The sequence below is a fragment of the Urocampus carinirostris genome, chromosome 3 (assembly GCF_059441175.1).
Source record: "Urocampus carinirostris isolate Australia breed hairy pipefish chromosome 3, RoL_Ucar_1.0, whole genome shotgun sequence".
In the NCBI taxonomy this organism is placed as follows: domain Eukaryota; kingdom Metazoa; phylum Chordata; class Actinopteri; order Syngnathiformes; family Syngnathidae; genus Urocampus; species Urocampus carinirostris.
This window is the reverse complement of record NC_142351.1, coordinates 54,317,279-54,605,636: the sequence shown is the minus strand read 5'-3', so window position 1 is coordinate 54,605,636 and position 288,358 is coordinate 54,317,279. Positions and strand designations below refer to the sequence as shown.

Here is a 288,358-nt window from a genome sequence, read left to right as displayed (position 1 = left end):
TTGGGTGTAAATACAGCTTACATGTGAGTATATTTTATAGGGAGAACTTCAGTAGGGAGAAATTGTTGCACTCTGTGCTTGAGATGGTGCCACCAAATCTGCATTTTGTTGTACTTTGCAGGACCATATAAACATGTCAACTTTGTGTCGTCAGCCTCAGAGACATTTTCTTCCCCAAGGCCATCACGACACAGGTAATACTGTGAAAAAATGTACTTTGCTTTTGTATGGAAAATTTAGTGTTCATATTTTTTTTCCTTGCCTCTTATTTTGGAAATATGTTGCTACTAATGCCAAAGCACTAGTTTCTTATGGCACTATTCTTCCAATACACTTATGACTAGTTTTTAGAGCGTTACTCGGAACAAGTAATTAGTTAAAGTTACTAGTTACTTTATTTCAGTTACCCCAAATGATTCCTGACACCAAAAGGTAGCCCGTTACACTGAAAGTAACGATCGAGTTACGAACGACCATAATTCACTTGCATCGAAACTATCTATCTATCTATCTATCTATCTATCTATCTATCTATCTATCTATCTATCTATCTATCTATCTATCTATCTATGTATGTATCTATCTATCTATCTATCTATCTATCTATCTATCTATCTATCTATCTATCTATCTATCTATCTATCTATCTATCTATCTATCTATCTATCTATCTATCTATCTATCTATCTATCTATCTATCTATCTATCTATCTACCTTGGTCATATCCCTCAAGAGGGGTGACCGACAGCAAGACAAACACATACAATAACAAAGAAAATAAAAGGGAAAAAAAATTGCCAAAAAAACACACACAAAATTTTTTGGGACCATGGCCAAGCCAATTGCCCAAACACCCAAATAAGTTAGGCTCCTCGTCACCCAAGTTGGTCATGCTTTCGTCCCTCCAGATGAAACAGGACACCAGAAAGCGGCCATGTCACTCAGGTCAGGGTGACACAACACACTCTTTTGTTCAACAGCAAGCCCCGACAGCTTTCACTGGTTTACCCCTGCCGCATCATATGGGTGTCCAGCCCATCCTTTAGAACGCGTCCACAATCCCACTATCCTTTCACAACACCTCTTCACTCTTTCTTTTTACCAACAAGCATCGAAACTGACCCCCGAAAAATCATTTAAAATAAGCACGTAATAAAAGAAATGGGAATAAAAAGTTTACATCAACCTGTGGATGAAGCTTTCATATTTCTTGGCTTGTGCAATCATGAGAGCTTGCAAACGAACACTTGGCCGACTCATTCCATATCTATATATTCTCAAGGCTTCAAGCAGTGTATGAAACTCATGACAAAAAGTTACTGGACACCAGGGCAGAAAAGTCTGAAAAGTTGCCTGCCCCATTTTTCACTACTTGAAACACAATAAGACGACTAATCGCAAAAAAAAAAAACATTGTTGCAAAGTATTGAGGATTGATAATCAAAATATATAACAGAACAACACTTTAAAATTAACTTTATTATAAATCTACGTATAACATTCATTGATTCCATCTGCCATCTGTATGTACCTGTATTTACTATTATTCATTCATGCAATGTTCACGTTGTGTCGTCTGCTACAAGCCACGTGAACTCCTCTTTCGACGATGCTTTTGATGTACGTTTACGTTTTGTAGCGTCATAAATTTTGTTAGCTTCTTTCGAATATTTGTTCTGGGGCTGAGGTTTTGGCTTGATTCCTAGCCACTTTTCCATTTTTTGTGTTCTCTGTGCGTCTACTTTGGAAAATGATATGCAAATGCACGACCTTATAACGCTCGAAAAAGTTCGGAAGCACGAAGTTATTTGATGCAGGCTTCTGATTGACTGACGGGTACGCAAATGGCTAAACGAACCGAAATTCCGAAAGTTCCAAACCGAATGAAGATTTTAAAAATGGGAATAAAACAAACGTTTGATTTGAAAAGAAATCTTTCTTCTTTTTTTTTCTTGAAAAACTTGTCAGCTACCCGGGCGGAGACGTTTTGTAAGTTGTACGCCCGACGTAAAAGATGCACACCTCGGGCGTCCGGGCAGACATTATTTCATACACTGTTTTAAGTAAGTCTTATCTCGTTATAAAGAACGTACACTACGTTGTTATCAAAGGACAATAAAGACTATTCCATTCTGTATTACTAAGGCATTGATTTAATTTTATGAAAGCATGCAGCTAATGCCGCCTGTTTGCAATGAGAAGCGAGGAGTGCAACAGATGGCGTATCACATCCCCAGTGCCCACTCAGTGACTGGTGTCAGGCAGATTCTCTTGGCCCAGAAAGTGTGAGGCAGAAGTGATTAGCAGGATTTTCTGGCCAACAGGGATCTCCAAAACACAATATTCTGCATTTGCTGCACCATTTCTCTCTCCAGCACAGTTCAAGTTAGAACTTAGCCGCTATCACATCCGGCGTGTTGAGAAGGGCTGAAATAAAGTCACTGGCTCGAGTAATTGGATCCGAATTTGTGGCACCAAAACAAATCCGCTGAAGGGATGCGTGGCATGGGCTTTCATTCTCAGGTTTCAAGGTCCCAGAGGTGGCCATTTATTGTTGGAAGAAGGTTTTACTTTGTCAATGGGTACATTTACGTGCAGGCAATAATCCGATTGAAAAGGGACTATTACGAGTATTCTGACTATGGAAAGCCAGGTAAATGCACTCAGAAGTCTTATTAAGATCTTAATCCGACTGTGACTATCCCAATTGCAATAGTTGGTGTGGTCCTTTTATTGTGCATCTATCAGCGTCCGAATAATCCCATTGCTTAGGTGCGCACTCAACTTCCCTCAACCGGGATACGTTAATGCCACAAAGCATTGTAGAGTTTTAGTACATTGCATGATGGGTTCACAAATGTGATAAAAAAGAGGCAAAAACTACCTGAGCCAACAAAAAAAACACTGCAGAAAATATTAACACATCTTACAGCATTGGCAGAAAATCTTGATTGCAATTTTCTACTTTAAAAATATTGTAACGAAATATCTATCAGATCTGCCTTTGAGACATTGGATTATTTTGCTCATTTTAATTAATATATTCTACCAAGATTGGAAATAAAGAATATATATATATATATATATATATATATATATATATATATATATATATATATATATATATATATATATATATATATATATATATATATATATATATATATATATATATATATATATATATATACCACAGCCATATCCCCCTAGTGGGAGGTGGCTAGAGTCCTTTCTGACTCTTTTTGGGAGATTGATTCAGAGGAGGGGATTCCCAGCCCCCTCGCTCAACCCAACTGAGGTGTTGGGAGTCGTTAGGTGACCAAACCCCCCAATTCCAACCCCTAATGCTGAACGCCAAGCAGGGAGGCAACAGGTACCAATGTTTAAGTCTTGGCTTGAACCTCAACCTCCCAGTCTCGGGGCGGGCGCCATACCCCCAAGGCCACCAAGCTGGTCAAAGAATATTTAAAATGAGCAAATTGATCCATCATCCGACAATTTATTTCTAAAAAATAAAAATACGAAAGCAGACTGAAAACAAGCAAAAATAAACCTGTTGGCATAAATATTCCTGAATTGATCTATAATTATTCTTGTTTTAATTTTTTTTTTTTTTTTTTTTTTGTGGTCTAAAATGAAGGGCAGCAGGGCGGCACAGTGGTTAACGCGTGTGCGGCACAGTTCTGAGGTCATGAGATCGATTTTCCTGTGAGGAGTTTGCATGTTCTCCCCGTGCTTGCGTGGGTTTCCTCCGGGCACTCCCACATTCCAAAAAGATGTATGTCAAGTCCAAATTGTCCCTAGTTGTGAATGAGCGAGCGAATTGTCTGTCCCTGTGTGCCCTGCGACTGGGTGGCAACCAGTTCAGGGTGTCCCCTGCCCAATGCCTGAAGATGGCTGAGATGGGTTCCAGCACTCCCGCGACCCAAACGAGGATAACCGGTGCCGATAATGGATGGATGGATGGATGGATGGATGGATGGAGGGTTTAAAATGGGGAAAATGCTCTTAAAATAAGTACAATTATTCAGCAGATGCTGGATTACTTTGCCTCATTTTAAGAAATATTTTTTTGTATGGGGTTTGAAAAAAAATACCTAAAATGAGCAAGTTGATCTTGTGACTCCCGCATGAGACAATTCTGTTGCATTGTTATCATTTAACTCAAAAACCAAATTATGATAAGCAGCATTTTCTGCCAATGATGTAAGATCATTTTTTTTGTTGGGAGAACATTTTTCTAATGTTCAGTATATTTTTATATTTTTAAGATATTTCGTCTTTGTGTATCTCGAAAGTAATGAGAAACGTGAAAAAAACATTTGAAATGAGCAAAATTGTTTTATCTAGTATGTTTCAGTATTTCTTTCTGTTTAATAAATATTTATAACAATAATTAGAGAACAATGCTTAAAATGAACAAAACAGTCTGTGCCAAATTTGATCATTTTTTCTTGTTTCGAGGATAAATGTTAGTTTACTCGAAAAACAGTTGAGTGTACCGTGAAATTTGTAATATAGAGCGCACCTGGTTACAAGCCGCACCCATTACATTTTTAAAGGAAAAAACATTTTGTACATACGTAAGACGCAACTGACTTTAAGCTGCGTGTGCCCACAAACATGAGATATTTACACAAAAAGAGCTTTGAATAATATACGGTACGTTAACCCCTTACATCAAGGACGATCCATAGAATCCAGCCGTGTAAAATATTTACTCCAAAAGACACAATAATGCCGACAGATGAATAGAAATCTGCCTTTTAAACATTTCTGCTTCGTTGGACGTTGCTTTCTGTAATCCATTTGTTTGGCCACATTAATTCGATTTACAAATAAACAGACTAGTGAAATGATTTCCAATACGGTAGTAAGGCCTCCCCTTTCGATTGACACCTTTTCCATGATGAGGGTCTGTTCATGCAAATTTTTTTATACACAAAACGCAAAACTACCGTATTTTTCCGCACTATAAGGCGCACCTAAAAGTCTTAATTTTTTTCAAAAGCTGACCATGCGCCTTATAATACAGTGCGCCTCTTATATGGCTCAATATTAAATCGCAAGTTCTCGCAACTTACGCAACAGCCTCCGACTTGATTTTCCCCCGAACGTGGAGTAGTCCGCGGTGTATGCTGGGATTTATATATTAATATATATTGCGTTTCATTGGCTAAAGTTATTCGGAGCCTCGGATTGGCTAGAGGGCCAAAACAAACCCTGCAATTGGCCGAAAAAGATGTGTCAATCATCCGTTAAATCGATCGCTATTGGCAGAAGTTATTCGGAGCCTTGGATTGGCTAGAGGGCCAAAACAAACCCTGCAATTGGCCGAAAAAGATGTGTCAATCATCTGTTAAATCGATCGCTATTGGCTAAAGTTATTCGGAGCCTCGGATAGGCTAGAGGGCCGAAACAAACCCTGCAATTGGCCGAAAAAGATGACTGAATAGCAAGCTTGCTAAACTACGCCATAAAGAAACATGTTTCATTAGTCTGTATTTGTAAACATTTTACTCTCCTGGTATTTACTACACTCACGGTTGTAAGAAGACCATGATTGCGTATCATTATTGAACGTGAGAACTTAGGTGAGCTATGCGGCTTTATATTTTCCCGGTATCTTGTTTTAGAACGATCTTGATGTTGCTGTGATGAGTTGAGTGAATTAATCTCAATTCCAAGTGTTTATTGTCATATGCACAGTAAAGTTGCGAGCGAAAAAGAAAATAGAAACTAAGGAATGGTTGCCATTTCTTGAATCCCAAGACTTTAACCTTCCGAATGATATTTGAAATGATGCATTTGAGTGACATCGTACGGACACCGCATCCGCACTTGTCTACGACACGTATTTGCTTCTTTGCAAGCTTTGGGAATGTTAAGGGGGTAATCAGTTTGACTGAATCATCTGACTGTTTTGTCGACGTTCCCATTGTAGCGCCTTATTTATGGAAGATATAGGACCCAAAACTATTTTTGGGGGGTGCGCCCTATAACCCGGTGCGCCCTATAGTGCGGAAAATACGGTACTTTAAACTTGCATCTTCCTCGAAATATATATTCCACCTGTCCCACTCTTGGCGGCCGTTAGAAAAAAATGCATGAATTAGCCGGATCGTTCCACAAGCTGCAAGGTTGAAAGCTTGGGAAAAAAGCCGCGGCTTATACTCCACAGTTTACGATATATAAACTGGAAAAATACACCATATAACCGTAACGAACCCTCCAGTGCTAACCCTAAACCCCAACCCAGGCATGTTGAATTTACGGATCGCGGGGTGAAATCTTCCATTGAATAATTGAATTTATGAGTATGTCAAAAAAAGTGAGTAATTTTTATCTAAAGTTAAAATTATTATTAGTTAAATCATTGCAAAGCAAATGCTCTCTCCGGCAGTGTAGGGTTTGTATTGTGTTGTATGTTCAACTAAACTACATTTACACAGCAGTTAAAATAAACCAGATTATGCCAAACATACAAATCCTATTGTATGTGAATAAATGTGTTGTCTTTAGAAGCTATCCCTTTTGATCCCTGCCTACGAATGTAGTCTGAATAATAAAGCACAATACTGGATAACCAAGCTAAAAATGTGGAGTTCACATTTTTTACTGATCTTGCCCGCCTCAGAACAGAAAGTTTGGATCCGGCCTCAGGGCTAAAATAAGTTTGAAATCCCTGCCCTAATCATTTAATTTAATTTTCATAATTACAATAAAGTACTCATTCATTCATTCATTCATTCATTTATTCATTCATTCATTCATGCATGCATTCATGACCCTAACCCCTTTTACCCTAACTCCTAACAGTAAACCCTAACCCCAAGCCCCATAGAACCCTATCCCTTATTGTTTGGATTTGACTCACTTTAGCAGTGGAATTTGGTTAGGATTTAGCCTAAACAAAGTGTCGTATCCCAACATTTCTTGAAAGTCATACAGAAATAATTTTCAAACTTTTCCAAGAGTCAGGAGAAAATAATACAGTAAAGTATCCCTTGCTAGAAATGTCTTGGAATCATTTATTGCATACACTCATTATGTTGATCTTTTATTGGCCATTTTCAAGCCGGCAGATTACGGGACAGCTTGGAGCCCTTATTGACCAAGTTTGGGTTATGCTTTTTGTTGATAGGGACCGTCTTAATTTGGAGTCACTTGGGAGGGATCCTGCATTTTTGTTGCTTTTGTTTTTATTTGTTGTGATTGCATAGGAATGAGTGTTGTAAAAGGATAGTGGGATGTTTGGACGTGTTTTAAGGGATGTGCAGGGCACACGTATGATGCGGCAGGGGTAAACCAGTGAAAGCTGTCGGGCCCTGCTGTTGAACAGAAGAATGTGTTTTGTCACCCTGACCCGAGTGACATGGCTGCTTTCTGGTGTCCCTTTTTATCTGGGGGGACGAAAGCATGACCAACCTAGGTGCCGAGGTGCCTAATTTGTTTGGGTGTTTGGGCATTTGGGTTGGCCATGGTCCAAAAAAGGTTTTGCTATTTTTTCCCTTTTTTATTTTCTTTGTTATTGTATGTGTTGGTCTTGCTGTCGGTCACCCCTCTTGAGGGATATGACCAAGGTAAATAGATAGATAGTTTTGCATTGGACACAACTTTGAAAGCTTTATCTGACACTGACGATTCACCTGTCAGTTTTCAGCCAGCTTCTTCATTGCCTGTCTTATCTGAAAATTTCTAGCTTAGAGAAAGCAGAAGAAGCTGCAGCACTGGTATGTTCCTTATTTCAAATTCCCACTGAAGAACTACTTGCTACGTTCACTCAAACTCCGTCTCCGGGGACTCGACTACAAAACCGCATGACTTCTCCATTTGCAAACCTGAGCGGAATCGGATAATAGGAGGCACCTTTTTTGAACGTGTTTATCTTTGGAGTGATTTTTGGCGGCTGGTAAATAACAAGCACAAGCGGCGTCTGTGGTGTGACTGTGCGAGGTAATTCTCTAAGATGCCTTTCTGTTATTGGGTGACTAGATGTCAATTGCTGGTTTGCTATTGGTTGGTGTCTGCATCAGTATATGCTGTCTTGCTATTGGATCTCCTACCTCTCATAATACCTTTATCATCTTTGAGGTCAGAATTTCTTGTTCTTTGTAAAGACTTTGGAGTTGGTGAGACAATACTGTAATGATTATGATGTATTTAATTACTCTGGGTCCAAAGGTCTGCAGCGATGCTAAAGAAAGAAGCAAATAATTCATAACCATGGACAGTCATTTTAAGATTACCAAGAAATATGAAGAAGGCTTTTTCTTTGCTTAAACTTAAATGGCCCTGACACAGGGTGCCCAAACTTTTTAGAAAGCGGATTTGGTAAGCTGAAAATGTGTGAGGGCCGACTATTCAGGCTGACATTATTTGTAGTCTTTATTAAAATTACCCTCCATGAGCAGTTTGTATTGCCTGGTAATCAGCGTTGCGACCTCGTGGCTCGCTTTTTTAGAATTATCATCTCGTGAAAAAGCGCTGCGGTGCTGTTAAAAACGGCTTCCAGTTGCTTCCCTTTTCACAAATTTCCAGTTAGCTTTTTGTAGTCAGAATGTTTAGTCTGGCAGTGCCTTCTTCATGTAATAGTCTTAATTTAGGCAGCCGCAGTTGTTTCGGATTTCGGTGAAAAAAACCCCTCTAATTTACACTTGTCTTAGATGCGGCAACCCTCATATTTAACTTTCCTTTTTCATTTGCAGTCGCCATGTCAGAAATGGGGTGGGAAACATTTTTAGAGAAAGCCAAGGGCAAGGTGTCACGATCTGATGCTTAATCTTTCCCGAGAGGGCTTCAATCAGGTTTTGAACCGGACACAAGTGTGTCGGATCTTCATGCACATGTCCCTTATTATCCTAGCCCAGGGGTGGCCAATCCGGTCCTCAAGAGCCGCATGTCCTGCATGTTTTTGGAGTTTCTCTGTTCAAATACAGGTGATCCCAATCACCTGGGTCATTATCAAGCTCCCGCACAGCTTGCAAACAATCTTAAAATTTGCATCACCTGAAAAACCTCCAAAACATGCAGGACATGCGGCTCTTGAGGACCGGGTTGGCCACCCCTGTCCTAGCCCTTCGTATAGGACTGTTTGGACTCCATATTACCACACCACTTTTGTCCTAGCCTCTGTCACTATGTCGGGATTGGCTTGGGCTTGGGCACTTTTCTAGTTTCAAGACCTGGTTTGTTTTTGTTTATTGTTCCTGTTTATTTTTTATGGTCAGTAACTAATATCCCTTATTGAACACACCTGCCTCCAAATTCTCCGAATTTGGGTCCACCTCAGACACCATGAATAAGGTGGCCAAAGGGCTACCCTTATCATCTAGTGAAATGGAGAATTTTATACTGCAGTCAACATTACTACTGGGCCACATATTATTACTTTGTGACGAAGGCCGAAGATCAAAAACATTTTGATTACGGGCTGTAAATGGCCCCTGTGCCGTACTTTTGACATTCATGCCCTGACCATTTGACGGTTGGGATATATTTAAAAAACAAAGAGCCAATTAAAGCAAATAAATTGTCTCCTGGCATGAAAATCCTCGCAAGTGGAAGTTTTTAAATATTTTCATCCGGTTTTGCCGTCTCCTACCCCTCTGCATCCACCCGCTACTCTACTCGACCAGCTCAAGTAATGTCACACCAAAAATAAATAAAATATTTCCTTTAAATATATAATTTTTATAAAGCCATTAAATCCTAAGCACGTATGTTACACATAAGTAGTAACGTAAAAGTTGGATTATAAGCCACGACTTTTTTACCAACCCTGCGGCGTATGCAATGATGCTTTTAATTTGTGCTTTTTTTTCTAACGGGGCGCCTTAGCAGTAAAGATAAGAGTGCGATGAGTGAAATATACGTGTCGATTAAGACTTAAGTTTAATGTGACTTGCGCTCTGTGTATGAATACAGCTAGCACGAACAGACCCTCATCATAGAAAAGGTATCAATTGGGAATAATTTTAGAAATGTGTTGATTTGTAAATGGAAATAATGTGGCAAAACGAACGGATTACAAGAAGCAACTTCTAATGAAGCAGAAATATAAGGTGGATTTCTATTCATCTCTTGGCATTTATTGTGTGTTTTGGAGTCAATATTTTACACAGTTGGTTTCTATGGATTGTCCTTGATGTTACAAAGCCACTGTGCGGACATTCAAAGAAGTCGAAGACAGCCAGGGGATCTAATGGTGAGTTACGGCGGGATTACAGTTTTCAGGTATCTTGTTTCAGACTGATCGTGATGTTTCTCTGATGACTATAATTTGAAATGTCATTTCTTGAATCCCAGACACGTATTTGTTTATCAAAAGTCCTGCAGCCCACCAGCGGGCTGGCAGAACATTAATGGGTTAAGGTACTGTGTATTATAAAAGCTTTTTCTGTGTATCGCCTTTCTTTGTAGATATCTCATGTTTCATGTCGGGACCTGCGGTTTATACTCAGGTGCGGCTTATATATATATATATATATATATATATATATATATATATATATATATATATATATATATATATATATATATATATATATATATATATATATATATATATATATATATACAAAAAATGTTTTTTCCTTTAAAAATTTACTGAGTGCTCCTACAATCAGGTGCGCGCTATAGTCCGAATTTTACGGTGCTTACTATATGTTATTCCTCACTTCAATGTTTTTTAATTGTGTTACATAGGTAATCACCATAATTTATTTATCCCCCGGCTATTCTCGAGTGTCTACCATACTGGGATTTTCAACAAACGTGGAATTTGTTTGGGCAAATTAATGCTAGGCTACATAATTGGCCTTAATGAAATGAAACCGTGAGACTACAAACACAATTTATTGCCACCTCTACCAGTCACTTAAAAGTGACTGTAGCCTTCAACCAGGAGAAGATGTCATCAGGTGGTGTCCACCTGTCACTACAATGCCCTTCAGTTGGCGGGCCGGCAATGGTGGCCAGTCACTGCCTATCTTCTTCTGGTCCCCAGCTAAACTTCTCCCTTCTGTTCCAGAACCAGCATGAGGCTTTCCGCAGATTACCTCACCGAGTTAGTTTGAGAGGGGACCCTATGGTTGAGGGGTGCAGCAGATGCGGACACGTCTCCTGTACTGTGGGGCTCTTCCTGACTGGAGTCTTCTCACTGAGTGTCTCCACTATGCCCTGCATCAGTTTTCCCTTTCCCACAGATAGTCCCGGGTTGATGTATCTTGAGGCCCTTTGTGTTTTTGTAGATTTCCCCCAGTGGTACCTCCCTTCTAACACTTCCCCAGGAATGTGGTTTGGGTAGTTGTCTCGTGTTCTTGTCATAAGCATTACCGTTGAATCCATCCCTCTGCACAAAAAAAACATTATATAAAATTGAATATTTTCATATCAAGTGTTTTTTAAAGGTCATTTTTATTATTTTGTTTTTCTGGGCTCTTTTCGACTTCCATAATTATGATAATGGAAATTGTTTTTGTTGTGCAGGTCATTTTGTTTTAGGAAAAAAAGCCAAGTATATTCTATGACCTCTGCTTTAAATTGCTCGTCTTGGGATCAAGAGATCGCAGTTCAAACCGGCTCCTCCGTGTTACATGTCGAAGTGTCCTTGGGTAAGACACTGAACCCCTAATACCCCCAATAAGCAGGTTAGCGCCTTACATGGCTGCACGTCCGCTATTGGGAAATGTGAAGCACAATGTAAAGCGCTTTGGCAAGTCTTGACTTGAAAAGCGCTAAATAAATGCAGATCATTTCATTTCATAATTCTTTTTTTTTCTTGATTTGGATTTAAGTTTGTCATTAGGGTGGAATTCAATATGTTCGTCCTGAAGTCAGACCAGTTGAGAACCACTGCTCTAAAGGGCTTTCAGTCGCCAAGTCGGAATCAACAGCTTTTTAAACACTGATTTTATATGTCTCACGGCCCCAGAAGTCTTTGTGAAGGCTGTGAAGGTGACAATTAATTAATGAAATGGGAGTGGTTAAAAGCTTGGATAGGAATGAACAAAGATCAGTAGGACAATTTTGATTTTTTTCATTTGAAGTACAAATGAACGAACATCACATGGTTAAGATATTCCTTGGGGCAGCGGAGAAGGCCTTGCTGGCCATTACGGCCCACCGCTGTTCAAACTGCACTTTACTGACGTGTTATGCAAACAATTACAGCTAGCCCTTGACGTTTATATTGAGGAGGCTGTATCTGTGGTTTGTTTTCACTCCCTCTGAGTAACGAATGTGACACTTGTGGCTCTCTGACAGCTCCAACAAACTCCTCAAACTCATCCTTGGAGTCCGCGAGAGTCTTGAGACACTTACTGGAAAAACGTCTTCACGCATTCACGTCTTAGGCACACACATTCGATAGTGGCTGTCTGTCCGGCCTCATTGGAAGTCGCCGCCGCAGACATGAGCTGACATTACAATTAGAGCCAATACGTCCCGGCACTGCACGCTCATCCATCACGTGTAGCTCACATAATAAACACAGCAAAAGACGATGGCAGCTCTGCCGCGCATCTCGACCAGGGTGTGAAAATACATTTTCAGCATGGCGAGAGCAGCAGGTTGCTCATCTCCTTTCTCCAGGAGAGATGCCATTAGCATTCTCCCTATCTCTTGTTTTTTCTCCCTTTTTGCCTGTTTAACTCACTCGGTGCTACTGAAGTGAAAAGACGGTTGTATGTAATCTATCCTTGGCAGTGTTGGGACTAACGTGTTACATAGAAACACGTTACTTGAATGCAGTTTCTTTTCTCTGTAACATGTACTTTGATGTATTATTAATAACATTTCTTAACTTGCTGTCATGAATTCTTGGTGTGTTACTCCCCTATTTTTTAAAAGTAGTTCATGAATTATAGTGTTACAGTGGTCTAACTGTCCATGAGGCAATTTTTTTTCTTTAATAAATACTTTACGGAGATAAAACTATAATATAAGATTAAAAATAGATGTAAGTTCATTAAGAAGTGTTTTTATTTTGTGTTTATTCAAGCTTTAAAGGTGGGGTGAGTTTAAGGTGTCCTTCAAAGTTAAAAGATATTAGATATAGATATTAGATAAAGATATTTTCTCTATTGAGTAACGTTCACAATACTCAACAGTGTTCGATGAGCCTTTATGTATATTTTTCTTGCTGCGCCTACCTGCTTTTATCTGACTTTTATCATCAGTGTTCCATCCACAAAGCGAATTAGGCTGGAGGAAAGGAGGCAGGGTGGTTGGGGGGAGGAGAGTTATTTGATTGGTTGTTTTCATTCGTTCGAAGATGAAAATGGTAAAAGGGAGAAAAGGATTGGTTCAAATACAGTCCAAATGCCAACCCAAACCCCCAAAAAGATGAAAATAGGAAGAGATTATTCAAGCGCATCTAATACGTGCAATCGACACACAGGCAGCTTGACAGAGACTGGAATGATCATTTCAACCAGAAGATGGCATCAGCAAATAGAATATTTTTGAAGTTACGGACACAGCATTTAAGTAAAAAATGTGTGGCCAACTAATACTACTCCCGTGTTTAGTATTAGAAGTGGCACTTCCGGTTCCGTGATCTTGTTGTACACAGTAGACCCACGCTGTGGCTGACATGACTGTTGCATGTCCAAGCCATCACTTTATTGAAGGATCAACAAGGCAATGCCGTGTTTTGGATCATGTGACCATTCAAGATGGCGATTAGAAATAAGAGCACATATGTACTACTCCACAAAAAGAAAACGTGAATAAGGGCTAGACGAAAGTACCAGGGCAACCAGACTGTAGAAAATAGTGTCAGGTGCAACGTAGACTGTCTTTTCATGTTTTTGTCATTGGCGGTTGCTGTGGTAAGGGACCAAATTGCATTCGTTTGTTATCGTTTCTCGAGGATTAAAAGAACTGCCACCTGACATTGACTCCAATATTACAGAAAGAGAAGTGTAGCTTTTTTGATGCATATCTTCCCCTGTTGTTCAATTTAGATATATACATTGAGGACTTGATTTGTGGGTGAAAAAGTTGGAAATATCGTATGTTGTAAATATTCAATAAAGTCAACCTCCCACTTTGCTCCTGTTATATATTATAAGAATTATAATGGCAAAAACATGGACTAATTTCTTTGAAAGGGTGTTATAACTGTTTCCAGACATCACAGCGGTGTTTTATGTTTAAAGCAAATTCGTTCTGGAAAAGAGGAGCTTGTCGGTTTACTTGGTGCCGTGCACACTTGGGGAATTTTTATTTAAAACCGCAGTGTTCAAAATGAAGCGAAAATGTAGCAGATTGTAGTCCAGATAGCAAAAATCTAGAGGCTTTTAGTCCGTAATGGGCAGTCATTTTTAATCTGTCAAATTGATGAAAAACACATAGCGCTTAGATTTGATATATGCACCAGCGATTTTAGAAAAGACGACGATACGTCTTTTTGAGGTTGGATGGTCATAATATTAACATTCTTACTGGGCTATAAAGGTGGCGTTCATTTACCGAGTTGCCCTCTTCAAGGGTCCCTGCCCCGTTGATCCTGATCTCATCAAGCGAGCACGTCCGAGCGATTAATCTCAGACGTTGCGCTGGAAATTGCTCTGAATTGTCAAACGAACAATTAAGCGGGCGGCGGTCACAATAACTCGCCGTCTGTCTTTAAATCGGCTAAACGTTTTTTCTAGGGGTCACCACCGACGGCGAGATCCAAATAAACGATTGCTTCGGGAGGGGAAAATGTCAGCTCCCGCAACATCGACCGCCGTGCAAGTGTAATGAGATGACGGCGAGGATAATGGTGTTATTAGATAACGAATACTTGGACAGAGAATACTCCGATACTGTACTGCAAGAAAGTTTTAGCCGTTTTTGCTCATTTTAAGTATATTTTTCGCCTTTTTAATTTTCAAGCACAGTCTGACATTTACAATTTCAAGCCGTTAGTTAGAAAGAATGAATTTATCATTCATATTCTCTATTAATCTGTGAATTGATGAGATAAAAATGCATCTGTTAAAGGGTCACTAAACATTTTTAAGCTAAGAAGTACTTTTTGTCACTGATTGGCATGATGGGCTGCCAGTTTGATATGGATTTCTAAAATGACAAGTTGTCATGTTATTACTATGTAGTTACTATGTTGCTACTATAAAACAGGCTTATTCAACCAATAAAAAGATTTGCCTGTTAGACATCAAATTTCCTGGAAAATCACAATGACCTGGTGGGCAATTTTAGGAAACTGTCCGCCGGCAATTCGGGTGTTCTTAGGGGGCTACCTTGTGCTCGTCGGCACCACTTTAGACAGCCCTAGTTTCTTCGCATCTCAATTTAAGTTGTAGAAATAACATATTTATAATAATTAGTTTATCAAGGTATTGCACAGGGTGAATCAAGGAAGCAAGGTTTTGGGTGATCTGCGGAGAGTGATGAGCAACAAGAGCATGAGTGTGGATGTTAAGAGGGGACTGTATGAGAGTGTGATTGTGCCAACTGTGTTGTATGGTGCAGATACTTGAAGCCTGAACGCAGATTTGAGAAGAAAATTAAATGTTTTGGAGATGAAGTGTTCTATGAGTATGTTAGGAATGTCAAGATTAGATAGATTGAGAAATGAAATTGTGAGAGACAGAACTGCAGTAGTAGTGGAACTAAGCAAGTGTGAGGATAAGAGAGGACTTGGTTGGTTTGGACACAAGAAGTTGATGGATGAGGAGCAAATGTTAAAGAAGATCTACAGAGAAGAAGTAAATGGGAGGAGACCAAGAGGAAGGTCACGATTGACGTGGATGGATAGTGTTATGAGTGCAAGAGCTCTTGTTGGTGATAGGAATGAGTGGAGAGGTGTTGTAAAAAGATAGAGGGATGTTTAGACGTGTTCTAAGGGATGGGCAGGGCACCTGTATGATGCGGCAGGGGTAAACCGGTGAAAGCTGTCGGGCCATGCTGTTGAACAGAAGAGTGTGTTGTGTCACCTTGACACGAGTGACATGGCCACTTTCTTGTGTCCCGTTTCATCTGGAGGGACGAAAGCATGACCAACTTGGGTGCCGAGGTTGCTAACTTGTTTGGGTGTTTGGGCTTTTGGGTTGGCCATGGTCCCCCCAAAAAATTGTGTGTGTTTTTTGCTACTTTTTGCCCTTTTTATTTTCTTTGTTTTTGTGTATGTGTTTTTCCTGCTGTCGGTCACCCCTCTCGAGGGATATGACCAGGATAGATAGATAGATGGATAGTTTATGAAGTGTACTTGGAATACAATGTAATAAAAAGATGTTTAAAAAAGGTCATTAGACTATTTTACAACAATCCCCTGTTTATCACAGTTAATGGGGGCCAAAACCCCTCACGAAATGTGGAAATCTGCAAAATAACCCAGACCCCCTTCCTTTCCTTTTAACAGGTGCTCTGGTGCCCCCGCTCACAGCAATAGTTAACAGGGGATAATGGATAGTGGCATGAGTGCTGTTCATTTTATACGCAAAAAAAAAAAAACCCCGAAATAAGCAATGACACACATGACACAAATTTGCTGTTCTTGCACTAACTTGCAGCAATAGTCGAGCCATGATAATGAAAATGACATTAAAGGATGTTAAATACATATTTCTCAATAATGTCTCCCTGTTTTAAAATTGCACAAAAAAAACATTACATACAATTTAATAATTTCATAAAATTTACCAAAGTGACTTTTAAAGTTCGTTTTTATTATTTTTTATTTTTGTATTTTATTTTTTTCGGCTCTCTTTGACTTTCATTATCATTAATGCGGCTGTATGGGTGCTGTTGATTTTAAGCAGAAAGAACAGAGAAAGAGACACAAATACTCTCGGTGTCTGGTTCATCCAAAAGGACATTTTGTAAAAATCACCAAAAAAGGAGACCGACACACAAATTTAGGTTTTCATGTGGGAGAAATACTGTGAGCCTTTCTCTTTGGGCGGCAATTCAGCATTCCTCCTAGTGGTTTATTTGGACAGACATTTTATAGGTGCAAGACATCACATTAAATGGTGCATCATCATGGTTCGACACAGAGAGGCCCGTTGACATCGTCAGAAGAGGGCTCAAAGGTTGCGACGTAGTGGCCTCATGAAAAAGGTTTGTCTTATCAGGCGGGCGCTCAAAGGTTGCATGCGCTGGGAAGTCACACCTTAACTGAGAGCGCTAAATATGGAGTTACTAACACAGCAAATATTTATTGTGATCACGGTAAATGGATATACCGTAAATTACGGACTATAGAGCGCACCCGATTATAAGCCGCACCCACCACATTTTAAGAGGATAGCCTCTTTTGTACTTACACAAGCCGCACCTGTATATAAGCTGCATGCGCCCACATTAAAACATTAAAACATGTCCCGCGATTTTAATTGGGGGGGGGGGGGATTTTTTAAGGGTTATTGTTCTATCTTCTTTATTCATTATCCATTATCCGTTATCGGTCAGTTCATAATACGCTACAAAGCCCAGGAGCCAGGACTCTTACTCTCAGCCAAAAGGCCATGCTAAGGTCCTAGCCCTAAAGCCTTGCTGCGATCATTGCGAATGCACCGTTCCCGGAGGTACTGCAATACCGAGCCGATGGGATTTTAAGGGTTATTGTTCTATTTTCTTTATTAATTATCCATTATCCGTTATCGGTCAGTTCATAATACGCTACAAAGCCAAGGAGCCGGGACTCTTGCTCTCAGCCAAAAGGCCAAGCTAAGGTCCTAGCCTTAAAGCCTTGCTGCGATCATACCGAGCCGATGCGTGTTTTTTGGTTTGAACAAATTTATTGACACTAATAACAGCAAACAAACAATGTGAAGTTTTAACAACCCTTCTCGACAATCTTAACAGCAATCAAGCATATTCACAATTTCGTTATGTAACATCTTTGATAGTGTCAATAGATCCGTCCAGTTTGAACAAATTAGTTGACACCAATAACATCAAACAAACAATGTGAGTTTTTTTTGGTTTGAACAAATTTATTGACACTAATAACAGAAAACAATCATGACAATCTCAACAGCAATTAAGCACATTCACAATATTATATTTCAATATGACTTTTTTAACAGCAAGCACAATGTGAGGTTTGAACAACCCTTCTCGAAAATCTTAATAGCAATCAAGCATATTCACAATTTCATTATATAACATCTTTGTTAGTGTCAATAGATCCGTCCAGGCCAAAGTCGATTATTTTTGGTCTGTGGTTTGAACAAATGCGTGGGGTTTTTGGGGTTTTTAAGGGTTATTGATCTATCTTCGTTATTCATTATCCATTATCCGTTATCGGTCAGTTCATAATACGCTACAAAGCCTAGGAGCCGGGACACTTACTCTCAGCCAAAGGGCCAAGCTAAGGTCCTAGCCCTAAAGCCTTGCTGCGATCATTGCGAATGCACCGTTCCCGGAGGTACTGCAATACCGGGCCGATGCGTGGAGTGGACAGAGCAAGCTCTTATTCCATCTCCGGAATGCAAAAATCAAAGGCCAAGCTACTTATTCTGGCTTTGGAGTCTGCAAATGCGTGTTCATAAAGTGTGCAGTTTAAAAACCACAGCAGGCAAATTAACGGAAAATGATACCGGTACTTAACATTGGTTGCAGACCTGCAGAGTCCGGGTCCCGTTAAAAGTAATCCAAGGAAAAAAAGTGTATACTTCCAAAGGTAAGGGTGGGAAAAATATATATCCACTATTGTCTGCCGTGTCCACAAAGACCCACCTTTACCGGTCCCCACTTCCCTTCATCCCCTGCATCTGTTACGCCCCTTCTTTTTAATTGGTCAGTGCAAGACTTATCAGAATAAGTGTCCATAAAAAATACAAATAAATACATTACAAAAATATGCAGTTGCAAATACATATTATACATGGTTACACATATTTACAAAGAAAGACGGTACACCGAGAGAGTTTTCAAAGCTTTAATAATAATATTATAACTTTCATCCCAAACCGTGCCTGTGAAGGGTGGCAAAACGCTACTAGCAACACGCTCGCAGCACAGTGAATCGGTCTGTTAATAAAAACACACCATACGTGCAGAAACCACGGTAAACCGTCCTCATCTTCCTCCTTATAACCGACATCATCAGAGTCGTCTTCCCCAGTATGGGCAAGAGACTTTATCATATAGACGACGTCCCACACTCCCTTATTCATAAACACGCTAGCAACACGCTCGCAAGGTAAAGTTTGCGTGCAGTAGCTCTGTTTCCTTCTTTATCGGACTGCTCGATTGCGTTTAGCTTGTAAGCTGCGTCATGTGCCTTGAACTCGAGCGCCGCTGGCGGCTGTTAGAAAAATTACATAAATTGGCCGCATCACTGAATAAGCCGCAGGGTTGAAAGTTTGGGAAAAAAGTAGCGGCTTATCATCCGGAATTTACAATATCTATCACGGCAAATGTATAATAGATAAGTAATTAAAATTATTCCTACATTAGGCAAATACTTTCTCAGTCCTCACTCTTAGCAATAGTTGAACGGTGATCGCGGTGAACAGAGTGCAATACATTTTAAGCGGCCCACAACCGGCAAAGCACTAGAGCTAGAGCAGTTTGCTTTTCGGTGGACAGACTAGCAAGAAAAAGCCGCGTTCGTGGAAATCCTCGAAGTGGCCCAAACCCATTTCCCCAGGATGAGGAACAGTTTTGACTGAAAGAGGTGTGAACGTGATTTCTATGGGTAATCCGATTATTTTACGTCAAAATTCAATACAGGCAAACCCGCTCTCCAGACAAAAGCTAATTCTTCCGCGTATTTTATTTCACCATGTGGCATTTGATGTTTCAATAAAATGTATGAAATAATAATAAGCCCTTGTCCCATATAAATATAAATGTACCACTTTGTAAACATGTCACAAAATATTACAAACTAGAACACCCAATCTATTTACCTTCGGCGCAGACAGCGCTGGGCAGAGAGAATGGAGCACCTTTGCTGTATGCATAGCTCCGCCCATCCTACCGCACACTCAATGAAACTGTTCTGGCTCCTTGGCTGGCGTTTTTGGGCTTTCACATTTTGTTTTGTGGTTTTTCATTGTACGGTGTTGCAACAGCGAACATAGATTGTTCTACTGAGCTTCCATATAAAGGATTTATTTAGTGACGTACAGCCAAACAGGGGTCTGTTGACGTGACATCCTGACTGTAAACTGTAGTAGAAACTGTGCCCTATAAATACTGTACTGAAACGTTAACGTTTTGGTTCTACTTTTACTTTTCATGTTCAAATTTCGACTCAAATTAAAGTTGTATCCACATGAATTAGATTTGCATGATCTTATTTTTACTCCAAGCTGAATGTACTCATGTAGAGAGCCATATGTGGCTTACAAGCCATTGGTTACCGATGCTCTACCAACCCTCGCTCCCAGCACACATTGACTGGGGAAAATGCATTGTAGCTGAATGAGAGATTCTCATTTTATCTGCCACAAAAATTTAAAATTGAGCTTCCACGCACGACACAAATTTGCATTCTTGCCCCCTGCTCTGAACAATAGTCGACCGGGGATAATGGACCGCGGCCACAACCGTACATTTCATCTTAGGCGGGTAACCAGAGCACGCCTCATGACAAAAGGGCCTGCTGCCGCTCCTAAGTCACATCAGTATGGAATTGGGGATAATGGATCACCGCCACACAAGTGCAGTTCACTTATTGATGGTTAGAACGTCAAAGGGGAGCTGCCAGGCTTCGCACAAATTCACTAGGTTGGCCCCCCCTTGCAGCAATATGCGATCAGGGACAATAGAAAGGAATGTACAACTTTCTTGTATAACTATTTACATACCTTAAAGTGCTCAACAATTCAATAAAATCAACCTGAACAGACAGTTTTAAAAAAAAAATGTGAAAATGATTACAATGTTTTATTTTGATTAAACACAAGCAGAATCGGTATTTTAAGCTGCAGGATGACAAAAAACAGCAATTATTTACTTCTCAGGAGTGAAATATAGACCGATTTAATTCAAAAAGTATTAAACGTATCAATCAGTGATTTCAAAAGAATAGTTGCCTATTCATTTGATCACAGATTTCTTGTTAATAATCAATTCATTAATACCGAAAAAATCAGTCATTTTCATCTTATTAGTAAACCACTCAAATTGTTGCCAACATGAAGTGACAGTGAATTAAACATCTGGCTGTAAAAAAAAAAAATCTTGTCAGGACAAAAAAAAGCTCATGTTTATTTCATTAGGCCTACTTTAAAGCAATCTAGAGAGAGTCATTTCTGGCATCCAAGCACTTTGTTTGTCCCCGATCTTTTTTTTTCATCACACGCGTGCGCCACTTGCTGCACACACTAGCTAGCTGCACTCGCTATAGCTGCACACGCTAGCTGCACATGGGCTTCTACAGCTAATATCCTCGCTGATTGCGGGAACAGGCGCCATTGTCATCTTTTCAATTGGTCATGCACACGCTGCGTGTTAAACCAGGTAGAAAAAGGGGATATTTGGTCTGGAAACATTGGATCCGCTGGGACTGTATGTGTGTGTAAAGCCGGGGTCTTAATCTCAATTAATTAGGGGGCCCGCCGAGGGTCATCGGGTGTTCCACAATTAAACGTCTGATAAAACATTCCACTGTTCTAAATTATCTTTTTTTCTACACAAACTGAGATTTAAAAAAAAAATTAAAACATATTAACTCAATCAGTGCCATTGATGTATTGTTTTTTTTTTAATTCAATTGTAGAAGAGACGAATGTGCCTTTTTTGAATTACAATTCAGTCAGAAATTAAAGTGAATAATAATTAGCTTGATAACTAGCAAAAAAATTAAAATGTTAGCTAGATAGCATGGAAAAATGTAAAAAGCTGGGTAAATAGCTTGCTAAATAACTAAAAAAGGCAGGAAGATATCTAGCTACAACGTAGCCAGATAGCTAGCTAAAGAAAGCTGCACATTTTTGCTCATCCCCATTGTAAAACCCATAAATTGGAATTGAGGTTGTTGTATTTCCTATAAGATAAATAAAAAGAATATGAATGAATAAATGTGTTCAATACATGAAGAGGTTCATTCAATCTTTACATTGATAGCTTGAAAATAATTACTTCAAAACAAAATTTGTTGCTTGTAATCCCATGAATTTGGAATTTCTAAAATATCAACTTATGTTATTACTATGTTGTTGCTATGGTCAACCAATAAGAAAATAATTTCACTAGAAAATCACAATGACCATGCACGGGTGAGCTATTTTTGAAACAGTTTAACTTTACTTAGGGGGCACCCTGGTGCCCGCAGCCACCACATCCAAGAACCTTGCTTTGAATAATTCCCACTGTCCTTTTAAGACAAGGCGCGGGAACCCATGGCACACGATCCATAAATCAGATTCAGCTCTTTTCATAAGTACATTTGGCTCATAGATAAAATTTTACACATCTGAAGCATCCAATATGGTGAGCGCGAAGTTGTGTCTACCGCACGCGTATCGGTCATAGCTCTATTAGTGCTAATGGTTCAGTCCAGTATACAGCGAGCATACACAACTTGAAGCATCCCGTCTCGTCTGAATGGGTCATCTGAAAAAAAAACGGGAAGCAAATAAACTCTGGGCTTGTTATCATTCCAAGTCAATTGTGGAGGCTTTGGCTAATGTGTCTGCTGGCATTGTTGTTGAAGCCTTCTCAAGGATCCCAAAGCATGGAAACTGACTTTAGGAGTAAGGTAAGGGACTCTGGCACGTTTGTTGGACAGTTGTTTGATTCAAAAACAGACAATGGGACTTAGATAGGTTTGACTGACGACATTTACTGGTAAGAAAAACTGCTTATTTATGCGTTTGTGTTTGGGTCTGGCGCACCTCTGTCCAACGGAGGGCGCCTAATCTGTTTGTAATTAAGCGCGAAGCAGAGAGGGGTCAATATGTTCATTTTTATTCCCCATAAATTCCCTTCATTAAGGTGTAAAAAGGTATTTTAAAGCTGTAAATTGTATTCTGCAAAATTTGCAGAAAACAAAGAGTATTGTGCTTTTGGGCGTACGTGCGAATAAAATATTTACCTTCAATGACAAGCAGGAATAAGCAGCAAGGTCCCTGTAGGGGATTACATGGGATTAAGGGGCACCCTGAGGCTTTCACCTTCCCGGCTTTACGGCACAGAATGAACCTGAATGTCTCCCGAGCTCCCGGAGGACAAGAGAGAAGTGAATACCCCTAGGCGAAAAATAAGTTGGAGACATTTCATGTGACGCGGCCTCCACCTCACCTCTTCACAGATTTAATCATAACCGCGCGTCAGAATGTACGCATTCGTCCGGAATTAATAAAGATAGCGTTGGAGCTGTACGTGATGTTAAGGAATTACAGGAAAGGCAAACACAGCGAAAAAGTGAATTCCCCTGAGCTGGAAAGTGATGCTGGGACAAGGTAATTAAAAAGCATGTCTTATTTAAATAAGTGCTCCAAAACGCTCCATGGACCCTTCAGGGCGAGTCTGGAAAGTGACGCTTCGGCGGGTTTTAAAACCCGCAGGCCATCGTGTTCATAGAAACTGAATTCCGAACGTACACGGAATCTTTCCGCGCCTTACATTTGAGAGAAGGTCAACTTGATCGGATAGAGAACATAATCCAAATATTAATCGTGAAAAAACTGCAATGTATGAAATCTAAAACAAAGTGCAGCGGTGATTGTTAAGCACTGGCCAAATGAGAATAAGTGTGGCGCTTGACAAGGATGGGAAATTAATTTTCCAAAAAGGCCACACGAGAATCTAATATAATCGTTGAGCTCCAAGCCAATATGTTGACCTCAAGTGTACTCGATGTGGATTTAATCAATTAATAAAAAGCAATAATTAATCTTGTTTAAATTGGCTGCTTGGTATGAGGTTTATTTTTCTTTTTATTTCATTACCCTGACCAACCTCTTTCATGCTAACTGAAAATAAAGTTAAAAAAAAACTTGAGTCAGCTATAACTAAAAAAAAAATAATCTTACTTCTTGACTCAATTTGATGGGAGTTGTAGTGGTGGGGGGATCACTCCAAATATAAATAATATGGATACTCAGCAATTTCCTCAAATGGCCGTTTCAATATGTAGATCAGTCCGTCCTTCTCTTTCTCACCCAGCTCCCTCGGCCACTCTCTTAGTTTATGCCTGTTACTGACAGGCACACTTTAAACAACCTCTTCCTAGCTGGCCTGTTGCTGCATCTCGCCCAGCAAGAGAGGGCCAAAAATGTGTGCGAACTATTTCAGAAGCCAGATATGACAGAGGCAAACAGGAAGAACAGTGTGGTGTGGAGTTTTTTTTCAACAACAGAAAAGGACTATCCCAGGTGTCATTTGTGTGGTAAAGAGGTCAGCTACTGTGGCAAATTTACGTTAACACACAAAAAAGTTCATCCTACTGAGAGCAACCAGGTGCAATCAAAATTGTTAACATGTTTCTGTTACTGAACAAAAACCTGTACTTCTGTTGTCACTATAGCAACAGAGCCAAAATGGCTTGTTCGTCACAGTGCTGATATTTTGGTTTGACTGTCTTGATTTTAGCTCTGAAACGATTGCTGTAGTAGAAGTATTTGATGTTTTACTGTTAGAGGCTTTTAGATTGTATTGTTTACACAATTTGCAGTTTCTGACTCCATTTTGAAAATATTAATATGGAAGGTATAGTTGACATGTAAACATTGCTATATTTTTTATTTTTGTTAAATTGCAGCTATTTTATTTGACTCTCATTTGTTATGAAACAGTTGTAATAGAAAGTGTTCTATTTGGGTTTTTTTTTATACTGTTGAAGTTTGAGTAATTAGTTTGAGTAATTTAATTAAAAATGAAACATTTTTCGTGCCTAAACTCTTTGTGCTGTGTTAATGGTAAATAGAAACAAACTCAAGAGGAAGGTTTAATTAGTCAATCATCATGCAATTTCCAAGCAAAAGTATCAGTACTGGAATTTACTTGGATCGGATCAATACTAAAATGTTCTAATACTAAAACTTTCTTGACCGATGATTTTTTTTTTCCTGGTTGATCTAAAATGCATGTTATAAGGGTATCCATACACACTTTCTATTTAAATTTTCATATCACGGCTGGGCCCTCAAACCATCATCCCACGGGTTAAAATTGGCCACAGGCCGTGAGTTTAACACAGCTGCTATGTATTACTACATACATTATTCAATCAATACTTACCAGTTTGTCATTGTCGTTATTTTCAAACTAACTAATGCCATTTTAAATCAATTTTAGCCTGGATGCCTTTCTACCTGTTCCGGAAGTATTGGGCCATATTGGGCAAGCTAATTGGGCAGAGTTTGCACGTGATCCTCTTTAAATGGTTTTAAAATGTGACTGACAGTTCCTTTTGACCTTTGGATTGCCTCTGATCCCGAGTTTGTTGTCATCCACCTTTACATCATTCAGTCCTGAGCGATGTCCTTCTCACAGCAACTGAAGTGTTTTTGGTTTGTCAACTCGTGAGGTTATCTATATTGTCGCTTTGTTTTGTACGTAAACTCCCAGCAGTCCTGAAGCTTGACCTTGGTTTCCACTTGATGTCGCTTTTCTTCATAGGATGCCTTTGAACAGAAGGAACAAACCAAGGTGTTAACCACGCCAGATTGTGAGTTGGGAATCCAAGATGGTGCAGAGGTGGAAGAGTCTGTCATGATACTTTGTGTTTCTAGATGAGGCATGTCAAACATACGGCGGCCCGGTTGAGGATTTCATCCAACCCGCCAGGAACTTTAGAAAATGTAAGAAAAAGAAAAAAAAAGAACCGAGTATCTAGGTAATTTATATTGACCTTCTGGCCACAAAAAATGCAGTAAAGTATATACTCTCTGCTTCAGTATGCCTAGTACTTTGATATGATGTAGTCTAATCTTACTGCCCATGCATTGATGAAACTTTCTCTTTCTGTTTATTTTTGTATTCATTTTAAATCGCTTTGGCAATTAAGGCAAAAATTACATAATTATTGTGTAGGTCCCACTTAAGTTTGCATAGTGTGGTGACTTTGTTCATGTGTACAACTGCATTCAGTGAATTGTTAAAATAAATGCCAATCATAACTATATGTTTCCGTATTGTTTGTGAATAAACGTGTTATGCTTATAAAATTCCCTTGTCATCAATGATTATAATACATAGGGTAGACCACTAAAGTGTGTTAATTGATGAAGCATAATACAGTACTGAAAACTATGGAAAGCTTTTCTTTTTCTTTTTCTTTTTCTTTTATCGATTGGCACTCCTGGTAACAGAAAGTCTGGATCCGACCTCAGAGCCAAAATGAGTTTGACAACCTTGTTCCAGATTGATCCCTTCCTCCTACCCCAAGGGCAATATCACCTTAAACACGGGCACAAAACTGAAAACGTATATCTTGCGATTTATGTTTGTTTTCATATTTTTGGTTGTTGCCAAATGTTATTACACAAAACTGAGACCACGTGACTTGTTTGGGGATTTTAAGTTTGCTGCTGTTTTTTTGCAGTTCTTTACATTGAACTTTTGTTATGATGCATTATTCTTTTCATTGCACTATTATTACAACTTGTTTTAAGCACTACGTTGTCAATATTTATCCGGACAGTCTTTTCTCTTTTTTTTTCCTTTAAAGTCTTTATTACATGTTTAACCCTGAAGGTATAGTTGACATGTAAACATTGTGCAATGTCTAATCTTGTTGCTTACACAACATATCAATGACAAAAAAAGACAATTAAATTCAATTATATTGCCTTTTCCTTTTTGTAGTTTCGCTATTTGGCGGATTTTCAAAGTGTATTGTGTTCTACATTCTGATCGACTAAACCGTCACTCCGCCTCTATCTACCTGTGTTTCGATAATATAGTGGTTTAATATGTTACTTAAAACCGCTGGCCGAATTTACATCATGTAACTGTTATTTCTCTTGCAAATTAGTGATTTGTGAACTTCAGCAAGTAGCTCAAAAATGTGAAACTTTGATGAGCCGTTCATTACAGTTCAACAACGTAATCGATGGTGACATGTAGGTGTAAAAGGATCTTTCTGCCAGGATGAAAAAAATGGAGACAACAACTGCCTGTCATTGGGTTCCTCTCTTGGAAAAAAACACACCTGCACTACAGACCTCATAAGAAGAAAACGCTGCAAAGCGGAGTCAGGCTGCAGTGGTTCATTCAGAAGAGCAATGAAATTCACTGTTAGAGGGATGCAATGATATGTCCCAGCGGCAGTGTTGTGGTGTGGCGTCATGTCGCACAAACAGGAGATCAATACATTTCACTTGAGTTTAAATCAGAATGAAACCCAATCGTGCAAAGTGGATCGTTTAATTATGTCCAGCCCTTTGAGACGTTTTGGTGATTAAGTGCTATTCAAAGAAACATGGCTTGACTTGACTTGAGCATACGCTATGGTTCTGTGGAATGCTTTTCCCCCTGAGATCCGATCTGCAACATCAGTGGAAATGTTTAAATCTAAGCTTAAAACACACTTCTACTCTATAGGATATGAATAACCTATACTTTTGTTGACAATATCTCTGTACTATTTGTAATTGCAACATCCATTGCAGCCTGGTCATCCTGAAAGGGGGATTACCACATGTGCGGTCCCTTCTCAAGGTTTTCTTCATTTTCTTCAGTTTTTCCTTGCCCTCATGTTGGTTTCAGATCAGGGGGTGGTGTAATAATAGTCTGAAATAATAGTCTGTGCAATAACCTGCGAAGCCCTTTGAGACTCTTTGTGATTAAGGGCTATACAAATAAAAATGACTTGACTTGACTTGACTGCTCTGCCTCATTATTACTATTACAGCTCATACACACACAAACATATAGCTGAGTCACTATTTGTTTGACTGTAATTTGTAATTTTTTTCATAAACATTTTTCATTTTCTCCTGTTCAATCCAATTATTCGGGTCGCGGTAAACTGTGCTAATCTCCGCAATTTGAAGCTATCAGTTCACATTGATAATCAATATTAGAATTTGACAGTACCGAAGCGTTTTGTAAAAGAAAAATGTTTATAAATTACACTAGTTCCATTGTTAAATAGGGTTTGTTATTTTGTTTCACTGTATAATATTTAATTAGTATCTTATTGTATAATAATAAATATATGATAATTATTAAAAAAAAAAAGGTTTCTACTTTGCAGATTTTGCTGATCACATTCTTTTTTTTTAATGTAAACTCCCAAAAAAGTAGGGATTACCGTACTTTAGTAGATGATAAAAAAAGAACATACACATTCTGCATTACTACAAAATAATGCCTGTGATTTAGGCTCTTTGGGAAATGGCCTGATGGAGCCCTGCGGTTGTGATGTCAGTTTAAGGGTTCCAATCTGCCCAGAAGATGGTTCGACGAACCAGAGTTACGACTACATCTGAATTCTTTATTTGCAGCTCATTTTGTTCGCATTTCTCTACAGGCTCCAGGTCAGAAGAAAAACCTCTTTGACAGGACACGTGCACTCATTAAAGCTCAAGCACCGAAGGTGGCAATCCCACACTGAGGCACCCGGTTGTGATATCCATAAAGGTGGACAAGAAGATGCATCAGTAAGTTTTTGCTCGACAAGACCTGTCTGGTAGAGTGAAGAATTGCAAGGCCTCATAGTTTGCATTTAGCAAGCTCTTATTGTGGACAGCAGCAATTTTTTGATGTGATTACAATGGTACTTGAGTTGTGCACTCGGAACCCATAGAACAACCAACAAAAACATTAGCTCATTTTGAGTTCTTACATCAATGTTTTGTGTAAAGTTATCCGATGGGATGTCATGGAAGCGACGATCTGTCCACCAAAATGAATCACTTGGAGAATCTAATGAGAAGGACATGAAGACTGCAAAACAAAATCTTACTGCATTGACAGAAAATGTTGCTTATTTTGAATATTTCTATTTTAAATTTGTTTTTCAGTAAAATAAGTGATGTTATACTTGAAATAAGCTGAAATTATCATACCTAGCACATGGTTGATTTATTTGATCATTTTAAAATATATTTTTGTAATTTTGTAGAAATGCATCTTAAAATGAGCAAATCTATCTAGCAACAGTTGTTTTTGCTTACTTTTAGTATTCTTTTTTAAAATCTTTTTTTTTTCAGAAAAAAATTGAAAAATCATAAAACAAGAAAAATACACTTGAAATGGGTGAAGAATCTAACTTTTGCTGTGCACTTGTTTTCTTCCGAAACCCATATCCTGGTTTAATACAGAATCCACCTTTTAGCATTTCGGTTTTATCATTTATTCTCCAGGTGCTTTGTCAAATGTGTGTTTTTCTTTCCATTTGTTTTAATGTAATGAAAAACCTCTAAAATAATTTTACTTTTAGTTAAATAAACTTCACTCATGCACTCCCCCAAAAAATATTTAATCAATTAAAAAATATATATACATAAAGGTACAGTGTTTACGGCAGCACGGCGGCACAGTGGTTAAGCGCGTGTGTAGCGCAGTTCTGAGGTCATGAGATCGAACGTACTGTGTGAAGTTTGCATGTTCTCCCCAGGCTTGCGTGGGTTTCCTCCAGGCACTCCGGTTTCCTCCCACATTCCACAAACATGCATGTCAGGTTAATTGGCCGATTCAAATTGTCCCTAGATGTGAATGAGTGAGTGAGTTGTCTGTCTCTATGTGCCCTGCCATTGACTGGCAACCAGTTCAAGGTGTCCCCTGCCCACTGCCCGAAGGTAGCTGGGATGGGCTCCAGCACCCCCGCGACCCTACTGAGGATAAGTGGTGCAGATAACGGATGGATGGATGGGACAATGTTTAATATCTAATTTCTCTTAGTGTTACAAAAAAAAAACTTTCAATCAGAGAAATAAACAAAAACATTGATTTGAATACTGGGTGAAAATACATGAACTATCATACCAATGTTAATTTTTATTTTAAATAAATTATTGGTCGAGTAATTTGTATTTCTTTTACAAATGGTAATCCATACCTAGAAGTTGTCGTCATGTTTCTTTGGCGTCTTGCAAAAGGAGCCAGTGCCACATAGCACAGCATAACAGCATTAGACAACAGTGTCCTCTAGTGATAAAATATTACTCATTGGGGCTTTAAGCAAAATATGAAATGCATACGTAAAATAAATAAAATTGTTTGGTTTGGAAAAGGTGTTTCCTCCTTCCTAACTAGATTTTTTTTTTTTAATCCAGGCAGAATTTTTCTCAAATTGATCAAAATCTGCAAAATATTTTTTCTTATTTAAGGATTGTTTCCCTTTTATTTGAGAGCAAAACCAAAGCCTGAAGGCTAAATATAATTAAAGACAAAATGACGGGATGTTTTGGAAAGGAATTCACTAGTATTTCAACAATTTAGCATTGCTACATTCAAATGCTATTGAAAATTACTTTTCCTTCCAGGTCCGTACAGACTCACCCTCAAACTCTGCAGTCAAGATACAAGTACAGTATTTCAATACATGTCCAATTATACAAGGAGAGGTTAATTGTCTCCTTTTAAATCCATCTTTGATCCATTAGGTTTTATAGGTCTTGTAATACCTCCTGCCAAAATTATTCTAGAGCAATTAGGAGCTGCACATAAAAGATCAGACTGCAACAGGCGTACTTTACAATAAATATGTCTAATATATTTGACACACCACAAAGAACAGTGTAGTTGGGATGTTGCGATTCAAAGTAGGACATACCACCCGTGTCCCTGGTTCATGACAGTTTTCGTTGAAGTTTATTTTGAACACACATTTAAGATATTAAAACAAATCGAATAAGAACTATATGTTAGCACCTGGATTAAAAAATATATTATATATATACCACAGTCATATCCCCCTAGTCACTAGGGGGATAAATCTTCATTAGCATTTTCCTCTTCTGGAAAATGCTAATGAAGATTTAAGTCAAGTCAAGTCAAGTCATTTTTATTTGTATAGCCCTAAATCACGAAGAGTCTCAAAGGGCTTCACAGATTATTACACTATATTACACAGACTATTTTTCAACAATTTAGCAACATGTCACAGAGGTGGTGGTTGGGGTGAGAGGAGTCCTGAATAGCGTTGTCCTTCAGACTGCACCAAGAGCAGTCGATGATTTTCTGGGCCGTGTTGATGAGACTCTGTAAGTGTCTCATGTTTTCTGTCATAATCCAAGCATGTATGCTTATATGCTCTCCTCTGTGAGTCCACCCCTAAAGGTCATATAGTCCTTTAATCAGTAACTTAGTTGCAGAAGTGAGTAGAAGAAACAGGTTGAGAGATTCCCAGCCATGTACTCCCGAAACCCAAACAGGCAGGACACGACCCAGTTTGGAATGATCAGTACGAGACGATCAATGGAGGGTGAGCAAGGTCAGGAAGCAGGTGGTGGCGGATGGGTTACGAACTCCTCCCTTCATCAGTTGACACAGCGTGAGGTCAGATAATCACCGACCCACCGTGGGCGCTTAGCCTCCCGCTAAGAACATCACTGTATGCAATCAGGAGGGGAGCGGACTCACAGCATAAAAAAAAAAGGATGCAGCCTCTGCGGAAGTCAGAAACTGTTTTTAATATGGGATCTGCACAACATGCAAGAAGATTTTGTCTTCTGTAAAGCATGAATGCGGAGAATACATGAGAAACAGTTCAAAACTGGACCACAATCTGCTGGTGTCCTTCACAAAGCCACAGTGGAGAGAATTCTGGCATAAGCCATCACCGTGTTGTATGCTGGGAACACGGCAGCGGACAGGAAAAACAAGCAGAGAGTAATCAACACAGCCAAAAAAATCAATGGCTGCTCTCTGCACTGTCCAGAGGACATTGCCGGCTTGCGCTACAGGCTCTGAGACAGGCCCATCACCACCCTAAATGAGCGCACAAAACTGTAAAATCATATCTTGCGACTCAATTTGGGCTTTTTCTTTTTTTGTTTCCCTTAAATGTAATTGCGCAACACTGTGAGGATATATATCTTGTGACTTATTTGTTTTTTCTTTGTTGCTGCAAAATGTTACTGCACTATTATAATTAGAACCTAGGCAAGCATTACATTGTGAATATATTTTCTGTCTTTGATCTTGATAGTCTTTTATTTGTTTTTTTTCTCTTTAAAGGTAGTGTCCCTAAATTCTAAATATTATACTTGCTGACGCCACCTTCAGCCTGAAGTCTTGATTGCAGCTTCTCCTTCGGTTGCTTCTGTGGCCTGTCCATGTCTGGTCTCTTTTGATTAAAGTCTTTTTTGGGGTTTGAGTTGGAGTTTGAACTGTATTCGAAACAATCTTTTTCTCACTTTTAACATTTTCATCCTACAATCAAAGAAAACCTAGAGCACACGCAAAAAAGGCCAAGTTAGCACATCAAATTCACAAAACGAGTGGTGCCATCTCCATCCGTTCCGAGTCTCTGGCGAGAAACTATTGGAGACCACATCACGAGCCTGCAAACCCAATACACCGGATTACAAACTGCACATCACTTTCCATAATTTACAAGTTGTATTTTATTTACGAAACACCAACTCCGCTTGCATTTGTTTTGGTCATATGCTAACGAGGTATGCTAACAGGGCCACAGTGTTATACTCCAAAAAAGTGCAAGTAATGCAGTCGCAGTATCTTACAAACTTCTCTCACTGTCAACTAACTGACCCAAGAGCAGCGTAATTAAAATATAACACTGTAGAACACAGGTGTCAAAGAGGCGGCCCGCGGGCCAGATCAGGCCCAGCAAGGGATTGAATCCGGCCCGCGAGACAACACTCAGAGAAGCGCAAGAGAAAAACAAGCAGCAGGTTGAAATATGTCAACTTGATGTTGCTAAAGTCAGGTGCCTCGAACAAAGACACTGTACTTGTATTTATTTCTCTCTCTCTCTCTCTCTCTTTCTTTTCCACCCCTTTTCTCCCACTCTCTGTCTCTCTTTTTCTCTTCCTTTGTTGCTCTTTGTCTCTTTCTCTCTCTGTATCTTTTTAACTTCTTTTGCTCTAACTTCCTTTTTTTCCTTTTCTCTTTCTCTCTTCCTACCCTTTGTGCTTTCTTTTCTCTTTTCTCTCCTTCTGTCTTTCTATTTCTATTTTCTTTCTTCCTCTCCCTTTCTTTTCCCCCTCTCTCACGACTTTTTTTCTTTTGTTTCTCACGCTCTCTCCCTCACTCTCTTTTTCTTCCTTTGTCCCACCCTCTCTCCTTTTCCCTCCCTCTTCCTTCTTATTTCTTTATCTCTCTTTTTCTTTCTCTTTAATCTACTAGTCCGCCCCCCGACAGAATGCTTGTTCTATCTTAGTGGCCCCCGAGTTAAAATGAGTTTGACACCCCTGCTGTAGAACAAAAAAATTTGTTTCAGTTCCCATCGATCTTATGCACACTGAGTCGATGGTAAATCCGCTAGCGTGCTGTGCATTGTGTGTGATTCAAAAGGGGGCGGGCTGTCCTCTGCCTCGCGTTCTGATTGGCTCAAAACAAGCACTGTCGGATCTACTAATTCCTTCAATTTTGATTCTGATAGTCTTTGTCCTGATTGTAGCCGATTTTACCTTTTGACAAAGTTTAAAATTGTGTAACCTCAGCGTTGGATGGAGGTTTTTCTCAGATGTATGTGTTCACCAATATCTATGTAGAGCAAACGGATCTAAACTTGCATATCGAGTGTCGGCTCCACTCGTTGGCATTCCTTCCACGTTGCTGCGATTCGCAGCCAGGCGCAGATCAATAGGAGTCTTTGAGCAAAGCAGAGTCAGTGCAGCTCAACCACAATATCATTTTTTTCTATGCTGCCTCTCCCATTAGTCAAACATGGCAGGGGTATGAAAACCAAAAAAAAAACAAGGTTCTCCTGATGGGATTCAAATGCATTTCAGTCTTCGTGTGGCAGAGGTGAAAGAATTGAGTGATGGTGACTCATATCCAATGTTCCTTTTTAGTGAAATTTGCTACGGGAAGACTTATATTTGTAGTTGCTCAGAAAGATGCATAGTTAATAGATTACATAATGTTATTTTCTGATCCAGAACCTTGTAGAAAACATGGATTATAGTCATTTTAAGGTCTTAAAGCAGGGGTCTTAAACCTTGTCCTAGTGGCCAATTGCGGTCCCCAGCATGATAGTTCGAGGCCCCTGCCTTAATATGATAGTTAAATGGACTGTGTGTATTATTTTTCAACTAGATGCTGCTGCTTTCTGTTGTGCCACCAAAAACGATTGCTAAAAGCACAACAAAAGAATGAAATGAAATGAAATGAAATGAAATGAATTTATATAGTGCTTTTCAAGTCAATGACTTCCCAAAGCGCTTTACAATGTGCTCCACATTTCCCAATAGCGGCCTTGCAGCCATGTAAGGCGCTAACCTGCTTATTGGGGGTATTAGGGGTTCAGTGTCTTACCCAAGGACACTTCGACATGTAACACGGACGAGAAGCCAAAATAAAGAGACTCAAAAGTGACCCAAACGCACCCTGTTACTTTTGAAAGGAAGAGAAATGGGAAAATAAAAAAATATAAAACAAAAAGAAAAGAATAGAAGAAAGGACAAAAAAGAAGCAAGAGAAAAACAAAAAGAGTAAAATAAAAATGAAAGAAACAAGACAAAAAGTAAAACTCAAGAAAAAGGATAGAAGAAAACAAATAAAAAAGAGAAAAATAAAATAAGGAAAAGGAATTGTTTTCCTCGTTTTTGTCTCTTTTTTTAGTCCCGTTCTTTACTTTCTTTTTTGCTTTCCTTTTTCCCTTTTCCTTTTATGTATTTATTTCCCCCTACTTTTCGTTTTATTCCCATTGACTTTGTTTGCACCCTGTTAGCCTAGAATGTGATTTTAAGGTTCTCCTATTACTATACAAAATCATACATGGACTTTCCCCCTCATATCTTTCAGATCTGATTTCCCCCTATGTCCCGGCCCGAAGCCTTCGTTCTGAAAGCACCGGTCTACTGGTGATCCCAAGAGCCAAGAAGTGTTCCACTGGTTCGAGAGCGTTCTCCATCCGATCTGCTGCCTCAGTGGACATGTTTAAGTCTAAGCTTAAAACTCACTTCTACTCTATAGCATATGAATAACCTAAACTTTTTATATGTAATAACTTGTGAAGCCCTTTGAGACTATTTGTGATTAAGGGCTATACAAATAAAAATGACTTGACTTAACTTGACTTTTTCTTATTCCTTCTTCCCTACTTTTATTCCTTTAAAAAACGTTTTACCTTTTTTTGTCTGTCTTTGAGAATCGCTGGGTAAAAATTGGAAGAAAAAGGATGCGTTTTGCTCAGTTTCAGTCTCTGTAGTTTGTAGTCTTGTTTGGACTCATTTTTGGTTGCACTACATGTTACAACGACACCTAGTGGACAAATATAAAACACTGTCCCTTTAAAAACAGCTGAATGTTTTTATTAGCGCCGTTATGCGGAAAACCCCATTTAGACCGCTTATCCTCAGTAGGGTCGTGGGGGTGCTGGAGCCCATCCCAGCTATCGTCGGGCAGTGGGCAGGAGACACCCTGAACTGGTTGCCAGCCACTCGCAGGGCACACATAGACAGACAACTCACTCGTTCATTCACATCTAAGGACAGTTTGGCCAAGTAACCTGACATGCATGTCTTTAGAATGTGGGAGTAACCGGAGTGTCCGTGGGAAACCCACACAAGCATGGGGAGAACATGCAAACTCCACACAGGAAGGTTCGATCTCATGACCTCAGAACTGTGTCGCACAAGCGCTAACCACTGCACTGCCGTGCCGTCCTGCTGTAAAGTCGATTCAGTCAATAAAATGAAGAGAAAGATAAAAGAAGAAAAAAAATATTAAGATTAACATTTTCATGTAAACACTTTAATACACAGGAACACGGGAAGTAAAACTAACTATTTCTAAATCTACAAAAAAGATATAAATACAATCATTTTTACAATTTCTTATGCTCAACAAATTTGAAGAACCCTTACAGAATCCCCCAAAAATGCAACTTGACCAATCATAAGAGGAATAAGGAGCCAGCTGTTGATTGGGGGGGGGCGGGATCCCTTCCCTCAATTGCAGTAGCCGTCTCATAGAGACATTTACTTCACGACATGAGTCGCGTGCCAAGGCAATGACGGCGGCACATTTGCCTTGTCTTTCGGCACATTAGTCAATACCATATTCCTAATCGCTATCTAACTATGTGGTGGTAGCTACATAAACAACCTGGAGGAGAGCAGAAAACTGCGCTGTTGAAAACAGCGTCAGGTTTACGAGGGCACGCCATCGTTGGCGTTCCGCAGCCAAAGTAACGCAGCGCTTTTGACCGTCAGTAACGATGACGGCATAGTAACGGCAGAAAAAGTGAGGAGTTAAATTAACCCGTTACTAAAAAAAAATAACGCCGTTACAAAACAGCTTTATTCTTTACTCTGTCTATTTTGCTAATCGACAAATATACCTGCGATTCTGCGATTTTTAATCGCGTGCATTTATCAAGACAAGTGATCTTATATATAATATAGATATGATATAAATATATGTGTAGATCTGAACAATACCTGTGTAAAAAATGTTGAGTCATATAGGTGTTGAGTAAAATGACGGTAATATGTAGCTTATATTTTCAGTTGCAGGAAGATCTTCCCATTATATTCTACCACTGGGAACGTTACCTTCATTTTTTTTTGCATTGGCCCATGATAAATGTCCATGGTTGTTTCGTAAAACCTTGTACTCATACACATTTTATAGTGTAGCATTCACCTGTCCTCTTGACGATTCATAGGAAAATGCCATACAAACTAATGCCAGCTGCGGGGAAAGAAATGCAATGACAAATTGAAGCCACCAGGGAGCAGTTGCTAGGTTAAACCAGACTGGTTTCGAACCATGGCGGCATTTTAAGCAATTACAAGCAATTCACCCAAAATTCAAGCACTTCTCAACCCTTGGTAATACAAAAACCAAACTCAAGCATTTTCAAGGACTTCAAGCACCCGCACAAATCATACATATTACAAACTATGGAGACTGAAAGTGACCAAAAAACAATATTGCTTCAAAATAAGAGTTAAAAAATCGACCTACTTTCATATCATACTGAAACCCTAATACAAAACATCCACTCCCCTCAGAAACCCAGATTGGAAACGCTGATCTTATTTTTGTACCATAAGTAGAAATAAACAATTGCAAAACCCTACTTTTAAACCCTCCCTTGAAACCCCAAGACCTGTTTTAAACCCTTAATTGTAACCCAACCTTAAAAAACTTGACTCAAATGTAAACCACTATTTTAAAACAGCAAGCCAAGTTTAAAATCTCACTCAACCCCTTTTAAAACCCTAATTTCAGACCGAAAATCGGCTACAAAACCTGAGTTAAAACACTACTTTTCAATCAAAACTGTATCGAAATATTTTAATGAAACCCAAAAATAAAGGTTCCTACTTAATGGATTTCTTTTATCACGGGGTTTTGGAACGTAACAACGTGATAAGCGAGGGTTCAAAGATCTCAGGCCCGACCTGAAATTCAATCCCCATCCCTTTTCCCGTGTCTTCACAAATAAAACGTGATATTTCCGGTTTGCTTCGGTCTCGGTCCCTAGAATCGTGTCAATTGGATCCGGGTTTAATACCCGCGGGACCGGGTCGGGCTGGATTCTTGAGGCCCGATCTTACCTTTAGTTCAATACAAAAGTATATGGTGTCCACGCCAGAAAACAAATGTAATTTAGAAGCGCGCATGACTCTTGCCATGTCTATCGTATTCAAAGATGTAAGAATGTGTTTCCCACCAATCGTACTTCTCTGTCGGAGCGGTGGGATGTCTGAAGTCCTGCCCTCGAATTGTTTTTTGACTGGAAAATTCTTCATGATGGTGTCTGGCCTAACCGCGGGGACGGGCGCCCCCCCGCGGCGAGGCTACATCTCGCGCTCGGCGGGGGAAGGCCCGAAGGCGGCGAAGCCCGAATTAGATTCGTGCGCCGCCTTCCAATCATGTCATCAGAATCTCCAGATGGGAAGTTTGTTAGCGTGTGACTTGGCGTACCGATGGCGCGTTTGAGTGCCCGTGCAACCGGCTTCCGCGCAATAGTGGGAGCTTTGAGGTCTCGGGGTTTTTGCACAAGTTGCTTTACGCATGGGAATTGAGATGTTTTAGTGCCAGAAGCAAAAAATATAGATATTTTCTTCTGCGGTTTGAATTGGAAATGTAGTCAGTAAATTATTTACTGTTTCTGGTGAAAAATTCTTATACAGTATATCAAATTCAGATTTTTAAGGGAGGGTCAGTTCTATTTTAGCATAATCTGATTACGTTCAGAGATAATAAAAAAACTTTTAAATATAAAAATAACAGTAATTGTACAATGCAAAAAGATTTAGTTGGAGGGGAATGTAGATTTGTTCTTATTACATTTACAAATACGATAATCAGCTTGTTTTACTGCCAGATAATTTTTCTCATTTCACATTTATCTTTATTTGAGTTATTCATATTTGATAATATCCAGCCTCTTCCCCAAAAATCCAGAATATGGATATTATATAAAGTTTTCGAGTATTTGATTGTGTTCATTGTATTTACATTGTGTTTCATATTTTAATTTTTTTTTTTTTTAAATGATATAATAAGAGGATCTAAAATAAGCGGATTATTTGCATACAGTGTAGTAAGAAAAATATAATCCTATTTCCAAGTTTCTGGCAGCTAATTTTAGGTTTATAATAAAGAATTAGGGCAGCACGGCGGAGCAGTGGTTAGCGCGTGTGCGGCACAGTTCTGAGGTCATGAGATCGAACATTCCATTGTGGAGTTTGCATGTTCTCCCTGTGCTTAGGTGGGTTTCCTACGGGGACTCCGGTTTCCTCCCACGTTCCAAAAACATGCAGGGTTAATTGTTAGGGTAATTGGCCAGTCCCTAGGTGAGAATGAGCGAGCGAGTTGTCTTTCTCTGTGTGCCCTGCGACTGGCTGGCAACCGGTTCAGGGTGTCCCCTGCCCACTGCCCGAGGATAGCTGGGATGGGCTCCAGCACCCCCGTGACCCTACGGAGGATAAGCGGTGCAGATAATGGATGGATGGAATGGATTAAAGAATTATTTTTGGGGAGGAATATGAAAAATAAAACGAGCATAGAGGCCATGTAAAATATTTTTGTGTGCTTTTCTATATTTATAATTTTTGAGGAAAATAATTTGAAAGAAAAATGTTGTCAAATAAAAAACTTTTAGAAAAACTAAAAAACAACAACTTAAAATTAGCTAAAGATTTGCCAAACGTATATTTTGGTGAGTGTATTGAAAAAATGTTCTTCATTTTAATGAGGAAAATTTTTAAACAGTATTATTGAGTTGTGATTGTGCCTGATGTGAAAAAAATACCATGGATCTTAAAAATACTACTATTTATAGTTTTGTTTAAATATGCTGTCTGGAATTATGAAAAATATCCACTCGTTACCGCCATCTTCTGGTGTAAACCATCATTGGAGCTGTCAAGCTTACCGTGCAACTACGTGCATTTCTTAGAAGGGCTCAAATAAACTTTGCTTTTTTAATCTTTTTTTAAGGGTTTGAGTTGTATTTGAAAGAAGTATTTCTTACTTTTAAGATTTTTAATCTACACTAACAAAAAACTGTGATGACTCATGAAATCACTTTGCACACTCCTCTACAGCTCCCCCTCTTTCCTAGCTTCTAATGTGTTGGCGTTCCAAATATCTGATGTAAAAATAAGATAGAAGCAGATTGGCGTGGTGGGAAAAACATATAAAGGCTCTTGAGTTGGGCAATACAGCACATACTAATGGAGAAAAGATTTTACTTGCAACATTTTAAGGACATCTCAAACGACGCACCTCACCTCCAAGATATGCAATGAAGCCTTTTTTAATCATGGATGACTTTATGTGTTCCTGAATACTTAAAGGGACAGTGAATATTATTATTTAGCACCTCCTTGTATCATTCATTTAAAAATATATATATACATATATATATATGTATGTATTAATTTTAGAAATAAAAACTTTTAAAACCTGTTGGTTGCGCGATATCTAATCATTTATTGATGTATTTACCAAAAAAGCTTGTGAAAGGAAAAAAATGAGGGAAAAAAGGTGCAAATTGGTCACTTTGCTTCTCCATAGTTTGTATTCTGCACTCTTTTTCAGTTGCACTACACACAATACAGCGACATTTAGTGGTTAAATAATACAAAGTGTCCCTTTAAATGTTCATTTCTAGTCTGTAAAATAGGCTGATGTATTAAAGGGACAATGTGTAATATTTAATGCCTCCGAGTGGTACAAAAAATACTTTCATTCAGTAAAAAAAAACGGATTTGAATACAAGGCAAAAATGCATGAACTATACTATAACAATCTTATTTTTTTAATAAATAGTCATAGGTCGAGCATTTTTTTTTCCAAACAGTGGACTCTCCACCTAGGTCTCTGCCATGTTTGTCCGGCATCCTGCTGCCACGCTGTATGTAGCACTGGCCATCGCTCGCACCAGACAACACATTGTTATCTCGTGGTCGAATATTAAACATTGGGGGCTTTAAGAAAAGGACTGAAAAAACGTCCTACCCTGCGATTGGCTGGCAAGTAGTGCAGGGTGCACCCCACATCTTCAACTGGGATGGATGCCAGCTCCCCCCAACTCAAATGAGGCCAACTTGTATTCAAAAATGAGTGGATCTCCTCACCATCTCGCATGTTGCGTTTGAAAGTGTTTGCAGACTCAAACGGAATTCTAATTTCCCGCACACACAAACAAACCTTACCTCCCTGCCACGTTTTCAAAGAAAGGCCTGCGTGCAATCTGTGAAGTCTCATCAAAATCTTGCTTATTTTTAATGAGGCATCACTTTAGCAAGTCCACTCACGGAGGCCATGCGAACGCTTTGTATTTTGCTCTCCAATTAGAAAAGCTAAACAGTCCCTGTTGCTCGGATTCAAGTTTTCACGTGCAAACCCAAAGGAACATATGGCAGGAAGGAGGAAGGTGGAAACGGATTTTTGTCAGTCAGCTCAATCGTGGGGAAGGACGCGACGATGCCCACTTCGAGAAACCATCTCCAGTCAATGTGAAATGAAGGTCAATAGGGCCATCTAGTGGCAGCACGAAGGACGATGGATTGAAGGTAGGAAGTTTGATAAAGCAAAATTAGATCTGGGGTCCCCCCTTCGACTTGATCATTTGTATCTATATGAGAACTCATTCCATGTTTTACTCAAGGGGTGGGCAACTATTTGAAGTCGGGGCCTGCATGCGACATCTTATATTTTAAATATATTAGTTTCATCCAATTGGTTTTGAAACAACCACGATTAGAGCAAAATAGTATATCAGGTCCCCGAATCAAGCACTTCATTTGCTATTTAGTTTTGAAGTATTACTGTAGGTTTCTTAAAAAGTTTTTTCAGTATTTCTAAAGTCAGATTTTTATTGAAGTTCTGTAGTTATTTGTTGTCTTACTGTAGTTTTATTTTTGTACTATTTTTGTAATTCCTACGGTAATTTTTATGTATTATTTCCCTTTTTTAGTATTTCTGTGGCACCTTTGTTGTATTTCGAAAGTAGATTTTTTTTTTGTATATCTGTAGTATATTTGTAGTACTTTTCGTATTACAGTAGTTTTATGATTATAGTATTTCTGTAGTATTACTGTGTTAATGTATTTTGTAGTTCTTCCAGATAAGAATGTTTTTTGTATATTTGTAGTATTTTTGCAGTATTTTTGTAGTACAGTGTTACCGTAGTTTTATTTTTGTAGAATTTTTGTGATATTTCCATTGGAGAATTTTTGTATTATTAAGGTGTAATTTGCAGTATTTCTGTTGTAAACCTCTTGTATTTTTGTGTTAATAATTCTTTTGTAGCTTTTCTTTTTATATTATAGTATCATGTACTTATATTTTTTAAGTATTTCAGTAGAAGTATAATTGTTGCAGTATTTTAGTACGGGTAGTATTTTTGTAGAACGTTTGTAGTATTTCCTTAGTAGTAATTAAGTATTTTTGTAATATTGCTATAGTTGTCTTTTGTAATATTTTTGGAGAAAATAATTCTTTAGCAGTATTTTGTAATATAGTATTACGGTAGTAGTATTTTTGTACTAATTCTATACTGTTTTTTTTTTCTCAGAATGAAAACAAAATAATATATGAGGGTTCTGTTTTCAAGCATTACATTTGATATTGTCACAATCACCCGGATCGGGAACACCTGTGTTCAGGATTTGCCGCCAACAGCCAGGACAGCTGATTGGCGCACCCTGTACATTTAAATCCCCAGCTTCCGGTAACACTTTGTCTGATTGTACTCACGCTACCTGTTGCCTTCAGCTCAGTAAGCCCGTACCTCTGACTCTTTGCCTGCTCCCTGTTTTCTTCTGATTGATCTCCGTTGCCGACCTGTTTCTGTAATCTGCCCTGCCCGTCTGACTCCTGAACTCTTTTCCGAATACTACGACGCCCTTCTTCTCCAGCTCCGGCCATCAACACTACGATTACGCCTGTCCGCGACCATTCTCGCCAAGCCTTCACCCGCCTGTCAAGTTCCGTCAATCCGCCAACCAATTTATCGAAGAATCCCACCTTGTCATTTCCTTCCTTTCAATGAAACCAAGAAACGAGCGCAAGTGATCTCAGTCTTTCTTTCGTCCTGTCTGACAGATATTTAGTTTTATAGTTATTGTCGTGATTGCCTAAGTGAAGTCACCTGGGGCAATCGTTTGGTGCGCTGGAGCGCACTTCCTGATTGGCTGACGTTCTCCACTTAAGCAGTCTGCGTCCAGAGATGGACGTTTGAGTGTACTCTTCGTATCCCTGAGTGTTTCTCCAGACTACAAGGTACCCACGTCTTCTCTTGCCTGATTCATGCCTGCCTCCCGTTTTTGACCTGTTTCCGTTCCACGTTTTGCGACCTACTCTCCCGCCCCGGCCATCGACTTACCCGCTAAGCTGCACATTCTGTCTATCTGTCACGGAGCTGCCATTCCGCCCGAAGAGGCTGACGACCAACAAGCGCCGACGTCCCAAGCCAGCTCCAACAACTCTTTCAAATAAAAACTATTCTGAAACTAACGCCATTGGATCTGAGAGTCTGTTCTGGTCCCAGACAGTTATTCTGTCGTAATTTTGTTGTACTTCTGCAAAAGTATTTTTGAGTGGACACACAAAGTGACAATGGGGACAATGTTGGCACCAAAATCGTTAACCGCTTTTGGGGGGCCCCTAGTGGTTGTGGGGCCTTAAACGGCTGCTTAGCTCGCTTTTTTTTGTTTGTTTTTCACAACTCGGAATTTTTGTTTACAAGGTACCACTATGCACTGCTCTCTTTCTTAATAAAAACTGCAAACTTGCATTTACGATCCGATGATCGGCGATAAGATTACAGATATGCGTCGTGAGGAAATGGAAGACTACAGGCAGGTCTAGTTCTAGTGAAGTGAAGGGCCAAGAAAGATCTCAGTTAAGCAGAGACGAAGGATGGTAAGAACAGTCGAATTCAACCCAAAGACAAGCTCTGAAGGGTTTAACCGACTTAACCTTAAATCAAAAACTTTCAGTTGAAAATCTAACAGTAGTTTATGAACCATACTTGCGTGAAACATTTCTCCAAGTAAAAAACTGAGGTCCTGTATTCTGGATTTGCTGACCAAAGCCGCCACGCCTTTGGTCCTACCCTCTGTACACCCTCTTTAGGCTGGAGTACCCTAGCCATTACGAATGGGCTATACAGAGATTTTTTGTATCAATCCGATCCAAGTAAATACAGGGTAGTATCGATCATACTGGTCCAGGATCTTTTTTTGCTTGGAAATCTCATGATCACTGAATAATTGAACACCTGCCTCTTGGGTAAGTTTATATTTACGTTAAAAAAAAAGCTTTAAAATGGGATGTTTTTATTCATTAACTAAAATGCAACTTTTATCAATATAAAAAACATAATATTTATATTACAACTGTTTCAGGACCAAAGTCAAAGGAGTGAAACCCCAAAAATGCAGTAATGTGACAAAAGTACGAATATAACAAAGTCAACTATAATACCTTCCATTGCAAAATATTTTGAAAATGAACTCAAAGTGCAATAGTGTAAACAATATGATGTAAAAACCTTCAATAATATAGAATATAATACTTCAACGACAACTCTTTCATAACAAAAGTCAAGCGAGTCAAACCCAAAAAAGATCAAATGAAGCAAAAACACAAAAACCGTATAACAAAGTTAAAAAGACAACAAAAATACTGGACTAGGTGCATCCAAAACCCTGAAGTTTGCAGTGCACCTTTAAAAAGCCATAAATACTGTACATTCTGCAATGGTTCTACATACGGTAACTATTTATGAATCAATGGATTTCAGTTTTGAAACCAGAAACCCTAACATTTGTTTTCTATGAAAATCATAATTTATCTTCTGTTTCAATGTGCCATATATATAAAAAAAAAATATTTGACAATTAAAGGTGTGCCTTATAGTCTGGAAAACAAGGTACCTTTCATTGCACAATATTTTGAAATGAAAAACATGAGGGCAAATCAAGTGTAAGCATAAATTGATTGAATTTTAAGTTATTATATATGCACAATCTTACGACACACTAACACTGTCTGTCAAACATGAGGCCGGCGGGCCGGAGCAGGCACACCAACAGATTGAATCTGTCCCGCGAGACAATGCTGAGAAAAGAGCAAGAGGAAAATGAGCTCCAGTTATGTTAAATATGGCCAAGTGATGTCACCAAAGCTTGGCGCCAGCCACAAAGACACTGTATCTGTATTTTTTTCTCTCTCTTTTTCTGACTCTCTGGCTTTTTTGGCATTCTGGCATTCTCCTCTTTCTCTGTCCCTCTGTCTTTTTTCTTCTCATACGGTGTCTTTCTTTTCCCCCTCTCTCTCTCTCTCTCTCTCTCTCTGTCATTATTTCTTCCCTTTTTTTCTTATTGACTATCATTTTCATTTCTCTCTTACTCACGTTATTTTTCTCTTACCCGCTCTCTCTCTCTTTATATATATATATATATATATATATCTATATATATATATCTATCTATATATATATATATATATATATATATATATATATATATATATATATATATATATATATATATATATATATATATATATATATATATATATATATATACAGTATATATATTTATATATATATATATATATATATTTATATATATATATATATATATATATATATATATATATATATATATATATATATATATATATATATATATATATATATATATATATTTCATTTTCTCTTGCTCTGTTTGTCTTACTCTGTCCCTCTCACTTTCTCTCTACTTATTTCACTCACTTTGTTTTTCTTGATCTCTTCTTTATTTGACTTTCTCTCTCTCCCACTCTATTTATGACCCTATCTCTTTTTCTATCTTTCTCTTTAAACTACTACTTGAGCCCCCTGGCTCAAAAAGTTTGTCACCCTGCAATAACAACATTATTATAGTCACAGTTTTAAGACAATAGTATGGATCCGATACAAGCACTCGCTAAGTATCAATAATATTGATATTTGGATCGATATGTCCACCTTTACCATCCATTAAATACATGCAATGATCATTTTATGCATGCATTTATTTCACATTCATCTATTTTCAAATCTGTCCAGTGCTTATTCTGTTAGACCTCCTACCCCTAAAATTGCAGTTGACAGGGTTGGGGGTATACTGTACGTATGTATTTTTAGAACTGCCACAGATGGATCCATGGCATTTTGTCAGGGGCCACAAAGTTCTTTATCTCAGCTGTCAGGCCCTTTTTCGAGACCAAGATGGATATCATCCGCTAGGGAGGGGTCGGAATAGATGACAAGCCTTTAATTCTTTTTTTCGTTGCAGCTCAATAAGTTGGCAATGCAGACGAAATGGGGAAGAAACACAATACCAGCAGCTGCTGAATTACTTCCCCTGCTGTTGCCGAAAGCAGGTCAAATTTGGGGCAAAATCATTTGTTAGTGTCCTGGGATGGCTGCCTTTTAAGATGTGACAGTTCATTGGGCTTTTAGATTCATTTCCAATTTGCACAGTAGAGAATCGGCTTAAAAATGTATGTCCACAGTAAAAAAAAATGTGAGATTATTTTTTTTCATTTCAATATTCTTCTTATTATACTGCGTGTTATTTTGTTTTTCTATCAAAATAAGAAAATGCTAATAGATATATATGGCTTTTCCTGTTTTCTAATTACATAAATGAACGTCACGTAATATTTGATTACTTGATGGCACTGTATTGTCTAATGTGGACGAAAAGTGAATGAGCTTAGCATAGCAGCAAGATGCCGAACAAACACGGCGGCGATTTCTGGGTATGGATTCCGCTACGTAAGAGAAATACAAACTTCTAGACCTATTAATACTTATAAAAATTAACATTGAATGGTAAATAGTCTCCATTTATATAGCGCTTTTGAAGTCACTGGATGCCCCCAAAGCGTTTTACAATGTGCTTTACATTTACCCTTTCACACACACACTCACACACCAATAGCCAGTATGACTACATTGGTATGATAGTTTATGGATTATTAAAAAATCTGATTAAAGCTTTTTGTACCACTGGGAGGCAATAAAAAATACACACTGTCCTCTTAATTTATGATCATTTAATATTTTATTTTATAAGACACAAAAATAAAATGTGCATAGAACTTTTTTTTATTTTAGTCAATTAATTCCTAAAATGAGCAAAATTATAGAGAATCTAAAAATGTTGTTTATTTAAGGTGGGTTGGTTGCTTGGATCACTTAACCACGCGGGTCTCAACATCATATTGCCACTAGTTACCAAACATCACTGCGGCACCAATGATAATAACAACAATAAAAATGAAAATCATATTTGTAATAACAATTATGTAATAGTAATAGCAACATTAACAGCAAGTTAACCATAGTTTTAAACGCAGTCTTTCCAGTCTCACTCATATCCCATTTTCTTGATCCTTGTATTTTGCCAGTAATGTTTTTTAAATTTGAACACATCAATTGTTGGACATTGTTTGATCTCATCTTGTAAATTATTCCAAAGTTTGACTCCACACACAGAAACACACATACTTTTCCTGGTTGTTCTCACCTTTGGGATTTTGAATTTACTACAGCCACTCAAGTTATAATTTCCCTCTTTCCGAATGAATAATTATTGATGTTTTCTGGCACCATGTTTTTGTTGACCCCAGATAACAGTTGTGAAGTGAAATTTTTTATTAAATCATCCAATTTTAATAATTTGGACTGCATGATTGAAATTTTAGTATGATCCCGATATCCTACCCTGTGTATGGTTCTTATTGCACGTTTTTGAAGGATAAAAAAGGGCTGTAGAGAACTTTTTGAATTATTGCCCCATACTTCTGCACAATACCTGTATGTTAAATATGGCAAAACTAGAGAACAATTTAATAAATACAATGCATTATAGTTTAAAAGGAATTTGGCTTTATTAATTATTGAAATGCTTTTAGATACCTTAGTTTGTGAACAAGGCAGCATCAGAAATACTCCAATCCTCAAAATAGTTCAGTCATTTTGATCCTTGGCACTGCTCTGAAGCCAGGGTCCCGGTGAAAATGGGCAAAACCAGGTCTCATTTTAAAAATCCCACTGTTCTCAAACACATTTTTAAGATCTAAAGAAAAATTATTAAGAATTAATGTTATACTATAAATGAATTAATCTGAACAAGTATAAAGGATTCTGTAATTTGCAGGGGCTTTACTCACACTAAAGGAACAATTAGCATTATTTTAATGCCTAGATATTGCTGTACTGTGAAGTGCAACCAAAAACAGTTGCAAGGAAGAATACAAACTATGGAGACTCAAAGTGGCCAAAATGCACAATTTACCTCCAATTTACTTTCCCAGCCTTTTGGTTACCCGTAGCAGCAAGATGGTTAAGTCAAATAAATGCAAATTTCTCAGGCAATGAGTTTTATTTTTTTTAAATCAACGTTTATATCATAGTTCATGTATTGTGGGTTACTTTCACAATCAATAATGTTCTTTTTAATGAATGTTTTTTACCACTTAGAGGCGTTAAAAAATACAACTGTCCCTTTAAGCTTTTACAATACTATTATATTGCCGCGATTGGCCCCCTGGTCACATGTTCGAGACCTCCGCCCTAGAGTGTCCACCCACTGGGGTCTGACAAAGTTCTATGGGAAACACTGTCCACTAAGATTAAGTACTCACACACAAGTAAAATCGAAAATCGCACCGATCTGAAAAATCTCAGTTATTTTTTTTCCACGGGTCTGAGCATTCACACAAAGTCGGTGAGCAACGCTTGAAACAACAGTGAGCAACAGCAACCCCAAGTGTGGCAACTAAGTCATTATCAAACATGTCCAAAACTTGACATCAAGTTATATTTTGCTGAGTTTCTAGCAATGCAAAAAATTAGTCGGTTGCACGATACACAACTGTATTTAATCACATTTTTTAGTGGAAGTACAATGTTGGCAACAAGATTGACTTGGTATAATTGGAAATTATTTTAATGCAACACAAACTTTTTCTTCTTTTTCACTGTTTTTTCTTTTTTTAATTCCTTTAAAAAAATCTTATTGTGTTTATTTTTTCCTAGCTGTTACTTTTTTTGTTTTCTATTTACTTTTTTTCTTTGTTTCTTTCTTTTCTTTTTTTCTGGCTTTTTTTCTGAATTTTCCTTCTTTTTCCTCTTCCTTTCTTTCTTTTTTTTCTCAGCTTTCCCCTCCTTTTTCATTTTTTTTGTCCTATTCCCCCTTTCTTTAAGTCATTTTGTGCATAATTTTACATAATATTTGGTCATATAGGGATGAAAGAAGCAAAAACAACCTGAAGAGCCGTTTAGGACCAGAAAAAGCTGGTTCCTTTTAGTGAGCCGAGCCGAAGAAGCCGGTTCTCGAAAAACTGCGCTGGATAGATTTTCTTCTGCGCTGAGAGTGTGCGGGCATTGGTCCAAACTGATTATTTAGCTCTTATGACATCAGTTTTTCCATCTGGTCCTACAGCAGTAGCGGACACACTTTCAAATTTGCGAGTTCCGTTGGAATTTCCATTGTTTTTGCACATGACTTAAATTAAGTTAATTTAAGTTGTGTTGGTTGTATGGACATTTCTATTTATTTATTGATTGTAAAAACAAACAAACAGGGAACTATCTTTGTACCTTTATACGAGTTGCTGCTAAGACTTGTTTTATTTCCTGTACTGTTAGTTTTTGGTTTAAGTGAAAGAATAGTTGTGTTAGTTGTGTTGTTTTTCTAATGTATTTACTGTAAATGGTTTCAGAGAGCTATAAATTTGTATTTGAATTCATAACAAATATTCGTTCTCTCTTTTTGCATTATTAAAAATGTCTCACGCAAATTTTGGAGCTTTTACAACAAATTAATATTGTCTCCAAATATCGGTTATCGACCTTATCTCAATACTAATAATTGGTATCGGCAAACGCTCTGAAAAACGCATATTGATCCCTAATACATATGTATATATATTTACACAGAAGTACATCAATGTGTCAGAACCAGAACAGACAGTAGACCCAAACGCGTAATGTTTCACACCAAGCTTTATTTAGGAAGTGGAAAAGTCAGGCGTGGGAAAACATGCCTGGCTCGCTGGGCAGGAAGAGCAGGAAGGCCTTGAAATCGGAGCGTGGTCAGAGGACGGAAACAAGTCAGTCAGCCAGGACGGGAAGGGAGATCGGAGCGTGGTCACTGGACGGAAACACGTCGGGCAGTTGGGACGGGAGATTGGAGCGTGGTCAGTGGACTGAAACAAGTCGGGCAAATCAAGTCAGGTAGACGGAGACGATTGGGAAGCCAAGGGCAGACGAGCTGGATACAGGACAGGACGGGAGAGACGGGAGCCAGAGACAAAAAGTTGCTTGCCTTGCACATGCGGAGGTTTGCTGATGGACTGAATGGGAGTAATGAGTTTTAATAGGAGGGGAACCAATCAGGAAGCGAGCAGCAGCTGGAGCCGAACGAGTGGGCACAGGTGAGGGCAAAGGGCAAATCATGACACAATGAAAAATGTTTGAGAAACGATGTACAAAAGAATAAGTGTGTCCAAAATCGGGCCTTGGAAAAACACGCCCACAGCATCTAAATGTACCGTGCAGAATCCTGGAAATATCATTTAATTTTTGATCGATTTAATCTGGTACGTTCGTGTAGTTTGATAGTGGCCATTGCGTCTTATCGATTTGGTTTTGGCCTCTTGGGAGAAAAAAATGTGCTTGAAAGTGTTTTTCTCATAATTTTTAATTGCTGTAGGCTACGGCTAGGCAAGTCGTTTTCATATTTTCATATTGCATGAAAAAAAACCTAATTTGCTTTCCGTGCTAATATCGAGGTGATCAAGAACAATGCACATTACCAGTATTACCATACATCTTGAACATGGCACTATTCCTCAAAAACCTTGCAGGTAGCCCAAGCAATGATCAATATGGCATCCAAATTATATTCAACCCATGGTCATTTTCCCAATAGATTAGCTCACAAGTGAATCTTTGAATGAAAATTTCTTATCAAACCAGAAGGTCAATTTTTTTTTTGAATATTGTCACATTCATGGCCTCATTTGAATCTTCTGTCTCTCAAGGCAAGGTAAGAAGCGTCCCAGGGAATATGAACAGAGGCTCACAAGCCTGACCACATGACCGCAGCCTTCGCTCGCTTGCGTCTGCTCGATAGATATGGAAATTTATGGGGTAAAAATCTGAGGTAAACAAAAAAGGTGGGGAAAAAGACTGACCGTGACGATTCCCCCAAAGCTGAAACTGCTGGCTTTGTTTGCATTTTTGAAAGACAAGGTTGCAAGAATCATCAGGAGAATTTAATTAGAACAGTCTTCGACTTGACTGCTAAATCATTGCTTCTATGTATTTGTTGTGTTATGTTATTTTCATCACGGGCCAGCTGCAGGCTCTTGAAGGCTCTTGTGGCTTGACCAAAAAGGATTTACTTGTATTTAAACTTTGGTACATATAAGAATCAGGAATCAATATTGTCTTTAGATAGATAGATAGATAGATAGATAGATAGATAGATAGATAGATAGATAGATAGATAGATAGATAGATAGATAGATAGATAGATAGATAGATAGATAGATAGATAGATAGATAGATAGATAGATAGATAGATAGATAGATAGATAGATAGATAGATAGATAGATAGATAGATAGATAGATAGATAGGTAGGTAGGTAGGTAGGTAGGTAGGTAGGTAGGTAGGTAGGTAGGTAGGTAGGTAGGTAGGAAGGTAGGTAGGTAGGTAGGTAGGTAGGTAGGTAGGTAGGTAGGTAGGTAGGTAGGTAGGTAGGTAGGTAGGTAGGTAGGTAGGTAGGTAGGTAGGTAGGTAGGTAGGTAGGTAGGTAGGTAGGTAGATAGATAGATAGATAGATAGATAGATAGATAGATAGATAGATAGATAGATAGATAGATAGATAGATAGATAGATAGATAGATAGATAGATAGATACTTTATTCATCCCCGTAGGGAAATTCACAGTCCCAGCAGTATCCTTGTGTTTAAAAATAAAATAATAAAGAAAGCAGGCGGTGTTGTATCCAGAGTCACGTGATTGAAGTCCCCAGAGAGTAACAGGATGGCCTTGGGGTGCTGTGTTTGTAGTTTCGCAACAGCGGAGTTGATGACGGCACACGCTAGACCAAAAGTTCGACATCCCTGCAGCAGATGGATATCTTTGTGTTGACATGCCCAGGGTTACACCACGTCGTGTTCACGTAGATAGCGAGTCTGCCTCCTCTCCGTTCCCCGCAGACTTTTGTGTCCCTGTCTGCCCTAACAGCGCTGAAGCCGGGTAGCGCCACGTTAGCGTACGGGATGCTAGACGTGAGCCACGTTTCCGTAAAACACAGCAAACTGCACTCACTTTATGCTTTGATGTTTTTCACCAGCAAAGCCAGTTCGTCGGTCTTATTGGTATAGAGTTCACATTCGCCATGATTACGGATGATACCGAATGCTTGTATCGCAGCTAGCCGCTTAGCCTTCACCCTAGCTCCGGCTCTGCAGCCATGATAGGGCCCCCTCCCCTCGTCCGGTAAATGGTGAATCACGCCGGCACGAGAATTCTTCAGGGCAAGGACTTCATTCCTCGAATCAACGCATTTTTGTGCGTTAAAACCCATAACCATAGGATAGAAAGTAATCCAAAGTGTAGTTGTCAAACGGGACGAAAAACACAGAAAAATGGAAGCAAACAATAAAAACAATAAATCACAAAAAGAGTGAAATAACATGGAGCTGCTGGAGAGGCTGTCGCTCGCGGCGGCGCCTTCGATATATTGCCATCAACATAAAATACCAGTATATGTATAACAAAATCCATCCATGGATTTTCTGCGCCGCTTATCCTCAGTAGGGCTGCGGGGTCGCTGGAGCCCATCCCAAGTATGTACGGGCAGTGAGCAGGTGACACTCTGAACTGGTTGCCAGCCAGTTGCATGGCACACACAAACAGACAACTCACTATCTCATTCACACCTAGGGACAATTCAGACCAGCCAATAAACCTGACATGCATGTGTTTGGAATGTGGGAATACACATGAGTGCCCGGAGGAAACGCACGCAAGCACGGGGAGAAAATGCAAACTCCACACCGGAAGGCTATGGTGGCTGGACTTGAACCCAGGACCGTCGCACTGTGGGACTACACGCTAACCACCCAGCCGCCCTGCCGACCTAGGATACAATGAAATAGAATCAAATATGTAAAACAAAAGGAGAAGACTTTGTACATGTATTCTGTGTTGTTTTATATGTACATCAATGCAGAATGTAAACAATGTACAATGTGCTGTGGCTCAGATTATAGATTTAGTACCAATTGAAAAAAGTAACGAGACACTGTGTTATATTTGACCACTAGACTTCACTGTATTGTGTGTGTAGTGCGATTGAAAATGAGTGCACAAAAACACAAAGAAGAATATAAACTACAGGGACTCAAAGTGACCAAACCGCACTGTTTTTTTCCCAAAAGAAATTTTCCCAGCTTTTCACAATGTTTTTAGTTTTTGTGGCTACCCGTGGCAGCAAGATGACGGAAAATAATGTCAGATTCTGCTATGTCAGTGGTTCTCAAATAGTTCAGGGGAGAGGGCTCCGTCAAGGGGGGCGCGGGCGCGTTTGACATTGGGTAGCTTTTTTTTTTCCAAACCTCCCAAGCAATTGCACCTCCACTACACTAGGGGGAGCAGTGGTGATCTCTTGGGTTTGTTTACATTTAGCACAGAGTGGACGAAGTGTAACCTCAAGTGACTCCATGAAAAAATATTTAACACGAATAAGGAGGCAGGCAGAGGGACAGGGTAAAGAAACAAAGAAATATTTTCTCTGGAATTCGCAATCTAAGACAAGGAAGTCTGGCGAAGCGCACATGGGCTTTTCTGAGACCACAGATGGAGACACGCAAAGATCCGTGAGCTTGCTATGTTAAACATGTTGGCAGCAGACAGCATTTAGCCAAATAAATGAATCTGTCATTTCAATAAATTACAAATCACGTTTGATTTTGAGTGAGATATTACACATCCATCACGTTTGAGTTTAGCTGTTTGGCAGGGATTTGGACAGAGGTCCTCGGAGGAAACCTACACATGCACGGGGAGAGCATGCAAACTCCACACAGGAATGCTAGTAGCTGGCTTTGAACCCATAACCTCAGAACTGTGCTGCAAGTGTGCTAACTATTCAACTGCTGCTAAGGGACGGCACAGCGGCTGGGTGGTCGGCACAAAGTCCAGCATTCAATTCCAGCTACCGCAGCTTTACTGTGCAGATATTGCATGTTCTCCCCATTCCTCTGTGGGTTTCCTCCAGGCACTCCGGTTTCAACAATACAAAAATATTCATGTCCCCAGGTATGAATGGTCGAGTGAGTTGCCGGTCTCTGTGTGCCCTGCGACTGGCTAGCAACCAGTTCAGGGTGTCCCCTGCCCTCTGCCCGGAGATGGGCTCCAGCACCCTCGTGACCCTAACAGGGATAAGCAGTGCAGTAAATGAATGTTTGGATCCTTTTTATGCCAAATCACAAACAATAACATAAATAATGCAGCACGTCTAAGTCTTCAACGAGATAAGAGGAGTTTTATGTGTTGAAATTCCATAAACTATGCAAACATTTGTACATTATTGAACTGCTCTTGATATACTATTTTTCTTATTTTATTGATGTAATTCCAATCGATTCAATAGAATATGAATAACCTAAATTTTATGTTGACAATAGCTGTTTATTATTTGTTATTGCATCATCCATTGCAGCCTGGTCATCCTGGAAGGGGATTACCTCATGTACGGTCCCTTCTCAAGGTTTCTTCATTTTCCTTATGTTGAGGTTTATGAGTTTTTCCTTACCCTCATGTATGTTTTAGATCAGGGGATGGTGTAATAATAGTCCGTGGTTTGCAATAATATGTGGTCTGTGCAGCCATTTGCGACTCTTTGTGATTAAGTGCTACACAATAAACATGACTTGACTTAAATAAGAAAAAAATGTTCGTTAAAATATTATAAAGACTCAATCAAGTTATGTTGTGCTTAGTGTGTTTTATATTTTTTAAAGAAAAGTACACTGATAAAAATATATGTTTCAAACAGACGTTAGCAAAACTGTTTTGGGTACCCAGTCACATCTTGTATTTTATTTTTCTTTCTAATTTTCTTTTGTGTCCCTCCTTGTAATCCCTATAGAAGAAAAAAATCAACACCGATGTTTTTTTTTTAAATTAAAATGCACAAATAGTCTCCAAAAATACCTCATGTCACTCACTCTTCCCAATTATGAAAATATCAGACCTATATATGTTTTGTTTTGTTTTTTTGTTTTTTGCAACGTCCGTGTTTGTATTGCTTGTAGTAAGTACTCCTGACCGTTATGCGGCAGCATAATTAAAAATGTCTCCAATACGCTCTCAGTTACAGAAGTGAGGAAGATCGGGCAAAACATAAACAGTGGACGCGTAAAATTGAATTAACGTGCTGGTAACACGATTTTTTTTTCTAAAATTATATTTTTAACAATTACTCCCAGCGTGCACGATATCGTATTTTATCTATTATTATAGTGTAGTTTGCTGCTACGTTAGCATAGTCGTGGGTGTGTCTCCAATCGTTATTGGTTATTTAGCCTGCACCGTCCTCATTGCTTCTTCACAGTTAACAATCGAACGCTTTCTATTTTATCGATCTCGTCCAAAAAGAAATGGACACGAGGGCCTTGAAGAATCCCTATCCTGACTACGACGGGAGCCCTGAGCGAACAGAACCGCTTTTTGATACACATGGCAAAGTAATCCACCCACCTCACTTATGCAATGCCTTTTTTTGGTGATTTTTTTCTTAGAATTCTTAAATCTTCGACTGTTATGTACCTTTAATAGCTGACGCCTGGGTTTGATGGGCAGCTGAGTTACAAGATCAGGGAGCTATTGGCTGTCATGGAGAAAGGACTCAAATCTGCCGACCCAAAAGATTGCACCATTTACACTGGATGGGCAGGTACAGCACATGAAGCCTCGGCCTGATGTTGCAGGGTTGGGAGGGTTACTTTAAAATGTAATCCAATATAGTGACTAATTACCTGTTGAAAAATGTCACCAGTAGCGTAATCAGAATACTATAGTATTGCATTAGTGTTACTTGATTCCTTTTTCATTACTCCAAATCCAAATATGCCCCGAGAGTGAGTGTCCCGCTGCGTGTGTGTGGAATAAATAGGACTCCGGAGAGAGAAGGAGACCGAGAAACAGAGGCTGTATGCAAACAAAGCTATCGCAAAAAAGGAAAATATATTTTTTTTAAAAGTTCAAACTAAGTCATCTCATCTCTCATCTCATTATCTGCACCGTTTATCCTCAGTAGGGTCGCGGGGGTGCTGTAGCCCATCCCAGCAATCATCGGGCAGTGGGCAGGGGACACCCTGAACTGGTTGCCAGCCAATCGCAGGGCACACAGAGACAGACAACTCGCTCGCTTATTCACACCTAGGGACAATTTGCACCAGCCAATCCATCTGAAATGCATGTCTGTGGGAGGAAACCCGAGTGCCCGGAGGAAAACCCACGCAAGCACGGGGGAGAACATACAAACTCCGTACAGGAAGTCTGGTAGCTGGATCTGAACCCACACAGAAGGTTCCCAAAACCTTAGAACTGTGCCGCACACGCGCTAACCACTGCGCCGCCGTGCTGCCCCAAACTAAGTCACACCGGAGTTAAATATTTTCCCCTGTAGAGTGCGACATAAAAATGCAATCATGCAAATTAATCCTTATTTTTACATCTGTCGTCCTGCTCCCTTGGCAAAAAAACAGCCCCAATGCATGATTTTTCCACCCCTATGCTTCCCAGTGGATATTATGTTCGGATGCAGTTCAGTAATCTTTCTCCTCTGAACACAGGAACCTGTGATTCTACCAAAAAGTTCTATTTTGGTTTCATCTGACCATAACACAATCTCCCAGTCCTTTTCTGGATTATCAAAATGCTCTTTAGCAAATCACAGACAGGCCTGGACCTGTTCTGGCTACAGTACAGTCTACCATTGCTGGATTTGAGTCCTTGGCAGCATATCGTGTTACTCATAGTCGTTTTTGTTACTGTGGTTCTGGGATCTTTGCTCACCGTTCTTGTTATTATTTTGACACCACTTAGTGAGATCTTGCATGGAGCCCCAGATTGAGGGAGATTATCAGTAGTTTTGTATGTCTTCCATTTTCTAATGATTGTTCCCACAAATGATTTCTTTCTACTAACAGTTTCACCTATTGCAGATTCAGTGTTCCTAGCCTGGTGCAGGTCTACAATTTAGTCCTCCGACCGCTCTTTGGCCTTGGCCAAAATTGAACATGGAGTGTGACTGACTGAGGTTGTGGACAGGTGTCTTTTATACTGATAATGAGTTAAAACGGGTTCCATTAACACAGGTGAAGAGTGGAGCCTCAATAGACCTGGTTAGAAGAAATTAGACCTCTTTGACAGACAGAAATAAAATATTCATTTTCCACTCTGGAATTTAATTCTTTAAAGTTCAAACAATATGATTTTCCTTTTGTTTCCACATTCTGTCTCCTTGTAAATATTTACTATTTTTGACAATTACAGGCCTCACAATTCTATTCAAGTTGGAGAACTTTCACAATTGACTAAATTCTTATTTGCCCCACTCTATATGTAAAAAGATTTCACAAATATGAGGACTAATAAATAAAATGTAAAGTTAACAAAATGAGGTTATCACAACTCAGAACATTGCACTTAATCGAAATCAGACCTGTAGTCCCCCCCAAACAATTATTGCACAAACTAGTTCTATATAATATACACTTAGCAACATGTTATAGGCTGTTTCCATGAAGTCTTAAAGTGTCTGACAAGGTTGAAAAAATAAATAGACAAAGGAAAATGTTGAGTTAAAGAAATGTTACAAATAAACGAACAAAACAGCCATTGCTATGAAGGTAAAAGGCCAGAAAAATCAGTATGTCCACAGCATCAGGTTATCGTCTGCTGGCACTTGTTTGGGACTGAATTGTTTCTCCTTCAGTGTATTCTAGCGGGCGATACTATTTGAAACGGTTGAATAAGTTTGTCGCTTTGCCTGTCTTGGTCTCCACATGTTGTGCAATGAACATCGCCACTGTTTTGCCAGAATCTGTCTCCCCGTCGTGGGAACTATTCTCATCATAACAAAAAACGTGATCTGAGTTTATTGAGACATATGCAAACGTTACCAACACCAGAGGCACCCAATAGTTAAACGATATAATCACGACTAGTTGGACACAATTAGGCTATAATATGTCACCAAAATGATTTTGAAGTGTTTCAGGCTTTTCTCTCAGAGAAAGATACAGTGAAACATTCACTTTCTTCATACGGAAATAAGCAAAACTTATTTTAGAGCTCATCAATTTCTACCAATGGGAACCAAGCTAACATATGATCAAAAAATGAACACTAATTTTAAAAGTATTTGAAGCTATGTCCAGCGCAGTTGCTAACTACCATCATGATCGGTCTGTGCCCTCTCCAATCTTACCAGCGCACTGTCCATATATCATTTCATTCATTCATTTTTAATAAAGGGCTTGGAAATCTACTTGAAACGGATTGAAAACTGAAATTAAAAAATAAGTTTTGAAGGTACCATCTGTTCCATGGGTAGAAGCCTCACTGTAGGTCTGGTCACCAATTGTGCAGCTGGGAATTGATGTTGTACTTCCATCAACATTTGATGTGGTTTGAGTGTGTCATCTTTTGGGGAAATGTGAGCATTGCAGCAAAAAGGAAAGACATTTTTAGTACAGTGGGCCCTCTACACACACAATTAATCGTGTTCCTGAAACGAGCTTGCGTCTAGATTATCTCAAATCTTGAACGAATTACACCTATAAGAAAAAACTGAAAACTAATTCAATCGGCCCCGGCCTCCCAAAATCATCCAAGTTAACCCTTTATAGCTATAAACACATCCCATTCAAATTGTAATTAAACATTAAATAAATACTGTATTAAGATAAATGAGATTGTTTTAATCAAATAAAATGCAAGTTTATAATGAGTACTATGCTTACAGAGGTGTATTGTGGAGGAGTGAAGAAGCACAAGAAAGCATGATAAAAAAACACGCATGATCAGGTCTGTATTGCGGGACATTTACGTGCTAACTGGGACGATTTGATAATGGTGGTGAGCACTCTCAAGTACTCGGCCCTCTAGTGGTAGCGTTTGTAAAATATACGTAACTTGGATTTACTCTTCTATGCCAATCAAGATTTCTGCTCGAAAGACATCTCAAATTTTTCTAAACTAAAGTAGCTCGTATGCAGTGGGGGGCACTGTAGTAATTTTGAAACATTATATTTTAACTGTTGTAGTTCTGTGGGCCAGATTTTAAAGGCGTAGTTTTCCATGCCTTATCTAAGAGGGGGTTGCTATGTTTTTTTTTCAAGGCATTGCATTGCTGTACCTCCATATCTACCACGTTTTCAAGCAACCAGAGTTCCTGAAGAAAGCTATGGAGCACATCGGTCGCAGTCTAAAGTGCTTAACCCCCCGCCACGATGTGACTTTTTTGTGCGGTGACGCTGGGCCTTTGGCGGTCGGCGCGGCCGTGTACCACCAGCTACAGATGTCAACAGAGGCCGACGAATGCATCCAAAGGTCAGGCTTGCAATCGTATTGCGATGGCTAAGTTTATAGTTTTGTAGACACTCAAAACAAAGAGAAAGGACACATAATTTGGAACTTGCTAGGAGAACAGGAGAGGACTGTAAAAGAAACCCTAACAATTGCAAATTCCAAATGTGTTCCAATGAATGCTGGTTTAAGATCATGTAATTGTGTAGTTTTGTAACTGTAATCCTGTGCAGTCCTTTGAGACATTTTTGTGATTAAGGGCTATATAAATAAATTTGACTTGACTTGATGAAGAAAACAGTACATAATGGTCTAAATAACCAACGACACTGAGATATTATAGTCAAAATAACCAACTGGCATCCTACGCAATCTCCTTTGCAGGTGTCCAATATTAAAAAACGATCTTATTACACGCAAGCCATAGGTTCAATTCCAGCTTACTACAGTCTTCCTGAGCAGATATTGCATGTTCTCCCCGTTCCTCTGTGGGTTATATTATATATTCATATATTATTGTATTAAAACAATGAAAATCATTAATATTTTCATCCCATGAACAGCAAAATATGAATTGGATCGCAGACTAATAGCTAAGACATCTCGAGCAATACAGTGTGTAACCTCACCGTTATGCTTTAGGAAAGAATTGCTAGGAATACATATAAATAAGAATTCGAATTGTATTTATTGTCATTTATAAAAACGTTGGGAACATCAATGCTTTTCAACCAGTGTGCCCTTTGACCCTATGGTGTGTACCACGGTTAATTGCCAAATTTTATTGGTGAAAAAAGCAGACCCTCTTTGCTTTCTTGATTAGTCGAGTAACTAACATTCATCCAGTTCAGTAGATGGCAACACATTACTTCTATTTTTCTTTTTATAGACTAATTATCTGTTTATGTGATAGTACATAGACATATAGTTAATAGTTTATTTAGTTTGATGAAGCTGTTTAGGATTATGCTGCAAAAAATAATAAAACTAATCACATCATGTTTGACTCTGGCACATAATTTTGCTGACTTCAATCTTGTTTTTTTGTTTTTTTTTTTCTAAAAATAAGAAAAAACATTTTTGTTCCACTCGGAGATCATTTTTACTCCTTCATTATGTATTTTGTTATTTTTTTTTAGAAATAAAAGATAAAAATGTAAACCTTTAAAAGCAAGTTAAAACTTGAGTAAAATCTTAAATGACAGCATTGTGAATAACCTCCATCCATCCATCCATTATCTGCACAGCTTATCCACAGTAGGGTCACGGGGGTGCTGGAGTCCATCCCAGCTATCTTCGAGCAGTGGGCATGGGACACCCTGAACTGGTTGCCAGCCACTCGTAAGAGTGAATAACCTGTATTACCTCAAAAGCTCTTTTAGACAGTCAATTTAGTCAACATAATAATTCAAGCTTAAAAAGGATAAAGACTAAATTATTCTTACTGTCATTAAAAATAACCTAGTTAAATGTTGTGTGCAACAGGATTACACAGTGTACTCTAGGATAAATCTGTAATAAATACTTTGAAGAGAAATGTAAGATAACAGACTAACAGGATAAATACATAATACATTTTTACAACGTAGTGCTTGGAGTAGGGTGGGCAAACTACGGCCCGCAGGCTACACGCTGCCCACCAGACTTCTTAATCCGGCCCACCTGATGTTAAAAATATAATGACGATATGTATAAAATGGTACAAAAGAAAAATAATTAACAATAAAAACATGTCAATTTGGCGCCACTCTTCTAAGTTTCTCCAACACTCAAAAAAATTCTATACATAATAAAAATATGGCGAATAATTATTTCATTTTTCCAGATATATCATGCAACAAACTCTTCTCAGCTACCTGTATTACATTTTCAATGCATTTTATCAAATGCAATGCTTGAAAAAAAATTTCTATATGACATTGAATTAATTCGCAGAGTTTTAAAATAAAACGTTGATGAAATGATCCAATTATAGACAAAAACACAAAATATTAAATGTACATGTAGCTGTGGACATGTTTTATTCATAAATGCATACCAATAATGATAATATAAATAACTGTCAGTTTTGTTCTTTTTGTCATTTTTTTTGCACGGATGGAATGTGTACAATATAAATAATGCTTAAAAAATTAGATATGTCTGTTTAAAATACAGGTGATGATATAAGAACATGTATAGGCCCATCAGGCAACCCAATTCTGAAATTATTCAGAGTACGACAATGTGACTGAATACGATTACTTAGTTAAAAACATGTAAAATCCTTCATATTTTGTTTACCATGATTTATTTCTCATTACTTAATTTGGCACGCAATACACTCTTACCAGTCACATCAACTTGTCAAATCAATGCTGCTTTTTTATAAAGAAAAAAGAAAACAAAATTAATATTATGCGAAATGAAATGAAATGAAATGATCTGCATTTATATAGCGCTTTTCAAGTCAATGACTTCCCAAAGCGCTTTACAGTGTGCTCCACATTTCCCAATAGCGGCCTTGCAGCCATGTAAGGCGCTAACCTGCTTATTGGGGGTCTTAGGGGTTCAGTGTCTTACCCAAGGACACTTCGACATGTAACACGGACGAGTCGGGATTCGAACCGGGATCACTTGATCCCAAGACGAGCGCTCTACCTCCTGAGCTACTTCCGCCCCTGAAATGGAGTTCAGTGTTTCGGTCCGGCCCCTAATATTTTCAATTCCTCAGGTGAACCCCACTAATCGCTTAGAAACTGGCCTAAGTTGTAATAATAGTGCAATGTTATGCATTGGAAAAACACTGCAATAAAAAGCATTGCAATAATAAATGAACAGATAAATAAAGAAACTAGTGCTCGGTATTCATTTTTGATGGAAAATGGAAAAACAAGTGTGTCTTAGCTCAAATAAGTTTGGGAAACCGTAATATATTGTATTATTTTTATATTACTTTTTCTTTCTAATTTTACTAAAAAATCAAGTTAAAACAACGACTTCTTTTTTTCTCATATAGAAAAATAGTACTCAGAAAAGGGATCGGTAACTTATGAGTCAGAGCCTTTTATGGCTCTTTTTAAGGGTACATATGGCTCGGAAACAAAATTGTACTCATGCAAATCTCATCCATAGCTAAAGACAAGTCTAAAAATGAGAAGAAAAATTGGGTAGTTTTGGTCACTTAACGTAGTCTGGATTCTTCCAGTGCTCTTTAGCAGTCGCTTTCAGTTGCACTACACCGTACAGCAACATCGAGTGGACAATTATTAGACCGTTACCCTTGTTACAAAATATCACGTGTCAGTTGAAAGATTTTTCCACGTTTTTTTTTTCAATTATTTTTGTTCAAATGCCTAAAATAAATAGTTAACAAAGGGGGAAAAATAGTATGATCCTCATTCTTAAGGTTTAAAAAATACATCTGTGAGGAATTCAAATCATTATGAAATGGAAATAGTATGCTTATCCAAGATATTTCAAAAACTATTCATACACTTTCATTTTCCTTTCTCTCTACAGACTTGCAAAAAGTTTAAACCATTCAGAGTCCTGCAATCTACATTTCAATATTTGAATCTACCCCACAGCATTTCCGTTCGACTGACTCATCAATAATTCTTAAATAGTTGTATTCTGATCTTCATGCTTTGCAGACTTCTGCAGTATCACCAAAGTGTGGTGAAGGGTAGCGGCGGGATGCCCGACGAGCTCCTCTACGGCCGAGTGGGTTACCTCTATTCTCTAATCTTCATCAACCAGCAATTTGGCACTGACAGAATTCCACTGCAGCACATCCAACAAGTAGCAAATGATGATCGTTCAAATTGATGGGCCCTTAACTTGGTCTTTTTAATAAGCAATGCAATCCCCCTCAGATCAGTGAGGCCATCTTAGCTTCAGGGGAGCACCAGAGTAGGAAGCTTCGCGTCCAGAATCGAAGCCCACTCATGTATGAGTGGTACAATGAGCAATACGTCGGCGCTGCTCACGGATTGGCTGGCATCTATTATTTTCTCATGCAGGTAAAATTAACCATCAAAGAAACATAGGCATAGCAGCAAACATCCCATTTGACAGTTTGTCTTTGAATTGGGCAGCCCGGGTTTGTCGCAGCTGAAGAAAACGTCTGCAGGTTGGTCAAACCCAGCGTCGACTACTTCCGTTATCTCAAGTTCCCTTCAGGCAACTACCCTCCCTGCATTGGAGATGAGCGCGACCTGCTGGTGCACTGGTGCCACGGATCCCCGGGCGTCGTCTACATGCTCCTGCAGGCACATAAGGTGAGTGAGAGGTAGAAGGATTTTTTTCTATCATCATTCATCCATCCATTCAATTCCTGCACCGCTTATCCTCACTAGGGTCACGTGGGTGATGGAGCCCATCCCAGCTATCTTAGGGCAGTGGGCAAGGGACACCCTGAATTGGTTGCCAGACTGTTGCAGTGCACACAGAGACTGACAACTCATTCGCTCATTCACATCTAGGGACAATTAACCTGGCATGCCTGTTTTTGGATAAGAGAGAAAACGCACACAGGCATGGAGAGAACATGCAAGCCCCATATGAGGAGGCTGAGGTTGCTGAAATTGAGCCCCTACCTCTGCACTTTAATTTATTAAAAATAATATTGATTGGGTTATTAACGGTGTGGTGCATCTTTTGAGTCTTAAAAAAGTTAAAAGGGAACGTTTTTCTTTATTTTGTGTTGATAATGTCCAACCGATTTCTAAAAGCCTTTATGTTTTATTTTCCACCGAACTTATCTACTTTTATCTTCCTTTTAGCAAAGCCGTTCGGGGCACATTAGGTAGTCGAAGTCAGGGATGGGGTAATGCCGGAAAGTGACGTCATGCCCATCCCTGTGTAGCGTAAAAAACGGTAAAAGTAAGAAGAGGCCTACTTCAAGTACAATCCAAATGCCGACCCAAACCCAAAGAAAGATTAAAAAAAATACAGAAATATAAGTACTTCCACACACATCATGATTGAGCTGACAGAGGCTGCAGTGACAGCAGTGGAAGTTTCCCATCAAAACACTTCTCTTTTCACATAATTTGTGTCAATGTCAGCTCGCTGAAGTTTCGTGTAGTACTCGAGGAACAATTAGACGCAAATGCAATTTGGTCCATCACCGTGGTCATTACAAGATAGATAGATAGATAGATAGATACTTTATTCATCCCCGAAGGGAAATTCACATTTCCAGCAGCATCCCTGAGCTGAGAATAATACAATAATAATGTAAAAAGAATACAATATACAAATACCCAGTGTGACGTGTAAATGCCCACTGTAGAGTGTTATATAGAATAACTAAATAGTGCTACACAGAATACATATTGCAATAAAATTCGGTAATATGCAATGTAGGTGGTGTGGTTTACTGTGGGCTTTTACTCTGCCGGGTAGAGTTAAAGAGTCTCATGGCATGAGGAAGAAAAGATCTCTTCAGTCTGTCCGTAGTACAAGACAGTGACAGCAGTCTGTCGCTGAAACTGCTCTTCTACAACATCGAAAGACACGGTGGGTGGGTGGTTAGCGCGCAGGGTGAGCATATTTAGAGTTCAATTCCAGCTACTGCAGCCTCCCCATGCGGAGTTTACATGTTCTCTCTGTGCTTGGGTAGGTTTCCTCCGGGTACTCCGTTTTCCTCCCACATTCCAAGAACATGCATGTCAGATTTATTGGCCGGTCCAAATTGTCCCTAGGTGCGAATGAGCTGTCTGTCATTGTGGCGCTGCGACTTGCTGGCAACCAGTTCAGGTTGTCCCCTGCCCACTGCCTAAAGATTGCTGGGTTGGGCTCCAGCACCCCCGCGACCCTTTTGAGTTGTCCGATCTCGGAAGATGAACAGGGGTCTGGCCTGGTTAGTACTTGGATGGAAAAGTGTATGTTTAACTGTGTTGAAGGAGAGATTATAATAGCCCCCATGCCCAAAATAATTTTTGGGCCATCATTTTTCTCTATGAGGCCTCTTAAAGAAAATGTTCGCAGCTTTTGGACACCTACGGGAAAAAACTATTTTGAGCTATCTAAAATATATTTGTCATTTTCGTTTTTTGTCAAATCATTTTGGACGTTCCAGGTTTTTGGTGACTCTCAGTACCTGGAGGACGCCCTGCAGTGTGGCGAGGTGGTGTGGCGCTGGGGATTACTGAAGAAAGGCTACGGACTGTGTCACGGCGCGGGAGGCAACGCATACACTTTCTTGGCTTTGTACCGGCAAACACGAGACCCCAAACACCTTTACAGAGCTTGCATGGTGCATTCACTGTAGTCATGTAAAAAGGAGCTCATGGTAAGACCGCTTTCACTTACTCTGCTGGATATGTTCTTGTTTTTCTGTTCAGTTTGCAGACTGGTGCATGAACTACGGCTCACATGGCTGCAGAACGCCCGACACGCCCTTCTCGTTATTTGAAGGTATGCGTGACAAGCAGCTGTTCAAGAATAAGGATAAATGGAGTTACAAACCAATTCTTTACTCTTTACCTAAATCAATAAAGGTATGCTGCTATTGCTGCTGCATCAGTCATTGCTCGCTCATGCTAACAGTGCTTGTTGTTCTCATCTCCTTTTTAAGAAACAAGCTTGCTAAACCTGTACTGATTTGACTGTAAAATTTCGACTAAGGTCTGTTAGTCCTAATTAGCAACGCTAGTTAGTTAGCCTGGGATTGTATAGTATGGCCAAAATCTCTGGCATTAGCAACTAGCCAGGACGTGTTTGGCAAGTCAAAAGGTGCATTCAATTGCAGTCTGACATTTCAATTTGAACAGAAAAAGTCCATTGTATCTGACTTTCAAAAAATAAATTTTTACCTATTTAAAGGGCTAGTGTGCATTATTTGACAACTAGATGTCGCTGAATCGTGTTGTGCAACACTAAAAAGCACAAGGAAGAATGCAGATTATGGAGACTCAAAGTGACCAAAACACCATTTTACTTCTCATTGCCTTTTTAAGGTTTTTGGGTACCAATAGCAGGAAAATGGCAGAAAATTGTCAGCTCCCTTTAGGTGAGGTTTTTGTTTTGGAAAATAAGTGCTAATTACCCAACCAACAAGTATATTAAAAATGTATTTATATATCATAGTTTGTGTCTATTTGCTAACTATACAAAGTAGTAGTTTTTTTTAATGAATGCAATTTGATATACTACTAGGAGGTGCTAAATAATACAAATTGTCCTTTTCAACATTCTATTTACATTTTAGGATATTTTAATCTTGTTTATTTATTTTTTTTTAAAAGCAACTAATAAAAACACACTCCAAAATGATCTTACCTAGTAGATGGTGGAACCTTTTGCTCATTATAAGATTTTCCACCATGATTCAAAAATATTGCTGCAAACGAACAAAACCATCTACCATGTGCTAGATAAGATCGTTCTGCTTGATTTAGGTATAAATGTTCTCATTTTAGCAGGGAATAAATAGCTTATAATTAGTAAAAAAAAAAACACTCCTAGTGGGAGGTGGCTAGAGTCAAGAACACTCACATTCACAAAACATTCATTCCCCTTCGCTCTTCCCAACCTGACACCAACTATTAAGCTCACAGCACAACAAGGGGTATGTTGCTGTGCCATGCACCCCTTTATCAGCAGAGAACCTTGACAGCATGCACTGGTTAACAGTCATTCTTAACTGTACTTCGCCATTCACATCTATTCTTTGAAGACACTCTTGCATCCATTAAATTAACTGACCTCACATGGAAAGCACGTTTAACCCCATCCACCCATCCAACCATATTTGGGCCTTCCTCTCATTCTATTTCCCCCCACTTCTGCCCTACATACTTTCCTAAACAAACAGCCTTCATCCATTCTTTCCATAGTTCCAAACCATTTTAGAATGGGTTAGGATATATTTTTTTTAGCAATGTGCTGCCTTTTGTTGTTTAATCATGTGAGTGCTTAATGTTCAAATAAAGTAGTTTGTGACCATTTCCAGGTTTTTAAGTGTGAATCGGTGATGTCAAATGTAAAATTTGTTTGGCTTCCTCTAGGAATGGCAGGTACTATCTACTTTTTGGCTGACCTGCTTCAAGCCTCACAAGCACGATTCCCAGCCTTCGAGGTGTGATTTCCTTTTGTTCCCTTCTAACCAACTGCCCATACTATGTCAAAAAATGTCCTGCTGTTACACAATGAAAACAAAATTGTTTCTGCATATTTCCACCTCTTAGCCCAATATATCTACATCCCCTTATTCGAGTCGCTACAAAGTTTATGTTTTTTGTTTTGTTTTGTGGCAAGAGAGTTACTGTTGTCATAAATGGATCTGTTTAATAAATAAGTGATGACTCCCAGAAACTGTTGTTGTTTTTGTGCAGTTGTATAAAAACACAACCAGGTAGCAGCATTGAGAAATTCGATTTATGGTCATTTCATACTTTAATCCCTCCTTACGTCATACGCAGCTTTCGTGCATAGCAAGTTACAAAAATATGCCTCAATCCGTTATGCCCAATCGTGTATTGATACAATTGGTGGCCTGCAGAGCATCTATTTTGCCATTCTGTCCAGCTAAAAGTGACCTGTACCAGTGCAGCCGCGAACCATTATCTTTAAATGTCGCTGCAAATGTGGACCAGCAGAATAGCATTTTTTTGGGAGGTGTGCCTTTTAGGCCTGCCTTAAAATAAATTCTATGGTTGTCATGGCAATCTAATCCCTGGTAAACTATTGCTGGCAGTTGAAGGGTGCCATTTTGGTCCCCCTAACAATAATTGCACTCTTTTGGCCGCAATTCATTATTCCAATTTGAATATTGCTAAGAGTGAGCAATTTAATGTCATGCAAGATGGCACCTCTTTTCCCATTCATTCCTCTTAAAATGAACATAAACTGTGCAGCTGTGATCCCTTATCCCCAGTCAACTATTGCTGCAAGCAGGGGCAGAGAGAGAAATTGTCTGTCTTGGTTGGCGACACTGTTTCCATTCTTTCTGCCTAAAATGAACACCAATCTGTCCCAACAGCAATCCATTATCATCGGGCAACTATTGATGAGACCAGGTGCCGAGAGAGCAAATTTGTGTCATTTATGGGGTCTCTTTTGCCTGGATTGAACTGCACCTGTGTGGCCACAATCCATTTTCCCCAGCGGAGGCTGGCAGAGCTTATGTTTAAAATGTCTGTAGGTGGCTACTTCATGGATTTTTGCATGTGGCAGAGGGTTAACCCCGGTGAATAAGGGATTACAGTCCTTAGATTTACTGTTGATTATCTTTCATTCAAACAGAATGGTAAAATGTGAGCTCCTTCCCAAATGTGTGTCTCATTTACGTTGCAACATACAGTTTGGCCAGGAAGCTCTGGTTTCCAAATAAGGCGCAGGCTTTCGACTCCCCCATAACGCTGCCTGGCGACACAATGCCACCGCACTTTTTTTAATCCTCGGGCGCACGGGTCGGGAGGCGGGGAGGGTTTATGTTGAAGAAGCAAGGAGAACCCCCCGCCCCCTCTCTTCCCAAATCTAGGAAACCAAACACCTCACACTGGAACGATTAAAAATAGAGCTCATCTGTGCAGGGGCGTGTCCAGTTCCACCTCTCATGCATCTTTTGGTGGAGGTATGATTGGCATCCATCTTAATATGCATGACTTTGTCATTTGTTTTGTTTTTATTGTGATTTCTCTGTTTAAAATCTCAGAAAGAAGACATCACCCCCTGTTTTTGACGGTTCCACCTGAAACTCAGCACCATGGAGAGCGCTGGTATTGGAAATGTTATTGTCCCTTTTTCTTACTTTTTTAATGGACATACAGTACGTCATTCCAAAAAAAGGAATGCGCAGTCGAAGTGCAGCATTCAGCGCTGTGTGTCACTGTAATAAGTGGACCCGCCTCCCTGAGGTTAATAAATGGTGTAAATGATCTCTTTGGGTTTGGAGGTCTTCAGAACAGGGAGGGGCCCCAGGCTGCTCTCTAACACATTTTCTCCGTTAAATTTAGTTTGAAATGAGGCCAGAGCCAAACGCTGTGATTGTTTTTTTCTGATATAAAACAAAGGAATAAACCACGTTTAAAAATTACGGCTCAATGCCTCGAATCCTAAAAATAACCCCTCGCGACGAGCGGGCCGACAACGGCGCCGGCCTCTCTGTTTGCCCTAAGAAAGTTAAAGATGTGCGCGTGTCATCCGAGTCGCCCCATTAGCATGTGTGACATCACGGATCCAGAATAAATAAGAAGCCCCTCCAAGCAGAGCCCAGCACCACTCTGTCTCGGGACTTTGGCCTCTTTTTTTTCTCTCCCTCCTGCGTCTCCAGCTCTCCAAAAATGGTGTGTACTCAAAACTTTCTGGGTGTCATTACAGCGGGATGGAATGTGTTAATTAACGGGAAATGTCGTTAATTATATCTTAAGCAGGCAGGATTACGAGGTTGAGATTGTCAATTAAAATATGACCTTTATAAATAGAGATGTAATAACATGATAAAATTTAAACAGATTTGATCTGCTATTTGTGTCTTTATTAATGGTTGTGTGTGTGTGTGTGTGTTTGAATTTTCATCACAGACTGAGTTCACAGCTGATCAAATTGAGGGTAAGTGAAAAACAATTTTCCAAAAATGAAACCTTGTCCTTTTTATGCCTATAAATTAATCTGCGCCAGTTGCCATGAGAATGCCAGTTATGTCTATTCAGAGCCTACTAGGCCTTCTTTTGTCCCATCCTAGAGCCGTGTTGTTAACACCCTAGGGTCAAGGTTTTAACACCCTGACTCCATGAGCAAGGTCACCTTACAGTCCGGAACTCAAACCGTGAACCTCGGCAAATAATGCGATACTTGTGCAGCGGAAACATGATGGCGGCATAGGATTAGATAACGGTACCCTGGAACTCCACGGTCAGCGTTTTAGGGTCGGTGTGCCTCTAAATGGCAACTGTTGAGTTGGGGGGTATCGGTTTGCACCCGCCCGTAGGGAGCAAATAGGGGAGGGGTGGCGGGGTATCTGCGCTACAGCTGTTGCGACCCCTGCTCATTGCAAAATACATAAAAGCCTCACCCGTCTTTTGGACTAAAATAGAACACCTCCACTTTCTCTTGGCTTGTGGGCCACACACCTTCTGTGTTTGGATAGTTGATTCTATTAATGCAAAAGAAAAAAATTAAGTTTGGGGCCGCTTTGAAATTCCTATTCTTTGACGGAAAAGGAAAGTTTGAAGGATATATATTTTTTTTTTCATAAAAACATTTATTCTAACCTTCTCAACATCTTAATTATACTTTCTATTTATTTTGTGACTCATTTGATTATTTAAAAAAGTGTGACTTTTCATTGAAAACACACTATTGTCTGGGTGACCCAAAACTTTTGAACAGCAGTGTAAGTACATAGATTGTTTCTTGACCATTTTGAACCGTTGTAGGTATTTTATGTTATTTTAGAAATATACATTTGATATGTGTTTAAAAAAAAGAAAAAATATAAGGAAGACTTTTTTGTATATCCAGGAGTGTAAAAAATAAAAGGAGCTAAATGTTCTGCAACACATCAGATAGAAACATTACTTGTGTTATGACTTTTTTTTTTAATTCATGCATAATAGAATGAGAAAAATATGTATTTTTATTCGAACTTTTTAATTTTATAAATTATTGGAATATATTTGGGGCGTAAAATATTTAAAAAATATTTAATATTAGCCAAGATATCTGATGTGGAAATGGCAAATCAAGTTACTCAAATTTCAATACTACTATGGTTTCTTTTAAGTAATAATTCAACTGAAATAAGAATATAATGGTTTTATTTTATTTGTATTTTTCAAAGTTAAAAACGTCTTTAAAAAATTGCTAAATTACTGGCAATTGTATGATATTTTTAGATTATTTTTCCACTAAAGTTGGGGTAAAAAAAATATATTGTTTTTTTAGTGGCTAGTTGTGCCCATTAAGTGTTTTGTTTTATATATTACTATATTATTTTTTTTGTATTAAATCTAGAAATTTATAATAATTACAATCGTGTGATCATGTTAGACATATTGTTATTTCCTAAAATAATTTTAAAATCAAGAAGTAAAAGTACAATCTATAAAAATCAAATTCAAAAAAATGAGAAAAAAATTAGCTGGCCGCAGAACAAGACAATTGTACAGTAAAATAATACGTAAATAAAAAATGTTTTGCTTTAAATAGAATAGAATAGAATATACCTTTTATTGTCATTGTTACAACATGGGTTGAATATATTGTGACAACAAAATTGGACGTGGCACTCCAGCACCACATTTTACAGTGAGGATAAAGAAAACAAAGAGATAAAGGAACAAAGAAGATGTTTGTACTGTCCTTGATTGCATAGGCTTTGTTTTCCTCCGGAGGGGGTGAGGGACAGACAGAGATGGTCGGATCCAACTAGAAGTTTGATCTTACTGTACACACGGTCCAGTGTTTTTCCCCCTAATTGCTCAGTCCACGTATTGAATGAATTTGGGAAGTACAGTCCTTAAACATGCCCGCTTAAAGTCGCCGACGACGATAAAAAAACGATAAAGGGGCAGTATGTGGGTTTTTTTGGGCATTTAGTGGTAAAACAAAATTTCATTGAACAAACAACATTTACATAAAAAGCAAAAATTCATTAATTATCATATGGACGTGGATTTTTTTAAATCTAAGTACCGGTACTCGTTTTCAGTTGCACTACAAAATAGTGACATCTTGTGATCAGATAAAACATGCTGTTCCTTTAAAATTTATATTTATATTCATATTTTAAAAAAGAAAACATTTCTTTCCTGAACAGACTTCAAGGAGGCCTTCGGTCTCTTTGACAGAATTGGTGACAGCCAGGTGGCCTACAACCAGGTGGCCGACATCATGCGCGCTCTGGGCCAGAACCCCACCAACAAGGATGTCGTCAAAATCCTTGGCAACCCTAGCGCAGAGGGTAAGAACCTCGGCCATTCGTGATTGGACGATACCCCTAAAACAAACACTGTCACCTGCAGACATGGCCAACAAGAGAATCAACTTTGACACCTTCTTGCCCATGCTGAAACAAGTGGACGCTCTGCCCAAGGGAACCTACGACGACTACGTTGAGGGCCTGCGCGTCTTCGACAAGGAAGGCAACGGCACCGTCATGGGCGCTGAGCTCCGCATTGTGTTGTCCACCCTGGGTGAGTTCCACTCCAGAATCGCGTTAATGGCCCATGGAGAAGGACAGATTTTTCTCATATCTACATCCGGGTTCTGAGACTAGACAAGTGAAAAACAAACGCTACAGCACAGCATTTCCATTATGCTTTTTATTAAAATAAAAGGAGTGCTGATTCTGTGCTATGCAGAGACTTAAATCTTGACTGGATAACATCCAGAACATCATGCTCATCCATAATACACAACCATAATAAATAAAATAAACTGAAATAATAAAATAAAAATAACTGTTAGAATACATAAATGAATGAATGAATTGCATTGATTTTATATGATTAGGTATTACGTCATATATATATATATATATATATATATATATATATATATGTGTTCATATATATGGCAGTATTTATCTATTTATGATTAGTCCTCCATATATTTGACATTTTTGAAAAAGTAGTCGAGCATGGCTCAAAAGTCTCACACAATAAAGACTATTGATGCAGTGACACATTTGGATATTCTACAACCCAACAGGAGAGAAGATGAGCGAGCCCGAGATTGACGCCCTCATGGCCGGACAGGAGGATGAGAACGGCAGTGTTCACTATGAGGGTATGTTTTCCGGGATGATGCATTGCAGGCGACATCATTTTTTGCTTTCTTAAGAACAGCGCATCCTAGCGCAACATTATTTTACTTTCGGCATCTTGTGTGCGGGGCAAGTATCAAATATGTTTGATGATTTTGGGGCTTAGTCTCCAAAATCCTCAAGTGTGCACGGTGCCAAGGAAAACTGCAAGCTTCTCTTTTGCACAACACATGCACTGGAAATACAAAACACAGCGATCACTGAAAACATTGATGACGCCCTTCTAGAGGATAATTTAGTCAATGTTTTTGCCAACAATATTCATACAATACAAACAGGAGGTATGAACGGTACTTTACTCAATATTTACCAAAAACTCTTGATATTTCCACTTTTTCACCCCCAAAGTCGTGAATGTGTGCAACTAAATTTAAGGGCATTAGAAGTTTTTCACCAAAATCGCTACAGTTATCTTTCTCATTTACAGTGAAACTTACGCGTGTAAAATTTGCAATGCATGTCATCAAAAGCGTATTGGCTTTAATATTTTTTCATCATACTGAGGCGAGTCAGACTCCCGTTTCGTTCAACTATCCAACGTGCTTATTAGATGTCGCCATGGTACTTTGCAAACTTTGCAAGTAGTTTTAGTTTTTATTTGCCGTATGAGGGCTAAAATGCTCCAAACTTTAGAAGTTTTGGTACGTATACTCGATGTTGACGCCGCCATTTCTGCATGTTTATTTTACCATTAAAGACGGAGACGTTATTGCGCCTGAGCAGAGATTATATTCATTTAGAGATGCCTCACTCTGTGGGTGACAATAGTCAACGACGAAATTCATTCTTCTATGATCGATTTTTTTCCAACAACGACCACCAATCATGGCAGCTCTAGAAATAATTGCTGTTGTAAGTATTTGTGCTCGTTATAATGGTTTATCCATCCAGCAATTGCATATAGCACCGCTAATGCTGTCATTATCGGATAGCATTAGCAGCTTGGATCACTAAGGTCCCTTGGGTCGTTGCTGAAGCTGCTAACATTGAAGACTAGCATTGATTTTTGCCAACAACGTCCACTAATCATCACAGCTCTAGAAATAATTGTTCTTGTCAGCATTTCTGCTAGTTATAATGGTTTATGTATCCAGCAATAGCAGAGGGCACCTCTAATGCTGTCATTATCGGCTAGCATTAGCAACTAGCATCACTAAGGCCCCTTGGGTCGTTGATGAAGCTGCTAGCATTGAAGACTAGCATCAGATGCCTTTTTTTATTTAATATTTTTTCCAAGTAGGCCCCATGGAAATAAATGTCCCAAAAATTACAAGTTATCCCTTAAAATCTTTTCCCAAAAATGTGAAAGACTGTACAAAATTCTGAACTTTCTTACTCTGGCTTGTGTCACCATTGCAGCCTCAGTCAGCTCATGTGTTCTGCCCCTAACAGCTCTGCTAAAAATACAATCTAAGTAGATAGGCACGGTGAAAAATGAAGAATATGGGCTCTTTGAGCTCAGTTGGACATTGTTAACACATTCTTAAATCGTGAAAATATTCAACTTTCGACTTTTGAATAACTCCTTAAACAACCCACCAAAAGTGCCAGTACCCAACAAATATTCTCCTTGCTGATGCCGTTTTCTGGCCGAAATCATCATTGCTGCTCGTATGGCGCACGCATCTACGTGCCTCTCTTTGACGTGCTCAAATAAACTCTTGTTTTCACATCTTTTTAGGGGTTTAGGTTGGCATTTGGACCTCTTTTCAAACAGTCCTTTCTTACTTTCACCATTTTCATCCTAGAATAAAAGTAAACCACGAGCACGTGCGTGAAATCACTCTCCTATGATAAAAGGAGAAAGGCGCTGTGAAAAAAAATAATATAGAGGCTCTTTGAACTCAATGGGCATTGCTACCATATACTTAATAGAGAAAATATTTGAAACTTTATAAGGACACCTCAAACTACGCAACCCACTTTTAATACAATAATAAATAAATAAAATAATCATAAGAGGTTTTTCTTTAACCCGGACACGATATTTTAACCCTTGAATCTCACCTTCACGTTGTATTTGCAGCTTTCGTCAAGCACATCATGTCCGTGTAAAGCACAAGCAGGAGCGTGTTCGGGACGTCGAACACTGTTAGGAAGACCAACATGAAAAGACAAGGACTTTTATTCGAGGGAGCCCATCTTGTTTCTTTTGTTTTCCTTTCTGTTTCAAACCTCCTCTCTCGGGACATCCCTTTCCCCACCGTAGTCCACATCACTCGCATCCCACCGGGGGCGCGTCCCCACTTGCCGTGTGAGGTGAGGAAACGGGGGACGAGGGGGAGGCCGCTCATCAAGTGAGGGCCGACCCCTTCCCATCCCACCGCCACCTCATTCAGTTTAACCATCACTGGCCCAGCGGAGCCAAAGGTCCTGGAGAACGGCAGTGGACTGACCGCCAAATTCCCCAAGCTCCCTGAAAAAGAAAAACGTTATTTATATTCGTTCTGTTCAATGCAGAATAAACTTTTCCAAAGTACATCCCAGCTCAGTCTCTTTTTGGATTTTCCGTTAACACATAGCGAGCGTGAAATACAGTAGACCCTAGAATACAGCGTATTCTCACTTTTTGTGGGATAAGATGTTTTTTTTAGCGAGGGTTTGTATGGGTGTTTGAAATCATTGAAAATATTTACATTTTAATCTTGTTTTTCAAGGTTTGAAAAGTGCTTGAATTTTAGATGAAGAGCTTGTAAATGCTTGAAATTGTTGCCATGTTTCTTAGGTTAGGTGTTTACATAAGAGTTTTCACCTTATTTTATGGTTCCAAAAAAAGGATTGGGTCTAGAGTTACATGCTAGAAACTAAGCTTTAGGCTTCTTATTAGCGTATTAAACTGAATGTACTGTATGGTTTGAAATAGGGTTGGGCCGAGTGTTATAGCTAGGGTTAGGTGTAGGTCTAGGGTTGAGAACTAGTGTTTGAGCTGCATATTAGGGTTCTAAACTGAAGGTAGGGTTCCAAAATAAGATCTGGGACGAGGTTAGGGTTTGAAACTATAGGTTTAGGCTCTTGTTCTTCTGATCGGCACTGGATTTCTTCAGAAAATTGGCATTGAAAGTCCCTGAAAGGTGCTTGAATTTGTTCATTAAAAAGCACACGAACTGTTTACAGATTGTCCCCACTTTACAGTATCAACAACAAATTATTTTGCATGCTCAAAAACCCCAAATTTGCAGTGTTTGTGCGAAGAGGGACACCTCTAAAACGTCTGTCTGCTATTTCTTAATGTCATGTAAAATGCTGCTATGCCATTTGTTTGCGTTATGGCATTATGAAAATGTTGATACACATTTGGCTGAACAACCTCCCACAATCCCTTTCTCCTTATTCAATTCAGAACCTCGTCTGCTATCTCAAGCCGCAAATACAATACTGCATTTTTTGTACTGCATTTATTCGCTATGGTTCTCTAAGTTTGCAGTAATGCCACAGGGAGAAGCAAGAATATGATCACCATCGAAACGAAGCTCACGTTTATCAAGAAATACGAAAGCTACCCTCGCTAAGTTGCATGACCGTAACCAATCAAAAATCTGGACTATTATTCGAAAAAATTAAAGCAATAAAATGTTCAAAGGGAATGACAATCCTGACAAATAGAAGGTTTAAAATCAATTTCCTTCTTAATCCTTTTCTCTCCTCATCCACCCACTACTCCACTTGACCAGCTTGTGTCACGTCACATCAAAGGTAAATAAAATGTCATTTTTCCTTTGCATGCACTCCATTTTTACATGCAAAACACGCTCTGTCTCCAGAATATTAAAAAAGAAAAAAAAATACATTTTATTTTGTGTGTTTTCAAATTGTGTGATTTGCTTCAATTTTATTGTTTTATTGTTCTATATTAAATGCCATTTTTATGTGTGTAGTATATTTGTATTTATTATTTGAACGTTTTTGGTAAATATTTGCCAGTTTTATGTATACAGTGTATCTGTTAATTTTATATGAGCGTTTTTTTTGTTTGTTTTTTTTTTGCCACTTTCGTGGATATAGTGTACTACTCATAATTTTCACTTAGGCATTTGTGCAATTGACAAACATATCTACCTGTAATATTCGTGTTAAATGTGTGTCTTGTCAATTTTTGGGTGGGGAATGGGGGTTGGGAGGTGGGTTTTCGCCTAATGGGGGTCTCGCCCACGTACTAAATTAGTTTGGAACAGCCACTGCTTGGCAGATATGTCATCATAGGTTTCCATCCTCCGCGATACGATAATTTCACTTTGAGGTCTCCACTTTAGAACGGATTAATGTATTCGGTTTGGGGTTTTTACTTTAAATGGAATCGCTCATCTATGAAAAATGTTAGGAATAGTTTGATTCCTGTAAGAGGGAAAGTCATTTTGTTATATTCATATCGTTTTCTTTCATATGAAATCCTGTTGCTATGTTGATTTCTGACCGGTGATTGGCTAACGAGCAGTGCAAGGTTTACCCCCAAAACCCTAAATTATTTTTTAAATGACATCTTTGAATATTTCATAGGTGGCGAAGAGAAAGATTAAGCAAGTGTATGAAGAAGTTTTGATGACTGGGGTTAACGAAATTGAAACGTTCCTATAAGTCACTGTAAAACAATCAGAATATACAGAAGAAAGAATGGCGACTACTAGTGGTAAGTAAAGTAACAACTTAAAACTATAATAATAATTATTATTGTTGTTATTAAATATTGTCATTGTTATTATTACTATTATTATTATCAATATTATTATCATCTACGTGCTAATTTGTGGCGTTATGATTAACTGGCCACGCTATAATGTCACACCGCATTAAACCGCGAGAGGTCCCTGTCTAGTCGAAAACCCAAGCTCTGTCCGTTTGTGTCATAAGAAAAACAATGGCGACTCCAAGAGAGTAAAGCAAAATCACGGCACGACAGAAACCCCACTCTGTAGATTTTCAAATTTCGGAATTTGTTCTACGCTAAAATTAGGAAAGTCACATGGATTGTACAATAATTTAGATTCCACAATCATTAAATAAAATAAGAAATAAACAAAACACGTGAAACAACTATTTCATATGTATATCTCGGCTAAAATTTGGACAAGGATAAAATAATTGAATGGTCTTCATTTTCGTTGATAACTACGCGGTGGACATTGTTTAAAGCGAGATGTAATAAATACATTTAATTAGATACGTAAAAGAGACAAATGATATTTCAAAAAAGTGGAAGGATAAATAGGTAACAAGGTCTGTACTAAGACACATGTTATATTTCTTAACAGTATATTTGTTTTTAAACAGATTGGTTGTGAAACGTTCACAATTAAAACAACATAATAATAATAATAATAATTTCCTTGTATTGTCATTCTGTGTAACAATGTACACAGAACGAAATGTCGATTGCACCTGACCCGTTGTAGCGAGCCGATGCAGCCGCAGCCAACAGAGGGCGCCGCCGACCACTTTTTAAGTCTTAGGAATGACTCGGCCGAGGCGCGAACCACCGACCTCCCAGTCTCTAAGCGGGCGCCTTACCATCTAGGCTACTGAGCTGGTACATAATACATTAAGTCCTCGTTTTAACCAGTAATTTTGAGATTCAGTTTTGTAATATTACTGTATATTTGTAGTACTGTATTATATATGTAGCCTTTTTCGTAGTATTACTGTAGTTCCATTTTTGTAGTATTTGTCGTGTTTTGTTGTATTTACCCTCGTAGGTTTTTGGTATTATATCTGTAGTTTTTTGTAGGACTATTATAGTACAATATGGGGTCGATTCTTCAAATAAGTTATAATACACGGGAACAAGTTTTATATTTTTATTTTAAGCTCCTTTCTCATGAGTTTTTTTTGGTTTGAACAAATTTATTGACACTAATAACAGAAAAACAATCATGACAATCTCAACAGCAATTAAGCACATTCACAATATTATATTTCAATATGACTTTTTTAACAGCAAGCACAATGTGAGGTTTGAACAACCCTTCTCGAAAATCTTAATAGCAATCAAGCATATTCACAATTTCATTATATAACATCTTTGTTAGTGTCAATAGATCCGTCCAGGCCAAAGTCGATTATTTTTGGTCTGTGGTTTGAACAAATTTATTGACACTAAAAACAGAAAACAATCATGACAATCTCAACAGCAATTAAGCACATTCACAATATTATATTCCAATATTACGTTTTTAACAGCAAACACAAAGTGAGGTTTGAACAAACCTTCTCGAAAATCTTATTAGCAATCAAGCATATTCACAATTTCATTATATAACATCTTTGTTAGTGTCAATAGATCCGTCCAGGCCAAAGTCGATTGTCCTCGGTCTGAACAAATCCACCGACACCAACAGCCGCAAAACAAACACGACAATCTCAACAGCCATCAAGCATATTCACAATTTTTTTATATCTGACAATATGACGTGACGATATGACGTTTTAACATTTTTTCCTGACATTTTCAACATCAATTAAACAATTTCAGAGTTATTTTCTTTTAACAGTAGTTAACCAGCGTGTAAAAGGCAATACTATTGTGCAAGGGCATAGCTCTGCCATCCCACCCTCCCAAGCAGCATTCTTCCAGTCCTCTGTGTGGGTCCTCTCCCTTCTTCGTGGGTCCTCTCCCTTCTGGGTTCCACAACCCAGGCCGTTGCTGCCGGTGTTGTGCCCAAATCCGACTCCTCTGCAGATTCCTCCCCCCCTCGCGTGAACGCGCATTCTGCTATTCTGCTGCGCTTCAAACAAAAGCGATCATATTCTATATAAAACGCTTATTAAAACAATAAAGCGAGCTAATTATAACAATTGGGAGATCCTAGTCTATATAACGCGTTTATTTAAACAATAAAGCGCGATATAACGCGTTTATTTAAACAATAAAGCGCGAAGCGCGATCGTATTCTACAAATTGCGTTTGTTAACGCGGATGCAAAAGTCACCAATGTCAATGTACGCTATGATTTCCGCGATCACAACTAATTGTACACAAATAATATTTATTTGATTTACTATAATATCCGTATGTAATGTCTTTTTTATTGTGAATGAAACCCTGGTTGCATTGGATCCCGCGGTGTAAACAAATAGTTTTTTTTTTCCATTTAAAATCGGACTTCCTTGCCTATACTGTTTGCAAAATAAGACACGCTTTAAACCTTATTATACTCTTTGGTTTTGGGATCCAACTACAGAGGAATACCTCCACTATGCGATGTGTTACTGAATAGGTGTTCGACCAATCTAGTTCGTTTTTATTACTACTATTAATAATAATAATAGTAGTATTATGAAAAACGTCTGAAAGTTTTCAAATTCACTGTGCTGGCATATTGATGCCACAGAAGGTTACTCTACAACAGGGGTCGGGAACCTTTTTGACTCAAAGAGCCATAAATGCAAAAAATATTAATTTTATTTTGGGAAAGAGCCACACCATAAATTATGAGACAAATTTACTAAATTGCTAAACCGGCGCCCCAGACAAAAGCTTAGTCTTCAGCACATTTATTTTTGATGATTTGATAAAAATTATGAAAAGAGAATAATGCCAGAGCCCCTGTCCCAAATTCAACAAACAGACCACTTTAAACTTGTCTCTTTCTTGCAATTACTCAAGATCGGTTAAACTCCTTTTGACCTTTTTTCCATACATATTGGTTTCAAAACCAGATGCAAGCATTTATTTTGTAAAAACGTCACACATTCTGAGAATAGGGAGCCTTATGTGCTTACCTTTGGCGAGAGATGGGAGGGAATGCTTGTACTTTTTGCATAGCTCCACCCATCCCTCCCACTCACCCAATCAAATGACTAAGTTCTCTTCCGGTGTTTTGGCGTATTTACAGTTCTGTGGATTCATCATAAAGTATCTGAACACTGAACACAGATTATATAGTGAACTTTTAAATAAAGGATTCTTTAGCTTTGTACAGCCAAAACGAGTTTTTTTCCCCCTTTTTTTGTGTGACACCTTGACTGTAAACTGTAGTGAAAAACGTGCCCTATATATACTGCGAAGTGTTACCTTCGCATTTAGCTTTGGTTTGGCTATACGTGTGCCTGAATAGGATAGACAACTCCGGTTTTGAACAAGATGGAGAAATTTTGCATGCAATCAAATTGGTCTCTGAGCCACAGATACTCATAGAAAGAGCCATATATGGCTCGCGAGCCATACGTTCCCGACCCCTGCTCTACAAGGTACAAGTCTGTATCTCCAACAGAGTCTATTTTAGCAGGGGGGGGGAGGATTTGGGCAGGCTCCCCCCCCCCTGCTAACTCCTGAATAAAAACTCCAAACGACCCCAAATTCACTGTGCTGACTTATTAATGCCACAGAAGGTTACTCTAGATTCTAGACAGACTTCTAGAGTCTAGAAGTTACAAGTCTGTATCTCCAACAGAGTCTGTTTTAGCAGGGGGGGGGGGAGGATTTGGGCAGGCAAAATCCCCCCCCCCTGCTAACTCCTGAATAAAAACTCCAAGTGACCCCAAATTCACTGTGCTGACTTATTAATGCCACAGAAGGTTACTCTAGAAGTTACAAGTCTGTATCTCCAACAGAGTCTGTTTTAGCGGGGGGGGGGGGGGATTTGGGCAGGCAAAATCCTCCCCCCCCCTGCTAACTCCTGAATAAAAACTCCAAGTGACCCCAAATTCACTGTGCTGACTTATTAATGCCACAGAAGGTTACTCTAGAAGTTACAAGTCTGTATCTCCAACAGAGTCTGTTTTAGCAGGGGGGGGAGGATTTGGGCAGGCATTTTGCCTGTCGTTGTGTTTTTGTTCTCATCAATTCCAGCTGCTGATAATGGCCCAATTGCCTCCATTTGCAACAAGGCCATGATTGGAGCTGGGCCCTTTTAAAAAGAAGATTTATAGAGGAGTGTGGAAAAGGGCTGTGAAAATTACGGTTTGAGACACTTCTGTTTTGCTACAATTTTTATCAACATTCTGTGCTCTTCCAAGCAAAATATTCATCCGCGAAACGTAGTCCTGGCCCAGTTAAGTGTTATACCTGTGATATTATTCTCATCACGACCCACGCCTTACCTATTGCGCCAAACATATTTTAATTTGTGAAATATTTCAATAGATATGAATACATCTTAAGTTAACTCTGAGGTGAAAAAATGTTGAAAGGTAACTAATTTGAAAGTAATTTCAGGCTGATTTGAATAACAGGTCAATTCTGACCTGCTAACACAATTTTTTTTTTAAGTTTTCTAAAAAATTACAAGGATTGGTTCAAAGATTCCAAGTACAATATAACAACTTTATAGTCAATAAATTGTCTATTTAATGCAAACAGCATTAAAACTAGATTTACCCATTTTTAAATGCTTATTTTTTTGTACTTTCTATATTGCTTGTTATGTCCTCATAATAAAACCACGCACATCAAAACTATGGCACTTGGTTATTTTTAAATTTGATGCACAAAAAAAAGGCAAACGAACAATAGGGCTTGGCCAAAACGGTTGCTTGGAAGAGCACAGAATGTTGATAAAAATTGTAGCAAAACAGAAGTGTCTCAAACCGTAATTTTCACAGCCCTTTTCCACATTCCTCTATAAATCTTCTTTTTAAAAGGGCCCAGCTCCAATCATGGCCTTGTTGCAAATGGAGGCAATTGGGCCATTATCAGCAGCAGGAATTGATGAGAACAAAAACACAACAACAGGCATTTTGCCTGCCCAAATCCCCCCCCCCCCCCTGCTAAAACAGACTCTGTTGGAGATACAGAGTTGTAACTTAGAGTAACCTTCTGTGGCATTAATAAGTCAGCACAGTGAATTTGGGGTCACTTGGAGTTTTTATTCAGGAGTTAGCAGGGGGGGGGGGATTTTGCCTGCCCAAATCCTCCCTCCCCTGCTAAAACAGACTCTGTTGGAGATACAGACTTGTAATTTCTAGAGTAACCTTCTGTGGCATTAATAAGTCAGCACAGTGAATTTGGGGTCGTTTGGAGTTTTTATTCAGGAGTTAGCAGGGGGGGGGGGGATTTTGCCTGCCCAAATCCTCCCTCCCCTGCTAAAACAGACTCTGTTGGAGATACAGACTTGTAACTTCTAGAGTAACCTCCTGTGGCATTAATAAGTCAGCACAGTGAATTTGGGGTCACTTGGAGTTTTTATTCAGGAGTTAGCAGGGGGGGGGGGATTTTGCCTGCCCAAATCCTCCCTCCCCTGCTAAAACAGACTCTGTTGGAGATACAGACTTGTAATTTCTAGAGTAACCTTCTGTGGCATTAATAAGTCAGCACAGTGAATTTGGGGTCGTTTGGAGTTTTTATTCAGGAGTTAGCAGGGGGGGGGGGGATTTTGCCTGCCCAAATCCTCCCTCCCCTGCTAAAACAGACTCTGTTGGAGATACAGACTTGTAACTTCTAGAGTAACCTCCTGTGGCATTAATAAGTCAGCACAGTGAATTTGGGGTCACTTGGAGTTTTTATTCAGGAGTTAGCAGGGGGGGGGGGATTTTGCCTGCCCAAATCCTCCCTCCCCTGCTAAAACAGACTCTGTTGGAGATACAGACTTGTAACTTCTAGAGTAACCTTCTGTGGCATTAATAAGTCAGCACAGTGAATTTGGGGTCGTTTGGAGTTTTTATTCAGGAGTTAGCAGGGGGGGGGGGATTTTGCCTGCCCAAATCCTCCCTCCCCTGCTAAAACAGACTCTGTTGGAGATACAGACTTGTAACTTCTAGAGTAACCTTCTGTGGCATTAATAAGTCAGCACAGTGAATTTGGGGTCACTTGGAGTTTTTATTCAGGAGTTAGCAGGGGGGGGGGATTTTGCCTGCCCAAATCCTCCCTCCCCTGCTAAAACAGACTCTGTTGGAAATACAGACTTGTAACTTCTAGAGTAACCTTCTGTGGCATTAATAAGTCAGCACAGTGAATTTGGGGTCGTTTGGAGTTTTTATTCAGGAGTTAGCAGGGGGGGGGAGGATTTTTTCTGCCCAAATCCTCCCCCCCCCCTGCTAAAACAGACTCTGTTGGAGATACAGACTTGTAACTTCTAGAGTAACCTTCTGTGGCATTAATAAGTCAGCACAGTGAATTTGGGGTCACTTGGAGTTTTTATTCAGGAGTTAGCAGGGGGGGGAGGATTTTGCCTGCCCAAATCCTCCCCCCCCCCCCCCTGCTAAAACAGACTCTGTCGGAGATACAGACTTGTAACTTCTAGAGTAACCTTCTGTGGCATTAATAAGTCAGCACAGTGAATTTGGGGTCGTTTGGAGTTTTTATTCAGGAGTTAGCAGGGGGGGGGGGGATTTTGCCTGCCCAAATCCTCCCTCCCCTGCTAAAACAGACTCTGTTGGAGATACAGACTTGTAACTTCTAGAGTAACCTCCTGTGGCATTAATAAGTCAGCACAGTGAATTTGGGGTCACTTGGAGTTTTTATTCAGGAGTTAGCAGGGGGGGGGGGATTTTGCCTGCCCAAATCCTCCCTCCCCTGCTAAAACAGACTCTGTTGGAGATACAGACTTGTAATTTCTAGAGTAACCTTCTGTGGCATTAATAAGTCAGCACAGTGAATTTGGGGTCGTTTGGAGTTTTTATTCAGGAGTTAGCAGGGGGGGGGGGGATTTTGCCTGCCCAAATCCTCCCTCCCCTGCTAAAACAGACTCTGTTGGAGATACAGACTTGTAACTTCTAGAGTAACCTCCTGTGGCATTAATAAGTCAGCACAGTGAATTTGGGGTCACTTGGAGTTTTTATTCAGGAGTTAGCAGGGGGGGGGGGGATTTTGCCTGCCCAAATCCTCCCTCCCCTGCTAAAACAGACTCTGTTGGAGATACAGACTTGTAACTTCTAGAGTAACCTTCTGTGGCATTAATAAGTCAGCACAGTGAATTTGGGGTCGTTTGGAGTTTTTATTCAGGAGTTAGCAGGGGGGGGGGGATTTTGCCTGCCCAAATCCTCCCTCCCCTGCTAAAACAGACTCTGTTGGAGATACAGACTTGTAACTTCTAGAGTAACCTTCTGTGGCATTAATAAGTCAGCACAGTGAATTTGGGGTCACTTGGAGTTTTTATTCAGGAGTTAGCAGGGGGGGGGGGATTTTGCCTGCCCAAATCCTCCCTCCCCTGCTAAAACAGACTCTGTTGGAAATACAGACTTGTAACTTCTAGAGTAACCTTCTGTGGCATTAATAAGTCAGCACAGTGAATTTGGGGTCGTTTGGAGTTTTTATCCAGGAGTTAGCAGGGGGGGGGAGGATTTTTTCTGCCCAAATCCTCCCCCCCCCCTGCTAAAACAGACTCTGTTGGAGATACAGACTTGTAACTTCTAGAGTAACCTTCTGTGGCATTAATAAGTCAGCACAGTGAATTTGGGGTCACTTGGAGTTTTTATTCAGGAGTTAGCAGGGGGGGGAGGATTTTGCCTGCCCAAATCCTCCCCCCCCCCCCCTGCTAAAACAGACTCTGTCGGAGATACAGACTTGTAACTTCTAGAGTAACCTTCTGTGGCATTAATAAGTCAGCACAGTGAATTTGGGGTCGTTTGGAGTTATTATTCAGGAGTTAGCAGGGGGGGGGAGCCTGCCCAAATCCTCCCCCCCCTGCTAAAACAGACTCTGTTGGAGATACAGACTTGTACCTTGTAGAGTAACCTTCTGTGGCATCAATATGTCAGCACAGTGAATTTGAAAACTTTCAGACGTTTTTCATTATACTACAATTATTATTATTAATAGTAGTAATAAAAACGAACTAGATTGGTCGAACACCTATTCAGTAACACATCGCATAGTGGAGGTATTCCTCTGTAGTTGGATCCCAAAACCAAAGAGTATAATAAGGTTTAAAGCGTGTCTTATTTTGCAAACAGTATAGGCAGGGAAGTCCAATTTTAAATGGAAAAAAAAAACTATTTGTTTACACCGCGGGATCCAATGCAACCAGGGTTTCATTCACAATAAAAAAGACATTACATACGGATATTATAGTAAATCAAATAAATATTATTTGTGTACAATTAGTTGTGATCGCGGAAATCATAGCGTACATTGACATTGGTGACTTTTGCATCCGCGTTAACAAACGCAATTTGTAGAATACGATCGCGCTTCGCGCTTTGTTTAAATAAACGCGTTATATCACGCTTTATTGTTTAAATAAACGCGTTATATAGACTAGGATCTCCCAATTGTTATAATTAGCTCGCTTTATTGTTTTAATAAGCGTTTTATATAGAATATGATCGCTTTTGTTGGAAGCGCAGCAGAATAGCAGAATGCGCGTTCACGCGAGGGGGGGAGGAATCTGCAGAGGAGTCGGATTTGGGCACAACACCTGTTGGAGGAATCTGCAGAGGAGTCGGATTTGGGCACAACACCTGGACTCCCACAGTGTAGCTCCGGCTCCCCCCTCCGGGTGGGTGCAGACGAGTCTTCTTTATGGCTGCGTCCTAGGCCCGCCGCATGGTATCTGCAGCCATTTGGAGCACAGCCACGGGGGGGATCTGCCTGCACCTCCATACCAGCAGGTTTCTGGAGGTCCAGATGGCGTCCTTGATGGCGGCGAGAGTGAGCCAGTCCCTGGCAAAGTCGTTCCGAGGCCTCCTCGACCGACTCACCCCGTAAAGCACGTACTGTGCATCAGGGACCTCCCCTGCTGGCAAGTCCGGGAACTTTCCTAGTTGGTCGGCCATTGTCCACAAGACCTGGGCAGCGCTGCACTCACAAAAAAGGTGCCTCACCGACTCCTGGGCGCCACAGCCAGGTCGAGGGCACGAGGGCATGAGTTTGAAATCGGTATTTTATTCATTTAAATACATCAAATACTTGATTCTAGACACAAAAAAATACAAAATGCAAAGTACGTTGCCTGACAAAGATCCTTTAATGTGTCACAAAAACAAAGAACGTAAAACCATCGCCACAAAGTTCATTTTTCAACAAAATGTAAAGTCACAAGTGATGCAATATGTGTTGTAGGATGGAATTCTCAATTTGTTTGAAAAATATCGTTTTTTCACAGTAATTTGAAATCTGTTATCGGTTTGGTTTGAACAATTTTATTGACACTATTAACGGCAAATAAACAATGTGAGGTTTGAACAATTTTTCTCGACAATTTTAACAGCAATTAAGCATATTCACAATTTTGTTATATCTGACATACTGTCACACAGTCTTGCCAATCAATGGCGAAAAACAACGGCGACCAGATGATGAAGGTGCTTTATCTGAGTCAGATCAGTAGGCTCTTGCTACTGGTAACCATGGAAACCAGTGTATTTGTGTCATGTTGGGGAGCAAACCCCCACCCAGAAAAAAAGTCCTGGAAAGGGAATCGGTGCCACAGGGAGTGGTACCCCAACGACACTGTGGGTCAGGGGTCTCAAACTCGCGGCCCCCTAGGATGATAGTTTGAAGCTCCCGCCTTAATATGAAAGTTATAAGGACAGTGTGTATTATTTTCCCACTGGATGTTGCCATGTGCTGTGGTGCCACCGAAAACGGGTGCTCGAAGCACAACGGACGAAGACAAAATGCAGACGCAAAGTGACCAAAACACACGATAATGCTTTTGAAAAGAAGAAAAAGAAAAAAAGAAAAGCGAAATACAGGAAGAAAGGAAGGACAAAAAAGTCAAGTTATATTTATTTGTATAGCCCTTAATCACAAAGTGTCTCAAAGGGCTGCACAGATCAAAGACTATTGCAAACTCCAGATTATTATGACGCCATCCCCTGATCTAAAACCTACATGAGGGCAAATAATACACAGATATTTTCAACATAAAATATAGGTTATTCATATGCTATAGAATAGTACTGTGTTATAAATGAAAACGTGACGAAAAGTAAAACGCAAGAAAAGGGAAGAGAAAATGGAAAAAATAAAAAACAGAAAAATTAAAAACAGAAAAACGAGAGAACATTTCACTTTTTTTGTCTTATTATTTTTCTATTTCCTTTTTTTCCTTACTTTTTTCCAGTTTCCATTTTTGGCTTTATTTTCCCTGACTTTTCTTTTTATTCTTGTTTTCTGTTTTTGACCATTTTTCATATTACTTCTTCCCTATTCTGTATTTCTCCCCAAAAAAAACTTCTTTTTTTTGGGGTGGGGGATGTGCCGGGGGACAAAGACCAGGTAAAAATTGGAAGTAAAATGGTGCTTTTTGCTGCTTTCACTCTTCATGATTTGTAGTCTTCCTCGAACTGGTTTTTGGTTGCACTCCACATTACAGCGACATCTGGTGGATAAATACAAAACACTGCCCCTTTAAAAACAGCGGGGTGTCTTTATCAATGCTGGGTTTTTTTTTGAAAACCCCCATTTCGCCCGACCTTACCAGTTCTTAGCTTCAGCACTCTCCAACTGAATTGATTTTGAGACCCTGGACCGTGAACTAAGACAGAGTGATCACCTTGACCTACGATACGATCTTACGTTGTTTTCACTGGTTGAGTGTCTCGCCGTGAAGATGTTTGCACGAAGTCTCCTCCAAGTTTTTCTCTGCGATTTGAAACAAATTCCGCGGTCCGGTCCGATTTTGCGGTCGCTTGCAGCAAGGTAAACGATGAGCGAATCTACTTTTATGAATCCAATGCATTGGACGAGGCTCCACATCTAAGGCAAAGGTCAATTCATGACACAGATTATATAGCGCGTTCAATTGTATATGTTGTTGTTTGGAACCTGGTAAACGTTTTTTTTTCTTTTCTGACGTATTTGTTTTCACGACAACCTTTACACACTTTTTACGCAAGACTTTTTTATAGTCACTAAAACGATTTCATTATTATGGGTTGATTTATTCGTTCCGTTTTTCATTCAAGACTCAAACAAAACGGCCCAGCGATATGTAGGAATACTGTAACAAAATCAAATCGAGTGTCGATATTGAAAGAATACACGGAAACTAGCTTAACCTCCAAGAAGTGCAAAAATTCCAGCAGCTCAAATGACAAATTTGATTTAACGATTTCATATAAATGTTACCCCTGAGTTATTAAAACGTGTCGAGGGGCTTTTTAAATGGGCCTGCCAAACGAAAATGGTCAAAATATAATGACAATATGCATGCAATAGTAAATACTGTACTACTAAAAAAATGATTTCCGGTCTTAACTTCGTCCCCACTACTACTACAGAAATACTACCAAACTTAATATCAAACTTACGGTAATGCTAAAAACCGTGACCAAATATATTATTTTGTCCTTATTCTGGTACAAAAATACTATTACAGTCGTTCTGTGGTAGTATTACATAACTATTATAACAGAAATACTACAAAAATACAACTAAAGTTCATTCATTCATTCATTATCTACACCGCTTATCCTCAGTAGGGCCACGGGGGTGCTGGAGCCCATACCACCTATCTTCAGGCAGTGGGCAGGGAACACCCTGAGCTGATTGCCAGCCAGTAGCAGGGTACACAGAGAAAGGCAACTCACTCGCTCATTCACACCTAGGGACAATTTGGACCGGGAGGAAACCCACTGAAGCACAGGGAGAACATGCAAACTCCTCACAGGAAGGTTCGATCTCATGACCTCAGAAATGTGGCGCACATGTGCTAACCACTGCAGTGCTGTGCTGCCTTACAACTGAAGTAATATTTAAAAATACTAGTCAAGTCAAGTCATGTTTATTTTTATAGCTCTCAATCACAAAGAGTCTCAAAGGGCTGCACAGACCACAGATTATTGCAAACCACACAACCATACTATGACACCATCCCCTGATGTAAAACCTATATGAGGGCAAGGAAAAACTCAAAAACCTCAACATGAGGAAAATGAAGAAACCTTGAGAAGGGACTGCACATGAGGTAATCCCCCTTCCAGGATGACCAGGCTAAAATGGATGTTGCAATAGCAAATGATAAACGGCTATTGTCAACATAAAATATAGGTTACTCATATGCCATAGAATAGAAATGTGTTTTAAGCTTAGATTTAAACATTTCCACTGAGGTTGCAGATCGAATCTCAGGGGGAAGAGCATTCCACAGCACCGGGCCCGAATGGGATCACGAGTACACCAGAGTTTTCAGAGCGAAGGCTCCAGACCTGAACATAGGGGGAAATCATATCTGAAAGATATGAGGGAGCGAGTCTATGCCTGATTTTGTATACTACCAACAGAACCTTAAAATCACATCTTAAGCTAACAGGGAGCTTTCTTGTCTTAGTTAAAAGCCTCACTGCAGCATTTTGTACTAGCATTGTACAATAATTTAGATTCCACAATCATCAAATAAAATAAGAAATAAACAAAACACGCGAAACAACTATTTCATATGTATATCTCGGCTAAAATTTGGACAAGGATAAAATAATTGAATGGTCTTCATTTTCGTTGATAACAACGCGGTGGACATTGTTTAAAGCGAGATGTAATAAATACATTTAATTAGATACGTAAGAGACAAATGATATTTCAAAAAAGTGGAAGGATAAATAGATAACAAGGTCTGTACTAAGACACATGTTATATTTCTTAACAGTATGTTTGCTTTTAAACAGATTGGTTGTGAAACGTTCACAATTAAAACCACATAATACATTAAGTCCTCGTTTTAACCAGTATTTTTGAGATTCAGTTTTGTAATATTGCTCTAGTTGTATATTTGTAGTACTGTTTTATATATGTAGCCTTTTTCATAGTATTACTGTAGTTCTATTTTTGTAGTATTTGTCGTGTTTTGTTGTATTTACCCTCGTAGGTTTTTGGTATTATATCCAGTTTTTTGTAGGACTACTGTAGTACAATATGGGGTCGATTCTTCAAATAAGTGATAATACACGGAAACAAGTTTTATATTTTTATTTTAAGCTCCTTTCTCGTGAGTTTGAAATCAGTATTTTTTACCAACATTTTTAATCATAGTTAAGCATTTCCTGTCCTTAATTAAGGAAAGGAGTTTTTAAATGCCATAATTTTGGGGTTTGGGGTGCTTGAGTACCCCCCAAAATGGGCTGGTTACGCCCATGTTTAGAGGTAAAGCCCCCCAAATTCTATTTTCTCTGCTTATTCTATCCAAACTCAGCAGCAGAAATTTCGGAAACTGACCAATGCGCATGCAAAACCTACGCTAATTTACATTGTTTTGTTCATATTGACCGGAGAATTGTGTTGAATTCAATTGTTTTTACTTCAAGCTACAGTATATATTATTCAGCCCCTTTATGAGGATTAAAAAAAAAACTTCATTAAATAATACTGATTTTAATAATGGGCAAAAACACATGAACATGAATTATATGTTCATTCATTTTTTAGAATACTTGTAGGTCAATAAATAAATCTTTATTTGACCTACAGTGCTGTGAAAAACTATTTGCCCCCTTCCTGATTTCTGTGTTTTTGCATATTTATCATCCATAATGTTTTCATATCATAAAACCAATTGTAATGTCATACAGAGACAACGCAAGAAAATATTTAATGCAGTTTTGAAATATTGATTGCATTTTTTTAGGCACCCAAAAGACAATCGAAACATATCTGGTCCTATGTAGAAAAAGTAGATGCCCCCCGAACTTAATAGGGAGTTGGGCCACCTTTGTCAGCGATAACAGAAAGCAAACATATACCACAATTTGTAATGAGTACTTCTCGACGCTGAGAAGGAATTTTGGCCAACTCTTCTTTGCAAAAATGCTTCAAATCTGCCATAATGGAGAATTTCCTAGCATTAACTGACTCTTTAGGGTCACACCACAGCATCTCAATTGGATTTAAACCCAGACTTTGACTTGGCCACCACAGAAACTTCTTGGTTTTTTTTACCATTCAAAGTTGGACTAGCTGGTCTGTTTCGGGTCATTGTCCTGCTGTCCTCCAGGAGCATTTGGGTTTGATTGAATTAACCAGAATTCTTTATTCCGTAAACCACAGCAAGTTGTCCTGGTCCTGAGGCAGCAAAGCAGCCCTATACCGTCATACTGCCGCCTCGATGCTTTACTTTTGGCATCATGTTCTTTTCGTCAAACTCTGTGCCATTTTTACGCCAGATGACATGAACAATATCCATAAATTTCAATTTTTTACTCATCGCAAAATGTTTCACCAAATGATCAAAAAGATGCTTTTTTTGGCAACTGCGGATGACTCTTTGTGTGTGTGTGTTTTTTTTTTTTTTTAATGACAGCAGTGTTTTTGCCTAGGAACTGTCCAATGGACGCTATTTGTGGCCAGTGTCTTTCTTATAGTTGAGTCATGAACACAAACCTTAACTGAGGCCAGCAAGCCTTTGATGTTTTTCGAGGTTCCTTTTTAACCTCCTGGATGAGCCGTCGTCACATTCTTGGATTAATCTTTGGTAGTTGGCCACTCCTGGGAAGGTTTGCCACTATTCCCAGTTTTCTCCATTTGTAAATGATGGCTTCCACAGTGGTTCGTTGGAGCCCTACAGCCTTAGAATGGGCTATGTGACTTTTTACAGATTGATAGATTTCAATCACTTTTTTCTAATTTCTTCTGCAATTCCTTTGGATTGTGGCATGTCTATTTTTTTCTCGAGATTTTTTAGCCTACTTTACTTTGTCTAACAGATTAAATGGAAGTTATTTCTTGATTCAACACAAGTGGTGTCAATACATTTTAAAAATGGCCTGTGGAAATGAACTCAACTTTCCCAAAACTGTGGACAGTCGCGGTTTCTTTTTGATTAAACTAGTTGGGACAATTACTTTTTCACATAGGGCCAGATAGGGTTTTATTATATTTGTGCCTTGATAAAAGAAATCTTTATTTCAAAACTTCATATTGTATTTCTTTGTGTTGTCTCTGTGTGAATTTAAAATGAGCTTTCTGCTACTAAATATTTGCGAGTGATAAATATGCAAAAAACAAAGAATTCAGGAAGCGAGCAAAGACTTTTTGAGACAGCACTGTAACATGAGACTGACCTAGGGGGAACTGATATCTTGCCGCTACAGGTACCCAAAAAGATGAAAAGGACTGGAAAGAAAATGAGAAATGAAATGGTGAACCTTGGTCACTGTGAGTTTCCATAGTTATCTTTGTGCTTTTTAGCACTGGTTTTTGGTTGCACTGCACTAAACAGCTGCATTGAGTGATCAAAAAATACATGTTGTCCCTTAAAGTTAGGCAAAAACGTTAAATATGTATTTTAAATTTTTAAAAAAGGATTTAAAGCCGATAAAATCGTCAAGCTTGACAGGTACTTCACTTGAATGCGTGCGGGAGAAAATAGCTCCCTTTTTTTAATGATCATTCTTTGCAAAAAATGAAGGAAAACCACGCAATCATTTTGTATTGTATATCAAACAGGATAAAGTCGTGAAACATTCAAACTTGATTTTAAAATACTGTATTTTCACAGATTGCAGCACACTGAACCCCGTGAGGTCCATCATGCGGGCGTCTCCTCACGACCAGAAACATCGAAAGCAAAGACCTTAATGGACATCGGGACTCGTCGGATTTTCAACAAGGACCACGATCTCTTCAGGCAAAGCGTGCGTCGGTTTTACCAAGAGGAGGTGGTGCCCTATCACAAGGAGTGGGAAAAAGCGGGGCAGGTGAGTCGGGAAGTGTGGGAAAAGGCTGGAGAGCAAGGCCTGCTGGGAGTTCTGACACCAGAGGAATGTGGCGGCATTGGCGGGGACGTTCTTTCGGCAGCTGTCACCTGGGAGGAACAGTAAGAATAAAAGTATTGACATCTATTTACAGTGCTGTGACAAAGTATTTGCCCCCTTACTGATTTCAGTTATTTTTCTATATTTATTACATAGGTTTTACAAGATCAAGGCAATTTTAATATCACACAGAGACAACCCAAGGAAATACAATTTGCAGTTTTGAAATGTTGATTCAGTTTTTAAAGGCACAAAAAAAATCCAAACCTATCTGGCTTGATGTGAATCTAATAGCGAGTTGGCCCACCATTGACAGCAATAACAGAAATCAAAGGTTTACGATAATTTGTCTTTCACAACGCTGCGGATGAACTTTGGCTCACCCTTATTTGCAAAACCTTTTCAAATCCGCCATTTTGAATGGTTTTCTAACATGAACTGCCCATTTAAGAACACACCGCAGTATTTTAATTGAATTAATATCTGGATTTTTGGCTTGGCCAGGCCAGAACCTTAATTTTGTTTTGAGTTATTCAGAGGTGGACTTTCTGGTGGTATTCTGATCGTTGTCCTGCTGCATGATAATAATAATAATAATAATTTCCTTTGTATTGTCATGATCCAATAACATTTGAGTTTGAGGACACTAACTGAAGGCTTGACATTCTCATTCAGGATGTTCTGGTAAACAACAGAATTCATTATTTCATCAACCATAGCAAGTTGTCTTGGTCCTAAGGCAGCAAAGCACCCCCAGACCACCACACTGCCACCACAATGCTTTACTGTTGGCATCATGTTCTTTCTGTCAAACTGGTTGACAAAAGTGGCAAAAAGCACTGCTGTCACAAACGGACACAGTCGTCTCACATTTGCCAAAAAGTGTCTTGATTATCTTCAATTCTTTTAGAGAAACATTCTGACTCATGAGTCACAAATTAAACTTTTTGGAAGGTGTCCAGCCCATTGCATTTGGCGTAAATATGGCACAGCGTCTGACAAAAATAAACATGATGCCAACAATAAAGCAATGGTGGTGGCAGTGTGATGGTCTGGGTGTCCGCTTCTTTGGCGCCAACTGTCTCAGACTCTGATTGGCTCCCTGTCACTATTTAAACCCATGTCTATCTGTCACCTGTTGTCAGTCCATCTGCGAACCTCAGTGTACTCTAGGCAAGCTTTTTCGACCCTGACTCACTCCTGTTCTTGCTCCCGTCTGGTCCCCGGCTTCGACCCGTTTTTTGATCCTGACCACGTCTACTCTCCTCTTCTGGCTTTCGACTCATTGCTGATCCCGACCACGTATTTTGCTCTCCTGTCCCGGCTACTGACCCATTTTTTCCGTTCCCGACACCGCCTTCGCTCGCCACGCAAGTCCCACTTGCGCGTTCAGAGCGACCTGCTTCCCGCGACCAGCGATCACCAGATCGTGGGTGCAATCCTTTCCCTTCTCCCCAATAAAACTGAGAGAAGCGTAACGCAAGTTGGTCCTGTCTCCGTTCTGGTCTTGACACTGGAGCTGCTTTGCTGCCTCAGGACCAGTACAACTTGCTATGATTAACGGAATATTGAATACTGGTGTTTACTGCAAAATCCTGTAGGAATCTGCCCTTAAACTTAAGCGCTCTTGGATCATAAAGCTGGACAACGATCTGAAACACACCAGCAATTCCACCTCTGAATGGTTAAAAAAAACAATATATATATAGATCTATATGTATATATGTAGATGTATATATATATATATATATATATATATATATATATATATATATATATATATATTTATTTATTTATTTATTTATATATGTATGTCATGAAAACACATGTATTATGAAGCGGGGAAATACTTTTTCACAGCACTGTCCTCATTTGCTTTCAATGTTTCCACTCCACAGGATGTACTCGAACTGTACAGGACCAGGTTTCGCACTTCACGCCGACATTGTCATGCCCTACATCATCAACTATGGGTCTAAGGAGCAGATCGAACGTTTCATTCCCAACATGGTTGCTGGAAAATACATCTGTGCTGTCGCAATGACCGAGCCAGGAGCGGGCAGGTCAGTTGTTTTGAAGATTTGATGTTGTAATTGTTCTCTTTGGCTACAAAGGGAGATCACACAATTAATGCCCCCTTTTAACATACTATAAATTCCCGGCTAAAGGTCGCATGCTCAAATTAAAGAAAATAATTCAATTTTATCCCTGTACAAGCCACCCCCGATTAACAGCCATAAAAGTGAACTAATTCACGACCATTTCTTACATCTTAAGCCCGGCACGCACCTAGCCCCAAATGCGTGAGGAATTCGTCGTCTGCGCCTTTGGCTGTAGAACACAAATGGCGCTGTGTCCTAGCACACCTGACGCAACTTTCAGTTGCATTGTTTTCCATTCAAGATGTCGATTACAAAGGCGAGCATATATTTACAATTATGCCGAAATAAAACACCATTGAGGGGTGCTTTGTGTAAAATGTGAGCCCTATATTTCTAGAGCACAGCACCAGGGAAACTGAACTGTGGATAATAGTGCCATAATGCAACACAGACTTGGATGTTGACTTTGTGTTGTCTTTGGTGGTACTAGTCCAAATTGCATTCACTTTTAATTGTTCCTTGAGGATTAAAGGAAACTTCAGCGACCTGACATTGACGCCAATAATATGAAAACATTTGTAAAGTTTTTGATAGATAACTTCCACTGCTGTTCAGTTCAGATGTATAAATTGAGGACTTGATTTCTGAGTGAAAAAGTTGAAATATTGTGAGTACATTTTAGATATTCAAACTTGTACTGTTACACCTCTAGTTTTGCTCCTGTTATGTTTATGGATATTGTTTGCAAAACATGGACTCATTTTTTGGAATAGCATCATAAATGTTTCTAGACCTCACAGCTGAGTTTTGTATATAGAGCGTATGTGTTGTGGAAAAAAGCAGCTTGCCATTTTCCTCGGTACCGCCACAAAAGAAAAGATGACATCAAGTCAAGTCATGTTTATTTGTATAACTCTTAATCAAATCAAGTCTCAAAGGGCGGCACAGACTACAGACCACTGTTACACAACGTCATCAACATGAAATAAAGGTAAAAACAGAATGTCCAATTGACAGCTTCCTGAGGTCAACATTATTCATAAGCAAATTAATATAAGTGTTTTAAGCTTAAATTTAAACACTTACACTGAGTTTGAAGATCGAATGTCAGCGGGGCTTGAATGGATTACGCTCTCGATCACTAGTAGACGAGCGTTTTCCGAGCAAAGGTTCGGAGCAGGAACATAAGGGGAACTTAAATCTGAAAGATGTAAGGATAAAGATTTGAGTCCATGCAAACGTTTGTATAATACCAACGGAAAAACTCAAATCATTTCAACCATTAGTTTTTGAAAGGTTTTGAGAAAGTCATGCACCTATTAAGCCGCACTGTATCCAAAGCTGCAGTGTTTAAAGTGTACCAAAAAAGCAGCGCCTTGTAGTCCGCTAATTACAGTGCTGTGACTTAAAACAACATGGACTGCTTGTAAATGATTTTGAAATGTTTTTCATGACCTTTACAGTGACCTTCAAGGTGTACGAACTTACGCCAAGCGTGATGGCAGCGATTGGATCCTGAATGGAAACAAGGTCAGAATCCCTCTATAAGTGGTAAAGCCCAAGTGCTGGGGAAAACTTTTCATCCCTGCTCACAGCAATAGGGGATATGGGGATAACAGATTAAGATTGCAGCCGCAAAAGTGCAACTCATTGGAAATACAGTAACGGTAAAAAAGAGCCCCCAGGCCTGACAACAGTGCGGCCTGCCGGCAATCTCTCGCAGCAGTAGTCAAGCGGGGATAATGGATTGCAGGCTTACAGTTATTGTTCCTTTAGGGCGGAAAGGGAGGGGAATAGCTGCTACGCATGAAATAATTTTTTGCCCTCTTTGCTACCCATTCTCCGCAATAATCAACTGGGGATAATGAATCACGGACAAAACAGTGCAGTTCATTTTAGACACGCCACAACTGCAAGCTTCAATGGCCCAAACCCCCTCCAAAAGTGCTCTGCAGCCTTCTGCTTTGAACAATAGATTACATGGGATACTGGACTGCAGCCGCATGAGTACAGATAAATTCAGGTGAAAAGAACAGGAAAAAGAGTCGCCATGCATCACAAAAATTTGCTCTCTTGGCCTCCTCTCACCTAAGGATACTGAATTACAGCCAAAACAGTGCAGTTGATTTTAGGTGGGCCACAAATGGTTGCCTCGGGGGCACAAATAGAAAAAAAATGCACTATGCCAGTCCCTGCTCTCAGCAATAGTCAACCAGCAATAATGGATTGCGGCCGGACAAGTGCAGTTCACCTCACGGTGGAAAGAATGCAAAAAGATATATGACAAAAATCTGCTATGCTGATCCAGCTTGCAGCAATATACGATTGGGGATAATGCCGGGCTAAATACTTTGCAACCTATGATGCACTGTAGTTAAGTTCAAAGCGCAACAAAGCAATGTATAACAGTATTTCCACTCAATCTTTAAAAAAATGTTTGGTAATTGTGGTAAATAAGGATGTAGGATCTGGGAGGGAGCAAAAATATCTTCTTTTTTTTAAACAACAGTGATGAAATTGAAAAATGCTAAATTAAATGCTCAATTTCAGAGGAACAAAACCATGAATTTACATAATTTTGTAACGCAATATTTTGCAGACAGGACTACTCAATACATTCCTAATAATGTTAATTTTTCATTTTGTTTTACAAATTCTAATACTAACTTGCTTCTAATATAGTACCACTAGTTGGAATAAATAAATAATGTGCAGATTTGAACCCTCTATACACAAGAGTTGATAACTTGTATCATTCTTGAAGAAAAGTGAAATGTGGCTTTTTCCGTAATACAGAAAAACATTTTTAAAACAATGTGTCTTAGGCAGCCCATCCAACATGAAATATTAGTTCGGTCTCAAAATCCAAACGTTTTTATATATTTTATAAAGGACAGCCATTTTGCTGCATGTGGTCTAAGAAAAAAAAAAGAAAAAGAAAAAAGAACTGTGACATCACTTTAATTTAAAATGGCTGTCCTCTCTAAAAATAGGTGGATCTGGCCTCTTCGCCCATATTCTAAAAATGTTTCATGATTAGGCTTCATGTGACAAGTATTATTAAAAATATATTCAGGCTGACCTCCCTAATAATATAGAGCAGTGTTTTTCAAAATTGTCGTACTTAAATAAGGTTAAAACAAATCTTTAAAAAAATGTTCTTTTTTTTCAGGAAGAGGTGAAAAGTATTAAGTCCAACAATAACCTAGTTTGTTTATACTGTTTACCTATCCCCTACCTGAGTTGACATGTCATGTTGTTTTACACCGTATCTTAACGACCGTAAGGCGAACTGTACTAAAAGGTACAGTCTCATTTATGTGTGCCATTATTATATTTAGCTTATAAGCATACTAACTGTCACATACGCATATACACATACTTATACTCGTTCTTGTACACACTTTTAAATACTGGCACATACGGAATTTGTTCTCAAATAGGGTGTAGGTTTGGTTTTGGCATTGATGGGGACATTGGCATTTTTTGATTGATCAAATAATAGTGATGGAACCAACCAGGGACACGTCTCCTCCGTCTTCGCCAAAACTACACCCGTGTTCTCAAATATATACAGTGAAAAAATATTTTGCCCCTTCCTGTTTTTTGCATATTTATCGCTCACAAAGGTTTCAGAACATAGAACCAATTTTAATATCACACAAAGACAACCCAGGCAAATACAAAATGTACTTTTGAAATGTTAATTCCATTTATTAAGGCTTAAGCGAACCACTGTCAGAGCCATTATCCACAAAGAGGCAAAACTGGGAACTGTGGCAAACCTTCCCAGAAGTGATTGACAGACAACAATTACTTCAAGAGTGGGATGAGGGCTCATGGAGGAGGGCTAAAAAAAGGAACCTAAAAAACCATCCAAGCAATTACTGGCCCTGCTGGCCTCAGTTAAGATAGATAGATAGATAGATAGATATACTTTGTTCATCCCCTAAGAAGTCTTTACTATAAAAAAAGACACATGCCAAAAATGGCATCCATGGTAGAGTTCCCAGGTGAAAACCTCTGCTGCCAGAAAGAACAAAAAAGTAAGACAACCTACATTTGCCAAAAAGCATCTGGATTATTTTGAAGACTTTTAGAGAAACACTCTGTGGACTGATGAGTCAAAAATTGAACTTACATTTTGCTTAAAAATGGAACAACATTTGAAAAAACAACATGATGCAAACATTGAAGTATTGTGGTGGCAGTGTGAATGTATGGGGCTGCTTTGCTTTCTCAGAACCTAGACAACTTGCTGTGGTTGACGGAATAATGAATTCTAGTGTTTTCCCAGAAGATCCTGAAGGAGAAAGTTCCGCCATTAGTTTTTGTCCTGAAGTTTCCAGACATGGAAAGGGATCTACAGGGATCAAATGGATGAATTCTGAGCTTCTCCGCAGGTGTTCATCACCAACGGCTGGATGGCCGACGTGGTGGTTGTGGTGGCGGTGACGGACCGTGAAGCCAAAACGGCGGCACATGGCATCAGTCTCTTCCTGGTGGAGAACGGCATGAGCGGCTTCCACAAGGGACGCAAGTTGGACAAGATCGGCCTTAAGGCGCAGGTATTCAAGATCAGTGTTTTCCGGGTTACTGGGAAAAAAATTAGTTACGATTGCTAGTTAGTTCATTTAAAAAGTTATTCAGTTACCCTGACACCGTAAAGTGGCATGTAACTCTAAGAGTTACTATCTTGTTACAAATGACCGTATATGTTATTAGGGGGCTGTGCATTTCACACCTAGGCCTTCAGTAATGAAGTCTGAATCAATCCAACCCTCAATAACTATTTCATGGCTATACAACATTTACTGCAGCTACAGTTGTGATAGATATAAAAAAGAACACATGAATAAAAAACATCTTTAATAAGCAATATTATTTAGGAATATAGCCAAATTTTTTTATGTGTGCGCAAAATCCATCCTCCTTTCTCTCCTCAAGAAGATCTGTTGTACGGATTATTCGTTTGTTTCAGTTTCATCAAGTTCTTTTCTATCGCCGTCGAAGCTTATGCTAAAAGTCGAGCCTGTCCTTTCATATTTCTGGCATAGGTTTTTTTCAATTTCGAAGCAGTGGACATAGGGATATATTTCTTCACATTTTCGTTGTGATGCTTCAATTACCGCTCCCTAGCCAATAAAAGTTTGTGTAACCCAGACCTGGGCACTCCGGTCCTGGAGGGCCATACGTCCTGCCAGATTTTGAAGTTTGCTCTTCTTTAACTCAGGTGATACAAATTATAACCTCGTTAGCAAGCTAGCAAGTGCTCGTTAACGATACTGGTGATTGGAATCACCTGTATTGGATCAGAGAAACCTCAAAAATCATGCAGAACATACGGCCCTCCAGGACCGGAGTGCCCAGGTCTGGTGTAACCGCTGACGTTTCCCTAGGGCAGCTGGAAGGGCCCGCAGAACTCATTGTGAAGGCCTCTGGTTAGATTTCTGACACAGGGTACAACTAATGGCTGAAATGTGATTGGTTACATGCTAACATATGCTAGCACACATTTGGAACCACCAGGGGAAAAGCAATCAAAGGAAGCCAGCGGAGAACGCTTTGTAGGCCCTTATGGCCCATCACTGATTATATACTCATCTAGATACCGACCCTGTAAAAATACTTTAAAAAAGCCACATAGTAAACTTAATGGAAAAAATGTGTACACCAACCTGTGGAAGAAGTAAACCCCTAATATTTCTTGGCTTGAGCAATGCTGAGAGCTTGCAAGCGAACACTTAGCCGAGACACTCCAAATCAATTTTGTATGGGCTTCAAACCGCTCGAAGATCTCCTTCTCCATTTTTGGGTACTGTCCAAAACAGTTTTTTTTTGCGCACACTGTATTGCAAAAATATTTTTACAAATAAAAAGACCAAAAGGTAGCACATGTTTACCGTAAATTCTGTGTTCATGTTTGCCCCATTAATACTTTTTTTTTGTTCCTGTTTAAGTCACGCCCCCCTGCCCACGCGCTGCCTACCATTCGTTACTGGTGACACACGATTAAATATGCGCATAAAAGCTGACTCCCTGATTTCAGTTTGTTTTTTTTGTTTTTTTGAGTTGTAAATTCGGCTTCAATGCGAGTATATACTGTTTGAAGAATCTCTACATGAGGAGAAATTCACTGTTTTTGTACTCTGTGCTTGAGACTGCCCTACGACAACTGCATTCAGTTGTACTTTTCGAGAAATAAAGACACAGACGCTGCCTTACTTACGAACAAGATATGTTCCAGGCGATCTTCAGTAAGTTGAATTTGTAAGTTGATTCAGTGATATATTTGGGATGTTCAAGGTCTATATAAGTATGTTTAAGGCTTGTGTAAGTAACCTGTATTGTTTTGTACTAAAAAAATAAACATTTCATAAAATAATATGTTCTATAAAGATTAATAAAGTTAAGTTGAACTTACTTTTGGGAGATGAGCTTCAAGAGTTAGGCGACTTCCTCCTCTGTGGTAGAAGGTGGGCGAAAAAAAGCGATCCAACCATTTTCTCAACCGCACAAATATATTTGAAGCAAGAGGAGTCAACAATCAGGAGACACTTTAGTCAGGATCTGCATTTATGAAGCACCAAGTAGTAACAACGGTAGAGTTACAGAATTCTATCAATGATGTGTTAGAGTACTTGTTTCGAAGAAAAGCAATTTTGTTTCTTTGTAACCCATTATTCCAAACACTGTTCAAAACTGACACGGCCCCGCTCGTCTATTCCAAAGGACACTGCTGAGCTTTTTTTCGAGGATGTACGACTTCCGGCGGGGGCGCTGTTGGGCCAACTCAACAAGGGTTTCTACTATCTCATGAACGAGCTGCCACAGGTAAAAATTGACTTAAAATTAGTGTGCTTTTTGTCGTTTTAGCACCTCCTGCAACAGGATCTCTTTTCAGGAACGTTTAGTGATCGCCGACATGGCAATCGCCAGCTGCGAGTTCATGTTTGAGGAGACCAGGAACTACGTGCTGCAGAGGAAAGCCTTTGGAAAGACCATCGCCCACCTACAGGTGCGTACGGCGTGCCGCCTCCCGCTTCGGCAGCAGCTCAAGCAATTCCGTTTGGTAGACCGTGCAGCACAAGCTAGCCGAGCTTAAGACGGAAATCTGTGTGGGCCGAGCGTTCCTCGACAACTGCCTGCAGCTCCACTTGGAGAAACGGCTGGACCCGTCCACGGCTTCCATGGCCAAGTACTGGTGAGGACGGATTTTCATCCTCTAGCGTGCTAACCGTAACGATATTGTTTTTGACATTTTCTTTTTTCAGGGCGTCCGATTTGCAGAATAAAGTGGCCACGCAGTGCCTGCAGCTTCATGGTGGCTGGGGCTACATGTTGGAGTATCCCATTGCCAAGTAAGCACCCGCTTCAGTCTTAAAGGGACAGTGTGTATTATTTAGCACCCAAACATCATTCATTCATACAATATTGATTTAAATAATGAGAAAAAGGGATGACATTTTATATACACATGCATTTTGGTCGTATACCCGAGGTTGACAAATTGATGTTAGGTAGAACGTTTCAGTCACTTTCAGTCTGTTGTTTGTATTCTTTCTTTGGCATTTAAGCAATTGTTTACGGTTACACTCAATGCTAAAGTGACTAATTGGGAAGTACGAGAGTTTTCCAAAGGGGCTGTCTCATGTCAAGGTTGAGTTTGAGCTGGTTGGACAAGAAAAATAATTTAAACATGTTTCTGTCCCTTGTACCATCTAACTTTGTTGTGCATTAATTCTCAAGTCAGTTATTTGGGCACATACAGCACAACAGATGAGGTGCAACATTTACAGTCATCGTGTCAAAACAACAACCTGCTTCCAAACGCCCAAAATACCAAGGATATTGTGGTGGATTTTATAAAAGAAACCTATCAGACATCAGCCTCTCACTGTTGGCAATGAGTAGGTGGAGAGGGTCATAAGTTTTACATTTCCCCGGGTAACAGTGACAGAAGACCTGTCCTGTGTTTGCCATATTGCTTCAAAACAAAAGCACAACAGGGCTCTGCTGGGAAGTTTCTACAACTGTGCCATCAGCAGTGTGCTGACGTACGGATGCTTAGTGTGGTTCTCCAGGCAGGCGCTAAAGCGGGTGGCGAAATCTGCCGGGGGAATTATGGGAACATCTCTCCCTGAGATCAGCACCACCTACACCACTTGATGTCTGAGAAGAGTCCACAACATCCTGTGGGACTATCCTTTCACCACTTCTTCTTACTGCTGCCCTCTGGAGGGAGATACCAGTCAATTCAGGCCAGAACATCTTACATCAGCGGCCAAGAGTCCATATCCACAGGCTGTAAAGCTATTGAATTCACTCCCTTCTCTCTCTTTGCCCAAAAAAACACTCAGGATCAGGATCAATCACACCCACCATCTGACTATAACTGAACTGGCCGCAGTCCTGCAGTATGAAATCATTACTCACCACTTTTTCCATCATTCTTCCCAAGTAAATGATTTTGACTGTCAGACACAATTGCACTTCAAGATTGACTATTGAGTTTTTATGGTGCCATGTCTGCACTTTTAATATTTGTATTGGGTTATTTATGGGTATTGGGTTTTTATCAATATTTATTCTAGATATTTATTCTGTGGATCTTTGCATTTTCTTTTTACTGTGAATGAATGACTGGATGTTTCGTTGCTCTTTGACAATGACAATAAATATTCTGAATCTGAACTTTTTAATTTAAATGTCATCACAGAACTGTGGTAGGAAACGTTTCTGAATCATCTCTCTGTGTTGTCACAGGGCGTTTGTGGATTCCCGTGTTCAGCCAATCTACGGAGGAACCAACGAGATTATGAAAGAGCTTATCGCGAGGACCATCGTCAGCCAGAAATGAAACATGCCGCCACGCGATTAAGGACTCTTGGTGCTGCTGCTCGTGTTTCTTTTAAAAGCATAAGAACAATGTCCATCCTGATAATTTTCTGTTGCCTGGCATGCTTAATCAATTTACCCACTGGTCCGCAAAGTGTTCTTTACAGTTGTTTTCCATCATTGAAAATCTATGAAAAAATTCTGCTGTGAATGTAGTTATAATAATAGTAATAGTGAATTGATGTATTTTATTTCTGTTTTAATAAAATACAATAGAATTTCTGTGACTCAAATTAATTGAAACATGAGTGCTTGATCAAATGTGACTCCATTTTAAATGCTGTGACAAAATCATATGTAAGCCTTCAGAATTTCTTCGGAATTTAAGAAATAAATTCATACAACCTTCATTATTTTGTTATCGCCAACATTTCTGATGTGTTTTGGGATACCTGTGTTGATACCTGCTGAAGAAACTTCTCATTGGTCTCATCAGACCACAGGACATGGTTTCGATTAGCTCTGTTTTGAGGTCTCTTTGTCTTTAAACTGTTATATGACTCCTTTGTGCATCATCTTAAAGGGACAGTGTGTATTATTTAGCATTTTCTTCTGGTAAAAAAAAAAAAAAACTTCACCCGATATCAAATCGATATTGTTTTAAATGATATGTAAAAAAACATGAATAACCATGTAAACATGCATTTTTAAAGTACTCAAAAGACATTTGTTTTTATTTGACACAACATGAGCCTCACCTAGAGAGGGCTGACATAATTATCCACCACCTTGTGGCTATGGTTACCCGAAAACTAAAAACTTTATCAAAAGCTTCGGGAAAAAAATTTGAAGAAAAGGGGGGCAGTTTGGTCACTTTCATTTTCCATAGTTTGTATTTGTCCTTGTACTCTTTATCACTTCTTTTTGGTTGCACATCACAATACATGGACATCTAGTCTGCAAATAATAAACACTGTCCATTAGAGTAGAACGCTTCCTTCAAGGAGGAAAGCTGTGCAGACCAATTAATACTGTCATTGCAAAGCTTAGAATAAAGTGGAAGAGTGAGACAGATAATCTAGATTTCATGAAGCGTAGTCGTGAGCGCCCTAGCTTCTCTCAGCTTCTCTGGCTTCTAATTCTTTCCTTGCACTCACCCAAAAAGTGAATACTGTATACTGACGCTTAAAAACGGTAGTAATTGGGCGCCTTGGGCAACCGTGACAGAAACGACAGATTAGTATAGAAGATGAGACCTAGATGTTTGACTAAGTCACTTTGGGTGATATTAAATTCTTTAAGGTACAGAGTAGTATTTGGCAACAAGTAACAACAATTAGCTGGACCAAATTCAACATCTCGGTCTTTTCTGGGTCAAGGCGCAAAAAAAATAAGTGGCATCCATCTTTGTATCCTAGTAAGACAAGTCTCCACATTTCCACAACTTAACAGAGCGGTTGCCTCCAGTGGCAGATACAGTTGAGTGTCATCTGCATACCAATGAAAACTAATATTATGCTTGTGGATAATATTACGAAGCGGAGGCATATAAATACTAAGAACCAGGTGGGCAATAACAGAGTCCTCTGGAACGCCACAGGTGACATCAAAATGTTCAGAAGTGAGAATGCCGGGGTTAGGGGTTAACACGTTGCGCCCTGTTTGAGATGTAGGACCTTAAGACATACCTGTCGTTGCAAACGAAGCGAGCGGTTTGATGCTACTGTGCACATGCGTCTGCCGCCTGGGGATTTCCCATCATGCATCACTCTGATCACATGTAAACAAAGCGAAAGCAGAGCAGTAGGCCTACATTACAACATAGTTTTTAATTTTCTTTGGATATAATCATCAAGTCGCACTGTCCGAACCTGAATTAAAACGCCGTAAGTCATTCTGATCTGAAAACAACAGGCGGGTTGAGTAAATTTGAAACTTGAAATACATGTGGTCTTAAAAACGTCGGATTTCATGTGGTAGTTGTGTAGTGAAAGGAAGTCCGTCTCTTTTTAGAGAACCGTCTTTTTGGGCTCAACTCAATAAAGAGAGCCGGCTCTCAAACGGCTCACTTGCTTTGATGCATTATATTACGAATCATTATGTTGTATAAAGAAGTTAAGAAAAAAAGGAAGTATAAAAGGAGAAAATGAGTTTTGAGTCAAGATATTTTGTTAAGTTTCAAAAAGCGGTAAATTCTTTTTAAATCGGTAGACATTTTTCATGGAAGAAAAGCGCTAGTCTATCGCGTAAAGGGTTAGTAATGATGAGAATGTGACCTCCTTAGTAAAACATGCATTGAAATGATCCACGTTTGATATTGAAAACTGAAGAAAAAAATATCTTTAAAAAAAATCATATGAAAGTGTTAGCCCCTTTTCGGTAATCAGTAGCCAAGATTAACTACCGGTAATCTGTTCCAAAACTTCAGTGACTTCTGGTGTTCTGCACAGACGTGCAATTTGCAATTCGTATCACTAGGTGGCAGTAGAAGAATGGCTGAGAAAACTCAAAACCTTTTATTACGACATTAAAATCACTTTTATGTGCTGTCGAGGAAAAAATATCCGAATCGCGCCCAAAAATAAATTAGATTTGAAAAAGAAGTGTTAAATACGTTTCATTGCCGTATATGAATCTGCCCAGGGTAATCTACCCTGAGCCAAAGCCACACCCTGATGCTTCAGACGTCAAATTGCACCTGCCAAGTAATTTGGTGTTTACATACGCGTTTTGTGAAAGCTCACTTTGTTCAGATTGACATATAAAATGAATCCATTCATCGTTATTTGTCGCTTTTGCCCCCCTTTTCGCGCCTCCAGCCCCAAGGCCTTTTTTTCAATTACTTTGCACTAGCACTGCTGCAATTACGGTAGCGCTTCTTTGCCAGTGGGCGTGGTCAGAGGGCCAAACAACAGCGCTCATTGTCGGCTGCAGTTGTCCTCCCGCTGTCTGATTTTCTTAATTCTGCTTTTGCCACCCTTGCTACTCCAACGTGCAGGTAGGAAACTTTTCTATCTGTTTCAAAATGCAGATTAGTGTAATCTGTGTAAAAGTTGTGCGAATTGAAATAAATGTGAGAAAAAATAAATAAGGATAATACTGGTGGCGCCGCTTTCCACTAATCCCGTGTGTGCAACATGTGCAACGAGACGATTTGTGAATTGGTTCACACAGTCTTTGCAATGAATTGATGATGTCATTTTGATGATTTTTCTTTTGGATGAGTGCGTTGCTTGCTGAATGCCGGTGCGCTTTTTGCGCAGTCGCATAAGCCTGCAGCCGGCCGGCGTCTTTTGTTCTGGTCCACGCCTGCTAGGTGCTGAAACCGGGGTGTCTTCCAGATATCTTTGAAGAAAATTAAGAAAATAACAACGTGCATGAATTAAACTTCATTTTAAAGCCTTCTGTTAATTTTTGAGACGTGGGTGGATTGGATTCCGTGAGTATAGCTGTCCTGTCGTATTTAATTGTTACTGCAGACTAACCTCGCCTTTCTAGTATCTGAGTGAAGATAAATCCTACCGAATTATGTTTCATATTTGGAGTATTTGAATCATCGAATGGAAATCAGTTTTGAGGATGGATTTTTATATTTGAAATACAGTACAATGAATTATAAAGGTCAAAATGGGCATGTCTTTCCCTTTTCACACTCTTAGTGAGGAGAGACGGCCTGCTTGAATAGAAAACATTCCATTTATAAAAGAAATAACCCAGGACCCCAAACGTCTGTAGGTTCACATTCCTCAAAAAACAGTGAAAGGCTCATTCCCATGCACCGGATGTTGTACTTGTACAGCAGCTGGCGTGCAGATATTTATTGCAAGGTTCATGTCAGGGTCATCTATACAACTGAGAACAGATGACATACTGTTGCATTGTCCTGTAAACCTGTCATGGAAAGCGACATATATCCATCTCTGTTTGTTTGACATGATATTTGAAATGAGGGTCATCCTGAAAGATTGCAAGTTGTCAGGTTCTTTTCGGTTCAAGGCACGCCCTAAGAAGATTGTCTAGGCGCTTGCAAGGTAATGGGAATAGCATCGGTCATGTCTTTTCTTGCTGCAAGAAAAATTGAATTGAGTTTGGACTTGAAAGCATCAACAGACATACTCCAAACACACATTGGTGTTTTTTTTGTTATTGAAACATGAACATGAAGTACAGCTCATGTAAGCAATCAGTAAAACAAGTTGAGAAGTGCAATTCATGTGAACTAGCCAATTGGCACAGAGTTTGGAATAACCCTTCCATTTATGGCTCCATTCTAAAGGGAACAACTGGAATTGAAAAACAGGTGAGCATTGTCAAACGTACAGTATTTCTTTCGATCAGATTATCTCTGATGCTGAAGAGGCCGGATATGGCCCGTAGACCTTGACTTTGGCATATGTGCTTTAGATATTAGAGACATTAGAGCGCAACCAGAAACGTAGTTATCATTTTTAATGAATATTTTGTTTATTTCTTTCGGAGGGTTGGATTTCATAAGAAATGGAATTACTTGATTTCAATTCTGTATTGAGAAAGCTTTACTTAAAATGATTGAAAAAAAAAAAAGTGAGGGCCCTGCATCTTGGCCACAATTGGTCAGCAAAAAAAAAAATTGCCAGACATGTGCAGACAGTTTTACTGTAAAAAAATGGTAAAAAAAAATGGTATTCTAAAAACGAAAATTGTTACACTGGTGTCCATCAAAATGTTTTTTTTCAATGAATATTTTTTGATGGCAAACCAACATTGACAAAGTGGCAAACCGCCCTTGGTAAATTGTTTGTCCAACGGTGTTTGAGAGCTCAGAATGCTTCCTGCAGGTTGTCTTCTCAATGCTTTTCACTCTACAGGTGTCTAATGGGAGTTGGCAGGGGCGATTCTTTCCATGATTAGGGCTGGAAGAAGGCCCTAATCCACTTGGCTTACGTCACAAGAATGCAACCTACTGACCTGCATATGGCACTCTCGATGCTCAAGTTGGAACCCCTCCCATATTTTATAAACCAAATTATGTTTATAAAATGCTACCAAGAGTGTGAAAAGTATGCACAACGAAGACGCTTTGAGGGGATGGCTTTATTTGGCTTACGAAAATATATTGCGTCAGGTTACAGCTTCCCATCTGCCGGGCAGATGTGCTTCTAACAGCTGTAAGGAAGACCATCTTGTCTAAGAATGTTCAAGTTTTTCTTTTTCTCTATTAGACTTTTCATCAGAAGTCCAATTGTGGCAGGAATGTTCTCATCATGGTTGTGGGACACCCGTGAGCTGGCGCATTACGGGCCGGCTCGGGGCGGCCATTCAAACCAGCCCTGACAGCCAGTGTCACATTCCATTGCTCATGGACTATGCCCCTCAATAGAGAGGACACTCATCCAGGGCATTCTCAGATATTGGCATCTATTAATCTGTGCAGGGGGACCAATTAGGGGTGTCATTTATGTCCCAAAAAAAAAGATCCGGTTCAGACTGACTGCAAGATCCGCTTACTGAATAACTTCTGTCTGGAAGCTTTAAGAGCTTTGTCTCATTGGCCTTAAGCTAATTTATATGGCATTTACCGTTAGGTTTTAGCAATATGCCGATATCAGATCATTAAGGATCACAAGAAGTCAAAAAGTTGAAACACTCAAGATATCATCTCAATTTTATTTTCTACCTGTTTTCAGCTTGGATTCTGCTCTTGTTGTAGTTGTGTGCAGACCCTTCCTTCTCAACCCATTCCCTCAGCACCACCAGCATGAGCCAGGCTGGCAATGCTAACTTACTGAGCTGTGGGAGCAGTGCAAACTGAGCTAGCAACTGTTGTAAATCAACTTTTTCTTTCTCAGCATGTTCATTGGTGACAACAAAGGAGGTTATCAAAATAAATGCTGGAGATGATCAGCAAAGGTTTTATTTGCAAAGTACTCATCTCATTAGCTGGACCACTTATCCTCAGTAGGGTCGCGGGGGTGCTGGAGCCCATCCCAGCAATCATCGGACAGTGGGCAGGGGACACCCTGAACTGGCTGCCAGCCAATCGCAGGGCACACAGGGACAGACAACTCACTCATTCACACGCAAGCACGGGAAGAACATACAAACTCCACACAGGAAGTCCGGTAGCTGGATTTGAACCCACACAGGAGGTTCCCAAGACCTTAGAGCAGTGCCGCTCACGCGCTAACCACTGCGCCGGCGTGCTTCCCTGAGATACGGATAACGGCTCTAATTCACAAGAGTGCAGTACGGATATGATAACACTAAAGGCCACTTCTGGCGACAAAATAAAGCAATACTGAAACAATTGAAAAGATGTATAATCATGACTGAATAAATTAAGTTATATATTACGAGTAAATAGATAGAGATTATGAAGATGTCACAAATGCGGGAACTGTACGATCATGACCAAATATAGGCAGTGACTTATTTCTATTTTACAACACAACACACACCAAATTAGCTGCACAGGATCTAGTGACAAAAGCAGAACGAGTGGCGCGAGCAGTGCTAACCGACCTAGCAGCAGGTTCAGAACAGGAAGGAAATATTAAAATGAAGCCTAAATAGGTCAAAATGAACTTACAATGTTGCATTCTAAACTGTTTCAAACGCAGATTTGTTATTAATAAAATCAAGAAATGCTATATTTGACATATTACCCACCTGTTAGATACAAAGCTCTTCCGTCGATGGTATGTTTGTGTCTGTGCATGTGTGAAAGCTGATGTCATGTAGCCTATCCTACATTTTTGTTCTCTGCGGTTTCACACTCCAAATGCTACAAAGGAATTTTGGCAACTGCACCGTTGACGTCTTTTGGGTCATGTTATAGCTTTCGCCCGATACTATATTCAACCAGCTGTGTGAACTAGGCTCTAGTGCTCAACTCATGTTTGCAGAACTTTATTTTCCACCACATTTTGCCTACAATATGTTGAAAGTGCTTTAAAAAAATCACATTGAACCAGTAGCTTGTCCTAAAGCACTTTTTCCAGGTCACTGCTTGGTCTATATTCTTTTCTTCTGTAAAATATTGTTTCATGGAAAACGTCATACCAAATTTGTCGCTAACCTGCCGACCGACCTCTCCATGTTTAGCGCCTCAGCGACACAACACTGTGCCATTATGGTTTCCAGATGTGGCGGCTAAACTGCATGATTATTTGTTCCTTGTCCTCTCGCATGTAAGGAATGACAGTCTGCTGGCTGGAATGAATGAGCTCAATTGCTGAAGTATCAACTCCCGATCTAGTTCATCAAAGCTTTTATGTTTTTTTACATCTCAATGCCAGCGTGTTTCCCCACAGTCCATTAGGGAGAACGTTGGAATGTAATCCTATTGAGGGGAGTCTCACAGGAGTTGGAGAAAATTGACACTCGAGGCCTGATGCATTTTAAGCAAACTATGGTATCCGAGTGTATGGGGCTGAATGGAAAAAAAACCCTGATCCAGATCCATACGAAGGTCTCGCACAGTAGCTCTGTCAAACCAGCATGACACATAAGACCAAAGTGATGGAAAGCAATGATAGTGCAGTGTGAACACACTAGATGAATGCTTGTGGGTACTCCCAACCACCAGCATCCACTTTAACCGCAGAAAGAGTTTGACAGTGTTTAAGCACCATCTCAACTTGTTGATTTAGACATCGGTAAGCAAAAATGAACTGGTTAAACCAAACACAGTTACGATAACAAAGGGACTTTGCGGCTGTTTTCAAATTTGTAAACTCCAGTTTTGCCTGTTCAATCCCAAAGGTTGTTGTCTGCCGCTGCCCTCTGAGTGAACAACGGGCCCCCATCTCCAAGGCAACCTCTGCCATGGAAACCAACCCTTCAAAAGAACGGCAAACTCTCATGAAGCACCAGTGTTCCCTAAAGCTGTGTATTCCTCACTTGTTCACTACTGAACATTGGAAAGTCCCAGGATGCATTTTCTCTTTCCATTTGGGAATAACCCTAAAACCTTTGACCTGAATTCAGCACAGTAATTGCCATTACTATGGTTAATTTCTGTTCCTGGACCAACAAGCGTAGATTCTGTTCAATTAATTTATTTTTAATCCGGCCTCACGGGACGGAGGGGTTTGGGGGGGCATTGTGGATGTCCTGTGGGATTTGATGGTCTCTCCTTGGCTTGTTAAATCTGCTCATAAATCCTGGTAGGAGAACATGCCACTGGCATTGTTTTCCAGCATCGGCAGATGTGAAAAACGTTTTTGTTGTCTCTCTTTCTCCCTTAGTCAGTGGGTATGTTTACATGCAGGCAATAATTTGATTGCAAACAGACTATGTGTATTGCCATTATTCCGAATATGAAACACCATTTAAAGGCTTGCAATGAATTAAATACGATTTTTTTTCAACTGTAGTATTAGATTAAAATGTTTGGGTTAGTGCTTTAATTTTGCATTTGACTAATCTGACTCATTAAGGGATATATTTAAGGGATATTTTTTTTTTTGGCAAAGCACTCTGGACTTGTAGACGAACGATACACTCTGGCTCCTTCCTAAGTATCCTTATGTGCATCGGTTGATTTCTCATTTCCACGGTATTTACCACCCCCACTGTGAAAATGTTTCTGTCCATATACAGTGGGTATCCAAGTTATATCCATCCTTATATAATGTTAGTCTTTGTTTTTGTCAAGCTATGTAAAGGTAACCCTTGTAAACAAATGAGACACAACAATAAAACTTTGAGCATAAAGCAAACAAACATTCTTTATTTAAGTTATAAGTTAAACGTGGAAACCATGTATACAGGGTTATTCGATTGTAAACGATTCATTCAGATTGCTCCAATAATCCAATTTCTGTTCCCGGTCAGACTTTTCCCTTCTTTTTAATGTAGTCACTGGTAAACGATTTTACTAGTTAAGTCAAGTAAAATTGGACTTTTTTGATTGTTTTGCCTTTACTTCGTAGCACAGAGGCGCACCACAAAAGTTAGAACCGGCAGTCTGATGTTATCTTTTTCCACTGTCGTGTCTACGAGAGTTCAGGCTGATAGATATCACCCGCCACCAAATGTAGAGATCTTTGTGTGTCACTACACACCGTTACTTACCACTCAAAGCTTTTCGCGCTTTTCCCTTCGTCACGCTGTGGGATGCAAATTATTGATTTCAATCCTTCCCCAGTGTCTCAGGCAGCGGTAGGAGAGAGACGTTGGTTCTGCATGCTAATCTCCGACCATCTGCTTTTTTTTTTTACCTCACTGGTAGATTGCATGAAGCCTCAATGATGCCTTTTCAGCCTGAGAATGACCTTAGCGCATATGCTAACAGTTTCCTTGAGGATTTTTTACTTGGGTGACCCGCTGAAAGCAATAAACTCCTTAAATGTAGAATGGAGCCAGGCACAATTGAGTGCTTATTCTGCCTGAGCGCTGATCAATAGAAGTTGGGTGATTTACACACAAAGTCTTAAATGTACCTTCCCCCACTTCGATTGGTGTTGAGGCTTTTTCTGAGAGATGTGCGACATTATTTGCTAATTTTTACCAGTACTGAAACCACCTACTAGAGCTAGGTTAGGTGTGATTGAAGGTGAATGAAAACAGTTTTCTTCTTAAACAATCTATATTTGCTCTGGTTTTATCTTTTGGTAAAATGGAGGGTATGGTAGGGTTGGGTTTTGAAAGTCAGTAATAATATTACACCAGTTCTGATGTAAAAAATGGTATTCCAAAAACGAAAATTGTTACACTGGTGTCCAACCTTAGTTGGTGTAACTTCTGCTTCCATTCCTCTTCCAGGCCAAATTGTTCTAAAGTAATTGAAATGGACAACATAAATGCTATTTTTAAATAACGACTAACAACTCTTGTACTCTTGTTTGCCTTCCTGGGTATTGAAGAGGAACGGATTTTCCTCCTCCACATTTTTGTTTTTATATCCGGGTGATCTGATGATAGGTCGGTCAAAAAAAGAGCTGTAGATGAGCAGTTCCGCTGAGGTTTTTATTAGAACATATTCCAGGCACAAATGAGCTGCAAAACAATGGCTGTAGAAATTCACTTGAGTGGTTACCGTCATTCTTATACAAAAGGGGCAGTCCATAAACGTATTGTAAATCTATTGCAAAATTAAATATTATAAGGGTCCCACAGGTGTATAGAGAGCACTGTTCTATTCATGATAGCCTTGTCATCCGTGAGGAAATCCTACTCAAGCTGCTCAACCTTTGCCTGAGGAAATCAACCATTTTCTGGTAACTGGTACGAAAGCTGGACTTTGCTCGATGTTTCCTGTTTCTCTTTGTGTATTCCAATCTACTTCTGACTACAAACTAAAACACAACTGTTACATATTTACGACTAGAAAAAATGCAATACAATAGTATCTCATGTATTCTGATTGCTACAAATTGGAAAAAAGGAATACAAATTTAGCTCAACAATGGTCAAAGTTGAAAGACAACTGTAGATCACGGACAGGGTGTTTGTTGAAAAATAGGGGAAAAAGCACCTAGGCCTTGGTTCTATTAGCAAGATTAATACTGTACTGCAGTCTTCTGCTACCTGGCTCACTCGCTGTTGCACCCCGAGTTACTTGATGGCTTCCTTGCTGTCTAACTCCGTTTAGCATAGCATTTGCAACAACCGCTATTCACATCAAACACATTGCATTAAAACATGGATTGATCAAGCTAATAATGTATTTTCACTTCAAGGCTGTTTCGAAGTGCAGGAAGCGATTGCCGAAGTGTTGAGACTTTAAAGCTAGCAGCCACTCTGCGGCAAACACTCATTAAGTTGATCTAAGGCTCCTCTCGATTAATGGAAAGTGTTGAGTGAGTCTAAGTAAAAAAAAAAAAAGAAAAGAAAAAAGAAACCTCTGGCATTCGTCATCTAGATGTCCACCATTTTACCATGCAGGCTACAGCTGTCGAGTGCGGTATCACTTAGGCTAATTGCATTTAGTATATACAGGGAGTGCAGAATTATTAGGCAAGTTGTATTTTTGAGGATTAATTTTATTATTGAACAACAACCATGTTCTTAATGAACCCAAAAGTCTCATTAATATCAAAGCTGAATATTTTGGAAGTTGGAGTGGGGCTTTTTTAGTTTTAGCTATTTTAGGAGGATATCTGTGTGTGCAGGTGACTATTACTGTGCATAATTATTAGGCAACTTAACAAAAAACCAATGTATACCCATTTCAATTATTTATTTTCATCAGGGAAACCAATATAACAGCTCAACATTCACAAATATACATTTCTGACATTCAAAAACAAAACAAAAACAAATCAGTGACCAATATAGCCACCTTTCTTTGCGAGGACACTCAAAAGCCTGCCATCCATGGATTCTGTCAGTGCTTTGATCTGTTCACGATCAACATTGCGTGCAGCAGCAACCACAGCCTCCCAGACACTGTTCAGAGAGGTGTACTGTTTTCCCTCCTTGTAAATCTCACATTTGATGAGGGACCACAGGTTCTCTATGGGGTTCAGATCAGGTGAACAAGGAGGCCATGTCATTAGTTTTTCTTCTTTTAGAACCTTTCTTGCCAGCCACGCTGTGGAGTACTTGGATGCGTGTGATGGAGCGTTGTCCTGCATGAAAATCATGTTTTTCTTGAAGGATGCGGACTTCTTCCTGTACCACTGCTTGAAGAAGGTGTCTTCCAGAAACTGGCAGTAGGACTGGGAGTTGAGCTTGAGTCCATCCTCAACCCGAAAAGGCCCCACAAGCTCATCTTTGATGATACCAGCCCATACCAGTACCCCACCTCCACCTTGCTGGCGTCTGAGGCGGACTGGAGCTCTCTGCCCTTTACCGATCCAGCCACGGGCCCATCCATCTGGCCCATCAAGACTCACTCTCATTTCATCAGTCCATAAAACCTTAGAAAAATCCGTCTTGAGATTTTTCTTGGCCCAGTCTTGACGTTTCAGCTTGTGTGTCTTGTTCAGTGGTGGTCGTTTTTCAGCCTTTCTTACCTTGGCCATGTCTCTGAGTATTGCACACCTTGTGCTTTTGGGCACTCCAGTGATGTTGCAGCTCTGAAATATGGCAAAACTGGTGGCAAGTGGCATCTTGGCAGCTGTACGCTTGACTTTTCTCAGTTCACGGGCAGTTATTTTGCGCCTTGGTTTTTCTACACGCTTCTTGCGACCCTGTTGACTATTTTGAATGTAACGCTTGATTGTTCGATGATCACGCTTCAGAAGCTTGGCAATTTTAAGAGTGCTGCATCCCTCTGCAAGATATCTCACTATTTTTGACTTTTCAGAGCCTGTCAAGTCCCTCTTCTGACCCATTTTGCCAAAGGAAAGGAAGTTGCCTAATAATTATGCACACCTGATATAGGGTGTTGATGTCATTAGACCACACCCCTTATCATTACAGAGATGCACATCACCTGATATGCTTAATTGGTAGTAGGCTTTCGAGCCTATACAGCTTGGAGTAAGACAACATGCATAAAGAGGATGATGTGGTCAAAATACTCATTTGCCTAATAATTCTGCACTCCCTGTACAGTAGCTTTTTGTAATGCAGTTCTTGTCGATGCCTCGGAATATAAACTATTGAAGGAGTATCTACTGTATTATAAAGGTTTCCACACTTCTCAAATACTACTATTGTTAAGAATACTGTATTAATATGCACCCTAAAGCCACATGCACTGCAGAGTATTTAAAAGATGCATCTAAGATGTTCTTTTTGAATAGGAATGCTTTTAGTTGAACGATGACTGGTTGTGAAAACAGAGGTCACTCGGTATCTCTAAGCAAACAACCTGTACCGGGCTGCAGACCAATACCTGGCTGTGGGTTGGGTACCGAACTGCTTAGAAAGGGGAAAAAAAGCCATAATTTTTGGCTCAAACTGTATTTGTTGGCTATACATACAAAAAAAAATAAGAAAGCCAAGTTTGGGTCCCCGTTAGGTGAAACAAAACATCACCCAAATTGAGCATTTGTTCTTCAGTATCGCTTTCCTCAGTTGCTCAGCATTGGTTACAATAGGAATCAAACCTGCACTGCTGTGGTAAGAGCACCAAATCCTAACCACTAGCCCACTGTGCGACATTGTACAACGTTGTAAAAGAACAACATTGTACAATATGGTACCTTCAGTAAAAATAGTGTGATGATGTGAAGTGCCATATAAATTCCTTGTGTTCTAGTGATTGCACAGTGGATTTGGGTTTATTGCTATTAAAATTGTTATTATTTCAGAGATTATTTTGAGCCAGACCACGACAATATAGTCAGACGTTAAACCGGTCTATGGTGCAGAAAAGGTTGCGGACCATTGATTTAGATTTTAGAGTATCCCTTCTATAGGCTCCTTATTTGTTTATTTGGATTTTTTATTTGCACTTCCTGAGTAACAGTCGAGGCTTGGTGGCCACAGGTCATCATGACTGCAAAACCCAGCATTATAATTACTAGTGCCCAGATCTCAATACATCCTGTGTGGGTGCTAATTCACGGCAGTTGCAGAAAAGGCATGGAGGCTTATCGAGAACTTCTACTCGTTTGTCAAGGGCCACATTAGTTAGTTTTTGCCGAGAATGTGTTTGAAATTTGTACTATTTATTCACACACAGGTTTAGAAAGTCATCCAAGAGGTGTGACCAGAGGTGACAAAGAGGCAGTGTTCCCTGCAAGTCATGAAAGTTTGTTTATTTTCCACAGTTTCATTCCGAAGCTGTTGGAGTTTGACACCGAGTGAGTTTAGAATGCAAGGCTCACCCTGTGGAATTTAGAGCTTTTTAAATGGGAAAAAAATAACAACTAAGGGGCTATTGGCATATGGTCTCCTATCTTTGTTTAAGAGATAGAATTAGGATAGTGACACCTACAGTTCTCCATTCTACATTATCCATGTAGTAGATGTTAACTAAGAATATAGACAAAGACATGCTTAAATAGATTTTTTCTGTTTCAGTAGTTTAGCTTTCGTGGAGGTCGGTGTTATAATTGTTTGGTATTGTAGTTAGAAAAGTCCATGAACATTTTATAAAATCAAAACAAACATGGCATGACTTAAAAAATCTGTTAATCTGAAATTTCTAACCTTATGTACGGCAGCCTCAATGACCTTCATTTTTTTTTAAATTTGGTATTCTTCGAATCAAAGTTTAAAAAAATCTTTAACAAATTGCTTTACAACTGACGCACATAATAAAACGGAGAAAAACACAAAAAAAATCCCCCAAATGTAAGATTTTAATGTCACGTTTCCATGGCTGTACTGTATTATAAAGTTGCACTGTTGAATTAATGGACACTAGCATACAAGGGTGTAGGATTCATCTTGACAATGGTGAGGACATATTTTAAGTGATTATATAATATTAATTGGGACAAAACAAGCGTAGGCAATCTGTTTCCAGTAGCGTGTTCAAGTTCTACGATTCCGACCAAGTATTTAGGAGAAGAAACAAAAGATCAAGAGAGCAGTTCAGTTGAGGACTTGTATTACAAAGACCCAAAAATTAACAGAATATTCTGGACTTGTAAACAGGACAAAGTTCTCTATAAAACAAGCATCGAAAAACTGCTGTTTTTATAGGAAAGGTGTGTGTATTGAAAAAAATGAAACTTAACTGGAAAATGAAACATAACAGAAATGGGATATTCCAATCCAACCTTTTTCAAACAAACCCTTTCTAGGACTATATCCTACTGGATTTTTCATGTGATTCAAAAAGATTGTGGAAGACTCATCAATAGTAAAAGAGGTCAAAAATCTCAATATTGTCAATGGTCTTCATTCAAATGGGGACTCAGGAGTTAGCAGAGCTGCCGCTGTTTACTCCGCTCTAACGTTATTCTTTGTGCTTCAGCGGCTCCGCCCCCGATCACTTATCCAACCAGAAGGCAAATGATGAGTAGTGTGAGAGACGGAAGGCATTAGAGAGGGACGGAAAGTCTCAACTGTATCTGAGCCTAAATAACCAGCCGGTCGAATGAATAAAAATGCGATACAGACATCCGTCAAAGTCCCAAATATCAGTGCCGACAATCATCCCACCCGATAATTAGTCGATCTTTACTTACAAACACTTGTTTTCATATTTCGGGCTTTTTTTGGCTTGAAAAATGTGATGCAGTTTGATTTTGGTGTCCGTAAACAGAAAAGGACTTGAAATAGAAATGACTTTACGTGACTTGTCAGCACGTAGCCCGTAGCAGAGGCTCACTAGTGATGATGGGAGTATTGCCACCTCCTGGAACTGTTCTCCCTCATCTCCTTGGAACAAGATTCTGACAGGTTTTAAGTGACAGGTTGCATCATCATCAATAGTAAATCATTTTCTAGTGTCCAACTAAAGAGGCACTATGCTTTCTTTCTGAGTGAAAAAGCATTCATTGTTGTTTCAGTAGAAAATCATGGTATATTTTTGACATTTTATGTTCTTTCCTTAGCTCAAGAAAACATCTGTCTTAGGATTTCCCCAGACGGCCGAAGTTGCCAAATATATTTCAGATACTGTGCAAAAAATAAAAAGCTTAAGCAAGGCATGACTGCGTATTTTCGCAATGACTTCTCATAGTATTCCCGTTTTAGTGTTAAACAAAACTCACACCAAGGTTGGTTCCTGGTTGGAAATGCATTCATTGTTGTTTCAGTAGAAAAATATGGTACATTTTCCGACATTTTACCGTATGTTCTTTCCTTAGCTCATAAGCTTAGCCAACGTCGCCAAATAGATTTCAAATACTGTGCCAAGAAAAAAAAATTGGACGGAGCCTTAATGGATGTTTTTACAACCACTTCCTCTTCCTTCACTTCTTGTCTTCCATCCTCATCTTTGTCTGACCGCCATCGCCACATTGGTTTGGCTGTAACTGGCATTGAGCTTCGTGACAGAGACTTTTTTTTTTCACCTTCTTTGTCAGACTGAAAAGCTGGTTCTTTTGTCACTTATAAATGTTACAAGTTGTATATTATGTTTCATATTAAACCAGGGGTCGGGAATCTTTTGCACTCAAAAAACAACAAGGCATAATAATTTGATTTGGTTTTCTTTTTGATAAAAACACAATATATTTTCAGACAAAATTCAACAAAACTGCCAAACCCATTCTCCAGACAAAAGCTAAATCTTAAGCGTATTTTTGTTCGGTGTGTGATGTTTGATAATTTCATAAAATATATGGAATTATAATAATATCTGAGCCCTATATCAACAAATATTCCACTTAAAATGTGTCTCCCTCTCACAGTTACTTAAGATAAAGTTCATTTTGTTCCTGAATGATGGTTTCAAAACGAAGTGCGAACAGAGTTCTTTTGTAAAAATGTCACTAGATACTGCAACCGAGAACGATATGGTAGTATTCACCTTCAGCTAAGGGACGCCGTCACAAATCTAACCTCTGTAATCAAGAAGTCATACTGTAAGTAATTACGGCATCTTTGAGATCTACAAACATTCATCTCTAAACTTAAGCACGGCGTTGATCATTCGTCATTTTTTTCATCAAGCATTCTTTCATAACTTGCATAAACTATACGTTTGAAAATGTATCCTGAATAAGGATGCATCTCATTAAAAATATATAGCTTGCAGCCAACAGAAATTGCAATGAACTTCATGATATATGTTCAGAAATACATTTTTTTCAAAAATTAAATCTCATGCAGTTCTACCCCTCATATTCTATGTGACAAGATAGGAAGCACCATGTTTGCATTTTGCACATGACGAGATTTTGCAAGCTCTAATCTAGAAACATCATTTATTTTATCATTTCAAAGTAGAAAAGTGCTTCAGTGCTTCTGCCGCTAGTGTAAGAAAAGCGGTGTTTCACTCCTGACCTGAATGTGTTAAAAAAGTGAATTTTATTTCTTGGCCAGATGTACTCCTAAACAGAGCCATATTTGGCTCATGAGCCATAGGTTACCGACCTCTGTATTAAACTTTTGAAAGGTGAAAACAAAATCTACGCATGAACATTATTGGTTATTTTTGTATTCTCTGGCTGGATACATGTGGCTTACAAACAGACAAGACATACTGCAGCTCCCCTCCTCCAATACCGGTTAAGCAGCCATTTGTTTACATTGCACGTTTCCTTTCATCTTACTGTTTTCATCTTTCCTTCAAACGCCGCTGCTCTCAAAAACAAAAACATGAACTCCCTAAAATGCCAGATGATGATCAATTCCGATGTCAATAGCTTTGAACTTTAACCTCGCTACATACTGTTCAAAAGCACACCGATTATCAATGTACAGTAATTGACTGAGTCGTCTTTTTTGCTGCACGCAACATTTAGAATAGCAATGTCGATGTTTCGAGTCGTCTTTGGTGGAAAACAGGCTCTTGGCGGGTAGCAGCAGATTGCTACTGGGCTCCCAGTGAGCGTAACGGCGAGTTAATATCGGCTCTGACACAGCAAAGTCTGCTCAAGGGAGGTGATGTTGTTTTGGAGTCAACATTGCTTATTCTTACTGTCAGTCAGTCATTGCATGCAGGTGTTGCTGGCATGAATTGAAGCATAATCAGTTGTAAATCAAGGATAGAGACTGTCCTACTAAAAATAATACCTATAAATTAGAGCTACACCATTTTAAAAAGAAAATAATAATAATAATAGTTGCGATTTTCAGACTACTATTGAAATTTCAATGTGATTTTTATTTTTATTATTTTTAAAGTGATTATTTTGTACCAGTTTTTTTTGTGTGTGTGAGTACTTAATCCTCTTAATGTCTTTGGGTCAAAATGACCCTCCACTGTGTTGTTAAAATCTTACAAAATTACCTTTGAATTATATTTTATTTAACTTTAAATGTTGTGACTTTTCCTAGATTTGTCCCAACAGTAGATAAACAAAATGCTGTTTTTATTTACATTACCAAGTAATCTGTATATAAAAAGAAGTACAAAATCATTTGGTCCTTAAAATCATGACAACACGAGGGTAAATCATATTGGAACCCCCCAAAAAACAGCTCCCTCTTCTGGGGAGCTTTGTTATGGTTGATGTATGCTCACACAAGGCTCAAACCGCAGTGTCTTGCGATTACACAATCCTACTACGTCATATCTCAATATTGATTAGATTTCCGTTAACCGAGCAACCCTATTATAGATACTTGTTAAAACGATTTTGTTGTGGTAAATATTTATCATCCTGCTACACTAGACTACTGCTCATGATTTAAAACGAGTGTTCTCTTGCTGAAGACATGACTTTTGCAGTTTTGGCTGGCAGTGCTATCAAGTCCAACACACCGGGATAGGACCCTCGCAAGTTTGAAGTGTTAAATTGATAATGCAATTGTTGTGAAACAAAATTTTCTTCTTCCCCCGTTTTCATTTGATTCCGGGTAGCGAGAAAGTAGGTCATCAAAATAAAGGCCAAGACAACAAGCTGTTTCTTCTGAGGTCTTATTTGCAGAATATTCTGGCCACAAATGAGTTACAGATGATGGTTGTATCAAGATCACAAGTGCAAAGATGAAAATGGCTCGCAGTCATTCTTATACTAGAAGAGTTCAGACAAAGTGTAAAGTGAAAGGAAAACTAAACTTAAAGTGTAGCAGTGGTAGACATTTCCAATTCACTACGACCCTTTATCCAAACCAGTTCTCGCAAGTGTGAGATGATATGGTTCAAGGCCACTTCTGGTTACAAAATACAGCACAACTGAAATAATGAGAAAGTTGACGCTTACAACACCACAAAAACCAGCATGGCATATAGTTTGTTGTCCTCTTTTAAATGGATTGATTTTGGGGGGTAAATAGAAAGGAAACTCCTGAAAACTTGCTATTGGTGTTAGCATAAGCACTAATTTCAAGATTATTGGTCTGCAAACTTAGCTCCATTTACTGTTGGCTGAACCCTTAAGTTCAACCCCTTAGCAGCTGCTATATAAACAACTGCAAGTGTTGTTGTGAACTAAAACAAAAAATAGTGCAATACCATCAGCAGCACCATATTTCCAATATAAGGGATAAGATTTTAATAAACATGTTTCTATTCATGGGCAAGATATATTTTTTCAGAGTCTTGTGTGCTTCTTTAGGATGGTGATGGCCCTGGGCAAGAAACAGTCTTAGCCTGTAAGTCCTTGCTTTAAGAGGGTCTGGCGAATCTGCCAGAAGGCTTAAGGTCAAAGAGGTGGTGGCCCGGGTGAGAGGAGCTCTTTATCATATTGTTGGATCTGCTACAGAATTGCAAGCCGGTAATGTCCTCCGGACGGGGCAGGAGGAAATTTTGGGATGTGTTAACGACTGCAAGTATATATATATATATATATATATATATATATATATATGTATATATATATACCTCATCTCATCTCATCAGCTGCACCGCTTATCCTCAGTAGGGTCGCGGGGGTGCCATCCAGCAATCATCGGGCAGTGGGCAGGGGACACCCTGAACTGGTTGCCAGCCAATCGCAGGGCACACGGGGACAGACCACTCATTCGCTGAGTCACACCTAGGGACAATTTGGACCAGCCAATTCACCTGAAATGCATGTCTTCGGAATGTGGGAGGAAACCGGAGAGCCCGGAGGAAACCCACGCATATATATATATATATATATATATATATATATATATATATATATATATATATATATATATATATATATATATATATATATATATATATATATATACAGCTGTGCTCCCAGCATACCACACTGTGATCTGCTTCATGAAGTGGCCTCATCAAGTTTTTTTAATGAAATGAAATAAAATGAAATGATCTGCATTTATATAGCACTTTTCAAGTCAATGACCCCCAAAACGCTTTACATTATGCTTCACATTTCCCAATAGCGGCCTAGATCTGTGCAGCCATGTAAGGCGCTAACCTGCTTATTGGGGGAATTGGGGGTTCAGTGTCTTACCCAAGGACACTTCGGCATGTAACACGGACAAGCCGGGATTCGAACTGGGATCCCTTAATCCTAAAACGATCGCGCTACCTCCTGAGCTACTGCCGCCCCGCAAAAGAGTCGCAAAAGTATTTTGGCCTGTGTCTGTCATGTGACTTGAATCCTCCTCCTCTCACTTGCGGCCAAAATTACATGTTTAATATTTACACAGCAAACCTGCCAAGGAGTTCAAGTGTGAAAAGGGGGACTCTTCTCATGAGCACAGAGTGAAATTAATGTTTAATGTCATCAGTTCACATTGTTGCTCAAAGGTGTGTCTTAAACTCTCTGGTGCCTTTTGGAAACAATCTCCACGTCTTCCTCAATAATTTTTTGTGTTGTATTTTGGCAGCCCAAAATTAGTTGTATGTCGTGCACTTTTTTATCATAGATGAAATCCCATTTTTCCTACTCATTTTACAACATTCATCAATAGGTAATGATTTAGACAGTTTGCAGGAATTTTCAACATTATTCAAATTAATTAAAGAGCCGTATTATGTGTAAAATAATATTTTCTTCCACTGAACAAAAACTAGGGGGAAAAAAAGAAAAGAAAAGAAAAAAACCTTATTAAAAAAACTCAAAAAGACATTGATAAGATGCCATATTGGTTCTGTCCATAAGACATCCATATTTGGTTGAAAACTGAGTTTTAAAAACCTTTTTAAGGAGGTCGAAATGATGTCTTAAAATTACTTTTTTCCTCTTACATTTGAACTGCAATAGACAAGATGAACACAACAACGGCAAATTTTAACGAAATATTTTTTAAAGGGACACTGTAATATTTGACCACTATATGTTGCTTAGTCGTGTCGTGCAACCACAAACGAGTGCAAAGCACAAGAATATAAACTAGAGAGACCCAAATTGACCAGACCGCACCATTTTTTGCCCAGCCTTTCACAAGGTTATTGTTTTTTCTGTGGTACCTGTCAGCAACGAGATGGCAGACAATCATGTCAGCTCCTTCGAGGCGAGCCTCATGTTATTTCATAAAAACAATTTTCGCATCCTTTGAGTATTTTTAAAAAATATATGTTTGTATAATAGTTGATGTATTTTTACTTATTATTAAGATCAATGTTGCTTTTTAAATGAAGTCTTTTTTTACCTCCAGGAGGCGCTAAATATTACACAATGCCCCTTCAAGTAAATCATGTGTAAAGCGGACCAGACCGGATTATTTCTTTGACTTTTAATAGACAGGATGCAAATATAAGCTCACATGAATATATTTACACATAGTATGCAAAATTTGAAATCAGGATTTGGAGCTGAATTCAAATCACATATTGTGCCTGTTGGCGGGCGAGCTTTATTTATCAAGCTGCTCAGATTCATTTCCTGTGTCTCAAACGATCAAGTCAAATCTGAGGATTAGGCCCATTCCCGAAAATCCACCCTGCGACCCCCGCCACCTCCCGTGCGTGTGCGTTCCTTCACGAAGTAGAGTCTGATGTGAAGATGGGCAGCAAAAGGTCTGCGTTCTTCCTTCTTAGTGACTTGGGAGGATGCTTGTGTTTGTTTAAGCTTGGAGCCGTTCCCTTACAAATGCGGAAGCTGGGAAGAAGTTCTTTGGAGTTAATGAGGAGCTGATAAAACCATTATCTGTGTCTGCTTGCAAGCATGCGGCGATTGACATGTTCCAGATAACGTTCTTTCTTTTACTTTTTGTAAACTATGAGCTGCTAGCACTTTGTGTTTTTATATCCATTCGTTTTGAAAATACTAGCCAACAGATTTGCTCTGTAGAGTCAGTTTCTATTGACTTTGTGAACCACAGAAGGATTCTCAGTGCACGACATCCGACTTTCCCGGAAGAGAGGAAACACGCAAATGCGTCGTAAGCTTTAAATCATCATTCTTGCCAGCCACAAGGAGCAGCTCCCAAAACTTGACAAAGGAACAGTCGTGACGCTTGTAAACAGTTAGCTTTTATTTTATGACCACAATCCTTTCTCTCTGTGGTTTCAAAAGCTTCCGTATATTTCTTTTCTGCCGTATTGTAAGTGACAAGTGACAAGAATGCTGTCGAGTGAAGATGACCCCACAAATGCTCGGTCTTCAGTTTACGACCAATCAGAGTTTATCTTATTTCAGAAGGAGAGTAACGATTGGTCGTTATTTGAATAAGAATGAGCGCCCCAGAGATAGATGAAAGTAGGATTTTATTTTGAATTTAACACATTTAACAACTTTCAACAAATGAAATCATCAAAGCACTGTTTTTCAACTAGTAGGGACTCATAACAAATGTTATTTTTAGGAAAACTCGAGTTTGCTGCCGCGTTAAACATGCAAAATTACTCAACTACGAAATAGAGTAAACATTCACTAACTCTGTCGTGGATGAGATCTTGACACAATTTCTGCAGTTTGCCTAACACACAATTCCTGCTTTTTTATCCTCCCTTTAGAGAACGTCCAAGCAGACACTTCAGCATCCCCATTGCAGGCAGTTCTTGGAGTCTGGTAAGTTCACTTTAAGTGATCAAATGTGGCTGCGTGTCATAATTGCAATTCCAGATTTGAGTGATTTTTCTTTTGGGTGTGAGTGCCGTATTCTTCTTTTGGTGCTTTGGGATCTTGGTGCATAGCAGCTCTGACTCAGGGTATTTAAACCTAAGAAGGTATTTCCTCACTACCAGTTGCATCTTCTGTATAAGCAATTATAGATGACGACTAAATACAGAGTGGCTGGCTGTATATAGAAATTAGTAGGGATAGCGCTGCAGTAGACAATAATCCCCACAAATTCGCTATTAACGATTTGAAAAACCCTTTATATTAACAGGATTTCTCTGCCGCAGCCTGATGGATAAATATGCATCATAAGTTATTTTGCATTCCAAGAAGTTTTACTTCTTCTTAGTCTCCTCTCCTCATTTTTTAACTAATCCACTGCCATTAACAACTAGTATGTTAATTTGAAAGGCACATTATAATTGAGTTAGAATGAAAAATGCGATTCTAGTTACAGTAAGGTGCTCTAAGACAAACGAAAGACATTACTGTTTTTGAAGTTTGCTGTTCTATTAAAAAAAGAAAAACTCGATGACTTAAAGGTGGTGTCAGTACCTTTAAAAAATGTACTTGCTGAAGCCATGTTCTGGCTGAAATCAGCAGCCTCTGTCAAGCTCCTTTTGTTGCGCGTCCAAATATGGGAAATTCTTAGATGTGTTTGGTTTTATTTACGGAATAGTCTGGGCATAAATCAGCTACAGGCAATTGCTGTAGGAATTCAAAAATGCAAAGACTGTGGTGGTTTGCCATAATTCTTATACAAAAATGGTAGTCAATAAACTAATTGTAAAGCTCTTACAAAGTTGAACGTAAAAGGGTCACCAAAGTTTGATAGAACACTTAAATCATCATTGCAGCCTCCGTCACGCTCCTTTTGTCGCACGTGCACATGTGGGAAATTCTTAGACGCGTTTGGGTTTGCATTTTTAAAACTGTCCTTTTCTAACTTTCACCATTTTTAACCTAGAATAAAAGAAAACTGTGAGCATTTGCATGAAATCACTCTCCTCACCCCAATCTCCACCGTCTCCTTTCCTCTAACGTAATGCGCTCCGTGGCCGTAACACCGAGGTTAAAAGTAAGACAAAAGCACATAGGCGCAGTTACAATTTTTTTTATAAAGGCTCTATAAACTCTGTTAGGCATTTTAACACACAATTAATAGAGAACATATTTTATTTTTAACTTTTTAAGGATACATTAAACTACGAACCCCGCCTCTTAAGAGTGTTGTGGCTTATTTCGAGTGGTTTATAAACAAGGTGCAAGCAAAGTTTTTTTATTTTACTTCAATTAGTTTTTGTAATAAAATAATATATTTAAGCTTGTTTTCTAGTAAAATCAGGAAATTATTAATTCAATAAGCAAAATGATCTGATTTGGCAAGTGGTACATACAACTGCTCACAGGAGTGGGCAAATAAAGTGAAAAAAAATCACAACTTTTTCCAAACAAACTTACAATTTGGCTTTTATCACTCTTCAGGGAGAATGTGTATTATTTAGCACCTCCTAGTGGTAAAAAAAACTTTAATAAAACAATATTGATTCAAACCAATACATGAACTTGTTAAGAACCGGATTAGGAGGAGAACCCAAATGCGTGATGTTTCTCACAGAAGCCTTTTATTTTACGGGAAATGGGGCAGTCATGCACGTTAGGCAGCTGTCTGGCGTGGAATGACAGGAAGCCAGAGGCCGACGAGATCGATACCAATTGCCCGAGCAGATATCGGACAGATGGGGTCAATACCGGACAGGATGGGACAGACCGGATTGATATAAAAACAGGATACTGAAATTAAACAGGACAGACTAGACGGGAACAAGATCAATAATAAACAGGACAAAAATGGACGGGAACGATACCGGACAAGGAACACAGGCAGGAAACCGGACAGAGTCAAAACCCACGTCTTGCGGGGCGGAGGTTCGTTGACGGACTGACAAAGGGAGAGTGAGAGCACTGAGCTTAAATAGAAGGGAAGCCAATCTGTCACTGAGCCGCAGCTGGCGCCACACGGGCGGCACCATGGCAACCGTGACAGAACTATCATATAACCATGCATTTTTTTTAATACTTGCAATTTGCATTTTGTTTTACATAACTTGAGCAGCATCTAGCAGAAGCGGAAATAATCTGCTATCATGTTGCTACGGGTAAAACAAAAACTTTGTGAACATCTGGGGGGAAATATGAGAAGAAAAATAATGCTGTTTGGTCACTTTGAGTCCCGTAGTTACTATTCTATTTTTGTTTGCAAGACATAACAGAGACATCTAGCAGTAAAAAAACACCACACACACCATCCTTTTAATTTTCCCTCGTCGTCCAGAAATAGCATACATGTTGTTACATGATGTCATTGAAGGAATTCCCTCCTCTTGAATCTGTAAAGTTTGTTCTTAATGACATGCATCTGTTAGTCATTATGAGGGAAACCTCCTAGTAGCACTCAAAGGAGTCTGAAGTCTTACAAACAGCTCCCTGGCAGTTTGTCCAGTAGTTGAAGTAATTTTAGTCAGGACCAAAGTCGGCAAGGGTCTGGAAAATTTAAAGAAAAAAAAAAGAGGCTGGCGTTCTGCCAGGTAGTATATGTTGCACTACTTGGACTCATGACATTTCAAACTCACTTTTCCCATGACTCATTTAAGTGGTTGCCAGATTAGTCCTGCCATTCACAAGGACAGGAAATTGCGGGCTCATGCAGGGGAAACAAGATATTTCTTGACTTAATCCTAAAACTGTTATTCAGAAGAAGTAATTCATTTGCAGAAGATGTATTTGTCTTTTTTTTTTACTTTATTTCTGTACTGTTAAAGGTTTTACATTTAACTATTTACTTATTTACACTTGACTTCATTTACATTACTGTGTGCAATGGAAGATGTTTCCGTTGTCACTCTGACTGTTAAAGTTTTAAGTGCAATATCCTGTTTATGTACAGTTTTTACTTAAGCTGCTCTTGACTTAATTCTAAACCATTTAAGCAAGGAAAAGATGAATTATCTTGGTGTAGAAAAGTTCTTAACCATTAATTTGTTTTGTACTCTTAAAGGTTACATTGTACTGTCTACTTATTTACTCTTGGCTTCATTTCCATAACTGTGCAATGGAAGATTCTTCAGTTGTCTGGTTTACTGTTTACAGTTTTAAGTGCAATATCCTGGTTCAATTGCAATATCCCGGTTATGAACAGTGTTTACTTTAGATGCTCTTGACTTAATTCTCACAGTAATGCAGAAGAAATATTTTGCAGGAGAAACGTGCTATCACAGAAACGTTCGTTACTTCATTTATTTATGTACTGTTAAAGGTTTTACATTTGACTGTTCACTTATTTACACTTGACTTTATTTCCATAACTTTGTGCAATGGAAGATTTGTCAGTTGTCATTTTGACTATGACAGTTTTAAGTGCAATTCACCCAGTTGTGTATTGTTCTTATTTCAGATGTGGATACTTCATACTATAATTAAACACATTCTTTTGATTATGATTCTACTGATATTTTTGAGCTGCCCAAAGTAGTCGTTTCCTATCGTCTAATTACTCATGGCTTTTGTTTTTGATGCACAGCAGGAGATGATGTGCACGTGTGAGTGGCTATTGAATTTGCTTGAGCCTGACAGTTTCTGCGGGCTGGGTACTTGGATTTCAGGATACCAAGGCTGAAGTGTGCAATGTCAGCACCACTGATCATGATGTAGGAGTGACTGATATATAATTCCGAACAACAGTGCCAGACTGCAAAGTAATATTGAGGTAGAAGGGAAGAATAGACACATCAGCAGAAAAACTAAAATTTCTTAAACTATATACATATGTATATATATATATATATATATATATATATATATATATATATATATATATATATATATATATATATATATATATATATATATATATATATATATATATATATATATATATATATATATAGAGAGAGAGAGAGAGAGAGAGAGAGAGAGAGAGAGAGAGAGAGAGAGAGAGAGAAAACAAAAGCTTAATTTACAGAAACCTTTATTATATTTACAGAAACCTTCGTTATCTCTTGAGCCACGGTGACCACAAATTATCGGAAAAACTGTATATTGTTATAAGTTTACTCCGTCTTTAATATTAGACAGCTGCAAAGGATATTGCATAGGATGGCAGTTTGTTTCAGTTATTGGGTACTTGGACTATTTTGCTCTATTCACAATAATGTTGCTGTCATATGATTTCCAAATCTATTTAGGATAGATCCCTTTTTGTAATCTAGGAGATTTGGTAAACAATGAATGCTCAGGGGAGGGTTTTTAGAACCGTTTTTGAATTTGGCATTTTGAGGGTTTCTTCTACAGTTTTTTTCCTGGGTGTCCTTGAAAGTTCAAAATTCATTGACGTCTTCTCTCCTTATTTTGAGTGTCTACTAAACTAAAATCTTCATCTCATCTCATCTCATCTCATTAGCTGCACCGCTTAGCCAATCCCAGCAATCATCGGGCAGTGGGCAGGGGACACCCTGAACTGGTTGCCAGCCAATCGAAGGGCACACAGGGACAGACAACTCACTCACTTATTCACACCTAGGGACAATTTGGACCGGCCAATCCAACTGAAATGTATGTTTTTGGAATGTGGAGAACGGGGAGAACATTCAAACTCGGCACAGGAAGTCTGGAAGCTGGACTTGAACCCACACAGGAGGTTCCCAAGACCTCAGAACTGTGCCGCCGTGCTGCCTAAACTAAAATCTTATCATATTGTTAATTTAGAAGACCTGACAATTCAAGTTTTTTTTAATAAGAAAACTGGTTTTGGGAAACAATATTTCAATATTTTGTGCCTCGAAATTTTTTAATTAAAAACGTAATGAGACACTGTGTTAGAAGACAAACTCATACAGCCCTAGGATACTAAATGAAAGGCCTTGACCGTAAATAAATCCAAGCACAAAGATCCAAACATCAGTCAGAATATTTATCGATGGATTAAAATAAACGGCCTCCCATTTGTGAGCAAAAAGGCCGGGAGCATCCAGTGACCCACTTCAGTATCCATAACATGAAAGATCACTCTCGGTTGCCAGCATCCGCCGCTGACCACAACAGCCCCACCCTCCCTTTTTGTGCCCATCGCCATGGCAACGCCGACATCATTGTGGGTGGGGCTAATGATTATAGCAGGCACCAAGAAAATCCAATTTGTCAATAATTTGCCTGCTTTCAGACCTAGAAACAGACTATAATAGAATAGAAAAGAATCTAGCTTGACATTTGTGTTCATAACAGCTTCTCAATTATATTGCGGGATACTCTAAATAAATAAGTACTTGATTTTTATCTTGTCTATATGATTCATGTTGCAAAGTTCACTTTCTAGTACATTGCAAAAAAGAAAATCTTAATTAACTAGCATAATTTGTTCTTGTTTTAATTATTATTTACATTAAACAAAAACGTTTTTCTGTTTCTTTTCTAATGAACTATATTTTTCTTAAAATGTTCTATACTTTTAAACTTGTCTTTTTTTGAGTAGCATAAGAAAATAATAATTCAAATGAGCAAAATGTTTTCATACATTTCATACATTTGACAAGTGTATATTACTTTACAAGTCTATGTTTAAATGGACAGTGACCACTAAATGTAGCTTTATTGTGTAGATAATTAAATAGCTTCAGTTTTCTTTTTAGTTTCATCACAACCATACCCATTAATAATTGATCAAAAATGTTGTTTCTTTTTTTAATTAAAATATTTTTAAGAGACACAAATTTGATTTACATTTAATCTACATCCCTATAGTACATCCCTAAATTGTCCAGGCTCATCGCAACAACCCGGGTTCGATTCCCAATGCATCCAATGCCGATTAAATGGGGTCAGCAATATTTTTCCAGTGATCAATCATTGAAATATTCTATTGTAAATCTTCATCCAAACTTTGATTTATGTTTTGGGGGAAAAAAATTGAATGTTACATGAATACCTTGTTTGTCCCGCTACCGGTTTGTGGACCACTGTAATAAAAGTACAAAAGTGATTAATGGGTTTGTATGAAAATAAGTGAAAATATCAAAAGCTTCATGCGTGTACGCACACACACGCACACATGGGATTAAAGCAAGGTTGGCCTACTGAGACACTCTGCCAAAGATTCCCTACTAAATAGATGGTGACATTCCAATGTCGCCAGCACTTTGTGAGGACATGCCGAGTGACCCAGATCAGGGTGGAGTTGAGGGGGAGGGAGGTGAGGTTGGATTAAGGATATGGCGGGGCAGGAAGGTAAGGTTGAGCACCTCAGAGGGGGGACGGCTGGGGGCACACGCTTGCAAAAGCCAAAGGAGGACACCTGTCTGTCTGTTGAATCGGGTTTAAAGCTTAATAAGCGTGATGCCTCTTCTCAAAGGGCACCTGAGATCAGGTCAGGTTTGAAGACGTATTCTTTTCACGTCACAGGGCAGGACCATAACAAGAATTTTGCCATGAATCAAAGTGGCAGTTTTGCAGCTACTGTGGCAAATTCTGTCTGAATTTATGCTGAGTCAGTCTTCTCTCCGCTCATCAGATTGATCCTCCTAGCTTTTTTAGGACGTCAATACCTGTAAAATATTTAAATAACTAATCGGTTAACTAATTATTTTAGAGGCGACATAAATATTTATATTTATCAGGAATACCGCTGACATACTGCACCTCAAAATAAATACCATGATTTCAAGTGTGGCTACGCACACATTTTAAACTGACTTATTTTTTTTTAAATCAAGGCACACACACCAAATACTCAAGGAATTTGTTTACTACAAATCTACAGAAGAAAATCAAATATAACCAGATAAAATTAATTACACCTGAAATTATGGACCAATGAATAATAGAAGACAGAAGTAAAGAAAGGTACCCTGAGGTTTACTTGTCACAGTGTAGAGGAAAAAAACTACACACTGTGCTTAAACCTGCGTTTGGAGAAAAATACTTTCAGGGGACAGCTAGGCAACTGAGCAAATAATCTAATTAGATCAATATTCCCTGAATCCGGCAAGCCCATACATGCCAAGATCAGTCTCTGGCTGTCTCCTTGTTGGATGGGCAAAATTAGTAAGTAGCTCAGGAGGTAGAGTGGTCTTTTTGGGACTGAGAGGTCGCAGGTTTGAACACTGGCTCTGCCTAGTTACATGTCAAAGTGTCCTTGGGCAAGACACTGACCCCCTAATGCCACCGATAGAAGGGAGGAGTCTTTTACATACTGACGCTGCTATTGGTGTGTGAGTGTGAATAGGTAGCACTATGGAAGGTCTTCATTGACTTGAAAAGTGCTTTATTAATGCAGACATTTACATTTATTTTAACTGATGTGTGTTGTGCTGCATTTTAAATTAAAGTTTTCATTCTTTTTTTTTGGTTTAGGCAGTATCATATCTGCTGAACCTGCTGTAGTACCTTCCGTGGTTGCCAAAGCAACAACCGTCCTGATCAGTATTCAAGAGAGAGAGAGAGAGAGAGAAAGATAGAGAGAGAGAGAAAGAGAGAGAGAGAGAGAGAGAGAGAGAGAGAATGGGGGAGAGAGAAAGAGAAAGAGAGAGAGAGAGAGAGAGAGAGTGATGTTGAGTGATGTTCAAATATGAATTAGAATAGTAGTGGGAAAAAGTTTCTGTGCTTTAAAATGTTTAAATCCCTTGCTACTTAGCGCTTCATACCCCCTTACGTAGTAAAATCTACAGTTTTTGCCGTGATCCCTTATCCCCAGTTGACTACGCTGCATATCTCAAGAGGTTCTAGGTCCCCATTAACCATGATAAACAAAGAATTTTGACAAAAAACATTTTAAAAGCAACTTAAGTAACATTTTTGTTGACAAGAAATGTCACAATAACTACTTTGGGACAAGTGACAATAATGACATCACTCCAATGAGTCGACATTTTCAGTCCAGTGCAAGTCTCTCCTGTTTCTTCCATGTATAGGCCACCCTCTGGATTTATGCCTCTTCGTCCCTTTGCCAGGTATTTGGTGGCTCTGATTACTAAGGCCCTTTGGGTTTTAGCCGAGTGTTGATGGCCATATCATATTTTGGAGTAGTTTTTTCAGCACCTCTTTGCTACACCGTTTTTTTTCAGTATTTTACTAAATTTTTGAGGGGGGTGGGGTGGGGGGGGGGGCTTTTCTTTTTACCAAACTGATGGGCGTTCACATATATACTCAGCAGAGTGTTTTAAATATCTGCAATTGTCCTCTGGGTCTTGTGTCTGTGTGTGTGATGGGAGGAGGTGGATGATGGGGGGGTGCAGTCTGTTGGCTGGTCTAGGATTTGGTGGTGGGACAAAAATTATGTAACAGCTTTCCTTACTTTGCCAATTCGTATTTTGACACCTAGGTCATTTAGCCTCGATTTACAGTACCATATTTCCTGGACAATAAGGCACGCAGAATTAAAAGGCGCACCTTCAAAAACAGTCACCTACAAAATAGTTCTCATATAGAAGGTGTAACGACTATAAGGCACATGCAATTAAAACTACTGTAAGAGCAAGTGTTGCTTTAAAAAAAGTCAGTAAAACAAAACTTCATAGAACATAAACACCTGGTTTCCCGACTGAAATTGATTCTTTCATAAATGGTGACTGTATTTCGTAGTTATTGTGTATTTTTTATTCATTATATTTTTCGGTCTATGAGGTGCTTCGGATTATAAGGCGCACTTACCAATTTCCAGTGATTTGGGTTTTTTAGGTGCACCGTATAGTCCAGAAAATACAGTACTTACACTGATTATTGAGTCAGTGAGTCTTTTCACTTCTGAGCCTTTTTCTCCCTGTGTGATTTGATAGCTTTATTCGAAAGAGCTGTGTTTTTGTTTTTTGCATATTCGGGGCCTTTTATTAAATCTTGACATCTACCTTGTTCTGTGTCTGTGTAAATGAAACAAGGTCCAAATGGAGCAGAATCCAAACCATCTTGCCCCCACGAGACCACTAGACACTACTTCTCTCTCTCTCAATGTATTGATTTGAGGGCAATAAGAAACCCAAAAAGTTGGTTTCGAGGCTAGTAGAAATTCAAGTAGTATTTTGTGGAATTATTTGAAGCTTGTTTTTAGAAATCTCAATCTGTTTCCCCTTTGTAGGTGGACAGTCCCCTCCCCAGTTTTCCAGTAGGCAGATAGGAATGGCAGACAGCCGTCAGTCAGAGGAGTTCTGGGCCCCCAATGGCCGAGAGAATGGAGAGAATGAAGAGAACGGCTATTCGGCGTACGCCTACCAGGAGAACGGATTCAACGGTGGGGCAGTTGCCCATCCCAGTACAACAGGTATGGAGATAGCGTTTTTGGAATCTTCCTGTCTTTGGCTACACGTGCTTGATGGTGTCATGCTATTGCTGATATCAAACGTCTCACATCAGCCATGTGTGAAAAGCCAGAAAACGTTAGGACCACCGTTACATTGACCTCCTCCCGCCCGTGTCTTGTCAGTTTGTTTGTCTCTCTCTTTCCCTCCACAGTGGGTGACTCAGCCAATTTGCCTCCCTCCCCTCCTCCCTCTCCATCCGCTGATCAGACGGGGCCAGCGGCACAAGGTATACCCAATGCACACTTTTAGCCTTCTTGGACCATTCTCTTACTCTTATCTTTATTACCTTTTACCTACAATTAGTATTGGCTATGTGACTAAAAATAGTACTTAGGGGCCGGTCACACAGCCATTTGCGGCTGAATCACGGCTAAAATTTTGCGTAATTTTTTTGCCCGTGGTTGCCCGCGATGGAAAATGCGCAAAATTGGCCAACCCGCTGTTCATCGGTGGTATGCCCGCAAAACAGACGCCGGCGACTGTTCCGCTTCCTCATCGCGTCATTTCTGCATAATTTTCTCGTGTGGACCACGGGTATAAAAGCTCCCGAGCCTGTGTTGTGCCCAAATCCGACTCCTACGCAACACCCCCACCGCCCCACCCCCTCGCAGGGAACGCGCATTCTGCTGCGATCGATTTTGACTTTTTCATGCGCGTAAACAAACGCATTTTGTAGAATACGATCGCACTTTATTGTTTAAATAAACGCGTTATATAGAGTAGGATCTCCCAATTGTTATAATTAGCTCGCTTTATTGTTTTAATAAGCGTTTTATATAGAATACGATCGCTTTTGTTGGAAGCGCAGCAGAATGCGCGTTCACGCGAGGGGGGGAGGATTTACCGTTCGATTACGTTCACAACAAAAACAAAGACGGAATGGTTTAAGTTGTATTACATTCCCAACAAATGCAAGACGAAGTGGTTTTGGTTATATGTTCGCCATTACATTCCCTAAAAGTCAGATAAAACGAGGTAAAAGTGGTTGTAGTAGCGAGGGGATGCAAATCTCGGCAGGGATGCATTTCTCGGATAACACCGGGCTGTAGAAATCATAACCGCTCAAGACACATTCCCGTGAAGATCAAGATTTCAAGCTATGGCATCATTTTTATTTTATTATCTTGAAAAGAAATGTCAAGAAATAAAAATGGATTAAGACGAGGTCACTACGCTGACGGGGATCCATGTTCACCCCCTTGACGTCTCGAGCACAACTGACGTGTGCTCGGCAAATCGCGCTGTATATGCGCGGAGAAAGGCGTTTGACTGTCACAAAAGTAACACGCTAATTTCACGTAATAACACCGCGATACAGGCGCAGAACATGCTATTACCATGCTCCACCCACGATTACCAGCTGAAATTTCCCGTCTTACCCATGTGTAACCACGCCCTGGCCGCGGCCAGAGCACGTCGTTCCGCGTCATTTCCGCGTCATTACCTCGTGTTGACCACGTGTGCGGCACGCGGTTTAACACGTGCTCAAACTTTTGAGCAGCTCAAAACTTTTTCGCGTGGCCAACCGCGTGTGAATTTCCGACCGCGAGTAAAGCACTCCTGTATCTCGTCTATATGGCGGTCTCAAAACGTCCAACAGCGCCCAACAGCGTCTTTTTTACGGCCAGAAATTTCTGGCCGTGATTCAGCCTCGATACGCTCGTGAAAGGCTGTGTACCTGCGCTCTGAAGAATTGAGCAGCGCAAAACTTTTTCGCGCTGCCACCCGCGCGCGAATTTCCGACTGCATGTTAAGCACTGCTGTAACTCGTCTGTATGGCGATCTCAAAGCGTCCAATAGCGTCCGCCTCACAGGCAGAAATTTCTGGCCGTGATTCAGCCGCAAATGTCTGTGTGACCGGCCCCTAAGCTACAGTTATTAGATACTTCTTTTTAAAATGTAACTTAGTTTCCCCCCAGATTTCTGACACCAAAACCTTACTACAAAAGTACTTTTTCTAGTTACAAATTACTGTTAATACTCACATAGAAGCCAACCCCTAAAATGCTTTTAAATAGCCACATAATAAAACAAACAGAAGAAAATGTACTTGTTACAGAGAAAAGTAATTGAGTTTTAAGAATGCATTCCTTTGAAAGACCGTTAGTCCCAACACTGCCCACAACAAACTAAAATTAACTGAAAGTATCATTATGAACTGCGTGTAGGGGAATAAGTACTATGCAACAAACATTTTACATTTGGTATTAAGTTAGACAGTACATATCACATTTTTTTTTTTCAATTTTAACAATTTTAAACTTAACATGTTTTTGTCAGGAATTCACTTTATCTGAAGGAATCAAATGATAACATGGTAATAATTCTAAACCTAAACCAAGGAATTGAAAGAGAAACCCTGGACCTTAAAACTTCAAGGCACACATACAAACCACTTTGCTGCAACATTAAAGGGACAATGTGTATTAATTGAGTACCGGATGTTGATGTATGGTGGAGTGCAACTGAAACACAGTGATAAAAAGCACAAAAATGAATACAAACTACAGAGACTCAGAGACCAAAATGCAACATTTTACATTTCATTTTTTTGCCTGGACATTTTAAGGTTTTTGGGTACCCCAAGCAGCGAGATGGCAGACAATTATTTTAGTTTTTCTGGTTGAGGCTTTGTTATGTAAAATAATTGCAAGTTTATATAATAGTTCATGCATTTTTTTCAATTTTTTTTAAAATCAATAGTATTTTTTATGGAGATTTATTTACCACTACAAGGTTCTAAATACTACAAATGGTCCCTTTAGTTTACATTCCTTTCACATGTGATTCCACACACCACCTCCAATCTTGACTGCGAGTAACTGTCATTATCCACTAGTTTTTCATTGAACATAGTCTGTTGTCACAATCATCTTCATGAATGGTCCAAATGTCTTGTGAGCTCATGTAACCCCAGTCTTCTCCATGTCTTGCCCACCTGTCCTAAATCCCTTGTTTGAGAAGACAAACTAGAGCCTCTCAGTGCTTTGTCTGGGGAGGAACAACAGCAGGATGATGATGAGGAGAAGGTTGTCGTTTTCCAAGAGGAAGTGACATGTGAGCAAGCAGGGTCCCTGCTCTTAGAGCAGAACAATTTGGTAGTGGAAGCTCAGGTTTTGGGCTGTGTGCAAGCCCAAACACCTGAGGTGCTCAATGGAGGAAGTCACAGTCCTGCTAAAAAAGGTTTGTCAAGGTGCAATGTGCAAAGGGGTGCCTCCTTCTACTTGAGTATAAGAGTGCATGTGTGTGTGCATATGGCAAAGAATATATTCTCGCGCGTAATCTCCTGCTTTCCGCTAGCTGTGATGCTCTTTGGCTATCTTTATTGTTTTGTGCTTTTACAACTTTTCTTTTTTTCATTGACTATTTTTGCATTACATTATCAACCATTTTTTGGTTAAAAGTGGCTGTACTTTGTGTGTTGCCAGCTACATTGCAAACACAATTAGCATTTATTGCACCGAATATCTTTTGTGTAGTTGTGGGAGTGTTGACCGATGTGGTTTCTGAACATTTAGAGAAATTGTTTTCAAGGCTTTCCTTTGAATTTTCTTCCTTTGTCTTCACAACATTTTACAGCAAAGGGTAGTTGCATATTGTTACAGTCCAATATTGCTCCCATTACAGGTCCCTTAAGACAAGAAGAAATAGGCTCAGAGGCTCATACAATGTTCAGTTATATAGTATCTTTAACTAAACAAAACAGAAATAAAATGACGCAGGATGTATACTCACACGTGGAAAGAAAAACTACCTAATGTTCAAACACTAACCTGATCTGACAGAACAAAACATAAAGGGGGTCAACATGTCGAAAGAAAAATAATGTGAGTACCACGACAGACCATAAAATAATGAATGTACCATAAAGACTGTGAGCAAGCAAGAGAGAGATAGTGATTAGGAGTAAACAAGAGATAAAGAGAAACAACAATATAAAAAATCTGTGGAAGCTTTGAGTGCCCTTTATACATTCCCAAATACATTAGTCTCAGTAAAGCCAAGGACATATTAAATCAAGTTACAGGTTAGACTTGCCAACCCCCATGGATAGGAATGGGAACCCAATGATAATCGTATTCCCTTACTTTTTGTCATTTAACATCATATAAGTCATAGTTTTATTTCAGTTTTGCACGCAAAAGTAGCTGCTGTACCCTAAAGCAAGGTATGTTTGAAAACCTACTGCTTCTGTGTGCTCAAGGGCTTGGCTTGGCTTATGTGGATCCTGCTCTTAGTAAACATGACTCCGAAGAGAACTTTACAGTATCCTCCAAACTTACAGCACACCTCAAAGAGAAGACCAAAATTGATTCCTTTGGGTATGGAACAATGAAGGCAGAAAATGAAAATGAAGAGAATCCTGTTTTAACCATCAAACCAGTTCCTGAATCTGCCTCAGAGGTGACATGTGATAAATTTGTAATTTTGGGCTTAAAAACATAATTTGATATAGGGACATCAGAAAGAAAGATTATTGCATTAGAAGCAAAAGGACCAAAGCCAAAAAACTTTCCTAGATGTTTGTTTCCAGAAACTGGAAGTGTCTCCAAATCTCTGGAGAAATGTCCCTTTGTGATTCCTTCATCTGCCTTTATGGGAAGATCATCTAGGGGAGACACATTTTTACCCTCTGATGACCATTCATTTAACCCACTCCAAAATATGTAACCTGCCAAGCGTCCTTCCTTGTCTTTCCCTGCAGAGTACAGACCTTCTTGACATAAAACCACAGTCTAAGGACACTAATACTGCTTTGCTGGTGGTAAGACCTTAAGCCAAGTTCACACTTGGAGAACAGACTTTATTATTGCTGGATGAAGAAAGGCAGCAAGATGATCTGGGTTATTCTGTCTTTAACAAATACTCTGGACCTATGCCCTCTCCACTCTAGAGGACAGTTCTTACATTTGTCTTCCTGCAATGGATTTCCAAGTTGATAGCTTTGGAACTGCTGAAGTTCAAGATGTCCAAAAGCAAGTTAATGAAGGATCTAATCATTGATTTTTGCAAAAATGACCTCTGCGGAAAAATATGTTGGACAAGTGGCATGAAACCAGAAGGCCTGAAAATCCCAATGACATAAACAAAAGACAGACTTACTGATGTTTGGGAAGCTGTTGACCTGGTGATGTTACGATACAAACAATTCTTGAGGGCGACATTGAAAAAGACTGTTCAAGAAAAGCATGTCCTGTGCCACCAAATAGTCCCTTCTCATTTACTGAAAAAAAAAAAACAGAGGTGAAGCTCTCCTGAGTCCCGCGTCACCAAAAGACCTAGAGAATACATCAAGAAAAACACAGACTTTCATAGAGAAAATGTATTACATATCTCAGTTGATGCTATAGCAAAAAAGAGCCTGGGGGATTAACACACAGCAGATAGAGAAACCTGAACAAGAACCGCCACTCTGTGATCCCATGTCACTGCCAAGGTCAAAAACACGAGCAAAGGAAGAGATCCCCAAAAGCCCTTAAGCCCTCTGACGGAATAAGTACACTCTACTTACAGGAAGCCTCACTGGGACCACAATTGTCCTCTCCAGTCATAATTATACGTCATCCACATGTGGGCGAAAATAATTGCATAGATGGTGTTGAAGCAATCATATATGAAGCTGATAGGCTTGCTCTCTCCAAAGTGGATGAGCCACAACTAGATCTAAGTCCGGAGATCAAAGTCATCAACTCTTTTGGACAACCTAAGGTGATTCTTGCGGTCTTTTCACCTGATCTGATGGCTCACTTTCACAGCAAGATATTAGTAACGCAGACAAAATTAGTCAAGAGGACAATGATTCTTTCTTTTGCATTAATTTATTTTTTTAGATGAGAAGAAAATCAAACTCTTGAAACGAATGACTCCAAAGTAACTCTTTTTGGTGTTTGACATTGGTCATTAAAGCCATCTTTTTGCTTCACAGGTGGGGATAGCTCTCAGCCTTTAAGTGTCCATCAATCCAGGGAGAGACCCGCTGTAAGTAACCCAATGGCATTTTTACTTTTTGTTATTTACTTCATGAAGACATACATGTTTTTCTCGTTTTTTAACTTTTGCATGGTTTTGAGTCTTTCATTGTGTCTTGCATGCCAGCCTTTGTCCTTACATCTGTCTCGACAGGGAAAATCTGTAAGTACACAGCAAGTCAAACTAAAAAATGTGTGTGCCACAGATCCATCTTCATTCAGATTTTTTTTTTACATGGTTAAATTATTTTGTCTTCTAGTTTGGTTAGTTCTTGGTGCATATGGTGTAAAGAAGGATTCACAAAAATTCTAATTTCGGCCTAAAACTGAAAAACAAAAATGTGTAACCCTTGACCGAAAGACCGAAAAGGGAGCAATGAAATTTACTACCAAAAAAATTACAAAATATTTTGCACTGACATTCTCAAAGGCATAATATAAAATCATAAAAAAACTGACTGGCATATAAATAGTTGCTAATACAGTTTCAGATACTTTTTATGAATGATCATAAAACCAAAAAAGGCATTAAGTGCTTTAAAAAAAACAGCAACAGATGAAGTAAAACTGCTGAAAGATCTAAAATTAATTAAAAATAAATAACACAAGCAAGGGAAGCATGGCAGGTGAAAGGTTTGCGTGTCCGCGGGGCACAGTTCTGAGGTCATGGGATCAAATCCAGCTACCAGCCTTCCTGTGCGGAGTTTGCATGTTCTCCCCGTGCTTGCGTGGGTTTACTCCGGGCACTTCAGTTTCCTCCCACATTCCAAAAACATGCATGTCAGGTTAAGTGGCCGGTCCAAATTGTTCCTAGGTGTGAATGAGCGAGTGAGTTGTCTGTCTCTGTGTCTCCTGCCCACTGCCCAAAGATAGCTGGGATGGGCTCCAGCACCCCCGCAACTCTTCTGAGGATAAGCAGTATAGATAATGGATGGATGGATCAATAACACAAGCAAGTTCATTCTTCTCTAGCATTTTGAATAAATTGGCTGGTTTTAGGGGCCGTTTAGGGAAAGTACAGTAAATAGTGACAAGAAAACAGGAGGAGAGATAAGGTGCGGAAGTCGCCGCAGTCAATTGAACCAAACAAGTTGAACTCACATAATTGCTACGGTAAAATAATCTCATCTCATCATTTTAGCCGTACCGCTTATCCTCATTAGGGTCGCGGGGGGGCTGGAGCCCATCCCAGCCATCTCGATGCAGTGGGCAGGGGACACCCTGAACTGGTTGCCAACCAATCGCAGGGCACACAGGGACGGACAACTCATTCGCTCATTCACACCTAGGGACAATTTGGACCGGCCAATTCACCAGAAATGCATGTTTTTGGAACGTGGGAGGAAACCGGAGTGCCCGGAGGGAAACCCACGCAAGCACGGGGAGAACATACAAACTCTGCACAGGAAGTCTGGAGCTGGATTTGAACCCACGACAGGTTCACATGACATGAACTGTGCTGCACACTAACCACTGCGCCGCAGTGGTGCCCCGGTAAAATGATATTAATATAAATTTTGAATTCCCACCAAACACAATTTTGACTTTGAGGACGAACTTACTGAATTCCACACAAACAATGAATTAAAACTGATAAACGTTTGACAGTTAGCTCTGTAGCGTTCGCATTTACACTTAAGCCAAAGTCCAGCTAGCAGCTATTAAAAACGTGGAAACAGAGGGACGCACACATTTTGAAAAAATGTTTTGTTGGTAAAAACGTGGCTCGACTCCTGTTTGGACATAGTCCTCATTACCTCTAATGGAGAAAGGAAAAAAGGCAACAATGATGAATTAGGACCTAAACACTAGGTAAATTAAATGTTGTTGTAGTCTTCAAAGGAAAGAAACAGGGTGAATCAGGTGCGCAAAAATTTTTACTTTATCTGAAAAATATATATTATGTTAAACCCCAATAAACAAGACAAATATCACATTTTCAGTATGGCCTCAAAACAATGTAAAATATGTTTATGTGAATTAAAATAAAAATGCTGTTTTTGAATGTACACTGTTTTGTATTTATCATCATATAAAAAGTATCTCTAGAATGGAATTCATATCCTTTGCATCCCATGTCATATCATATCATGATTTCTCCATCTGTCTGTTTTCATCGTCCCCCTTGGTCTGGCATGCACAGAGCCCCACACGGCCTGTTTTGCTGAAAATGGCATTTCAGAGCCATTGTTCTGATCAGAGACCCCCAAGACCCGACTCTCCATGTAGTCTAAAACGAAGCCCACAGGTGGAGGCGGTCCTCAGTGAGGTCCGGCCCTCCACTGCATGCCCTCATCCTCCCTCTGAAAAAAATACATGTAAACAGGTAGGGAAGGTAAAAAGAAATGATATGTGGAAAAGTATTCGACAAACATTATGTTTGATCAGTATGGAATAGCTAATATTGTGTTGTCTTTTCTGCATTCAGGAAAGAACATACCGTAGCCCAGAGAAAAGGTCATCTCTCCCCAGGCCATCCAAGTCACTGACCCGCCACCTTCCTGCAGCTGAACAAGAAGACCACAGCACCCCCTGCAGACCGTCCTGTAAGCTTAACTTTATTGCGGAAAGGTGCTGGATATTTAAATCTAATATGTTAAGTCGTAAAGCCACCAGCATAAACTATGTCACACAATGTCAATAAATCTCACAAAATGCAAATGTATTTACAAAGTATGTCAAGTCAGGAATTTAAAAATTATTATGTTTTTAGTAGTTATGATTCTTATCGTTATCATTGTTATCATTATAATGCTAATATTTTTCTGTAATGTGTTGTTGTCGTCCTTTCGTCCCTAAAAATCACATTCTGATTGATATTGCCATTATGGAATCTGAATTAGCCAATACATTGAAATATATGAAATTCTCAAAGTGTTCCATTTGTCCTGTTCCTTGTTGACTCTTGACAACAAGTTCCAAAAAGTGCGCCCTATAATTTTGGTTTTTTTAATTATATTCCTTAAATACAATTATAATCAGTTTGCTGTTTTTGGATTACTGGGGCTGCATGACACTTTTTTTTTTTTTTTTTTTTTTTTTTTTTAAATATAAATGCATTATGTATGTTTGTTCGGCTGTTTACTTTGCATAACCTTCCATCAAATCATTCAGTAGAACGAAGATAGGTTTGAGGAATATACTTAAGTTTGAAATATATTTTAAAAGCACTGTGTGTATTATATAGTGCCTCTTTGTTGTAAAGAAAAACGTAATTAGCAGAAAAAAAAATATTGAGTTAAATAAAATACATGAACTATCATTTTTTAAATACTTGTAGGTCAAAATATTTGTAGTTATTTTACATAGCATGAGCCTCACCTAGAGGGAGCTGACACAAATTGTCCCCTGTCTTGCTGCTACAGGTAACCCTCAAAATCAAAAACCTTGCAAAATGCTGGGCAAAAAAAAAGGAAAATTCGTTAACAGTATATGTTGCATATCATTTCGTTCATAAATTCATCCATACAGAAAATTAGAGCTTTTGCTTAATGTACCCAAGTTTGACCACACATAAGATTTTCTCCTGATTGGAAAATGTCCCCTTACCTTTTTTGTTGACATTAGAAAATCTCAAGGCACATCCTGTTTTGAAAATACATTATTGTTTCCCAACACCATTTGCCTATCTTTTAAAGATTAAATTACCATGTGGCCGAAATTGACAATATACAGTTTTTCCTTTCATTTGTGGTCTATAGGGCTCAGGAGTTTATAAAGTGTATTCATTTCGGATAATAAATTTGCTGTAAGTTTTGATTTTCCTATATTTGTAACCTTTTTCACGAGATATTTTTTAATCATTTTTTTTTTTAAGAATAACAAGAGTTTTACTTTAAATTAGAAAAAAATATGCCACTGTAACAAAAATGTATTCACTATGTTTTAACTTTTATTTAATTCTACTAAGTAATAATAATTAAGATCAGCAAACATATGTGCAAGATATTTACTTTGTTTGATATATTTAAGTATTTTTTTTCTTTTGTAATCTTACAAAGCTTCAAAAAACAAAATGAGGTATTGAATATACTGTAGCAACAGATATTTAGTATACAGTATTATGATATAAAGTAATCTGCTGCTGATATGGACACATGTTAGTTACTTGGCTGATTGCTGGAGAAAAGCCATGATTTTGAGCAATGACGTAGGTTTTTGCAAGGATTATATTTTGTAGAATTTCCTGCGGCACACTAGTTAAGGTCTGGTACACTGGTTGTACAAACTGCGCTATATTAAGCGACCAATGCCATATATACTCATTTTCCCCCACATCTCCACCTTTCTTCTCCTTTAGCCATCAACAGTGAGGCCAGGGCCGACGGCAGGTCTGGGAGGGGCCCAAGTATGGCAGGTAGCATCATCCCAACCTTCTGTGCAACTTCCATTTGACTAAACAATTTTTTATGTTGTCTGTTAGGTTGGCAAGTTTGTTGAAAACTCCTAGACTTTAAACTCTCACTTCTGCTGTATAAAAGGACCACTGTCTTCTGTTACAGGCACGGACTCTGGACGTTCCTGGTCAGCCCGCAGCGGCACGTCCACCCCCGGATCCTCTGCGGTTACTCCCGGCACACCCCCAAGTTACTCCCGCACGCCTGGCTCGCGCACCCCCGGCAGCCACACGCCCAAGTCCTTCAGCGTTCTGCAGGAGAAGAAGGTTGCGATCATACGTACCCCGCCCAAGTCACCATCTTCAGCCCAGCGGCAGTTGAAGGTTCTCAACCAGCCCCTGCCTGACATCAAGAATGTCAAGTCCAAGATTGGATCCACTGCCAATCTGAAACACCAACCCAAAGGAGGACAGGTAGTTCTGGTTGAATATTGGCTAATTTAAGTCAAACAATTGTATTCCAGCTCTCCAATCTGAACTTACAACTCTCCAATCAATTGTTTTTCACTCCTTTGGCTCTTGCATTATCGCTGATTTTCCTCCTTTCACTTTTTCTCGCTTTTACGTTCTTGAATAGCATAAAAGGAATTATTTTATCGAATGGACAGAAAGCGGCCAATTCATGTGGCACCTTAAGGCACGGGCATCACATATGTCACTTCTGGTGACCCGTTCAAAAAGATCTGCTACAGGTACCCAAAAAATAATAATCTTGCGAATAGCTAGACAAAAAGGATAAAAGGAAAATTTGTGTGGTTTGGTCCCTTTAAGTGTGCGTAGTTTCCTTTTAATTGTGTTTTCGGTCACACAACAATGTCAGTACAAGATCTCGTAGTCAAGTAATACACTGTCCCTTTAAGAATAATGTGCAAATAAAAGCTATCACGTTCAGACTATTTTTTTCTTTCAAAAATGTATTTTCACTAATTTAGATATTTAGCCAAATACTTTAAGACCAGGAACTGGAAAGGGTTATTTCCTTTTTCATTAGTTACAAACATATGAAACGTAACCTCAATTCCTGAATATCTAGCTTATAATCATGTGACCATTTAATTTAATCACTCAAGTTTAACTCTTTAAAGTATTTGCATGTAGCTCAGTAGGTAGAGTGGTAGTCTTGGGACCAAAGAGGTTGCAGGTTCGACTCAGACTCTTCTTAGTTAAATATTGAAGTGTCCTTGGGCAAGACAATGAACACGTAATGCCCCCGATACAGTATGCTGGTAGTTTACTTGCATTGCTGACTCTACTATCTATGTCCTCAGTGACTGGCAAAGCACCATATAAATACGATCCATATACCATAAATTCTGATCCCAGACAATTTTTGTTGCTTTTGATAAATCACTCAAAATCAACCAATCACACTAATATCAGTAAATCGCAGAGACAAACATGCATATGTAACGTCGCGAGGAGGTGCTCATACATTTTTGTTTTACTGACCAACATTCAGGTACAATTCCTTCCATTTTTCCAATTTTCTTTGATTACCATCGATTTTTGTTGCGTAAAATTATGAGAAACCATTACACATTTCACATTGAGGAACGCATTATTTCTTTTCGATCTAGGTGCAAATTTTAACCGAGAAGCTGGACTTCAGTCATGTTCAGTCTAAGTGCGGCTCCAAGGATAATCTGAAGCACACGCCCAAAGGAGGCAATGTATGTACGGCTCTCTCTCTTTCCTGCCCTCTTCCTTCTTTCTCTTTTTTTGGAGGGCTCTTCTGTCTGTGCACCTAAGGCAGGCTGCATTTCTTTATTGAAGCACGGCTGGTTATTAAGAGCTCAAAGACTTATAATATGAAGTGAGGATATACAATGCAAACATTTTCACTGAAATTGTGTCCGCTTGGGTGGCCCTCTCTGTACTGGTTGTCCGTATGAAACTTAAAAAATATATTTGGTCATTTCCAGGTCATGATTCCAAGTGTTAAACTGGACTATAGCCATGTGCAAGCTAAATGTGGCTCCCTGAACAAACTCCAGCATGCCCCAGGCGGAGGAAACGTGAGTCGACTCAATAAGAAAATATATACAGCATAGGCATGAAGCCATTTCCATCCTGACTTTGTACTGAAATCCTTTGTTGATCACAGTTACATTACATTATATTTTCTGGTATTATGGACTGTACAAATAAATTTGATTTGATTTGATATATCCATAGCCTGTTATACAAAGCCCCAAAGCATCTGATTTTAGTCTTGCTGTCACATTTGTGCTTTTATGTTCTGGGATTGCAAGCTCTTGTCGCAGTTGAGTACGAATTAATCCGAATTTATCCGCATGCATCTCGTGACACCCTGCGCTTATTCAGAGATCATCCCGATATCATACCGTGGCGCTTATTGCCCCTGGCTGTAATCACAGACTGACACAAACACTCCACTCCTTCCCGCAGGTCCAAATCCAGACCAATAAAATCGACTTGAGCCACATCACTTCAAAATGCGGCTCCATGTCCAACATCCGCCACCGGCCAGGTAGACAATCGATAAAGGTGTTTAATTTGATAGAATCGATTATTAATCCTCCTAATTTGTATAGGTGGGGGCAACATTCGGATTGAGAACCAGAAGCTGGATTTTAAAGACAAAGCTCAGCCCAAGGTCGGCTCACTGGACAATGCCACCCACATGCCAGGAGGCGGAAATGTCATGGTAAACTACTTCTGATAATCGATTTTGCATTTTTTCCCTAAATTTGTAGTATTGGTTCGTGTGAGAGTAATCTTACTCCAGAGCAGTGTTTTACTATACAATATCAAATTAGTGTACTTATGTTGAGTTAATCAATCACACTGTTGAGTCAGCTCATTTTTTAAAAGTAATCAATTAGCGGCTCTTCATCCTTTGAAAGTACTTTGGGAAGATAATGGAACCACATCCTTCTGGAGTTGTAGAGTTGGGATTAGGAAGTTTTCTACCCAAAACTGGGCCAATTAGCCATCAGATGAGGAATTTTAATAAATGAAACAGTAGCGAGCTTCTATGATGCATTTTAATGGGAAGAAATTCAAATACATATAAGTTGATAAGTTTTTGAGAAGGAAATTAAATCTTTTTGAGATCAAGTGTTTGAGGAGTATGTTAGGAGTGACAAGATTGGTTAGATTGAGAAATGAAATTGTTAGAGCCAGAACTGGAGTGGTAGTGGAGAAAGCGTGTGGATACGAGAGTACTCGGTTGGTTTGGATGGATGAATGTTGAAGAGGATTTACAGAGTAGAAGTAAATGGAAGTACTGTATACCAAGAGGAAGGCCGTCATTGACTTGGATGGATGGTGTTATGAGTGCACTGCAGGAAAGAGGTCTAAATATAGTGGAAACTGGAGCTCTTGTTGGTGATAGGAATGAGTGGAGAGGTGTTGCAAAAGGATAGTGGGATGTTTAGACGTGTTCTAAGGGATGGGCAGGGCACCTGTGTGATGCGGCAGGGGTAAACCAGTGAAAGCTGTCAGGCCCTGCTGTTGAACAGAAGAGTGTGTTGTGTCACCCTGACCCGAGTGACATGGCCGTTTTCTTATGTCCCGTTTCATCTGGAGGGACGAAAGCATAACCAACTTGGGTGCTGAGGTGTTTAACTTGATTGGGTGTTTGGGCATTTGGGTTGGCCATGGTCCAAACATTTCTGTGTGTGTTTTTTGCTACTTTTTCCCTTTTTTCTTTTCTTTGTTTTTGTATGTGTTTGTCTCGCTGTCGGTCACCCCTCTCGAGGGATATGACCAGGGTAGATAGATGATAAGTTTACCGAAAACACTTTACCATTTTAATCCAAAGGAAAATTCTATAAGATTCTTAGAAAGATTAAACGTATTTATGTACAGTATCAGTGTTTTGAAAACAGCATTTGCCTTCCCAACAGATTGTTAGGCTGTACACTCAACTCTTATAACTCCTATGTAGTAGCTTCACTACACACATTTTAATTCGGCTACTTAAAACCCTCCTAAGAAAAGCACTGGTCCCTGCAAATTTGTTGATGACAATGTCATTATCTATAGACATGAAACTTTCTTTTATTGTGTACATCAGCATGAAGGCCTCCAAAGGTTCCTGAGACAGTGAGCTTCTTAGCCTAGTTTTAACACATTTTAAAGAAGAGAAGCTCTGTTTACATGCAAGAACCTTTATGCCAGCCCAATGACATTATAGGCGTCTGTGAGGAGGTTATATTGTGAGAGGACCTGCTTTTTTCTTCTTTTGAATTTCTTTTTAGTTTTTCTTTTTCTTTTTCTCTTTTTGTTACTTATTCTGAAGCTTTTTTCATCGTTTTTTTTCTTGTTTTTCCTACTTTTCCTCCCCTTTTCTCATTTTCCTTGAATTCTTTTGATTCCTCTATTTTTGTTTCTTCCTCTATTATTGTTTCTTCTTCTTCTTTTTTATTTATTTTGTTCTGTTGTTTGTTTTTTCATTGTTTTTTTTAACTTTATTGTCCCCCTAAAGTAATTGTGTGCATAATGTTACATAATGACGTTTAATACATGGATAAAAGCAGCAAAAAAGAAGCTTTCGGCAGCGGAACAAGCCGGCAGTTTTTTGTGAGCCAAGCCAAAAAGGCCGCTTCTCGAAAAAGAGACTGATTTCCAATCTCTACAAGTTTCTTTGAGTGGGAGGAGCCACTCTGTAAATGTATTTAACTGCTAAGTTCTGCAAACACACAACTAGGGACACATACAGGTAGATGACAAGCAAAGAATGCAAGAAAAATAAAATGAATGATAACAGTTTTTCTGTGCACGCGTTTCTCTTTCTTTTTCTGTTTTTTTTTTCCGGCTTCAAGCCACCTAGAACCTTTCTGCCCATAATTGTACATTACTCATAGCATTTGCGTTGTTCTGTGTTAATTGTACCGCTACAGAAGAGAAGAATGGTGGTGGGCCAAACCAACTTAAAATTTGAGAGAGAAGAATTACCCCGATGGTAAAACTACAATGATGGGGTTGCGCTGAATGTAGCCAAATATCTGACTTAAGAATCAATACATGAGTAAGGTTAGACAATACAATTGACAGACACATGTTAAAATATTTTTTTCATCCAGCCAGCCCAAACTTGACCTTGAGCCTGCCCTTCGGGAAATCTCCTGTTCGTCCCGATTAGTCACTGCCTATGTTCCGTATAAATATAAATATACCACTTAAAATCTGACTCCCTCCCGCATTTATTTAAGAATGTTGAGGCTTATTTTGTCTGTCATTTTTGTCCTGAATAATAGTTTCAAAAGAAGGTGCAAGTTAAGTCCTTTCGTAAAAATGTTACAAAATACTGCATAGAGGATACCAACGTGTTTACCTTACGTGCAGACGGCGATGGACAAAGGAGAAAGAGTGCGCGGATTCCGTCTTGTGTATAGCTCCGCCCATTCCTACCATGTACCCCATCAAATTGCACGAAGTGCTTTGCTAGAGCATCTGGGTAAAACGTTTTTGGGGTTGAAGTTTCTTCTGTGAGTTTTCATCATAAAGTGTCTCAACAGTTTACCTAAATGAGTCAATGCTACAGAGAGCGCTAAGCCACGCCCACCATAGTTACGGTAGCCCCGTATCACACGCGAACCAAATAGAGCGGTCGAAACAACAGCGAGCAACACTTTTGTCGCTACTCCTGATAGCATAGCCGTATCAAAAGATAGTAGAAATAGGTCTCAATTATTATATAAAGGGTTTTATTCATGGCATTAAGGTGTCCAAAGACGCTAATAACTTTTTGAGGGTGGATGCAAAATTTTGGCGATCTATGAGGAAGTCAGAAGCCCGGTACCAACTACACTTGGAAATAGATTCAGATTTATGAGGGATAATGGTAAATAGAGGATATAAAATTGAGTGACCTTGCACATTAAATCTACGAAATGAGTGGAACCATCTCCACCGGTTTCGAAACTTCAGCGAGGAACATATGGAAACTACATCACGAGCCTCACAAGCCCAATAAAAATGGATCACGGACTGCAAATCCTATCCATCCCATCATTGATTTAGGTTATTGGCACAAATTTAGTTATATAATTTGTTATTAACCATTCTGGTTGTTCCTGTGTGCTTTTGCTTGTTTTTCTCATCAGATTGAGAGCCACAAGCTGAGCTTCCGTGAGTCAGCCAAGGCTCGGGTGGACCACGGTGCTGAAATTGTAGTCACCCACTCCCCTGGGCTGGAAATGGGAGGCAACTCGCCTCACTTGTCCTCTGCAGGCAGCATCAACCTCCTGGAGTCACCGCAGCTCTGCACACTGGCCCAAGACGTCTCCGCTGCATTGGCCAAGCAGGGCTTATGATTCCCCCATCTCGCTCTTCAGCAAAAACATCCAGTGTTTTCCCTTGGCCGTTTCCATACCCTCCAAATCTACCGTTCTACTTTGCAAAGGGATTATTTTTCATCCACTCACTACACAAGTTACTGTTTCCTTCCTTTATTGGACTTTTGTGTACTTGTGCGAAAGAGGAGCGTGTCTGCTATGAGATTGCACAGCGATTTTATTTTTAAGCATTGCTGCATTGCCCATGCATGGGGATTTCTCAAAAAGTAAACGTAATTTTTCAGCAACTTAGGAAACAGTTTAAACCGTGTCGGCAGATTCAGTCTGGCGGGCATGTCTGTTAAAAGAAATGTTGTATTGAAAGGAAAACAAGATTTGTAGTGGTTTTATGATGTGTAATGAACTTTTGGATAATTGTGTTTGTGTTTTTTATATTTCACTGTAGTTTTGTACGTTGGCTATGGCTGCAGTCTTTAAATAGGGTAAATTTATTTCCTTCAAATGAATTATTGTTTCCTTGCTTTTAAGTGAGCGTTTAAGTATGTATTCATAAGGTCTTTTTGGAACAGGGAATTAAACGTTTCCCCATAATATACTCTGTTACGGAGACAAAGGGAAAAAGAAAGTGTGCTTTAGTGAACACAAACATTCCATTGAAGAGAATGTTTAGGGTGATTTAACCAGTTCGTTTTACAGAAATGACAAATGCATGGAAGGCTCTGTGTGCGGCTGTAACGAGTTCAGAACTGTTCTAGTGTTTTCTCCCCTCACTGTCGTGAATGTCCTGTCCTGATGTCCGACTTCCCCTCCTGGTGTTAATATCCGCCTGTGTGTATTTAAAATTTCATGTTTGCAGTGTTGTCATGGGTAAATGATCATGTGGAAAAAGATGACAAGAGAAATAAACGAAACACTGAAAGTACTCCATGGCTATGTTTGATCAGATGCTGCTATAGCGTTTTAAAATATCATAAACATTTTTTTTCAAAGCTCCAACAGCCAAATGAGAAAGGGGTTTACTTTGTTTAATCAAACCTATATGCAGCCTTTCTGTCAATCTTGCAGCATCTCTTAAAGCATTAATCCAAAGGGTTCCGATCTATGAGCTGGGGGTCGTTTGTGTTCCACAATCTAATATTCTAAAAATATTTGTCATGACAAGAATATGTGAGCAAAATGAGAGGGAGGTGTCAAAATGTTGCCATGATTCCTGATAAATGTGTTTCCACTTTATTATTTTAGCATGTTTGACAACTTATAATTAACAAATAATTAAACAAACCCATGCCTACCTTTATTGTACCGTGTAAGGCAGAGTCCCACAAACTATAAAGTTTTGTCGTTACTTTGTACTGAGCAGAGTTTTAATGTTGTTTTTCAATCATAAATATTTTAACATATTCCAAGCACCTTTTTTTCCATGGATTTGTTTGTGATATTTAAATTCCAACTTCAAATCATTCATTATAAATCTATCTGATCTCTTGTCAATTGTAAAAAAGACACAGACGTAGGAGTTTGAAAGTCAAACTCATATGGGACAAAACGAAACATGAAACATTTCGAGTAACCAAGGAGAGGTAAGTTTTAAAACCATTTATTCTCTATACATTGATCCAACTTTGATGCTGCTAATCTTGATGATTAGGACAAAAATAAATGGCATGTTCCACTGCATAAAGGTGTTCAAAGTTTTTCAGAAATTATGAACAAAATTCAGAAACGTTGTTTCCAAAAATTAAACTTGTATGTACCCCGCTGTTGAACAAGGTAAAAATCTTAAAACATAATTTTGCTTTTTAAACTATTATTTACTAAAATAATTAAACATAGTAAAACTAATATTCTACTGCCAGATAATGTTTGTTCATTTTAAGTATTAATTTGTTATCTAACCCGAAAAAAATATGGGAAAATTTGAAAAACTTGTTTAAAACATAGTCAAATCCAAAATAATGGAAACATTTTTAACCAAAATAAATAAAAGGTGTTACCTCCTGAGCCACCGTGACCAAAAATTATAAGAACAATGCAATATTGTCTCTTTAGGAAACATAATTTGAGCTTAAAAACTATGTATTATAAACTTGGTCCCGGGAATTCATTTGCATTTACACTTTATTACGGATAGTGTACTTTGGTACAAAAAAAAGTTGAGAAACTCTGAATTATTTCACCATTGTTAAAAGAAAATGAATATCCTCTATTGGCATCATTGGCTGAATGGAAGAAGGTAAGGGATGGATTGTGATTTCATGTGCAGGCTGGCGGTTTCCTATTATTACAGGAAAATGAAAAAAAAATGATGAAGGTAAGAAAGGGACTGTGTTAAAATGCGTCCAAATGCCCACCCAAACCCCCAAAACAATGAAAAAAATAACACTTTTTCCGAGTGCATCTAAGAGAGACACTACTGGCACGCGCCACACAAACAGCTTGACGGAAGCTGCAATGATGATTTCAGCCAGAAGATGGCATCAACAAGAAGAAATTTGGAAGTTATGGACACTTTCTTTAAGGATGGGGTGTGTGGATTGAGGTGTCCTTAAAATGTTCAAAGTTGAATATTATCTTTATTAAGTATTTGTTAACAATGTCCAGCTAAGTCCAAAGAGCCCCTATGCTTTCTCTTCCAATGCAACTATCTGCTTTTATCTTGAATTGAATAGTCTTTATTGTCTGTCATTGATATCAACGTTGTGAAACATTGTATGCAACAAGATTAGACATGGCACTCCATGGTAAACATGTAATAAAGACCATAAAGAAAAAAATAACATCAAAGACTGTCAGAATGAATAGTCAAAAATATTAACAAAGTAGTGCTTAGACTGGCACAAGGTTATAACATTAATGGAATAACCTACTCTTCTTGTCGGCTCCAGAGCAGGGGAATGTATAATAATATTCTGAAAAATAGTCTGTGTAATATAGTGTAATAATCTGTGAAGCCCTTTGAGACTCTTTGTGATTTAGGGCTATACAAATAAAAATGACTTGACTTGACTTAGAGCGGAGCAGGTAAAAGAGGTTGTGGCCAGGGTAAGAAGAGTATTTTATAATATTTATGACTCTGCCACTGTATTGCAAATCGGCAATGTCCTCCAGACTGGGCAAAGAGCAGCCAACAGTCTTCTCAGTTGAGTTGATTACTCTATGTTTTTTTTCTTTTCGCTGCCGTGCTCCCAGCAGATCATACTGTGATGGTTGTTGGAATTAAATATCAAAATGTACCGTTTACCAAATTGTTCGAATTAGTTATCTGACTCCATTAACCAAACACAACCTACATTCACCCAACAATTTATGCACACTCGTTTCTTGAGGGAAAAGATGAACAGGAAGCAGACATTTCCACACGGGGGCAGATTCAATTTCCCTAACATCTTAACTAAGTGTACTCCATTGAAAACGGCCGAATTAGTGACGTTTGAGTCACTAATTCGGCCGTAAGCTTTCTCTTATTGGCCATCTTCTGCCCACATAATGGCATGCTGACTCCTCCCATGGGTGTGCCAAGATGGGGCTTCACCATCTCGTCGAAGAGCGCCCCGATGTCTGGGATACTCAAAACAACACCGAGCGTTTCTATGTCATCAGGGCCTTTCTGCGTCAACAGCGTCTGGATGTACTGATTATCTTATCAGCCGTACGTCCCGTTCCCGCCGTTCCTCTAAACAACATTTTCCACCAGGGTGCCTTGACCTCGCACATAAGCCCAGTCAGCGAATACCTTTTGCATTAAATTTAATTTGTATTCAATAGTATAAAATCCTTTATAGTCAAATGTATAAAATCCTTCATGGTGTAAGCCAGAAAGTTGTCCACTGTGGTTTTGTAGAAGGACACTAGCAGCTTTGTTCCGGGTTGTTTCTCCCGAGAACCCTCGGGAGGTGGATTCGCTGCTGGCCCTTCCCCACCACAGTCATGGTGTTTTAGCCCAGTAGAGCTAATAGGGGCAGAACATACCCGGTCGAAGGAATGGAGGATATACGGCTCTTTTAACTCAGTCACAATGTATAGGCCTGTATTCATGAGAGGGAAAGAAGAAAAAAGATAATCAACATATTCCTTTACCAGTAATTTACATATCTGAAAAAAAACTACAAGGTCGGAAACATGCACGTAGACACAACCACGCTACCTTCCATCCCCATCAACCCCTCCCCTCCTCACCCCCGCCTCCTTCCCTCCTCCTTCCCGCCGCACGGTGACAGACACTCGCTGCCATTTTACGCAGCACGAATCCAATCATGTCGTGAGGGGCTTGTCGCTCACCTGAGCCAGCCGAGCCGCCAACCGGTGGTCACACTCAGGCGGTGAGGACGACGAAAACTGTCCAACATGGTGAAAAGAAAAAGCTTAGATGACAACGAGCCCGAGTGCGGGAAAGGAATCCCGTTCCCCATCCAGACCTTCTTGTGGCGGCAGACCAGGTTAGCTCCGACGCGATAACAGGTGTTTGGCGTCCTTCTAGATAACATTACACGGAACGTTTTGTTCATCGTAAATGTTTATTCTTTGACGAAGAAATAAAAAAACGACCCCTAATGGGAACGGCGTTGGTGATGTCACAGCTGGAAATGCATATCGACGTCAGAGGCTGAAAACCAACTGTCTCTTCTTGTATTTGATTTCAACCATCTCACCGCATTTCTGTCTCTTTTTAGCGCATTTTTGCGACCCAAGTTGGGGAAACAATATGAAGCATCTTGTGTGGTAAGTTATTTCGATATTTGTATTTTTTTCCACCTTTTTTTGTAGGCTTGTTGTAACAAACATTACGTCACAAAATTATCAAATAACCCGTAAAGAAAAACAGGTATAACAGCCAAACCCTTAGGAGACCCACCCCATAAATCAGTGGTCCACAACCTCTTCTATATCACGGACCGGTTTAATGTCTGATAATTTTTCACAGACCGACCCAAGGTCGTTATTAAACATGTTTGTACTTTTTCTTAAATATTTATAGCAACATTCATTCATTCTCCGAAATGTTCATCCTTACTTGGGGCGCAGAGGGGCTAAAGCCCAGCCCAGTGTTAAGAATTAAATATTAAAATATATCGTTTACCAAATTGTTTGAATTAGTTATCTGACTCCATTAACCAAACACAACCTACATTCACCTAACAATGCACGCTCGTTTCTTGATGGAAAAATGAACAAGAGACCGGCATTTCCACACGGAACAAAATTAAATTTCCTTAATAATTTAGCTATGTGAACTCCATCGAATATATGGCCGAATTAGTGTCGTTCGAGTCTCCGTCAAGCCTCCTCTCTCGATCTTCTGCTTCCTTCTCTCGGCCCACGCTTTTTCTGCAAGCCGGTGTGCCGGCTCCTCCCATGGGCGTGCCAGGAAAGCCCCCACGTGGCTCCAAACACCTCGGAGAAAAGTGTCCCGATGTCTGAATAACTCATAACAGCAGAGCGCTTATCAAAACATCTTCTCCAAACAATGCCTGCCGTCCTGCGTCAGAGTTCTGTTATCAACAGAAGTAAACAAAACATTCCGCATTCGGATCAGCGTGACCTGAAGCCCACTCAGTGAAAATCTTCCTTGCATTCAATAAATTTAACTTGTATTCGCATAAAATCCCTTATAGTCAAATGTATAAAATCCTTCACCAGTCACATACCTGTCAACCTCAGACAATTGCTCCCCTTGTTAACGATTACAATTACGATAATAAAGCTGGCTTATTCACTTACATCAAGAAAGGCAGTGTAGAATTATAAATAATAATTTGTATAAACAATATGCATGGAAACAAAATGCTTTATCGAGGATAACATTTGCGAGCTTACCGCGACAAAATTAGCAATCTACAATTATGTTGTTGTCTTCTACCAGTGACTGAGACTAGGCAAATTAGTTTTTTTTTTCCAGTACAAAAGTAGTTTTTCAGTGTAAACAGTTTGAAATTATCAAAACCTGTATAAATGGGTGTGCACATTACAAACAAACTCACCTGGTCCGTGAACACTGCATCACTGGTTAAGAGGGCACAGCAGCGCCTGTACTTCCTGCGGAGGATGAGGAAAGCCCACCTGCCCCCACCCTCCCTCATCACATTCTACAGGGGCACCATAGAGAGTATCCTGACCAGCTGTATCTCTGTGTGGTGTGGAGGCTGCAGCGCTACCGACTGGGGTAGTGTGAGGAGGGTAACGAGGACAGCAGAGAAAATAATCGGGACTACACTTCCCTCCATTCAGGACATTGGCCAGAAGCGCTGCCTATCCCATGCTAAGAACATTACCGGGGACCCCTCTCACCCCCATCATGGACTGTTCACTCTGCTAGCCTCTGGGAAGAGGTTCTGCAGTGTGCGGTGCAGGACCACCAGGCTCCGCAATAGTCTAGTCCCCCTGGCCATTAGACTGTTAAATGGTCAATCTAACATATAGTTAACTTAAATCTAAACGGCTGCTAATCTGACTTTTTGCACTACTGGCAGTTTTTTATAGCTTGCCACTCATTGCACATTGCTCTCTGCACTATGGTAATTACAGCGTTATTGTTACAGTGTTAATGTTACTGTGTACCTGACTTGTTAACCTGACTGCCCATTTTGCACATCTGGTTAGCTACTCTTCTTGCACTATCGGCACTATGGTAAAATACTATACGTAGCCAATTACAATACAACTTTATTTATATCTGTACATTCAAGGAAACTGTGGGGGTCAGATGCATCGACATTTCGTTCTGTATACACGTGTACTAGAATGACAATAAAGTAGATCTGAATCTGAATCTGAATCTGAATCTGAAAACGTTGACAGGCATGCAGTCAACACCAGGCAATGGGCAGGGGACATGCTAGACTGGTTGCCAGTCAATCACAGGGCATAAAAACAACTGTAGCAATACTTACAATAACAACATTAATAATAACAATAATAGTAGCAAGCTTAAATCCTCTGTGAAAACATGTGCAGCATTTGGGATACCTCATAACATTGCACCAACATCCCATGTCATGGGAAACTCTGCAAACTCCTTACAACACACTCTGGATGCTAAGCTAATGTTTAACTTAAAATGTCGTTAAGCAATGTGCCAAGTACTCAACAATACCAACGCACCAAATGAAACAACCCTCACGAAAAGTGTGTTGGAGTTGTGTGGTCTTGATGTAGGAAATCATGTAACCACAAACAACCTTACCGAAGGTATTTCCAGGACGACTAAGTTTGTTTACTACGACGCCACGGTGACTGACTGATTAGAAGGCCCACTTCATATTTTATGAGTCCTAGGTTTATTTCTGCTACCGGCCTCCCCCCGTGTGTAGTTTGCATGTTCTTCCCGTGGCTGCTTGGGTTTTCACCGGACATACTTCCACATTCCAAAAAATACATACCAGGTGTATAAGTGACTCCACATTGTCCATATGGATGTGTGAATAAATAATTGTCTTTCTCTGTGTGCTCTGTAATTGGCTGGCAATCTGTCCAGGGTGTCCTCTACCCACTTCAGCTGGGATGGGCGCCAATTCCCAGTAACTCGAGTGATGTGATAAGCGGCTCAGAAAATGGGTGGATTGATGAATGGATAGTTGTTTACTCTCTTTGTAACATGATGTAGTGGTCTGCAGGTGATCATTCTCTGAATAAGCGCAGAAATTTGGTCTGATCCATCCCTCGCTGTATCATCTGCGGGCGGGGATCCTCGCTTCCAATGTGATAACTCAACAAGCAATTGGTGGGCAGCCTGCGGGAACCACACTGATTTTATTTCAAATGCAGCACCTTAAACGCCTAGTCCAGTGGTTCTCAAAAAGTGTGGCGGACCCCCCTGTGGGGGAACAAGGCTCCGCTAAGGGTAGCGTGTTTGACATCGGAAACTATCTGTCCTAGTATAAAGTGTGATTAAACCTCCACTCTATTTGGGGGCAGCGGCACTTTTATTGGCAGAGTGTGCGCTTGGTGGTGAAGCATCTGCGCTTTGAACGTACATAGATGAGAGAATGAGTATGAAGTGTGGACACGAAGTGTTGCAAACCCTCCAATGACCCCTTGAAAAAGGGGAAAAGAAGACATACAGAGAGACGTGGATAAAGAGGGAAATAAAAGTGTCCCGAAAGCTAAAATGAGAAGTTTTAACAAAGTGTATTTCGCCTCTCCATCGCGACCACTGTGTTAGACGAGAAAATACCAAGTTGCTTGCTATGTTGTCGGCAGCGGACAACATGAAGCCAAATGGATCAAAACTGACATTACACCAAAGTCAAGCCAATAAGGCGCTTGAGTTTTGTGAGGGAGTGCGAGAGGTTTGATTCTTCCATACTCATATGCCTAGTCCATATTCAGTGTGACGGTAGCGGTGAGCAAAAAAATAATGTGACTGATTTTTCTCTCTTTGCGGCCTTGTGTGTGGGGACCAGTGTCCTAACTAATGCAAGATTGAAGAAATAAATAGGGGGAAAAATATAAAGTAATTAATTCATTCATTTTCCTTACCTTTTATCCTCACTTGGATAGGGGCGGAAAAATATTAATGAAGAAAGAAAAAAATTACTATAAGGAGCAAGGAGAATTTTAATTGGAATTTTTGTTATTTTTCTTATCTCACAATTATTTGTTTTAACTAATTTGAATTATTAGTAATAATTTTAATGTGATTTTTTTAAAAATGACTTTTAAGTGTTTTTTTGACCCCCGTCTTTCTAATACCTTGATATTATCATTCTGTTTATTAAGTATACTTATGTGAAAAGTGTCATGAGAGAATAAACATTTAATAAATGACTACAAAAAGAAAAAAATGTTTTTGTTCTTTTAATGTGTTGACTTTGAGGTCTCAACATTTTTTCATGAAAAAAAAAGGGAAATAATCCAAACGATCGATATGATAGTTCATGTCCTCAAACATAAAAATAATATAGTGCAACGGAGTGAAGTATGGAAAGAAATTACAGAGCTTGTTTTTAGAAGCTTACCTTCTCATGAAACCCCGGAAGTTATGCGTACATCTGACCGATAAGTACATAATCTGTTTTTGCTTCAATTCACCCACAAATCAAGTGCACTCTTCATTTTACATTTACCAAATGAGTTTTGCCCGCCCAGGAGCCAGAACTCATATCCATAATGATGCCTGGCCAGATCCCCGTATGGGATAAACACAGAGCAGCCTCTGTCTCTCGCCTCACTTGAGAGGCTATTGAGGGCAAAATCAAAGAAAGAGGCTTTGCCTGGTGTCTTATGTGTCTCTTCTGCTTTCCCCTGGTCGCCTCTCCAGTCTTTTGAGCGGGTCCTGGTGGAGAACAAGCTTCACGGATTGTCGCCAGCCCTGTCCGAGGCCATCCAGAGCATATCCCGCTGGGAACTGGTCCAGGCTGCCCTGCCTTATGTCCTCCACTGCACTTCTATCTTATTGTCCAACAGGAACAAACTGGGTGAGAGTACATTCTGTGCACTGCATTTGAATTAGCTCAAGAATTTGATCCACAAAAAGTGAAAAATGTTTATTTCTATACCAGACCCAAAACTATTTTGCTTTTATTTGACATTACAGAGCTACCAAATACTAATAATCCTCCGTAGTTTACTATGCCAGGTAATAATAAACAAGCAAATGAGCCCGGCGTTGTTGGGCCGATAGAAGATTGGATTTGGCTGCTTGGAGTCGTCTGGGTCAGTTGTACCCAATTTGGTGGCCAGAGTGCGTTAGAGACCCCACAAAAGCAGACCAGACGAAAGCAAATGTTTATCAAATTTGTTGGTGTTTACTGGGTGTGCCTTGACACAAAACCTAGCTAAGGACACCTGCAGAGGCTTAAAGTACAACTGTAATCATTTTAATGAAAATCGGTTCTGCCGTTTCGGTGCTTGTAAGTCACATTCAAACACGCACGCACACACACACATATCGGGATTTATAAAGTAGTTTCGATTTAGATTCAGATCAGATTAAATAGATTACATAAATTTGACTGATTAGATTTAGAAGTATGAATCTAGATTTGTTAGATTACCAAACATGCATTTTCCAAAAAATAAAACAAAAACAACATAGTAATAACATGTTATTTTAGAAGTTTAGTCCAACACCAGAAAGAAATGATTCTAAAAATCCTACATATAATTCCACACTCATACTATTCTTTGAATAAATGGCTCACATTACAAACCAACCCAAACGTAACTTCTTGCCGACACGCAAATATTTTTTTCCCTTTTTCAAGTTTTTTTATTTCAACCATCACCTCAATAACAGGGACTGTTTTATTCCTAACCATCTTGGAGGTTCCAGAAAGTACACAATTCCTAAAAACCTTAACTGGGAAAATTAAGAGTCTTTTGTAAAATATATATTTCAAATAAAAGTCTCATTGGACTATCAGAACTAAGGTTGCATCAAAAATAAATACATTTAAATTAAAACAATTAATATTGAACATAATTTAAAATAATGACATCTGTTTTAAACTACAATTAATACATTCGTTCATAAATGGTTACTGAGCTGTCCTCACTCCTACGGAACCCCTGTTTTGCCAGCTGCCCCTCAACCATAGTGGTTAAGGGATACAACCAATCAACCAACAAACCAATGAACCAAGACACCCAGCGAACGATGTCTTGAATAACCAGACATTCTTTACTTGCCGTTTATTTGGACAATGGCCTCAATCATTACCCCTATAAGGTCACAGTAAAACTAAAAACGTTAGAGGTCGGCAACCTGTGGCTCTTTTGCGCTGCCGAGCAGCTCATTGGCGCTTTTCCAAAAATGTTTACACATTGGAAAAGATTGGGGAGGAAAATTTATTTTTATTTATGCTTTCTGTAGGAGGAGAAACATGACACAAATACTTTTAACAATTTACAGTGCCGTAAAAATGTGTGGAATTGATATTCCATTTCAATGAAGAGCTGGTATGAGTTCGCGAGCAACAAGCCGAACTCTGCTGCCTTGGTTCTCCGCTTTACTCTCTCTCTTTCCACTGTTCCGAGCTGTGTGGCCCAAGTTACAACCATTTTAAAGGAGTAGCGTCACCAGGCAGGGCAAGACGCTGTTTTCAACAAATCGGCCGTTGACCCCAAATGTATAAAGAGAAATATAACTGAGGAGAACAGAGAATTTAATATCCGAAAGTTGTTGTCTGAGCGTTCGTTGAAGTTCTGCATGTCTCTTTTGTTTCCTTTTCGTCACCAACAATTAACATATACTTGTTATTGTTTTTAACATGTTGAGTTAACACATTAACATCTTTTCTCAAAAGCCGAACAGTTACATTTTGCAGTATATTTTAATTCTCACTTTGCATTTCCAATTGTATCCACCATATTTTCCAGTATAGGACGCACTGGGTTATATGGCGCACTTTAAAAGTTCTGGACAATTTGGGGTTTTAAGGTGCCAATTATAGGAAAATGTGGTACTTTTTCTCAACTCTGGGCCAGTATCCTCTTATTGTACAACTTTTGTATCATCAAGTTTTATCTTGTGACAGGCCACCAGGACAAACTGGGCGTGGCGGAGACCAAGCTGCTCCATACACTGCACTGGATGTTGTTGGATGCTGCCCAGGAGTGCAACCATGAATCCAGCATTGGTGACGGTTGGCCTGCTGGCAGCGGTGGTGTTGCCTTTATGCAGCCTGTGGTAAACCAGGGCTCGTCTCCAGGCGCACCCGGGTCTGGTACGGGTTCTGCTATAGGAGGGTCGGGACCACAGTGGAGGAGTTCCCAGCTTGAGGAGGATGAGCATGCTCGTAACAAGTTGTTCCATAAGAGTATGGGCACCGTGGAGCTGTTTGTCTTCCTCTTCGCGCCACTCATTCATCGGATCAAGGTCATTTTGCATCTCGACGTGTTTTCTTCCTAATGAAATTCATATTTAGTACTAGAAACAGACATACCAGGAAAGTGTTCCTGTGTAAAGACATACAGAGTGTCCATAAAGACCATTTGAAGAATCTTTTAAAAATGCAATTGATTACATATTTTATTCAGATCTGTTCGATTATATTTAGTGTTTATTGAAAGTTATTATTTTACCTTCTTTATTACACGTTTACATGTGCACGATTCACATCAATACAGTACTTGATTTCTTGCCATGTTCACTGTAGCATGGCCTCATAAATTGTGGCAACAGAATCAGTCATCATTTTCTTTAGGTCAGTAATGTCCCTTATCTTTGTTCGATACTCGGTATTTTTAACAGAGACCCATAGAAAGACACATTAATAAAAGCTGAATACAATAGGACAAATCTCAATAAAATATCTAATCAGTTACATTTTTAATATTCTTAAATTGGTAAAGAGATTTTATGGACATCCTGTACATTTAGATGTATTCATATGAGATGATTTTGATACATTTATGTTGAAATAATGTCACGACTGGAACAGAAGTAGGACCCAGATGCGTAACGTTACTCACAAATATAGAGGAAAGGCAGCGCCAGCGATCCGGTGCTCGCTGGACGCGGGAGGCAAGCCGCTCACGGGATCGGAACGTGTTCCGAATCCGGAAGTGGATCTTTCAGAGCGGGAGATTGTAGCGTAGTTGGACAAAAAAAAACAGGTCGTTAGCCGGGACGGGAGATCAAAATATGGTCGGGGTCAAAAAACAGGTCGTAGCAGGAGACAAATGGGGAAATCAGGAACGGACGAGTAGAAAACGGAGGACAAAACAGGACCGACGGGAGTCAGAGTCAAAAATGCTTGCCATGTGAAAACAGAGGTTTGCTGACGGACTGACAACAGGTGAGTGAAAGGACTGAGCTTAAGTAGGACGGGGAACGAATCAGGTAACCAGCAGCAGCTGGCGCCAAACGAGCGGGCACAGGTGAGTGTAATGAGTAATCATGACAAATTATTCAAAGTAGGGATGTCAAACTCAGTATGGCTCTGGGAACTGATAAGTAAAAGAATGTCAACTCTTTTACTTTGTTTTTCAACATTATGCTTTATGATTCAGGCTACATTAGTAACCTATCCATACATATTATAATCACACATGACAAGGGCTTTTTTTTCTCAACACAACACATGGAAAAAAAAATCATGTTTGGCATTCATTGTGTTAACTCGTTTATTTCAACAGTTGCGTAAATGTAGTTTCACTCCTGAACCAACTCACCATGTTATACAAACTCAACACTGCCCTCTAGCGACGGGAGTGAGCATTTTGTTTGCATTTGTTTAAAAAAATCATAATAGAGAAATGACATAGAGGGTTACACCACCTCGTGTTCATGTAGATAGCGAGTCCACCTCCTCTCCGCTTCCCGCAGGCTTTTGTGTCTCTGTCTGCCCTAACAGCGCTGAAGCCGGGTAGCTCCACGTTAGCGTCCGGGGTACTAGACGTGAGCCACGTTTCCGTAAAGCACAGCAAACTGCACTCCCTGTACGCTTTAATGTTTTTCACTAGCACAGCCAGTTCGTCCGTCTTATTGGCAGAGAGTTCATATTTCCCATGATTACGGACGGTACAGAAGACTTATAACTCTGGTAACCGCTTAGCCTTCACCTCTGCAGCCACGATAGGGCCCCCTCACCTCGTCTGGTAAATGGGGAATCACACCGGCACAAGAATTCTTCAGGGCAAGGAGTTGATTCCTCAAATCAACGAATTTTTGTGCGTTAAAACCCATAACCATAGGATAGAAAGTAATCCAAAGTGTAGTCGTCAAACATGACGAAAAACACCGAAGATAGAAGCAAACAATAAAACCAATAAATCACAAAAAGAGCGAAATAACACGGAGCTGCTGGAGAGGCTGCTGGAAAGGCTGCTGGAGAGGCTGCTGGAGAGGCTGCCGCTCGCGGCGGCGCCTTTGATGTTATCTTTCATACCAATAATTCCCTCATTTACTACATTTAATGTGTTTCATGTTTTAAGTATTTCATAAAAATGATGTATTATAATCATTTAAATGAGAGCAGTAATATTTAATATTACCAAAATTGAATTGAACAAGGGCATTTTACTTTATTTATTTTTATTATTTAATTTATTTTATAATGCTTTTCTACCCCGCGACCTTAGTGAAGATGTTTTTCTAACTGAACTTTTGCAGAGTGAGAAGGCTAAGGCATTTGACATTATATATAATAAAATCTGAAAGTGACTTTTTTTTATCAAATTATATATTGAATAGCAATTTAAGTAAAGTAGCAACTGTTTATGCAGGAGTCAGACTTGACCTTCCGCCTAGTCAGTGGTCTCATAATATGGCAGCCAATGTGGGAGCACCGCCAGCCTGATATCCCCGCCTTCTCCGCCCTCATCAAACCGGTCCGAAATATCATCACAGGTGAATAAAAAAATCTTCTTTCATTTCTTCAGGTTCGCAAAATATTTTCCTGTTCAATTTTCCTTGTTTGCCTGACCAGCAAAGCGTCAGTCTCCAGTCATCAATCAATGTAGTCCCTGTGGATCCGGAAACCCTGGTCCCATGGTAAGTGTTTCGTTCACAAATCTTGTCACGTTATGTCTTGCGTTAATTGGATTTGCTTTGGGACGAGACTTATAAAGGCAAATTTTTCCTCATTCCTCAAAGGACGGGGTTACTGATGATACAGTCAGTGTATATGTTTTCCAATTCGCCATCGAGTGATGCAATGTTGTTATAGTTTAGTGTGTTGTTTTATAATCTGCAAAATTGTTAGCTCCGTTTATCAGTTTTGATACAATCTTCTATTCAGTTTGGCTTCAATTTTGAAATATATCTGCATCGTATATACTGTTAAATCTTGAAAACATGTGTTGCTATGTTAATAATTTGTTTCCCTACCTTGTCAATTGGAATATGATAAAACCTTAGTCTAATGATACCAATAGTAATTGATAATGGTTTTCTAATACTGTAATAAAATGTATTTTTGGAATTGTGTACTTATCCGATCAATAGCCTTTCACAGCAATACATTTTGCATCACAACTCATTCAAGATATCATCCATTCATATTGATTATGCTTCTGCCATCCACCAACATGAATGTGGTTAACCAGAGTCCAAAAAGGAATCTTTCCGAGCCTTTAATCATCTTAGCTTTCCTGTTCCTCGTGCAGGGCTTTCAGGTGGTTTGCGAGGCTGGCCATTCTGATTCCTCCTCCTCCTCTGCCGCGGGGGAGCACAGCTGTCGCCGTGGTAACTCTGTGGAAAAAAGTGGACCCTCCCAACAACCCACAATGATCAAAGGCCCGTCAAAGAAAAAGTGAGTTGTTTTTGGATTCAAAACAAGATGCATTATCTATGAAATCTCATACAGAAGCCTCATTTAATTCAAGGTCACTTAGAGATTGTAAGCTTACATTTGAACATGGTATTTTTCAGTTGACAATCACTCAATAAAACGACATACATTGATACCCTGGTACCCGAACATAATCTGTTCGGGATTGGTGTTCGAACACCAAATTATGGGACTACTGAATCACAAAGTACCGTATTTTCCGCACTATAAGGCGCCTTTATTTTTTTTCAAAAGCTGAACATGCGCCTTATAATACAGTGCGCCTTATTTATGGATCAATATTAATTCGCAAAGTCTTGCAACTAACTTGCCGCCGCCGACTAGATTTTCCCCCGAACGCCAAGTATTCCGCGGTGTATGCTGGGATTTATTTACCGGCGTTTCATTGGCTAACCAATGTGTCAATCATCATTTGAATGGATCACTATTGGCTAAAGTTATTCGGAGGTCAAGGGGAGGATCCTTTTTATCATTCACAGGCTGGCATTGGCTTGAACGGCAAAACAAAGCCTGCAATTGGCCGAAAAAGATGAATGTGTATAGCACGTTGGGTTGACGGCATAGAGATTATTTTTTACTATTCTGTATTTGTACATATTTTATTCTCCTGGATTTACTACCCTCACGGATATAAGAGGACATTGGCTGCACATTATTATGAACACAACGACTTCAGTGAGCTACTCTGGGTTTTATATTATCCCTGTATCTTGTTTCAGACTGAACTCGATGTTTCTGTGATAAGCGGTGCAGATAATGGATGGAATGGAGTGTCCATTTTTAAATTAAACTCAATTCCAAGCGTTTATTGTCATATGCACAGTAAAGTTGCGAGCGAAAAAGAAAATAGAAACTAAGGAAGGTTTGGCAAAGACTTTAACCTTCTGAATGATGGAACGATGCATTTGAGTGACATCGTACAGACACCGCATCCGCACGTGTTCTCGACACGTATTTGCGTCTTTGCAAGCTTTGGGACTGTTAAGGGGGTAATAAGTTTGACTGAACTATCTGACTGTTTTGTCGGCGTTCCCATTGTATCGCCTTATAATCCGGTGCGTCTTATGTATGTCAAAAATAGGACCAAATACTATTTTTTCGGGGTGCGCCCTGTAACCCGGTGCGCCTTATAGTGTGGAAAATACGGTAATGGTATTAACGAGTACCGAAAGAAATAGAGATACCCAAAAACATGAATAAAACATGGACCTAAACATCAGGTATTTAAATCTGTAGATTATAAAAATCGAACAAAATAGGGATAAAAATATAGAACAATTTTAAGCCATTTACTTTACCTCTGAGCAGGGGTTCAATGCAGACACTCGTACACTATTCTCATATTTTTCAATAATGTCAGTGTTCAACTCGATCATTTTTCACTGTTTACTTCTTTCCCTTCCCGTTATCACTAACTTTTTTGGGATCCATTATTGTCAACAGGAAAGACAATAAAACGCACTAAATCAAAAAAATTCTCAACCCGTGTTGTCGGACTGTGTATCTCTCGCAAAATGAGGCTCCCCAACCGAGCCAGAGTAGCCAAGATGGGCGCTTATCTCGGCCAGACATTCGGCTGTATTTGGCTTTGTTTGGTTGTGTTTGGGTTGACGTGATTTCCGAATTTTGTTCGAATACCGAAGCAAAGATTACTATGATTTTTGGTGGGAATATTGAATCGTTACCAAGTCGTTCGAGTTCCCAGGTATCATCACTGTCTAATTTTAATAATAATTGTAAGGACCTCAATTAAAACCCCCAAACTAATTTTTATTGCAATGCATTTACAATTTTCTTTAATTCCATCTCTGTATTATTGAATTTCTAATCTTTGTAAAGATGTAGTGGTTTAACTCAAGTAGATGAATCCGTGCCTCTTTCCATACTTGAACCATTATGTTGTTAATCCCTCGGATGAAAACAAGCTGTACTCTCCTTATCATTTCTGTATGCGGATGTTGCAATAATGTACAATTTCTGCATGAGCAGCAGTGACTTTCTGGAAGCTCGGGCCGCTTGGCCTTATGAAAAGTTATATATCGCTGTCGCCTCAAGCCACGCTGTCGCCTCAAGCCACGCTGTCTCCACGGGTCGCATTGGCTTCAGCTCGAGGGAGTATTTGCCTGCATAACCGGTGTAATTATGCTGCAGTAACGTGCTGGCTGTGTTGCCTGTCTGGCATGATTCGGACTGCCTGCAGAAAGTCTGGCAATATGAAGGCCTCTCACCAGATTTTGGGGCCAGTTAGTGTGTTTGGCACTGATAGACAGTTTTTGCTTAGCATCTAAAGCAATGGACTGCTGATGTTGAGTTTATTTAGAGCAGGGGTGTCAAAGTCAAATGGACGGAGGGCCAAATAAAACATTTGGCTACAAGCCGAGGGCCGGACTGTCCAATCTTTACTGAAACCAAGATTTAACCTACTGAAAACATAACAAATATATTACAATATGATTGGATAAATAAAGCAATATTTTCTTATGACTCAGTCATTTTTAATTTCAGCAGGCACAAAATACAAATGTCCTTTATATAAAAAACTCTTAACATATCTCATAACAACAACTCATAACAATTTTCTATCATTCAATCATCTAAAATTATTAAAAAGAAATATTGCCTCGAAATACAATAAAATAAAGTGCACAAATCTCTTGTTACTTAAAACCAATAGCAATCAACACACTGGACCTCATCTGTCCTGCTCAAATGTACATTGACTTTCCTTTCTATGCTTTCTCTGGGTTAGTGTGAAAAAAGGAATTACTGATTAACAAATAACAACAATCAAAAGTCATTTTCTCTGCTAAATAGGAGACAATTTTATCAAAAGACTGTTGTCCACATCAAGATCTATTTTCCATGAAAAGCCGAAAAAAAAGAAACACTCCCAGGAACGGAGTCGGCAAACAAAAAAAACATAGTCAACATAGACAATAAAGCTTTAAAATTCCTGAGGGGAAAAACAAAAAAAAAGACCTTCTTTATGTGCATATTTAACTTTTAAACTTGAACGGAGTAAAAACTTCAAATGTGTAATTGCACAGGAAACATTACTGTATTATTACTGTATTTACACACATTTATATACATTACTGTAATACTACAACACTACATCACTTGTTTGAGGCTGACGCTGATACTTGGCAGTACTTCATCTTTTGCACAAGTTCATCAATGTTCGGGGTCAGGCTCTGAGCTGAGGAAATCCTCAGAACTGAGTGAAGGTGTTCAGCAGTAAGTCGACTTCTGTGTGATGTTTTGTTCAGTTTCATTAAGGAAAACAGTTGTTCACACAGGTATGTGCTGCCAAACATAGACAATGTTTGAGCAGCCTGGGTGCGCAGCTGGGGCATTGTGTCGGGGAGGAAGCGCGCAAACTCCGCAGCACCCACTGCTGCGTATTTTGCCTTCAGCGCATCATCGCATTGTAGCTCAATCAACTCCATTTGGAGGTTTGGCGGTGAGCTTTCCACATCAACTGCAAATGGATTGCTGAGCAGTGCAAACCTGCTTTTTTGTGCTTCAAAGTCAGCAAATCGGTGTCGAAAGTCAGCAGCGAGTATAATAATTTTTTAGCAAACTGCGCTCGGGAAAACACTGGTAGATAGCTCATCTTTCATGGTCTGACAGCTAGGAAAGTGACTCAAGTTTTCTTTCCGCATTTGTGCCTCCCACAGAGTCAGTTTGGCTTGAAATGCTTTCACTGTAGTGTACATTTCAGAGATGATACGAGCCCGGCCCTGCAGCTGCAGGTTCATTGCGTTCAGGTGACTCGTAATGTCACACAGAAAAGCCATTTCACACAAAAACCTTTTGTCTCGGAGTTGTGTTGTGTCTTTCCCTTTGCTGTCCAAGAACAAACAAATCTCCTCACGAAGCTCGAAACACCTGCGCAGCACCTTTCCCTGGCTTAGCCACCGGACCTCAGTGTGATAGGGCAAATCACCATGCTCCATTTCTAACTCGCACAGAAATGACTTAAACTGGCGGTGATTTAACCCTTTGGCTCTGATAAAGTTAACTGCGCATGTGATGGTGCTCATTACATCTTTCATTTTCAAGGCTTTACCACAAAAGGACTCTTGGTGTATGATACAGTGATAAGCTGTCAGCTCACGTGTGACGTTTTCCTTCTGCATCTTCTCCCGTATCATTGCCACCAGTCCACTCCTGTGTCCACACATCGCAGGTGCTCCGTCTGTTGTCAGACTCACGAGTTTTTCCCAAGACAGCTCCATCTCGTTTACACATCTTGAGACCTCTTCATACAAATCATGTCCAGTAGTTGTGCCGTGCATAGGACGTAGCGCTAACAACTCCTCTGTCACGTTGAGGCTGGAGTCCACTCCGCGGATGAAAACTGACAACTGGGCAATGTCAGAAATGTCTGTGCTCTGGTCCACAGCCAGGGAATATGCGATGAAATCTTTCCCCTTTGTAACAAGCTGCTCTTTTGGATTGTTAGACAACAGGTCTACGCGATCAGCAATGGTATTTCTGCTCAGGCTGATGTTTGAAAAAAGTTGTCTTTTGCCTGGGCAAAGTTCGTCGCAGACTTTGAGCATACAGTTTTTGATGAAATCCCCCTCAGTAAATGGCCGGGCTGATTTGGCGATCTCCTCTGCTAAAATAAAACTGGCCTTGACAGCAGCCTCGCTTTGTGACTGGGCTTTTCTGAACAGACCCTGTCGAGATTTGAGACCTCGTTTAAATTCCTCGACCTTCTGTAACCTTTGTTTTATGTCCAGAATCTAGGTTTTGTCAGTGTGTTTTGTTTCATGATGCCGTCTCATATTATACTCTTTCATCACCGCCACACTTTCTCCACATAGCAGACACACAGGTTTTCCAGCTACCTCCGTGAACATGTACTCCAACTCCCACCTTGTTTGAAAGCCCCGGTTTTCAGTGTCCACCTTCCGTTTAGCCATTGTTGATGGGTATCTGTAAGATAATTTTTGCTGTTATGCTAATGACTGCTGCTGATCGACTGCTGAATAAATTAAACCGCCTCCCGCTGTGCTCCCGCTCGGCGCGTCCCCGTTGCATTGTGGGAAATGTAGTATTCGTGCGTACTGCGGGCTGCTGGCTTGCAGCGGCCTGCGGGCCGGATCTAATAATATATTGATATCGTCACGCGGGCCAGGTAAAACCCTCTCGCGGGCCACATTAGGCCCGCAGGCCTTGACTCTGACATATGTGATTTAGAGTAATCATATGCAATAGAAGAGCCAAACGTGGGTGATTTGTGGGTGTGCATGTGCTATGCATGTGGGTTGTTGTGAAACATTTATTTTACTGATTCTTCTTCATTCTAAATATAGTCCCCTTAGTTAAGGGGATAATTCACTGAGCCCAGTCGAGAATAGAGGAACGCAAAAGCAATTTTCGAAAGTACTTCAATTAGTCGACTATTCACTGACTATTAAAACAATTACTCAAATAGTCGGATAATTATTATTGTTTTTTTTTTTTTTAAATATGGCAGAAAGTTAATTTTACATTAACATCTCTATTTCCCACATTTAATTGTGTGGGACATAAGAAAAATCACAAGAAAAATAGGTAAAATGAAAAATAGATACTTTATTGAGCATACTGTAGATTTGTATAAAAAATAAAAATGTCCTATCTCAAACTGATTACGCACAGTGCTCAGTCAGTAGGGACATACAGTGCATCCGGAAAGTATTCACAGCGCTTCACTTTTTCCACATTTTGTTATGTTACAGCCTCATTCCAAATTGTTTTAATTTAATCTCTTATCTCAAAATTCTACACAAAATACTCCATTATGACAATGTGAAAAAGTTGTTTTTTTTTTACTTTTTTTGAATTTATTAAAAATAGAAAACTAAGACATCACATTTACATCATGAAGAGATATCTCACTCTGTTGGAAAAAGGTGTATGGCGACAATAGTCAAGAATGGAATTATTTATTATATATTTATTATTATATATATTATCGATTTTTTTTTTATCAACAACGTTGACTCATCGTTGCAACCCTAACACTGAATTCTGAATATTTAACGACGAGAATATCCATCCATCCATTTCCAGCACCGCTTATCCTCACCAGTGTCGATGAGGTGCTGGAGCCCATGACAGCTGTATTGGGAAGTCGGCAGAGGACAGCTCATACTGGTTGCCAGCTCGTCGCAGGGCACACAAAGACAGATAATTCACTCACTGGAGATGCCAATCAATATTTGCCATGCACATTTAAATGCACACATCTCACAGCTGTAGAGGGTCCGTTCAGCCTCTGTGTTTATTGAAGCTTAGTCATCCCGCAGCACCACCCATTTCTCTCACACTCAGTGCCTGCTGATGCTTAGACAGTTTCCATAGCAACCACAGGCTGCCTGCACTGAATCGAGGACTGCTAGTTTTTCTCAAGCAATCCAGTGGGGTAGATGCAGGCAAACTGTATCTGTGGCAACCCAGTGGCTGTATGGAGTGAAATGACACAACCTCTAATGCCGCATACTCCTAAAGTGATTCATGTAGATATCGATCGTCTCTGTCCGCTCCATTCATTGCAGCTGACAAGATTAAATGCCGTCCTCCAGCTCTACGCCCTTGCTATCGTGGTATCAATATGTTTCTCCTTCGCGAGCATCGCTCGATACGCCTTGAAGCTCGCCAAACGCTGACCTTCATCTCTGCTTATTAATAATGAACTCACGTACGCTGATGTCATGATTTTGGAGGGAGGGCTGTTTCTTATTTGCCATCTTTCACTTGATGTAATATTTTTTTCTATTAAGCAGTTTAGTGGGCTTTAATGTGCTAAAATAAGGGTATACAAACTATTTGTATTTATTTATTGAACAATTTTTGATTAATAAAAGAAAAGTTTTATTTGACCAACATTTATTTCCTAAAATAAGGTACAAAAATATGAAATCAGTAAGATTAGCTGACAGAGATTAAATATTTTTTTCTCTGCTATGTCCTCTGTTCTTAATGTTTCCATGCTTTTTTGGGATTCTTTCAATTGGTTGCTCAGGAAAGGGGTTTTGTTGTTTTTTATTTATGCGTATTTTTTCCATGAGAAGAACATGTATTTGCACAAATGCACCAAATGATGGCTGTTGCACTCACAAGGACACTGTCAGGACTGGCGTGAGAGAATCAACGTACACATTAATTGATTACTATAATACGGTTAACTTTTGAAGGTTTCAATACTTCACGGATTTCCATCATGCACTGTGTCCCGCATGCTGATTGGCAAAATAGTATCGTGGCTTATTATTACTTGAAAGTAAAGTAGTTATTAGTAAAAATAAATAAATAAAAACGTTTCTAGAGTGTCATGATTACTGAAGCGGGGCACCTGAGTCTGCTCCTTTGGTGCTTACGGCCTCAGACGCTGATTGGCTGCTGATCTCTTTTTAAACCCCCGTCTTCCTGTTAACGATTTTCTGTCCGTCTGCGAACCTCAGCCCACGTAGGCACGCCTTTTCGACCCTGACTATATCCTGTCCTGATTCCTATTTGATTCTCGGCACGACCCCTTTTTCTGAACTCGATTACTTTTCCGCTTCACCGCCCCGACTATCGACCTGTTCTTCCCCCGCTCTCAAAACTGCCTTTGCTCGCCACGGAAGTGCCACTTCCGTGTTCCGAGCAATCTGCTACCCGTGACTGGACCGTGGGTGCAAGCCCTTTCCTCTTTCTAAATAAAGCTGTGAAAAATGAAGGCAAGTGGGTCCTGTATCTGTTTCTGGTCTCTGACATGGAGTACCTTTATTTGTTAAACCAATGCTTGCAAGTGTTTGTTCTTTTGTTTCAGTGTATAATAGAATATTTAATTTTATAATAATTTTTAAAATACTAGATAAAGGGCCTCCCAAGAGAGAACATTCTCCATTCGGGCCCTGATGCTGTGGAATGTTCTTCCCACTGAGATTTGATCAGCAACCTCAGTGGAACTGTTTAAATCTAGGCATAAAACCCACGAATATTCCATAGCTTATGTAGCGAATATGAGTGGTAGATAAATTATTCTAGCAAATAATTTACTGACCAATTGAATTAAAGAGCCAAGTTTATTCTTTTCAAAACTCGTCTTGCCCTTCTGGAGCACCACATACGTTTTGAGATAATTTTGTCAGGAAAACAGATGAAAAACCTTGTTTACTTTATTCTGAAGGGTGGCTACATACACTTTAGGTGAATTCTTTATACCATTTTCGAAGTTCAATATACTTTAATCAAGACACACACACTCTTGGATTTATGGACTTCTCTTACAAATCATATACTGAAGATCCTTGAATAGGTTACAAAACAATAATGATAAAATAAAACAAAGACAACTAAAAGTTGAGAACATAAACTGGCACCATTTGCAATGCCAGAACGTTGGCTTGAAGATTACGTTGTTGTATTTCGATAGAGTTCCCCCTGAATGTCACACCAATACCAATACCTAGCAACAACGAGCTGTTTTGCCAAGTTCTGCTTTGATAAATAATGACCGCCCAGTCTTTAAGTCCTCGGCTGTTGAGCGATGAGGAATCCTGGTAGGATAAGACCCGGTTGGGACGAAGACCACAGGGCGGTGTTAAAGGAGAGGTTGACTGCTGGTGGGTTGAGGCCTCTCTGAGGTCGCTGGCTTTTCCCACCAGGTTTGGCAGATAGAAATTCAGACTGCCATGCGAAGTGAGACATGTATCAGCTCTCGGTTCCGGTCTCGTGGGAGGGGCGGACCCCCTGTGGTGGAGTTGTCACTGCAACATTTGATGTGCAAAAGCAAGCTAATGCCCTCCACCCAGCCTCACATTCCACCATTATCAGTCAGATAACATATCTATGTGATTGATTTAAAACACAGTATTCACGTCACATGTTTTGTCATTGTTTGATATTTTTCTGACATTCCAAAACGGAATTCTGACCAAACGTTGAATATTCTACACTTATGAATGAACCATATTTCATGTTGACAATATCTGTGTATTGTTAGTTATTGCAACATCCGTTGCAGCCTGTTCATAGTGGAAGGGGAATTAACTCATGTGCGTTCCATTTTAATGGTTTCTTCATTTTCCTCATGTTCAGGTTTTTGAGATTTTCCTTGCCCTCACGTAGGTTTTAGATCAGGGGATGGTAATAATAGTCTGTAGTTTGCAATAATCAGTGCCTTGTGCAGCCCTTTGAGACTCCTTGTGATTAAGGGCTATACAAATAAACATGACTTGACTTCGTATTGGAACCTAATCCCTATGACAAACAAGGGATCGCCGTATGCTACTTCAAATTATTGTATTTACAAATATTTTAAGTCCTATCATAGTTCTTCAATTGCAAACAATTTTACACAAACATAAGCTTGCCAATGTTCCTTTTTCTTCTACAGGTCATCAGCCCCCACCGGTGTACCAACATCCATATCTCAGCGCGCGCGTTACGCTACCTACTTTGATGTTGCCGTGCTGCGCTGCCTTCTCCAGCCCCACTGGACAGAGGAGGGGGTACACTGGGCATTGATGTACTATCTCCAACGGCTAAGACAGATTCTCGAGGAAAGGCCCGAACGTGTCCCGGAACCACTAGTTGCTCCTCTGCCGCGCCCGAGGAGCAGCTCTATGGTGGCGGCCACCCCTTCATTGGTCAACACGCATAAAACACAGGTGACAACAACGGATTTTTTATCCTTTGAAGTCATTGCACAATGAAACATTTTCAACTATTGGAAATGTGCAATGTGTTTTACTTTGGCAGGATTTGAGTCTTAAATGCAATGAAGAGGGAAAATCATTGAGCACTGAGACATTTACAAAAGTTTCTCTGACCAACCTTCGCCGCCAAGCTGTACCTGACTTATCATCTGACCTTGGAATGAACATTTTTAAAAAGGTCAGATGAGCTCATTCAGACCGTCATTTTTGGTACCAGGTAAAGAAGCAACATATGGTTACGTGTGTTATTTCAGTTTAAGAATCGGCGTGAGGACCGGGAGAGGAAGGGGTCCATCCCCTTTCATCACACTGGGAAGAAGCGCCAACGTCGTATGGGTGTCCCCTTCCTGCTTCATGAGGATCACCTTGATGTGTCACCTACCCGCAGTACATTCTCATTTGGGAGTTTCTCTGGCCTTGGTGATGATAGGCGTACTCTTGACCGTGGAGGTTGGCAAGCAACCATAATGGGTATGCATAAAAATCCTCAACCTAAACTTCCTATTTTCTCTTATCACATCCTTGGTTGCTTGCAGATCTTTTTGTCGCAATCAGTCCCAAACTGTATTCAAATATTCCCTCTTATCTTTATCCAATAAAACATTTCAAATTAGCATATACTAGCAGAATATTGCACATCACATTAATAATTCATCCACATTTATTTCTGTACTGCAAGACATCTTATTAAAACAATAATGACATATTTAAATAAGTAAAATGTTTTCAGGTAATATAATCTTGTTCCAATAGCATTTATTTCATAAGTTTTTATATTCTTAGTTCTTATTTTATAAGACAAAATATGGGTTTTTTTCTTTCACTGTTCTCTGTTTTTACAAACATGTAGGACATTTAAATTATTGACTATGCAAAATCACCATCTTTACTTTCTTTCAGATAAGAATTTACTGCGCTTTAATCATAAATACTGGAACCTCTCCCGGTGTTGCAGGTAAATTTACACGCCGAGGCAGCACAGACACAGCTGCTGATGCAGACAGCCTGAGCACCAAGCACTCGCATTCGCACCACTCGCTCCTTAGAGACATGCCTGACCACTCAAACAGCCATAGTGAAAACACCATCAAAGAGGGTAATTAATTTTTGGGCATTTTTGATATGATGTGTAATTTTTACTATGCCCTGAGTATTTGTTTTTCATTCCCATGTTTCTTGCTGATTTTCTTTGAATCTTTCAGAGGAAATAGATAAATGTTTTGGTTATCATCTTATACCTGCAGTTCGTTCCCAGATCTCCACCATCACCATGGCCGCATTCAACACAACTGTGGCGTCCTTTAATGTGGGCTATGCCGACTTCTTTACTGAGCATATGAAAAGGCTCTGCAACCCTGTGGTTGTCCCGGAAATGCCCGTGGAGCCGTTGGCCTGTGCTAACCTCCCTCGCAGTTTGACTGACTCTTGCATCAACTACTCATGCCAGGAGGAGAGTGATAACATTGAGGGCACCAATAACTTTGTGCTAAAAAACGGAATGTTAGACCTCACAGTAAGTTACAGCTTAATTTGCTCTAGATTTGGGTAATAATAACAGAGCTTTCAAAATGAAAGTTATGAATTTGAACAAATTTCCTGCCTTTTTGTCAGGCTGTGATGCGTGCCCTTTACGCCGTTCTTAGCCATGACATCAGCTCTCGGATATGCGATGTGGCCCTCAACATAATTGACTGCCTGCTGCAGCTGTGTGTTGTGCCTGGGATGGGCAAAAAGCTGTCCAAGCCTGACAACAAGGAGAATGAGGAGGTGCGGGCCAAGGACACAGTTGGTCACAACCTCGGAGGAGGAGGAAATGGAGGAGGCGGTGGAGACACTGGCAGTGGGGGTGGAGGCGGAGGTGGGAGCGGTGGAGGAAGTGGGCAAGGGAGCAAAGATGACATGAAGAATAACAAGGACAATGACAAAAAGGTTAGTTTGACAGCAGTCTAAGTTACAACTTCTGTTGTGCTGTCTTATCTTGAAAATTCAATAGATACGAACTTTAAAATGAAAAAAAATGTAAATGTTCTTTGCACATTTTTTAAACATTTCTTATTGCTGTCTTTTATTTGCTGCTAAAGTTCTTTCATCCAACATTAAACAGGAGGAGAGCTCCTGCTTTAGCACTCATCGACTGGCTCTTTCTATGCTCATCAAAATAGTAAAGTCTTTGGGCTGTGCTTACGGATGTGGTGAGGGACACCGAGGTCTTTCGGGAGATCGCTTGAGGATGCAGGTCAGAATCTTCTTTGTGTTTATCTTTCAATGCATTTTTTTCACCATCATGATGCGTGTGTTTTGTGCTCACATTTTTTTTCTCATGCAAATTTATATACTCTTTCTTTCCAGGCCCAAAGTTGCCTTACCAACCTTTACAAACTGGATAAACTGCAATTTCGCCAGACAATGCGTGACTATGTCAACAAAGACTCCCTAAATAACATTGTGGACTTCCTCCATGCTCTGTTGGGCTTCTGCATGGAGCCAATCACCGACAGTGAGTATGTGAATTTGTGAAAGGTGGATGCAAACACATCTACGATGGTGTTTGAAGCTGCTGTTGAAGACTTGAATCACTCTTTTTTGTTAGGTATATGTTCAAAACAAATTTAATTGAGTGGTACTAAAATTCAAGTTGAATGGAAATACATTAGAACAGGTTCCTTACAATCGCCAACTTCTCTAACATATTCAAAATAAATTTCAAAAATATTTCGCAAAATCGTTTTACTTTATTTCCATAGATTCTTCCCATATGTTATGCCCTGGAATATTCAGGAATCCATCCAGATGTCACAATTTCTTCCGAAAACTGAATTGTTTACCTTTCCAGTGCAATCTTTGTTTCGATTGCTGTTGGTTTTCCCACCAACTCTACTTGACCCTCTCTGTTGGGGTCTTCTCCCGCTTCCCAGCACCTTCCCACAATTCATCCTCCCCCACCACATGCGGCACCCTTCCTTCAGTACTTTCCTTTTTTCCCATCCTTACTTTTTCCCTACCTTGCTCATCCATTTTCGTACACTTGCCAATCCAAAGCTTTGCCCATTGCATCTCTTTTCAAACTGCGGCATTATTGCTACACATTGAGCCTCGCTCTACATGCAAATTCAGTTTTGCATTGACATTGGTTTTGTCTCTGCTTTATGGCATCATAGAAAATTTCACCAAATATATTGGCAAGTGACGGAACCGATGAGTGTTTTGATGATGAAAGCCTTGCAACCTTTTTTTGTTACGATACATGTTTGTATGTTTCTTTTACCAATGTATGTTTTCTGGGGTTCACCTCTCTGAGGAGGTGGTTTCCGTACATGTCTGTGCTGGCCTGATGTCAATCACAACCTGTGCCCCGCCTCTTTTCTCTTGCAGAGTACGGCAGTGCAGGTGAGAGGTCCAGGAGGGCGAAAAAACGAAACATCGGTAGATACACATGATGTATTTAATCAATAGCATAACATTGATATCAGAGATGTGATAAACATACCCACCTGAGCAGAACCTTCCATCGCTGCCCCTCTTGCTCTGCCCTAAAGTGACAATTTTCGCCTGCAACCACAAATTTATCTGCATTTTCTAGGCCAATAAATAAAAACAATTCTCTAAATGCGGCTTAAGAGCAGGCCTTGGTCACTTGCATGTATTTCTTGTTCCTTACTCAGAATCCTTTTCAGTTTGCTTTTCCTCCCATTTGCTGAACAGACCCATTTTCTTTTGCCCCCGACCCCAACTTGTTGTACAGAATAATGGTGTTCTTGTAATTTTCTAACTAAACCACCCCTGTGTGATATGTGGTCTTCGCCCCCAACCCCCTCTTTATTTCAGACAAGGCAGGGTTTGGGAACAATTTCACGACAGGAGACAACAAGTCACTGGCTCAGAACATGGAGGCAGTGGTGGTGGGTTGCATGTTCAAGTCACTGATCACCCGCTGCGCCTCCACAACACATGAGCTTCACAGCCCTGAGAACTTGGTGGGTGCTTGATTTGTACTTGTTTTTTTTTTTTACCAAAACCAAATCCCCTCTACAGTCTCAGGCTCCAGCCTCTTCTTCTGGTCGCTCTTTGACACTTGCATGACACCCTCCTCCGCAGGGTCTGTACTGTGACATCCGACAATTGGTGCAGTTCATCAAGGAGGCCCATGGAAACGTTTTCCGCCGAGTAGCTCTAAGCGCCCTCCTGGACAGCGCTGAGAAGGTCACTGCGACTAAAAAACCTGATGAGAAAGATGACAGCAAAGTGCACGGTCCAAGAAGGTCCTTATTTTATGTTTTGTTTTTGTTTTTTCATTCTAGTCAAATCTGTAACATCTCATCTCTGCTTGATTTGTTGTCTGTCTTGTGTGCGTAAATATGTCCTTCACAAGGTTGTTCCACCTTGGACGTAAATGTCACTTGTCTGGGTTTTTTCTTTGAGAAACTTATCCTAGTTGACCCTCTTTTCTGTCCATTATTACCCTAGCCTTCTGTGCATTTATTTTCCAATATGCGCTGTAACAGAGTCACTCCCTATTTTTCACATACAATATGGTCTGCTGAACATGTAGACTCAGAATTTTGGCACATTGTATACTTCAAAATATATTAAAGAAGTTCTTTGGCCAAAGGAGTTGGAAAAAGCCCAAGAGCCCTGCTCGTTTGTCGGGATCTGTCCATGCAGGTCAGAGGCGGGTGTGTCCGGGGAAAAGGGTCAGGTGTCCAGTGCTGCAGATGAGTGTCGCAGCTTCATTTCCAGCAGACCCCCCCAGACCCCCGAACAGTGAGTGTTCATCATTCCATCGTGTCTCATCCATGTCACATCGCTATCTCTCTGGTCTAAACCAATAGACTATTTTTGGGGGGTTAGGATCAGGGGGAGAGGGCAGATTCTAGTTTAATATTTGTCTGCTGTTTTTGTCTGTTTCTAGTGAGGATCAGATCCCAGGAGCTTTGCTGGGGAGGAAAGACTTTTGGAGGAAGATGTTCAAATCACAAAGTGCTGCAAGTGACACAAGCAGCCAGTCTGAACAGGACACTTCAGAATGCACCACAGCTCACTCTGGTACTACTACAGACCGTCGCTCCCGATCAAGATCCAGGCGTATTTCACTTCGTAAGAAACTGAAATTACCGATAGGTAAGTTCGGCGAATCAGCAATGTTTCTAGGGGAAAACGTTCATGTCAAATCAAGGGAACCTTTATCAAGTCCTCGTGTACCTATTCCAAATTCTTCTGATGTGTTGCCAAATACCAGATCATTACATTACTTTTAGCAATGCCTCTCCATATCCACCTTTTCTCTTCATTCTCCCACTTTCTATTTTTCTTGTACACACCCAAGCATGCCGCGGGAAAGTTCACCTACCCATCACCTTCTCTGTCTTACGTATGTGGAAGTGGATCCATCTTCATGTTATCACCTTTATGTTGGCTGCAGTGATGTTGCATGCAGGCCCAGACCAGGGTCAAGTTATGCACTTTCTTTGCATTTTATGCGCTTTATCTGATTCATTGCGTATCAATGTTTTTCCGCTCAATTTTTAACCTAAAAAATAGAAAATAATATGTCCGACTTATAAGGAATAATTAGAAGACTAATGTGAATTTTGCACTAGACATGACTCACATAAAATGAATTAATTTCACCAAGACTTTTTTTGTTTCTGATGGACACGAAGAAAAAAAACACTTAATCAAACATAACATAAATACTCTCATTGTCATCGATAGATGGAATAGTTAACATGCAATTTTATAGTTTTTCCAGTAATGCGGGGCCTAGCAAATATGACATATATTTTATTATTTGTCTCAAGAGATATTTCTGTTTCTTTGGGGGGGGGGGTTAAGAAAAATGGCTGAAAGATAAGATAATATTTAAGACACATAACCTGATGAAAGAATCCAAGAAAATGGTATCTTCTTTCCTCATAGATTTTACTTGCATGTTGTGAAATAATGTGAATGCTGTCCACCATATCCACCCTGGTGTGTCACCTGTGTGTGCGCTGTTACTTTGTACCAGCACTCACATTTAAGTATATGAGAACAGATTTATTTTGTCTCTCCAGGCAACTGGCTCAAGCGTTCTTCTCTTTCTGGGCTTAACGACGGTGTGGAGGACTTATTAGATATCAGCTCAGTAGATCGACTTTCTTTCATACGACAGAGTTCAAAGGTCAGTTGGGTTGACTTACATGTTTTCATATTTACTATGTTATTGAAATGAGCTGACGTTGTGTTTTACTACTCTTATCATGTATTTTCTCAGCTGTGGGATGAATGGGGTTCTAATTTTTTTCTTCCTTTATATTTTTGGGATACGTATCATCAGGTGAAGTTTACCAGCGCAGTCAAGTTGGCAGAGGGTGTTGCAACTGGGCCAGAATACGGCAGGGATGAGGAAGAGAATTTCTTCAAGCGGCTCGGTAAATGGAGGTCTGGCAGGAGGAATCCATCCAAGCTTCACCACACAGAAGAGAAAGATGGTAGACCTCCCCTGTAATCCCAGCTGCCCCTTGCCCACTCGCTGACTGCCTCTTTCTTTTTCTATGTGTTTCTTCCTATGTGTTATTTCATGTCTCCTGCTCTCATCTCTTTGTTTATTTTTAGAAAGGCTTTTTTTTAGGTTTCTGCTGTAAAAATGTTTTGTGTTGCATTCATGTCCTACTCATCCCCATTTAAAAATAGATTCCCCTATTTGCTCTTTCGATAGTTTGGACCTTATATTTTCAACCATCTTTCTGCTGTGGTGTGGTTCATACAAGAAGCTTTTAATGCCTTCGCTGCTTTTGATGTTGATATATTTGGTGGCAGTTTCCAGTGTCAAAATACAATTTTAATTTGTATGGTTACACTTTGGTAAATGTTAGAAGAGCATGCTTTAGGAGCGTACTTTTGCAGTTATAGCACAAAGAATGTCAACGGTTTACCAATGGGTAATTTTGCATCTCTACAGCCTTCGTCAGTTGCTATCAATTGTGTTCTCCTCAATAGATGCAAGGGAAATTCGCTTTTCATCTAATTTCCAGGGCCCCACAGTTTCCAAGAACGCCTTGCCGCCAGTCAAGAAGCTATAAAAAACAAAAATGTGGTCAATTTGGGTGCAATTCGACAGGGCATGAAACGCTTTCAGTTTTTGCTCAACTGCTGCGAGCCGGGCACCATTCCTGACGCTTCAATCCTCGCCGCCGCTCTGGATCTGGTATTTGTCATGAATCGTCTTTTGCATTTCTATAATACCAATATCCTCCAACTGTATCTTTTCTTCTGCACTCTCCAGGAAGCGCCAATTGTGGCTCGAGCATCCCTCTTTCTTGAATGTGCTCGATTTGTCCATCGCTGTAATCGTGGCAACTGGCCGGAGTGGATGAAGGGCCACCACGTGAACATTACCAAGAGAGGGATGTCCAGGGGCCGATCGCCTATAGTAGGCAACAAAAGAAATCAGAAGCTACAGTGGAATGCTGCAAAACATTTCTGTCAGTGGGGAGATGTGAGTAAAATTACATTTACCTTAAAGGAGAACTAAATATTGAATAAGACTCTTTATTTACCCTAACACCAATCATACATGACTACTATAGGTTTTCCTTTGTCTACCCTTAAAATGCTGTGTGGTCATTGGTTCGTTCATTTAGGCGATTGGCACGCGGTTGAGTGAACTGTGCCACTGTGACAGCGAGAGTCCCGCCAACATCCTGGGGTACATCTATGATGAGGAGGCTAAACGAAGAATGAGGAAGGAGGACGAGGAAGAAGATTACTTAGATGATAGTAAGAACCATGCACATTCTGTTTTGGGGTATTGTTCCCTTTAATGTGTTTAATTGTTTTTATCCTTCCTGTACAAGACACGGTCAATCCAACAAAATGTGGCTGCCCATTTGCTCTCAAGATGGCTGCTTGCCAGTTGTTGTTGGAAATCACCACTTTTCTGCGGGAGACATTCCCTTGTTTGCCGAGACCCCGCACAGAGCCTCTTGTGGTATTTTTCCTATTTTTTTATCTTTCATTTAAATTTATTTCGAAGGGAAGCACTAAGATTATTTTTTTTAATTGACATTGAACTTGTAATGCTATGTTATTTCTTCCTTAATTAATTATTGATTATCCATCCATTATCTGCACCGCTTATCCTCAGTAGGGCCACGGGGGTGCTGGAGTCCATCCCAGCTATCTTCGGGCAGTGGGCAGGGGACTCCCTCAAATGGTTGCCCGCCAGTTGCAGGGCACACAGATACAGACAACTCACTTCTTCATTCACACCTAGGGACAATTTGAACCAGCCAATTAACCTGAACTATACTTTTGGGAATGTGGGAGGAAACCGGAGTGCCGGAGGTAACCCACGCACGGGGAGAACATGCAAACTTCACACAGGGAGCCTCATTAAATATTTTTTTGTTTAATTGATTTGGCCAAAGTCAACCCAATCTCGAATTATCTATCTACTCAAGAACTATTTATGAATCCATCTGACAAAAAATTAAGTGAATAGCTGCATTTGCCTCCTTAAATTCTTAGATGACACAGATGAGCCTTACTGCCTGGGGGAAACCTGGCCTTGTGAAAATAAATGACTGACAATCCTAAAAACCTACTAGTATTTCATATCATCATCTCTAGGATTTAGAAAGCTGCCGCTTGCGTCTAGACCCCGAGCTTGGCCGACATCGCTATGAGAGGAAGATTAGCTTTGCAGGAATCCTCGATGACGAAGACGGCCATGACTCGCTTAACAGTAGCAGCCACACTCTGAAGTCAGACATCATGTGTGACGACAAGAAGGCTCAGGAGGCCACAGGTGATGTGTTGTAGGGTTGGTTCTTTGCTCAGGTTTCTCTTTCTAGTCTCAATTACTTTTTTGTGACATGCCCACCAGCACCCACACGAAAGATTCGAATTGGAGGCTCACGGCTGCTTCAAATCAAAGGAGCCCGAAGTTTCCGTGTCAAAAAGGGGGGATCTTTATCTTCCATACGGAGGGCAGGAAGCTTAAAAAGCACAAAGCTGTCCCGACAGGATTCAGAGTCTGAAAATGAGGAAGGGATTCTGTCACAGACTAATAGCAGAGATACCGTCACAGACATTGGTAAGACAAAGGCCAAGGAAAAATGTTTCAGTGAGTGCTCCATAGCATGTATAGGATTTATAGGCAGAATAACTACAAAAAAATTGAATAATTTTCTTTCATTTTGTTTCTTAATGCAGGTAGCCCAGGCAGTACCAGTGAACCAAGCATTGAACCTGAAGGTCAAGGCTCAAGTGGAACAGAAGACAACTATCATCGCAACATGTCTTGGCTCCATGTATGACAAATTTATTGAGTACATCTAGTTAGGTTCTTGTCTAACATGATTTTATCTCTTATATGGCTTTTTTCCAGATCATGATCTTGCTGTGTAACCAGCAAAGTTTTATCTGCACTCACATTGATTTCTGCCACCCACGCTGCTACCAGCACCACAACCGCTCCTGTGCACGCCTGGTCCGCGCCATCAAGCTTGTTTACGGTGAGACGGTGGACAGCCTAAGAGAAGACAGTGGGGTTACCGCCACAGGAATCATTGGTGCCCGTGCACAGAAAATCAAAGAGGTATATTCCAGGACTAACATTATCATTTGTTTGTATCTCTAAGAGTGTCTTTTCTTTCAGTGTTCGGACAAATCATGTCTGAGGACGCCGTCTATGAAGAGGAGGCCCACTGAAATCAACACCGAAGGGAAGAAAGACACCGGAATGTTAAAGTACATCAGAAACCAGGTAAAGTATCTGGTTTTGTATTGTTTTGTCTTCTACCATTGTTGGAACATGAAGTCAAAAATGTGACACTACCTAAATGTATTTGTATCTACAAGAAAAATCCAATTAAAATCAGTTTCTCGTGCAGGTGATGAGCTTATCGCCAGCTCCCTTGTCTTTACTCATCAAAGCAGCTCCCATCTTGACTGATGACATGTATGGAGACATTCAACCTGCAGCCTGGGAACTTTTGCTCAGCGTGGATGAACACATGGCTGCTGCTGCTGGTAAATATTTATGTATACAGTTTCATTCTAGAATTAGACGACAGATATTAAAAAAAAATTCCATGAGCTTTTTGGATTCCAAAAACGTAGACATCTCTTTGATTGGGATGGCTTCTTCCCTTTTCACTTGTTGACCAAATTTTACCCAAGAATATTTGGAATGACCCTAGGGCTTTTACCAATTCAATAATAAAAATAACATTCTTCTTCTGTACTCCTCTTTCCCTACAGCCGCCATGTTCCTCCTGTGCGCAGTAAAAGTCCCAGACGCTGTAACTGAGATGATGATGGCTGAGTTCCAGCACAATGAAGCTTGCCAGCGCATTAACTCCATCCTCAAATTTTATACGCTATGGCGTTTCCGCTACCAGGTGTGGCCTCGCATGGAGGAAGGAGCCCAGCAGATATTCAAAGTAGCCATTTCATAAAGACAAAATCTAAACTTTAATATAAAATAATTTTGTACATGAGCGTGTAACATGAATTTTTTTCTTTAAGATTCCTCCACCGAGCATAAACTTTACTCTGCCATCTCCAATACTGGGCATGCCTTGTGTCCCCATTTTTGACCCTCCATGGGTTCCTCAGAACACAGGAAGTGTCCAAGACCCAATAAATGAGGACCAGTCTGTAAGTGTCTGCATGCTCTAGTTTTTATTTCAACAACAGTGGAATAGATGATGATTTTTTTTTCCGATCCTGCATTCTATACTTCATTTAGATGTGTTTCTTTTATTTTGTTCATTTAAAGGTCAAGTTGACGATGTTCTATAAACAGTCTCCGTCTCTTATTTGCATTAATTACCCCGGCAAAAATATATTTCAGGTTACTTGAAGAGGCTCCCTTATTAATTTTGAAGGTTTAAAAATTGACTCAATATTAATTATCACCAATCATGTTTGCCCTGAGCAATCCTACTGACAGATGACCTTTTTTTTCCCTGGAAAAACAAAGTTCTCAAAAATGTAGCATATTATTTTTTCAACTTTAAAAAAATACTTTTAAAAAACTGGTGTTTCCAAATATTTTATTTTATTCATAATTATTTTTTTTGTAAATTTATATTTTTTTGTAGTGTTGAAAAAGAATGAATAAACCTCTAGAAGTCAGTTTATATACCATCGGAGACTATTATGGAGAAGACATGACAATGTCTTAATCAATAGTCTAAGACCTCATGAAATCTTATTAGTAACTTGGTTTAGGATGTAAAAATGCATTCTAGTTGCTATATTCTTTACAGCTACACATTTTATTTTGTAGGTCTTAGATGTAATTTTTTTTTCCTTATTTTATTATTGTTTTTATGTTTTCACATTCTGGAATTTAGTTGAGACTTCCCTGCACGATGATGACAACATTAAAGTGTATCTATTTTTGAAACACATGTTCTGGTTGTTCCAGAAGTTGTTATTGTTGCCCAGCGGAAATATAAAACCAATCGATGTGCATAAGTCTTTTAAAAAACATTACCACGTTAGGCCTTATTTCCAAATAAATGGAAACTCTTAACAGTTCATAAATAAAAAGAGTACCACAAATACCTTTTTAGTTAAGAAAAAATATTTTTGCATATTATATTTATAGCTGAATTAATCAATTACACATTCTTGGAAAATACATATTCCCTTTATTACTGAGAGATTTTCTGTGCCCTATTATTTTTATTGTTGTTGTCATCAATATAGCTATTTAGTATTGTTTGGTTTTGGAGCCTTGATGTACATGTGAGTGTTAGTGTGTTGTTTCACCATAGTTCAGTGAAAGAGGGGCAATAAGTTGGTTGTGGATAACATTTTGCTTTAGAGAAATTGGAAATTACTGGCAAAGATAAACATTGCATGATGAAGTCCAGTGGAGAAGAATGTGATTACAAACATTTTTAACATTTCCTTTTCTAATTCTCATGGCAACAGTCCCTGGCAATATTTTCTGACAAATGCACATCACAATATAAGTCTATTTCCGATTCAGTTTATGAGAGTTGAGGCATTTTAGAATTGTTTTGGTGTTGTTGCATGAAAATAAAATTGTGAATAAAAACCAGTTTACCCCTGGGGGTGTTATTGCAGATAATGACTAGCAACTTCTTACTATCGCCAAAAAAGTGATAATTTTGACTTTTCTCCATGTTAGTTATTTTGCATGATTATTTTAAGTGTGACAGATTTTGATGAAGACCTTCCTCTATCACTTTATCTGTCTTTGTTTTTAGTTACCTGCATTTATTCAGTCAGTCCATGCCATAGTAAGTTTTCTGTCCAGATCTTTGTGCTGATGCATCTTTTTTACCTTAAATGATAAATGTCAGGAAATATAAATTTTCTTGAAAAAATTCCAATTGGGGTCGATTAATATTTTTTTCTGAGGTTTCCAGGAGGGGGGGAGTTGCATCTTGATCAGAAATGTGCCCTGTCTTTAGGGAAACAACAGCATGCATCAGACATTGTGTGTTGTGCTGTGTATGCATGGCCATGATGAGACAGACTTTTGCCGTGTATGTTTTGTATGTGTACGAGCACGTATGCCAATGCCGTGATATGCAGCAAGTTTTCTATTTCTGCCCGGGATCACCGCAGAGTGCTCTAGAACCGATGGAGGGATATTTTATGCTTGTAGTAAATCCAACTCTCATAATCCTGATCTCGCCCCCACAGAAATCTTTCTCAGCACGGGCGGTGTCGCGCTCACATCAACGGGCAGAGCACATCCTAAAGAATCTGCAACAGGAGGAGGAGAAACGACGCCTGGGCCGTGAGGCCAGCATCATCACGGCCATCCCTGTGGCGCAGGAGGCGTGCTACGAGCCGACGTGCAGCCCTCCGTCTGAGCAAGAGGAGGAAGGTGTGGCATGTGTTGGACATACTACAAAGTTTGTGTGTTGGACATTTTTCTTACCCATAACCTGTCCATTTTTTACTCTGATGCTGCCAGCAGAAGAAGTGGTGAACCTGGCGTCTCGTCGTTTGTCTGTCAGTCCGTCCTGTGCCTCCAGCAACTCCCACAGAAATTATTCTTTCCGCCGAGGATCAGTGTGGTCAGTCCGCTCTTTAGCTAGTGCAGAAGGTAAGACTTACTTTTATTGTTCAATATAGTTTTCTAAAAATTCTTGTATCCAAAGTGCGATTACAATTCAAACTGTGTGTTTTGCAGATGAAGAGAACACAACCGAACACACACCCACACACCACATGCTGCAGCCACCACAAGCAGTCTTCCCAGCATGCATCTGTGCTGCTGTGCTCCCAATTGTGCACCTCATGGAAGACGGGGAAGTTCGAGAGGACGGCGTTGCTGGTGAGCCTCCATTTTGCATTTAATAATACATTGTGACTTACCATATTTTCCGCACTATAAGGCGCACCTAAAAGTCTAATTTTTTTTCAAAAGCTGACCATGCGCCTTATAACACAGTGCGCCTTATATATGGCTCAATATTAAATTCGCAAGGTCTCGCAACTACGAGAAACAGCCGCCGACTCCATTTTTCGCGCTGTGCATACTGGGAAATATTAAACAACGATTCTCTTTCATACGTGCGGGGAGACAGCGCCGGGCGACATACGCCACCATCTGTCAGTGGATCGTAAATGCATGGGCTGATATATCAGTCTCAACTGTGGTCCGAGCTTTCAAGAAGACGTGAATTGTCCCCGAACAGCCAAACAACATCAGCGACACTGACTCAATTAATGACGACCTTGATGAAACGGAGCCGGACGTGTTGGATGGCCCATTCACTGAGATGGTCAATTCGAACACTGCAGAAGAAGAATTCGAGGGATTCGTCGATGAGGAGCTTATAGAGTGATCTTTGTTTTTCTTTTGTGTGTTTACGTTTTACATTTTACAGTTATTATGTAATTGCTTTATTGTTATTGTTTTGCACTTGTTGTTTTTGCACATTACGAGTGCCACTTTATTGCGATTGCACTAACGTTTCATTTAAAATAACAGTATCAGACGGTTTTTTTTTTGCGTGTTGACTAAATGGAGGAAAATTAAAATGATATGCCTTGATGTTGTTCAAAGATGTTAAAGATGTGTCACGAAAATGCTTTACCTCAGAGAAAATAATAAAACGGCTGTTTATTTATTTTGGGAGTGAATGGAGTTGTGGAAAGCTTGTTTGTTAACAATAAAGTTTGACCATTTTGAATGTTTTGTTGACATTCCCTTTAGCGTGGCAACCTCTAGAGGTTGCATAACGTAACTACATTCTCTACTGTAGTCAGGTCAAGTCACATTTATTTACCGTAAATAGCCCTTAATCACAAAAATGTCTCGAAGGACTGCACAGGATTACAATTACAAAATTGCACAATTACCTGATCTTAAACCAGCATGCACTTATAGCGCCTTATAATGGGGCGCGTCTTATGTATGGCAAAAGTTTTAAAATATATCATTCATTGAAGGTGCGCCTTATAACACGGTGCACCATATAGTGCGGAAAATACGGTATTTGTTTTCTAAGCTATTTTTGGATTCACCTTTTTCAGTGAATGTTCTGCTTTCCTGTTGCTTATAATTTGAAAGTATGTGGGTCTGAAATTTAATTATTTCAATTTAGAAATCATTGTTTGTGTCCTCAGTGAGTGCAGTGGCCCAGCAAATATTATGGAACTGCTTGATTGAGGATCCTGCCCTTGTCCTCCGTCATTTCCTGGAGAAACTCACTGTGAGCAACCGGCAGGTAATTCAAATTTTAAAAACTTGCTCAGGTATGGAAGCTGCCATGTTTAACAGGGCCTTGACCTTTACCAGGATGAGTTGATGTACATGTTAAGAAAATTGCTTCTTAATATTGGAGATCTACCTGCGCAGACCTCTCACATCCTCTTTAACTACCTGGTGAGTGTATGACGACAATTAACATTAACCTTTGGCTTGACTTTGAGTCTTTTCCTTCAGGTGGGTTTGATCATGTACTTTGTGCGAACCCCTTGCGAGTGGGGAATGGACGCTATCTCAGCTACACTCACTTTCTTGTGGGAGGTGGTGGGCTATGTGGAAGGATTGTTCTTCAAAGACCTGAAACAGACTATGAAGAAGGAGCAGTGTGAAGTAAAACTGTTGGTTACAGCGTCTATGCCAGGTGAGATGGAAACAAAGCATGCCGTACAATTTTCATGAGTTTCTTAAAATGCATTCAGCCAGTGGTCCACCAGGAATCATTTAATATGAGGTGGAAGCTGTTAATACAATTTAGAGGCTTGAGTGGTACATATGCTAAGTTGCGAACTTCACTTGAATTTGATTTTTTTCTGTTTTTAAAAAAATGTACTGGGTTCTTTTTTTGATCAAATTTTTGTATGATAGTTTAACAATAGTGATGTTCTAACTGGACATAATTTAATAAAGCCTATCTTTCTTTTATGTTGCACATTTACTTATATTTAAATTCCTGCATTTTAATCTGCCTTTGATAGTGAACTTTTTATCTATTTTCCCAGGAACCAAGACTCTAGTGGTGCATGGACAAAACGAGTGTGACATCCCAACCCAGTTGCCAGTCCATGAAGATACACAATTTGAAGCTCTCCTTAAGGTATGACCTTGAACATGGACTACCAGATATTCAGCCTTTTGCAAAAGACTTTCATTTTCCCATTTTACATTAGGAATGTTTGGAGTTTTTCAACATTCCAGAGGCCAGATCAGCTCATTACTTCCTCATGGACAAACGGTGGAACCTCATTCATTATTCCAAGGTATCACAAATGTCTATAACAGCTGTATTGGCAGCAATGATTCTGACATATAGAAATATCTCACCTGTATTGTTTTAGTGCATTTATTAATTATTTTCAACTCTTCCAGACATATGTAAGAGACATCTACCCCTTTCGACGGTCTGTCTCACCTCAACTAAACCTTGTCCACATGCTCCCTGAAAAAGGACAAGAGCTTATTCAGAAACAGGTTCAATAAGCCTTCTGTGATCCAAATGATTTTAAATCTGATGTTCCTTCAGGCTTCTTCTTATTCCTTTTTGTCTCTGTTGACTCTGCTTTTAGGTGTTTTCACGGAAACTGGAAGAAGTTGGTCGAGTACTCTTTCTCATCTCCCTGACTCAGCACATGCCCACTGTGCACAAGCAGTCCCATGTCTCACTGCTTCAGGAAGACCTTCTTCGACTACCATCCTTCCCAAGAACAGCCATTGATGCTGAGTTTTCGCTATTCAATGAGCCACAGGGTATGCCAAACTCATTGCTAAAGTGGAATAGTTTAAAATAACAAATAGCAGTGTTTTGTCATCATTTCATCTTCTCTGTCCTTTAGGTAAGGAGCTCTTCGGGTTGGATACGATTCACAAGGTCTTGTGGATCAAGCTTCTTGAAGAGATGTTTCTGGGAATGCCTAGCGAGTACCCATGGGGAGATGAGATGATGCTTTTCCTCAATGTTTTTAATGGGGCATTGTTGCTGCACCCAGAGGACAGTGCCCTCCTCAGGCAGTACACAGCAACTGCCATCAATACTGCGGTGCACTTTAATCATCTGTTCTCACTGAGTGGCTATCAGTGGATTTTGCCAACCATGCTTCAGGTGTGTACACTGTGATGAGACTAAAAATGTTCACCTAAATTTAAATGAATTTATCTTATCAGGTTTATGCAGACTATGAAGGCAACCCTTTATTGAGGCAGGGAGTCGAGTTCTGCTGCCGTCAATTTTACATCCTACACCGCAAACCTTTCATCCTCCAGTTGTTTGCCAGTGTGGCACCGCTGCTAGAATTTACAGTAAGACCACCAGAATCTGCAGATGTTTTTGTCCCCTTACTGTGGCAGCTTACAAAAGCCTTATTGCCTCCAGACAAGCACCAGCAGTGGCCTTTCAAAGGGAGTGTCTTCTCAGTGTTTGTTTGACCTTTTGGTCTCTCTGGAAGGCGAGACTCAGGATGCTCTGGATGCATTGGAGCTGGTCAAGGCTGAGAAACCATTGCGCTCTCTCGGTAATTTCTGACATCAGATGATTGATGGAAAACAAAATACTGTCAAAAATATTGAAAAGAAAATGTGTTAACTTCTATGTGTTCATTTTGGCATATAGTAAATACTGACAGGACAAACTGCTTTTAACAAAGTATAAATAAATATCTCTTTGCAGATTTTTGCTATGGCAATGAAGATCTAGCCTTTTCTATTAGTGAAGCCATTAAGCTGTGTGTCACCGTGGTGGCCTATGCACCTGAATCCTTTAGAAGGTAAAGGATTTACACCACTGTTAAACATCCAAGTTGTTATTACTGTCTCAGTTTGTATCCTAAACTAATAGTTCAAACTTTGATCAGTCTCCAAATGATGATGGTGCTGGAGGCCTTGGTTCCGTGTCATCTTCAGAAATTGAAGAGCAACACAATGACAATGGAGTCAGCTTCGGCTGCCAGAGATGAGATCGCAGCCATTGCTGCTCTGGCCACGTCACTGCAAGCACTTCTCTACAGCTCAGAGGCCCTTACAAGGTGCCACATTTATTTACGTTTGGGTGTTTGCTAAGTTGGTGGGCAAGGGTTACAGGCCTTGACTCAAATCAGACTTAAACATCCAATTTCCAAACCTATCCCAGACTTTGAATTTAGAACTTGGCATAATAATGTGTGTGATTACAGGCCCATGACTGCGCCTCAGATATCTCGCTGTGATCAAGGCCATAAAGGAGGGACCACTGCCAATCATACAATGTCAGGAGGAGTCAACACTAGGTCAGACTTAGATTTGGACCTGGTCTGATAAAATCTGTATTAATGCAATGCAGGCAAAGTTACAACATATCAAAGGGGCCGGTCACACAGCCGTTTGCGGCTGAATCACGGCTAAAATTTTGCGGTTTTTTTTGCCCGTGGTTGCCCGCGATGGAAAATGCTCAAAATTGGCCAACCCGCTGTTCATCGGTGGTATGCCCGCAAAACAGACGCCGGCGACTGTTCCGCTTCCTCATCGCGTCATTTCTGCGTCATTTTCTCGTGTGGACCACGGGTATAAAAGCTCCCGAGCCGGTGTTGTGCCCAAATCCGACTCCTACGCAACACCCCCACCCCCCACCCCCTCGCGTGAACGCGCATTCTGCTGCGATCGCTTTTGTTGTAAGCGTGCATTGACGTTGGTGACTTTTTCATCCGCGTTAACAAACGAATACGATCGCACTTTATTGTTTAAATAAACACGTTATATAGACTAGGATCTCCCAATTGTTATAATTAGCTCGCTTTATAGTTTTAATAATCGTTTTATATAGAATACGATCGTTTTCGTTGGAAGCGCAGCAGATTGCACGTTCACGCGAGGGGCGGAGGATTTACCGTTCGATTACGTTCACAACAAAAACAAAGACGGAATGGTTTAAGTTGTATTACATTTCCAACAAATGCAAGACAAAGTGGTTTTGGTTATATGTTCGCCATTACATTCCCTAAAAGTGAGATAAAACGAGGTAAAAGTGGTTGTAGTAGCGAGGGGATGCAAATCTCGGCAGGGATGCATTTCTCGGATAACACCGGGCTGTAGAAATCATAACCGCTCAAGACACAGTCCCGTGAAGATCAAGATTTCAAGCTATGGCATCATTTTTATTTTATTATCTTGAAAAGAAATGTCAAGAAATAAAAATGGATTAAGACGAGGTCACTACGCTGACGGGGATCCATGTTCACCCCCTTGACGTCTCGAGCACAACTGACGTGTGCTCGGCAAATCGCGCTGTATATACGCGGAGAAAGGCGTTTGACTGTCACACGCGTAACACGCTAATTTCACGTAATAACACCGCGATACAGGCGCAGAACATGCTATTACCATGCTCCACCCACGATTACCTGCTGAAATTTCCCGTCCTACCCATGTGTAACCACGCCCTGGCCGCGGCCAGAGCACGTCGTTCTGCGTCATTTCCGCGTCATTACCTCGTGTTGACCACGTGTGCGGCACGCGGTTTAACACGTGCTCAAACTTTTGAGCAGCTCAAAAGTTTTGCGCGCGGCCAACCACGTGTGAATTTCCGACCGCGAGTAAAGCACTGCTGTATCTCGTCTATATGGCGGTCTCAAAACGTCCATTAGCGCCCAACAGTATCCGCTTCACGGCCAGAAATTTCTGGCCGTGGTTCAGCCTTGATACGCTCGTGAAAGGCTGTGTACCCGCGCTCTGAAGGATTGAGCAGCGCAAAACTTTTTCGCGCTGCCACCCGCGCACGAATTTCCGACCGCGTGTTAAGCACTGCTGTATTTCGTCTGCATTGCGATCTCAAAGCGTCCAATAGCGTCCGCCTCACAGGCAGAAATTTCTGGCCGTGATTCAGCCGCAAATGTCTGTGTGACCGGCCCCTAACATACAGTGCTATTACTCAACAAAATGTCGTACTGAAATTTTGTGGTTTTAGAGGGACTAAAATTTATAAATACCACTCTAGTTTTCATTGTAGTCTTAATATCGACCAGGGACAACCTCCACCTACTAGAGGAGGGCCAGGGCATGCCAAGGGAGGAGCTGGATGAGCGCATGGCAAGGGAGGAGTTCCGCCGACCTAGAGAGTCCCTCCTAAACATCTGCACAGAATTCTACAAGCATTGTGGGCCACGTTTAAAGATCCTGCAGAATGTAGCTGGTGAGCCACGAGTGACTGCACTGGAGCTGCTAGACATCAAGTCCCATATGAGGTGGTTTTGACCCCAAAACTATTTGACATAAACTTATTGACAAAATCAGAAAAAACATTATATTTTAGTAGTGTGTTTATGTGTTACATTTTCTCCGGCTTCCCAGACTGGCTGAGATAGCCCACGCCCTACTGAAACTTGCGCCCTACGACACTCTAACCATGGAGAGTCGAGGCCTGCGCCGCTACATCATGGAGATGCTGCCCATCACCGACTGGTCCTCCGAAGCCGTGCGTCCCGCTCTTATCCTCATACTCAAGAGACTCGACCGCATGTTCAACAAGATTCACAAAATGCCCACGCTCAGGTGCGCTCGCCCACAGGCATTATGCACCAGGTCTGTTTAATCCCACTTTAACTCTATCCGTCTCCACGTGAGTGTATCGTGCTGTGCCAGTGCCGTGGTGTGCACGGTAAATATGCGGCTTCTTGGCACTGCGCTGTGGAACTGCCTCCGTGGTTGCTGCCCTATATGCGTCATTGTGATGTGTTTTTGTGCAGCCACTTGTGGGTAGTCAGCCGGGTCAAGTCTTCTGACATGTAACTCGTTAGATTCTGTTACATTATCAAAACAATCACTTTTTAGTATTTGAAACATGTTTTGGGCTGATAAATATTACGACAGAACTACACAAAATGTTGCTACTGCAAGGTTTGTAACGTGCAAAAAATATTTTTTTAATTTACAGCATTTAGTTCATTTAGGCTGCTATTTCATCTTATTTTACTCTATTTTTAACATATTTCTTTTGTGCAAATTTCAAAAGAATCCTAAATTGTTTTTTTAACCTATTTCTCTCTCTGTTAGGAAAATCAATCCTTCAATTTAGTAATCTTATCTAATACAGCAGATGCCAGAGGGTTTCTCTCAATTTATGATTACTCTTTTTTTGTAAAACTATCCCATACGTATATATGTTTTTTTATTTAAAAAGGACTTTAAGTGAGAATTATTTCTAATACTGCTATCTGACCATAATTATTTAAATAAATAAAAATATCTTCCATCAGCCTTGTTGGATAAGAATTATTTCTAGATGTTTTTGTTACTATTTTAAGAATATCTTTACTAAAATAAGTCAACAAAAATACTTTTCTGCCATTTAATTATTCGTAAATACCTATTTCCAAAGAAGTTTATGTTTTTCAGCCAATGTGGTAAGAATAAAGTCCTCTTCAAGAGTAAACAACTTCTGTCTAAAATTTTACATTGCTGCCTATACACAATGATTCACCATCGATCATTTTCAGGTTCACATTAAATTCTGTTACAGTCACTCAAAATAACAATCTCAACAAAACTTTGTTATTGGTGTTGTGAAGGTGAATCTTCACTAAAAGCCTGAAGAGTTGTGCTAACAAGAAGTTAACAGCCCTTTTCGGAGAACTGGTTAACTGACAAACGTACATATGTGCTTGCTGTTTGGGATGCGTGCACTACTAATACCCCCTTGATACCTTTATGGATAATTATTTCAGAGGAACATAAGGTTTATAAACACAATTCTTTTGAGTGTGTTATATCAAAGAAAACCATCCAACATGGGTGGTTAATATAATACATGCACACAGAAGAATTTCTGATGTCTCAATCTGTTGGTAAAATATTTTTAAGCCATTCGCAGCAAAAAACAAAGGACAGGAACATTTAGGATGGACTGCATATATTTAAGATTAAATTAAAGTTCCATGACTGAGACTAGACCCAGATGTTGCGTGCATCACATTAGGGCCTGTTGCTGCACTTGATGCTACGTTTGTGAGCTTTTCAGTCTTTGCTGCTAGTGTGAGTTGAATTGATTTTGGGAGGAAACTTTTCATTGTTCATGTGGCCTGACTGCATGTCTGGTGGGTGGTGGGGTTTCTGGCGGCCTGTGCTGCTTCCAGGAGACAGGTGGAGTGGGAAGCAGCAAGCAACCTGATTGAAGGAATCTGTCTGACTCTCCAACGACAGCCAATCATCTCTTTTCTCCCTCACCTTCGTTCGCTTATTAACGTCTGCGTCAACCTGGTATGAGACACTTGAAAAAATTGTTTTCCTTTTTGTTGCTTGCTTTAAAGAAAAAGTTAGCGATTTGAATATCATCTACTAATCTATAACATGTTGACGTTGCTATGATTTATAGGGTCTGCGGCTTAAATTATGGTCTAAGGATTTACTGTGTGTGTACAGGTGATGGGGGTAGTGGGCCCATCCAGTGTTGCGGACGGCTTACCTCTGCTCCACCTCAGCCCTTACCTCTCCCCGCCGCTCCCTTTTAGTACAGCAGTGGTGCGGTTGGTTGCCCTACAAATCCAGGTAGGATTCCTCATAGCTCTGAGCTCAGGACACCAATGTTATGTATTTTTCAAGAGCAAGAAATGATGAATAAGTGATATCACAAATGATGTCTGAAATATTCAATTCCTTAAACATGTGTCAAATTATAATCAGGGCGCACATTTAATAATTCAAAGTAACTATGTTGTCCTACAATCGAAACTATTATTTACTTCACAACAGAAATACTGACAGTTTTTCAAAAATAATCAACTTTTTTACATTCAATCCCATTACTCCATTTTCCACTCAAATCTATCATTTACGCTGACAAATCAAGAACATACATCCATCCATTATCCGCACCGCTTATTCTCAGTAGGGTTGCGGGGATGCCGGAGCCCATCCCAGCTATCTTCAGGCAGTGGGCAGGGGACACCCTGAACTGGTTGCCAGTCGCAGGGCACACAGAGACAGACATCTGATTTGCTCATTCACACCTAGGGACAATTTAGACCGGTCAATTAACCTGACATGCATGTTTTTGGAATGTGGGACTAAATGGGAGTGCCTGTAAGAAACCCACGCAAGCACACAGAGAAGATGCAAACTCCACACAGGAAGGTTCAATCTCATGACCTCAGAACTGTGTCGCACATGCGCTAACCACTGCGCTACCATGCGAGCTAGAACATCACAATGTAAAAAACAGTGAATCATCCACAAAGCGTAGTGTAAAGTGAAAGAGTGAGGGACAGATTACCACATTTTACAAAGTCCTCCGAACACATGCATTTTCAGGTAAATTGGCCCATGTATCCTTGCGTGTGAATGAGCGAGTGAGTTGACTGTCTGCGACTGGGTGGCATCCAGTTCAGGGGTGCCCCCCCCTGCCCACCTCCAGAAGATAGCTGGGATGGGCTCCAGCACTTCCGTAACCCTACTGAGGATAAGCGGTGCAGAAAATATATTAATTGATTATGGAAGATAAATTCCTACAGAGAGTGCTGCGAGAGGATAAGCGCAGGTATAGGAGAGGCAGTTGCAACAAGGATGAACAAGAATAAAAAAAGAGTGAAGCGGGGTACATGTCTGTCGCCAAAAATATTTTTTGCAAATGAAACACTACAGTTTATTCTTTTAGTCAGTTTCTATGTTTAATTTTGAATTGAGTGAAATGAAAAAAAGACTAAATAAAACTAAATTAATCAAGGAATGAGCAATTGTTATGACGCAATTATTGTAGGTCAAACTAATGACGTGGTTAGCAGAAAGTACGTTCCTAGATTGTTCAGGAATCATTTCCTTGCTCCTACCAAAGAAGTGAAAGGGGGAGGAGAAAAATGAACAAGCTGAAGTGGGTAGGTAATGGGATTGAGCCTTTATGTAGCCTACAGACTTCTGCCACTATGCAGACCTTAACCCTACAATGTAAAACATATATTTTTGTTTTGCATAAGACCCAGAAAGAAAGGTTTCTAAAGCATACAGACTATTTACATGGACTCAGTGGGTTCCAATCTAACGTTCTTGTTGTATTTTAATATGGTTCAAATTAATGTTGAGTTTATACCTTAGTAGCAAAATGGTAATGTAACATGTCGCGAAATAGAAAGCTGAACTCCTTCAGTTGATATAATACGATACGATGTGATTGCATGTTGTTCAGACACCAGCAACATTAAATTTGAGATGTCAAAATAGGGTGTTTTTTCTCTTGATCTATGATTTTTTAATAGGCCTTGAAGGAAGACTTCCCTCTCAGTCAAGTGATCTCACCTTTCACCAATCAAGAAAGGCGAGAGGGGATGCTATTAAACTTACTTATTCCCTTTGTGCTCACTGTTGGGTCTGGAAGCAAAGGTATAACCTTACACATTTATTGCTGTTTTTATTTTCAATATTTATATTCATATATTCTTGTATTCAAATATAGACAGCCCCCATCTGGAGCAGCCGGAGATTTTCCTGCTGTTGCAGACGGTCATCAATATTCTACTGCCACCACGTATAATCTCCACATCCCGCACCAAGAACTTTATGTTAGACGCTTCGCCGGCACACTGCTCTACACCTGGCGACGCGGGGAAGGACCTGCGCAGAGAAGGCTTGGCTGAGTCCACCAGCCAAGCGGCATATCTAGGTACTTTTTGAAACTTGCTGTAATTCTCGGGGAAAAAATGTTTGTCTGGCCTCCAATAAAACGTCGTCGTTCCTGACCTTGTCACTCCCCCCACTTTTTTGTTTGTCCACAGCTCTGAAAGTTGTGTTAGTGTGCTTCGAACGCTCCCTCGGAAACCAGTGGTATCGTCTGAGTCTACAGGTCAAAGAAATGGCTCTGAGGAAGGTGGGCGGCCTTGCCTTCTGGGACTTCATTGACTTTATCGTGCGAACCCGCATCCCCATCTTTGTGCTATTGAGGCCCTTCATACAGTGCAAGGTGAAGAAACATCTTTTGTTGTTTCCAACACTCTCCTGTCCTCGCCATTCATCATTGCTTTCTTCCCCTGATGTCCAGTTATTGACGCAGCCAGCTGACTCCCAGGAAGAGATCACGGCACGCCACCACATTGCCGACCAGCTCGAGCGCCGCTTTATTCCACGCCCTCTGTGCAAGAGCTCGTTGTTTGCTGAATTCAATAATGAACTAAAGATCCTCAAGGAGGCTGTCCACAGTGGCTCAGGTCACAGTCTCTCATTGCAATGTTTTCAACAAGGAATGCCCATTAACTATTTTGCCTACCAATAACTGATCAAATCTTGCTTCTAGAAATGGATGTAGATAACCGATTTCGAGATTTGTATTTTCTCTTTTCACTGCATGCTATACGTAGAGAATAAAATACAACCACACGAACACACAACAGGGTTCAACAACAACAACAACAACAACAACAGAAATCTATAAACAATACAAAACTCATTAGAAGCCCGTGTAATCACAACAGCACTGCACGCATCGACAGATCTTGGCCGAGCCTTCCAGGTTCAGCACTCATACAAATAGGTAGTGAGTAGAAACTACCAAGTTTTGCTGCTACTTTATAGAAAAATAAAATATAAGGAGGATCATATTTTTTAGAATCTTTCTAGCAAGTAGTGTCGCTGGACTGAAATTGTGGCTAATTTTCGTGTTTTTTTTTTCTATTTTATCGGGCTGATAACTGTGATGTTATATCTTGCTGTTATCATCCTGATTCTCAACCACTGTCTTCATGCAGCGTACCAGGGAAAGACGTCCATCAGCACAGTGGGCACCTCCACGTCGGCCTACCGCCTCAGTTTAGCCACCATGTCCCGCTCCAACACTGGAACCGGCACGGTCTGGGAGCAGGACAGCCAGCCGTCCCGACAGCCTTCCCAGGACACGCTCAGTCACACTGATGAGGACGATGAAGAGAGTCAGATGCTCTTTCATTTAGGTTGTCAGTCTCACTGCATTATGTGACCTGTGGTACTCTCTCCCCTCAGATGATTCAATAAGTATCCCCAGCATCGTGAGCGAGCATGAAGCGTTCTTACCCAGGCTCATATCAGAACGCAGATTCTCTAGTCATGCCGCCGGCTCAGCCACTTTGCAACCTGAAGCCCCTCGCAGCAACATGTTGCCCAGCCACAGGTAAATATTTATAAAGTCTTGCTGCGAAGAGGCCAAGTCAGTCACAATGTATTTAAAAAGACAAAATTGGGGAGATCGGAAGTAGTAATTCCATTTGTTTTAACTTACTACTTCTGCTAAAACATTTTAAGGTTTATACCATAAAAATATCGAAAACAAGCATTTTCCAACATAACTAAAACAAAAATTGTATCCTCATTTTGACCCTGTAATCACAACATTTGTATTTCTTCCAAAAAAGTGGCAGACGTATCTACTGTAAATCTGATGCTTTTTTCTCTGTTGTATTTACCAGCAAAACATTTGAATCCAAATTTCTTCTGTTGTTTACTTAACCTTTATTACAATGTTTTATTTTGGAGTCGTCATCCTCTGCATGTGGGCAAATAGAACACAGATATCCGTTTTAAAATGCAAATGATTGGGAAAAAAAATCCAGTTAAATATCAATACTTGAGTAAGAGGAGATATATTTGTCTTTCTCACGTCTGGTTTTGGTGTGTATGACAATATTTTCTGTTCTGTGTGACTTGGCAGCTATTGGTAAGGAAATGTTTAAAAAGCTGCGGTTGTCCCTCGGCACCAGGAGGTGATGTCGGGTGTTGATGGATGTGGACTTAACAGCTTTAACCTACCGCTCTCCCCCTTCCGCCTCCTACCCTTTTTACAGTGAACCCAATGTGCTAGATGAGTCCCAGGGCCTTCTGCAGGAGGGTAACCTCTCTAGGTACAGTGCCCCCCCCAACCCTTTTTCTGTGTGTGTCCGCTGCGTCTGTACAGCAGTGGGAGGGGCTCGACCTCCAGACGAACCTCCTCCAATGGCTGCCTCTACGTTTAATCATTCATCCGCATCCAGTCCGGTCGCCTCCAACTGTCTCTATATCTATCTCTCTCTCTGTAGCTTAAGGTTTCTAAATGTCTCTTTTCCATCTCTATCTCTCTCTACCTGTCTGTCTGTCTGTCTGCCTGTCTGTCTCTTTCTCTCTCGCATATGCTCTTTTTCTTTGTGTCTCTTTCTCGTCTCCCCCTATCTTTGTGTCTTTTTTTTGCGCTCTGTGTTTGTCTCTTTCTCTCTCTCTCTCTCTCTCTCTCTCTCTCTCTCTCTCATCTCTCTCGCTCTGTCCTTCTTTCTCTTGTCTGTCTGTCTCTCTCTCTCTGTTTTGTCCTCTCGTTCTGTCTGCCTCTGTATCTCTGTCCCTGTCTTTCTCACACTCTGTGTCTCACTTTATGTCTCCCTCGCTCTGTCTCCCTGTGTCATTGCCTCTCACTCCTTCTGTGTGTCTGTTTGCTCTGTCCATCTGTTTCTCTTTTTATTTTCACTATCTGTCTTTTGCGCTCTCTATCTTTCTCTTTCTCTCTCTGTCTCTGTTTCTATGTATCTGACTCTCACAGTCTTTCTCCTACTCTTGTTCTCCCTCTTTCTCTCTGTTGTTTTGTTTGTCTCTGCCTCTCTTTCTTTCTTCCCTGTCTCTCTATGTCTATACACCTCTATCTCTTGATACTTCTTTTTCTCTGTGCTTTCCTCTCTGTTTGTCTCCCTCCTTTTTTACTCTCACTCTGCTCACTCTTTGTCTCTCTTTTACTTTCTCCCTTGATTTGTCTTTCTGTCTCACTCTCTCTTTCGTATTTTATTTTTTTTGTCGGTGATTATATTTTCGTCTCTGTTCTCCCTCCGAGTTCCACACTGACCCTCATCTCCTCGACTCATAATCTGCGCTACCCTAACCAAGCTTCCTCGCCTAATTCAAACCAAACTTTTAGATTTACTGGGTTCAAGGTTTTATGTGTCCTTTTTCTAAATAGATGTGGGTCTTTCCAGCCATCATCGGTGCCATGGTGTGTCACATTGTTTACATGTCAATCAGGCTTCTCACTGATCAAATTGGCGGTCCTACTTTGGATACCAATCTGTTGGGGAAAGGGTGAGGAATTATGGTAGCAACCTAACACGCATTATCAGATTTGTCACAAATTCAGATTTGACTCTCTCTATGCCTGGTAGAGTGCATACAAGGTTGCTACTTTTTATCCCTCTCCTCCATCCCCTCTTGTGTTTTGAATCTTAGCAAACTTGCTGTGCTGTGTAGTGAGTGAGTAGAATGGCAGTTTTGGCTAGAGAATTGACTGAAGGTGGCCGAGCATTGTTTTTTTTACTCATCTTGTTCACGTGTGTTAATGAATGTGTGTTTACAACTGCTACCAGGGTTGCCAGTGTCCAGAGCGAGCCCGGTCAGCAAAATCTTCTCATCCAGGCTCCACTGGGGAGGAAAAGAGGCCTGAGACAGGTTAGCCATCATTTGCCACCACTTTGTTTGCTATAATTTACAATGCATTGTAAAATCTGGATCATATGGAAAATTGTACACCTTTAAAAAAAAAACTAGAGAAAAATATTGTTTTTAAATCATATAAACGTGAATGTGAATTTCCCTCCGGGGATGAATAAAGTATCTATCTATCTATCTATCTATCTATCTATCTATCTATCTATCTATCTATCTATCTAAACACCAAGTTTGTAGGCTTTAAGTACCTTGTGTTTTATTAGTGTAAGCATTACATAGTTATATAGTGTTTGACCGATTTACTGCTGATCAAAAATATAAATATCTAAATGTTAATGAAATTAATCCAAGAAGAATGTCAAAAATAAATGTGGGACAGTAGAACAAAATTATGAATTGTCTAAGCTCAATATTACGTTGGCCTTTTGCACTTCACGGCGCAATGGTTAGCGCGTGTGCGGCACAGGTCTGAGGTCGTGGGAACCTCCTGCGTGGGTTCAAATCCAGCTACCGGCCTTACTGTGCGGAGTTTGTATGTTCTCCCCGTGCTTGCGTGGGTTTCCTCCGGGCACTCCGGTTTCCTCCCACATTCCAAAAAAACATGCATTTCAGGTGAATTGGCCGGTCTATATTGTCCCTAGGTGTGACTGACCGAGTGAGTTGTCTGTCCCCGTGTGCCCTGCAATTGGCTGGCAACCAGTTCAGGATGTCCCCTGCCCACTGCCCGGAGATGGTTGGGATGGGCTCCAGCCCCCACGCGACCCTAATAAGGATAAGTGGTACAGCTGATGAGATGAGATAAAAAATGAATATTAAGATTAGGAATATTTACAAGAAAATAGTTGTAGGACCAGCCTAAGTTGTAAGTGCCTACATTCTGCTGTATTAGATAATTTTGTGAAATATTTTTGCAGTGTAAAAGTACTTGCAAATACATTTGAAGATTTCTTCTGAAATGTTCTACAAATAAGATGAGCCATAGTTGCTATTTTGGTAGGGATCTGAATGATCTCGTCTGTGAATTTTCTCTGAAAGCCTATTTTGTTCCATTTGTATCCCACAGCTCCGGCGCCCCTTGCTGTCCATTCCAAAGAATGAGCCCCGGGGTCGTTCTGGAGCCCGTCTCTCCACAACTCGCAGGAGCGTCCAACCCAAAAATAAACCTCTGGGTAACAGTCTTTAAAAGCATTCACTGGATAGAGTCGATTATCTCCAATTAAATTACCAAAGTTTGAAAGACTTCTCACAAAGTTGTCATCATAGCGAGCTCACCTGTCTCCCCCTCGTCTCCACCTCGTATCTGTTCCAGTGTTTGTTGTGTCCCTGGACACCAAACTGACATATCTCACTCTGTTCTGTCTCATTCCTTTTGTTTCAAAATAAAGAAACTTTATTGGACTGTGAAGGTGAGACACACCCCTTAACCTTTCCCCTCCTCCCCTCTGTATTGACCCAACCCTTCTTTCTGCATCCTCACCCTGTGGGACGCTCTGCATGTCTGTCTTGCACTCCTTTCTGAAGCCCTACCCACCACCTCTGCCTCCTTTAGTGGTGCTGATGATCTTGACAGCTTCTGTTTTTGACCTTGCGTACATACATTTGTATCCTCGACAGTGCAAGGAGACCAGAAAAGGTCCGTGACTTTCACGGAATACCAAGGCCAGCAAACGTACGAAGGTGGCGGCAAGCCTCTGAGCCCTGGTGCGGCCAACGTCTCAATCGAAGGCAAGAAGAGTAATCATGCCACGCCCAAGCCTCCCAAACTGGAGGTGCCCCACCCCTCATCGGCCACAGTCATCGCAGATCTGCACAGTGCTGCAAAAACACAGGTGCTAAGTTGCCTTTCCATACCTGTCAACCTCAGCTAATTGCTCCCCTTTTTAATGGTTGCAATTCCTCTTATTAAACAATAATAAACGTTCCAGACACAGAGTGGCACGTATTCGATCACTGATAGACAGACTATGTATAATAAAAATGTATGTATAATACTTCACCAGCAATCTACAATGACGTTGTCTGCTACCAGTTATAGAGACAATCCAGATCAGAGACGAAATGGGCAAAGGAGATCGTTCCAACAAAAAAAAACAATAATAATAAAAAGGAAAGATATATATATATATATATATATATATATATATATATATATATATATAATACGTGTGTGTGTGTGTATTTATATGCCTACATTATTAATATAATACAAACAGGAGGTTTGACAGTACTTTATTGAATATTTCCTACTCTTGATATTTTAACTTTTTCCCCCACAAATCAAGTCCTCAATTTATACATCTAAATTGAACAGCAATGGAAATTATCTAGCAAATCTAATCAATCCAAAAAAAAACGCTACACTTCCGTATCAGCGTCAATGTCAGATTGCTGAGTTTCTTTTGATCCATGAGAAACGATAAGAAGCAAATGCAATTTGGTCTATTACCGTGGCAACCACCATTGACAACGACACAACATCTGTGTTGCTATCTCCACAGTGTGGTTGCTCTGGCGCTGTCGTCTAGAAATTTAGGGCTCACAAATTATGCGACACAGTCCTCACTCAGGTTTTCTTTTTGAGCAGTATTAAATATGTGCGCGCCTTTGTTATCGCTATCTTGAACAGTCACATGATCCGAATAGGTGACGTAAACAAGTAAGAGTTAAAAAGACAGCTTCAGGTGTGTGGGGGGTACGGCGCTGTTAGTATTCTGCAGCCAAAGGTGTTGACGCCGAATTCCCAATATGGTTGGCGCCAGGTGTGTGCCGGCTTAAAATGTTAGAAATGGACGTGAATACTGTATTTATTTGTGTACCGGTATATGTTTTTTAATCTGAATAAGAACTCAAAGTTCACGTGTGCGTTATGCACGTACTTTTACTCTTGTAAATTATTGTATTTCTGCAATGATGGATCAGTCGAAAAATATTGCTGACCATTATCGCAAAACATTGCATGCTATTGGAAACAAACCCAGGTCCTGGCAGTGAGGATGCCTTCATCCTCACAACTAGACCACCAGTGACATTGATGATATATGTAAAGCAATGGATTTTATTTCATTATCACTCTATTTTTATTCACAGTACCAGAGACACATGTTAAAGAATGGAGAAGATATAAATAAGTGCAAAAGCGTTAGTGTTGTGTTCATTACAATAAATAATTTTAATCATGGCCGAACCTATTCAACAACGTTTGTCCCCTTTAAGTTTTATACAGATTTTTAAACAAAGATTAGAGGTGTGCGTTATACATGGATGAATACATTCCTTTGTACGGCTGTTTAGGCCTGTGGCTTTAAATCCTATGTGGTTCGTACAAAGACAAAATGGATTTGAGCATGTTGATTAACAGTATAGAAATGTGCATGTATTCTCTGCAGGTTGCTCCTTCGCTGACGAGCAAGGAGAAACGAGAGCAGTGGGGTCTCCGCATTAGCCTGTCCCCACCTCCTTCAGTTTCTCGCGCCTCCACCCCAACCCCACCGCCCCATCCCTGCTCCCCCCTCGGCGTTTCCAGGACCGGCTCCCCGTTATCCCGCACCAGCTCGCCTCTCCCCCCGCCGCTCCCGGTGCTGACCACGCACTCTCTCACCCTCCCACCGGCTCCCCCGCCGACGGTGTCCAACCCCCGAGAAAGTCCAGGCGATGCCGACACGACCTCCCTCTTGCCGCAAAGCAGCGCTCTATTGAACCTGAGCGAGGACGAAGGCACGGAAAACCCGCTCCTCACCCCGCTACTGTCCGCAACCGTACCTCGGCACTCGCCGCATCGGGGCCACCGGTCTCCCGTCAAGCCAGACTCAGATGAGTCTCATGTGTAGGACGGACCGGAGGGAACTTTATGATGGCAGTAGAAAATCGACTCCCTATACTGTAATCCCTCGTTGTTTTGTGCCTTGTCCTTTGCAAGATTAGATAGATAGATAGATAGATAGATAGATAGATAGATAGATAGATAGATAGATAGATAGATAGATAGATAGATAGATAGATAGATAGATAGATAGATAGATAGATAGATAGATAGATAGATAGATAGATACTTTATTCATCCCCGTAGGAAAATTCACACTTCCAGCAGTCTACCCTGTTGTTTATTAACAGATTAACATGATGCCCTAGGAGTGCTTGTAACGGAGTGGATGACGTCACGCCAGTCCAAAAATTCAACATCCCTGCGGCAGATGGAAAACTTTTCTTTGTGAAAATCCAGGGATACACCACCTCGTGTTAGCAAGTCCGCCTCCTCTCCGATTCCCCCCGGCTTTCGTGTCTCTTTTGTCTGTCCTGGTGGTGTCTTTTTCTGTTATTGCCACCTAAAATGAACTGCACCCATGCGGTTGTGAACCATTTTCCCCAATAGCATATTTCTGTAAGTGGAGACCAGCAGAAGGCACGTTTGTTTGAAGACGTGCCATTCTGGTCCACCTAAAATGAAAGAGTTGTGGCCGCAATCTATTATCCACGGTTTACTATTGCTGAGAGTAGGGGCAGGCAGAGCACATTTTTAGCATATAAATTCTATTGCACATTTTGGACGCATTCCGATATCCTCTGTTGACCATTGTTGCGAGCTGGGACAAGCAGAGCCCACGTTTGTTGGGCCTGGCAGCTCTGTTCCCACCTGTTTTCACCTAAAATGAATGGCACTCAAGCACAATCTATTATCCCTAAATCTAGGTTGGTGCAAGCATCGACTCGCAAAAGGCACTTTTTTCAAGAGGGGCGCCATTCTGGCATGCTTAAAATGAATTGCATGGTTTTGTCGATGATCCATTATCCCTGGTCAACTACAGCAGGGGCCAGTAGAGCTCATGAAGCATGTCATTGTGGCCTGCCTTTTATGAACTGCGTATTTTGGCTCTGATCCATAATCCCCAATTGATTTGCTGCGAGCAGTGCCCTGCAAAGTGCACTTTTGTCAGGCCTGGCAGTTATTTAGTTGCTATTATATCTACCTAAGATGAACTGCACATATGCGGCCGCAACACATTATCCCCAATCCCATATTGCTGCAGGCAAAAACCCTCAAAAGGCACTCTTGTTAGAGGACAGGCTTGTTCTGATCCGCCTTCAATGAAATGCACGCTTGTGGCTGCAATCCATGATTCCCATCAACTATTGCGAGCGCACAGGGCAGCAGAGCGGTTTATTTTTTGGGGGTACAGGCTGCTTAAGTGTGCCATTGTGGCCTGTTTAAAATAAACTGTAAAGTCAACTATTGCTGAAACAGGAACTGAAAAAGCTAATATACAAGAGCTCTTTTTTCCCTTTCTGTCTCAAATAAACAGCACCCGTGCTGTCATGATCCATTATCGCCAGTTGACTATTCCTGCGTAAAAATGTGGGGTGGGGGCTAGTTAGCGGAATTTTGTATATCGTCTGAGGGGTCTGGTCCCCTTTAAGTGTGCTAAGCGAGGGATTACAGTACTTGTACAACACTGTGAAAAACCGTATTCTATTACATATATAGAAATATTTTATCAGAACTCATACTCCTGTTTTGAAGAGATAATTATCAAATAGCTATTAATCCACAAGGGTACATTTAATTGTTATCATTCAATGTTGTATAATTATTTGCATATAAAATATACATAATATTTTAATTTTAAATATTGGAAACAAATTTAATTTTGTATGTAGTGTGTCTATCCAGCTATTATCTAGCCATTGCTTTTTCATTCTATGCCTTAATATAACAAACAAAAAATATATATCGGAAGATATGTTTACATAATTTTATTGAGTCAAATACACGTGAAACAACATATTACATAGTGCCATTTGTTGCTGTCTGATTCCTTCCGGGAACTTGAGATGTTTATTGCCACTATTTGTGAAGGTGTTATGTGTTCTGGGCTTCGATTAACAAGCATTATTTGTGCCATTGTCTTGCAAGTTCGTTAATAAAATATCCTTATTATGAAAAATGCATCTTCTTTTAAGGGGGGATGTTTGACGTGGGAAAAAAATGACTTGGTTTGTATTAAAAAGTGAAGATGTTGATTTCACAAAGAATTGGGTATTATCGTCTACATGTATACAGGACTGTCTCAAGAAATTACAACATTGTGAAGTTCTTTATTTTCAGTGGTGCAATTAAATAACAAAAAGAATCACACATTCTGGATTTATTGCAAATCATCTGAAATATTACTAGCAATTTTTATTTGGATATGGCTGACTATGGATTACAGCCTACTTGAAACGCTTCCTGATGTTCCACAGGGTTTCTGCAGATCCTTGAAAAGTCCTAAAAGGTATTTAATTCATTATTCTAAAAATGAGGCCTTAATTGGCAATAAAACTCTCAAATCCAATTTTCAAAAGGCTTAAAATGTGAACACAATAACATTTATATTTGTTTGAACTAAAAAGATCTATCAAAAAACTCTTTTTTTGTCATGATTACCGATGTAAATCACCTGTGCCCGCCCATTTGGCGCCAACCACTGTGGGTTCCGGTTGGCTCCTTGTCCCTAGTTATACCTAGTCCTGTCAATCCCCTGTGGTCAGTCTGTCTGCGAACCTCTGTTTATACAAGGCAAGCCTTTTTCGACCCTGACTCCCGCCTGTCCCGTTTTTGCTCCCGTTTGTTTTGATCCCGACCACACCTGCTCTCCCGTTCTGGCTTACGACCCATTTTTGATCCCGACTACGTTTACTCTCCCGTCCTGACTCGTTTCCAACCTCGACCACGGGATTGCTCACCCTGTCCCGGCTACCGACCTGTTTTTCCGTCCCTGACACCGCCATCGCTCGCTACAGAAGATCCATTTCCGTATTCGGATCACAATCCAAGTGCGAGACCGACTTGCTTGCCGCGTCCAGTGAGCATCGGATCGCCTATATATATATGTAACCGCGGTGTATCTGTCCCACCAAAGATCCACGTTCACGCTGGACTGGATGATGAGGTTTTTATTACAGTTTCTGCAGATGAAATGAGTCACATTAGCTACTCTGCTGGCTTTGATCTTTTTGATCTTGTTGGCAGCTCTCTCTGTAGACTGCCCAAAGCATATCAAAGGGCTTTCTTTTCAGTTTACATAGAATATATTTATATACCGTATATACATTTTTACATCCATCTTCTCACATGTTCTCCCTGTGCTTGCGTGGGTTTCCTCCGGGCACTCTGGTTTAATTAGTAATAATAATAATTTCCTTTGTATTGTCATTCTTTTCCTTCCACATTCCAAACACATGCATTTCAGGTTAATTGGCCGGTCCAAATGGTTCCTAGGTGCGAGTAAATTGTCTTTCTCTGTGTGCCCTGCGACTGGCTGGCAACCAGTTCAGGGTGTCCCCTGCCCACTGCCCGAAGATAGCTGGGATGGGCTCCAGCACCTCCGCGACCCTACTGAGGATAAGCGGCGAGGATAATGGATGGATGGATATAGATAAATATATATATACATATATATATTTATATATAGGGGCAGCACTGCGGCGCAGTGGTTAGCGTGTGTGCGGCACAGTTCTGAGGTCGTGGGAACCTCCTAAGTGGGTTCAAATCCAGCTCCCGGCCAAACTGCGGAGTTTGTATGTTCTCCCCGTGCTTGCGTGGGTTTCCTCCGGGCACTCCGGTTTCCTCCCACATTCCAAAAACATGCATTTCAGGTGAATTGGCCCGTCCAAATTGTCCCTATGTGTGACTGAGCGAGTGAGTCGTCTGTCCCCGTGTGCCGTGCGATTCGCTGGCGACCAGTCCAGGGTGTCCCCTGCCCACTGCCCGACGATTGCTGGGATGGGCTCCAGCATCCCTGCGACCCTACTGAGGATAAGCGGTGCAGCTGATGAGATGAGATATATATATATATATATATATATATATATATATATATATATATATATATATATATATATATATATATATATATATATATATATATATATATATGCTTTGCTCATTTGATACTTGTTTGATTGTGTTATTTATCACAAAGTAAAGCACCAGAATACAACAAATTTCACATTTCTCTGAATAAAGCTCTCAAACTCAGATAGCAGATAGTAAAAAGCGTCACTATGAGGTGTGCTTTCACTATCAATGTCAGACTGTCAGTGAAGGTTTTGAATCGATAAAGTGAGTACGAATTAATTTGCTGTCTATGAAAAATATTACTTTAACAGCACTAAATTGTTAACACAAATCAAATATAAAGCATGTTAAAACAATATTTTACCAAGACAAGAAATTAAACCGTCCTCACCTAGTTAATCCAAAAGAAAGACAAGAAAATAACTTATTCAATTCTCATGTTATGTAATAAACAAATTACACTGAGGAATTTTTTTTTTTTTTTTTTTTTTTTGGGGTGGTGATGGTGGGGGGCACCATAAAGCATTTGCACTTAGGGCACCCGAATGGCAAGAAACGGCACTGCAAAACAGTGTCATATTGTGGTCAAAAATTTCACAATGGACCTTGAACAATTAACTTTGACCTAAAATGGCCCCCTGAAATGCTACGAGGAAAACATTTTCCAAATTGTCTATCCATTCTGAGATGATTTTCAATGTTTGTGTGTTCATAGGGATAGGGATCAAAATGTTTTGTTATTACTCATACTCCCGATAACATAAGTTATAGTACTTAAATGTGGTCTCATTAAAGAATCAATTTGTTATTGTATTCTCAGCGTTTTGCACATGCGCATTTGCGAGAGGGAGAGTCGTTCGACGTCCATACAATCATTTTATTTCACAACGAAACAAATCTGAATTGCATTCTAGTATCCAAAAAGAATCTAAAACACAACAAAAGCACATTCTTATCCCCAAACCAGTGTTTCACACATTAATGAAGATTTTGCAGCAGTTATATCTTTTGACCTCAAGATGGCACCCTAAAAATAATGAATATGATAGCCCTAAGTCTATTTGTGTGCTCCTTGAGTGAATGACGGAAGGAATGAAACTTTATTTCGAACATGATACAAACAAAACAAGTCCAAAAACGAACAAAAGAAAAACAATGTGAACGTATATGTCCGACCCTTTGCACGTGACGTCACGTTTCCTTCCCGGAGGTATGAGCGCCATGACGGACGGCAAAGGCACCCTAGCAGTGGAATGAGCATTTCAGTTCAAACAAATATAAATCACGACTGCAGAATATAACCACGACGTTTTACGATGGTGATTTATTGCTGTGCTGTGTTCTGTGCGAAAGGGCAAGGTTTTAAGCCCAATTCAAGGTGATGGATATTTGCAAACAAACGGAGGCACTGGCAGCCCTCAAAGTACTCCAGGATTTGCAGCGAGCATTTTTACAGGTTACGTTTGATGCATTTCCGAGCTGTTTAATGTTAAGTAGGCACAAATCACGCCAAAAGACACTCAATGTAGCTATAAATAAGTTAGCTGGTGCTACTATAAGTGGGTGAGTCTGGTGTGGATAAACACATTGGCCTATTCATGACCTTTAACAATTTAAGCAGCTCTTGGTTACAGTCGATATGAGATTTGATTTCACTCTAGATAAAACATATTAGCATTCACAGCTAACGTTAGTGTCTTACCGTTGCATTTGCTTACCAGTCGATTGATACGTAAACAAGCTGCTTTAAATGCAGGGCATTTTTTGGCACAACACTGATAAGACGTGGTAAGCATCCAGACTTGGATAAGCTTTTAGATCAGCACAGGTGTATGGGGATACTCCATTTACAATATCTCAGATCGTGTGGACTGAAGACAGGCACACTGGATGTGTCTGAATATGTCAGGAGTAAGAAGGTATGGCTGCTTATGCTATGCCCAGTTTTTCTAAATAGCGCTCTTTGTGCTAACCCGACAGCTGCACAATATTTGTTTGACTAGTCATTACCAGTGGTGTTGAATAGTGTAGCTTACTGCTTACTGGCCTCACCTACGGAGAGTACCTTTTACTATGGTTTACACAGATTTTGTACACCTATTACATGGCAAAATTCAAGCACTTTTTTAAAGACTTTCAAAGCAAATATTCATTTTTTTCTAGTACCTTTCAAAAAAAAAAAAAAAAAAAAGAAATCTGGCGCTGGTCAAAAGAATGAGAGTCATGGTTGCCGATTCAAGGCACCTGTGACTGCCCAATTGGCGCCAACAGCCCTGAGAGCTGATTGGCTAAGAGACTCTTTTTAAACCCCCGGCTTTCAAGAGGACGCCGTCAGATCGTTGCGACCCTATGCTCCCAGCTAGGCAAGCTCATTCTGTCCAACATTTTTCCTGTCCTGTTTTCCTCTGCCCGATACCCGTTGCTGAACTGTTTCTGGACCTGATTCTGCGCTGTCCTGCCATCCCGACATCCGACCTGTTTTTCCCCGCTACCTTCCTGACACCTGTTGCCGACCTTGTTTCCGGACTCGATACCGCCCTTGTTCTACCGTCCCGGCTAACGACTAGTATTCCTGCAAATCTACGATCATCCTCGCTCGACACAGAAAGTGCCACTTCAGCGTCTCCAGCCACCTGCTACCCGTGTCCGTCGATCCACAGATCGTGGTAGCAAGCCCTGCTCTCCCTCTTTATCAATAAAACTGAGTAAACAAACGCTACTGGGTCCTGTCTCTGTTCCTGGTCTGTGACAATGAGAACCTATACCTTCGTTTGAAACTCGAACTCAAGCCCAAACCTTATTTCGGAACCCTAAAATCGGTTTAAAACTCTAACTTGCTGCCTAAACCCTTGATCCTAACATCTAACTCCAGCCTTACATCCAACCCTAGCTGTAACCCTAGCCCTGACCCTGTTTAAAGCCCTAACCCTAGCCCTAAACCTGTTTTGGAATCCTAATGTGGAGCTCAAATCCTAGTTCCTAACCCTAAACCTACACCCAACTAGCTGTAACGCAAGGCAACCATGTACAGAACCCTAATAAGGACCCTTAACCTTTGTTTCTTACCCTATTTCGGAACTACAAAACACGTTTAAAACCCTTATTTGAAACCCTAGCCCAACACCCAAACATAGACACATGGCATTTACAAGAGCCTTACCTAAAATTCAAGCACTTTTCAAACCTTGAATACACAGTATTAAAATTCAGGCACCCGTACAAGCCCCGTTTACTGCCGTCTGTCACGGTGGCGTGCGTGCAAAGGGTCAATAAAAGTATTTGTTTTCTCATTGAGTATTACAAAATCCAAATGATTGGTTTCACTGAAACAACCAGCATCTGCCTTGCGGGCAAATGTTTACATGATGGACTGTCTGACTGACAGTGTTCTCTTTTAAGCCTTTTGGCCTCTCAAGATGTGACGCACCTGAACAAGACAATGCAAAGAAAGTCATTGTGAAAAACAAGATTATATGGGACTGTGGTCTCAAACTTACTTTAATTTAGGGGCCACCTGAGCTAGGGTCTGGGCGAGGTGGGGCAAAATTGTGGTTTCTTTCAAAAAGGCACTGATTAAAAATATTCCATCGTGCCCAAAAACTATTATTTTGAAGATATCCTATATAAAATAAGGTTTAGTTATTAAAAAAAAATAGGAATTCATGTAAAAAAAAATCAATCAGTAATAAATGAATCTCCAATGATCATGGCCAGCAGTTAAAGGGACAGTCTGTGTTAATTAGCACCTCTTGGTGGTAAAAACACCCATTTACTCATTAAAAAAATACAACAATATTCTTTAAAATTTCCCCAAAAAACAAAAATATTTGTTTTCTTTTAGTTTTATCTTTTGTTTTCTTTTTTCTTAATTTTCTCTTTATTTCATTTCTCCTTTTTACCCCTTTCTTTCCATTTTCCTTTTTTCTTTTCTTTTTTCTTATCGTTTTTTTGTATTTTTTCCTTTTCTTTCTTTTTCCCTTTTTTCTTCTTTATTCCATTTTATTTTTGTAATCTTTTGTCTTCTTCACAAGTTTTCTTTCCCGTTATCCTTTATTTTTTGTTTTGTTTTTATCTTTTTTTTTCTTAATGTTTTTCTTTCTTTTTGACTTTATTTTTGTCATGTCTTCTTTTGTCTTTCTTCTTTTTTATTCTTTTCCCCTTCTTGCCTTTTTTCTTTTCTTCTTTTTCCCCCTTTTCTTCTCTTTTTTTCCTTTCTTTCCCATTTTTCTTTGTTCTCTTTTTTTACGTTTTGCCTTTTCTCTTTCAAAATTCCCTCTCCTATTTTTCTCGTTTTTTTTCTCTTTTTGCAAAAGACTGCAAAAAATGAGAAGTAAAATTGTGCTTTTTGGTCGCTTTAAGTTTCGTAGTTTGTATTCTTCCTTGTGATCTTTAGCAATCATTTTTGATTGCACGAAACAAAACCACATCTAGTGGTCAAACAATAACACACTGTCCCTTCAACTTTCATATCAAGGGAGGGGCTCAAACTCTAATCGTTAGGGCTGCAGGTTTGAGACCCTTGATGAAGATACAGTTTAAGTCGTGCGTCTTCTTTGAAACCCTACCTTGTCACCGGTATCTCCTCCAGGGGCCAGTTGCCAAGGCAACTCGTCCTCAGAGTTCCTGGCGGTGGGGTCGGCCCCTGCCGCCATCAGCAACATTAGCGCTTCCATCTGAGCCGGATTGTTTTGCAAGGAGCTGACGACGTGCAGGGCCGTGTTGCCGCTAAACGTCTGCGGTAGAAGGGTAAACGCATCGATCCCAATGTCGATATCAATCGGTACTGAGTAAATACTTGGATCGGATTAAAATTGGATGATTTAGTCCAATTTTTCACTGCACAACTGCTATTTAAGGTCAACAAAAACATAGTGCCATAAAAAAAAACATCCATAAATGATTCATTCGGAAAGAGGGAAATTATAACTTAAGGGGCTGTAGTAAATTTATAATCCCAAAGGTGAGAATAACCAGGAAAAGTATGTGTGTTGGTTGGTTTCCAAAAAAAGTTAATGTTTTAAAATAGTTAAGCGTTTGCAAGAGTGTCTTTTAATCCTAGGTTACTATGGTTAAATGCTTAAGGCTTCAAAGTACCCTAACATATCAGTTAGGGTTTCAAAGTACAGTTTCAAAATGGGTTAAGGGTTTCAAATTTGGATTGAAATCTGCTTTAGTAGGGTTAAAAGTAGAGTTTTAAAATCTAAGGAGTTTGAAGAGAGGTTCATATCAGGATGAAATTTCAAAGAAGGATTAGAAATCAGAGTTGGGGTATTAAAGTAGTTTAATGTTTCAAAATGGGTCAAAAGCCTCCAAATGGGTTTTAAATCTGGGAAACAGATTTAAATTTCAGTTCCAATCTAAAAATGGTTCAATTAATGGTTACAGGCTTAGACTTTCAAAGTTAATGTTTCAAAATGGGTTAAGGGTCTAACATTAGAGTTCAAATCTTGGTTAGGGTTTTAAATTAAAGGTAAAGTACATAGTGCAATGTGAGGTCCCTACTCAAGGTTTCTCTTTTTCCTCACGCTGAGCTTTTGAGTTGTTCCTTGCCCGCTTGTTGGTTTAAGATCAGGTCATTGTGTCATTGTAATCCTGTGCAGTCCTTTGAGACATTTTTGTGATTAAGGGCTATATAAATACATTTGACTTTAAAATTTGACATTTTAATGTGCTGCCAACCCAAAGGAAAAATTGGATGACTCTTTATGATATGGGAATCAAACGCAATTTGCATAGTGCCCTCTGGTAGGTTGAAAAGTCTTTCCACTTCGTCACCTGTACGTTAATAACCTCGGATTAAAATTTATGCGTGCGTAGCTTGTATAGAGCTTGTATAGTATTTTGTTGAAATATTTGGTTTTCTCTATTTTCTAACATTCATTGGAAAAGAATGCACTATGCAAACCCATGTTCACTGTACAGTGAGTTAAAATAGTGTAATAATGAGATAAGCTACCAGTGTTTTCCATAAAATTTTGTGAGACCCAGGTGGGTGTTTAGTCAAGGGGGAATCTGGGGGTGTTCCCTGGGGGCGTTCCCTGGGGGCGTTCCCTAGGGGGGCCTGCCCCACAAAATGCCTAAATGTCATTAGTCTCTACTGATTATTGGCATTTGTGAAAACAAAGTGCTAAGCTTTGAAGGACTCATTTAGATTCTTCTGTCAGTGAATGACAATACCAATGTTGAGGAGCCATTAATATAATTAAAATGAGACCAAATAAGAATAATCTCTCTGCTTTTAAATGTACTTTTTGCCCTCTGTAATCTCTCTTGAACCGATCCTGTGATCAATGTGCTGCTGCTGCAGTCTCCCCCTTAACCCCTTCCTCCTCTGCTCGGCAAACAAAAACACACATCTTAATCAATCAACCATTGGCGGGGACAAATTAAACCCTTGCGGCCCGCCACAATTTCTTTATGGAATGGGAAACACTGAGCTTCAATGCCTTGTCGTATGTCATTTGTACCACTCGTGATCCAGCGGCAATACAGGTTGTCTGCACTCTCACTGCCAATACCGGAAATTGATTCCTGTTGCATACAAAACTTCATGGATTTGAGCAATCAATGCTCAAATAGGGTGTTTAAATACCTGTCAACCTGTACGTTTTTGCCGTACAAAGTACATTTACTATGCATTTTAAGACGTGTACGGCGTACGAGAAAATCTGTACGGAAAACGCAAATTTGTCAATGATGGGTACCATCCGGTATTCACCGACTATCACGAAACGGCAAATCAATCAAGTCAAACAAGTTCGCCCCGTCAGCCTCTATCTCGGTATCGTTTTTTTCGTTGCAAACGAAGCGAGCGGTTTGATGCTACTGTGCGCACGCGTCTGCAGCCTCGAATTTCATGTGGTAGTTATGTAATTGAAAGGAAGTCCGTCTCTTTTTAGAGAACCGGCTTTTTCGGCTCAACTCATTAAAAAGAGCCCGCTCTCAAACGGCGCACTTGCTTTGATGCATTATATTAGGAATGATTATGTTGTATAAAGGAGTTAAGAAAAAAAGGAAATATAAAAGGAGAAAAAGACAGATTTGTGGTTATCCCTTTAAACAGTATATTATAATAATTTAATACAGAAAATGAATTTATAATTTGAATTTGGGCAGCAAATTTGTATGTTCTCCCCGTGCTTGCGTGGGTTTCCTCCGGGCACTCCGGTTTCCTCCCACATTCCAAAAACATGCGTTTCAGGTGAATTGGCCAGTCCAAAATGTCCCTAGGTGTCTGTCCCTGTGTGCCCTGCGACTGGCTGGCAACCAGTTCAGGGTGTCCCCTGCCCACTGCCCGATGATTACTGGGATGGGCTCCAGCACCTCCGCGACCCTAGTGAGGATAAGCGGTGCAGCTAATGAGATGAGAGATGAATTTGAATAAGAAAATGTATTATTTTACTTAATTATATTTGCATGTATTTTTTCCTTCTACTTAATTTTTGAACTTTTTTGATAATAAACTTCATTCATGTCGAGCAACTCAGTATCTTACAACAAAATGTTAATCAACAATATATATAATATAACGAAACACATGTACAATATAACACGTTAAACGACCGAAATAAACACGTTTGAAAAAAAAAATATGGTGTAAGATGATCTTGTATTTTGTAAGGGAAAATACGCCAGTGTGTAAGGGGATGGAGCCCTGGAGCTTGACAGGTATGTGTTTCTGTCAAACCTTTTATGGTAAACCATCGCAATAATTACTGCATGTATTTGCATGGTATATAAGGTGCACCGGGTTATAAGGCACACTTTCACATTTCTGGCCCCATTGGGGTTTTTAGGTGCGCTTTAAGTCCGGAAAATACAATACTTTTGAGAATCAATCTAGAGCGACGCCCTCTGTGGCTTAACGGTGACATGTTTTCTGTAGTTTTACCGTGTGGTTGATGCTGCTCAATGCACTTGGCTGCTTGAGGAAAACGTTTAACAGTTCACAGTTTGCCTCTTCGGCCGCCATGTGCCAACAAGTTCGGCCACTTTTCAAGTCCTGCAGGAAAAGAAACCCACATAACCTTTGTGACTATATGACCGTAAACTTCATCAACAGTGCAAGTCAAAAGTTAACAACCCCTTTTTTGAAAAAAAAAAAAAAAAAACTGTTGCTAATCATTGAAAGTCTACTTCATATATGTCAAAGTTAAGGCCGGAGGCCAGTCGGGCCCTTTAAAAAGGTTTTCTACAGTCCCTCAGATGGTCTTGAAACATCATTATATTATACACCAGGAATCGATGAGTACTTTTTTTCAATGTATGATACTTCTTTTAAAACATTTTTGTTTATGGTTGAGAGTTTTGGACTTTATTGTACTTTAATACAAGTCTATTATTTAAAACTATTTAATATCAGTGAATAACAGAAGATCGCCTTTTTTTCTTAGAAGTCATTTTAGCACACTTTTGATAAAATATCAATTTTAGGCTACTGAATTAGCCTGACACAAATACAGCCAAGGTCCCTTGCTTTAGCTGTTCTTATACAAGCCTGAGGCAGCTTCTAGATTCAATCTTCTCAATTTAAAAAAAATAGTAAAATTGAAAATAATGCAAATAATACACTACAAAAGTAATTACTGTATTTATTTGTATTAATTGTGCTTATGTGTGCAAAGATAAGTCAAAAATATCTCAAACCGAAATCGCCAAACTATAGAATGCAACAGGAATCAAACCTGGGTTGCAGTAGTGAGAGCGCCAAAATCTAACCAAGAGACCACCAGCGATGTAGATGAACTACAAAAAGGCATTTGATTTGATTTTAGTGTATTCGCATGGGCTTACCACCTGTAGGAGGGGTCAAAGAGGTCTGGTGCACAGGGGGCTGGGTAGAAGCCAAAGGTGGGGTCCTTGGTACACCGGACCCCGGCAACAGAAACTGGCTTTTGGGACATGAGAATGTTACCTCTCTGGCAGGGAAGGAACCTGAGTTGCTGTGTGAGGTTGAGAAGTTACGACTAGATGCAGTCACACACAGCTTAGGCTCTGGTACCAGTCCTCGACTCTCACTCTTGAGTCGCCCGTGGTAAGAGGCGCAGAGCCGGTGTGGAGATATTCGTCGCACCACGGCTCAGTGGCTGTACGTTGGGGTTCACTACGGTCCATGAGAGGGTAGACTCCCTCTGCCTTCGGGTGGGGGGACGGGTCCTAACTGTTGTTTGTGCTTGTACAACAAACAGCAGTTCAGAGTAACTGTCCTCCTCGGAGTCCTTGGAGAGTATGCTTGATAGCGCGCCCCCTGGGTACTCCTTCGTACTGCTGGGGGACTTCAACGCTCATGTGGGCAATGACAGTAAGACCTGGAGGGCCGTGATTGGGAAGAACGGACCCCTGATCTAAACCGGAGTGGTGTATCGTTATTGGACTTCTGTGCCTGTCATGGCTTGTCCAAAACGAACACCATGTTCAGACATAAGGGTGTCCATATGTGCACTTGACACCAGGACACCTTGGTCCGCAGTTGGATGATCAACTTTGCAGTTGTTTCATCGGAACTAATTGAAAAACCACGATTAAAACGCATTAAAAAAATATATATATATTTCTTGCACACAATACTTAGTTTTTCTTAAACACTTCTCATTAAATGTGCACCTCCGCATTGAGAGGAGCCAGTTGTGGTGGCTTGGACATCTGATAAGGATGCCTCCCTCGGGAGGTGTTCCGGGTATGTCCCACCGGCAGGAGGCCCCAGGGGCGCCCCCCGGACCTGCTGGAGAGACTACGTCTCAAGGCTGGCCAGGGAACACCACAGGATCCCGCAAAATGAGTTGGATGAAGTGGCCGGGGATAGGGAAGTCTTGGCTTTCCTGCTGAGGCTACTGCCTCCGCGACCTAGCCCCGGATAAGCAAAAGAAAATGGATGGATGGATGGATTTCGATTTTAACTCATTATCACAACATTTTTATTCATGGCAACAGAAAAGAATGTAAAAAAATGGGGGAAAGAAAAGGTCGACCTGAAAGAAAGAAATGGAAAAAAGCACAATTCTTGGGTGTATCCGAAGATTAATCTTTAAATTTTGTGTTGGTATTGTGTTCATAGTTTGGGAGGGATGGATCCATTAGCAAATAGCATTAGCAGCATCTTCCATTTTCAACATTTTCTTTGTCTGTCCCACGGCTTGAAGTCAAATTTTTGATTTGTTCCTTCTTCCATTTGACTTTGACACATCTATTAAAAAACTGCATTTATATTATAATAATAATAGAAATAATACATTGTATTTCGAAGCGCCTTTAAGGACACCCAAGGTCGCTGTACATATGAGTAGGACCCAACAATAAACGAAGAGTAAAACAAGCAAGTAATAAATAGCCAATAAAACACATTATAGTTAAAAAGGGCGGTGTGTGAGGCATATGGTCAAGAATAGGCAAGTCTAAAGAGGTGAGATTTGAGTCCAGATTTGAAGGTGGACAGGGTCGCAGAATTTCGCAGGTCAGGTGGCAATGAGTTCCAGAAACGTGAGGCAGAGCGGCTGAAAGCTGTTCTGAGGGTGCGGGATGGCGTGGCAATGTGAAGGAGGTCGGAAAGGTAGGGAGGGGAAAGTTTATGAACAGGGTTGGGTAGGGTTACTTTAACAAGATTACTTTCAATTACTTTTGGATTACTCCCATTCCAAATATGCTAATAAAAGACAAAAGAAACTAAATATAAATAAAATTACTAAATTTTGTGCAGGCTTGGGGAGTAACGGAATACATGGAACGGCAAAAATGATGTTGGCAAGCTGTTTGGATTTATTTTCATTTTGTTTCTGTTGCATTTTATGTTAGTTTTGCCGGAGATCAAAGAGATCAAAGCCAGGAGAGAAAGCTTACCGTGTGTTGTGAGTCATAATTTTATTCATATTTAGTTTCTTTTGTCTTTTATTAGCATATTTGGTATTGGAGTCATCCAAAAGTAATTGAAAGTAATCAAGTTAAAGTAACCCTACCCAACCCTGTTTATGAATGCCCATGTCCGTGTAGAGCAGGATTTAGTAGTTGATTCTATGGTAGATCTAAGCTGCCAGCACAAAATTTACACAGATTAAAGAATTACCTCTGTTCCACAGGAGGCGCCCATGAGCAACAAAACCTCCACACATTTAACATAAATGTGTTTCCTTTGCAGTAGCTCACTTTGCTGGTGCTGATACTGGTCCCAAGTACTAATATAAGCCATTCTCCTCCATTGATTTTCCGCCGCGTTGTGGGACAACACAGCAACATGAAGCGGAGTCAAACCTCCAAGGGGGGAAAAAGCTACATTTGAAGCATGTACTTTTTTTGCCGAGCAGTGAAAACCCAAAAACACTTACCATCAAAATTGAGACTTTCGGTATTAATCATTTTCAAACATCCCGAGAACGACTTCCAAATGCTCTGTGGAGACATCCCACATCACACAGTAACTAATGATGTTATCCATTATCCTGTCAATGGCATTTTATGTAATGAGTTACCATCCGGCTAGCAGGGCCATTCTATTTTTTGTGTCGCCTGAGGTGACGGATTATGACTGGGAGTGGCATTATGAAAATTACCGTATTTCCACGACTATATGGCGCAATAAAGGAATACGATTTTCTCAAAAACATTTGTGCGACCCTGTGTGTGTGTTGATGCAATAAGGTGTAAGCATTTGAGGACATCATGAGAACATAAAACATCAATTGTGGCAGTTACCTGTGCATTAAAGTACAAGTACGTGCGTTATTCTGAACATTTTAGTTTATTCTACTCATCACTATTGTTGTTGAACTGTGACTCTATCATACCTGTCAAGCTCCAGGGCTCCATGCCCTTACAAACTGTCGTATTTTCCCTTACAAATACAAAATAATCTTACACCATATTTTTTATCAAACGTGTTTATTTAACATCTTATATTGTACATGTGTTTCGTTATATCATATATATTGTTAAATAACATTTTGTTGTGAGATACTGAGTTGCTCGACATGAACGAGGTTTATTATAAAAAAAAGTTCAAAAATGAAGTAGCTTGGACGTAGAAGGAAAAAATACATGCAAATATAATTAAGTAGAATAAGATGTTTTCTTATTCAAATTATGAATTCATTTTCCGCAATAAATTATTGTTGGTAATATACTGATTAAAGGGATAACCGCAAACCTGTCTTTTTTCATTTTCTCTTTTTTTTCTTAACTTATTTATACAACATATATCATTCGTAATATAATGCATCAAAGCAAGTGAGCCGTTTGAGAGCCGGCTCTTTTTAATGAGTTGAGCCGAAAAAGCCGGTTCTCTAAAAAGAGACGGACTTCCTTTCACTACACAACTACCAAGGAATGATGCATGATGGGAAATCCCCGATGCGGCAGACGCATGCGCACAGTGGCATCAAACCGCTCGCTTCGTTTGCAACGAAAAAAAGGATACTGAGATAGAGGCTACCGCGGCGAATTCATTTGACTTGATTGATTTGCCGTTTCGTGATTGTCGGTGTATACCGGATGGTACCCATAATTGATAAATTTGCGTTTTTCCGTACAGATTTTCTTGCAGGTCGCACATGTCTTAAAATGCATGGTAAACTTCCTTTGTACGGCAAAAACGTACAGGATGACAGGTATGCTCTATGCGTGTCCGTCTCAAGCCCTGGGTACCTTTGAGGTATCCATAAGCGTTGACACTGACAATAGGCATTTTTCAATTGATGGCCGATGCTACATTCCTTGGCGCTGAAATCGAAACAGTACTTTCCAAGTTATCTTATGCTGTCTTCTTTTAGCGTGCATTACTTCTCACGTTCACGGTTCAAGAATCCCTTAACCTGTCTTCAGGGGCTACTTCCGGTAGTGTGTCTTGGACAAGTACAGCAGATAGTACTGGTTTCCAGGATTACCAGTAGCAAGAGAGAGCCCTTGACCTAACTCAGATTCAGAACATACATCATCTGGTTGCCGTTGTTTTTCGATGTGAAGGGTCATTCCGCTCTTCAGAGATGAGATGGACCTCGGCATTGACGGCAGCAACGTGTGATAATGAAATGAAATGATCTGCATTTATATAGCGCTTTTCAAGTCAATGACTTCCCAAAGCGCTTTACATTGTGCTTCACATTTCCCAATAGCGGCCGTGATCTGGGCAGCCATGTAAGGCGCTAACCTGCTTATTGGGGGTATTGGGGGTTCAGTGTCTTACCCAAGGACACTTCGGCATGTAACACGGACAAGCCGGGATTCGAACTGGGATCCCTTAATCCTAAAACGATCGCTCTACCTCCTGAGCTACTGCCGCCCCATAATACTGATAGTAGATCATAAATCACTGGGGAAAAACTATTTTGTTCCCAAATTTTGAGTATCACCTCATACAATAAGTATTGCATCACTTGTGGCTTTCATATTTTTACGTCAGACGTTTCCATATATCCCCAGAAAACCTTTTAAAACGATGTGGATTTAATTTCACATTTACACTTTACTATATTTCAATATGTTTTGGAGCTGAAAACGTGCTAATTTAAGAGAGCAATTATCATTTAACATCAAATGTTTAATTTCATTGAATAATCTCATTCATAAGACAATAGTACTTAAAGGGGCAGTGTGTAGATGTCACTGTATTGTGTCGTGCAACCGAAAATAAGTGCTATAAAAGCAAAAAGAGGACATAAAACTACTGAGACTTAATGTGACTGGATCATCATTTTTCTCTTAAATGTATTTGCCAAGCCTTATCAAAAATGTGTTTGGTGCAGCTTATAGTCAGGTACGCCTTATAGTCGGGAAACCACGGTAAGTACTTTCCAACCCATACTTGAAGCACAGCCCAACTCAGTTTTTCTCCTGCTTGATTTTAAATACAAACACTTGTTTGTTGTGTCTGATTTTGTTGTTGATTTTATTCATTTGACTATAAAGGATTTTATACATTTGACTATATAGGATTATATACAATTGACTCATAATGCAATGAAGAATTTCACTGAGTAGGCTTTAGTTCAATGACAGGTCAGGCTGTTCCAAATGCAAAATATTTTGTCTAGTTCTGTTGATAACAGGACTCTGACGGGGGACGGCAAGCGTTGTTTTGAGAAACGCTCGGCGTTGTTTTGAGTATTCCAGGATTGCGATGCCCAGGGGGGGCTTCCTTGGCACGCCCATGGGAGAAGTCGGCACGCTATTATGCGGGGAGAAGATGGTGAATAGGAGAGAGCTAAAGGACTTCAGAAGAGGGCTTCCCAGAGACTCCAAGGACACTAATTCGTCCGTTTCGATGGAGTACACTTAGTTAAATTGTTAATGAAATTAAACCTGCCCCCGTGTGGAAATGTCGGCTTCCTTGTTCATCTTTTTCGTCAAGAAACGAGCGCGCATTTTTGGGTGAATGTAGGTTGTGTTTGGTTAATGGAGTCAGATAACTAATTCGAACATTTTGGTAAACGGTACATTTTGATATTAATTCCCAACAAAGGTTAACGGAGTAGAGGGCACCGTGGGAATGTTAAAGGGTGAAGTGTGGTGTATAAAGCCCAAGCCGTATCATCAGGTTCGCCTAGTGTGTGAGTTAAAAACAGCAATGGCTTATGTAACTGAGTTTGTGTCTTTTACGAGTGTTCCTCTTATGGTCGCAAAATATGGTATAGCCCTCTTTCCCAACATGCTATATATCTATATGCTATAAATACTTTAACCTTAAGAAACTCCAACCTGCAGACAAAGGTAGAATCCTTTCTCAGCGCAAACGTGGAGAGGCGAGCGACCCCACAAGTCTTTAGTGTTGATGTTTGCTCCATGAAACAGAAGGTCACCTACGATCAGATGCTGATTGGCTGCCGTGGCGAGCTGTAGCGCAGTCTGTACATACAAAATTGACACAGATCACAACCATCAGGTTGTGTTTTTTTTTTAAAACAGCGCACAATGTAGAAACACAACATTGGATTCCATTCCGGAGGTATCCCTATCACGCTCCGCTGGCTGGCTTATTTGTGCAGTTTACCGGGAATATTTTGCCACTACTGTTTTGGGAGAAAAAGAATTTGGGAACTCTAACTAGGACCAGCCCTGGGTCAATTCAGCCTATTTTTCTGGCTTGTTTTACACAAAGCGACCCAATTGTTTGGGTTGTTCTTAACAAAATCATTGAGACTGATTAGTATTATATAAATCCATTTTAGGAGTGTTATTTCAAACAAAAATACTCTTGACAGAATTCTCTTGTACAAAAAAACCCTAAAAAAAAATCATGGTATTTTTCTGTGGTTTGTTTCTACAAAACTACACAGGACATTGGGTCAAATCATCTTAAGTACTAGGTTGGTCCATTTTTCAACCAAAACATGGGTTATTCTTAACCCAACTTTTTTAGAGTGTGAATTGTTGTACAGTATCTTAAGTTTATCACATTGCCATTCTCAGCATTATATCATTCTAAAACTGTATTAAGTTCAAATGTATTCATTCTATGGAGACAATTAAACAAATTTTTTATATAATATCTGTATTGTTCTTTTGTCTAAAAAAAATATTGTTTAAGGTCATCTGGTAGAGCTTGGAAAAAAGGATACCTGAAAATTAGAAAGTTTTGTTATTATTGATAAAATGAACTGTGGTCGTGCGGCTACAATCCATTATCCCCATCCCATATTGCTGTGAGCGGGTACTGGCAGAAGGCACTTTTATTGGAAGCCTTTCCATTCTGGCCTGTCTAAAATGAAATGCACGGTTGTGGCTGCAATCCATTATCCCTGTCAACTATTGCATAAAGCAAAGAGGGAGCGTGTCAATGTGGCCTGCTTAAAATGAACAGCACCGTTTTGGCAAGATCCATTATCCCCAGTAGACTATTGCTGAGAGGCAGGGACAGACTTTTTTCAATGGCTAATTTCGAGCACTTTTCAAGCACTTTCAAGGCTATTTTTTCAATTTCCTAGTACCTGCAAAGGAAAGGGTTCTGTGCCGATCAAAGGAAAGTTGTTGTTTTTTGTTTACTTTTTTGATGACTAAAATAAAGCCGCTATCTCTCTGCTAACACATTATTTGTGCTATTTTGAGCTGATCTACAATTTTTTGTGTCAATGGGCTGCTATAAACTGTGTTTAAATTGGTTAAAATAGAATTGTAAACAGTTATATTTTTGAAATTCATCATTTATTTATAGCATGAAGAGTAAAAAAAATTTAATTTCTATTTTAGGGATTTTCAATCTGCTCAGGTTGTAAGTAGCTAAAATTGGGTTGTATTTTAACTTTTTTTTGTAGATCTGTGAATATTTTAATTTATGTTTAAGGTATTTTTCAGGGATCCCCTGCAAAATATATGCAACTACTTATTACTAGATATAAAGTGCATAATGTTTTATTATTATATAGTATATTTTATTAAAAAACAACAAATCTAAGGGGCCGTTCGTTCATGAGCCAAGTCAAAGAGACAGTTCTGTAAAAATGTGTTGTAGGTCATTGGGAAGAGCTTGCAAAAAATGTTACCAGAATCTCATCTCATCTCATCTCATCAGCCGTACCGCTTATCCTCATTAGGGTCGCGGGGGGCTGGAGCCCATCCCAGCCATCTCCGGGCAGTGGGCAGGGGACACCCTGAACTGGTTGCCAGCCAATCGCAGGGCACACAGGGACAGACAACTCATTCGCTCATTCACACCTAGGGACAATTTGGACCGGCCAATTCACCTGAAATGCATGTTTTTGGAACGTGGGAGGAAACCGGAGTGCCCGGAGGAAACCCACGCTAGCACGGGGAGAACATACAAACTCCGCACAGGAAGTCTGGAGCTGGATTTGAACCCACTACAGGTTCCCATGACATGAACTGTGCCGCACAAGCGCTAACCACTGCGCCGCCGTGCTGCTTGTTACCAGAATATTAAACATTTTTTATACTTATAGTAAAGGGATAGTGTAATATCTGACCACCAGATGTCGCTGTATTGTATATTTCAACTGAAATCGAGTGCTACAAAGCACAAGGACGATGACAAACTATGGAGACTCAAAGTGACAAAACCGCACCATTTTTTTTTTTTCCCCAGTCTTTCGCGATGTGCTTTATTTTTCAGAATTTTATTTTATTTGAGCTTCTTAAAATTATTATAAATGAATATAAATTATTTATTAGAAAATACAGATTTCTCAAACAATGTGTATTTGAAAATAATGCATGTTTGGATGATCCATCTGTTTGGATGATAATTGATGTATTTTTACATTATTATTCAAAAGCATATTCTATATTTCATGAGTGGATTCTCTTTAGCAAAAGTAGGTGCTAAATAATACACAATATCCCATTAAGAGAGTTTATGACAGCATTGCTACCTGTCCTTTGTGCTCCTTGACCTCCAAGGCTCCGAAATTTGCCATCTTGGAAGCAAGAATGTAGACCAGAGCTCTTCTGCCTTGCGCCACCGCAATATGGAGATATCTGTAAGAGTTTAAGAAGGATCATGAAAACGCTAACGCTAACGCTCATTTTTTTATTTAGAACTTTTTAATGCACAAAATAAATAGAAGCAGTTTTGCCATTTGCGGACTTTTCCAAATTTCAGGTATCTTTTATTGATCTAATTTCGCTTCACATTACTATATTTTAACTTAATTTGACAGTAAACAAATACATGCAAATGTATTTAATTATTAGTTGATATCAAATTATTATTTTCTTTCGATAGTCAAAATTATCTGACAGCACGATGACGATTTTGCCAATTTAAAACATTTTGGATAGTGTGTATTATTTGGTCACTTGATGTTTCTGTATTGTGCAGTGCATCTGGAAGAGAGTGCTAAATAATAAAGGAAAGAATACAAACTACTGTGACTAAAAGTGACAAAATTGAGTCTTTTTTTTTCTTTCTTATTTTGTTGCAGAGCCTTTCACAAGGTTTTTGTTTTTTTACTCCACATGGGAGAAAGGTTGAAAATTCCTCAACCAAAGAGATTTTTTTAAGAAATTCATGTTCATATGATATATTATGAATTTTTGCTTATTATTTAAATCAATATTTCATTAGATAGATACTACATAATAACAGAAATTTTACAGTATAAAAGGATTAAAGAATCTTTTTAATGACGATTAAAGCACACTATTTTCAAGTGTACTGAGAAAAATATAATTAAAATGAGAAAGACTATTTCTCTTTAAATTTTACAACAAAAGTTGGATTTAAAATTTAGAAGAAAAAAAATGTTTTGAATGATTGAAATTGTGTACCAACATTAGAAATGTCCTTAAAATGTCAAAGTTAAAGCTTTATTGCAGAGTCAAAACTGATTTAACACCAGAGTTAAAACTTGAAATTACAGCTGCTAAAAGTAAAGTATTAATGCAGAGTTAAAGCTGATTTTAACTGCTGAGTTGAAGATTTAAACTATTGCTATCAAAATTTAAGAGTTACGGATGAGTTAAAACTGATTTAATGTCTGACTTAAAGCTTTAAATTACAGCTGTCAAAAGTAAAGAAATATAGCAGAGTTGAAGCTGATTTAACTGCTGAGTTGAAGCTTTAAATTATTGCTATCAAAATGAAGCTTTACAGTAGAGTTAAATCTGATTTAACTTCTACGTTAACACTTTATATTCGTGCTGTCAAAATTAAAGTTTTACAGCACAGTTAAAACTGATTTAGTGTCTGAGTTAAAGCTTTGAATTACAGTTGTCAAAAGTAAAGAACTATAGCAGAGTTAAAACTGATTTAGCCTCTAAGTTAACGTTTTAAATTGTTGCTGTCAAAATTAAAGAGTTATGGATGAGTTCAAGCTCATTCAAAGTCTGAGTTAAAGCTTTAAATTTCAGCTGTCAAAAGTAAAGAAAAACAGCAGAGTTAAATCTGATTTAACTGCTGAGTTAAAACTTTAAATTAGTGCTATTAAATTAAGCGTTATATTAGAGTTAAAACTGATTTAACTTCTACAGTATGTTAACACTTTATATTAGTGCTGTCAAAATTGAAGTTTTACAGCAGTTAAACTGATGTAATGTCCAAGTTAAAGCTTTAAATTACAGATGTCAAAAGTAAAGAATTATAGCAGTCAACGCTCATTTAGCTTCTAAGTTAACGTTTTTAACTGTCGCTGTCAAAATTAAGGAGTTGATTTAACAAAACTAAGCTTTATATTAGAGTCAAAACTGATTTAACTTCTACGTTAACGCTTTATATCGGTGCAGTCCTTGAGGGATGGGTATTACGAAGATTAGTGTATAAAATATGTGATTATTGTAATTATTGATGTAATAAGTATATCCATGAGATTTTGTTATATTAGACACAAGAGGAGAAGAGGATTTGTAAAATGTATTCAATAGGGAAGATAAAGGGGTAGGGAAAATAAGCATCTGCTTCTGACTACCCCTTTTCGAACATGTTAGGTAACATTATTTTGTTGTTGACTCATTGTTTTTGTCCTGTTTCTATTTTAATGTTCAAAATAAAGTTTTCATTCATTCATTCACTTATTCAAATGGTGAGAAAACGTGTGGCATCCTTACGTGTCGCCGTCCCCGTCCTGCAGGGAGAGCAACTCCGGTGCGAGGCCTCCGTACCGAAGCGCTTCCTGTTTCACTTGCCACTGAAATAAAGTCAGTGCTTCCTCGGATGCCAGGTTGGGCTCAAAGCAAGGCGGGTAAGCACGAGGAAGAGTCTCGGGAGTGTCGGTTGGGAATTTATCCAGCAAACGTTTCCCCTTCCGGACGTGTTCCAAAGGCGTGACGTGAGCGAGATTTTGGACCTAAAATAATGACCACGTTTGTGGTTGCACTGAAAAGTGAATACTTTAAACAGACATTTTGTTGTGCCATGCAGGGATTCCACTTCAAAGTTGCTTGGTATACAAAAAGGGTAAATGAGTTAAACGTTCACAGCAGAGTAAAATTTAAAAATGTCACAAAAATTTAGTCAAATTACATATATTTTTAAAAGGTATTCATTTATTCCGTGCAGAATATCACATTATTGTTAGTAGTAAAATACAAAAATGAACGGACCCTCCCGAAACCTCTTATTTCCTTCTTTTTTTCTTTTTCATTTTCTTCTTGTTTCTTTCATCCCAATTTTTCCTTATTTTGTTCACCATTTTACCTTTTTGTTTAATCTTTTTCTTCTTCTGTTTTAGCCATAGATTTGTAATTCGTTTTTCTTTTGTTTCCTGCTTGTTCTCCTATTCTTTTTTCTCTTTTTTTTTAACTTTTCCTTTTGTTTATTTCTTTTTCTGAGCATTTTACTTTTTTCCTGATTTATGATTTGTTTTCTTTTTTCCTCTTTTTTCTTCTTTTCTTTTTTTTCCCTGGATTTGAAATATTTTTTTTCTTGATTTTTCCTCTTTTTTTTCAAGTAAGTCACATTTATGTATATAGCCCTTATTCACAAAAATGTCTCAAAGGACTGCACAGGATTACAATTACACAACTAGACAATTCCCGTGGCAATTGTAAGAGTTGTGATGGATCTGGCAGATGTTGGTAGAGAACCGGTAGCGTTGATTTGTTAGCGTTATGAGTTAGCATAAAGTTTGTAACTCAGATAGATGTATTTGTAATTTTTAACTTGGTTCTGTGGGGGGACTCTTTTGGTATATGAATCGTTGGGCTACTCCAAAAGCTCTGGGAGGAGTTACCCATCAAACTTTTTTGTCAGTAGATAGATATGATAAGATCTTGGGGGATTATATTAGATGTGCTTGCTCCACTTACAGCACTTGGCAATGTAGTTGTGCCTTGCTGGAGCAATCACAACTAATTACCTGATCTTAAACCAACATGCGGGCAAGGAAAAACTCAAAACCCACCACACTTCTCTTTTTTTTCTCTCTTTTTAATATTTTCTTTTATTCGTGTTTCTTTATTCCAAGTTTGTACTTCTTTTTTTCTTGCTTTATTATTTTGGTTTCTTTTTCTCTTCTTTTATGTTTCATTTTTTTCAACCTTTGCCTTTTCTTTCTTAGCTTTTTCTTTTCTCTTGCTTTTTTATCTTTTGTAGCTTTCTGCTTTTTTCTATTTTACCTTTATTCTTATATTCCTTTGTTTCCCTTTTCTCAATTTCTTCCTCTTTATTTTAGTTCATTCTTTTCAAACTGCCCTCACCACCTCATCTAGTTTTCTTTGCGTGGGCAGAGCATGTCCGTGGCTGGCGCTAACTCGACCACCCGGTAACGCCCCTGTTCACTTATATAAATGACAATAAAGAATATTCCGTTTTAATTAAAAAAAAAAAACAGCAAACAGATTGAATTGACGTACCTGACAGAAATGTTGACTCGTCTGCATTTCTCTCGCAGCGACTAGTCCACAATATTCCTCAAAAAAGACCCAAAACGAGCATGCCATGAATATCACATTACTGGGTATTTTGTTTGTTTAGCACCTACCTTTCTTTTTAATCCCGAGGCGAGAAAAACACACTACAAAACTGTACTTCCGTGTTTGTATTTGGGCAATGAGCGAAGGGTTGGCGAAAGCGAAACCATATGCTCAATTAGGAAATTAAATTTAACAAAAGCCTAAAATAAAGTACTTCGAAAAGTGTTCAAAAAATACTTACGAAATCACCCAATAAATTGTTTGTTTTACTTATTTCGAATAAACGTATCTCTAAATACATCCGTTCTGTTTTTATCGTCTTATTCGATTTGTGTTTGAAATTGACTCAAGAAGATGAATGATACATTTGTAACAAAGACTTGTAACAAATATCAAAGTATCTCAATCGTCAGTATGAAAAAAGTGAGTTTGCCGACCGTTTTTCAGTGGCCAATTTATCGACATTTTGGGGGACAATAGTTCAGATTATAAAAAAGCTACTTGTTCATATCTCTATGGAAGCATGAAAGTAATAAGAGTTTTGAATAGGCATAGAAATGGAATGTAAATGTATTTTTATCTTTTTTTTAATAAGAATCTGAGTAAATCGATTAGTCAAAAATAAAGAATAAAATGATTCCCGAAAATCACATTTTGAGTGTAGGTGGGAGTTTTAGCGCCACATGGTGTCTATATGTGCATTGTATTGTACAGAAAATTGTATTTTCACCTCAAAATTGCAAAGTGTACGACTTTTTTTCCGGGTCAAGCCCGTATAATTTGGGCAAAATTGAATAAATAAATGATTTCCAAAGAGCACATTTTGAGCAGATGGGGGTTTTAGCACTGCCTAGTCTTAGTGTCTATCCTCCCATAATAATGTACAAACAAAATCATAATATTATAACCTAAAACTTGACATGTTTTCTCTTTCTCTTCAAAGAAATATGAATAAAAAAATGCTTGCAGGAAAAAGCCGAAGATGATCATGACCAGGCCCCAAGATAAAACATTAAAATAAAATACAATACAGTAAGTACTACTTAAGTGTAATCAATCTGCATATGATTAAATAACACTATACTCAAGTAAAAGGAAAAAACAAGGTTTGATTTTTATTTAGTGTGACATGACAAGTTGGTCGAGTGGAGTAGAGAGCGTGGATTCAGAAGAGGGAAAAGGCTCACAATCTATTAAAAAAATTGTAAAAGTTGTAAATAAATCGAATATGCATTTGATTGGAACACACTTTATATATGTGTAGGGTAAAATTCCCTTTTATCTGCCTTTAGTGTGCAATCACGAGCTGGTCAAGTGGTGTAGCAGGCGGATAATTTTTTTGGAGTGTACAATTTTAAAATAATATTTACAATATCAAAAATAAAAATAAAAATTCGAATTAAATAGCCCTTTAAAAAAATAATCTTGGCTTTACGTTTATGGATAAAGCAGCATGGATTTTGGTGTGCTTGGAAGTCAAGGAAAAAAATGCTGTAGCTTAGGAGGCAGGAAAATTGACTGATTTGTATCTTTTTAACAATATGTTGCAAATATGTATACAGTACGAGATAGCTAATCATATAATTGCTTTTTGTGAATTTATTCTTATAAGAACGTTGAAATGTTTAGTTTTCATCTTTTTATATGCATTAATATTTAACGTATTTATTGTACTCATAATGACCTGGAAGAAAATAGGGAAGTCGCTTTTTACTGCAAAAAAAGAAAATGTGCTTTAATGCCTTTTTAAAATAGGTGTAAAAGCATTTTGTTTCTGTGGCTTGGGGTTTCCCTCAAATCCACATTTGTCAATGGTACTTCAATGAATACAAATATAGGACACAATTCAACACAAATAAAGTTTATTTATAACTTATTATGGTAGACTGAAAAGATAAAGAAATATACATACTGTCGAACCTTGCCAGGATTTATCCGTATTTTTTTGAACCCACTTTTGGGCCTTGCCTATAATGTTTACCTTTCCGGCTTCAACAACACATAATAAATATTGACCCTCCATTGTTTTCAATCTAACACACATTAGAACGCAACCTACAAATTGCCATAAACAATTTCAGGATTACAAGCTCAACAATTTATCTGCAAGCGGAAATTTCACATAAATAAGTAGATGGATTTGAACATGGGTCCTTTTTTCCAAATAGGAGAAACTATTAAGATTTAACACCCACAAAGTCAAAGGCTAAAGTGCACTGAAAAATACTTTTAGGAAGGGACTGAGTAACAAAAAGCGTGACAAAAATTGGTTCAGGGTGCACAACAACCTTAAAAAAAACATTGGACTCCTATGCTTGCTATAGTTCACGTCAACCCCAAGAAATTAAAAAAAGGGCAAGGTCCCCAATATGTTTTTCCTCTTCTGGAGTGAAATCTTACAGGAAAACATATTCAACAGTAGATATTGCTCTTGCTTGTCCCTGGTTGACTAGTTGAAACCTTTAAATGAGGAAAAAAAAAAATCGTCAAAGATTCTTTTAGTGCTCCGTCAATCCACCGAGTGGACACAGACCTGCGATGTAATTTGCTCCAATCAGCATCAGCATGCTGCCCATGATGTAGAAGCCAAGTGGAACGCTGCAGAAGATGCTGCTTTCACCTGACCGCATTGCAACAACCCCGATGAGCAGCGCAAAGGTTTAAAATCAAAACAGAAACTAAACCTGCCCACCATCATTCCCGTTCGACGGTAGCTCCGTGGTCTCCCAATTCATGGACTTCTGAACGGCTTTCTTCCAGCGGGCGTACCGAAACTCGCTCTCTGTCAGACACACGTTGGAAAAATAAGTACCTTATTTTTTTTCATAGTTTGGCCAGGGTTTCGACTTATACTCCGATGAGACTTATCTGTGACATTTCTAACACGTTATTGCTGGGTATATCATATCACATGTTATTCTTACCAAAACCTCAAAAAGGCGCTCTAGGCCTGATTATTTCAACCCAACCGTATTGTGCCGAAAAAAAAAAGTCCTTTTTCTTACCAATCGGGACACGAACATAAATATTTTCAGCTTGCTCCATCAACCTCAATATACAAATATTGTAATCAGGGTTTAGCAATGCTCAAAATGTGTAAACAAAATTTACCAGCCTTTTTCTGAGGTGTAAAATAGCGGGTGTGAACTCACATGATCATCATCCACCGATAAGGAGCGTATTTTTTTATTTTTGTTTTCGGAGCAATTTTTTTTACAAAATGCTTTACCTTCAGGGTTTATCTGGGGCTCAAACTTCTCCGAGGTGACCTCGCTCAGGTCATCAGGGTTCAAACTCCACACGCTTACCCCCTCTGCTGCGCCAGCTGCCATTGCCGCTCCAAGAGCCGTGGTCTCGGGCATGGATGGTTTCACTGAGCGATAAGGATTATTTGCAGCCTTATGTCACAAAGCTTAAAACTTAAAATATGGAATCTACAGTCATATAAAATGGTTTGCACACTCAAGATCATTAAACATTTACATCACAAACCATCGGTTGTTCGGATCAATTAAATGCCACCTTGCATACAAAGAGTTACGATAAATGACAATAGAAAATCTCAGTTTTTCTAATAACATCTATTCGCTGTGTGCGTTAGAGCTCCAAAATATAATAGCTTTTGTGATTTCTGTTTAAAAAAAAAAAAAGGTAGAAAGCAAATAATACGCCTACCGACAGGAATGCAGAGTATGTCCGCCTGCAGCTGCATCAGCAACCTGTTGGACGTCATCCCCCCGTCCACCTGCAGCTGAGTGAGTGGGATGCCGCTGTCTTGATTCATGGCGTCCAGGATCTGCCAACAAAACGTAAAAGCTGGAAATTTCCCACCTCAACTGAACAAAACGTGTGCGTTCACACCTCTCGGGTCTGGAAGCAGACGGCTTCCAAAGCGGCGAATGAGAGGTGACTCTTATTGGTGAACTGCGTCAACCCACAAATGACCCTACCGCACCAAGAAAGTGCCTGTCAAACACGATCATCGTGCCCACGCCTTCCAAAAATGGGTCCTACCCTCTGGCGCTGGGCTCCCAATATGGTGCGTAAAGGCCCGAAAAGGCGGGAACAAAATAACAGCCGTAGGACGTCCCGACAGATGCGGCAAACTTCTCTACATGGAGAAATAAATAGATAAACACACGTGATAAATCATGAAAAATCAAATGAGTGAAGCTGTACCGAGCTCTTCGGAAGATCCGATGATGCCGAGATTGTCCTGCAGCCAACGGACCACGGCTCCGGCGATAGCCACAGAACCCTGACGAGAAATAAATAGAATTGAGATAAGTTCTCCGGAAACACAACTGGGAACAGAAGTTGCTGGTGTCATTCTACAGAGCCACAGTGGAGAACATATTGGCATACTGGAGCATGGCTGCAGACAGGAAAACGTTATAAAGTCATCAACAACTCCCAAAAAGTCATCGGCTTCTCTTTGGCCAATCTGGAGGACATTCTCAGATTGCGGTACCCTAGCAGGACAAACATTAGAAAGGACTCTTCTCACCGCAACCAACACTTCTTTGGCATGCTGCCTTCTGGCAGAATTCTCAGGAAAGGACTCTTCTCACCCTGCGATCACCTATTTGAGCTTCTGCCCACTGGCAGAACCTAAAGCTAGGTTTAAACTTCAGAGCTTAATGCTCAATTCAGATTTCTTGGTAAGATTCAATGTTTTTGTGAGATCGTTCACATTTCCAACTAAATGTGACTTGTATGCGACTTCATCTCCTGAGTGAAGGCCACAACTGGTCCATATGCGCAGAAGAGAACAAGTGACGTTGCACGCAATGCGCGCATGTTTGTGGAAGTACTTATGGATGTTAACAGCAGAGCATTGTCCCCACGAGTATTATTTAAATCTAAACCTTGATTTCCCTCCATTAAATGGTGTCCGTCTGCTGGGATTTAAACGTGAATATTGTTAACTACCAATAGAGAATACTGTCCCTTTATCGATGAGCGTCACTGTTCACAGCAGTGACGTCAAGGGATAGTAATCCAGTTGCATGTTCCGTGAGGTACAAAATAAACAAGTGTTCATCTTCCATGAATGTGTGAAATTATGACACTCAGAGATTTTGTCCGCTGTGGTTGTTGAATTGTCCGCTTCCTTATGCCTGGCAGCAGGGAGAATAGTCCATAACGTACAGGTCACATGAATGCGCCTTGACCATCGCAATCCAAAAGATTGGATATGTATCGGATTTAGGACCACATATTTGAGTGTTCAAAAAACGTGTTTTTCCTGTTCAGACGGACTTTAACAGATCGGATACGGGTTGTGTCCGTGCAAAAGAATAATCTGATTTTCCTGCAGTATGAACCAAGCCTAAAGGTCCTTCAAAACAAATTCTAACAGGCGACAGTTTCGTCCCAAGAGTATTCACAATCCTAAACAAGCATCCAAGATGAGAAATAATATCTTACCCAATTTAAAAATGTGTATTGTAATGTCTAGTGTATAACGATTAAGGGGGACCAAAACCCTCTCAAGATGAGTAAAACTCTGCAAACTAGCCCCTTCATTTTAGCATGCGCTCTACCACAACAGTTAGTGGCCAAAAGCAAGAGGAGCAAAAGGGTTTTGTGATAATGGATCGTGGCTGCTGGAGTGAAGTTAATTTTAGGCATACAGTATCAGCAAATAAGAGCTGCCAGTTCCGATGGCGAACTAGATCACTTAATATATTTCAACCCGGCGAGTTGAACTGTGAAGCAGCGAGGGAATACAGCATACATGTTGAATTCTTCACGCTTATATTTAGGATAATGTTTTCTTTTGCACAACATTGCACTATTTTCATTGGACTATTTTCTGATGCAATTACAACTAAGGCTAGTCTACAAGAACTACAATGTTCGTATTGTCTATCCATCCTAACATTCTTTTTTTTCCTCCTTTTTTTCCTTAAAGAAATGTATTACATGTTTATCCTGGAGTGTCACGTCTGATTTTGTTGGAAACAATTTTTACTACGTAGTTATCAATGACAAAAAAAAATCTATTTTAATTATATTCAGAAGAATTTGAGTCTGGATGGTGTACCTCCAAAGCGTAGCAGGCGGGTTTGTCTCTACCCAGTTTGTAGGCCACAGTGGTCAGCAGACCGTGGTCGGACATGACGGGCTGCAATATGGAGAGGAAGTCAATCATCAGAGACACGTTGCAACCTCCACAAATGAGCAGGTTGCCGGCATTACCTTGGGCCCAGTATTGCGCAACAGAAAGCATCCCGTTCCATAACTGGAATATGAAATAAAAAAGATCAGTGGCAGGGTACATGGCTAAATATGGATACACAATAAATGTTTATTTCAAGGTCATTTTTTTCGAATCATGTGATCATTCAAGATGGCGACTACCACTAAGACAGATAGCGATTATGAACACAAGCCCACATATGAATGCGGTCTAACCTCTCAATTTACAGACGACAGCGTCGGGGAACTTTTGAAATTTTCAAAATGAACCATACTGTTGTGAATAGACCCGATTGCAACAGACGTGATAATCTGTCTTTTTGTTGTCATGCGTGGTTACGCTGGTAACGGATCTATTTGCATACACTTGTCATGTTACTAGAAGATTAAAAGGGAACTCCAGCTACTGGACAATGACTCAGATGACAGAAAGGTAGCGATTGGAAAAGTGAAGGTTTCAATCCTATAGGTTCTTTACTGACCCAATACTGCAGTGTTACAGCTATAGTTAAAGGTAATGTCCATCAGTTCAAAATATTCTACTTGGTGATGCCATCTTCTGGCTGAAATCATCATTGCAGCTCTTTTTGTTGCAAGTATGCAAAATTCTTAATGTACTCGAATTAACCCTTGCTTTTTCATCGTTTTTGGTGTTTGGGTTGGCACTTTGCTTTGTTTCACCATTTTCATCTTGTAATAAAGTAAAACCGATACAACGCAAGGGGATGTTTTGTTCAAGAAAACAATTGTCTCCAATGCAGTGAAGACTTGATCTGAAGCAAATTTATGATATTGATGACTTGGCAAGAATTACAACATTTTAAAATATGAATTAAAGCCACATAATGTACAATGACACTCAAAGGTTTTTTCCCAGTGACTTGGGTCTGCAGAGGTCCGGCTCATCTCTGAGGAGTGGGATGACGCATTACGCTAAAGAACAAGCGCGAACCGATGACGAAGGTGCTGTATCTGAGTCAGATCAGATCACGAGGCTTTTCCTGCTACTGGTAAATGTGTTTTCATGTGGGGGAGCAAACCCCTACCCAAAAAACAGCCTGGAGAGGGAGGGCACCGCCAGGCTGTACTTGCCCAAGACCCCCCACAATAAGTGGTGCCCCTACAACCCAAGTGGATAAGGGAACAGTGATTCTGCACTTTATACAGATTTCTAATACAGAAAAGTAACATTGTGTTGACACTAAGACACTGGTTTGCGGACCTGCAGGCAGCTGAGAATCTTAAATCAGCGAGCGCATATAAGTTCTGGCCAAGCACTCCGACGCCTCATGCACATTATGAAGTGGTAGAGAGGAGACACAACCAAGTTGTGCTATAACTTTCCCCCCCCCCCCAAAAAAAAAATCAATTTATTACAAGGAGTCTAAATGCTGAGAAGTGTCGGCTGATTAAATATTACATCGTGGCTCTAAGTGACTAATTAAAGAATATGATATTTTTTAATAGGGCCGATAACTGCAACATCATATTTTGCCGTTAAGTATTGTGCATCACTATGGCTAATGTTTTTTCCTTTTAAGGTCGGAAGACTTACGTGTTCTTTGCTTGTCCGTCCTGGAAGCACATCTGTCCCACTAAAGCTGCCGACTGATCTCCGAGACACTGAATTAGGACAACATGGACGAGCATCAAACATAAGGCGAGTGCCATTCTCTGTTTGAATTGAGGAACACTTACCCCAGAAATGGGAATACCGGAAAGAGCCCCTGATTTCTGTCAAATGATCATATGTTGACATTTAAGGAAATGTTTTTTCCCTGTCACTAATGAAAACAATTTAACACATCACATTTAAAGGTTACACACAGATAAAATAAAAAGGAATCCATTGGGAAAATAAAGTACTCAACGTGAAACAACTTTGCCTAGTCAAGGTTAACATTATTTGAGCACATGAGGTGCATTCTGAAGACTTACTAAAATACTGATCTGATATTAGATTATAATTCATAAGACCATAATTTTTGTCCAAATTTGCCCCAAATATCACTCGCTGGTTTGCAGCTTAGGGAAAAAAAATTAAATTTGGTCGGCGCATCTTTTTTGCCCTTCTGTCTTGTGTGGCCATAATCCACTAGCTTCCATCACAATTGCTACAAGCGGGGACTAGCAGAGCACACTTATTGGGCCTGGTGGCTCTTTTTTTGCCATTGTCTACCAAAAAATGAATTGCATATGTTTGGTTGAGGTCCATTATCCCTGATCACATATTGATGCGATCTGGGACTAGCAGAGCGTTCTTTTGTCAAGCCTTGCGGCTCTTATTTTTCTTTAATTGTAATTCTTCTTAAAATGAACTGCACTCATGCGGCCATGATCCCTTATCCCCAATGTTATATTGCTGGGAGCGGGTACTGGTGGAAGTTACTTTTGTAAGTAGGTGTGCCGTTCTGGCTCACCGAAAATGAAATGCTCGAATGTTAAATTGACCAATTTCCCATTGTACCTCAATAAAAACATGTACTCTTTTCTTTCGAAGTAGCCAGAGATATAGAAATTATATTGACCAAAACCGTAAACGTCATGTTGAATTTTATTTTTGCAATGGAAAATGGTTTTGCTAATCTAAATAAAAATAAAAAATACATACATTACAACATTGACTTTCCTACCCAAATTGATCACACAGGACGGTCTAGGAAATGTACAATATGGTGATTAATGTCTTTACTTTCTTGAATGCAATTTTCTTTTTAAATGCCATGTTAGACAATCCTGTAAAAGTAAACAAAAACCAAAAGTGCCTAACTGAGCACATTTGGAAGGTTTCTGTCAATATCTTCACATATTTTTTAGGCTAAAAAAGTGCAGCCAAAAATGTGATAACATTTCGGAGCTTGGAGGCGATCGTTGGAGCGGAAGATGGTGAGTGCCACATTGTGACGAGAAGCGAGGCCGGCATGCCCATTTCCAAGTCGACCATAGAAATATACATTTAGAAAAGAAATCATTTCTTATGCACATTTGTGCTGCATATTTTCATTTTACACACGAGAAAGACCCAAACGGTCTAAAAATGGGAGCTTAGCCAGGAATTAACGAACAACTTTATGTGTCCCTTTTCTTCCACGTTCTTTTTTTTAGCCGCTAGCTGGAATTTGGGTAATATTTACATGCTAACACTTCAGTGCTAAAGATCTAAGGTCCTGCACTTTTGATTCTTAATCTTTTAGTCGTTAACCAGACTTTTGGTTAATGTATACATGCTGTTTTGATTCTAAACACATATTATGTGTGATATATTCAAATCAATTATATTCAATAGGGTCGCCCATGAAGTCGAAGAGTTGGCACAATGTGCGAGGATAAGCTTCTATTACTGTAATCCCTCGGTACTTCACATTTTGTGGCCTTAGTGCATCGTCAGTTGAAAAATATAAGACAATCCATTGTCCCTGATCGCATATTGCTAAAAGTGCATTTTTGTTGGGCCTGGTGGCTATTTTTTGCTGTTCTGTCCATCAAAAAGTGAACTGCAATCATGCAGCCACAATCTATTAATTGCAATTGCATATTTCTGCAAGCGGGAACCCGCATTAGGCACTTTTGTCTGGCCCTTCTAAAACGAAATGGACAATTGTGGCCGGGTTTCATTATCCCCAGTCGACTATTGTTGAAAGGAGGGACCGGCAGAGGACTTTTTTTCTCGGTTTGGACCGCTGAAGCGTGCCATTCTGGATTGTTTGAAATTAACTGCACTATTTTAGCTGTGATCAATTATCCCCAGTCAACTGTTGCTGAAAGGGCAAATGTCATGGCTTTCTGTCTAAAATTAACAGCACCTGTCCAACCGTGATCCATTATCCCTGGTTAACTACCGACCGGGGATAATGGCCAAGAGAAGAAACTGTATCATGCGTAGCAGCTATTTTTTTCATTCTTTTTGTCATAAAATGAACTGCATTGATGCGGGCGTGAATCAATATCCCCAGTTGTCCATTGCTGCAACGGGGGGCAGGCATGTTAAAAATGGGGAGGATTTTTTTCGCTCATCATCGGTGGGGGATATTTCTGCTCCGCTTTAACTGCGATAAAAGGGATTACTGTATTGGTTAACAATCACAAATATGCGTGATTAACTTTGTTTGTTGCGTTGGAATGTGCCAACTACCGCATCCTCGTCATCTTAACTTTTCCTGTTTTCTTGTCACCGTTTACTGTCCTGTCCATTAAAAGCTATGAAGTCATAGCCAGTATTTTAAATCAGTAGTTAGTAATATGCCAGTCGTTAATTATGACTTTATATAATGCCTTTTAGTACAGTACAAAATAAATTATTTAAAATATTATTGTCATTCTTATTATTATGTCAATGTATTTCGGTGTTGCCGTTTCAGTACTCCTAACCAAGCGTTAGGCCTTCTCGTTTTGGTCCCTAAATTTTCATTTCAGAGCATCCCTAATAATTGAGAACAGAAGAATGAGATCATATCTTCAACAAAACTTGGAAATGAGCTTTCCGAAGAGAGAAAACGGCGGTCCAACCACATGGAAGAGGCGATGGGGAAAGTGACAAGGTACAATATGACTTACCCAACTAGAACTTATTTTCTACGAGTGAGAGAGGGGAGACAATGGCACACAAAATAATGCCCACAAAAGGATTTCAGTCAATGTCCATGCACTCGGAACAGCTTCGGTTGATTTTCTGCAGCGGCTTGGGACAAAACGGTTTGCGGCGCAGACTCACCATGAGGCCGTAGATTTCAGAAGAACTTCTCACTCGGGGGAGAATCTCCATGGGAATGCCAAAATACCTGATCGAGGAGTGAGAAGACTTTAAAAACCAGACATTTGTTGTACATCGGTGGCCGGTAGCTGTCTTACTTGCATAGCTCGGGGTCCCAGTCCATAGTGTGAATATTGAACAACATGGTTCGACTAGCGTTGGTCACATCTGTGCAGTGGACCCCTCCAGACTTTCCCCCAGTTAAACACTGGAAGGTTTCGGCCCATGTAAGCACAACTTTGTTTGTGAAAGACAAGCCGCAAGATAAAATCTCACCCAAATGAGCCAAGAGTCCACGGTACCGAACATGGCGCGGTGAGAAAGGACGGCTTTGTGAACCTCGTCCACATTGTCCATCAACCAGCGAAGTTTCACCGCGCTGAAGTAGGTGCTGATGGGGAGGCCGGTTTTATGCTAGGTGACGGAAAAACAGGGAAAGGGGAATTAATTCACTTACGACCAAATAACTCGGTTTGAGGGACCGAGTCCGGAGCAAACCCACATTTTCATATTTAATTTGTGAAGAGGAGCGGTGTTTTTGGCCGACTCAGACTTTGGGCCAGGCTCAAGCCTCAGTTCTTACTGTGACTTTAAGGTTCTCTTATTAACATATAAATTTTTGCATGGGCTTGCACCCTCTTATCTCTCCGATTTGACTTCCCCCTATGTTCCTGCACTGAGTCTGCGCTCGGAAAATGCCGGTCTACTTGTGACTCAGAGAGCAAAGAAGTCTGCAGGCTTGAGAGCGTTCTCCATCCGGGCCCCGGTGTTATGGAACGCCCTGCCTCCAGAGATAAGATCTGCAACCTCAACGGAAGTTTTTAAATCGAGGCTTAAGACACACTTATATTCCAAAGCTTATGATTTATGCCCACCTCATATTCTGTATTGTCCTGTCTTTTTCCGACTGCCTGCCTGGCTGATACGAAGGAGAAGGACTATTTGAGATAAGTCAGCGAACCAGCGTCTGACCTGAAGCATGTCAACCCCTGCATTTACCATCTGGGAAGCTGCGTCGTGGCCGTCATAGACTTTCTGGACTAGTTTAAAGGCTGGGGGCGTCGTTGGTGTAATGCTCTTTCCGGACATCTTCAACATCTTACCTAATGTTTACTATTCTGTGTACAGTAATGCTAACTGTAATTCACCCTTGTCAATCCTGGAAGGGGGATTACCACATGTGAAGTCCTTTCTCAAGGTTTCTCTTTTTTCCTCACACTGAGGTTTTTGAGTTGTTCCTTGCCCGCATGCTGGTTTAAGATCGGGTAATTGTGCAATTTTGTAATTGTAATCCTGTGCAGTCCTTTGAGACATTCTTGTGATTAAGGGCTGTATAAATAAATGTGACTTGACTTGACTTACTCTAGTTTTCACCATAATCAATATAAAATCAAAAGGCCTGCAATATTTCAGTTGATTGGAAATGAATCCAGAATGTATGACTTTTTTTTTCAATCACAATATTTTAATTTCATGAGACATCCCTTGCCATATTACAAAATGAGCTATGGGATAAAACAATTGGATTTGTTACTGCAAAAACATTATAATGCTTGCATCCAGTCACCTTTAAGTGGTTTTTATTCCTTCCTGGTGTCTTGTTGATCAGATTCTCAACTGTTGATTGAGTCCGTAGGTCGAGCCAAACTAAAAAGATTGAAATGAACATATTGATAGCGGTAATTTAAAGCAAGTCAATAAATATTGTTACCTATTGCATTGTAGAGAGGCTCCCCGGTTTCTTTGTCCCAAACAAGTGTGGTTTCCCTTTGGTTAGTCACTCCGATCGCTGGAAATAAAAACATAAAAGTATTACAATTGCCTTTGTTGTCATGATAACCATGTGGTGAACATTGTTTACAACTAGATAACTTTGGGCTTTCTAAATAAGTATGACTTTAAAGAAAACAAATAAGATTGAAATTGCCTATTCTCATATTAATTTTCTAAGTTTGTGAAACTAATGCAACCACAATTAGTGCAATTCCATGTAGCAACAACATTGTGCAAAAAAAAAAGAGTAAGGAAAGAAAATAAAAAATATACATTTTTCTTTAATAGTCATGTTTTATTTTTGCTTGTTTCATGTGGTAATATCTTTGGCTAATAAACTGTCTTTGAAACAGTTAGTCCTAGTATTAAGGTAGCCACTGCTAGAAGGCAGCAGGCCAAAGAGGTGGCGGCAAGGGTGAGGAGTTTCCTTGATTATGTTGTTCGTTCTGTTGTGGGTGCCCAAACTGGCAATGTTCACCAGATTGGGCAGTGCGCGGCCAATGATTTTCTGGGCGCTTTTGATGACTGAGGCCGACTGAGTTAGCGAACTTGAGAAGTTTAAAGGGTAGGTCAGTGAACGCTCAGAGGTGTAGAAAGTGAATTGTCCAAATGAGAGTGGCAATGCAACATACCTTTAATATTATTGATGTCAATATTGAGTTGCGTCAGCTTTTCACACGTGCGCTCCATGCACTCGTACACAGACTGCAAGATTTCTTTGGGGTCCTCCTCAACCCATCTGAGAGGCAAAAATGGAATTCAGCTCGGTTCGGTCCGCCAATTGGATGATTTCATCGAGTACTGACCCTTCTTTGGGGAAGCTCTGTTTGATTTCCACTTGGTGGTGACTGAGGAGTTCGGCTGTTTTGGAATTGAACACCTGCACAAAGAGCAGACATTGCCACTCGACAAGTTATTCGCAGGTCCGATTATTGCTCACATACCTGTCAATTTAGACGTTTTCCCCGTATTTTATACCTTATTATAAATCATTTCAAATTACGTATGCCATACAAAAAAAACTTTGTCCGGGATTTCTTTGTATTTATTTTTTTAGTAGTACTTTTTTAAATCTCGTTTTTTGTTAGACTATCTCGTTTTGCCCGTTTCGACTTTAATCACACTGGCAAATTCTATCCTCGAAAAAGCATTCTTTTGGTTAAAAAAAACAAAAAAAACAAAAACAAAACAAAAAAACTTGTTTACATAAAATGATCGTTTTTATACTTCAGTCTGTTCGGATGCGAGTAAATAGGTGCCGCCTTGTGTTTGTAAGGTTTATCATCACTTAATAAAGCAACTGAACTCAGAATAATCTAAACGTTAATGTATTCTTGTAGAATTTCTGCTATAGGATTTTTGTAGTAGGATTTCTATATTCTTTGTGTACTTTTTCCATAGTAGGATTTTTAAGTATATCTGTATTATTCTTGCGGTCTCTTAGGGAAGGCCGCGATTGACGTAGATGGATAGTGTTATGAGTGCTCTGCAGGAAAGAGGTCTAAATATAATGGAAGCTCTTGTTGGTGATAGAAATTAGTGGAAAGGTGTTGTGAAAGGATAGTGGGAGGTTTGGACGCGTTCTAAGGGATGGGCAGGGCACCCGTATGATGCGGCAGGGACAAACCAGTGAAAGCCGTCGGGCCCTGCTGTTAAACAGAAGAGTGTGTTGTGTCACCCTGATCCGAGTGACATGGCCGCTTTCTTGTGTCCCGTTTCATCTGGATGTACGAAAGCATGGCCAACTTGGATGCCGAGGTGCTTAACTTGTTCGGGTGTTTGGGCATTTGGGTTGGCCATGGTCAAAAAAAAATTTGTGTGTGTGTTTTTTTGCTACTTTTTCCCTTTTTATAATTTTCTTTTATTTTCTTTATTTTCTTTATTTTTGTATGTGTTGTCTTGCTGTCGGTCACCCCTCTCGAGGGATATGACCAGGGTAGATAGATAGATAGTAGTATTCTTGTAGTATTTCTGTTGTTGTATTATTGTATTATTTTTGCAGTAGCATTTTTTGTAGGATTATTGTGGTATTTTTGCAAGATAATTTTTGTAAGATTTTCCTTGTATTTCTGCAGTATTTTTTGTAGTATTTCTGCAGTAGTATTTTTTTGTAGTAATTCTGCAGTAGTATTATTCATAGTATTTTTGCAGCAGTATTATTCGTAGTATTTCTGCAGCAGTATTTTTGTAGTATTTCTGCAGTAGTATTATTTGTAGTACTTCTGCAGCAGTATTTTTGTATTTCAGCAGTAGTATTTTTATGTAGTATTTCTGTAGTAGTACTTTTTGTAGTATTTCTGCAGTAAAATTTTTCGTAGTATTTTTTCAGGAGCATTTTTGTAGTAATCTTGTGGTATTTATGCAGGAGTATTTTTGTAGGATTCTTGTAGTATTTCTGCAGGATAATTTTTTGTAGGATCCTTGTAGTATTTCTGCAGAATAATTTTTTTGTAGGATCCTTGTAGTATTTCTGCAGTAGTATTTTTGTTGTATTTCTGCAGTAGCATTTTTGTAGTATTCTCGTGGGATTTCTGCAGTAGTATTTTTGTAATATTCTTGTAACATTTCTGTAGGATTCTTGCAGCATTTCTGCAGAAGTATGTTCGTAAGATTCTTCTAGCATTTCTGCAGAAGTATGTTCGTAAGATTCTTCTAGCATTTCTGCAGGAGTATTTATGTAGTATTTCCCTATTAAAGAAATAATTGTTTGTGGTATTTAATTGGTAAATAAACTTACACAAAAGTATCTTTGTTCATATTCTACATAGTGCGTTTTGCTGCGAGTAAATAGAAGCCGCAACGTGTTTGAAGGTTTATTTGCAATCATTAATTAAGGGATGAAGTAGCTCAGGTTGACATGATATGAAATCGATTAACAGTGTATTTAGGACATGCCTTTGATAGACATGGACAGGCTGGAAAATCCTCAAGCGGTCATAAAAGCGAGCTAGACGCAACTCTCATGCCCCGAATCGGCTTACCAAAAAGCGCGTGGAGCTGGTGCCCTGGTCAATGGCAGCAACCAAAGGACCGAGTGTGACGCGGTGCGAGGACCCAGCCATGGAGCTTATCATGGGGAGACCAGCAGCGCCGAATCTCCGCAGCCGGTTAGACGCTAAACCGCCAAACCGGTTGCTCTGCTCCAGCGACCGAAGAGTTTCAAGGAGGAGATGCAGGGCGTGGATTCTGGCGCTTAATTTTGACGTAGACGTGGTTTGACAGGCCGTTATTGATGACGTCAACCAATGCAGCGCTAGGAATGGTTAGGCATAATGGCTCCCTGGCGCATTTCCAAAAATGTTTACAGATCAAAAAGATGGCTGAGGGCAGGGGGGAACAAGAGGGGCAGGGGTGGGCAGTGCCCACCCATAGATATGCTCTGCCTACCCAAAGAAAAGTGCATGTGAGAGAAATGAAACTAAAGGAGAAAAAAGAAAAAAGGGTAAATGAAAAATAAAAGAAGCAAAAAGCTAGGAAAAAAATAAGATAAGTAAAAGGTAAAAAAAGCAGAGGAAAAAATGACAGATTTTTGGGGGTCCGTTAATCAGTATATTAACAATAATAATCTAATATTAAGCCCAAAAATAATTAATGATTTTTTTTTACTTTAAAATATCCATTATTCTATTATATAATATGATAGCATTTACTTTTTCACTCTCAAGTGAACTTTTAACTCATTTAAAGTTCGAACCTTTTTGTACAGTAAAGAGATTAGAATCCCTGCGGGAAACAACAAAACCTCATCTCATCAGCTGGGGTTGCGGGGGTGCTGGAGCCCATCTCAGCAATCATCGGGCAGTGGGCAGGGGACACCCTGAACTGGTTGCCAGCCAATCGCAGGGCACACAGGGACAGACAACTCGCTCACTCATTTACACCTATCCACCAGAAATGCATGTCTTTAGAATGTGGGAGGAAACCGGAGTGCCCGGAGGAAACCCACGCAAGCACGGGGAGAACATACAAACTCCGCACAGTAAATCCGGTAGCTGGATTTGAACCCACACAGGAGGTTCCCAAGACCTTAGAACTGTGCCACACACGCGCTAACCACTTCGCCGCTGTGCTGCCCCTGAAACAACAAAATGTCAACTAAAAGTACGTATGGACTTTTCAGCGACAAATACACTTCAAAATACAATAATAAACTAATCTTTTTTTAATGCTAAAGGTGAAAAAAGGTGAAAAAAATCTCCGAAAAACACAGGAAACATACAAACTATTTACAAATCTAAAAAATAACGGATAAAGTACATGTTAACCGTTTATATACTCAACAAATGAAAAGTCAACATCGAAACCATGGAAAAAATACATATTGACCAATCACAAAGGATAAAAAAGCGTCTAGAAGGGAGCTGAGTGTCTGTTGTTTTAAACAATAAAACCTGATGTAAGCTGCTGCTGGATGTTCTGTTGGTTATATTTAACGCGCTTTAGTGCTGTGTAAAACAAAATATAGGATAATAATAGTCTTTTGTTATATTTAAGCCTATCCTGTCTTGTATTATAGACAAAAGAGTTTCAAAAATGCTATAATTTTACTGGGTGCTTGGGTTGAATTTAGGGATCGTTACGCCCCAAGGACAAGGGAAGTCTGTTTACCTTTTCATGTGGTTTCTTAGGTAGGAGAACGTGACACACGCACTTTTAACGTTTTCCAACACGGTAAAACTTTGTAGAATAAATATTAACATTGAAGTACTTTGCCGCTTTTTTTAGAACAAGGTAAAAAAGATGTGGTAGCAAAAGTAAAAACTCTTAATAGTTTTAAGAATTTGCTTTTTTTTTCATTTTACTTGAGAAGATACAAAATAAACTATTAAACATTTTTTTAAAGTGAATAAATATATTACAATCAGAAAGATAATCACCAAAAGGAGTAAATTAGCTGCCAAATGAGATATTTTTGACATACAAGTGGTTGTCCATATTTTACCAGAAAAATGTCTTATTTTTCTTTTTATTGATTAACTTATTTCACAAAAAAAGTTTAGAATATTCTAATGTAATAACAACAACAATAATAATAATAATAAAAATACGTGTGATTTTAGAAAAAGAAACGTAACTTGGTAGGTTTGCTTATTTAGGTGCTTTTTTCTCATTTTACTTGAGAAGAAAATAACAAAGTACAATTTTAATTTCTGATTTAATTTCCCTCCTATGTTCCTGCTTGAGGCCTACCATTGGAAAACACTGGTCTACCAACGATTCCAAGAGCCAAGAAGAAATCCGCACATTCTAGAGCATACTGCATTCGAGCCCCGTCGGCCTTCTGAGATTCCATCTGCAACCTCAGTGGAAGTGTTTAAATCTAGACTTAATAGTGTGTAATTAGTATCAGTATCGGTGATTCCTGAGTACTTGAGTACTGTTTTTTTAGTGCTGAAAATTAGCTTATGCGTGATGGCTTATGAGAGATGTTGACTTTAACTCTCGTCTCCTTGTCTTTGAAGGAAAAGAATGAGCCTGGCTATTGCACGGCGCCATCCTACTGGCACTTTGACCTGATGTACGCCATCATCTAGTACCTGCTGCATCAGTCAGGAAGCTTTTAATTGGACATTCTTTTACTACCTATATAATATGTTGGTGATGTCTGTGTATTATTTTAGTCATCCTGAAAAGTGGATTGATTACCTCATGTGAGGGCAATTCTTAAGGTTTCTTCATTTTCCTGCTGAGGTTTTTGAGTTTTTCCCTGCTCTCATATGAGTTTCCGATCCGGGGATAGTGTAATGGTGGTCTGTTCAGCCCTTTGAGACGTTTTGTGCTTAAGGGCTATACAAAAAACATGACTTAACTTGATTGAAAAAAGTATATCTATATATATTAACACTGAATGATAAGTACTGTAATTTTAAACATTTCAAAACAATGTAAGAAAGCACCTTTTGTAGCTGACATGTTTACGTTATCAGCATTCTGGGATTCCGTAGCTCTCATAAAAAAACTTGGCTGGCTACACTATAGCCGCTATATTGTAGAATGTAACAAATTGTGTATTGATCTTCAAAAGGAGTTCCCATACCGGGAGTCGAACCCGGGCCGCCTGGGTGAAAACCAGGAATCCTAACCGCTAGACCATATGGGACACGGACATTTGGAGGTGCGGCATTATTTTTGATGTCAGACAGACACACGTTACCGATTTTATGTCTACATATGAAATATTTCTTGTATATATTTCATTATTTTTGAGTTATAACATGTGTTTTCCGGAGATTTCCTGAAAATAATCCAGACTGAAATTGGTAATGTAATGTATGTGACGTCATCATAAATTGACAAGTTGCTCTTGCAACTAGGACAGCCTGGATCTCGTTGTCTTCGTTTTCACAAATTCCTACTTTATATTCATCAGTATACAATACAAATGTAAGTTCACACTCTCACTGTCGAAATTAACGGATTTATTCACTTTTGACTACTTACAGTTCTCAAGGAAGCGTGTCAAACCCATTTGCTGTCGTTAGCCACATAGCTGTCAAGGCTACAACACGCAAAAGAGCCCACTAATCATTTTCCCTTTACAGGGCGGACTACTGGAAGTCACAACCGAGGAAATTCTGCCAATATTGCAAGTGTTGGATTGCAGACAATAAACCTGTAGGTTTACCCTTTTTCAATGTGATGTGTGTTGAAGGCAGTGCGCAGGTTCACGAGTCTTCATTATATTTTTTCATTGCAGAGCATCGAATTTCACGAAAGAGGAAAAAATCACAAAGAAAATGTGGCAGCAAAAATTTCAGAGGTATTGCATTTTTACTCATTCATATTTAGGCTTACTATATAAGTAAGTGACCCGTGTTTAAATATAGTTGAAATAGGGAAAAATAGGTCTGTTTTGGCATCACCCTCAGCTCAGGTACAAGAAGCTGAAAAATGTTGTTTGCCCCAGATGTCGTTATGTGTCTCTCACTGCAGATTAAAAAGAAGAGCGTCCAGAAAGCGAAGCAAGAGAACCGTATGTCCAAACAGTTTTTAGCAATGGAAGAGGCTGCGTTGAAGGCATATGAGGAAGATCTGAAAAGGCTGGAAAAGGAGGCAGGTAATTGTGTGCGCCAGTGGTACAATATTAATACAAGCTGCTTTTGAAATATGTTTTCTTGTGACAGCTAATGCCCAAACCGCAGCACTGCCAAAACCAAAACCACCGCCTATTGTGGTGTGTGAGCTACCCCCACATAGACAAAGATTTCAAAAGAAAACTGATAAAGCCAAAAAGTCGGAGGAACAAAACACAGCACATCCTTTATTTTGGGTTGAAGGATGGACAGCAGAGGGGCATATTTACTACTACAATACAATGACTGGAGGTAAATACTGTAACAAGAAGTGTCTTTTTTAATCCTATCATTTTGACATGTATGTGTCCAATACACCTCTTTGTTGTAATTGTTTTGCTGCAGAATCGCAATGGGACAAACCTGAAGGCTTTCAGAATAGCTTAGATTTTCTGCAGAAAGGACAGCAAAAGGTTACACATCTATGTTATACTACATCTTTATTACAATTCTATCTTAATGCTCTTTTTCTCTAGAACTACATAGCTAGTCTTTGGGTAGAAAACATCAGCCCTGATGGATATCCATATTGGTACAACAAAGTAACTGGAGGTTAGATCTCCAATATACTTTGACTATGAAAATTGAACTCAAATTTCTAATCACATTATTCCCACAATTCAGAGTCCAGATGGGATAATCCAAACCCCTTATTGCCTCACGAGGCTCTTGAATCCAGCTCCGCACCTGGTGGAGAGAAAGTTCAAGTGGAGCAAACTTCAAGAGACTCTAATCAGGAACAGTCGTCAAAAGCCACAGATGTGGCTGAACTACCAAGTCTGCCAGAAAATAGTTCAAAGGCAAGAACAATTCAGAACATTTTTGCTTCAGTCTTCTATTCTTACTTCCTTTATGGTCAATTTCAGAAAAGAAAAGCAGCGAGGGAGCCCTCAGGAAAGGATGAAAATGATCAAACAAGCAATCTTTTGCCTCAGGGGGACACAAAAGAGGTCCAAAATACCTCCACTGAACTTGATGTGAAAAAACAGGAGGTGGTTGGAAAATCCAAAAGGCAAAAAACCCTGAATCCTTATGGAGCTTGGGAGAAGGTCAAGGAGGAGAAAGATCCCTAGTATGGTTACCAGTGATGCTCTTTCCCACAGGCATCTGCTTATCTTTTATTTGAGTGTTTAATGTAAATCATTTCTGGTTCACTTTTCCCTTTTCAGCGCCAATGTGGATTTACAGTTGCCCCAAGTACGAGAGGAGGAGGATCCAATTGCGGAGCTGCCACCGGAACCGAAACCCAAGTTCAAGGAACGCATCATCACTTCGCTCGGAGTGGAAGGCGGAACCACTTCCTTCAAGAAAAGCAAAACACAGAATGGAAAATCCAGAAGTTTTCGACCAAGGGACCATGACGACTAGCCACATTTCGTTTTTCATTCTCTTGAACTGTTTCTTTTGAAAATGTATAGGAAGGAGGATCAAGACCTCACGATGACAACTTCAGTGATGTTTGAGTCTAATAAAAACTTTTGTAGTACACATTTGCCTTAACCTGTGTCCAGATTTAGTTTTTTGCTGCAGTGCCAACAATTGAATGAAAAAAAATTCCCATGGCCAGAAAATTTTCACAAGTTCAAATGTACGTAAGTCGAGCAGGTTGTAGGTCGTATGTTACTTGTCTGTACAATATAGCCATTGGTGTGCACCGATGGACTTTGGTGTTGCACCACTTTTAATCGAAAAAAATGCCCTACTGGAAAGTTATTTTAAGAGTAAACATTTCGCAGGTTCAATAAAGACTGTCAAGGTCTTCCAGGAGCCAAAGTTTTTCAAAGTTCTAGTTAGAAAACCCTCCAGTTTTTGTAGTACAAACTCACATTGTAGTGTTTTTGTAAGCCTGAAAAATGTATGTTTGAATTGCTAAATAGTCCTCAAATACGTGAAAAACATTTTTTCCCCCAGCTGATTTCGGATCTGGCAACAAAAATGTGAAACCTGCATAGCAGTAATTGTGAACAAAACTGGGCTACTCAAAATTTCAGCTTTTATTCCTTTCGTGATTATTGAAGCCCCCAGTATGTTAGGATTTGGAGTCAGTATCATCGCACTTATATCTGGAGAGCAGGAGGAAGTTTTTAAACAGAAACCATCTGAAGTCACGGATGGCAAAATAAAGCATCAGTCAAGCCCTGCAGAAAAATACTTCCCACACACATGTAGGGGATTCATTTTCTCAACTACGCAACATGTGGATAGAATAATGTATGACATGCTTGGTGCATTCAATAACATGATTCACCGTTCTCGGATCCCTTAACCGCATGGGTTGTCGGGGCATCAATGATGACGCAACTCTGGACAACCTTCTCCACTGTTGACGCTCCCTGGCCTGCTTTGGGTTGTGGCAAAGTTGACACCAGTCCATTCCTTAATGTTGTTTGCCCAGTTCTTTTTCGGTATTCCTCTTCTGCCCCGTTGGACTTTGCCCTGGAGAATTATCTTGGTTAGTCCTGATGACCTTGTGACGTGACCATACCACTGAAGTTTCCGTCTGCTCACAGTTGACAACAGTTGTTTGTAGGGTCCAATGTGCCCTCTGATGGTGTTGTGCACCATTTCGTTTGTCACATAGGCTAAGTAACTCATGCCTAGAAGTTTCCTGTAGCAGTTTCTTTTTAAGTTTCCAGTTTTGCTTTGAGAGTCCATGTCTCCCAAGCGTAGAGGAAGATGGAGGTAACCAGCGCTTGCATGAGTCTGATCTTTGACTTCACTGCTATGTTCTTGTCCCTCTAGATCAGGGGTGTCAAACTCATTTCAACTCGGGGGCCACACGATAGAACAAACATTCTGTCGGGGGCCGGACTAGCAGATTAGAGAGAAAGAAAAGGAGATAAAGGCATAAGAGAAAGAGGGAGGGAAAAGAGAGAGGCCGCGACAAAGAAAGAAAAAGAGAGAGAAGGAGAGAGCGGGAGAAACAAAAGATAAAAAGTCATGAGAGAGGGGGAAAGAAAGGGAGAAGAAGAAAGAAATCCAAAGAGGAATAGAAAGACAGAAGGTGAGAAAAGAGAAAAGAAAGCGCAAAGGGTATAAAGAGAGAAAGAGAAAAGAGAGAAAGGGAAAAAGGAAAGCAAAAGAGGTTAAAAGACACAGAGAAAGAGACAAGTGCAACAAAGGAAGAGAAAAAGAGAGACACAGAGAGTGAAAGAGACAGAGAGAGAGAAAGAAAGAAATACAAGTACAGTGTCTTTGTGAGAGGCACCTGGCTTTGGCAACATCAAGTTGACATATTTCAACCTGCAGCTTGTTTTTGTCTTGCGCTTCTCTGAGTGTTGTCTCGCGGGCCGCCTGTTTGACATCTGTGCTCTAGATGGCTGTAAGTCAGGCAAGTGCGGCTGTGGTTTGAGCTATCCGGGCCATGATTTCTGGTTCTGACCCTTTTCTGATATGACAGCTCTAAGATATTTAAATTTGGTGACTGGTTCTCGCTCTCTGTGGTTGATGGTGATGTATGTGGTGATGCCTTAGGGATTAATAACATGGTGGGGTGTAAATCATGCTCTGATCACAAACATGCAGTCTTCAAAAACACTCTTCAGTATATTTGAAGAGTCTTTCAAAATGATGCCACAGTTTGCTTCCTAGTGAAGGGAAATTCATGGCGTTTCTTTACCACTTTTTTTTTGAACTACACTCAAATCTAGAGAAACATTTCCTGAATCAGTCATGTTGTAGGGCAGATGCCCTACAACATAACACATTTTGCTTTCTCCCACCCAATTTTATGATCTTTTGTGCTAGTCCTCTCAAACCATTATAAATAGCACCTTAATTTGTCTTGTAAGAGAAGGCATCAACGGTACAGTGATAAGTGGCACAAAAAGTCTGTGACAGTCTCTCAAATGGAGAGATACACTGTTTCAAATGTACCCAGTCTAGGGGACCGTTGTAACAGCGTGATTTACTATTACAAATAAGCTTCAGATAGTCCACTATTGGAAGATCTCTTTATATAATAGAAATATATGACAAGAAGAGCATCCAAGGAATTAAGTGCTTGTGTCATATATATCCTTTTGTATGGATGCATTGCTAATTCACGTCTGACAAGCAATTGTGGCAAATCTACAAGCCAGTGCCTTGGGTGCAGCCGTCGTGTGCAAATTCTTTGCAATCCAAACACTGTACCCTCTTTTCTGTTATTTCTTCTTTTTTTTGGCTCTTGCATTTGTCCATACAGACTATACAGAAGTTGTCATTTTTGGATGCGTTACAACTGTCCCCGTACCTGTCAGCCATCAATAAGCTAACATTTTTTCCAAGTGGTTGTTAGCTAGCATGAAAAAACCCACATAGGGTGGAAGCCAAGAATGTGGACATAACAGCCATGTGCCAGAAATGTGTCAATCTGTACCAAATTCAACATGAAACAGAAAACCACGTGAAAGTAAAGATTTGAAATCGTACCTAAAAATGTGTTGTTTGACCATAGGATTGAGACAATGTTACCAAGAGTTTTCAATTGTCTTGTGTGAGGTCAAACTGAAAAGGGGGGTATCCTATATAAGTGGCATCAATAAAACTTTTCCAATTAGTCGAATTGTAACTTTTACAGTTGTAAGCTGCGGACAGTTGTATTTGGTCTCCGAGCACTTTAGCAGTTTTGAAGAGCGCTCATTTGAGTGGGTTGCTCTGCTGCCCCTTGCGAGTGACAAAGACAATCTTGGTTGGTCTGAATTCACTTTAATTACAGTCCTCAGGCTTGTCACAGTTGTTTTGAAGAAACTTCTCTGACAGGGAGATAATCCAAACACAGAAAAACGGTCTGGAGAGTGATGGGTTTGAGCTAAGATTCATGGCCCGAGCCCGAGCCCGAACCCGAACCCGAACCCGAGGCAATTTCGGGCCGGGTCGGGCCTGAAATGTCAGTCATGCGGTCGGGTCGGGTCGGGTTCGGTCCTGCTTTTTTTTTTTTTTTTTTTTTTTTTTTTTTTAAATTAATTAATAATTATAAATATATGTTCATTAAAAATATATACTTAAACTATGTATGGATACTAGACCAAGGAATACTTGTTATAAAATAAATAATTTGGATAAAACGGAAAAGGAGCTGTAATTGCTTTTAACGGAGCCAGAGCATGCTCTGTGCACGTGACGTGACGTGAATGCTGTCCTCTTAATAATCTTCCCCTCCGCAAATTCGCGTGATTTTGGCCTGGTATCCCCGATATGGAGTCGGACCAACAAGAAGTTAAGGATAAACTCAAGAGAGGAGAACTGACGAGAAAAACGCACTCTGGTAAGAGTTTTAATAAGCGTTTTATATAGAATACGATCGCTTTTGTCGGAAGTGTACATTGACGTTGGTGACATTTTCATCCGCGTTAAAAAACGCAATTTGCAGAATAAAATCACGCTTTATTGTTTAAATAAACGCGTTATATAGACTAGGATCTCCCAATTATTATAATTAGCTCGCTTTATTGTTTTAATAAGCGTTTTATATAGAATACGATCAGGGGGGGGGGGATTTGCATAGGAGTCGGAAAAGGGCACAACACGTCAACACCCCCTCAATGATAGTGCCGCGCTAAAATCTTAAGGACGTACTACTACTGCTGCTGTGGATTATGGCCCAATGATCAAGTCGTCAAAATGACGGACGCCCTTAAATGTTTTCGCTACCTCAAAAAATGATGTAAATGTTTATACAGTTTTATTTAACTTAGGCCTAGATGTTGTAACAAAAGGCAGAGTTTAATTTGTTATCATAAATCACCCCTCCTTATAAATAAAATATGTAATTTCGGGCCCCCTCGGGCCGGGCCAGCAAATCCAGTTAATTAGTCGGGCTCGGTCCGGGTCGGGTTTAATACCCCTCGGGCCTGCGTCGGGCTCGGGTGCTTTTTTTGGGCCCGATCTTACCTCTAATGGGTGCCACAAGGCTCTTTTTTCCCAAGACACATCACAGGAAGTGTTGCCCCAAACACCCAGGTGGTTAAGGGTTCCATGAACAAGGAATGTACAGATATTTGCGATTTTACACAGGCAAAAATGTATTGTAACATTTGTAGCCACACGTCACGCCACTTTTTTATATTGTTGACAAATCTCCCCCGTTTATACATGTAGAGTTTGAATTTGAATCAGTCAGTAGTAAAGTTACAATCGCTTCCACTCTTCTCCACCAGGTCCAGAAGTGCTTCCCTTTCTGCATGTTCAAGTATGACCCTGATGAGATCATCAAGCGCCTCCCCTCCTTCCATGAACTCCTGGGGTTGATTTGAAGAACAAGCGTAAATCTGACACGTGTTGTCAAAAAAAATGTAAGTCTTAGGAGCTAACCTTGATATCTCTGCAAATGTAGCCAATCCGGTGGTCTGTGATGCGATCCTGGCTGAAGTTGTAGGTGCGAATTCGCTCTGACTGCGAACGTGTTCCCACCTGGTGTGACAAAACAAATGGGTGCCAATTAAAAGGTATAATTGATCTAAGTTGAGGTTTTACATCGAGACTTTTTCATTTTCAGGAGAAACTCTTGTTGCAATGAAAATCCAGGACACATTTACCATATTTTATTAGGCGCACCCTAAACAATAATCTGTCATGTATTGTTCATGTATAAGGCACACTGGAGTATAAGGCATACACTACAAATGTTAGAAAAAGGAGGAAACAAAGTCCTCCTGAAAGTTATAAATAAAGACTAAAAACCCGCACGGGGGAAATAACACTTTGGTGTATCTGATGATGAATCAGACTTTGCGTTTATTTATATCTCTCAGGACGACTTACTGTGTTCTCCGTTCTCTAACATCATTCTGGCACAGAGAGTAAAAATAGTGTTATAGTTAGGTAAAATCAAATGCCTTCTTATTAGTCGTTTGTACCACTGGTGGGCTAGTGCAGAGATTTTTCACGGTGCCGCGACACGCTAGTGTGCCGTGAGAGATCGTCAGGTGTGCCGTGAGAAATCATCCAATGTCACTTTTTAAAATTTGAAATTTCATAAAACATTTATGAATCATTTTCTGCAAATATTATGTCATTGTCAAGTGTCTCTGCTGTAAAAACTTGGGCTATTGTAAATTATATTGTAATTAAACATACTGTTCAGTGTCATTTTATAACATTTTTGGTTGATGGTGTGCTGCAAAGTTTTTTCAATGTAAAAAACATACCATAGCTCAAAAAAGACTGAAAAACACTGGGCTAGTGGTTAGGTTTCGCCGCACTCACTGCCACGACCCGGGTATGATTGCAGTTGCATACAGTGTTTTGCGATTTGGGTCACAATTGTTGTTCGATCAATCATCAATAACACAAATACGGTAGTACACCGTAAAACCTTGTGTAGTAACCCACAGAAATAAGTACTGTATCCATTTCCATTTTATCCACCAATATTTTGCGGTATATATATATATAAAGCGTACCGGGCCAGAAAATACGTAATTTCCTTTTAAAAGGCCAAAAATCTAAATCAGTGTGATTTATAAAGATGATGTTAGGACCAGCCACGAGCGTATCAATTTGATTAGCCGTGGAAGAAATCATGAACTTAAGCACTAATGACTGACCAACTGAACAGATTTTCATTGGATGAAAAATAAAATTAAAGCTGAAAAAATGAACAAGTTCATGGTTCACAAATCCCTTAACCACCTGGGTAAATGTCTTTAAATCCTTGTTTTATTCTTTAGCAAGACTTGAAGAGGTTGAGGGATAACATTTGTAAAAAAGTAAAAAATAATACAGTAGAGCAGGGGTTGTGAGCCATATACAGTATGGCTCTTTTATGAGTGCATATATGGGTCAGAGATAAATTTATACTAGTGTAAGCCTCACAATAGCGTTCCAAATCTGTGAAGAGAAGAGTTGAGTGTATTGCGCGCATAGCTGACGCTGCGCGAAGAATGGTTCTATCCAGTATGTAGTAGAAAGAGCATGCTCCCCACTACAGTTTACAGTCAAAGTGTCACACCAATAGATTAAAATCCTTTATATGGAAGCTCATTAAACAACTTCGGCTCACTGTTGAGACAATTTATGAGGAAAATCCACAGAAAAACAGAAACGCCAGCCAAGCACACAGAGCAATTTGATCGAGTAAGTGGAAGGGGTTGGCGGAGCCATGAACAAAGTGCATTCTGTCCAGCAATGTCTGCACCGAAGGTAAATATGTCAGTATCCTCATTTGCAATTTTTGTGACATTTTTACGAAAGAACTCTCCTTGCACCTTGTTTTGAAACCATTATTTACAAGAAAATGTAGGTCAAAATGACTCTCAATGTAATTCCGGGAGGGAGACAAGTTTAAAGTGGTATATTTGTTGATATGAGACACAGGCTATGAAATTATTCTGATTTCAAAAATTGTATCAAATCATCTAATGTCACACAGAGAAATACATTTTTCTGAAAAACTAGATATCATCTGTAGAGCTGAAATGTATCCAATAATACATGACATGGCTCTCTCAAAATAATAATAATAAAAATTGAAGTATTTTGCTATTATGCCTCTTCAGGTCAAAAGGGATAACGACCCCTATAATGGAGTCCACTGAATATGAAAACTAAAAGCCAGGGGGAACCTCTGGCTCGGGAGAGATATATGGCTCTTTTCATGAGTACATATGGCTCCGAAATAAAATGTAACTATTGCACATCTCTCTGTGCCGATCCAAAGTCAAGTGATTTCATCCCGATTTTGGTCCATATAAAGCCGAAGCAACTTAAAGCAGAAGTTCGATAAGAAACCATTTAAACTGATAAATAAAAACGCTGGCAAACGACTTTGATTGGGTGAGCAGTACAAGTGGGCGTATCCCTGCACACAGCGCAAGGCACTTCCTTCTCTCTCTCTCTCGCTCAGTGCAGTCTACACCGAAAGTGAATATGACAATATGCTTATCGTTTGCAGTCATTTGTGACATTTTTACAAAAGAACTTTGCATGCACATTGTTTTGAAACCGATATTAAGGACAAATTTCATGGAAGAAAATTGCCTCAACACTCTTAACTGAAGGTGGAAGACAAATTGTAAATGGCAAAGTTACATTGATTTGGGACACAGGATTTGGCATTATAATAATTTCATACATTTGATTAAATCATCAAATGACACACAGTGAAATAAAATGTGCTGAAGTATTAGCTTTTTTCTAGAGAGCGTGTTTGGCAGTTTTTTAAATTTTGTCTGAAAATATATGATGTGGCTCTCTCAATTTCTTTTCAAAACATTTTTTGCTTTTATGGCTCTTTGGTACTGAGGATAAGCGGTGTAGCTGATGAGATGAGATGAAATGAGATGGCTCTTTGGGTCAAAAAGGTTCCTGACCCCTGCTATAAGCTGTTACAACGCAGCTTGGCCTCTTAGGCGCAGCGTGGTCTTGTGAGAACAGAAACAAGTTGTGATTGAAATATAAGAAATTAAACTTTTTTAATCATTGATACGTATTGAGTAGTGTGTTGGTTTACCCATGTTGACATTTTTTATTGTTTTTTTCCACAGTAGGTGAATGCTATTTGAATGTATAACACTTGCAAAGAAGTTGTTAATTTCCTGCTAAATTGTCTTGATTACGTCATGGATAACATTATAGTGGACATTGTCACCAGGGTTGGGTAGGGTTACTTTAACTTGATTACTTTCAATGACTTTTGGATTACTCCAATACCAAATATGCTAATAAAAGACAAAAGAAACTACCGTATTTTCCGCACTATAAGGCGCACCTAAAAGTCTTAATTTTTTTTCAAAAGCTGACCATGCGCCTTATAATACAGTGCGCCTTATATATGGATCAACATTAAGTCGCAAAGTCTTGCAACTAAGGCAAGCAGCCGCCGACTAGATTTTCCCCCGAACGCGAAGTAGTCCGCAGTGTATGCTGGGATTTATATACCGGCGTTTCATTGGCTAACCAATGTGTCAATCATCATTTGAATCGATCACTATTGGCTAAAGTTATTCGGAGGTAAGGGGGGCGGATCCTTTTTATCATTTACAGGCTCGCATAGGCTAAAGGGGCAAAACAAACCCTGCAATTGGCCGAAAAAGATGTGTCAATCATCATTTGAATCGATCACTATTGGCTAAAGTTATTCAGAGGTAAGGGGGGGCGGATCCTTTTTATCATTTACAGGCTCGTATAGGCTAAAGGGGCAAAACAAAGCCTGCAATTGGCCGAAAAAGATGAATGTGAATAGCATGTGTGGTTGTCTACGGCATAGAGGAAACATGTTTTACCATTCTGTATTTGTAAATATTTTACTCTCCAGGATTTACTACACTCACGGATATAAGAAGACCATGGTTGCACATTATTATTGAACGCAACGACTTCGGTGAGCTACTCCGGCTATATATTTTCCCAGTATCTTGTTTCAGAGTGATCTAGATGTTTCTGTGATGGGTCTTTGTTTAAATTAAACTCAATTCCAAGTGTTTATTGTCATATGCACAGTAAAGTTGCGAGCGAAAAATAAAATAGAAACTAAGGAATGGTTGGCATTTCTTGAATCCCAGGACTTTAACCTTCCGAATGATATTTGGAACGATGCATTTGAGTGACATCGTACGGACACCGCATCCGCACGTGTCTACGACACGTATTTGCTTCTTTGCAAGCTTTCGGAATATTGAGGGGGTAATAAGTTGGACTGAACTATCTGACTGTTTTGTCGACGTTCCCATTGTAGCGCCTAATAATCCGGTGCGCCTTATGTATGGAAGATATAGGACCAAAAACTATTTTTGGGGGGTGCGCCCTATAACCCGGTGCGCCCTATAGTGCGGAAGATACGGTAAATATGAATACAATTACTAAATTTTGTGCAGTAACGGAATACATGGAACGGCAAAAATTATGTTTGCAAGCTGTTTGGATTTATTTTCATTTTGTTTCTGTCGCATTTTATGTTCGTTTTGCCGGAGATCAAAGAGATCAAAGCCAGGAGAAAAAGCTTACCGCGTGTTGTGAGTCATCAATTTATTCATATTTAGTTTCTTTTGTCTTTTATTAGCATATTTGGTATTGGAGTAATCCAAAAGTAATTGAAAGTAATCCAGTTAAAGTAACCCTACCCAACCCTGATTGTCACACAAGACTAGACGGCGGTACTCCAGGTTAAACATGTAATTAAAAAAAACTTCAGAGATTACATCAGAATAACGGGGCAATGACATAGGCCGCAAGATATTTCCAAATTAAAAGTAAAGAAATAAAATACAAATTTGTGTATACATAGACACTATATCTGCATTTTCTCACAGACTGATGTGTTTGTTTAGGGTGGTGATGACCCTGTCTATGAGCTTGTTGGTCTTTGTTTTACGGTTCCTGTAGCATTTGCCAGAAAGCACCAGGTTAAAGAAGTAGTGGCCAGGATGAGAAGAGTCATTTATGTTGTCGGCTCTTCTGTGGCAATCTCCTCCAGATTGGGCAGAGAGCAGCCGATGACTTTCTGGGCTGTATTTATGACTCTCTGAGAGTTGTTTTTTTTGTCTGCAGCCGTGCTCGCAGCAAACCACACCATAATGCATTATAATGAAATGAAATGAAATGAAATGAAATGATCTGCATTTATATAGCGCTTTTCAAGTCAATGACTTCCCAAAGCGCTTTACAATGTGCTCCACATTTCCCAATAGCGGCCTTGCAGCCATGTAAGGCGCTAACCTGCTTATTGGGGGTATTAGGGGTTCAGTGTCTTACCCAAGGACACTTCGACATGTAACACGGACAAGCCGGGATTCGAACTGGGATCCCTTGATCCCAAGACGAGCGCTCTACCTCCTGAGCCACTGCCGCCCCATTATACCAGTATGCTTTTTTGAAAGAGTTCCTCTGTTAACCTTTTTAGGATTTTGGCTTAACTAGCATTGTTTTTAAACCTAAGCACGTTTTTATATTTAAATTTACAGTTCAGGTAAATTTATTTCATTCATGTGTTTGGGTTTGAAATTTGGTGTAATTACTTTTTCTCTTTAAGAGTCATCATACCTGCTGCTTACGTGCCAAATTATTCTGCTCTGTCTTTTTAACAATCACACTTTGGTAAAGGCGAGCTTTCAGCATGCGCATGGCGGTTTCCTTGTTCTGCAGTTGAGAGCGTGTCTGTTGACATTCTGCAGTGATACCTAAGGGAATGAAACATTGTTATTACAACAGGAATGAGTCAAAATCCGGAGAGGTTTGACATGTCATACCAGAGGGAAGATGAACAATCCGCACTGCACTATCAGTCGTGTTGACACTTTGGCCCCCAGCACCTCGGGATCTGAACGTGTCAACTCGCAGATCTTTAGGGTCAATATTGACGTCCACCTAGAACACGTGTTAGTTTTGATCAGAATCCACATTTGTTTTTTTCAAACGCAAATCAGATTGCAGATCCCACTCACACAAAAGAACAGTGAGGATAATAAAGTCACATTGCACAGAACCATCCAATAGTGTTTTCATTCAATTTAATTTGGGAATTTACTAATATATTCAATCGCACGGATAATGTTTTAACAACTGCCTTGTCATCGAGAAAACATGCTTGAGAAAAAAATAATATAAGTATGACCTGAGGAGAAAACCCAGCACAAAAATAAAATGTGCATTACTATTAGTGGTTTGAAATCATGGAATGATCATGATGAAGAAACTTTATTAAAAAGCAAAGTTCCCAAAATAATTTAAATGAAAATTGAAATTTTGATTATGAATTGTAATCTGGTTATCAGTCATGTGTGAGGTTTAAGTAGTCTTCTTATTTTCCTAATTCAGTATAAAAATGGTGGGATTGAATAAGCATGAACTTCAGCCCATGCATTTGGGGTTTTTGTTTTCCTTAGTGATTATGCTGCCTTTTTCATGGTTGTCACTGATTGATCAAAATGAATTGCATTTTACTTATTAATAAAAAAAAAAAGTATAGCACTTTTCAGGCAACAAATTGAAGCTCAAAGTGCTGTATAAAAACATTCAATGTACAATTTGAAAATTAAATCCCGTCATTTTCCCCGGCCCATCAACCTGAATGGCCAAATACACAGAAACACACACAAGGGTTTAAAATAAATAAATAATAACAAAATAAATACAATTATGGCAAGACACAGACTAACAATGTGAAGAAAGAATTCTGAGGGAGGCTCATCTCTCTCTTTCTCGACTTTCAGGTCAGATGATTAAGAGCTCTGTTTTGCCCTGGTTGAGCGGTAGGAGGTTCTCTGCCAACCATGACTTCTATCTAAAATGCATTTCAAATGCTTATCAACAGGACTTGTGTCATCAAGGGACACGGCAATGTACAGTTGGGTGTCAGAGGCATTAAGGAGTTACCTCAGCAGGTTGGGGGAGAATGATGACCGTCATGGTTCCGGTGTGGATGCGCTGCATCCTCGAGGAAAGGCCCACCTCAGGAATTCTCTGCACACGGTGTGTTCCCCCCTCGTGCTTCAAATGCCTGTAAACATGCTCTCCGGCTATCCGCACGGCAGCGTGATGCAAACCACCTGAGAAGGACCAAAGGAAAAACTGAGTTTCCTGTGTATCTCTACATGAATAACACTTAAAATTATACAAACCATATTCTGCAGGAGTGTAGTTCAATATTTCAAAATCCCAATTCTTGTATGCGGCGAAACCCTGATACATGTCAAACATTTCTCTGGTAAATTGCTGACATATATCACCTAAAAAGCACACAAAATCTCAACAAAGGAATCCTCTGTAGTTTCTACTCAATAGAACGTCACATATGTTTAGGTATTGTCATAATTTTGAAATGTGTAACTGCCTGTATTTGGTTATTATTTGATAATTTCTAAATGTATAACTTCTACATGTATGGAGTAGTAATTATATTACTTCAATTGTTATTTGCTATTTTATCTTCAGAAGTGACCTTAAGCGTTAATGTTGGGTCTATCACCCTTACTTCTTTGAGTGGAATAAACAATTACAGACAGGAAAAAGTCAATTTTGGCTCATGATGAGATGTAATCAGTTTAAGAATGCCAGCACAGAAGATCATGTTAAGTAAAGTCCAGCTTTTGTGTCTGTAAAAAATAAAATAGTTCCCTCAGACAAATGTTAAGTGGTTTGAGTAAGATTCCCCCAAAGATGATGACGCTATCAGCAGTAGAACAGTGCTCTGAATGATGAACAATAAATATTTAACCACAGTGGCTTGCGAAAGTATTTGGCTCCCTTGAACTTTGTGACCTTTTGCCACATTTCAGACTTCAAACATAAAGATATAAACCTGTAATTTCTTGAGAAGACTCAACAATAAGTGGGACACAATCATGAAGTGGAACACACTTTATTGGATATTTTAAACTGTTTTAACAAATAAAAAACGAAAAAGTGGGTGTGCAAAATTATTCAGCCCCATCGAGTTAATACTTTGTAGCACCACATTTTGCTGCGATTACAGCTTCAAGTCGTTGGGGTATGTCTCTCTCACTTTTGCACATCGAGAAACTGATATTTTTGCCCATTCCTCCTTGCAAAAAAGCTCAAGCTTAGTGAGGTTGGATTGAAAGCGTTTGTGAACAGCAGTTTTTAGTTGTTTCCACAGATTTTCAATTAGATTGAGGTCTGGACTTTGACTTGGCCATTCCAACACCTTAATATGTTTTTTGGTGAACCATTCTATTGTAGCTTTTGCTGTATGTTTTGGACCATTGTCTTGTTGGAAGAGTAATCTCCATCGCAGTCTCAGGTCTTTTGCGGACTCCATCAGGTTTTCTTCCAGAATGGTCCTGTCTTTGGCTCCATCCATCTTGCCATCAATTTTAACCCTCTTCCCTGTCTCTGCTGAAGAAAAAGCAGGCCTAGACCTTAATGCTGCCACCACCATGTTTGAATGCGGGAATGGTGTGTTGAGGGTGGTGAGCTGTGCTGCGTTTATGCCAAACATAACGTCATGCATTGTTGCCAAATTTTTTTATTTTGGTCTCATCTGACCAGAGCACCTTCTTCCACATGTTTGGTGTGTCTCCCAGGTGATAACTTCTGGACAGAGTTTGCTGCACTGAAAGTAACTGGGCTGAAAAATTTGGCACACACACTTTTTCGTTTTTTATCTGATAAAAAAAGTATCCAATAACATGTGTTCCACTTCATGACCGTGTCCCACTTATTGTTGATGCTTCACAAGAAATTACAGTCTTATATCTTGATGTTTGATGTCTGAAATGTGGCAAAAGGTCACAAAGTTCGAGGGGGCCAAACAGTTTTGCAAGCCACTGTAGATGAGGTCATGTGAAATGTAGTGAAAAGTAGGCAGTTGAGCAGGCATTTTGAAATGTTTATGCATGCATTTTAGATCAATATTAAAAAATAACTCAATTGTTTCTCTCAAGTGTGTTTGTGTTTTCGGTACAACTATAACTGATAGGTATTTAAAAAAAAATAAAAATAAACAAACCGCCCGTTGTCCGTCCGGAAACAAGTTCCAGCAGAACGTTACATAAATCCAGAGGATCACTCGGCAAAAGAGCTTTGATTAACTGGGAGGAAGAAAAATAGACATTGACAACCTACACCGCTGTTATCAGCAAATGAAATCTCTCAAATATGACCAATATTTCTTGCACATCTTACCTCTTTCTTTAAGACTGAAATCCTTTCTGCGATGAGAGCTTCCTCTTCTTTTAGGAGCTGAGCAAACTGATCATCTTCATCTTTGGAACCAGCTACGGACAAGCAAAAAATTGCCATCATGACAACAAATCAGTGATTTTCAAATGTTCAGATGTTCCCTGGGGTATGTAAAGGCCCTACAGGGTGTATGCAAGGTTTTAAAAGAAGTAGAATCCATCATTTCCAAGATCCAGGATACAATTTTTTACAAGCAGTTACTAAACAACATTATTATTTCAGAAAGATTGTGCATAGAATGAATCTAATTAGGCTGCACTTTAAAAAAAAATAGTATGTCGAAATGTTTTATTTTGTTTTTTAACTGTAATAATTCACCACCAGAGGTCACTGTAGCTTCTAATGGAGCGGACCCACTATGGAAGCCTGAAGACAAAATTCTTAAACCTACGGTACTTCAATATTTTCTTGCGTGGTTGAGGATTCATTTTAGCCAGCGAAAGGGTGCGAAAGCTGGTGTTTATTCCCACAACTAATAACAGATGATCAAGGGAGCTGTATACACCCGGAACAGCTGAAAAGAGCCATTAGCTGGAGTTGGTCGGGGTTAGCTAGCTTTGCAGCTAGAAGAGAAAGCTATTAAAAAGAGCAATGAGATTGTATTTGTTAAGCATCAGGACCATAATGACAGAACTCAGTGGCGTTCACTCGCATGGCGAGCAGAGGAAGTCGAGTGCCACACAATGACTAAGAAAGCTTTATTCAAACATAATCGGCGGGAGTCAGGTCAAGTCATGTTTATTTGTACAGCCTCAAAGGGCTGCACAGACCACCGATTATTGGAAACCACAGACTATTATTACACCACCCCCTGATCCAAACCCTACATGGGGCAAGGAAAAAGTCAGAAACCTTAACATGAGGAAAATGAAGAAACCGAAAGAAACAGTGGAAAATAAGACAAATTCCTGAATCACGGGACTCTGCGACCAACACATGCAGGGCTATGGAAGGTAAGTCATTAAGTGATAAAAAGCATCATCGGGACAAGCTACTTCCACAAAAATTGTCATTCAGGCTTCCATATTTGTAAAATTCCTTTTACAAGTGTTCCAAGTTGTATAATATACACATTTCAAAACTTACAATTCTTGAAAATAATGTATATGAGAGAGCACATGTGTCTTATTGAAATGAATAAAGTTTTCTACACCACCGGCGCTAACTGTGTGAAACACACTTGGGCTTTAAAGCTTAAAGTTGTGTTGTTAATTTAAATTCAAGAAAGGTAATTATCATTGGTGGATATATATTTTTAAAATCGCAAATTCTAAGTTTTAACAGCCCTTAACAAAATCGCTTTTTAAGGGTCCTTGTCTGGAAAAAATGTTTATATATATATATATATATATTCCATAAAATCTACTTACAATGCAAAACGGACTGGACTTCGTCAAAATCTTTCAGCGCCTGCTCAATACTGTAGAAGACATTCGCCAATGGCAGCATCTCGGTGTATTTCTTCACCATTGCTTTCCTGTCAGCTTCACTCAAGTTTGACCGTTGCAATTTCTGACTGAGAACTTTGTGACTGTCCATGATCTGCTGAATATGCTTTTGAACTGATTCATTTTCATACAATTGTCGCACGTCGCTGTGACTGAGGTTTCTTGTCGCAAATATTGCACTACGGCGTTGTGCCAGTGCACGATTTGTACCAGTTTCTCCTGAGTGTGTCTTCCACAATGATCGTTTTATGTTTTTGTAAACTATACGGGGAAATAATGAACGCAAGCAGCACAAACCAAGAGGGAACATTTGAAGAGCTACCCGAAAACGGCAAGAAAAAAGAAAACAGTGACTGTTCGAACAGGGCGTAATAACAGACTTGAACCGACTTGTAACCCGGAAGTAATTTTTGTTACGACGCCATACAATGAACCTTGGGATTTGTTGTTCTACCGCGAATATTCTTGTCACTCTCTTTTTTTGTGTAGTGTTTTCTGAAAAGGGTCTGCGAGTCCTAGCTAATGATAAACATGTCTGTTTCCCCCTCCTCTACTGGTAGGTCTTCAAAATGAAGTTGAGGTTTTTATAATTCTACATCTATATAATTTCCCCCACCTGCTAAAAAAAAAAACACTTTTCGGTCTTAATGTCAATATCTAGCGTTGGTACTGTGCAGTACTCCTTTTACGTTGTAGTTTAGCCAAATATCACGTATGATATTGAAATTAACTATACATTTTACACAAAATTTATACATTTTATTTTATGAGGAATGTGATTTTAATATGTTTTTTTTCTCAATTAACCCTAAAGACCTCTGGTTATTTTGTCAGTAGGCCAAGCCTTGGAAAATATCAGCCAACATGAAAGTACCGAAATAGAAATCCTTCAAAAAGAAGAGGAGAAACTCCGTGCTCTACAGGTTCACTTTGATTTTTCACAATACTTTTGATTTCCTTCTATATTTATTTACCTAACCATATGAAATAAAAACAATTTGGATGATAGTATACAACATTTCTGGATGAACCCAAGCAGTCAATTGTTTTGATAGGTGACTTTATCAGATTTGGAGAAGAACAACGACGAGGCTGAGAAAAAGCTGCGACAAACGATGAGAGACCTTTTTTTCGTCGATGACGACATGATACTTTTAGAGAAGCAAGTGCAGACTGGACTTGACCACGGTGCTTCCATCACGGTGGAAAAGGCAAGGCTCCTGGAACAAATAAGTGAAGAGGAAGAGAGGGCCTCTGCGGCGCGGACTCAGTTTGACATTTATCGGAAGAAGATAGAGGACCACAGGCAATCAGTCTTGCTCACAGTCAGCCAGACTGACGTTTCCATCGAGCAAAAGAGGACACTAGTCCAGAAACTGACGAAGGACAAAGAGGAACTGGAGAAGGATTTAAAAAAACAACATGGAATAAATGCTCAGTTGGCTAAAGTAAATTTATTAACACTGTAGTTTTGACATCTATTTTGTCTTACCCACAGACTGGCTTTTGTTTAACAGAGAGAAATTGATGCTCTGCAAGGGCAGATTGTGGAGATAACGGGAAAAATAGCGCAAACGAGGGAACATCTTAAAAAGGAAACAGAGACCCACGCCCTGATAAAGCAAGACATTGAAGTAAGCATGAACATTCAAGGCTTCTTTATACAAAGTATTTCATGTAAAGCTGCGGTCAATCATGGACAATCCATCGCATCCACTACACAGCATTATCTCCAGACAGAAGAGCAGTTTCAGCGACAGACTGCTGTCACTGTCTTGTACTACGGACAGACTGAAGAGATCTTTTCTTCCTCATGCCATGAGGCTCTTTAACTCTACCCGGCAGAGCAAAAGCCCACAGTAAACCACACCACCTACATTGCATATTACCGAATCTTATTGCAATATGTATTCTGTGTAGCACTATTTAGTTATTCTATATAACACGCTGCAGTGGGCATTGCATGTCACACTGGGTATTTGTATATTGTATTCTTTTTGCATTATTATTGTATTGTTCTCAGCTCAGGGATGCTGCTGGAAATGTGAATTTCCCTTCGGGGATGAATAAAGTATCTATCTATCTATCTATCTTATCTATCTATTTTTCTTAGGTGCAAGCCAAGCACTTTGAAGCCATCCAAAATCATCTTCAATACCAAATCAGCAAAACCAAAGCGGCCCACAGGTAAAAATAAAAACTATTCCATTTTTTTCTTAAAGTCTATACTGTATTAGTGGCGAGTAAGCAACCGCAATTCCCAGCCCGAGTTTTAAGTATTGCTTTTAAAAAAGGTTGAATTATTGTGTGCTTAAATTGACAGTATAACAGTTTTCTTATCATGTGTGGCCACTGGCTCAGGGGGTGTTGCACGTTATTCATTTTGTTCAATTATTTATGTTGTATTATTTTATATCACTTTATTTCTAACTTGTTTAAAGAGACATTGTGTAATACTTAGTGCCTCTCAGTATTAATTTTACCTCTGAAAAGTGATGGGTCACGGGGGCTCGCATGCTCAAAAATCTATGGGTCCCAACAGAGATCTCTGGGTCCCCAAAATTTTGTATTATCGGGGTTGAAAATTTAAATTGGCGACAAATATATAATATAAATCTATTCATTCATTCAGTTTTAATCATCACAGTTTATTGGTAATACAAATCAGTTATCACCTCAAGATTTTTCAGTTCACACCAATATTGTACATTATACAAAATAATATTGCTGAAATAATGATATTAATCTATATTTTCATTCAGTTTTAAACATCACAGTTAATTGGTAATACAAAGCAGTTATCACTTCAGATTTTTCAGTTCACAATATTGTACATTATACAAAATAATATTGCTGAAATATTAATCTTTATATTCATGCAGTTTTAATCATCAGTTATTGGTAATACAAAGCAGTTATCACTTCAGATTTTTCAGTTCATATATTCTTTGTGGTTTGCTGTCCCGTCACAGTTGTAATGTCCAATCCATTATCATCCTCCTCAGAGCGTAACCAGGAATATAATTTAGTCCATTTTGGGAGAAAAGTCCTTATCTTGCTAGGAGTATTTTTTGTTTATTTTTTTTTGTCGAATCATTCGCTTCAACACACGTGTTTTCCTGCCCCCGCGATCTTCCGAAGAATTTCTACGCCGTTTTTTCGTGCCGGAATTATTGCCGTTGTTATCAGTTTCTGCATTATGTTTCGACTTATTATTGACACTGAAGAAATTACCGATTTTGTGTTGATTTTCACCTAATACAGTTTTTTCGGAGGCATACTTAGCTTTCACCTTCCCTCGACGACAAGCACCACAACAATGACGTAATCTCAAAGCAACGAGATCTCGTTTGCCGAGATCGGCGTGCAGATGAAAATTTGACCCGAGAGACCAAAACAACAATGGCGGATCTGCCTGACGAAAAGTTTGGAGTGCGGTCTATCTTTGTTTAAAAAAAAAAAAGTAATTGGATAATAATGACAATTTTGTGTCCAAAAAGTTGCGTCCTGGGGACGCACGTTGATTTGACACTATGCGTCCCCAGCAAAAATGATGCGTCTAGGACGCAAGGACACGGGCAAACGAGAACACTGCCTCTTAGGGATACAAAACAACTTTCATCCAGTAAATAAAAACTTTGATTTGAATACTAGACAAAAATACATGAACTATCATACCAATGTTAATTTCTATAATTTAAAAAATCATAGGTCGAGAAATTTGTATTTCTTTTACACAATGGAATCCCCACATAGGTCGCCGCCATATTTGTCCGGCATCCTGTCGCATGCTGTGCTCTGTGGCACTGGCCCTCGCTCGCACAGTCTAATATTACACACTGGGACTTTAAATACATTTTTGAATCTTTTATTCTTAGAAAAAAATACTTAAAATAAGCAAGCATTATTGACTGTTCTAAATAAAAAAAAAAAAAGTAAATAATTGTATTTTTACTTTATTTGATATTTCTCTGTACCACATTATGACCAGATAAATAGTGTATTAAACAAAACAAAATGTAATCTGTTCCCACCTACTGATATGGATGAATGTTTCAGTTACCTGGCTAATCAATAGAAGAAAGCATACATACTAAATATTGAACACTGAACAATGGCATGTTTTTTAAAAAAGATAAAATTGGGCAATTTGTGCACCGGCACATTGGATGAAAAACAGGTCTGTATAATTATGGGTTTTTGCTAACTGTGATTTCGGATGTATTCCCTAATTATATGGTTCTGGATTGTCATTTTACTGCAGGCAAATATCCAGAGACATCCATCTCATGGAGCAACGAAAAGCTCTGCTTCAAATGCAACTGGAATCAACACCTGACTCAGGTCATTTCTAAATCAATGTAGACAGTATGTTTTTGATGTCATTAATTTAAAGGCTGCTACCAGCCCAAGCCAGCAGAGGTCAGCAGTGTCACAATAATACACCATCTCATCCAGTCCTAGCCGAGACGTGACTATTCAATATTCCTCGTTCGGGTACTAGAAAAAAAGGTTTACATATATTTGACTCTTTGGTAGCTTATTTTTCTGTAAGTGGTTATTTTTTCACCAGAGAAACCATCGACTGTTTTTTCACCCGATGTAAATGGTGTATCAAATCATCCCGACCAGGATTGTCCGAACAAAAGCTTCAACCGTCGATATGATTCGGTACACACTGTTCCAGCTTCCGCCTCAGTGGCTTGCCTGATGAAGGGCAAAGTGACAGTCCCGTCGCTGACTCACAAGGGCGAGACTGTGCATCGGAACCATATCTCTAAAATAAATATCAATAAACATTAGGTACCGTTTCTTTACATAATAATGCATTGTGTTGTTAACAGTTTTTGTATTTTGGAGAATGGTTAATACTCAGTGATTTTGTGCTGTAAAAGTATTTTGAATTCACATGTTTTAGTGGTAAAGAAATTCAGTTGTGGAAACATTATTAATGTGACACTTTCAATAATGACCATTATTATCTCCGTCAAAGCAAAGATTTTGAAACTACAGATAATATGCAGACCTATGTGATGTTGTGGCATCATTGCATGCGACGTGCAGCATTAATAGTACAATAATTTCGCCGCATACTAGTAGAGTAAAAACAAACACTACTTTTGAATCATGCACAAACGTTTAGGAAGAGCATTTCCTCATTGGTGCATTGCTGGAGACCATCTAGCTGGTGTGGGGTGATTGCTGTAGTGCACCGCTGCCCTCGTTAAAGCACTCAGCTCTGACGGCACTCTCGACTCCATCCTGTGAACACAACAAAGGCCCAACCTGCCTTTTGCACAAGCAGTCTAATCCGGCACACCTTTTACACGAAAGGCGCACTAGTGATTAAATAAAGCAAAGTGACGCTTTGTTGTTTGAAAACAAGAACTTAAGTCAGGAGTTCCTGCTCTAAGGTACGTTTGTAGATCTAAAAATAACATTAGCTACCTTTTCGCCTAGACCTGGCTCTTTCAGTCCCCTCATTTCATTCTTTCTGTGTAAACGACTACTTCAACGTTTCATACCACATCAAACACCTGAAGAGATCCTGTTTTCTTCATTATTGCACATCGCCCCACACTACCCCTCCTTTAACCATTTTTAATCCGTAGAAGATTGTCCTGTATTTGTTTTTGTCCAGACTGGATTACTGTAAAACACTTTGGTACCCCAGGAAAGTGTCCTAAAAAGATCTGATTAATCCACACCCCTGCAGTCAGTAAATCTCAACAATGCCCCAGGATCTGTTTTCCAATCATGTCCAAAATTACACAACACCAATCTTTATCACTCATGAGAGCTACTTCAAATAAATCCTTGCCCACAAAAACACTCCCAAAAGATAGTATGTGATTCTTCAAAGTGAAAGTGTGTAATAACGTATTTCACTCCATCATTGAATGCAGCTGAAACATGTGCATTCCAAGAATTCACACAATACTTCTCTTTTTTTTTCCTTCTTTCTTTTCAATCATGGTAAAACAGACATCACATCACAAAATGAACAAATCACCTGAAAAGAAAAAAGGGATTATGGGTTGAAGCCAAAGGCATGTAAGAGATCTGTTGCTGAAATAACTTTGGATGCTTCTTCTGAAATCAAATCCCAAAAGTATTCATCACAGTCAGCCAAACCGGCAAGCTAATTTCCAAATTTTCTCTTGTGTGAGCAAAGAAGCATTTAAACGAACTACAGGAAATGAAAACCTATGTGAATTCCTGTAACGGAGGACAAAGGACCAAGTGAGCTAGATTTACTTGAGCTGCCATGAAGAGCAGCAAGCTGAAGTTGGTCAGAGATGGAATGGGCTGTAGTCAACTCCTTAGCTTTAGGTGTTAGTGGGAAAAAAAGTTCGTGATTAAAAACCAGAAATTGTAAAGCGAGAGACCCTGAATCGTAGAACTCATTGAAAAGAGGAAGCTAGCTAACAGCTAACAATCACACTCTGCATCATTTCGATGGCTAACGTAAGTGGTTAGCGAGGAAAGCTAGTAAAAAAAAAAGGTAATAAAAGCTTACAAGAGCAAAGAAGAAGACAAATAGTAGTGGATAAAAATCATATGTGTGTAACTTAATCGGCTAATTTAGAGCTAAAAGAACCTCCGGGGACAAGATAAGGCTTGTCATTTGGCATCTGTAGTTGGAAGATGGCGGCAAAACATGTCAACGTCTCAAGCCATGTACTATAAAAACAAATCTTTAAGTTTACAAACATGTTTATGTTGGTTATTTGTTTTAGCTCATTATCTACATCAATTGTGTGTGTGTATTTTTTAACTAATTTAGTGATCTTTATAATACACACGGAGCCCTCAACCGTGAATTTTTCCATTCATTCGGAATGAGCTTTTTTTTCAAGCCAACTGACACCTTAACTCCACAATGCGTCCAAGCATTTGTTGCTAAGAAATGACATTAGTTTTAGAAGGTTGATCATTTTGCCTCACTGAGGTCGTACATTTTTAGCAGTGAATGAGACATGTTTCGATTCTGCGCAACATGAACATGATGAAACATTCATGAAAGAAAGTACCGTAAGAATGGAACAATACTCCAACAGGCACTTTAATAGCGATGAGTTGATCCATTGGCAGAATTTGTGGAGGCAGCCAAACTGCAGGGCAAGATAAATGATGGTGTGTGTAATAAATTCCAGAGCCCCGTTGTGTGCCGAAGCATATTTACTACCAAGCTTGGCTTTGCAGCGGAGGTGTAAAATAACAGCTGATGCACCATGGGAGCTTTTGTTTGCCTTTGTTTGGCCCTGTCTTTGACCTGCTTTGTTACAACATACACAAGATTCAAGGAGGATCTGTTTTTTGAGGAGATTTCAGAATCTGAAATTATTTTATTTTCAGTTGATATTGCTTGAATTCCAATTTAAAGCCCCCGTTAACTTTCCTTTTTTGACACTCTGCACGCGGATTTATGGCAGGCTTGCTGAGGAATCTGATTGACAAAATTATTGCGATATCCCATATCAGGAGCTAATATTTATCTATTTTTTACAATACAGTTAATCCATTCTATAACCACCCATATTCAGTCATTTTATGCAAAGTAGGAACAGTATGTATTCACAGTTAAAGTATACGTACTATACCACAACACAATTTTCTTCAGATTACTTGTGCACATTGTGCTTCGGAATAATACAGTAAGGCACTGTTGTCAAAGTCAAGGCCCGTGGGCCACATCCGGCCCCTGAGAGGGTTTTCCTTGGCCCCTGAGAATATTTTGATTCATTATTTTATCACACGCCAGCAATCGTGAATTTGTTTTCATTCTTTTATTGTAGTTTAGTGACTGATTAAAAAAACTTGCCATTGTTTCTTTCTTTGAAATTATTTAAACTCACTTTCGCTAAAATATTAAATGTAGGCCACTCATTGTGCCTTAAAAATAGCAGGTTCTTTCATTTAATGCTTATGCAATGGGAATATTTACCTCAAGAAAATTTGTCTTTAGTGCCTGGTGAAGATTAAACATTACAAACAGAGCCATAAGAAACCTTTGCTTCATTTATCTGATCATATTGAAATATATATTTGTTAGCTATTCAGCAGGTTAAATTAGGTTCACTCGACTTATTTTTGTCATTTTGAAAACATTTTAACATTCCATCCGTCTGGCCCTCGGCTTGTAGCTTAATCTTTTTATTTGAGCATTCCATAAGTTTGATTTTGTCTCTCTGCACTAAGGAATTCAATCTGAATATTATAGCAAAACTTTGCAGAAATATAATGATATTTTCTAGTGCGGTCAAACAGAAAAGTGGGACATGCAGTCCAGAAATTATGTGTCCTTACTTAAAGAGTTGTATAAACGTGGCAAACAATTCAGATTTTGTCTTGTACACTATACATGAATATCAGCCAAATGGCGTTTTATAAACCAATATATGTTCTGTTGTAATAATACCTACAATATTTTTATGCTGTCTGGGTATCGGCTCATATTTAATCCAGGCCTGCACCTGTTCTACCAGCAAGCGTGAGGGTGGGATGAGTCTTTGTGTGTTTCGCGTGCGTGTCAGCGTACACAGCCTGTAAATCCAGATTGAGCTGCCCTAGAACATCCTGTACTTTTGCAGATTTAAGGAAGAGTGATGATGATGATGATGGTGGTAGTGGGTGGACTGGGTGGGGGTTTGCCACTTTGCATCGCCCATATCTGATCTGACCTAAATACTGACTCAGCAAGTATTCAATTACTTTTGTTCTACTGAATGGTTCTGATTTAAAATCTCACTGACAACCTCCACAAGGTCCTAGGAAATCTGTAAACAACAATTACTTTAAATTGTTCTCCGAACAGTTTTTATGAATTGCACTTTCCAGACAATGTTTTGAGAGTATACCAAGCCGGAGCTAGTTTGTCTTTGGATTCTTGAATTTACATTACTTGATTAGGGAGCAAATATACTTTAAGGGAAAGTCAGTGTTGGTTTTAACCGTATGTGTCAAATTATACAGATGCAGAGCACGTGCAATTTCCCGACAAACAAGTCGAGCGTTTCTCTCGTGGACATGTCACAAAATGATGTCATGATGTTTCAAGGGCAGCAAGACATTTTATAGAAGCAGTCTGTATCATCTGGCAAGGCCTCACGTTGTGAAAATAGTCCATTCCTTTCAATAAAACAATATTAATTCAAATTATAAAATAAAACACATGCTCTATCTCATTCACATTCTTAAACTAATAGGAATCGGGGATAATGGATTACAGCCTGATAAGTGTAGTTCATTTTTTGTAGACAGATCGTTAAAAAATAGCTGTCGGGCCCAACAAAAGTACTTTTCTTTGGCTAATGCTCGCAGCAACATGCGATTAGGGATATTGGATCGTAGCCGTGCGACGGCAGTTCACTTTCTGGTGGACAGAATGGTAAAAAAAGACCCTCAAGCCCAACAAAAATTTGCTTTGTCGTCCCACTCTCGCGGCAATACGTGATCAGGTTTAATGGATCGTGGCTGTACGAGTGCAGTTCACTTTTTGGTAGACGGAACAGCAAAAAGAGCGATCGGGCCTGACAAAAATGCGTTTTGTGGGTCCCCAAATGCCTTAGAGTGCGACCAGGGGGGAACGGATCGGCAAAAACGAGCTTCCGGGCTCGATAAAATGTGCTCGGTCAGCCTCGCTCACGGCAATATTCAAACGGCGATAATGAATTGCAGCCGCACGAGTGCAGTTCACTTTTTCATGGACAGAACAAGAAAAGAGCAGCAAGGCCCGACAAAGATGCGCTTTGTCAGCCTCCGTTCGTAGCAATATGTGATCGGGGATAATGAATTGCACTCACAGCAATATGCGATTGGAAATACTTTTCAACTTGCAATGCACTAAGGTAGTAAAGTAACGCGGGATTGAAGTACTACTACTTGTTGCCACAAAAGACAGGTGATACCGAGTCATTTTGACAGGATGTAGTTCGAGCTTCTGAGAATGTGCTGGTATAAAACCTTTAAGACTCCACAGCTCACACACTGGAGGAGGTCAAGGTCAGAACATGTTGTGACAAACCCTCAGTTGGATCTAGTTCATAACATCACGAGTCTCATTTGATATTTTTGGCCGACCGCCGGATGAGAGCAAACAAATCGCTCGTTTTCTATCCGCGGTCTTCCTGACTGCGCAAGTGCAGAGATGACCTGGAAGAGAAGCCTCAACCTTGCCACCTCGAAAATAACTGGCCCCCACCCGGCCATCAGGGAGACCACTCGCCGAACAAAATCGAGTTAAAGTAACACGATAACATGCCTGACTTGTCGTGAAATTCTGAACTTAAATGGTATTTTAATTGTGCACCTACAGTTTTCGCCATGCGTACAGAATGTGCTCAATGTAAAATGTCTGAGATTAATTTCAGTTTCTGTCAATTTATACAATTTTATTGTATTTTATATGCATTTTTGCTCAAATATTTGAATATGTTTAAATTCAGAAATGTTTCATCTATCTTTTTATGCCTCCCTCAAGGAACTGTTTTTATATTAAAATATTATATATTGATGAAAATGATAAGCAAGAATACATGAGTTATCATATAAACATCTATTTTATGAAGTAATTGTCGGTCGAGAAATCTGCATTTATTTGACTGAACATGTTCTCACCTAAATGGAGTTGAAATCATTGTCAGCAATCTTGCTACTGTGGGTACCCAACATGAGGAAAAAGGGTGCGGTTTGGTCACTTTAAGTTTCCCTAGTTTGCGTTTTTCCTTGTGCTTTGTAGCACTTGTTTTCAGCTGCACTGAAGTGACATCCAGCGATCCAATACTACATAGTGCTCTTTCGTGTCATTTTCTTTGGCCTTTGTTTAAAAATCCCACAATTGTGGCCATGACCCATTATCCCTGGCCGACTGGCTGAAGGCAGGGGCTGACAAAGCGATTCATTATCCCCAAACTAGGATTGCTGATTAGTGTCATGCGTGGCAGCTCCTGTTTTCAGTTCTCTTTGAATAAAATGAACAACACACGTGCAGCCAATATTTGTGGTCGAGTATTGCGGAGAGCAGGAGCCAACACAAGACATGTTAAAAATGGGGAGTGGGGCTTCTTGGTGGGTTTTCGCATATCGCGGGAGGTTCTGGTCTCCATCAACCAATTTAAATGCGGGATTACAGTATTGAATGTGGACCACGACGCCACGTTTGCATTCGAGTGGTATCCAATGACTCCACTGACTCATCAACACTTCCTTGTAATTTGAGCTAAGACCACACAAGATCAATGTCTTGCTTGATGATTGTCACGCTCTGCTACTGTCTAAATACAAGATTCTCACTTTCTTTACCGTCATAGTCTGTGTTTTGGTGCTTCCAGTGGAATTATACTCTCTTATGGCTCAAATATATGATGTTACAAAGACTCTCTGGGAACATATAAGGGCACTCACAGCTTCCAAATCTTCGTCGCATTATTGTTTCACTCTCTATAAATTGTTTCTTCCTGGCTACTATACGTCACCTAATCAATCATCGCCGTCATGCCTTTAGTCCGGTAAATCCGGTATTTTATGCTCTCAACGTCATGGCACTTATGTTATTGTCTGGGTTGGGTAGGGTTACTTTAACTTGATTACTTTCAATTACTTTTGGATTACTCCAATACCAAATATGCTAATAAAAGACAACAGAATCAAAATATGAATAAAATTTACAAAATTTTGTGCAGGCTTGGGGAGTAACGGAATACATGGAACGGCAAAAATGATGTTGGCAAGCTGTTTGGATTTATTTTCATTTTGTTTCTGTCACATTTTTTGTCAGTTTTGCTGGAGATCAAAGCCAGGAGAGAAAGCTTACCGTGTGTTGTGAGTCATAATTTTATTCATATTTAGTTTATTTTGTCTTTTATAAGCATATTTGGAATTGGAGTAATCTGAAAGTAATTGAAAGTAATCAAGTTAAAGTAACCCTACCCAACCCTGGTTATTGTTCTATCAACATGTGCATATATGTATTGTGTTGTTTTACTTTCATGTTATGTTAGTTTGTGTCACAACATATTGTGCGTTGTCTTTCTTTCTTGTTATTGTTCAATTAGGGTTCCAACATACCTTGTGTTTTCCTTTCAAGTTTTTGTTGAGTTGCAGCAAATATATGCCATGGACTAATTGACATGGCACTCTTATTGTTGTTCAATCCATGTATGGGAATGTTTCTTGTGTTATTTTCCTTTCTTAAGTTGTCCTGTAAGAGTCAGTTGCTCCACTTTCATGTTTTGCTAATTTAGATCGAGTGTTTCAACATTGGGTAGCAGGGCTGCATACTTAGCCTGACTTGAGCCTGTGTTAGAGTAGTTTTGAGTCCTTTGAATTTGAACATTTTTGTAAACATAGTTTTGTGTCTGCACACTATCCAAGAATCCTTTTCTGTGAGTAATTCTTCTGAAAAAAATATCTTGTCTACATTCATGGGATCTGCTTCTCCAGCCACTCCAGAACCTGATGTGCCACTCAAAAGGACGATTCTAGATTCTAATGCTTGTTTTGCACGAAATACGATGCTGAGAAGTAAAGTGACGGACAAGGGATGGTGGGCGATAATCCCACATAATCCCACACTTATTCAAGCCAAGCGGGAATGGACAGAAGGGCTTTCCGGTGCTGCATTTTTAAAAGTGTAAACGTGCCTCCTGGATTATAGGGTGAAGGATTTTTTTAATTTTTTTATTATTTATTTAATGCAATTTTACCTTGCGTGTTGGCTTTTCACACTTATTTTTCATGTTTTTCTAAGTGGTAGGGCCCCAAATGCAGAGACGTTAGGACAAAAACGGTTTTGCAAAGTTTATTTACAACTCTGGAGCTGGCAGTGACGGCAAGGCGGTGTTCGAAATACCAGAGCAGGTAGCGAAGGCCGGGAGCTGGCTGGCCTGAACCAGCAAACCAGTATGACTGGAAACAGATCTGGGAAGACGAAGAACTACAGTTAAGTATTAACATGGAGAAAAGTTCGTGTTGAGCTTTGGTCCCTGGTAGCGATCAAAGGAACCGTTCAGGACGGAATTCACCAGCAGAATGCTACTCTGACAATAAACCCACGTCCACTTCTAGAAGGAAAACAAAGAGAGAGACGGAGAACCACATAACACAAACAAAACCTCACAAACATACAGTGGCTTGCAAAACTATTTGGCCCTCTTGAACTTTGTGACCTTCTGCCACATTTCAAACTTCAAACGTAAAGATATAAAACTGTAATTTATTTTGAAGCATCAACAATAAGTGGGACACGGTCATGAAGTGGAACATACGTTATTGGATATTCTAAACTTTTTTACCAGATAAAAAACGAAAAAGTGGGTGTGCCAAATTATTCAGCCCAGTTACTTTCAGTGCAGCAAACTCTGTCCGGAAGTTCAGTGAGTATCTCTGAATGATTCAATGTTGATCTAAATGACTAACGATGATAAATGGAATCCACCTGTGTGTAATCAAGTCTCTGTATAAATGTACCGGCAGGATGATAGTCTCAGAGGTCTGTTTAAAGCGCAGAGAGCTTCATAAGGAATGAGGAACACACGAGACAGGTCCAAGATACTGGTGTGGAGAAGTTTAAGCTGGATTTGGAAACAAAAAGATTTCCCAAGCTTTAAACATCCCAAGGAGCACTGTGCAAGCAATAATATTGAAATGGAAGGAGTATCAGACTACTGCAAATCTACCAAGATCAGGCCGTCCCCCCTAAACATTCATTTAAAATGTCCAATAAAGTGTGTTCCACTTCATGATTGTGTCCCACTTATTATTGATGCTTCACAAGAAATCACAGTTTTATATCTTTGTTTGAAGTCTGAAATGTGGCAAAAGGTCACAAAGTTCAAGGGGGCCAAAGAGTTTCGCAAGCCACTTTATATTTCTTCTTTTCAAATTTGTTGCAAAAACATCACATCATAAAAATTAACAAATCACTAGTGATGGCAAAATGAAGCCCCATGAAGCAGTGAAGCCCTCAAGGGAAATGCTCCACGCACCGGCACATACACACACAGGTAAGGGCTTCAAGATGATTCATTATCTTGACTACTCCAAAATATCTGGACAGAAAAATGTATAACATGCTTATGTAACACAAACTCAGTACAAAAAAAACATATATACTGTATGTGTATGTATATATATATATATATATATACCGTAATTTCCGCACTATAAAGCGCACCTAAAAGCCTTTATTTTTTTCAAAAGCTGCCCATGCGCCTTATAATACAGTGCGCCTTATATATGGATTAATATTAAGTCGCAAAGTCTTGCAACTAAGGCAAGCAGCCGCCGACTAGATTTTCCCCCGAAGGCGAAGTCGTCCGCGGTGTATGCTGGGATTTATATACCGGCGTTTCATTTCCTAACCAATGTGTCAATCATCATTTGAATCAGTCACTATTGGCTAAAGTTATTCGGAGGTAAAGGGGGCGGATCCTTTTGATCATTTACAGGCTCGCATAGGCTAAAGGGGCGAAACAAAACCTGCAATTAGCCGAAAAAGATTAATGGGAATCACAGGTTGGGTTGCACTACGGCATAGAGAAAACATTTTTTTACTATTCTGTATTTGTAAATATATTACTCTCCTGGATTTACTCCACTCACGGTTGTAAGAAGACCATGGTTACGTATCATTATTGAACGTGATGGCTGCAAGAGAACTTAGGTGAGCTATGTGGCTTTATATTTTCCCGGTATCTTGTTTTAGAACGATCTTGATGTTTCTGTGATGAGTCTATTTTTAAACTAAATTCAATTCAAAGTGTTTATTGTCATATGCACCGTAAGAACTCTGTTTCCCTGCACAATAAACTTCCTACTTTGCTGTCCACACAGTTGCAAGCAAAAAAAAATGGAAACTAAGAAATGTTTGGCATTTCTTGAATCCCAAGACTTTAACCTTCCGAATGATATTTGGAACGATGCATTTTGAGTGATTGGTGACATCGTACAGACACTGTTTCCGTACATGTCTGAGACACGTATTTGCTTCTTTGCAAGCTTTCGGAATGTAAAGGGGGTAATAAGTTGGACTGAACCATCTGACTGTTTTGTCGACGTTCCCATTGTAGCGCCTTATAATCCGGTGCGCCTTATGTATGGAAAATATAGGACCAAAAACTATTTTTTGGGGGTGCGCCCTATAACCCGGTGCGCCTTATAGTGTGGAAAATACGGTATATATATATATATTTTTTTTTTAAAGGGGATTGAGAGAATAACAGAGAAAGAGTGTACCGTGAATTGTTACGTTGTGCTTATGCAGCAAGATAAAAACGGAGGTAAAATGAAGGGAGCTTTAAATTGTATTTAAAACAATAGATTTTGGACCCAGGCGGTTTCTTTGTGTTTGCAGAAAATTTTCCCTGTGTGCATATTTCTGACGTTTCTTTGTTGCTTTTATTTTGAAGGAAACTGAAAGTTAGCGAATCCTTTCCCAGGTCAGTCACATGGTACACCCGCTTCGCGGGGCTTAAATGTCATTGCATATGTCGACACACACCTCGACTTGCGGTTCATGAACCACTCATCTAAAATACACGGTACACGCTTCAGGGATTCAAGCTGATGAGTACATAACTCCAAATTACCCAAAAAGATACAAAGAATAACGGGTTGAAGGGAAAGTTTTATAGGAGACCCACCCTCCTAAATCATTTAGGACACCTTTATTAATCATGTCACCTCAATATCATGTGTTATGTCATTATAACATTTACTCGTTATCAATTTAGAAATGATCCCTCATGATGTACATTTTACAGTTTCTGAGTTTCATCACCTCCTTAATGATTAGCAACAATAGCGTCCATGAAACTTTGGTGAAATGTGCATTTTACATGTACATTTTGTAAACTGTGACGCAGCAGAACAAGCGAGACCCGACAAGACCTAGTGTGAGCACGTGTCCAGTATCCCTCCCCACTCCACTTCCTGTACGTCTCGTGCTTTCTTACTGCCTAGCTGACAATGACGTCAGCTCTGCTGTCTTGCCCTCCAAATTGTGTGCAAATTTAAAGCATTCTGTCAATGTGCTGACACTGAGTGGGAAAAATTCATTTGTAGGCATCTCTGGTGTGTGTTTAGGCTTGAACCAGCAGGATATCAGGAGGATACTAGATTTTGAGAGTGCAAAAACACTTCATGTAAGATTTTGTGCTCAGACAATTTTTGGACACGAAAATATGTGCTAGTAAAGGATACCCTGTGTTATTTGCGTCTTGAGTATTAGCGGCGGGTAATCTGTATGTGGTCTGCACCTAAGCGCGACCTGTACCTCACTTCAAGAAAACAATGATTGCCAATAAAATGGGATTTGCGAAAGTGCCATCTGGGAAGGAGGATAGGAACCCCTCAGTGTCTGATTTGGAAGAGATTAAACAAATTTGTGAGGATAAAGGTCAGGGTCTGTCCCGAGGTAACCCCAGGTTTGAAATTAGAACAACCTTTTGCTCCGCAGTACATTCCTGTCCCACAATGAAGATTTTGAAGACTGCAATCCCTTGTTTATTGAGGATAATGACGACCAGAAACCCCCTGCGATATAGAAAAACCTGCAAATTAGCCAGCCCTTTTTCATTATGCACTCTGGCGGCCCCGCTCGTAGCAATAGTCGACGGGGAACAATGGATCACGGCTGCACGTGTGCTGATCATTTCAGGCAGAAAGAATAAAAAAAGCTGCCATAGCAATATAGGAGCAATAGTCAACTGGGAATAATGGATTGAGGTTAAAACAGTGCAGTTCACATTACTCTGTCCAACTCATCTGCCTGAATTGCAAAGAAAATGTGCGCTGTCAGCAATAGATGACCGGGGATAATGGAACGAGGCCACA

At 39.6% G+C, this 288,358-nt stretch overlaps 10 protein-coding genes, 1 long non-coding RNA gene, 1 other non-coding gene and 1 pseudogene across 44 annotated transcripts; 7 read left to right on the top strand and 6 right to left on the bottom strand.

The window, feature by feature from the left end:
• Nucleotides 1-18,374: 18,374 nt before the first annotated feature.
• LOC148370162 (U2 spliceosomal RNA) lies at nucleotides 18,375-18,464 on the bottom strand (annotated as a pseudogene).
• Nucleotides 18,465-54,902: 36,438 nt separating this feature from the next.
• On the top strand, nucleotides 54,903-67,436 carry lancl1 (LanC antibiotic synthetase component C-like 1 (bacterial)). Its single transcript, XM_088332563.1, has 9 exons — nucleotides 54,903-55,282; nucleotides 55,374-55,491; nucleotides 58,946-59,156; nucleotides 62,768-62,915; nucleotides 62,990-63,136; nucleotides 63,212-63,394; nucleotides 65,200-65,376; nucleotides 65,465-65,537; nucleotides 67,130-67,436. The coding sequence occupies exons 1-9, from the start codon at nucleotides 55,196-55,198 to the stop codon at nucleotides 67,204-67,206; spliced, it is 1,221 nt and encodes a 406-aa protein (XP_088188689.1). The 5' UTR covers nucleotides 54,903-55,195; the 3' UTR covers nucleotides 67,207-67,436.
• A 1,883-nt stretch (nucleotides 67,437-69,319) lies between these two features.
• mylz3 (myosin, light polypeptide 3, skeletal muscle) lies at nucleotides 69,320-75,372 on the top strand. The gene is made up of 6 exons (XM_088332564.1): nucleotides 69,320-69,409; nucleotides 69,647-69,674; nucleotides 71,884-72,027; nucleotides 72,089-72,259; nucleotides 72,777-72,854; nucleotides 74,918-75,372. The coding sequence occupies exons 1-6, from the start codon at nucleotides 69,407-69,409 to the stop codon at nucleotides 74,944-74,946; spliced, it is 453 nt and encodes a 150-aa protein (XP_088188690.1). The 5' UTR covers nucleotides 69,320-69,406; the 3' UTR covers nucleotides 74,947-75,372.
• A 12,833-nt stretch (nucleotides 75,373-88,205) lies between these two features.
• Nucleotides 88,206-104,800, top strand: acadl (acyl-CoA dehydrogenase long chain). Its single transcript, XM_088332562.1, has 10 exons — nucleotides 88,206-88,405; nucleotides 93,195-93,512; nucleotides 95,349-95,513; nucleotides 97,016-97,082; nucleotides 99,956-100,120; nucleotides 102,285-102,386; nucleotides 102,457-102,570; nucleotides 102,629-102,756; nucleotides 102,827-102,913; nucleotides 104,319-104,800. The coding sequence occupies exons 1-10, from the start codon at nucleotides 88,317-88,319 to the stop codon at nucleotides 104,410-104,412; spliced, it is 1,329 nt and encodes a 442-aa protein (XP_088188688.1). The 5' UTR covers nucleotides 88,206-88,316; the 3' UTR covers nucleotides 104,413-104,800.
• Nucleotides 104,801-107,255: 2,455 nt separating this feature from the next.
• Nucleotides 107,256-153,681, top strand: LOC148370158 (microtubule-associated protein tau-like). Of its 13 annotated transcripts, none has more exons than XM_088332539.1 (15): nucleotides 107,256-107,388; nucleotides 126,679-126,733; nucleotides 135,906-136,088; nucleotides 136,280-136,354; nucleotides 142,055-142,107; nucleotides 142,225-142,260; nucleotides 144,241-144,423; nucleotides 144,526-144,643; nucleotides 146,398-146,454; nucleotides 146,600-146,907; nucleotides 148,071-148,163; nucleotides 148,416-148,508; nucleotides 148,903-148,984; nucleotides 149,049-149,161; nucleotides 152,568-153,681. In XM_088332539.1, exons 3-15 carry the CDS (start codon nucleotides 135,947-135,949, stop codon nucleotides 152,775-152,777), a joined length of 1,563 nt encoding a protein of 520 aa, XP_088188665.1. In that variant the 5' UTR covers nucleotides 107,256-107,388; nucleotides 126,679-126,733; nucleotides 135,906-135,946; the 3' UTR covers nucleotides 152,778-153,681. The 13 variants fall into 13 exon arrangements, with proteins under 13 accessions (XP_088188665.1, XP_088188670.1, XP_088188668.1 ...); XM_088332541.1 differs by lacking the exon at nucleotides 107,256-107,388 and adding an exon at nucleotides 107,680-107,829; XM_088332540.1 differs by lacking the exon at nucleotides 107,256-107,388 and adding an exon at nucleotides 125,614-125,739.
• mtrf1 (mitochondrial translational release factor 1) lies at nucleotides 116,716-271,896 on the bottom strand. Its single transcript, XM_088332557.1, has 10 exons — nucleotides 271,445-271,896; nucleotides 270,018-270,109; nucleotides 269,842-269,923; nucleotides 267,992-268,099; nucleotides 267,747-267,919; nucleotides 266,621-266,738; nucleotides 266,415-266,551; nucleotides 260,748-260,846; nucleotides 260,529-260,674; nucleotides 116,716-116,868 (listed from the first exon to the last, which is right to left on the bottom strand). The coding sequence occupies exons 1-9, from the start codon at nucleotides 271,830-271,832 to the stop codon at nucleotides 260,549-260,551; spliced, it is 1,323 nt and encodes a 440-aa protein (XP_088188683.1). The 5' UTR covers nucleotides 271,833-271,896; the 3' UTR covers nucleotides 116,716-116,868; nucleotides 260,529-260,548.
• Nucleotides 155,409-157,289, bottom strand: LOC148370157 (uncharacterized). The gene is made up of 3 exons (XR_015850094.1): nucleotides 157,175-157,289; nucleotides 157,038-157,094; nucleotides 155,409-156,784 (listed from the first exon to the last, which is right to left on the bottom strand). It is a non-coding gene; the product is annotated as an uncharacterized LOC148370157 (long non-coding RNA).
• Nucleotides 156,982-211,473, top strand: unc80 (unc-80 homolog (C. elegans)). Of its 15 annotated transcripts, none has more exons than XM_088332529.1 (67): nucleotides 156,982-157,195; nucleotides 157,430-157,478; nucleotides 162,016-162,172; nucleotides 164,234-164,574; nucleotides 166,926-167,049; nucleotides 167,129-167,193; nucleotides 167,808-167,953; nucleotides 177,372-177,645; nucleotides 177,737-177,871; nucleotides 177,948-178,164; nucleotides 178,649-178,789; nucleotides 178,938-179,206; nucleotides 179,305-179,622; nucleotides 179,798-179,929; nucleotides 180,043-180,190; nucleotides 181,066-181,116; nucleotides 181,519-181,667; nucleotides 181,789-181,952; nucleotides 182,356-182,454; nucleotides 182,603-182,811; nucleotides 183,747-183,853; nucleotides 184,010-184,103; nucleotides 184,707-184,879; nucleotides 184,958-185,170; nucleotides 185,316-185,451; nucleotides 185,529-185,662; nucleotides 186,304-186,481; nucleotides 186,560-186,769; nucleotides 186,889-186,986; nucleotides 187,064-187,273; nucleotides 187,334-187,441; nucleotides 187,569-187,707; nucleotides 187,939-188,120; nucleotides 188,206-188,337; nucleotides 189,924-189,956; nucleotides 190,366-190,552; nucleotides 190,643-190,774; nucleotides 190,862-191,005; nucleotides 192,304-192,404; nucleotides 192,476-192,562; nucleotides 192,623-192,806; nucleotides 193,165-193,259; nucleotides 193,333-193,422; nucleotides 193,532-193,633; nucleotides 193,729-193,909; nucleotides 193,996-194,261; nucleotides 194,324-194,458; nucleotides 194,532-194,670; nucleotides 194,826-194,922; nucleotides 195,010-195,180; nucleotides 195,328-195,420; nucleotides 197,152-197,370; nucleotides 197,477-197,707; nucleotides 199,258-199,381; nucleotides 199,544-199,669; nucleotides 201,370-201,493; nucleotides 201,567-201,773; nucleotides 201,886-202,070; nucleotides 202,149-202,314; nucleotides 202,852-203,031; nucleotides 203,102-203,249; nucleotides 203,920-203,976; nucleotides 205,453-205,534; nucleotides 206,598-206,703; nucleotides 206,920-206,940; nucleotides 207,149-207,363; nucleotides 208,921-211,473. In XM_088332529.1, the coding sequence occupies exons 1-67, from the start codon at nucleotides 157,104-157,106 to the stop codon at nucleotides 209,359-209,361; spliced, it is 10,263 nt and encodes a 3,420-aa protein (XP_088188655.1). In that variant the 5' UTR covers nucleotides 156,982-157,103; the 3' UTR covers nucleotides 209,362-211,473. The 15 variants fall into 15 exon arrangements, with proteins under 15 accessions (XP_088188655.1, XP_088188648.1, XP_088188650.1 ...); XM_088332522.1 differs by having other exon boundaries at nucleotides 184,010-184,163; nucleotides 190,646-190,774; XM_088332524.1 differs by having other exon boundaries at nucleotides 184,010-184,163; nucleotides 197,477-197,677.
• On the bottom strand, nucleotides 214,231-234,928 carry LOC148370155 (NF-kappa-B inhibitor zeta-like). Of its 2 annotated transcripts, XM_088330070.1 has the most exons (10): nucleotides 234,722-234,928; nucleotides 234,594-234,650; nucleotides 232,848-233,086; nucleotides 230,675-230,780; nucleotides 228,048-228,194; nucleotides 224,684-224,747; nucleotides 224,425-224,609; nucleotides 221,260-221,370; nucleotides 217,934-218,101; nucleotides 214,231-216,795 (listed from the first exon to the last, which is right to left on the bottom strand). In XM_088330070.1, exons 2-10 carry the CDS (start codon nucleotides 234,618-234,620, stop codon nucleotides 216,763-216,765), a joined length of 1,080 nt encoding a protein of 359 aa, XP_088186196.1. In that variant the 5' UTR covers nucleotides 234,621-234,650; nucleotides 234,722-234,928; the 3' UTR covers nucleotides 214,231-216,762. The 2 variants fall into 2 exon arrangements, with proteins under 2 accessions (XP_088186196.1, XP_088186195.1); XM_088330069.1 differs by lacking the exon at nucleotides 234,722-234,928 and having other exon boundaries at nucleotides 234,594-234,689.
• LOC148370154 (glycerol kinase) lies at nucleotides 236,499-250,627 on the bottom strand. 2 transcript variants are annotated; one of them, XM_088332519.1, is made up of 21 exons: nucleotides 250,362-250,615; nucleotides 248,187-248,260; nucleotides 248,013-248,119; nucleotides 247,319-247,396; nucleotides 247,175-247,254; nucleotides 245,884-246,021; nucleotides 245,706-245,815; nucleotides 245,569-245,635; nucleotides 245,412-245,429; nucleotides 242,556-242,591; nucleotides 242,413-242,480; nucleotides 240,858-240,900; nucleotides 240,703-240,783; nucleotides 238,833-238,911; nucleotides 238,668-238,764; nucleotides 238,515-238,599; nucleotides 238,329-238,449; nucleotides 237,883-238,026; nucleotides 237,346-237,435; nucleotides 237,187-237,273; nucleotides 236,499-237,113 (listed from the first exon to the last, which is right to left on the bottom strand). In XM_088332519.1, exons 1-21 carry the CDS (start codon nucleotides 250,452-250,454, stop codon nucleotides 237,103-237,105), a joined length of 1,707 nt encoding a protein of 568 aa, XP_088188645.1. In that variant the 5' UTR covers nucleotides 250,455-250,615; the 3' UTR covers nucleotides 236,499-237,102. The 2 variants fall into 2 exon arrangements, with proteins under 2 accessions (XP_088188645.1, XP_088188646.1); XM_088332520.1 differs by lacking the exon at nucleotides 245,412-245,429 and having other exon boundaries at nucleotides 250,362-250,627.
• On the bottom strand, nucleotides 253,409-253,480 carry trnae-uuc (transfer RNA glutamic acid (anticodon UUC)). The gene has a single exon. It is a non-coding gene; the product is annotated as a tRNA-Glu (tRNA).
• Nucleotides 253,618-255,941, top strand: wbp4 (WW domain binding protein 4). The gene is made up of 10 exons (XM_088330068.1): nucleotides 253,618-253,764; nucleotides 253,923-253,995; nucleotides 254,078-254,140; nucleotides 254,314-254,437; nucleotides 254,505-254,705; nucleotides 254,799-254,866; nucleotides 254,930-255,005; nucleotides 255,078-255,253; nucleotides 255,320-255,525; nucleotides 255,623-255,941. Coding segments are annotated over exons 1-10 (1,188 nt in total). The 5' UTR covers nucleotides 253,618-253,762; the 3' UTR covers nucleotides 255,822-255,941.
• ccdc122 (coiled-coil domain containing 122) lies at nucleotides 270,834-276,520 on the top strand. 5 transcript variants are annotated; one of them, XR_015850095.1, is made up of 7 exons: nucleotides 271,966-272,078; nucleotides 272,357-272,445; nucleotides 272,578-272,970; nucleotides 273,040-273,156; nucleotides 273,636-273,709; nucleotides 275,787-276,019; nucleotides 276,096-276,520. XR_015850095.1 is itself a non-coding variant. In XM_088332555.1 (6 exons), exons 1-6 carry the CDS (start codon nucleotides 271,021-271,023, stop codon nucleotides 275,875-275,877), a joined length of 771 nt encoding a protein of 256 aa, XP_088188681.1. In that variant the 5' UTR covers nucleotides 270,834-271,020; the 3' UTR covers nucleotides 275,878-276,520. The 5 variants fall into 5 exon arrangements, 4 of the variants coding, with proteins under 4 accessions (XP_088188681.1, XP_088188679.1, XP_088188682.1 ...); XM_088332555.1 differs by lacking the exon at nucleotides 271,966-272,078 and adding an exon at nucleotides 270,834-271,027 and having other exon boundaries at nucleotides 275,787-276,520; XM_088332553.1 differs by having other exon boundaries at nucleotides 275,787-276,520.
• Nucleotides 276,521-288,358: the final 11,838 nt, after the last annotated feature.

What these genes read in the sequence shown, in the direction of transcription:
- unc80 (XM_088332521.1), top strand. Translation starts at nt 157,104, where the DNA reads ATGGTGAAAAGAAAAAGCTTAGATGACAACGAGCCCGAGTGCGGGAAA. An exon ending in TAAAGTACATCAGAAACCAG is followed by an intron (nt 187,442 to 187,568) that starts GTAAAGTATCTG and finishes TTTCTCGTGCAG; the next exon opens with GTGATGAGCTTATCGCCAGC. An exon ending in TGTTGGGTCTGGAAGCAAAG is followed by an intron (nt 201,494 to 201,566) that starts GTATAACCTTAC and finishes ATTCAAATATAG; the next exon opens with ACAGCCCCCATCTGGAGCAG.
- mtrf1 (XM_088332557.1), bottom strand. Translation starts at nt 271,832, where the DNA reads ATGTTCCCTCTTGGTTTGTGCTGCTTGCGTTCATTATTTCCCCGTATA. An exon ending in CTACACTCCTGCAGAATATG is followed by an intron (nt 267,920 to 267,991) that starts GTTTGTATAATT and finishes GGTCCTTCTCAG; the next exon opens with GTGGTTTGCATCACGCTGCC. An exon ending in ATTTGGCACGTAAGCAGCAG is followed by an intron (nt 260,847 to 266,414) that starts GTATGATGACTC and finishes TTGTCACACCAG; the next exon opens with GTGGGAACACGTTCGCAGTC.
- LOC148370158 (XM_088332539.1), top strand. Translation starts at nt 135,947, where the DNA reads ATGGCAGACAGCCGTCAGTCAGAGGAGTTCTGGGCCCCCAATGGCCGA. An exon ending in GACGGGGCCAGCGGCACAAG is followed by an intron (nt 136,355 to 142,054) that starts GTATACCCAATG and finishes TTTGCTTCACAG; the next exon opens with GTGGGGATAGCTCTCAGCCT. An exon ending in CACCCCCTGCAGACCGTCCT is followed by an intron (nt 144,644 to 146,397) that starts GTAAGCTTAACT and finishes CTTCTCCTTTAG; the next exon opens with CCATCAACAGTGAGGCCAGG.
- lancl1 (XM_088332563.1), top strand. Translation starts at nt 55,196, where the DNA reads ATGGACACGAGGGCCTTGAAGAATCCCTATCCTGACTACGACGGGAGC. An exon ending in CATTTACACTGGATGGGCAG is followed by an intron (nt 55,492 to 58,945) that starts GTACAGCACATG and finishes TTTTTTTTCAAG; the next exon opens with GCATTGCATTGCTGTACCTC. An exon ending in ACCTTTACAGAGCTTGCATG is followed by an intron (nt 65,377 to 65,464) that starts GTGCATTCACTG and finishes TTTTCTGTTCAG; the next exon opens with TTTGCAGACTGGTGCATGAA.
- mylz3 (XM_088332564.1), top strand. An exon ending in CATTGTGTTGTCCACCCTGG is followed by an intron (nt 72,260 to 72,776) that starts GTGAGTTCCACT and finishes ACAACCCAACAG; the next exon opens with GAGAGAAGATGAGCGAGCCC. An exon ending in CGGCAGTGTTCACTATGAGG is followed by an intron (nt 72,855 to 74,917) that starts GTATGTTTTCCG and finishes TTGTATTTGCAG; the next exon opens with CTTTCGTCAAGCACATCATG.
- LOC148370154 (XM_088332519.1), bottom strand. Translation starts at nt 250,454, where the DNA reads ATGATAAGCTCCATGGCTGGGTCCTCGCACCGCGTCACACTCGGTCCT. An exon ending in TGGGACCCCGAGCTATGCAA is followed by an intron (nt 245,636 to 245,705) that starts GTAAGACAGCTA and finishes CTCCTCGATCAG; the next exon opens with GTATTTTGGCATTCCCATGG. An exon ending in TCTGCTTCCAGACCCGAGAG is followed by an intron (nt 238,450 to 238,514) that starts GTGTGAACGCAC and finishes TTTTGTTGGCAG; the next exon opens with ATCCTGGACGCCATGAATCA.
- wbp4 (XM_088330068.1), top strand. An exon ending in TGCAGAAAGGACAGCAAAAG is followed by an intron (nt 254,867 to 254,929) that starts GTTACACATCTA and finishes CTTTTTCTCTAG; the next exon opens with AACTACATAGCTAGTCTTTG. An exon ending in TGCCAGAAAATAGTTCAAAG is followed by an intron (nt 255,254 to 255,319) that starts GCAAGAACAATT and finishes GGTCAATTTCAG; the next exon opens with AAAAGAAAAGCAGCGAGGGA.
- ccdc122 (XM_088332553.1), top strand. Translation starts at nt 272,045, where the DNA reads ATGATAAACATGTCTGTTTCCCCCTCCTCTACTG. An exon ending in TGTTTCCCCCTCCTCTACTG is followed by an intron (nt 272,079 to 272,356) that starts GTAGGTCTTCAA and finishes TTATTTTGTCAG; the next exon opens with TAGGCCAAGCCTTGGAAAAT. An exon ending in TGATAAAGCAAGACATTGAA is followed by an intron (nt 273,157 to 273,635) that starts GTAAGCATGAAC and finishes TATTTTTCTTAG; the next exon opens with GTGCAAGCCAAGCACTTTGA.
- LOC148370155 (XM_088330069.1), bottom strand. Translation starts at nt 234,680, where the DNA reads ATGGCATGCTCGTTTTGGGTCTTTTTTGAGGAATATTGTGGACTAGTC. An exon ending in GATTCTACCTTTGTCTGCAG is followed by an intron (nt 224,748 to 228,047) that starts GTTGGAGTTTCT and finishes ATGTCTCCACAG; the next exon opens with AGCATTTGGAAGTCGTTCTC. An exon ending in GAGGAGATACCGGTGACAAG is followed by an intron (nt 216,796 to 217,933) that starts GTAGGGTTTCAA and finishes TGTCTTGTTCAG; the next exon opens with GTGCGTCACATCTTGAGAGG.
- acadl (XM_088332562.1), top strand. Translation starts at nt 88,317, where the DNA reads ATGTTTGCACGAAGTCTCCTCCAAGTTTTTCTCTGCGATTTGAAACAA. An exon ending in ACCGAGCCAGGAGCGGGCAG is followed by an intron (nt 95,514 to 97,015) that starts GTCAGTTGTTTT and finishes TGACCTTTACAG; the next exon opens with TGACCTTCAAGGTGTACGAA. An exon ending in GGATCCTGAATGGAAACAAG is followed by an intron (nt 97,083 to 99,955) that starts GTCAGAATCCCT and finishes GCTTCTCCGCAG; the next exon opens with GTGTTCATCACCAACGGCTG.